The following is a 241,864-nucleotide window of genomic DNA, read 5'->3' as shown; positions in this document are numbered from 1 at the left end:
CTCCTTAAAAAAGCAAACGTATAGTGAAGGGTGATAACCTCAATCAAGAGTCAATAAAGCAAACAGAATCCCATAAAACAAGTGTGATTAAAATCAGAACACAGTGAGCTTATATGGTATCCAGAACAAAAGGATGGATTACAGATCTTGGAAATCAAAACTAAAACTTTAGGAAGGCAGATGAAATAGCCTGGCAAGCTCAAGAGTAAAGTAGCCCGAAGGTGCAGCTGGGGGCCAGGGGTGGTGTCTCTGAGAAGGCAGCCAACAGGAATGTTGGTGGTCTGTGCTAACGCTTGGCTGTTCCCCTTGCTCACCGCATGTCAGCCATCTGGCCCTCCTGGCCCACCTTGGCCACTCCCAGGCAAGAACCCACCTCAGACCTTTGCTTCCTCTGCCCAGAACGCTTCTCTCCTTTACATCGCTCGGATCCCTCAAAGGTCCCCTCCTCAATGAGGTCATCCCCAATAGAATACATTTTGTTTAGTGTTTTCTTTGTCTTTCCCCACGAATGTAGGAGCTTCATAAGACATGTTCACTGCTGTGTCCTTGAGGACTTGAATATGCCCAGCAAATGGTAGCATTTGTGCCTACTGATGCTCTTTTCTGTCTTAGGTACTTCCAACATGGGAGCTGGGGGTGGGGGTGGCTGGTGATGGAGGAACTGACAAAATAAGGAGTGAAATTGAGCTAAAATTCTTGATTTAATGGGGTGGAAGTGACTAACATGTTAGCAGAAGAGGAACATTTAAATATATGTTAAAAAAACAATAATTGCTGAAAGAAACAAAACAGGATGTCCAATATCTAAAAATAGTAAAGGGAAAGCAGCACCAGAAAAACCCAGTTTATGTGGTATAAGGGAAGAACAGGCTGGGGAGGGAGGAGAGGAGAAGCTTGGTAAATAAAGTAGATGGCAGAAGCACATCCAAACATTTCCCTCATCACAATAAACGTAAATGGATTAAATTCACCTAACAGCAGATTGAGGCTCTCAGACTGGGTTAAGAAAGCTAATGGAATGGGCTTCAAAATTTTAGAAAATTAAATGGATGAAGAGATACTTTAAAGTTCAAAGTTAAATCCAAAGGGATGATAATGGTCACAAAACTTTGTAGATATGCCAGCACTGATGTGAAGTCTAGAAAGCCAGAACAGGAAAAAAGTAGGGTAATAGTGGGATAGTTGCATAACCATGACTGGAGACTAGTACATCTCTCCAGAAATACAGACAGAAGACCAGTAGAAATGAGAGTCAACCAACACAGTAACATCTTTGATCTAAAGTCATTGACCTCCAAAGAGGAGAGAATTCTTGTGAAATAGTAATTCCAGGAAATGTTCTGGAACTAGACAGAGGTGATGGTTGCATTACATGTAATTACATGTAAATGACACTAATGGTAAATTTTAGGTGTATTTTGCAATAATAAAATTAAAACTGTTCCAGAGTGTTGGAATATACAGAAATCTGTACTTCTGCAAGCCCAGAAATAGAAATCACCCTCAAACCAGATGAGAATAATAAATACACGGACTGTTGCTCTTTCTCCTGAATTCTTACAGCAATTTGAGAACTACAGAGCAACATTCACGTGGATGTCAGAGTTCTCCTGGCAGGTGTTACAGCAGAGAGGGCAGGGAATTTGAAACTCAGAGACTTGGTTTAATGCCTTGATTCCTTTGCCAGGTCACCTGGCCCCCTGGAGAATGTGTTAGCTATGAAATGAGCAACAGTTGGTAGCCAACATTTTTGAGCACCTACTGTATGCCAGGCATTTAACTAGGTGACTGATTGTTTGTTACTTAATCAACTCAACAACACTCTAAAGTAGATACCATTGGGACTGTCTTACAAATAAAAAATCTATGGCTCACCAAGGTTGAATGACTTGTCTAAGATCACACAGTTATCAAGTGACAGAACAAAAACAGATTCATGCCAGTGGGTGTAAGCATAGTTCCACTAACATCACAGCTGCTTTCCATCTAGAGTAATTCACTTCCACCAAATGTCGCATATTAGAAGGCACTGTTGGCTCCAAAGGCTCACTGTACGATAAAAGTATGGATCCAAAATTCTTTCATTGGGAGAGATGTTGGGTCGCCTGTGAAAGGTAGTGCTGGATGCGAGCATATAGCCAATATATTACATTATGTATCATCCTGAGTCTGGACAATTCAGCATTAATGTTTAGAAACCCTTTTAATCACAAGATTTGCATTAAACCTTCCAGATCTGGCTTCAGAGTCTGCAGACAGCTCTTTAAGGGAAGACTATGAACCAAGGGCACGTCCAACGTCGACGGCTTTCATTTCTTTTTTAGTCTACTTAGGCAGACTGCCCAGCTCAAGGAATTAGCATTTTAATTAGCAAAACAGTTGGAAAGCCAGTGCAGAGTTTTCAAGCCCTTCATGTCTAGAGAAGAAACAAGAATCCATGACTACATTTGTCATTCACTGAATATACTGTCCCAGTTTCCCTTTGCCTTTCTTTCTTTAACTCTGACGAGCACTAATTTCTCTCTCTTGGGATCTCTGGCCACTCTAACTCTGGTTCTTGCTCTATAAAAGGATCTTTCCCAAGGGTGGCAATCCACCCTACTAAGATGGGTGGGTTTGGTTGCTGTTTTGGGTTGAATCACATCCCTGAAAATATATCCAGGTCCTAACCCCCAATACTTAAGAATGTGATCTTATTTGGAAATAAGGTTGTTGCTCATGTAATTAGTTGAGATGAGGTCATGCTGGAATAAAGTGGGCTTCTAATCCAGTATGGCTGGTGTCTTAAGAAGAGGGTGAGTAGTAGGGGAAGGCTGCCATGTGACCATCAAGACAGAGATCGGAACGATGAACCTCCAAGCCAAGGATTGCTGGGAACAACCAGAAGAAGCTGGAAGAGGCAAGGAAGGATTCTTTCCTCAAGCCTTTGGGGAGCATGGCCCTGCTGACACCTTGATTTCGAACCTGTAGCTTCAAGAGCTGTGAGCGACTAGATTTCTGGTTTGAAGCCACATACTTTGCCGTGCTTTGTTATGGCGGCAGCCCTAGGAAACACAGGTGGGCAATGTATCCTTCATCTTTCAAGGTTTGGTGGAAGCTTTGTAAAGTTCTGGCACCAATGAAGTCATGGCTGTAAGACTGAGGCTGATGAACACTTTTGGGGTGTCTTGATCTTAGCCAGACAAGCTGACGGTCTAGCCAACCACAAAAATAGAGCTTAAGTTGTTTAAATACAGAATTAGAAAGATAATTTGCAATTGGTAACCAGGAGCTTCCTTTATAGTAATGACAGCTACCACTGATCAGGTGCTAGATACTACACTTTCAAGCATTTTTTCATATTTATGATGCCATTTCATTCTTAAAACCCAGGGGATAATTGTTACGATGTCTGTTTTACAGATGAGACATGAGGTCCAAGCAGGTAAAGGAACTTAAGTCACATAGCTAATAAGTGACAGAGGGAGGATCCATCCCATGCTCTGGGTTCTGTAGCCACTGCTGGTGCTGCCCATGGGACAATAGGGGGAACTTAATTTCTATTTGAAATCTGTTATTTAGATATCATACAAATAATATCTTACCAACAAATTAGAAGGAAACAGAGGTTTCCCTGCTCTTCACCAGACATCTGAGTGTCTGCTGCGTGCCAGGGATCATTAGGCTCAGATCTTGGCATGAAGAGAACAGAAACCACCCCTGTCCTCGGGTCCACTCATGCCTCCTCACTAAACCCACCATTTTCACTAAGGGCTTCCTTCTAGACCTTTTCTCTGCATCTGAATGATTTTTGCATAATCTCATCATGTAATTTTTTATCGTGTTCTTTTTAAATAGTACAACCACAATATGTTTATGTTGCTAAATAAGATTCATACTTATTATTTAATGGTGGCCTAACAAATAGGATTTGAGTGGACTGAGTGGATCATCGTGATTCACTCAGTTCCTTCGTGTTGAGCCTTTCATTTTTGTTGCTCTTTGGCCATCAGACTCTTGGGAAATAGCAGGATGCACTGGTGAGTCTCGCTGCTCACTCCCAAGCCTGGGCTTTGGTCCCTGAGTTACTAAGTTGTGGGAGAAGAACCTTCCTTAGCTTTGCTTTTGTTTTCCCATGTAGAAGATGGCAGTGGTCATGAACATATTCCCAGGATCCCCAAAATAAATAGAAGTGGCACCCTGCCGCTTCCAGGTCGGTCACACATCTGTCTTCCACTGGGTGGCCTCAGATGCCTGGCGTCAGGCAGTCACACTAACCAGAGGCCAGGGGAGGGGAGTGGGTGCCCCCGGGGCCTCCCACACTCACGGAGTCCTACTGGGCGAGACTGGAGGAGGTTACTACAGCTCATGTGACGTGACAATCCAGTAAGCTTCTGGATTACTGTCCTTTATCATTTGTGGAAATTCTTAGGACATCTGAGCCCACAACCGATGAGCATAAGCTACAGGAGAATGTGGTGGACATCCAGGAGAGTGAAAAACAGCAAAAATAAGAACAGTAACAACAATGACAAAAATATGGCAGCCAACATTTATTATTTATTACGCACTAGGCACTGTGCTAAGCACTTTAATCTTCAAACAACTCTAAGAGCTGGGTCCTGTTCATCTCCATCACACAGATGAGAAGACCGAGGCTCAGCGTGTAAGTGACTCGTCTGCAGATGCACAGCTGGTAAGTGGCGGGGCCGGGGGTCCAGGTGAGCACATTTGACTGCAGAGCTTGAGTTACTTGTGATAACATCGCTTGTCTGAACGCTGGGTGACCGAGCAGTCAGTGTCTGCTTCGTTCATTCTTCTGTTTCATCCAGGTAGGCGTGTCTGGGGGATTCCCCAGAGCCCCAAGTTGGGTCCATTCGGGTGGGGCTCCAGGGCTTCCGGGGATCATGGCTCCATGCGGTGGTGCTCTCGACACAGGGAGCCCAGGGCTTTCAGGAAGAGTTTTCTGAAGGAGGAGGACACAACGTTGTACAGGACAGGGGTCACCGCTGAACTGACGTAGAAAAGCGTGTTTGTCACCAGGTAGAAGTAGTGATAGAAATTGTAGAGTGTCCTGGAAGAGAAACCCGGGAGGTGTGTTAGAGGACCTGCACCACCTCACAGCATCCAGCCCTTTCTTCTGGAGAAAGCGTCTCTCCTCCAGAGGGCCAGGTGAGGAAGGCCTCTTTTCTGCTATTGGGAAGCGTGGTGCGAATTCGATAAATGGTCCATCAACACCAGCTGCCCTTGGCGGGTGCACTGCACCCAGCCTCTGAGTCCCTGTTTCCCGTGCAGTTCTCGGTCCCCTGCACAGTGAAAGGTGCACCTGCTGATGGACAGGGGCCGTTGCCTAGCCCGCTGAGATGCTGGGAGCCTCGTGCTGTTGGGTGTGGTCCAGGAGATGTGGCTTCACTGAGAAGTGAACGTCCTTCTGAGAAGCCATGCTCCTCGCCACAAGGATTCTCAGCTGTGGGGAGGGCTCTGCATGTGCATTTGTGTGTAGGGGGTGCTGATAGCTCTTGAGGATGAGGCATCTGTTGACACAGCCATTTCCTTGGAGGCTGCGTGGATCTCTCTTCTCTTGGATGTTTGCCTTCCACTTAGGATCAGGGGCATAGTGATTTCCCAAAGAAGACAGGAGATTTTCTCTTTTCCAGTTGTGTCCCAAAAGGCATACATGGTCTGGTCTCTATCCAGGGGACTCTTGTTAGCTCATGGACTCAGTGAGCCTCTGAGGCTTCCTCCCCTCTCCTTGCAATAGCAAGGCCCTCCCCCTGCTCTCCCCCCACCCGTGGACCTCTCCATCCTGTGGTCAGGATGCCCATAGCCCTGGTCACCACTGAGATCTCTCACTCACATGACCTTAGTAGTTCAGGGAAGTTGGTAGAAAATGCCCTGTTCCCCACGCTCAGCTCAGAGAGTTTGAGTGCACAGACTGGGCAGGACCAGCTGGAATGGAAGCCGGAGTTACAAAAGACCCAACAATTGGGAATCCCTGTGGAGAGCATAGACCGTTCCAAGCCCGGCCCAGTGGTCCTTCCCTATGTGCTTGGGTCCCTCCACTGCACCTACCCAGTCCACCCGTCATCGGAAACGTAGCAGTACATGAGCCTGCGGACGTGATACGGCATCCAGCAGACGACATACACAGCCACAATAGCTCCTGCAGAACAGGTGGGGAGGGAGAGAGCAACAGAGAGCAGACATTCCCAGTTATGCAATCTCCAGGGAGGAAGATGCCAAGCTGACCACAGCATTTCCCTGGAACTTGTTCCCAGAATCCAGGGGTTGGAAGGGAACTTTGAGGCTATCTGACACATTTGATCTGGATCTGTAGCCAAACCTGATGTTACCCTGGTGTCTGGGTGAATACCCACTTTAAACCCCACCTGTACACTGACATCCTTCTAGAAACTTCTACAACCTCTATAACCTCCTCCTGACCACCAGAATATACTCTCAAATCAGGGCTAGATACTCCCACCTGATTGTCTAATTGTAGAGACAACTGAACTTAAATGTCCTCTGCCTCATAAAGCCTTTTCTGTTCTTCTTCCTGATCGACTGATGGTCCACCATCCATCTAGCACTCAAGTCGTAAGCCAGATAGTCTGTTGATTTTTCCATCACCCCCAGATCCAGTCTATTAAAAAGCTCTTCCTTAGCATCTCCTGATTCCTCCCTCCTCACTGGAGCCCTAACTCTTCTGCTCAGGGCAGTGTTACTGAGTACTTAACTGAGAACCTGGACGCTGTGCTGGAGACCGCGGAGCCGGCTGGAGTCCTTGTGTCTCACCAGGCTGGCCTGGCCCCCATGGGGGACTGTCCTCCTCTCTTCACTCGTTAGCTCCACGTGGCTGGGGGTGGGGCTGCCTGGGGCAGAAGTGGACGGCACCTGGGAGCAGAGGGCCACCAGGTGGCTCACAGTGACCCCGTTCAGGAAGGCAGTTAATGCCAAGGGGAGCACGAAGGATACCAGCACATTCACCTGTAAAGGTAATTCCATTTCTTATGGTGGTGGCACCAAGGCTCTGTGATGCTCTGGTCATCAGGCTGTGCCCAGGGCCCAGGAATCTGCAGCAGTTGGGGAGGGGATGACAGCAGGGTTACAAGATAAGGTTGAGAAGCTTCTCAGAAAGATGGGAGAGAGCAATAAAAAAAGGAGAGACAACAAGAACATTTGGGATTAGTTGAGGACACTCATTGTCTGAGTAATAGTGGGTTCTAGAAAGCAAATAGAGAAAAGAGAGGGGAGGAAATAATTTTTTAAAATAAACCACATTGAAGAAAGTTTTTCCAAGAGTGAGGGATATAAGCTTCCAGATTGAAAGGCTGCCTGGAGGCTCAGAACCATGGATGAAAATAAGCCCACATCAAGGCACGTTCTTAAGACTTTTAGCACGATGTGGGGAAAGAAGTCCTTGAAAGCTTCCAGAGGGAGAAGACAGGGCACATACAAAGAATGGGAACCAGAATGGCGCTGGACTTCTTTAAGGCAACAGTGGAAGCTGGAAAACAGTGGAGTGATGCTTTACAACTTGTGAGGAATTCTGTGCCCGGCCATCTTACGTTCCATAGTCTGGAACATTTTTAGACATGTAAAATCACACTTTTTTTTTTAACCTTCTGTGGACCTTTCCTCAGGTCACAGGAGGTTATGAGGGCATATGTTCCATCAAAATAAGGTTGTAAACCAATAAAGAGAGACCCGGGATCCAAAAATAGGGTATGAAGCAGAAGAGCAGAGTGATGGAAGATGTCGCTACACACCCAGTTAGATTGGAGCAGGAGAGAGGGGGGCTCCAGGGGCGACTGGAGGAGCAACTGAGAGTTGACCGAATGGGTCTGGACATACTGAAATAGTATTTATACTTCTAGTAGAGGAGTAAAACATGCATGAGAAATAGATCACAGGAAACTAAGCAAATTGAAAAAAAAAAAGACCATTATTGATGGCAAGGAAGTAAAGTTAACACTGGAAAGGAAATATAATAAAAATATATGATGTGGTTCATCCGTGAAGAACGCTTAGCATAGTCACAGTATGTAAGTACTGAGCGTAAGATTATCATACCCTGCCGTAATTGCGCTGGAGGAGTGGTGAGACGTGTGTGGACGCGGGACGAGGAGGGTAGGCATGCAGTGCGAGAGAGCAGACTGCTCTTTCTCTCCAGTTAGAAGACACTGCGTAAAATATCAAAACTGCGAAACCAAGCAGGCATGTTCTTTAGAAATATGTAGGCAAAGAGCAGCAAGAGCTAAGGGTGGACAGTAGCTGCCCCTCAACAAGAGAATATAAATCAAAGTGTGAAGCGGTGGTAAGGGAACAGCTATTTTATGTGTCAAGCCTTGTAATTATTAGTTGATGGTTTTTGACTGATGAGAAACAAGCCTATTATATAAGACCTTGTTTTTTAAATGTTTAAATTTTAAAGTTCAAGGTATATGGGGCGCCTGGGTGGCTCGGTCAGTTGAGTGTCCAACTCTCGGTTTCAGCTCAGTTCACGATTTTGGGGTCGTGGGATTGGGCCCCGCGTCAGACTTGGTGCAGAGTCTGCTTGAGATCTTCCCCCTCTGCTCCTCCCCCTGCTCCTGCTCTCTCTCTCTCTCTCTCTCAAATAAATAGATAAGTAAATCTTTAAAAAATTCAGAGTATATGTGTTATAGGGTTTTTCCTTATTGATTCTGTATGAACATTTTGTTTTAAACTGAACATTTTAAGTTTTTATTTTTTATTTTTTTTAAGATTTATTTGTTTGGGGGGAGGAGGGGGAGGGGCAGAGGGAGAGGGAGAGAGAGAATCCTCAAGCAGATTTTGTGCTGAGTATAGGGCCCCACCACGAGGCTTGATCCCAGGACCCCAGCATCACAACCTGAGCCGAAATCAAGAGTCCGACACTTAATCGACCGAGTCACCCAGGTGCCCCTAAACTGAACGTTTTATTCTTTTACTTTTTTTGTTTTTTTAAAATATTTTATTTGTTTATTTGTGAAAGAGAGAAAGAGTAAACAAGCGAGAGAGAAGGAACAGGGGGAGGGGGAGGGAGAAACAGACTCCCTCCTGAGCAGGGAGCCCGACAACGATGTGGGGCTCAATCCCAGGACCCGGGCTCATGACCTGAGCCAAAGGCAGATGCTAAACCAATTGAGCGATTCAGGCGTCCCTGAACTGAACATTTTAATAGCACTTTAAAATCAGTACAAAATATCTGGGTTGGGTGCTGTACCTTTTTAAGGAGCTATCACTCATGCTTTTTTCTTAATGCATGCGGACAAATCAGCGGCACCAAGACAAAAATAAATCACTAAGTGACAGTCATTTTACTTTGTTGCAGAACCAGGCAGGGTTTTATCAGCAACAACATACTCATTATCAAATTGTAACTTTAATACCAGTCAAGACAGAAATCGAAGGTAAATGTATATTCATAAGCTAGTAATTTTTGGGCACTTTGAAATACAATACAGTTTTTTGTATTTTCAAAAACTATGAGCAATTTTTTGTAGTCAAAAAACACTGATAAATATGGACAGTGAGCGATAAGACACTGAAAAAGAAGGTGGACCGAAATAATCCTAATTTGAGTTTGGTTATTTTGTTAACATGGACTGTATGTCTCAAGTTAAGCATTTTTTAATATACCATTTTTCGAAAAAGGCTCTTACTGTGAGGGAATTGACTACACATAATGTCGCAAGCTCCCCCCTGGCTCATTTCAGTTTCTATCGCATCGGTCAGTTTGCACCACATAAAGTAAACTATGCAAGCAGCATATTCACAGCACAAACCTTGCTTGGCTCTCCCCTCCCCCCCAAAACTCCACTCCATAACAGGTGCAGCCTGGAAGCTTCCACTCTAGTCGGTGAAAACTGGTGGAACTTGGCTACCAAGGCTTTTGAGCCTGTGGTTGCTGGTTCATTGCCATGGCCATACCAGGGTGCAGAAGGGAGCTACACAGACCTAAGGCAGGAGCTGCGGTGCTCTGACTATTCAGCTAGGTCGTTCTGCTGCAGCTCAGAACCTGCTGGGACTCGATGGGTGCTCTAGATATGTGGCTCTGCAGCTGTGATGTGCTTGGATCGTCGTGGTGGAAGGCAACGTGTGGACTGGACCGATGAGGTCTCAGGTCATGACTAGTCGACCTGATGTGGTAGGAAGAGCAGCTCCCACTATTGTCACTATTGTCAATGGGGCCACTCCTTCTGACTGCTCTCTGGAGCCCTGCATGACCAGTTTCATTAGTATCATTACTATTCTGCTTGCTGGTGTGTTTTTGCTTTTGTTTTTGTCTTCTTTATCATCAGGTCCAGATTTGGCCAAGGAATTTGACAATCCACAAACATGTCTGATATAGAAAGTGGATTTTTAAAAATTAGGGATCCTACCTTGTCACTTCTGAGTAATTCCCTATAGTGACCATAGTAAGCAACTTCTGAAGCCAGGCGGAAGGTTTTCTAATCAGGTTTAACTTAAATTTTTCCAAATTCTTGTTAAGGCTACAATTAATACATGTATTTCTTCTGAAATCCTTCATTAATATTAAATATTCAGGCCTCTCTTTTATATCTCCACAAAATCCCATTAAACTGGATATTCTGCAGTGAGGCTGAAGATGGTTAGTTTTGGTGCTAAAAATGTAGAAGGCTGGAGTGGGTTATGAAATCTGTATTTCTACAGCTCCCCCTCTCCCACAGTTCTTATGCCCAGTGATATTTGGTCATCACTCTTGCAACATTGCGAAGAACGCAGACTTCCAGAATTAGTTTTGAATTCAAATGTGGGCTTCTCTTAATGCCTCATCTTTGCCAAGCCTCTACCCAGGTCCTCTGTAAAATGGGGCAGTGAGACCCAAATTTCCCGGGGAAAGGGCGGTCGCGAGTATTCGAAGTGAAAACACAGGCCCTTTAGCCTCCCTCCCCCTTACCTGAATGAAGACCTGGAGCGTGGCGCGGCTCACCAGCACGGTGCACACTCGCGAGGCGGGCTCCGGCTCCCCGCCAGCCGTCTCCAGCTCGTACTTCTGCCCCATGATGATTGCCATGGGCAGGGCGAGGCCGAGCGAGGCGGCCCACACGAGCGACAGCAGGCGGCGGGTCCGGCGCGGCGACAGCAGGCGGCGGGCGCGCAGGGGCTGGCACACGGCCAGGCAGCGCTCCGCGCTCAGGCTGGCTACGCTGAGCACCGTGGTGTAGGCGCACAGCTCGCGCACGAAGTAGTAAGCGCGGCAGCCCAGGTCGCCGAACACCCAGGGGTAGTGGAACCACACGAAGTTGTAGAGCTCCATGGGCACGCTGACCAGCAGCAGCAGCAGCCCGGAGAGCGCCAGGCTGAGCACGTGGTAGCGCAGGCGCCCCGGGGGCCCGGCGCGCCCCTTCAGCACCACGTGCACGGACAGCGCATTGCCCGCCGTGCCCAGAGCGAAGATCAGCGAGTAGAGAGCGGTGAACAGCACCTTGGCCCAGAGGCGCGTGTCCACGCCCAGGCGGGCGTCCAGGCTCAGCACAGGGCCCGGAGTGGGCCTCGGGGGCCGCGGGCTGCTGCTCTCCATCCCGCTCCCGCGGCCGGCGCTCCCTCCCTCTCACTGCGCGGAGACTGGGCGAGCTGCCCAGAGAGGAGAGCGAGCGCCTCCTCCTCTCCACGAACCTCCAGAATGGGAGGACCCGCCCCCCGAAGGATGCCCCTGAGCAAACGCCGGGGCGGGACCAGCCAGCGAATGTAAGCCTGTTGGCTGCCTTTACATTTCTCCGTTCAGTTCAATCCACGGAAGCACTGGGTGCTGGGTGGAAGGTGATACAGAGGGGTTGGGCCTGACTTACCAGCTGCGTGAACTTTAGCAAGTTTTTTAAACCTCTCAACCCATTTCTGCATTTAAAAAAATATTTACGTTGCAGAGGCTCCTTGAAGGTTAAATGAGCCAATCTGTGAGAAAGCTCCAAACCTTCAGTATACATAGGCATCCCATGGGTACCATGCACCTGGGCCGCTTGCGCTGTGCTCCTGTGTGTGTAGTCCCAGAGACAGCTGGTCAAACGCTTGCCAGAACTTTGGCACTTGGCAGCTGTGACTCTTCTTGCTGAAGGGCTGTTCGAACACCACACTAACATCCTCCAGGGATTTCTTTGTCTCTGATACAAGCGTCCTCACGGTATCAGGCTTTCCCAGGCTTTTAGGATGTCATTCCCATGGAGCAGGGTGAGGAAGTGAAAAGAAGTGTGTTAACATGCTTTAAAACCTTTCATTAGTCCCTTTCCTTAACCCTTGTAAATGCCAGAACTTTAGAGTTAAAAGGCCTTTACTTGTCTTGCGCTTAGAACCCCTGATCCTTACTACAGCCAAACCCAGGTCTCCTGATTCTTTGTCTTCGGCAAAGTTGCTATGCTCCACTGATACTTTAATCTTTCAGCCAGATATATAATCTTACAGTAACATCGTGGGCTAAGATTGCAACAAAGGGATTTTTGGGGGACACGATTCAGTCCACAACAAGGAGTCCATACATGAGTTTTAGACAAATTTCTTTGAAGCAAAAAACCTGTATTAATAAATTTTTAACTCTTTACTGGGTTTCGGGTAGCTCAGTAAGGCCTGTAGAATTTGGAAAAAGGCAAGTTCCTGCTTCCCTTTGGAAGACTTCTCCAAGTATTCAGTCTCCCAAGGTCGAGGCTGGAATGGTGGAGAGGACAGTGGGCTTGGGATCAGGAGAGGTGGACAGGAGTCTCGGCTCTGCCATTCACCAGCTCTATGTTCCTGGCAAGCCATCAGCCTCTTTACTCCTGTGAGTTAGAGCACTGAGCAGATAGGAGTCTTCAGGACTGGAGTCCCCCGGCTGTCACTACAGGAGTTCAGCCTTTACATGGTAGGAAGCTCAAAGACAAAGGCAGCGGTTCCTGGTTTTTCATTTGTGGCACTGGTGGGAGTATCCAAGAGGTGAAGGAGGTATGATTACCTTTTTAGGACAGCTCTAGGTAAGCATCCTCTGTCATGTAGAAAGAGGAGAGTTTCCTTGGTGTCTTCAATGGATAAGCCTCTCCAGCCAGGTCAGAGGCAGCCTACAAAATGCGGTTAATGTGGCAGTGAGGAAGAATCAGCACCATTGATTCACCCCGTGGGTTCCCCCTGTGGCCATGTCAGAGGGCTCACAATTTCTGTCTTCACCCAGGAGACCACAGCAGAGTGCCCGACGTGCCCTCTGTTTGTAAGTCTCATTTGCGGTCCTTCTAACCTGAAATACTTCTCAGAGAGTGTATCCACGTGTGGATGCACTGGGCCCATAGCTTGCCTCTTCCATACCCATATGAACCTAATTTTGTCTCTGAATAAAAACAAAACATCCCTTGTGTTAAGACTAGTTTCAGTCTGTATTGGGAGACTCTGACCCCTGATGTCCTCCACTGTCTATGTTAGAATAAAAATCCTGGCTCTCCTGTTGAATGCTAGACGGGGCTAAAGGATTCCACATCTAATTATGCAGCAGGTAACTCAGAACCACTCAGCGCTAGAGAGATCCACCGGGTGTGAGCAGCAGTAGAAGGTCAGCAGTTCTGAGTCCAGGGATGCCAGAGATGGAGAGATGCAGCTTTGGGCTCTCAGGTGAACCATGTAAAGTATTAACGAGGCTTCCTGGTCAGGCCAGAGGGTCACTGAGGCCAGGACCCTTTGCTTGCTTTGTGTGCCCAGATTCCTGACCTTCTTGGCTGATTACTTGCAAGACGCAATCAAAAGGGCATCTGCTATGGACAGCTTTGTGTCCCTCTTCCCCCAATTCATATGCTGAAGCCTACAACCTAGTATGACTGTATTAGGAGTAAGGAAGTAATTAGGGTTAAATGAGGTCAGAAGGGTACGGCCCTGATCCCTTAGGATTAGTGTCCTTACAAGTGGAGGTAGCAGAGAGCTCCCTCTCTTTCTGCTATCTGAAGACACGGTGAGAAGGAAACTGTTTGCCTGCCAGGAAGAGTTCTCAGCAGTAGCCAAATCAGCTGGCACCTTAACCTTGGACTTGCAGCCCCTTGCAGATCTGTGAGCAACTGAATTTCTGTTGTTGGAGCCTCTGAGGTCGTAGTACTTTGTTGTACTAACACAGCTTCCAGTCCCTACGCAGCTTCGGATCCTGATGCCAATCGATGACCTGGAGAGATTATTTGCTACTTGAACCTTGAAAAAAAGAGTTAATTCCTGTTTCCCTTACTCCAGGATTGAGCCATGGTAGGATTTTCTGACTCAGAAAATAGAGTTTACCTTCACAACAACCACAGAGCATGTGTATGTGTGAGAGAGAGATAGGCAGGCATGTGTCTGTGTGCGTGCGCGTACACACACACATATCTTCCCTTCATTATGCATTTCCATACTCGTTCTTCATTCTTCTCTGCTCTGCCCTGAGTTCTCTGTCTTCCACGTGGGTTCAGCCCATGGTGGACAATGAGAAAGTGGGAGGAGAGAGTTGAAGGTATTGTTCCTTTCACTTCCTCCCCGCTGGATTACTGCTGATGGGCCCCCACACTTGGCACCCTCCACCAAAGCTCCTGCAGGGGTCTCCTCCAGCTCCTTCATGTCCTAGCCTTCGACGTCTGCTGTAATAAGTGACAGCAAATGGGATGGCTGCAGACAGTGCAGAGTAATTACCTTACAGTTCAGTAGATCAGAAGCCCAGGTCTGGCGGGGCTCCCATCACAGTGTTGGCAGGGTGTGCTCCTTCCGGAAGCCCTAGCGGAGAACCCGTGTCCTTGCCTTCCGGTTGCTGCAGGCTGCCAGTGCCATTGCCTTGTGGTCTCCTCCTCCTTAAAGTCAGCAAGGTCGTGCCACATTGCTCCCATGCTGCCATTTCTGCTTCTCTCCTGCCTCCCCCTTCTTCGTTTAAAGACCCTGTGATTACATCGGGCCCACCTGATATACACAGCAAGGGCAGAGACTGCGGTGACAAGCAGTGGTGACAGGTGTGCTGAGCTCTGCAGCGGCAAAGCAGGAGGAGTGTCTGGGGCGACTACTCAGGTGATTGTTTGGAGATAATCTGGAACAGTCTCCCCATTTTAAGCCCAGCCAACCAGCAACCTTAACTCCACTGTAGCCTTAATTTCCCTTTGCCGTGAAATGTGACCTCCAGGACGTGACATAGACATAGGTTTTGGGGATTAGGATGTGGACACCTTTGGTGGTTGATGCCCTGCCTCCTACACCTGGGCTCCGGCCACACTGCCCCTCTCCTTTCCCCCAGCCCAGGCTGGCCTTGGCCCCTCCTCTGGCTGGTATTGGTCTTGTCACCGCCCCCTGGCGGTCTTCCTCAACTTTGCCCATATCTTGTCAACAGTCTCGGCTTCCTTAAGGACTCAGCCCAAGGGTCCTGTTTGTTTTCTACTGGGACCTTGATGGATCTAGTGTATGTTCATGATAAAGGACTCTTATCCAAAATACAGAATTCTTCAAGCTCAATTATAAGAAAACCAACAACTGGATTAAAAAATGGGCCAAAGACCTTCGCAGACACCTCAACAAAGAAGACACACAGGTGGCAAGTAAACATATGAAAGATGCTCCCCATCATAAGGCATCAGGGAGATGCAAATTAACACAACCACGAGGTGCCACGACACACCTGTTAGAATGGCGAAAATCTGGAATACTGACAATGCCCAGTGCTGGCGAGGACGGGGGGCAGCAGGAACGCTCGCTCCACCGCTGGTGGGAACGCAGAACGGTGCAGCCACTTTGGAAGACAGTTTGGTGGTTTCTTATAAAACTAAACATACGCTTCCCATACAATCCAGAAATTGCGCTCCTTGGTCTTCATCCGAAAGAGTTGGAAACTTACGCCCACACACAAACCTTATATGCGTACAGATGTTTGTAGCAGCTGTATTCATAATTGCCAAAACCTGGAAACAACCCAGATATTCTTCCATAGGTGAATAGATGAACCAGCTGAGGTCCATCCAGATAATGGAATAGCAGTCAGCACTAAAAAGAAATGAGCTCTCAGGCCAGGAAAAGACATGGAGGGCAGGAGGGATGAGTAGGTGGGACACAGAGGATTTTTAGGGCAGATACTAAAAAGCTAGATCCATGGTAGTATGTGTTTGTCGAAATCAGAGACTGTACCACACCAGTAATGAGCCCTAATGTCGACCACGGACTCTGGGTGATAATGATGTCAGTGTGGGCTCGTCAGTCGTAACAAGTGTACTAAGCAGGGGCCGGGATGATGATAGTGGGGAAGGTATGCATGTATGGGACCACAGTACATGAGAACTCTCTGTGTTTTCAGATCGAATTTGCGGATCAACCTAACCTACTCGAGAAAAATTAAGTTTATTAATGAAAAAACCCCACCTGATGTGACTTTTTCCCATGCTGGGTCCTGGCCACTGTGTGAAGTACCGCTGGAGCCAAAGAGCAGTAAGGCCTGGCCAAGGGGTGACCTGGACCCGCAGGTAAGCTCCCTCCCTGGCACACTTGACGTGCTGGGTGAGGAGGAGTCTCTCCACTTCTTCCTGGCCGGGTGAGCCTCCCTGAGCCTGTCTCCTTTTCTGGGAAAAAGCAAACCTTGACGATTAGAGATGGCGTGTGTGAGCAAATACTAGGCACATGGAAGGGACTCAGACATGTCTGTTTCGACCTCATCCTTTCCCTCAAACGTCAAAGGATGGAAGACTTATTATGGGGTGGACAGATCTGGGAAGGCTCCATGGAGGAAGGAGGTCTGACATGGGCCCAGAAAGTGGACAAATTTGAAAAGGAAGAGAGGAGGGGAAAGGCGTTTAGGGGAAATGGGAATGGAAAAATCCAGTGTTCTTGGGGGCTTAGCAGGTGCCTCTCAGCCTCTGGCCTGGCAGCCTGGGGGATTCTTCACAGCTGGGGGGCACACAGCCGGGGGGAGGTGTCTCAGGGGAAATTCAGCTTGGTCCTGGCCACAGCCCCTTGGGGCACTGATGGAGTCTCAGGAGCTGTAGGGCAGGAAATGATGGAGAGTCGGCAGCTGACGGAAGCCCCCAATAAACACAGGCTCAGTTTCTTCATCTGTAAAATGGAGCTATTAATGCCTACGTCGAAGTTATCGTGAGGATTAATAGTTGCTACTTCTTTTTGAGAGTCTAACCCATGCGAGGTAGGCATTGCGTCAAGGACTCTCCACACACAGCCTCAAGTGTCCCCACAACAACTCTATTTTTATCCTTGTGTTTCCCAGATAAGGAAACAAAGGCTCTTGGAGACTGAGTCAGAATTGCTGCTAAGGGGAGGGTCAGAGCCGGAGCCCAGGTCTGTGGGACTCAGGTTGTGAGGTCTACGCGTCACCCACGGCTTCTGGGCGCCCCGTCTGCGCTCACGTCCCCACTTCTGGGCAGACCGGCCAAGCAAGTGCTGGCTCTCAGCGGCCTGACATTGCAGCGAGACGCGTGTCTGCCGATCTCCGGCCGCTGCCAGCCGCCAGGGCGTGAGCCGCCTGGGCTCCGAGCTCCGGGGACCCTGCCCTGGCTCGTTCCTCCCGGAGCGTCCGCGGGGCTGCGTCCTCCTAATCGATGCCGTGGCGCCGGCCTCCGTGTTCAGAGTAACATCGGTCTGTGCAGCCCTGTACCTCCGTCAGATTTCTGGCTAAACGCTAGACAAGGCCAGGTATAATTACTCACGATCTTATCACTCGTTGGTCATGAGGTTCTTAAAGTATCTTGACGGGATGAATTAAAAATAGTAAGAGTGGTGGTGACCCAGCTCAGTAGAAGTGTCTCAAAGTGTTATTTTCTCCCTTATAGTTAATAACACTCAGGCGTTCAGACTATGGGAGATGGTGGGGGCGGGGAGGCCACCCGGCTCTGAGGCTGTGCGCTCTCTGTACTTCTCCGGGTGAGCAGAGCCAGGGACACCAGGGTGGCCAGGACCGTGGTGACCTGGTTGCGGAGGCCTGGGATCAAGCCCCTCCCTGCTCCTTCCCAGATGCAGCACCTGGGGGAAGCCACTGCCCCCAGAACCCTTTACACGTTCCCCTTTACAGAACCCTTTACAGAAACCCCCTTGCATTAGATAGGACACAGCTTTCCTGTGTTCGAAACTTCACTCTCCCTAGCAGCCCCGCTGGACTCCGTGTGGGTCAGGGTACTCTCTGGAGGGAAGGAGAAAGAGCTGTGAAGAGTGGAGTCGGAGAAGGCTTGGCCAGGGAGGAGTTTCAGAAGTGGGGTTGATCTTTCAATCAGGAGGTGGTTGGCCTTAATGTCAGGGTCACCTGTCACCCGTTGCAGGGACAAGAGGAAAAGCAGAGCTTGGATGGGGGAGTCCTCTGTGGTAAGAGTTGAGTCGGTGAGCCTGACTTGTCACTCTTCTAAAGCCCCTTCCTTTGCCCTGCTGTGCTGTCTGGGGGCCACCCTCTCCCTCTGGGTGGGATCTCGAGGTTCTTGTCAAACCAGGTCAAAGCCCCTGCACCTGCTCCAGCAGCGGGCCCTTTGTTCCCAGCCTTGCCCCGGAACTGCCCCCATTCTATGCTCGCCCTCACACCCTGCTGCAGGTCCCTCTACACCCTGGGCCTCCGTGAGCCCAGCCCATCACCACGAATCCAGGGCTCCTGGTAGGATTCGAACTACATTTCCAGCACCGTATTTGAAGTCAGCCTGGCCGTGCTTTGCCACTTCCTGCTTCGTGACCCAAGGTCATTCTTCAAGCTCCTAAGTTGCGTCTGTAAGCCTAGAGGGTGGCTGTGGACAATATATACCAGAATGGAGTTGGAGTACTTAGCCTGGCGGTGGGGTGGGGGGCAGTATTCGAAACAGGCTGTGCCTGATGCTGCTGCGTGTGATAGAGGGGACAGCAGTGGCTTCTAGGGGAGGGTTCCAGGAACCCAGCCTTCCTGACTCCCCGAGGTGTGCCCAGGCAGCTCGCAGGAACGGGACTGGAGGAACAGAGAGAAAGGATCCCAGGGGTGGGGGTGGGAACTGGTGGTGGAGGGGAACGTGAGCAGGCTCCTCCCGCCCTGCAGGCAGCACTGGATGGACGTGGTCTCTCCAACACCTGCTGTTGTCAGCCCCCCACATCCGCCCTCTAGAGCTGTGTGCCAGGGGTGGGGAGGGGGGAGTTAGTCCATCTAACTGACTGGAGCCAGTGGCCGCCAGCAGGGGTCATGGCTCCCACCCCTGTGCCACTAAGCTCAGGAAGACTGGCCTGTGCTGGGAATCTCTGCATCTTCCAGAAACGGCTCGGGTTGTTTGCTAGCCATTCCCCAGGTGGGAGAGGATTTGCAATTCAACACTCTGCTCTTTTCCTGAGCCTTGTGACTTGGCTGGGCTCCTGGCTGTAAAGGGAAGCCGACTGCTCTGGGCTCCATCAGCCCCCCCTCCCCCCAGCCTCCCAGCTTCAGAGAGGGGGTGAAATCAGCCACGTTGGGACACTGATCTCCTGAGCTGGGTGAGGAGACTGCCAGCATCCCGCAGGCCGGGCCATGGAGGAGCAGGACCGTGGCAGGTCTACCTGGGAGCCCCCGCAGGACAAGAGCTCCCCAGATTCACCATGGTCATGGGTAAGGGCCAGGGCTTGGCCGGCTGTGCACTGCGCACCCCGCTGGGAGCGCTGGTGGGACCGCAGGGACCGTCTGTGCCCAGAGGCGCTCACTTAGGATTGAGGCAATCACATTTCTCCAAATAAGAGGTGGGACCAGCTGCTCCCCAGGGGCTCCTGTGACGTGGAGATGGCATTTATAGAGGAGGTTTTAGAACTTACTTAAGAATTTAAGGGCTTTTTTTCTGTGGTTTGGATGGAAAATGAACAGTGACTGCTTCAATCGTCAAGACAGGGATGCAGGGTGTTTTGCAGGCTTCCTGGCCAGGCAGAGAGCTGGGCACTCATGCTGTCTTCCATGTGCGTGTGGGCAAGGAGAGGCCCCAGTGTAGAAGTGACCTGCCCTTGTGCAGTCATTTAACCATGGTGTCCCGGGGGCTGTGATGTGTGCTGTAGGGCTCCACTGGCCTCCAAAGCCAGAGGTGGTATCATCCTGCCATTTTGGAGCTCACCCTAGATGCCAGGGCTTTGGTTCAAAAGTAGTTATTTTCAGTTAAAGCCCCAAAGCAGGAGTAGAGGGTGCTCAGATAACCCCAAGTAGAAGTGGGCACTGGGGCTGTGGCTTCGGTTAGAATTCATGACTTGCTGTTTCTTCCAGAAGCCGGTGGGTGGAGGGGAGGTTGGCTGCAGTGAGGACAATGTATGAGCCACCCCCCCCACACCCTGAATGGTATCTGGGATGCCCGTGATGCTCTGCTTCTTGTCCTTAGCTGCACAAGGCTGGGGTTGTGCTGGAACTTTCCATGTGCCTTGGAAGCAGAGAGAGTCGGGGCTTTCTGCCTCTGAGGGAAATAGAGTGAGGGGCGTGGCAAGCATGAGGCTGCTGGTTCCCCAAAGCACCTGTCACCTGTCACTTCAGTCACGCGTGCATCCTCAGGGGGGTTCCTTCCCCTTCAGGGGCAACAGGCCCTGCTGGGAACTTGCTGTGAGTGTTCGGGCTGGAATGCAGTGGGGGTGCTGGGCCGAGAAAGGGGGCCCGGGTTCTGCTCCCGCCTCGGCCACCATTTGCAGCTGGCCCCTTGGGTGATTTGTCCATCCAAGGGTGGACAGATGCTGGCAGAAGAGTTCCCCGAGGCCGATCACTGACCCTCTCTCAAGAGGCAGTCCGAGGACAGGAATGGGGCCACCCCCAAGGAGTGCTGTGTAGACCAACAGCACGCACACTCTGATTAAATAGACTGGTTTTGTGGGTAGTTGGAGATTAAGATGGCCATGTCTTGTTTCCATTCCTGGAATGTCTCTCTTACTCAGGGCAGCCCCGTCTTCCGCGAGGGCAGCTCCACTCCCTCATGATGCTCTCCCACATCCCTGACGGGGACCCCTAGTCTCCACAGCTCTGGGTCGCAGGTGTTATTATTGTGGGCATCTCTCTTGTACGGCCCATGCAGACACTGTCATTCCCATTTGACAGTCGAAGAAACAGGCCATGGAGTTGGGACTTGCCCACAGGAACTCAGGGGCTGCTGGAAGGTGGGGACAGGAAGCCTGTCCCCTGGGGCCAGCAAAAGCCCTGTTCTCGCATCCTGGGCACTCTACAGATGGGGTGATCTGGGGACACTCTGACACTATCCGTTCTTTGCTTATAAGTTATATTTCCTGATTATAAAAGCATGTTCATTACAGGAGATCTAGAATATACAACAAGGTGTAAATAAGATAGCGAGATGCCGATCATTCACTGCTCAGGGAGACTGGGACCTTTGTAAACAGCAATCACGCTTCAGGCTCATTCTAGTTAAGCCCCAGAAAGGATTTCAAATCCACCTCTTGTCCTTTTTTATTCCATAACTCTCTTAGGCCCCCCTCTGCCCTGAGTGCTTGATGTGAAAGCCCCAAGCTACATAGCACCTGCTGTGTGACTCCCTTCCTGCGGGTACGGGAGTGGGGAGCTGGGGAGGTGGACCCTGGAGCTGCTGTCCTGGCTCCTGCAGGGTCTCCGCCCCCAGGTGCAGGGTCTGCAGGGGCCCGGACACTGGGCTTGGCGCAGGCTCGTGCCGGTGTCTGGAAGAATCGCACCTGCTGCACTGAGAGCGGCTGCAGCACGGGGACCCCAGGCTGGGTAGCCGGCAGCTCCAGTGAGAGGACTGGCCTCCTTCTGCTGCTGGGGGCACTGAGTCCTGGACTAGGCCGTGGAGGGCAGGGGAGGGCCAAGTCCAAAGTCAGGCCGCAACAACGCAGAACTGGAACGCAAAGCAGGAAGTGGAGGCAGACACTCAGGTGGATTGACTGTGGTGCAGGAAGGCTCAGAAGGAGGCTGCAGTCTGGAGAGCCGGCCAAGCAGGGCGGGAGAGGCCTGAGCTGCCACTGCCAGGGCCGGGAGCCCAGGCTGGGCTGGCTGCTTCTGGGAAGAAGTGGCCCAGCCATAGCAGGGTGTTTTCATTCCTGGGACTGGGGAAGGACAGCTGATAGAGCTGTGAGCCCTCGGGGACACCTGTTAACTTGGCACCATCTACCTGTGGCATTGGCCGTCAGCATTCCCCGGGACTGTGGGCTTGATGTCCAGGCCCTGAGCATAGGCAGAGCCCTGTGGGGCACAGAGGGTTGGGTGAGACCTGGTCTCTGCCCGCAGGAGGTCGGGGCAGAATGTGAGTGTGTGGGCCTGCTCTCCCCCAGCTGCCAAGTTCACAGGAGCACGGATCAGGAGCAATTCCAACTGGCAGGGCCAGGGAAGGCATCTCAGAAGCTGGCATTGGAGCCAAGCCTTGGAGGAGAGTAGGGTTTCAATAAACAGAGCACAGGGGGTGGGGTGGGGGGGACTGGGGGGTGGAGCCTTCTAGACTGAGGGCTCAGAGTGAAAGAAGGCTGGGTTTTGAGAGGACAGGGCGTTCTCCTCAAGCTAAGTCTGCAGGTTTTGTTCCTCAAGGGAGTTGACTGGGGATTTTATTACTCCTTAGTGGGGGTGGGCTGGTACCCCTCTTGTTGGTCAGGCACCCCGGCTGTGAAACAAGCAAACAGTGGCCAAATATGTGGGACCCAATGTGAAACCAGTGTGTGTGTGTGTGTGTGTAGGAGCCATAGGGCCTGGGCTCAAGCCCCAGTTTTGCTACTTACAAGTTTGGATTTCCTGGGGCCTTAGTTTTCTCATCTGTATAATGGGGCATATGATATCTAATAATATAATACTCACAGGTCCTTGGTAAATGGAGCTATTAATGGTAATGACACTAAACCTGAAAAAAGATAGCCTGTAGTCACAGGTTGGGCTGCAAATATCATGTTGAAGAGAAGTCAGATCATTTACGCTTGGACCGTCGGTCTTAGTAAGCAGTGTAAGGGAGAAGGACACAAATCCAGACCCCTGGGTCTCCTGACAGGGAGGAGAATTTGGGGTGTAGTCTTCATCCAGGTGTTTTAGCTTGGCATTCAAGGCTTCCCCAAAGCTGGCCTCCCTTTCCTTCTCTTGGCTGTGTTCTCTGTTCTCAAGTGTTGCCCACCAAGTGCATTTCTTCAGAGGTGCTGAGCCAGTCGAGTTAGCTGGGTCTTCGGGGAGGTTATCACTGGGAACCCAGACCCATTCTGCCACCTCCAGCCCCGCTGGGGTCTGGGCCTCAACTGCCCACAGTATATGTTTGCTGCCTGGGCTCCTTTGACAATGCTGACTGGAGGCCTAGACAGAGGCCAGACAGTACCCCCCCACGGTCCCTTTTTTTCTGGGATTTCTGGGGCCCAAGCCCCTGATCGTGGGTGGGACATAGAAGGACAGAGTCAGGGAAAGGGTCCACCTCTCCCCAAAGCCCCAGCCGACCTGAAACACCTGTTTGCTCACTCAAGAGGCTCGGGTGGGCCTGAACCCTCCCAGGCTGGTGTGCGTGGATGGGGGAGAAGGGCAGAGAGAGAAACTGCAGGAAGCAATCCTCATAGCCCTCCCTCCTGGGGAGCAGAGCTCTGGCCGTCTTGTTCCTTCTCTCAGGGTCCCAGGCACCCCTCCATCCGTCCCTCAGGTGGATTGGTAGGGGAGTTCGGAGTGCCCCCTGGAGGCAGCACTCTGCCATTACAAACAGTGAAACCACCAACCCTCCTGTACAGCCCAGCGTGTGACCGGTGTGACTTTTACTAGTGAAGAGAAGTTAGGATGAATGTCGCAGCTCAATGGTGCACAAGGCCAGCAATCACTGGGTCCAATCCTAATTCCTCACCATCGCATTTTTTTGCGATTTAACTCCTTGCAGCAAACTGCTGTCTGCATGCATTCCGCATCTTGCACAGAGACACGCACAGTCCCTCTTTGAACCCATTGCCATCCTACTCACCCTTTGAGGCCCGATTCCAATGCCACAATCTCTGTACAATTTCACTTAGTGGTTGAGGCTGCCCGCCCCCCGCATTAGGTAGTACTTGCATATTATCCACCCCGTGTTTCCGCGTGTTTCTGACGGAGACTGATTTGTTTCCCTTTATGAAATCAGATTTGCGGGGCGACAAGGCCTGGACACTGCTTTGAAAATCTGACTGCAGCGAGCACCTTCCCCTCTCTGCCTGTTATGTTCAGTACTTACTTACCTGTCTCCTCTCTCCTGCTGAGCTGGGAGCTCCCCAGGGCAGGGAGGGTGTCTCCGTCTTGGTGTCCCCGCAGCCCCGAGCGCAGTGCTGTGTCAGCCTGGGTCAGTCGGGTTTGCGTCTGTTGTCCTGATGTAATCATGTATCGCAGCCCCTTTTGCTCTCAGAAGTGTCTAGAATGGAATGATCACCCTGCCTGGCACATACCTGTAAGACCACACCTGTGCCTGGCTTTGGTGCAGTCCCCTAACCCACAGCTTGTTCCCAAAGGTCCTTGCTCGCTGTCACTCAGGGGACCCCTTCCCCTCCCCCACCCCTCTGATCAGGGCTGGAGCTGGGTGGGGGCTTTTTATGGTGGCGACATGTTTCATGCAAAAATTAGGATTTCAAGTCAGTGCGACAGGCAGAAACTGTGTGGTCCGTTAGGATGTGGGTCCCCTGCAGCCACCATCCCTGGGCACGTCAGCAATGATGTTTAGGGGAAGAGGTTCAACTGACTCCCTGTTTGGGTTCACAGCCTAGCTCTTGGGCTTGCTGGCTGGTGACTGACCTTCTGTAGCCCCGTTTCTTCATCTGCAAAATGGATTTCCTGCGCCTAAGCGGGTTAAAAGCTGTGAAGCCCTTGGTATGCACGTAACTAGTGTTGTCTCTTATCAGATGCAACACGGGCCTGTTTTCTGGAGCCTTGAAACAGATTTCTATTCCTCCCACGAAGCCTGGCACGGGGGCTTCGTGGCACAATGTGGTGGCTCTCCTTGAGCCTTATACTTACATCTGGAGGGTGAGCTGTTTACTCCATGAGACCCACCGGGGAAGCGAGACAGTTGGGCAAATAGCAGCTCTATACTTTCTATTCCAGACCTTTCTGGGGAATTACCCCCTGGAGTGAAAATGGCAAGAGGAATCGCCATGCACCCTTGAAATTATTACTGTTTTTCCTTCCCTCCCTATTTTGCCAACAGTATATATAGCTGAATGCATTGAAATTGAAAGTATGTATATAATGAGGGTTCCACTCTTTGTCAACAAGAAATGTATTTTTTTTTCTTTTGCTCATGTTTATGCACTATTGAGAAGCAATATGCTGGGGAGCCCAAGAGTCGTAGACTCAGAATTTGGAAACTGGGGTGCAGCCCTAGCAATCCATGACTAGGTATGTGACCTTGGACAAGGTCACTTCGTTAGAGACTCCGTTTCCCTGCCTGGTCCTGGGAGGCTCACTTGAGTTATGGGAGTCACAGAACTTTGCAAACTGTGGAGCCCCTCCAGATGTAGTCTACACCTCAGGGATCTGCTGTGCGCTCGGCCCTATGCACGCTGTAGGACAGCAGATGGGGTCGAATTTGAAGGAAAGGCTGCGAGCTGAGAACTACATGAAATAATGTGCATCATGTAACGTGAATCACATCTATTTTTATGGTTCTGATATTTTAAAACGTGAAACGATGTGACCGAAAGCCCGAGAGAAGGGGCTGAGCAGGCATGCTCCCCATGGTGAGGTCCGGACCCAGAGGGCTGGTCCGTGAAGAGCCGGGAGCCACCAGCGGCTCAGGACGCCAGCTCGTGGTGGCAGGTGGGCCTGGAGCTGAGCTGCAGGGGTGGGAATGGGGGCCGGGAAGAAAGCAGGGGAGAACAAGAGGTCTGGGCTGACTTGTGATTCGGAGAGCCGCAGGTGCACACGTCTGGCTCTGCGGGGGAAGGAGGAGCTGGGCACGGCCGCCCCTCCAAGTGTGCCCAGCACCTGTCCCGCCGCCCATTCCCACCTTGATGAAGCTGCTCTCAGCCTCCCTGCTCATCCCTGAGCCCCCACCCAGCTCCAGCCCTGAGCAGAGGGGTAAGAGAGGCACTGGGACCCCTAAGACAAGGACCTTTGGGAACAAAAGGTTCTTTGTCTTTACCCTTCGACCCTGCTTGGCTAGCTTGTTCTGCGGGTAGATGGGGCGGGGTTTAGACCATCCCTTAGTTTTCTCCCAGCAGCCGCATGACAAAGGTACTCGAAGGAGCTGTGCAGAAAGTATCAAGGCACTGACAACTCAGTGGGGACGGTACAGTTTGTGAAGCACAGGCCGGTGTCACGCTGGCGCTCAGGGACCTGAGCAGTGACGCTGGATCTGAGTCGGCCTCCTGAGCTGGAACTCCCACCTTTTTCCAGAGCCAAGAATGCCTGTGACGTCTGCGGGAGCAAGGGCCGGTCGGGGCACATGACCGTCTTGTCTTTTTGTTCAGGGAGGAGCCACTGTGACGCAGAGCTGGGGGGCTGGGGCGGAGCTGGGGTGAGCGGGTGAGCTGGTGCCAAAGCTTTCAGTGAGGCTCGGTGAAAGAAGAGCAGATAATGTTGTGTGGCACATATGCTGATGGGACTTTTTCCTGGGGAAGATTATTATTTATTGTGAGAGAACGCATATCCCATTTGGGGGATGTTAAGGTATCTTTCTTTTATGAAAACGATTATAATAGTATATGCACTTTCCTTCCTTCCTTTTTTTTTTTTTATGAGTGAGAGTGGGGAATGGGGAGGGGAGAGGAAGAGAGAGAGAGAATCCCAAGCAGATTCCCCACCCAGTGCAGAGCCTGATGCGGGGCTCGATCTCATGACCTGAGATCACACCTGAGCTGTAACCAAGAGTCGGTTGCTCAACCGACTGAGCCACCCAGGCGTCCCTCCTTCCTTCTTTCTTAAGAGAAGAGGTTGACAACTGTATGTCAGTTACCACCCGTGCTCCCCCGAACAAACAGTAAAAGATTATTGTCTTCTCATTCCTTTGTTCGTTCTGGTAATAAATATTCATGAGGTTTCTGCCACGTGGTAGGCGTCCTTCTAGGCCCTGGCGGTGGAGCAGTGGAAGAACTAGCCAATATCCCTGCCCTCCTAGAGCTGACATTCCAGGTGGAGGAGAAAAGAATGAGCAAATGAATAAGTAAAACATGTGCCAGATGGAGAGGGGGTGATGGGGGACTGGAGCCAGTGGAGGGGACAAGATGGGAGAAGGATGTGGCTTTAAGGGAGAGGTCAGCGCAGGAGCCCCCCTCCCTGGAAGGTGATGCTTAGCACAGCCTGGAAGCAGGTGAGGGAGTGAGCAGAGCGCACAATAGGTGTCCAGGCCCTGAGGCCGATGCTTCTAGGCCCATTTGAGGAACTGCGAGGAGGCCAGTGTGTCTGGAGCAGAGAGAACGGAAAGAGGAGGATCTCACGTCAGAGCCCCCCTCTCCCCATCTGAGCCAAAACACCATAAAGGCATTGCCCGATGAGACAGGAGCTCATGGGGGACTTGGGGCTGCCTTGGACCGTGCACATGATGGGGACCAGGCTCCTGCCCTGGGCTGGTGGGACCAGCTCAGAGGCTAATTCCAGTGGTTGCAGGGGAGGAGTGAGAAGGGTCTGGAGTGGAAGCCAGGGAAGGTCTAGGCTAGAAATGTAACTTCAGTCTCTGAAGTAGAGAGTTTAAGAACCCTTGACCAGGTGCAGCCCCTCATTTCGCTGATGGGGAGACAGCCCCGCAGAGGGTCGTGTCATGTTTTCTAAGACTAAAATCCTAGTTTCCTGAGCTTTCGTGCAGGAAAAGTATATAAATGCACTTTGAACTTTCTCTTTGCACCTGTATTCGGAAGACCCTTGGTCTTGTTGCTTTTTCCAGATGTTTCCCTCTGTTTCCCGTCTCTTACTCCTTTCGTTCCTTGAGCTTTCTCCCCATACCTATGCTTATCCAAGCCCATTTCTTGGTTCATGGTTTACGCTCAACTAATAGAGAATCTGGGGGAGAGATCGCCACCGCCAGTGGCCTGCTGACCCTTCAGGGTCTTGTCCAAATGCAGCTTTGCCTTGAAACCCCAGCTGGGAGTGATGCCTCCATTCTCAACCATCAGCTTCCTTTTGGAACACACTAACTTTCACCGGAGTTATGCCAAGACTGGTCCCCACCTGCCCCTGGCCCCGTCACAGAGCAAACGCTTGGCATTTGTGGAAGAGGGTGAATGAGCGAAATGACAAGGTGAGCCCATCCGAGTCTTTATCATTTGATGGTGAGCTTTTGCCTGGCCTGGTCTTCACTTATGTGCCGAGACCCCCATCCTCCTTATCCCATTTTAGCTCTGAGATCGTCCACAGCCATCAGGTTGCCCTCTGGGGAGGCACTGCCCATTGTGGGTGGGACGCACTTGGAGAGGGAGGAAGCACAGCTCACGGAGGCCCCAGGAGGAACCCAGAGGTGGCTCTGTAGTTAGTCCCAAATGGGAGCTGAAGACCAGAAGGTTAGGACGGATGGACTCTGGGAAAGAGACAGGCTGGTGCCGGAGTGTCTGGCCCAGAGGAGCCCCTCCCGAATGCCTGAGGCTGGTGGGTATTGGCCGGAGAACAAGTATTGTGTGGTGTGTTTTATGGGCAAGCTGGTCTGATTTAAAGGCACAGAATTGGGGTGGACGGTCCCGGCCCAGGCGCCCTGAGCAGAGCGCTTGCCCACCAGGAAGATCAGACCCATCCCCTGCGGGTGAACGAGAGGACACCTGTGCCTGAGGCTCCGTGGGCTCAGAGGCCGTCCTCCTGTCATCGTCTTCCTGTGTCTTCCCTCCCACGAATACGTGCCTCACGGGGTGTGTGGTTGGAGGGTGCATCTGTGGGCACGAACTGATACGGCTCCAGAGAGCCTTGTTCCTCAATGTCCCCTGGGGCCCTGGCTGCCAGGGGGCAGAGCTGCGTTTAGTGCTCAACTGCAGGATTATGCCCCAGGCTAGATTTCAGGAATAATCTCTGTCCCCTCCCCTCCTTGTAAATCCTGCTCCGTTTCACCGCTTTTGATCTGTTTTCAAACAGTTCTATTACTTGGTGTTTTTTTCTTTCTAAGCCGCTTGAGTTCCTTTTTGGATTTGATAAGAAATGTAAGCCGTTCATAACCAAAAGTTTGGAATAAAATTACCTATTATTTTTTTTTAAATATGGGACAGGACTGGCACGAAAGCAGGGTGTTACTGGACCTTATGGGGACGTGACTGCTGACATCCCTGGTCGGGTCAAGGGTCTGGAGCCGGGGCTCCGAAGGGGCAGAAGGATGTGCCGTCTCCTGCAGCAGCCCCAGCCAGGCGGGACAGGAGGGGCTCACCCGTGAACTTCCGAGGACTTGATTGTTACTAGGGTGAAGACAGAGCAGAATTGTATTCATAGGAGAGGAGCATCGAGAATTTGAACAGTCCGGGGTCTGGGTTCTAGGCTCGGTGTGTGGCTCTGGGCAGGGCTGCTCTCACTGGGGCAGTGACCCCCCCCCCCCCGGGGCTGTCTGCAGCTTACACGAGACTTTGCGTGTGCAATCGCAGGCATGGGTGCCCGCCCTAAGGTAGCCTTGCTGTCGTTCACGGGGGAGGTTGCCTTCATCGGGCACTTTTGGAAAACGAGGCAAGGCAGGGCTGCTGCACAGCCTTCTGAGATCTGTGGGCTGTCGGGCCCTGGCTGAGGGGCACGTGGGAGCTGAAAGCCAACCTACACTTCGCTCCCCAAGCCTGCGGGGCTCTGGGACTGAGGCTGGCTGGCACCGTCGGGAGGGAGGACGCCTTTGTGAAATCTGTTCATCCAGAAGGGTCCTTCTCGTTCACGCTGCCGAGGGGCTCGGGGGCCACCTGTGACCCGGGAAGCGGCCTGAGCACGATTTCCAGCACCTGCCCGCCCCCACCCGGAACGCTCGCAGGCAATGAGAATATTGCAGGCCCTTCCCTGTGCTTGGAATAAACATGGGGTCCCTGGTGCCGAGATGGTGAGCTTGGGGCCCTCCCAGCTCAAGCTCCCTGACCTCGCCCCACGCCAACCGTCTTCTGCTCAGCCCCGCCCTCCCTCCACGGCCACCCGTGGGCTCCATGAGGTGCAGTCTGAAAAGCTGGAGGCCCACTCGACCACTCTGGAATCACAGGCTGGAATTTTTTTTTAAATTTAATTTAATTTAGTTTAATTTAATTTTTAAATAAAGATTTTATTTATTTATTTGACAGAGAGAGAGACAGCCAGAGAAAGAGGGAACACAGGCAGGGGGAGTGGGAGAGGAAGAAGTAGGCTCTCATCGGAGGAGCCTGATGCGGGACTCGATCCCAGGACGCCGGGATCACGCCCTGAGCGGAAGGCAGACGCTCAACGACTGAGCCACCCACGCGCCCTGGAATTTTTTTTTTTAAAGTCAGCTCCATACCCTCAGCCTGTCGCCCAGCGTGCAAGGCTTGAACTCACAATGACCTGAGATGGAGAGGCAGTTGCTTAACTGACTGAGCCAGCCAGGCGCCCCATCACAGGCTGGAATTTTTTCTGGAGCAACAGGGAGTATCAGTGTCCAGGCTTCAGATGGGTGGACTGAGCCTTGCCGTATGGCCGCGGCTGGGAGGACCCTGTTTCCATGCCCTGTTACAGCCTTCAGGCCGTGCTTATTCCTCCTTTACCCCCTAAAAGAGCACCCTCTGTAGGGAGCATTGAACTGCTGTCAGCTGGTGGTCCGGAAAGACCCCCCTTCCCTAGGGGGCGCTGTCATACTAGGGACCTGGGACAGGCACTTGGGCAAAGATCAGGTCCCCTCTGCCCCATGCAAATGGGGAGCAAATGAGAAATGAGTTACTACATAAAACATTTTCTGCCAACAGTGGGAGAGTTCTGTTGAAATTCTTGAGTGAATTCTCTTCATCTAAGGACACGGTGATTTGAATTTCAAAGTCATTCAAAATAAAGGCAATGGGGACTTGGCGAGTTGGTGTCTTCCCCTGATTCGACCTAGGCAGAAACTGAGTTTATTAATAGCCGTTTGGTAGACACTTCACAACTAATGGTGAAGCAAGACGGGATCAGGTTTCTGGTTTTTATCCAATTAGAAATGCCCAATGGGTTAGAGGTCACCAGATGGAAACAGAGAGAACAGTAAGTCTTGCACGGTGAACACTGAGCAGCTGCCTGGTGTAATAGCACTTCGCAAACATTAGGAGTTATTCCCAGTTTATAGATAAATGAAAGAGCTTTCACGGTGATACGTGTCCAGGTGTATTGTTGTTGCTGAGTGCTTTTTATATGCTAGGCACCTGTGAAGCATTTCCCCTTCTGTCTTATCCATCCTCCTGAGAACCACGTCAGTGGATTATTAGCCTCAGTTTACACCCAGGGGAGCTTAGAGAGATTACAACCAGCGGTGAAACAGAAATTCCAGCATGGGTGTCCTGCTAAAAAGACCCTGGTCTCTTCTCCCAGCCCACGTGTCTCTGCTTAGCCCTGATGCCGGCCTGGAGCTTGAGTCTCCAGCGGCGACCATCTCACTTGAAGGCTGGTCACTTTCCAGTGAATCCTAGAGCCTGGTGCCTCTTCGACGTGACGGTGGATGGGGTGGGGAGTAGCAGGAGACACTGCTCGCCGTGGGCCTCGCCCTTGGAAACTTTTTGATGAAGGAAGAGGCTCGCATGTTGGATTAGAAGAGGCCTTGCTAGCTGGTCATCCGATGTAGCCTCACACGCAAAGCTGGCCTCACAGGGGTCTTATAGTCGCTCTCTGTCCCGGGCATTAGAGTCACGGACCTCCCAAATAATACAGAGTACGAACCTACGGGTTTGGGTTCAGGCATCTCTGTTTTTCTTAGAAGTTCTGCTGGTAATTGTGCTGGGGGCTGAGACATAATTCCCATCACATTAGGCTCTCAGGCTTTCACCAGAAGGTCACACCTTTGCCCCTTATTCATGATCTTCCCTCCCGAGTTCTTTGTCCAGAGAGTTCTTACTTGTCCTTCAAGGCCCAATTTCCTCTTCTGCCTTTGGAGACCAAATGAATTCCACCTTCCTCTGGTGCCTGTTGTCATTGGTGTCCATCAGTCTAGGTGCTTGCTTCACGGTGTTGATTGGTTCTACAGCACTTTTTTCTTTTTCTCTCCTGGGGTATGAACTTCTTAAGAACGGAAATGGTGCTATACAGATCTCTGTTCTCCTAGCATCTACCAGGCTCTGGGTGCGAGAAGAGGCTCAGTAAATGGAAGTGGGAGGTTGAGCATTGTCACCCCGTGATCTTAACTGGACCCTCTGATGCTTGCCAAAATCAGCTCTCTCTCTAATATATTAAATACATATTAATAAAATAAATGTCTAATAAATATAAGTAAATGAATATATGTAGTAAAATATTATATGTAAATATAATACATAAACACATGTAATATATACTTATATATAACATATTTTATAATAAACAGAAATATATATGTATACATATATATTTATATGTGCATATGTATATATAATTTTTTAGGTGACTATGTCCTTCTAAGATATGCAGACAATATTCATGACCCTACTATGTCTTTTCTTCTCCAGACTAAATATGCCCAGTTCCTTCCACGGGCTCTTTGTCATAAGATAGATTTCTGGTTCTATCGATACCCATTTGCATTCTTTGGGAGGACTCTAGCTGCTCAGGGTTCTTCTTAAAGCTTTATCTGACCAGTGCAGTGAATAATGGCCTCTGGTCTTCCTTGTTCTGGATACATCTCCTTCTGTTTTCTAAGATCAAAGCATTCATAGTTAACCGCTGGTGGCTACTAAGCCTTCCTTATCTAGTAGTTATATTGTTGCCTTTTTGAGTCTCAGTATATCTGTCTTAAATATTATTTCACTGATTTTTAGACCAGTAGAAGTCCTTTGGTGCTTTAATTTTGTTCTCCAACATACTGATTTTATTACATCTGAAAATCTGCCTTCCTTGCTCCCCTTTTCTGACTTTTATTGAATTGATAATTGAAAAAAAAATATTTTTTCCATTCTGTTTTCCATTTTTCCTCAGGAGATTCCATGACTATAGATTGAATTCCCATTCTTTTAGTGGTTCTCCTTAATTTTTGAATATACCACTTAACTTATTGTCAAACGAAGTTTAAAATTATTTGTTATTTCTTTTTTAAAGATTTTATTTATTTGAGAGTGAGAGTGAGCGAGCGTGTATACCAGTGGGGGTGGGGCACAAAGAGAGGGAGAAGCAGGCTTCCTGCTGAGCAGGGAGCCCGATGCAGGGCTCAATCCCAGGACCCTGGGAACATGACCCGAGCCGAAGGCAGACACTTAACTGCCTGCACCCAGACACTCCTAAAATTATTTGTTATTTCTATTCTGCCAAATATCACCTAGACCTTAGCTCACTTTAACCACCACTGAATGCACTCCTCTCTTGCTACTTCTGTTCAGAGCTTTGGTTTTTGCCTAAAAGAAACCCTAAAAACTTTAATTATTTTTCAGTATAAAATTTGATAATGAAAATTTCCAACCTCTTGGAACCATATGTGTGCTTCCTGCTGTTTCTTATACTCCACACCTGCCGTCTGGATTCGCTTTTTCTTTTGCTGGTGTACGTCACTTGACCGTTCTTTTAGTGCAGGTGTCTAGGAGATAAATTCCTTTAGTTTTTGAGTACTGAAGGTGTCTTGCTTGAATAGCAGTTTAGCTGAGTATAAAATTCTAGGTTGACTAGGTTGACAGTTGTTTTCTTTTGGTATTTAAAACATTCTAGTCTTCCATGAGACTTTTTTTTTTAAGATTTTATTTATTTGTTCGACAGAGATAGAGACAGCCAGTGAGAGAGGGAACACAAGCAGGGGGAGTGGGAGAGGAGGAAGCAGGCTCATAGCGGAGGAGCCTGATGCGGGGCTCGATCCCATAACGCCGGGATCACGCCCTGAGCCGAAGGCAGACGCCCAACCGCTGTGCCACCAGGCGCCCCCATGAGACTTTTAAAGTCTATCCTTTGCTCTTATGTTCTGCTATGTCACTACCACATGTGTAGAATGACTTTTATCTCTTTCTCAGTGCTCAGAGTCTAGTGTCACTCGTCACTCAGGTCTTTCATCAATTTTGGAAGAATATCTGACATCTCTTCAAAAGCCTCTCCCCTGTGATTTCCTTATTCTGTTTTCTGGAACATTTCTTAGACACCAACAGTAGCCTCTCACCGTATCCTCCACCCCCTTCCTGCTCCTTTCTTTCTTTTTCTCTTTGATGTGCAGTGCTGGTTGAGTTCTTCCTTACTATATTCTAATTCCTTATTTCCCTCTTTTACTGGCTCTTCTTTTCTTAAAAAAAGGTTTATTTGATTTATTTATGAGAAAGTGTAAGTTGGCTGGAGGAGCAGAGGGAGAGGGAGAGAGTGAACCTCAAGCCGATTCCCTGCTGAGTGCAGAGCCCTACTCGGAGCTCCATCCCAGGACCTGAGATCATGACCTGAGCAGAAACCAAGAGTCTGATGCTTAACCGACCGCACCACCCAGGCTCCCCTTTTCATGTTAATTTCCGTGACCATATTTTTCATTTCCAAGACTTCTAACTGGTCCTAGCTACTGGCTTTGGTTTAATTTTCATATCTTCCTGTTTCATAATTTCTCTTTTTAAAGCAAGTTATTCATCAACTGGTATCTTTAAGCCTTATACTTATTTAAAGTCATTGTGAGGCTGTTCAGTGAAAAATGAATTTGGTGTGAATCCATATTCCTAATGGTTTTGGTTCGTTTCTATATTTTTGGCTATCTTTCTTAACATTATATTTCTTCATAAGTATCAGAAGTTTTGGTTTGGGGCTCAATGTGAATGACTACCTTTTTAAATTTGTTATTGTTTTCTTTCCTCTAATACCCGCCACCCTCCCCAGTTTGTTCTCCAACATCAGGCCTGGGTGATTTGAGAGGCACACCCTCAGTCTGGCACCCTGGACACACCCTCGACTAGTTTTCTCCCAAGTCCCCGGGACAGAGTCCAGAGCCAGGCCTCAAACCAGCCCAGCAGAGCTCCTTTCTCGTGGTGCTACTGGGGACATTTTAGACAGATGCTGAGCCGGAGAGCCACTCGGTTTGATTCCTCTTTGAAAAGTTACGTCCTCGCCCTCCCACTGCCCTCTATGGTCTCCGCCCAAAGCAGTTGGACTGCAGAAATGTTTAAATGTCTTTGGTCAGCAGATGGAACCGCATCCCAGGACAGGCTTCAGGGTGGCTCCTGTACCCCATGTCACATGACCCCTTCCAGGTGCTGGCCACACCCTCTTCTTCGGGACCAGCGCCTCGTGGACTTACAGCTTTACATTTTTAATCTGTCTGTGATTCATGAAAACACTTTCCTTGTTTCTGAGCCTTCCTGTGTGATTTTGATTTATTCTTGTATATACTTGGATTTGGGTGGGGGGTGCGGGGGTCGTTCAGAGTATAAATTCATCATACTATCTCGACTATAAGCCACAGACATGCTTTCTGTCTGAACCCAACATTGATAAAATGTTCAAGAAGAAAGGGTGAGACTAGAGCCAGTGGCATGACATTGGAGGTCTCCATCCAAGCTGATTTTCACGTTCCTTCAGAATGTTAGTGTAAGTAGCTGTATGTATTAAAATATTACCCAACCCACGTTATCCAACCTATCCTTTAGGGTATCATGAAACATTTCATCACATGCCTTGTTGAAACCATTACACATCCGTGTGTGTGTGTGTGTGTGTGTGTGTGTGTGTGATATTCCCCCGATTTGCCACCCTAACTAACCTATGGAAAAGAAAATGTATTTTCCATACCAGCATTGTTCCCTGGGAATCCTGGTGGTGGCTGCCACTGTCTTACAGGTTGTCAGTGTCCCCGGCTTCCCAACAGTAAGAGTGACTCATTTGGAGCAAACAGGGTCAAGCCCACATGGCGAACATGCCCTAAATGGGAACGTTGCTTCGCTGTGTATCCCAAGGAAACACTGGCATATTCGAAGCAAAAAGTCAGCTCTTACGCCCCCCGGGATTTTGAATATTTTTACTTCCTGTGAAAATGCCACTGGAAAGTTGGGTCCCAGTTCCTTCTCCTTGCCTTTGCTCTGGCGCCTACTGGCTGCGGGATGTGACTTAGTAAGCCCCTCTGTACCTGAGTGGCCTGCTGGGAGGGCAATGCCGGGCTTCCCTAATCCCCGGGGAGCTTTGAAGAGCTCCTGAGTTCTGCCCCTAGGGATTCTGACTCATAGGGTCCGGTGGGGCCTGGGACCAAGTAATGTTAGTGAGCTCCCCCTTCGATTCTGATCAGCAGGCAGGCTTAGGCTTCGATCCCGAGTCCTAATGTTTGTCAAGTGCTTAGCGGACAGCTCTTGGAGCACAGCCAGCGCTCTGCAGGGGCCTCCCTGTCGCTTTCCTTCTCCCACATTCCCACCTGTCCTCCCCCCAAGGCACATGGCGCTCAGGTGTTGCCCAGTTTGTGTCCCAGAGGAAAACCACAGGACAACTGGTTTAAATTGCTCTCCTCCAGATGTTTTCCTTTGATAAAAATAGGGGAAAGGGCAATGCTTAGCTCAAAGTTTTCATTTAGATTCCACCACCACTGACTTGGTGCGTATTCTGTACTCTTTGTGAAGCCCCGTGATACATAGACATAGGATTCCGGCTCTGCCCTTGAGGTCTTGGGATTATATTGTAGCCTGAGAAATTTAAGGCATCGAGTCTGGCTAACGTGCGAGAGAAGTCTTATTTATAGTTTATTTTACTCTACTCTACTTTACTTTATTTTGAGAAGTCTTATTTTGGGTTAGGGGCCAGCCTTCCTTATACACTTCAAATCAAACCCCAGAGGCTTTCTCAGGCCTAGTGTCCAGTTGTGGATCAAGTCAAGATGGGAACAGTAGGTGGAGCTAGAGAGTCAGAGAAGTAGAGAACGTGGAGAGCCTGTCCTGGGGGTCTAAGGAAGGCCGGGTAGGGAGGGAGTCATCTTCCAAAAGGGCTGTGCGCCAGAATCCCTGAGCAATTTGTTTAAAAAACAAACAAACAAGATTACAGAATTCCAGATCCCATTCCTATGAAATAAAATTTCTAGCATTGAGCCTTGGTCACGTTTAACACGTTGCCCATCTGACGGATGAGCAGTCAGGTTTGGGAAGCACTGATCTAGAGATTCTAGAATAATCTAATTGTGAGACGGGCTCTCTGCGGAATGATCTGGTCAGCGCTCTGGGCTGGTTTGAACCTATAGTCTGTGCTTGCCGAAGCGTGGTCCTCAGACCGGCGTCTGCGTCAGCATCACCTGGGAGCTAAACAGAGATGCAGACTTCCAGACCCCACCCAAGACTATCAAACTGGAATTTGCATTTTTTTAAAGATTTTATTTATTTGTTTGAGAGAGAGAGAGAGCAGGGGGAGGGGCAGAGGGAGAGAACCTCAAGCAGACTCCGCACTAAGTGAGGAGTTCAACATGGGGCTCGATCCCATGACCCTGAGGTCATGACCTGAGCTGAAAACAAAAGCCAGACACTTAACCGACTGAGCCACCCAGGTGCCCTGGAATCTGCATTCTCGACAAGCGTCCCTGGCTGACTCAGAGGCGATTCGGAGCGTGAGAGGTCGTGAGAACCCGGCCTCTCGTTCGCCTTGGCGCCCTCCCTGGACGGGAGCTCCCCGAGGCAGGGGTTGTGTTTGGTCCTTAGCACCTCTCTGAGCCTGTTTCCTCCTCTTTGCCGTATCTCCTTCTCAAGGTTGTCCGAGGAACTCATGCCCAGCTCTCATAATAGATTGCGAATTCTTGGAGGCAAGGGCCATATAGTTTTTAAATTTCTGCGTGCCCAACACCTAGCATTGAATGAATTCGCCATTTTAGGACAGAGAATTATAGAATCCTTGAAGCAGAAAAGACTTTGTAGATTGTCTACAATGAGCCACTCAGTGAACGGGTGAAGAAATTATGGTTAAGTGATGTTTCCAAGTCAGACCCTCCGTTGTCCTCCCATGAGCCTACGTGAGGGGTTTACGTGAGGTTTCAGAGACAGCGCCCCATGACAGCTCCCATTCTCCCTGAGGTCATTCTCCCCTTGTTGCTGAGCTCAGCTCTCTGTCTTTGTGAAGGTCCTCGAGCCCCTCTGACCACAGCCATCTCCGGGTCCTCTGAACTTCCACACCAGCGAGTGTGTGTATCACACCATGGACTTTCATTGTTTGGTGTTTCTGCCCATGAAATAAGAAACCTGAAACCACCATGCAAGGCAGTCATGAGGCTGAAGTTCATTCAATTCAGTTGCTCAGTATTTATGGAGAGCCTATTATATGGCAAGTAAGGGCTAGAAACTTGGGATGCATCAGTGGATAAATCTGGCCAAAACAAAACAAAGAAAAATTAAACCCTGCCCTCCTGGGGTTCACATTCTGGACAGTCCATCAATAGGAAGTCTAATAAATATGTCAGTTACATAATGTGTTGAGGTTAAAAGTGCAATGAAACTGGGTACAAGGCTCAGGGGTTCTGAAGTGGGAGGGCAGATCGTGGTCAGGAATGGCCTTGGTAAGAAGATATTATCTGAGCAAAGGTTTGAAGGCGTTGAGAAGCTGGTCATTTGATTTTGGCCAAAGGTGTTCCAGGTAGAGCGAATAACCAACCAGTGCAAGGACCCTGAGGGGGAGCATTTGAGGACTAGCAAGGAGAAATGGTGTGGCTGGAAGGAGCACCAGGGGAGGGTAGCAGGGGATGAAGATGGGGGTGGAGGGAGTGTCTAGGGCTCTGCAAGCCATTGTGAGGACTTTGGCTTATACTTTGAGCCCTTGCAGAGTGTGGGCCAAGCAGCGATGTTTTCTGAGCTCTTCGGCTGCCCTGTGGAGAGTAGGTTATAAGACGAGAAGCAGGGAGTCCAGTTGGGAGTAAACGGCAGTAAACCAGAAGAAGAGAAGGGGGTCAGCCTAAGGTGAGAGCTGGGGAGGTGGTGATAAGTGGCCAGATTCTGGACATGTCTTGAAGACGGAGCCATCAGGATTTCCTGAGGAATTAGGTGTTGGTGTGAGGGAAGGAATAAGTTTGTCCCTAGGTTTTTGGCCTGAGCGTCTGGGAGGATATAGTTACCAACAACCAAGGTCGGGGGGACCCTGCAGGTAGAACGGTATGGGGGTCAGCCGAGGTTTGCGCTTACTGAGTTTGAGACACCTGCCAGATACCATAAATGGAGATGTCAGGTAGGCCGTGGGGTGTATGAGTCTGGAGTTCGGAGAGAAATCATACACGTGGGAGTGTATGCTTGGGAGGGTATGTAAAGCCAAGACACTGGATAGGTTGCCAAGGACTCCCCATAGGTGGAGAAGTACAGAAACCCAGAGAGTCCGATGTCCTGGAAGCCAGGTGAAGAAAGTACTTCAAGAAAGACGGAGTGAGAGGTTGTGTCAGCGTTGTTGATGGATCGAAAGCAAGGTCGCGGGCCGAGGGTTTCCTACTGGATCGAGCAACATGGATGCTGTTGGTGACGTTGCTGGGGACCGTTCTGGTGGGGTGGCAGGGCTGGGGGCAGACCCCTGACTGAGGGGGTTCGAGAGGGAGCGAGGAGAGTGGAATAGAAGGAATGAGAGCAGATGACTCTCTAGAGGAGATTGCTGGAAAGGCGAACGGGCAGGCAGGGGGGCCAGGTCACGAGAGCGTCTTGGAAATGCGGCAAAAACAAAGCAAAGCAAGAGCATTTGTGGTTGGATTGGTCCAGTAGAAATGGGAAAACCGGTGCTGTATGGAGAGGCAGGCTGTGATCAACAGCCAGAGTGCTTCGCTCCGTGCCTCGTGCTGGGACGCAGGCTGAATTTCTAAGTCGCAATATGCAGTCTCCAACAGGCCAGAGGCTTTCCGGCCAAAGGAGGGAGAAGGAGGACCAAGCCCGGCTTCTGGCTTTAGCCACACCACCGTTAGCCCAGAGTGGCCCGAGGGTGCCTCTTCTGGGCCCTGCCTCGGGTCACAGGCCTCCAGCAGCTGCTGCTCTGAGCTTGGACACCCTGGTGCCCCCTCTCCAGCGATGTGGCTGCCTTCCCTGGGAAGCCTCCAGAATCCTGATTCGCCTTCACGACTGAGCTCAGATGTGCTCCTCTGGGCCACCCTCCCTGTTCTCCTGCCACACTGCGCTCCCTTTCCCGGGGTTCTCCAGGTCAGCATCTCCAGCCTCTGGCCCACAGAAGGTGTTTGCTCCGGAGAATGGAGCTGCGGCTCGTGGGAACAGCCGCAGAAGCCCCTAGGACCCCGAGAAGGATGAAGCCCATTTCTGTGGAGCTCTGGCTTATTTCCTCTTTGTTTTTACGCAGTGCCGTCATTCAAACAGGCAGTGCTGAAACTGGAGGCCAGCCTCCTGCCTCTTCCAGAAGGCTCGCCCAGCTCGTGTGTTTGCAGCAGCTCTGAGCTCTGAGCGCCCGCCAGGCTGGAGCAGCCCCTGGAGGCCTGTGGCTGACGCAGGGGGCAGGCGGGGGCACCCCCTCACCATTCTGGGCCAGTGCAGGCTCTGGGTCCTGCTTCTCCCAGCTTTGGCTGGAAAGCCCGCAGCCTGCGTGAGTCTGTGTATCAAGACTCAGGAATTCATCCTGCCTTCCCAGTACCGGCAAGCTGTGTTTGCTCAACCTTGGCGACCGGCTGTTTCCTCCCTTGCCTGCTGAGGCCTGGGGATGAGGAAAGGCCACTGGTCAGGGGTGGGGTGAGTAGAGAAGGGTTCGGTTGGATGCCGTGGTGGCTGAAAACCTGACTCACTCTTAATCAGGTCGGCCTTGCTGGCTGTGGGCACCGGCAGACCTGGGTACCCAGGCGCCTCTCACCAGGCCAGGAGCGAGCCCCGCCTCACACCACGAGGCAGTGGGATGAGAGGGCAGGCCCGGCTTGTCAGGCTTCCCTCAGCGCTGGGTGATTCGCCAACCCAGGAGCTCCTGGCTTTGCTTGCTGTCCGGCTGGCTGAAGGCAGGCTGGTGGTGGTCAGAGGGTGTCACCGGGTTCAGCACTGACCACGGTGTCATTTTCTTCCAAACAACAGAGAACTTGTCCCTCTCGTGCCCCGCCCTACGGCCCTGAGTCTGTGGGGCCGTGGCTGGCCGTGGCCTGGTCAGCTGAGCTCCGGGGCATTGGGGTGAGCCTGGAGGAGTGGGGGCACGCTGTGTCCTGCCGAGTCCTGATTCCTCTGAGGTCACTGCCTCTTATTTGCTGCCTGATCTCCAACCTGGCCAGGCTCCAGCGTCACGGCAGCTCTCAGGAGACCAGATGCTTTCGTAGAAGGGACTGGATGTACTCAAGGGCAGGGGCTTCCTCAGTTCTTTATTTAAAAGTCCCTTCTAGAATCCGGGCCGCTGTGACTGGCTCCCGGACACCCTCCTCTTCTGAGAAATGTGAGAACACAATCGAGTGGATCAGTTCTCTCCAGAGGCAGCAGTTTCCTCAAGTTCTAGGTAGTTGTTTCCGCAGCAAAACCCACCCACTTTGGGGCTGATATTCACGCTCGAGGCTCAGCTCTCCACGTGCCCGATGCTCTCCATCCAAAGTTGGGACCGTGCGCAGAATTCCTCTCCCCTCTTGTTCCGAAATGCTTGGTGCTCTTCAGCGGGATGGCTGCTGGCTCCTTTTAAAGGGAATAAACCTTGATTATGAGGATCCTTCTCCCTGGAAACCTGTGCTATTCCGGACACGGTCAAGCCTTTGCACATCTTGTGAGCAGGGCTTTGTCCTAACTGCTGTCAACGAGCTGCCACTTTTGGAGCGTCAACTACGTGCCCGAGGCCATTGCTCGGGTCCACGGCCCAAGTTCATACTCTCCCCACACACTCTGAGCCTCCTTTATTTTTAATTTTTAATTTTTTTTAAAGATTTTATTTATTTATTTGAGAGAGAGAGAGGAGGAGCAGAGGGAGAGGAAGAAGCAGACTCCCCGCTGAGCAGGGAGCCCGACACGGGGCTCGATCCTGGGACCCTGGGATCACGACCTGAGCTGAAGGCAGACGCTTCACCGACGGAGCCCCCCAGGCGCCCCTCTGGGCTCCTTTATTATTTTTTTTATTTTATTTTTTTTAAAGATTTTATTTATTTATTCGACAGAGATAGAGACAGCGAGAGAGGGAACACAAGCAGGGGGAGTGGGAGAGGAAGAAGCAGGCTCATAGCGGAGGAGCCTGATGTGGGGCTTGATCCCGTAACGCCGGGATCACGCCCTGAGCCGAAGGCAGACGCTTAACCACTGTGCCACCCAGGCGCCCCCTCTGGGCTCCTTTAAATCACACTCATGAGTAGGTGGTCCTCGGGCACCCCCGAACCCTTGTGTACATGCAAAATATTGTGTTGTCTGTATCTCTTTTTAAAAATGCGTCCATGTGAAGACCTTTTTAGGGAGAACTTTCTTGCTGAGACCAAAGTCATTGTATGTAGTTATTCTACCAAGTTCTACTTGGTGTGACGTAAGGTTTGACTTCATGGCTCACGTGGCTTCCAAGCCTTTGGGGAAGTCCTGTCAGGGTTGGGCCACACCGCAGGCTCAGCCACCTTCCTGACGTAAGGGGGTCTGGAGTCCCTGGAGGGTGTTCAGGAGAAAGATGGCAGCATAGGCAGGAAACGGCCCAGACCTTCGCGCCACTTCCTGGTGCTGCCTCTTACCTTCTCCTCAAGCTCTGACTCGTGTGAAATGCAGAGCCCTCAGGTGGCCCCTCGCAGACACGGTGAGAAACTGCAGGTTTATGGTCTGTAAGCTCTTCGTGCAGCCCACCTGCTGGCGGACCACGAGGCAGTCTCGTTACTCCCCGGTCTCTCACTCATGCACCTGTCGTTCAGCTACTGGTCACCGAGCGGCCACGGTGTGCCGGGCTCTAGAGAGCAGGAAGAATAAGGCTGGTGGCTGCTCTTGGGGGATCCCCTAGTCTGGTGGGGGACAGGTCGGCCAGGTGGTGTGACCAGTGCCAGCCCTGAGGTGTGAACAAGGTGCTGTAAGATGCTGATGAGGACGTGATTGGTCGCACCCGCGGGAGGTGGCCGGGCGTCAGGGAGGAGACGCCGGGTGAGTAGGAGTTGGCCAGCCGAATGAGGGTTTAGGGTGGAAAGAACACGTCAGCTGTGTGGCCTTGGGGAAAACTATGCCACCTTTCTGAAACTCAGTGTGTCCAGTACAACCGAGGACGGTAATGCTCACAGAGAGGAGAGAAGAGCCATAGGGATTGAGTGTGGGCGCTCCTGGCACACAGCAGGTGTGTGTCCTTATTCCACGCTGAAGGGGCCGAAGGTGTGGCTGCTGGCCGTCACCTCGATGCACAGGTCGACGTCCTTCTAAGTAGCTTCTAAGGGTCACCATGTGTCAGGTGTGACTTGGGTGCTGGGGGCTTGGTGTCTAGAGCTCACAGTCACCTGCTATTCAATTCATTCTCCCCCAAGTGTGGCCCCCAGCATCAGCCCAAGGGCAGAAACACGGCGCTGCATCAGAGGGTCCCTTTAGGCTTGACCCATCAGGTGGCACAGTGCCCACAGGGGTCTCTCCCCGCTTGTGTGGCCTTCCCAGCCTCTCCTCCTGACCTCTGTCCCGTTGTGTGCTCTCTCTGGCCTGGCCCACTGCTGCCCCTTCGTGCCCTCCCCATGGGCCTGCAGCAGCCCCCCTGCCCCTCTGGAGGCACTCGGTGGGGAGCAAAGGGCAGAGGCTTAGCGGTTGGACAGACTTGTGTTCATTCATGCCTGGGCCACTGCCACCGCGTGTGACCTTGGGCAGGTCACAGAAAGCCGGTTGGACCCTCAGCTTCTTCATTTCTAGGTTGATGCTGATGAGACTGTCTTACAGGGAGCTGGTGAGGCTTCCAGAGACACGCAGGTGCACGCCCCGCACGACGCTCGGCAGGAGGTGGACACGCACCCAGGGTGGCTGTCCTTAGGGGCAGACTCCCCGCTCTCAGAGCCGCTGCGCATTCCTGGGCGTCCGGACCGATCCTCAGTAGCCTCGGCGGGTCTCACACGGTCACTTCAGGAAAACGCCTCAGTGACACCCTGATTCCTTCCGTCTCAGTCCTCAGCTCCTCTTCCTGAATTCCAGAGTCCTTGCTGTTCTTAGCTCCGCTCTCCACGCTCACTGTGTGTTCTTGTCTGCTGGCTGACAACGCCCGTATTCGTGTGCCCGTGGTGCCTGCGCCTTTGTTTCCGCTCGCCACACCCGCCCTCGTCGGCCCCGCAAATCCCTGCTTGATCATCACACCCAGCTCTTCTGCAGTGACTCTCCTGACCCTCCCTCATCCTTCCCCAGGAGATTTTCCTCCCTCGGGGCTACCGCAGCCCTCGGTTTCTCCCTCCACAATAGGGGCCATTAGGTTGGATTATTCAGACGCGTTTCTGCACCTGTTTTTCCTGCCGGACTATGAATAACTCAGGCGATCAGGTCTTAGTCATTTCTGTAACTGCTCCGGTGATGAGCTCAGTACTTAGCACGGGGCATGGCATGTAGCCGGTGCTTCCTTAATGTGGGAGCGGACTCGACTGATCCCTCCCTCACTGGTTTCTCTACATTCAGGTTGGTCCACAGCACCTGGCCCAGGTGGCGCACAGTGGACTGTCAAAAAGAATGAGTAACTGCCTCAGACCTTTAGTTACACTATTCGCTTATACGTTGTAGTAATGATAATAATAATAAAATACGGCATTTATTGAATGCATAATATATAACGGTTTCTGTGCCAAGTGGTTTAACTTCATCCATATTTCTTCCTCATAATTACAATATATTCTGATCCCCACTTTACAGCTGAAAAACTTGAAGGGCATGAAAGTTAAAAAAGTGCTGGGGGGTTAGCTGGTGGGCCGGGCCAGCCTCCCTTGCTCTGGCCTGAGTTCAGAAACGTTCGCTCCTGGTTTGCTGTTTATTTTATCTACCCCCTGCTCCCCGGCCCTCCCCTTGCTCCTCCTATGAGTCTCCCCATTCAGACTTGCATTTCTGGAAGCTGCTGCCACAGCCTCCACTGGCCGGGGGTGGGGGGGTTGATGGCGTTGGGAAGGGCGGGCAAATGACCCTCGGGTTGGACAGAACACCTGTTATTTCTGTAGCATCATTTCTCCAAAATAAGTGACCTGACTTACAAAAACCAACCATCTGTGCAGTGAAAAGGGGGTTTCAAGATTATGCGGTTTGGGGAAGTGTTACATTCTATATTCTCTCGTGGGCACCGGTGATGTATGGGGATGTCGTAAGGGTACTGAGGAGTTCTGAAGGAAAATCATCTTTATCCCTATTTTCTCTAATGTTTCCAGGTCTGTCTCTCCACCATGGAGCTGGTTTTGTACAACACTCACTACCGGTCCCTGAGAAGCCCTCGGGGACTGCTGCCGGCTGGGGGATGGCATGGCCCTGAGCTTCCCACTCACAGACTCAGAGTGACCGATCGATGAGGCTTGGAGGCCAGGGCTTTGGGGGCTCGAGGAGCCTTGCATGATTGCCCTGAGAATCCTGGGATCTAACCTTGGCCTGACCCTCCCTGGGGTCTTCCTGTCCTCCTGGCCCTACCCAGTGTGTTGTCCCAGCTATTCCTCGCGTCTGGATGCCTAACTCCTGGTGTTGTGCCAGGTAAACAGTGGTGCTCAATGATTGCCTATATTAATTTAATTTAAGTTAAATTTCCCATTAGAATCCTCTAATGAGAGCCTCCTTTCTTGTTCTCCAATCAATCCTATCCTTCCATAGACACACGTATGCATACATTTATGGTCTGTGTGGGTTCTTTTCATAAACAAGAAGGACGCACTTAAACAATGGGATTAGATTTCACACGGAGGAGTCCACCTCATAAACACACAGCCACACACCCACGCACAGCCACACATCAAACACACAGAAACACAAACTGTGTAATAAGCACAGACACACACATAGACACACTTGCAGAAACAGGCCCAATCCCTCACTGGCCACAGATACGCAGACGCAATTTTATACATAAACACCCAGAGAAGTGCAAGCCAGACCCCCTGCAGCCCCCCCCCCCAGGCACGTGCCCTGTTCTGGCAATTTATTCCTCCAAACCAGGCTGCCTCAAAGCCTAATGCCTTAAGACAACTCCTTTCTTAGAGCGCGTGATTTCATGGGTCAGGATTAGGGCAGGGCTTGCTTGGAGGATTCTTTGGCTCCTGTGCGCTATTGAGCTGAGCCAGTGGAGCCTGACTGGTGTGTGGCCTGGTCGGGAAGGGTGACAGTGGCTTCCCTCGCGTGGCTGGAAGGCCCGGCTCAGCGGGACTGCAGACGAGCAGCCGGGCAGAGCCTCTCGGCCGCGGCATCTCAGGCAGGCTAACCTTTTACGTGGCAGCCGCATCCCCCAGAAAGAGCACTGCAGGAGCTCGAGGGGGACACGGGAGGGTTTCATAGGACCCAGCCCCAGGAGATGCAAAGCGTCCCTCGTCCTGCGTGTTATTAGCACGCAACGCAGCTGGGCCAGCCCAGATGGAGGGGCGGGGCTGCTGGATTGGCCTCTCGGTGGGAGGGGCAGCAAGAATCCGAGGCCATCTGCAATGTGATGTACACACGAGCGTGCACACGCACACGAGAGGCTGGAGCCTTCCTTACTGAGCACCCTCCTGGGGGTGGCATCTGGGCCCGAGGCCGTGGCAGCAGGGAGGGCCGTGTCCTTCGCAGAGCTGGGCAGTGTGCCTGCCGTCTTCTTCGCGCAGCTTTCTAAGGGGTGTGATGGAAGGCGAGGCTTGGGGAAGAGCCTGTGCCGGGATCACTTCTTTCTGGGGAGGGATTTCTATCCGGGAAGTTAAATCGGGTCCCTTTTTCAGGACCCCGCACAGGGTGTGTTCGAAGTCTGGAGTCACAGACCATACCGTGGATACCCAGGAGAACACAGAATGTCAGAGCGGGAAGGGGACATATTCTGTCCACTCCAGCCCCCTCGTTGTACACACGGGGATACTGAGGCCAGTGGAAGGGGCCAACTGGTCATGGTCACTCAGCTGGGATCCCACAGTCCTGGTCCTCTGAGCCTCCGGCTCCCCATTGCAGGCCTGTAATCCATGCAGTTTCCTCTGCCCAAGCCCCCAGGGGCTGAGAACCCTCCAGGGACAGGTGCATTTCTGTGTCAAATGTCTGGGTGAACACTGGGCCCTTGGATGGGGCAGCCACTGCTGGTCAGTGGTGAGGCCTGGGGAGCTCAGCTCTCACACACATGGCCAGGAGGACGTGCCAGGAACAGGTGAAAGCTTCCCCTTAGTGGTCCAAGACATGAAGCCACCAGAGAGCCCCAGGGACCAACACCGCCTTCCTCTTTCCCTTAGGAAGAGCACAAAAATCAGGCCGTGCATAGCCTCCGTCCACACCAGCCCTGAAATGTGGATGCAGTGATGCCGTGGCTTTGAAGTCAGTCAAACCTGGGTCATATCCCAGGTCATGTATCCCCGATTGTTAGCTCTGTGATCTTGGCTAAGTCCCTCGACCTTCTGAGTTCTGGTGTCCTTATGTGTCTCTGGAGAAAATCACACTTTTATTCTTCCGTTCAGCAAGTATTTATTGACTAGCTAACTACTATGTGCCAGGCACCGCTGGGGATACAATGATAAGGACCACAGGCACTGTCCCTAATGGAGGAAGCTGTCATTAGCTGAGTAGTTAGGCAAACAAACGTAACTTTGCAAATTGTGTTAAATGCTATGGAGGAGTGATAAGGGTGCTGTGAGGGGGTGCAGTTATGATGTGATCAAGTCGAGGAGGCCGGGGTCAGCCTCTCAGAGGAGGTGACACTTGGCTGTCGTCTGGACTGTCAATGAGTAGTAGCTAACCAGCTAAAATGTGTCTCAGGCAGAGGAAATGGCACGTGCAAAGGCCCTGTGGCTGGAGGGAGTAGATTGAATAAGAGGAGTTAAAAGGCCAGTGTGACTGGGTCAGAGAGATCACAGGAGCAGGTGGGAGATGACACTGGACAAGCGGTGGGAACTTTGTCCACCAAGTTAAGGAAGTGCTTAAACCATTGTATACGTTTTATATGTTTACCTGCATGACTTTAAGTGACACAATCAGGTTATGTGGTTGCAACATGGAGATTGAACTGCAGGATGGCAAACGGGGGTGCGTGCGATCCCATTAGGAGGCCGCGCCAGGCAGGATAGTAGTGGTCCCTCCAAGACATTCATGTCCTGATCCTTGGAACTGTGAATATTTTAATTACATGGAGAAAAAACTAAGGTTGCAGATGGAATTACGGTTACTCATCACTGACCTTAAAATAGGGAGATTATCCTGGATTATCCAGGCGGGCCCGGTGTAATCCCATGAGCTCAGGGAGTGGGTCAGAGAGCTGGGACTTTGGAAGCACTTGACATGCCCTTGCTACTTTGAAGGTGGAGGAAGTATTCTTTCCCTCATTTTGTAATTGCAGGAAAGGAATTTCAAAGACACGAAATGACCTTCTCAACACCAAGCATTATTAAATATTATATCCAGGGCTGAGATCCAATTCCCTTGACTATAGACGCTCTTACCACTTCTGGGGGGTCTGGGGAACACTCACGGGGCCCAGGTGAGGGCCCGACTTGGTCTAATTTCAGCCCCACCTGTAGCATCATCCACTTCACCCCATTCACCGCCCCCAACCAGAACAAACCACCTTTTACTTCAAGTCAGACGGACCGAGAAAAGAAAGAGGAATTTGTCACTGGAATCATGATGTAGGAGGGCATGCACATTTGGACTTACAGAGTTTTGGGGGTAAAAAAGACTGTAGGAGTCACTAGTTCCATCTTTTGACTGCTGGAAAAACTGAGACCCAGAGAAGGGAAGTATCTCGCCCAAGCCTCCCCGACCTCTCCCTGCAAGTGAGAAACAGAATTACAGCTGGAATTGCCCACTCCCCAGAGCAATCGTCCTTCCATCGTACCCCGGACGGGGCCCGTGTGTTCCTGGAAACAGTGGGAGTTTGAATGACTTTTCCCGTAAAAGTAGGCTTTATACATGGAACTCAGCACCCTTAAGACTCCAGCTGTAAGGTGGGCTGTGGATTCCCCTGCCTGCCCCTCCCTGGTAAAGCAAACTCACTTTGAGAGAACCATTTCAGGGTGAAAATGTTATTCTCTACCCCAAAATAAGCTCACAGATGAACTTCAGTGTGCCCCGTGTGTAAACTGGGAGCAGCCGGGACCATCGCTGGGGACTCTGCGCCTGGTAATCGGGAAGCGTTTCTGTCTGAAGACTCCCCCCTTTCCCCTCTGTGCTTAGGAACGTACTGTCCACAGGTTTGTCCACCGGTGTAAGTGCAGCAAGCCCTCTGGGGTCACAAGGAGCTGAAGTTGAACTTGGACCTGGGTCCCATACGTGGGAACTCCAGCAAGTGGTGGGCTAGGGGTGGGGCAGTGAGCCAGGGACCTGGATCTCGATCTTCATAAAGACGCAACTGAGGTTCAAATTCAGCGTCACTGAGTACATAGTACGTGCTGGTCACCTCCAGGTACACCTCTCAGGAGACTCTCCTAGCGGCCCCGGGGGACGTAGCCCTGTGTCGGTGCTCTCCTGCTCGCTTTCTTTCTTTTAAAGATTTTATTTATTTATTTGAGAGAGAGAAAGAGAGTGTGAGCTGGAGGGAGTGGGCGAGGAAGAAGGAGAGAGGATCTGAAGCAGACTCCACGCTGAGTGCAGAGCCTGATGTGGGACTCGATCTCCTGACCTGAGATCATGACCTGAGTGGAAGCCAAGAGTTGGACTTTCAACCGACCGAGCCACCCAGGCGTCCCCATGTTGGCTCTTTAGAAGAGGAAACTTCCCACAGGATCCCACTTCTAAGTGGCAGAGGCCCCGGCCAGACCACGACCTGTCTTTGTGGTTCTCTTTCAAGTGCTCTTTACTCCGTACCCATCAGCGTGGTCCAGTGAGCAAGCAAAACAACCCAGCATAAAATGAAAAGACAGCAGGAAAGTGTCTCCCTATCTTCTGTCTGTTCATCCATCCACATTTACTATGTTCATTCCCCAAGCATTTTCCCATTTTTTAAATATCTCTTTGTCTACCTATATGTCAGTCAGTCATCTACGTATCCTTTACTGCATATAACCATGGACAAGAGACGGTTCGACACATAACAGGAGCTTTGTCCGTCGGCTCAGGCTGCTGGAACAAAAATAGGCTGGGTGCGTTAAACGACAGACGTTTATTTCTCAAAGCTCTGGAGGCTGGATGTCCAAGATCGGGGTGCCAACGTGGTCGGGTTATGTTGGGAGCCCATTTCTTGGCTTGTCGACAGCCACCGACTGGATGTGTGCTCACACGGCAGAGAGATGAGAGACATCTCTCTGCTGTCTCTTCTTAGAAGGCACTAACCCCTTTCACTTCACGAGGGCTCTACGCTAATGCCCTTACATGACATGATGTCTTGATTCTTTTTTTTTTTTTTAAAGATTTTATTTATTTATTCGACAGAGATAGAGACAGCCAGCGAGAGAGGGAACACAAGCAGGGGGAGTGGGAGAGGAAGAAGCAGGCTCATAGCGGAGGAGCCTGATGTGGGGCTCGATCCCAGAACGCTGGGATCACGCCCTGAGCCGAAGGCAGACGCTTAACCGCTGTGCCACCCAGGCGCCCCATGATGTCTTGATTCTTACATCAGCCCGGGGGTCATCATTTTACTATTCTCCTCTCTTTGTAGATGAGAATACTGAGGCTTAAAAGGGAAAATTGCATGCTTTCGGCCGCACAGCTCTCGGGGGGAGGACGGGGGTTCAAACCCAAGTTCATTTTCGGCGTCCATCATGACGGCTTCCTGCTTGGTGTGAACCTGGGCTTCAAATTCTGTTGTTAAGAATTTTGAATGACAACAGACAAACCGTTGTGGGGTGGAATGAGAATGTTTTCTGCTTGATTTTGAGAGAAATTCTTGTGGCAATACACAAGTTCGCCATTTTCGGTGTTCTTGTGTTTATATTTAATCTCAGAAATCAAACCAAACTCTTGGAGGGTTCAGAGTTCCCCTGGCAATAACATATGTTTGGTATTTGATTTGAAACTTTATTTTTAATCGGAATCAAATGCAAGTATTGTGGATTCAAACTGCCGCTGGCCTTCCTAGCCTGCCTCGTGAGTGTGAGATGAGTACAACCATTGTACCCAGCGCGTGCTCGTGCCCCAGGAGGAATTTGAGTTGGACGGTCTAGAACGCCTGTATCCAAGCTGCTTGATTTTTTACAGCATGCTGTAATATTCCACAGGAGCTGAAACGGGAGCAGTGACTGGATTCTAAGAAGTGTTTCAAATGCATCATGGAGTTGAAACCAGGACTGAGTTAATGCCCATATCAAGCAGCTTATAGACCAAGAACCCGATCTTCTCGCCCCACTTTCCCAACAAAGGTTCAGACTTGGGTGGGATCCCTTGACTCACATCTGCTGTCTTTCCAGGGCCTGTTGTAGGACACTCTAGCCATCTTACTCCAGATGTGGTTCCAGGATACTAGAATAGTCCTCCTAGAATTTATCCTTCCGGTTTTCCTCCTGTAGTTCATGATACCATCATCACCTAGTCACCCCGGCCACAGACTTCAGTCATCCTCCCCGTCTCTCTCTTCACCCCTCAGCCAGTCCAAATCACTCACCACCCCCAGGTGATTCCACCACAAGGAGGTGCCCTCAGCTTCCCCTTCCTCTGCAGCCCGCCCTGTTTCCACCTTGGCTCACCTCCTGGCCATCCTTCGCTGGAAGAGCCTTTAAATTCACTCCTCTGCCCCCATACCAGCCACAGAATGCTCCTGTGGAACACAGTCTGCTCATCCCACTCCTGTGTATCTCCCATTGTGCCCAGTGGCTGTTCTCAGACTGTGCTCTCTGGAGCCTCCGGGTTCTGCAACCAAGACCAGGACCCGGGGCCTCTTCCCTGCTGCGACTGTAGCAGTTCCCCTTCTGTCGCTTTACATATGGCCTCCTAAAAGATCTTGTTTGAGGAGGGCATTTTTCTGAAAAAGAAAATGGCCACACTTTACCCCCATCTCCTGACCATGGCCCTACCAATGGTCCCTCCCACTGTTCCCTTCCATGCTGGTCTCCAAATATACATGGGAAGGCTTTGTTTCTTTGAACACACTCTCCTCTCTGCTTGGAAAGGCCTTTCTCCCTCCTCTCTTCTCTGAGAGCCCCACATATCCTTCAGAAGCAGCTCAGACACCTTCTATGGATGGCACAGAATTCCTTGTATTCCCTGCAGGAAGACTGTTGGCTCCTTCCTGTGCTCCCAGGGGGCCCTGGGCCTGTCTCGATGGTCACCCTGGAAATGACAAACTTGTCTGTCATCCTACCCAACCCCTGCGCGACTGTGAGTGACTCGAGGACAAGATTTACGTTTCACCTACTGTGCGTTCCCACTACCCCCCTAAGTATCCGACCCCTGAGAGAAACTCAATAAGTCGTGATATAAAGTAACACATCGACCAATCAGCAACATGGGCTGGAAAAGCTACGCGTGCCCGTTGTGTGGCAGGTAGGGTGACCGGTGAGGGGTGACAGGACAAGGGAAACAGGCATAAGGGGCTTCCAAGGTTGTTGATTCTGGGCTGCTGTAGCTGAACTTGGAGCATATATATTTTTGAGTGTAACTTAAGTAAAATTTAAGGCCTACAAAAACTCAGCGTGTCCCTCGGCCGGGCTCCACCAGTGCGGGAGTGGCATTTTGGGGGCTCTACCTGGGGCACCTGTAGGAAAAGCGGACGGCGCAGGCCCCCTGGCTCGGGTGGTGCCACGCCAGCCATCTGACCAGCTCGTCCTCGGGCTAGGCTTTGCCCTTCCGCCCAAATGGACTCTGTTCACAGCACACCTGTCAGCTCTGGGGTTACTGATACACCCATTTTACAGCTCAGAAAACAAGCCTTGAGACCGTAGAGGCAGCCCTGGAAGGCACGACTTCAGACTCCAAATCCCAGGGTTTTCCACGTTGCCCCGTGTGCACTTTGGGAAGGAGACAAGTGGAGATTCACGACCTCATCATGTGCCCCGCGTAACCCAGGCCTCTCAGTCTCCGCAAACACGCCCAGAGAAAACTCAGCACGCCCTCTTCTTAATTTCTTTTCTTTGAGATATAAATACGTACCGTAAAATCCGCCGTGTTCAAGGGTACCGTGCAGTGCGGTTTGGTATATGCACAAGGTTGTGTAATCATGACTACTGCCCAATTCCAGAATGTTTCCATTCGTTAATTTCTCATGTTTTTCCTTTGCAGATTCCAATGATGAGAGACCCTGGCTGGATTAGAAATGTGTGGCCTTCGAACATAAATGTGAGTGATGTCGCTGTGAACGTGCCATTTTACCTTTACATTTCAAGGTGAGAGCAAACGCTCTGACAAACCATCGCGTACATCTATGGATATATGCAGTCTCCAAACCAGGACTCCGCCACTCCCCCAGATGCTTGCAGAGTTGGCCTGCGGCTCCTTCTGAGGGCTCGAGAAACCCGGGATGGAGCTAAGAGCATTCGGCTAGTTTCTAACCTCTTCTTCCTGGATCCATTCTCCCCCGGGGCGCAGAAATGATTTTGTTGCCTGCCTGATTTATTTTATTGTATTTATTTATTTTTTTTAAAGATTTTATTTATTTATTTGATAGAGACAGCCATCGAGAGAGGGAACACAAGCAGGGGGAGTGGGAGAGGAAGAAGCAGGCTCCTAGCAGAGAAGCCTGATGTGGGGCTCGATCCCAGAACACCGGGATCACGCCCTGAGCCGAAGGCAGACGCTTAACGGCTGTGCTACCCAGGCGCCCCAGCCACCTGCCTGATTTAAAAAGCCCTCCATGGCTCCCTAGTGCCCCTGGGGAAAAGGCTCGTATTGGTACCCGAGCCTTTGTTGGTTGCCCCTGGCAGACTGTTCTTACAGTGGGTGCGGTCACACAGATCTAACAAAAGCCCCAGGCCTGTCCTTTGCCCTTTGGTTCCTTTGTTTCCTGCATCAGTCCCACTGCCCTGTGCCTGGTCCCCAAGCCATAGGCCAGGCCCTGCAGATTGTCCCTGTGACTATATTTGGTGTTCTGCAGCCCATGGACCCTTCCTTTGGGATCTCCCGAGATTGCATGTCCTGTAGTCTGAGGGCCAGCCCCATCCTCTGCCCCCTTGCCCATTCTGGCTTCTGGACTCATCCTGGATCTGGCTCGCCAGCCTCAGCTGCAGCCCTTGGGCCGTGGGCCCGACCTTCATCTCCAGTTGCTGTCTCATAGTGCCCTCACCTTGCCCCGGAACAGCATCATACGACCTGCTGTATGCCCCTGTGAGTCTTAAGCCTGAGCTCTTTTCCGCTGGAGGATAGATTTGAAGAGGTAAGTTAGGGGGTGGCAAGGCTCAAGGAGAGGCTTTTGGAATGATCCAGGGAGGAAGAGATAAAGCCTGAATACTCATTTGTCCCTCTCCGGCCTGTCTTAAGCCTTGGGGATCAGAATACGGGTAGCATATAGTCTCTGCTCTCCAAGAGCTCCCAGCCTGGAGAGGGACCCCGGAACAGAATGTGGAACAGGATTTGCCAGGGACTCAGGAGGCCCGGTGTAGTGCTGGCCAGAGGGAGAGGTTCTCCCGAGAGCTGAGTCCACAGGCTTCCGCTGAATGAATGAAGAAGGCAGCCGAGCGAGGCCTCGCCGCAGGGACTCGGTGAGGAGCAGGTCTGTTTCCGAGGGGATTGGCAGGGACAGGGCCCAATCAGAGGCCAGGAATCCTGACCAGCGGGCAGTTAGTGGCAGTTGAGCCCTGAGTGAGGGAAGCCATCCTCCAAGGAGAGTGGAGGCAGGAAGTCCTGGTAAGTGAGCCTCTCCCCCTGTTGGTGGGCTCGCAGGCTGGCTTTCATGAGGCAGTCTGAGGCTCCTTCCCGGGGTCAAGTCCCCATTCTGTAGCCTGAGGGTGGGAGCCCATGGCCACCAGGTTTCCGGCCCCGGCCTCTGGCCCCGTGAAGTGCAGCGGCTGTGGTATACAGGAGAGGGAGGCAAGGAGAGGCAGTCCACCAGGCCTCCCCCTCGGGCCCTGCACCGCCCTTCACACGGCTCATCTAGTAACGAGATCGGAAGCAATGGACAGGAGATGCGATGTAGGAAGTTTCTGTCTCGAGCGTGGAGTGACAGAAAGTCTTACCGTCTAAGGCAGGGGAACTGAATTGGAAGGACACATCCTGGCCTTGGACCCTAAGCTCTGTCCCTTAGAATACGTGTGGCATCGAGCACGTTGCTTCTCTGAGTTCAGCGCCTCGTGTGCACGTGAGGAGTTCATTCAATCATAAACATAACATGTTTGCTGTTTAGCACAAGGCGTCGTGCAGAAGAGAAGCGGGGTTTGTAACTCAGCTGGGGTGGGAGGAGAGTTTAGAGGCAATTCAGAAAAAAGACAGGGGCGCCTGGGTGGCACAGGGGTTAAGCGTCTGCCTTCGGCTCAGGGCGTGATCCCGGCGTGATGGGATCAAGCCCCACATTAGGCTCTTCTGCTGTGAGCCTGCTTCTTCCTCTCCCATTCCCCCTGCTTGTGTTCCTTCTCTCGCTGGCTGTCTCTCTCTCTGTCGAATAAATAAATAAAATCTTTAAAAAAAAAAAAAAAGACAAAACGAGTCTTATGCAGTCTTGAAAGAGCTGTAAGTTAGCCAGGCATGGAGGTGAGAACAGCGCTGTGAGCCTGGGCACCTGGGGCCTGTGGCAGGACCAGGCGAGCAGTGGGAGAGGAAAGCAGAGGACAGTAGGAAGCAGGAGTGCCGATAGCAGGGGTTGGGGGGCTGTGTCTGCCTGCCCTCAGACCTTGGACTTTACCCTAGAGGTAATGGTAATGGGGGCAGGTGGCACGGAGAGTCCTCAAGCAGGCGATGTCCCATCAGATCTGCAGCCCCATTAGAGGCCAGGCATGGGGTGGGCTTGGAGGCAGGGAGACCAGTGTTGGCCTCGTTGAGTGCGACATGTTTGCAGACCGTCCGGAGGTGCCCAGCAGGTAGTTGGATGCAGCTGGGGGCAAGGTCTGGACTGGAAACACTGAACTGTGCGTGGCTGCCCGTCTCCAAGGGGAGGCTCTGTGCATCTGTCCTGTCTCTCCGGCTCTGGCTATGTCCTACTTGCTGTGCAGATGGCCTAGGTACCCGGGACTCGGTGATGAGCGTGCCATGGTTAGGCTTTCCGCTCAAGGGCTCACCAGCCATTAGAAGAGGTAGAGAAATACAAAAGCGCACAGTGACCACGCTTTGTGACATGTGCCATCATGGGGTTACATGTGGCTCATTAGTACAGAGAAACCAGTGACTGATTCTTCGTGGACCTCAGGGACGTCTGAGGGAAGGCTTCCCCACAGGTCTAGGTTTGGATCATGTAGCTCTGGGAAACAGAAACCCGAAGAAGGACACACTCACTGGCATGCCTCCCACCTCCATGCCCAGGTGCGCGCACACACAGCCTTGAATTCAGGAAGGACGTTCAAGCAATGAAACGTTCACCTGAACTGCTTAACCCATCTTGCTCTGGGAGGGGAGGGAGTGTGTGGGGCTGTTACATCCAGCCTCGCACATCTCTCCTGCTGTGCTCCTGCCCAGTAGGACGTCCTTGAAAACGCCTCCCTCTTGGCCAGCCTGTGCTCGGATTGCAACATTTCTTGTACGAGCAGCAGTTCTCAGAATTCTGGGTGATCCTGGTCCAGTTGCTTGAAACTTGTTGCTTTCAGTTTGAAAAGTTTGTCTTCCTTGCTGTCTTTAAGTTGACAAAGGACTGGATCGAAAATGTAGTCTTCTTGGAGGGAGCATATTTTGGCAGGAGGGTGGGTGGGTGGGTAGGAAGTGCTTCTGTCTCGATTTAAACTTATTTTTGAAACATTTCATCAAAGTGTCCCATGTGCCTGGTTTCTAGAAAATCAGTTAGGAATTGCCAGCCATGGCACACAGCACAGCCTCCTGGTCCTACCTCTGGTCTATTTCCCTCCCCCTTTGCGCGCCATCCTGGGACTTCACTCTGATGGTGGGGAAAGGAGCTGATTCCCACGGAGCAGCAGGGACGAATGCATTCTCCTTTCTCATATTCCGCCATTTGTGTACAGCCTCACCCTGCTTTAGTTTGTTCTGTATTCAGACTCTGCCTTTCTTATATATGGAGTTTTCTCCCCCAGTGTGTGCTTCCTGGGGGAGGTGTGATTTTCCTGGGTGCCTTTTCCTCCTTAGGGGGAGAAACATATGCTTCCCACTCTCTGCCCCCTGCCCCCCACATACTGTCCTTAAGCTTTTCCCTTAGTCTGCCACTTGGAAACCTTCACATTGATTATTTTTAAGCCCTTACTTGCTTAAAAATATATTTAATGTATGCTTTAGAAAGTACATTTAGTATGTACTTAAAATGTATTTAAATTTAAAATTTAAATTTATATATTTTATTTCAAATATTTCAAACCATTTTAAATGTATCTTAAACTGTTTTAAACATAGTTTAAAACATGAACTTGCTTTAATTGGAATCTCTTTTCTAATCGGGTGAGCATGACTTTCATATAGGTCTTTGGTTTTCCTATGTTTTTAACAAACCTTCATATGGTCCTTATGCGACAGGTTCTTGCCTGAAAGTGTTACACATACTCACTCATTTAGCTCCTCCCGGCAGCTCTGTGCGCTGGTCCTGTTACTGGCTCTGTTTGAGAGATGTTGAGGCTGAGAGGTTGAGCTGCTTGCCCAAGGCCACACAGCCTGTAAGGGCCGGGGTTAGGATTTGAACCCACACCTCTTGGCACCAGAGACTTTGTTCCTAAGCACTATAAAATGTTGCCTCCGTAAGAAGTTTCTCCGTTGAGCGGTTTCGAATTCTTGCCGTTTGTTCCTTGCATTCAGTAGCCTGTGCTCCGGTGTCCCGGACTCTCAGCGGCGTGGAGGTGCGCTTTTCACACCTCTCTCCGGGAGACTTCCCTCCTCCTACTTGCTCTTTCGTCCTGTGTCACAGCTGTGACTTTGGGGGGCCCTCACGAGGTCCACTGCTACCCAGGCAAACATGCATTTATTTCCCCTTTGCTTCCAGATGTTGCATTAAATGTCAAGGAAACTTCAGAACTTAGTAACTTCCAACAATGTGGAAAACATTACATTTGATTATGTAATCAAATTTGGAAGGCAAGAACAAAGGGAAAGGTGGCCTAAAGAAATAACATAGAGCACCTGTCCCCTGAAACACCTGCAAAGGGGATTGCAGTCAAGGGAGGGACCACCAGCCCAGGAGAACCTCCAACAGGTGCTGGAGTCACCCAGGCGTCCCCCTTTTTTTTAAAAGACGTTTACCCCCTCATTGTACCTTGCACATAGTAAGCACTCAGAATGGCTTGTTGCATGAGTATATGCTTTGTGACTTCCCTCCTGCTTAATTCTTGATAAGGGCACTGGTATTTTTAACATTAATACATGTGTAGTTAATTTATTTTTATTAGGATAATTATATTTTTATCATAGGGGTTTTTGTCATTTTTGCTATGATGAATATCATAGCAGATGCAGCCAGGCATTATGACCTGTGATGTGACATTCGAGCATTCATTTACACATGTATTTGAGCCCCTACTAGGTGCCAAGCACCGTGCTAGGTACTTAAACAGCAATGGTCTTTTCCTTTCTGCAGACTCTGTCCGCCCAAGAGAGATTTAATAGAAATTGCACACACAAGTGGAAAATTTTAACAATAATAAATACTTCAAATAAAAGATATATAGAATAGTAAGAATGTCTGGCAGGCAGAATTGATATAGTTGGGGAGGATAGTGATGGTTGAACTCAGGTTGAAGCATGAGTGGAAGGTAATCAGGTAAAGAGGGGATAGGATTCCAAGGAGAGGGAAGAGCATGTCCAAAGGCCCTGTGGTAGAACGGAACAGGACAAGTATAAAGAAATGGAAACGATCCAGTGTGGCTTGAACTTGGACTGCGTGGAGAAACAGTGGAGTCAGAGTGGTGGTGACATGGGATGTGTAGTCAGATGTTTGATGCTGGTGCTGGAGGAGCGTGTGTGTGCACATGTGGGTACACGCATATGTGTTAGGGTGATGTGCCCTCATTCTGATGCTCTCTAGCTGATCCATCTGTTTCCGAGTCTCCCGAGCACCCTGAGGCCCGATAGAGCATTGCCTGGGCCAGATCACACTGCCGTGGGTTCAATGTTACAAAGCAGGTGTGATAAAACCGAACAGTGTTGGCACAGGGATGGATCCTTGTCTTCCCACCGTCACTCCTTGCCTCCACCCCTCCCTCCTAGTTGAAATTCAAGAAGCTCAGAACTTCCTCTGATTAGGTTAGTGATGCCCAAACCTTCACTTATACTTTCCCAGGGGAGGGAGCAGCGGCAGGAGACAATATGGGATAGGATGTTATCTATTTAAAAATTAACGTGAATTCACACCAATTTCTTCTTTTGAAACTATCTCAGTATCCTTTGAAATGATTAGAGATGCCCAGGGGTACCATGGACCTCAGATTGACAGTGATGCCTGTGTGCCTGTGTGTGTCTGGGGGGACGGGCGGGCAGGGGTGGTGATGCAAGATTGTCTGTAACCCCATGAAGTCACATCGCAGGCAGGTCAGAACTGATGATCTCCCATCCCCATTTCCTCGCTTTCCATTGTGGAGACTGAGGTCTTGAGGTGATATGGGCAGGGTCTCGTAAGTGACAGAGCACTGACTAGAATCCAGGCCTTCACTTCCCCAGAGCCACGCCCTACCCAGGACACCCCAGATTCCAGAAGGACCTATGGGTTTTATTATTATTATTATTATTATTATTATTATTATTATTATCCTCACTGTTCTGGGAGGAAAAAATAGAATTTTCCCTCTGGGGACTTGGGTTATCTTACAGGGAGAACCTGGGATCTAGCTTAGGGGCAGATATGAAACTCTTCTGAGACCGGCTTATTCTCAGGATCGCTTTATTTATTTTTTGGGAGAGGGGCAGAAAGAGAGAGAGAGAGAGTCTTAAACAGGCTCCATGCCCAGCGTGGAGCCTGATGCGGGGCTTGATCCCACGATCTTGACATCACGACTTGAGCCGAAATCTAGAGTCAGATGCTGAACTGACTGAGCCACCCAGGCGCCCCTCTCAGGATCCCTTTAGACAGAGTTCCCTCTGTTTCTTCTTTCCTCTTGGGGCAGAGGCCTTCTCTGCTCCCAAACACCCAGGTCATCTTCTGAGGGGAGCATGTGTGTGTGTGAGGGGAGAGAGCAGCTAAGCTCAATCCAGGCGCAGCAGAATCCAAGGGCAGTGTTCCCACCTCGACCTGCCCATCTCCACACAGACCACCATTCCTCTGTGGGTTGCTCTGGTGAGGTACAGCGAAGCCTCAGCCAGAATTCTTTTCTTTGTTTCATTAAGAATGTGTTTTTATTTTTTACTTTATTCCTTATTAAGTTTCTGATTTTGATCCCAGTAGAGTTAATGTGAAGTGTTATGTTAGTTTCAGGTGTACGCTGTAGTGATTCAGCAATTCTATAGATTACTCTAGCGCTCATCACGACAGGTGCCCTCCAGCATCCCCGTCACCACCTTCCCCCAACCCGCCACCCACCTCCCCTCTGGAAACCATCGGTTTGTTCTCTATAGTTAAGAGTCTTTTTCTTGGTGGGTCCCTCTCTCTTTTTTTCTCTTGCTCCTTTTCTCCTTTGCTGTGTTTCTTAAATTCCAAGTATGATGAAATCATGTGATATTTGTCTTTCTCTGACTTTGTTTGCTTAGCACTCGACTCTCTAGCTCCATCCGTGTTGTTGCAAATGGTAGGATTGCCTTCTTTTTTATGGCTGAGTAATATTCCATTGTATATATACCACATCTTCTTTAGCCATTCATCTATTCGTGGCCGCTTGGCCGCTTCCATAATTTGGCTAATGCAGATAATGCTGCTAGAAACAGAGGGTGCACGTATCCTCCAGAATTCGTGTTTGTGTGTTTCTTTGCTAACCTTGAATTCTCCCATTAGTTTTGCAAAAGACACAGCAGTTCTCTCTGGAAGTCAGGGAGAAGGAGAGAGCTAATTCATTGAGTCAGGGCTGGGAGAAGCAGTGCGGATTCTTGTTCAATTTGCTCCCAGGGCGCCTGGGTGGCTCAGTCATTAAGCGTCTGCCTTCGGCTCAGGGCATGATCCTGGCGTTCCGGGATCAAGCCCCACATCAGGCTCCTCCAATGGGAGCCTGCTTCTTCCTCTCCCACTCCCCCTGCTTGTGTTCCCTCTCTCGCTGGCTGTCTCTCTCTGTCAAATAAATAAATAAAATCTTTTTAAAAAAAATTTGCTCCCTTGTGTTCGGGAAAACTTGCACAGTCCCTCCCCAACTGGGGGTCGGCCTGCGAACTCCCGGGCTCCCGACACAGCGCAGGTTGTCTGCACGGGTCTGACCTGTCTCCCTAGGTCCTTTTCATTACCATCATGGATTCTCTGGACTCTGCAGACAAACATAACTGTGTTCTTGCCTGTCAGCCCTTGATATCAGGTCCCAGTTCCTCCATGTCCCTCTCCCCACACGGGGCTTTCCTGCAGGTCACACAGCTTCGGTGATTATTAAATGCTTGGAGAGTGGCTTGGCCTTCCCTTTCATGCTGGATCGTCCTCTTTCAAATGGGCCTGCTGCCATCCTTATGGCCCTCAGGCCCGATGGCCGGCACTGGACGTGGTTTTGCAGGTGTGGTCTGACCTGCAGAGAAGACTAGAGAAAATTACTTCCTTTGTTTCAGGCTAACAGACATATATCTGTGCAGCCTGATATCACAGGGTTGGGAAAATACAAAGCTATGTGATCGCATTCTACGGAGGCTGGTGGGTTGTTACATGAGCTGGAGTCTCGGGGCCCGTTGAACATGCTGGCTTCGGTAACACCCCTTGTGGTCTCTGTAGAATATTGCTCACTGGTGTACCCTTTTGAAGATGAGAATCACAATTTAAGAAGCGAGTGAATATTTTTTAGCCCCCAAATTTTCATAAGGAAGAGTTGACAAGATCTGGAGAAACTAGAGAAAAGACTAGTAAAATAAAATAAAATGATAAAAAAAAAAAGAGAGAAAAGACTCGTATTTAGTTGAAAGGATTTGTAGATATTTTAGGTCCTGCTGTTTCCAACTGCATTCTCTTATCCAGGACAGCTGAACGTGCTGCATTTGCACGATTTACTGAACGGTGCTGTGTTGCATAATGACAAGTCAACAAAGCAATGTACAAATCCCAGGCAGTTCCTAGAACCTACCACCGAGCCTTTTGACATTAACGTATTCTTTTTAGGACTCTGCAGTAACCACGAATCTATCCAAGGCACCATGAGCCAGAGACGAAAGAAAAAAAAAATCTCTTCCTTATAAGAACTTGTTTTTCAAATGTACCTTTTCCATGGGCATTAAAAATCACCATCCAAAGATATGGGAAGGGATTAGCATGTTTTATGTGTCTGGAAGACTGAGGGTTGGCTCCAGCTCTGGATTTTCCCAACGAGGTGGCCCATGGTTCATGAATATTTTCCAATTTCACATGATGTGTAGCATTTGTAGAAAGCATTCTCACCATGCCCCAAAACTGCTTGAGAGAAGACAAGCCCAGGGTTCCATCTTGGGCTTCCAGGGTCATATCTGATCAGACTTTATTTTTTTTTAAATATTTTATTTATTTATTATTTGAGAGAGAGAGAGAGAGAGAGATTGTGTGCGTGTGCACACAAGCGAGCATGAGCAGGGGGAGGGCGGGAGGGAGAGGGAGGGAGAGGGAGAGAATCTCAAGCAGACTCCCCACTGACCGTGGAGCCCAACGCAGGGTTTGATTGCATGACCCTGAGATTGTGACCTGAGCCGAAACCAAGAGTTGGACGCTCAACCGACTGAGCCCCCCAGGCCCCCCTGAGCAAAGACTTTAGATGCTTGCACAGAAGTAAGAATAAGTAAAATCTTATTTTAAAGGATTCCATCTGACCATAGAATAATCTTCCATTTTTATCACCAGTTTAAAACAATTTTTAGTTGATTGGACAGCAATTCAGCAGTTGTATCTTGTAACTATTCATTTCCCCGTGACTGAAGCTTCATGTGACTTAAATTTCTTGGAATTGATGCTTTCTTTGGCAATAACATCAGTTACAGAAATCTCTTAATAAGAGACATAGTACCTAACACCAAATGTCTATGGCTTGGTAAAAAATGAGTAAGTCAGTTTCCTCCCTCTACATTTCTTCAATTTGCTGGAGGGCAGGTTTCTGAATTAAAAGCCCCCTCCAGTTAGCCTGTTGTGAATTCAGGAATCAGCAAGGCAAAACCCTACTTCGTGAAGGGATTTGGTCATGCTGTGCTCCAAGCTTCCTATCGGCCCCACGGCGGACCACGCTCTGCTCTGAATCCAGTGCTGGGCTTAAACCGGCCCCATGTAGCAGCCTTACTTCGTCCTCATTCATCTTTCTTCTCTCTCTGGGCACCACCAAGTGCTGACATCACAAGCCTGGGGGGGGGGTGGTCACAATGCTGCCACCCAGCAATGAGCTTTTCCTGGAGCCCCTGCAGAGGAAAGGTTGATGAGGGTGGAGAGAAAATGGGAGGGGGTTGCTGAGGGGCAAGATCAAGAGGAAGAGAGAAAGGCAAGACCAGGAAGGAGCCAGCCATGCCTATTCTAATGACGGCCAGTAAGTGGTGGCCAAGCCAGCTGAGAACTAGACAGCCAGGAGAATGAGGAACGTCGACCAGGAGGCCAAAGCTCCCGTGGACAGGGACTCCCATGTGAAGTTAATGGAAGGTGAACGGGCTCTTGCCAATATGCCCCCCAAATGGGGGAGACCAGGCTTTCCTCCCGCAGCTGAGGTAAATGGCAGGCAGGGAGGGTGGAGCGCAATGAGGTTTTATTCCCCATGTTATATGTCGAAATCTCCCCATGTTCGCTTCTCAGGCACAGAATTCACTGGAGAATGGAATCAATGACTGATATTTGGGGACACTAAAGCCTATTACAAGGCTCTTGGAATTTCGATTCTACCTTGTGTTAGTTGGTTTGCTCTTAGTTTTTATACGAGTCTCTTCATCTGTTAAGTGTAATTGATTGCCTTCTCATGGAGTCCTTTTAAGAATGCTAAACCTGGCCATAAATTGCCATATTATAGAACTCTAATTTATACAAATGATTTTTTCCAATATTTTATCTCATTAACAGAAAATGCAAGGGAAATGCCATTTAGGTGTATGTACCAGCAACTGACATGGAGCATATTTTCAGGGAATTCTCCAAGTTGGTGCCTAACCGGAATCTCCAGAGTCTGATTCCCATTAGAAGGACAAGAGGCAGTAGGGACAGGAATTTCCATTCCCAAACCAGGATCCAAGGAGCCCACAGCACCCTTTCGAAGTAGGTGAAATTTGCCTTTGGCTCCCCTCCCTGGCCCCCTGCCCTCCCTCCCCAACCCAACCCCCACCAGCTCCCTCCTCTTTCCCTTCTTCTATTCCGTAGAGCAGGGGTATTTGTAGTACTGACAGTAATTACTCATGCAATAGTAATTAGCAAACAAATATTTTAAGGAAGTTCAATTTTATTGGGATTTTAAGACCATCGTTTTTTTCTTTGTTTTTCTTTGTTTTGTTTCTGAATTGGGATGGGGTGGGAGTCAGACTTCTCGAAGCAGCCAGTCTCTATAGACAGATGCTCCCACGAGGGCCCCATGTGACCATGGCTCCCGAAGCACTTTTTTCTTCCTGGATCTCTGGCCCTCCTTTAATGGATAGGTGGGGAAACAAATGAAGAATCAGTTTTCCTGCAACCAAAAGGGATTTAAATGAGGGAGAATTACAACGACTCTCATTTCATAGCACGGAGTCCGCACCGCAGAGATGTTGCTGCTACATCCCGCCTTGAACCTGGGTGGTGACTGGTGGTAGTATTGCCGGAGCTCTCCATTTACACGGACTTAGAAATGGGTGAATTTGGAAATGTGCTGCCCCTTCATCAATTCTCCATGGCAGTCAGCTCCTGATCCCAGCCTGACCCTATAACTGGATATGTAGACCATCAGAGAAGTTGTCTACCTAAATTGTCCTCTGTTGCCCACCCTATGTGTTCTGCCCACTGTGGCCAAGTTCATTTTCATAAAATGGAGGTTTCATAATGTTTTATTCCCTACTTATAAAAGCTTTTAGTGGCTCTCCAGGACCTTTAGGATAAAGCACTAACTTCTTAGGCTGCCATCTGAGGCCATGATGTGTTGGTCTCAGCCTTCCTTTCCATACTAACCACTCAACAAACCCATAACGGCAGTTTCTCTTTGGTAACCTGCACAGTGAATAGCGAACACGTTTTGGACTTCACCACGGACAAACCTTTGATAAACTTGCTGCTCCATATCTACCCCCGGACTTGTCCCCAAATCTCTTCTCTATTCATTTCTACTTGTTGCCATATTATGATCCTTCAACATCTGGATCAGAATCCCCCCCCCCCACTTTGTAAGTAGAGACTGTATTCTCTTTTTCCATCTAGAACTCACTGTACTCTTTCTCCCAGACTCCTTGGGCCTTTGGGTCTTTCCTAATCATTTGATATTAAGAGTAGGTGGCAATGTTGAACCGGTGATCCATTTTTAAAAAACTAAGCTGCAAAATTTATTCAGACTCCACCCGTTTTTCTACCAATTCCTTTTCCTGTTCAAGGATCGAATCCACGATCCTCAACGGCATTGAGTCGTCTGGTCTCCTTAGTCTCCCCCAGTCTGTGACTGTTCCCCAGTCCCCTTCTTTCACGATCTCAACACTGTTGAAGAGCACACAGCAGTTACTGTGTTAGAAGTTCCCTCGGTTTGGGTTTGTCTCACGTTTTCTCATGATCACATCGAAGTTGTTATGGTATTGAGAAAAAGGCAGCGGAGCCCATGTGCCGCTCCAATACCTCTTATGGGGGGTGGGGGGGGTGAGAGGTGAGTGTGGTGTCGCCGTGCATCCCCAAGATGTTAACCTCAATGGCCTGATTAAGGCCATGTCTGCCAAGACTTTTCACTCTGACTTCCCTTCGTAATTACTAAGTATTTTGAAACCTTGGAAATATTATGTTTCTGCTTTTACCTTTGTGCACTAACCTTAGCTTCCATTAGTGGATCCTGCCCAAGACAATTATTACTGGTATTATAATGGTGATTTTTCTCTTTCCCTCCCTCTTTCTATACTTTTTAATTGGAATTCTTCAAGGAAAAGTTGCATCTTCAGTATTCACTTCTTTATTCAGTTATTATTTATATCCATATGGATTCATGAATTTTTTTGAGTTATTTGGGTTGTAATCTAATAATGCTATTTTGTTAGACAAGTTCCAATTTTGGTCATCAGGAGGTGTTTCAGGGCAGCTCCTGTACTCTTTCAACATGCTTGCCCATCTCCTTCCTTCCTTCCTCCCTTCCTCTTTCTTTCTTTCTTTCTTTCTTTCTTTCTTTCTTTCTTTCTTTCTTTCTTTCTTTCTTTCTTTCTTTCTTTCTTTCTTTCTTTCTTTCTTTCTCTTCTTCTTCTCTTTCTCCTTCCTTTTCTTTTTCTTTTTCTTTTTCTTTTTCTTTTTCTTTTTCTTTTTCTTTTTCTTTTTCTCCTCCTCCTCCTCCTCCTCCTCCTCCTCCTCCTCCTCCTCCTCCTCCTCCTTCTTTTTCTTCTTCTTTTGGCACTTCTTTACCACAAGATCCTCCGGGTTCATCTGGTACTTCTCTACTCAGTCCCTGAAATCAGTTCTCCAGTGAACCTTAGTTTCCCTTATTGGAAAATGATATTTAAAAACCAAGACCTGGGTGTGTTTGTATGTTCACTGCTACTGCAGCGTCACTGCTTCTAGTCCCTCTCGGTGGAAAGAGATAAACATATATGTATTACAGTAACCTATGCATAGACACACATGCACGTTGATCCATCTATCATCTATCTATCTATCATCTATCTAATCTATTTATCCATCCATCCATCTTATCTATCATCTATCCATCTATCTATCATCTATCTATCTATCTATCTATCTATCTATCTATCTATCTATCTTTCTATTTGTCCACCCATCCATCCATCTATCCATCTTATCTGTCCATCCATCCATCCATCCATCCCTCCATCCCTCCATCCCTCTATCCATCCATCCATCCATCCATCCATCCATCCATCCATCCATCCATATTATCTATCTGTCTGTCCATCAGTCCATCCATCCATCCATCCACCCACCCACCTATCTAATCTAATCTATCAATCCACCCACTCATCTATCTAATCTATCTGTATCTATCTATCTATCTATCTATCTATCTATCTATCTATCTATCATCTATCCACCCATCCATCAATCTCAAACATGAGTTCATATCTGACTCCAGTTGAGACCACAACATACATTCTAGCATTTCCCCCATCACTTTTGTGTAGAATCTTTGTCCAACAGCAAGAAAACTCACTCCTATTACCTATAATTTACTTACTTATATTTTCAACCCTGGTACCCAGATAAGGCAGTTTCAGAATTGATAATCCATGCCCCTGTGAGAAACTCATTTATCAACTGGAGGACAGTATTTATATGCAGTTTGTGTAGCCTTCAGCCTTATGGTATCCAGTCAAAACACTTGCTGCGAGAGTTAGGTCAATTCTTTTCTTCTCCATTCACTTCAGTGTGATTCTGTGATGCATTTATAATACAGTTAAACTCACTTGTCACCGTCTGCATTCTGTCTTCACTCCTACATCCTGTTTGACTTTTGAAATTTACCTAGAGTAGTATTCTTGGCACTATACCTACAGTTTTATGAGTATTGACCAATGCATACAGTCCTGTATCCACCAACAAAGTTCCCTGTCTGGTGGGTTTCTTGTAGACAGAGTAGAGCTAGGTCATGCTGTTGTATTCAATCTGACAATCTTATCTTTTAACTGGTGTATTTAATGTGATTTCAATATGGCTGGATTTAAACTCACCATCTTGCCAGCTGTTTTCTGTTGGTGCCATCTGTCCTTGGTCGTTTGCTTCCCCCTCTTCTGCCTTCATTTACATTCATTGATGTTTTTTTTTGGTGACTCCATTTTATCTCCTTATTGACTTGTTATTTGTATCTCTTAAATTTTTTTTTTTTTTAGCAATTTCTGAAATGTTTACCATTTACATCTTTAACTGGACTTTCCCTTAAAATAATATGATAGCACTTTGTGCATTGGGCAAGGACCTTGCAACAGCGTGTCCCCAGTGTTCTCTCCTGTCTGCTGTGCTTTCACTTTCACATGAGCGCACAGAGCCCGGCTACCATGCTTGCGTTAGACCAGGGGCCGATACGCTATGTCACATGGGCCAGCTCTGGCCCACCACCTGTCTTGTAAATGAAGTCTTATTGGACAAAGTCATGCCCTTTTGTTTACATATTGTCCATGACTGCTTTTGTGCTATAAGGGCAGAATTTAGCTGCAACAGAGATTATGTGACTCAGCAAAGCCTGCAGTATTCACTCTGGCTGTCTTGCACGGTTTCTGATGAGAAGTCTGCTGTAACGCTTACCTTGTTCCTCTGGGTAATATGTCTTTTCTCTGGCCGTCTTTGAGATTTTCTCTTTGCTTTTATTCTCACCAGTTCAAGTGCGACATGCTTGTGTGTGCGCCTGTGTGTGTTAGTGCTGCTATTTCTCCTGCTTGCTTGCTTGGTGTTCTTTGAGAATCTCGGATCTGTGGTTTGCTGTCTGTCACTAATTTAGAAAATTCTAGGCCAATATTTTAAAAAATATTTCTTCTGCCCTTCTCTCTCCCTCTCTTCTCCATCTGGGACTCCCTTAGATGAACATTAGGCTGTTTGATATATTGACCCAAGCTCTTAGATGCCCTGTTCTTCCCCCCCCCCCTTCTCTCATTCTTTTTTCCTCTTTGTATTTCAGTTTGGATAATCCCTAATTAACTTACTTCAGCTTCTCTGAGTCTTTCCTCACTACCTTGAGTCGACTGATGAGCTCACTGAAGATGTTCATCATCTTCATTATGGTATTTTTTGTTTCTAGCATCTTCATTGGATTCTTACAGTTCCCATCTCTCCAGTGAAATTACGCATCAGATCTTGCATAACGTATACCTTACACGTTAGAGACTTTAACCTAATAGTTAGCTTAAAAAAAAAAAATCCGTATCGGATAGTTCCAGCATCCATGTCATACCTGAGTCTGGCTCTTAACGAATGCTGTCTGTCTCTTGGGAGCGTGTTGGTTTTTCTCCTTGTCGTTCCATATGCATCACAATTTTTTCTTGAAAGAGGACATCTTGGTGGAACTGTAGAAACTTAGATGACTTGTTTTTCTCTCCAGAAGGGGACCTGCTTTTCCTCCTGGTTGGCCTGCAGTGTGGAGGCGTGAGCTTTTGGTGTGGTTGCCCTCAGTGCACCAAACCTGTCAAGTTCCTGTTGGAACCCTTTGTGTTTTAAGGTGGGGGTGGGTTTATCAGAGAAACATCTGCTTAACTCTCATTGTTAGACCTTTCTCTTGCACTGAACCTCGGAGAGGGTTCCTTTGAATGTTATTTCCCCTCCCCTTGCTGTTCTTGTTACCCTATGGTTCTCGTTCTCATTAGCCTGACGGTGTGAGGTGGTGGGGGTAGAAATCTCTGTTGTTTTGATGAAGTCTCTGTGGAGTCTGGCTCCCTGTCCCTGGCTCTTAGAAGGCTGACTTCCTCAGCAGGTCTAATAGCAATCATAGTTTTGAAGCAGTAACAAGTGTATATAATATTTTGCAGTACCTGTAGCGACTTGGAGGTGGCAGGAAAATATTGGTGATTTCTTTGCCAGTGTTGGTGTTGGTCACAGGTCCTGTTACTACTACTGTGTTTTGTGGCCGGCATTCATGGTGGAAGGAGATACTACTAAATTTGAGTTAGAAGTCAGTGAAATGAAGATTCAGTTTTTTTCTACATTAAGTTCATAGATCGGGGCTTTCTATCCATGGATCCTTTGGAATCCTGACTAGTACCCTTGGAGAGAGAATTCACAGGATGAAGGATGGAAGGTAGTAATAATAACTTGCCCTGTGGTCGGAATCAGGTCTGTAGGGCTTCTCTCTTGAATTAACATTTGTCCCCCCCCCCCCATACTGTAAGCTTCCTGTCTGGGCTCACTGAACTGAGGGTCAGGAAAAGCCTACATCCCGGGGACAGCTGGGCTAGTGTCGGGGATGTATCATTAAAAACAAAATCTCCTCCTACCCCAGAAAACCTCTCCACAAAAGGAGAAGAGAAAGAAAACGTTATTGAATAACCATCGAACCAGAATGTGATGTCTATCACAGGCAATTGGCTAAGAGATTGCAGTGACAGAAAGAAATTTCATCCCTTTCTATAGTTGGGCTGATACAATGCATTGCATAATGTTCTCAAGTTCAAAGACAGCTAGTTCTCAAGCAGGAGGGACAGGACGGCACCATTTGTCACACACACATCATCCTAGCTTACCTGCTAATGGGGGGGGGGGGCTTCTGTGTCATAGCTCATTCCCTCTATCCAAAGGGAAAATGAAACTTCTAGTATCCTTCATGATAGGACCTTGTTACGCACCTTGGAGCGAGGCATGGCACCTGCTGAAGGTAGGTGCCTACCCCCCAGGAGTACTGGGAGAGAGACGCGAGATGTTTACGTTGCAAAGAAATGGCTTCCAGGTCCTCAAAACACGTCTGAGTTGTACGGGTGCTTATGTGGAGGCCCATTTAGCCTTAAGATTTACTTACAGCTCAAAAGGGCAGAGAAGGAATTTATGATAGGTGTGGTATCGTAAATGCTCTAAGAAAAGAGAGGCGATCTCTCTCCCTTACTGCGCCAGGGAGGATTGCATTTTTTTCTCGAATCGGATTGACCCTTACACCAGAAAGGAGCCTTCGAGCCGCAGGGGGACAGTGCCTCTCACAAGACTGAGGGGGGATGAGGCCTGGAGGGAGGGGCAGGGAAGATACCGAGGAAGGGCTCCCCCAGACGCCGAAGGAGGGGGATACCGGTGCTCTACCATCTCTGGTTCCTTGTAGGCGCGTGTTGTTGTCCTTATGGAAGATAATAAGGTTCGGCCTCGGGTGCAAGGAAGATTCAGTTTAGCTCTCCTAAGTCCAAGGAAATTGACTTTCATTCTCCTAAGTGGGTGATTCCTTCCTGTGCTAACGGAACCCAGCCAATCAATTCATCAGTGACTCAGCATGTCTTCTGAGACCTCCCTGTGGGCCCAGCACACACTGGACACTGGAAAAAAGAGAAGAATATGAGTGTATTCTCGCACGTAAATTGGGAAGTCGGCCCCACATTTGTGACACATGACACTGAGAGCTCACCATCCCCCACGCGCCTTTATTGTGTCTTCCCATGTGCTGTTCCTTCGGCCTGAAATGCCTCCGCCTGCCCACACTGCCTCTGCCAAAGTCCTCCCCTCTGGAAGGCCCAAACCTGAGACTGTGTTTGTTAGCGGGCTCCCGTGTTCTCAGTAAATACAAATAATAGTAATTATCATTATTAGTATAAGGCTCACAGAGCAGACCGTGTACGTTGTACCAGACTTTACACCAAGTGCCTTAGATCATGTATTCCTCCAAATAGCCCCACGAAACAGGCATTTTACCCCAATTTAATAGCAAAGGAAACTAAGGGTCAGAGAAGTCAAATGTGCCTTCCCCTCGATCACATAACTAGGAATAGGTGAAGCAGATTGGAAGCCCAGTTTGGAACCCCTCCCCTGGATAGCTCCTAGGCCTCCGTGTGGACCCTGCCTTTGTGCTTTTCCACAGCACATCTCTTCTCTTCTGGAAAGGCACTCAATCACATCAAGTCTGTGATATCTGGCAGATTGAAGAAGGCAGGTGCAGTCCCTGGCTCATGGCTCCCGTCTGCTCCAGCATTTAGCACTGTGTCTCAGGTCCACTAGGTGAAGGAGAATGGGATGCGAGCACAACAGGGAGCTCCCGGCCAGGGAGGGGCATGTGACCTGATGGTGGCCATCCCTAGGATGTCAGCGACCTAAGACTGCATATAGCAGGGTGAGAGGGTGACCTGGGTGGATGAGATGTTTCTCTCGGAGCATTGGAGATAGAGGATCTGAAGGGGACGGTGTGTGAAGGGGAGAGGCACATGACAGGCTGGGGGTGGCCAGACGGATGAAGGAGGAGAACCTGGGGTGGGGGAAGCAGGCTGGAGGGGGGGAGAGGTGCTGGAGTTAACCCGGTGGGAAGGGACAGTATACCAGAGAAAGTCACCATAGATCAAGGCCCATGTCCAGAATCCCTGGCTCCTTTGAATATATCATGTTCCATACACACACACACACACACACACACACACTCACACACTCACTCCCTCTGCTTGAGCTGGCTTGTATGGATTCCATCATATGGACACTTAAAAGAAATATAAATTATAGGGTGGCCCTTGGCATGGGGGGCTGGGAGAGGGGAAGATGGGCCTTGAGAGAGACCTCAGTGGCCAGGATACAGGCTGAAGGGAAGGGGGTTCTTAGAACACTGGTTCTCGGAAGTGATTGGACCCTGGAATCTCATGGGGAGTTTTGCAATATACCGGCGCTGGGTCCTTCCCCCAGAAACTGTGGTTAATGGATGTGGACCGTAGTCTGGGCGTTGAGGTTTTTTTGTTTTGTTTTGTTTTGTTTTGTTTGAGCGAGAGAGAGAAAGAGAGAGGGAGAGAGAGAACGCGCACACGCAGGGGGAGGGGCAGAGAGAGAGGGAGAGAAAGAATCCTGGAATTCTCAAGCAGCTGAGTGCAGAGCCCAACTCAGGGCTCCATCCCAGGATCCTGAGATCATGACCTGAGCTGAAATCAAGAGTCGGACACTTAACAGACTGAGCCACTCAGGCGCCCCTGGGGCATTGAGAGTTTAAGTTTCCCAGGTGGTTCGAATATGTGACCCGTTTTTGTGGGAAACACTACTTTAGAATATTAGGGGTGGGTGAGAATATCCAGTTCTAGAATGACTTTTTTAATTCTAAGAACAAGAGATGATGAGATAGATGAGTTAAAGTCCTCAGAGTATAGTTACTTTCCTCAACCAGCCCCAGGTTCTAGGTCAATAATAATTGAAGACAGGCAACCAGCAGGTGCCAATGTAGATGGCTATGGGCAAGCAGCATTTCAGTTCTGCATGTTAACAGATATTATAATTTGTTAGCAGAGCCAGTGCTTTCCTGCTTCCCTAATTGTTTTTTTAGAGCTGACAAAGGATTGTATTACAAAGCATCATAGATTTTATCTTAACTGGTAGCGAAGTTGCATTGGCCAAAAAGCCTAGTAGCAGAGCCGTTACCTTGCAGCTGGCCCAGAGCTCACGGCACTGTAACAGGCCACCGTAACAGGCCACCGGTGTCTTTGCAGGAAGCTGATTTCATTCTGAAGCTTCTCCAAGGTCGGAGGTTGAATCGCTCTGCTTTGTTTCACGGTCCAGGTTTCTGGAGGGGCTCTACCTTCCTGACTTCACCTAAGCCTAACTACCTCCCCATCTCCAAATACCTTCACATTGGGAATTGGGGCTTCAACATATAAATTGGGGGGTGGTAGGGGGAACATTACCATGCAGCCCATAGCAAATGCATTTCTCAGTTAACTCCAGATATGTTTTCTTCTCGGGTAGATTCAGCTAGGATACACTAATTCGGCCTTGCCAATGGTCGAAATACTAGAAATTTAGAAATACTAGTTATTGGTCATTGTTCCAAGTTCCCTAAGTGACCTCATTCCTGCCACCTCATCTGTCCTCCCCTTTCCCCTCCTAACCTCCGTAATCCAGCTGGACCCTGCTCCGCGGAGCCGTGTCCATTCTGATTGGCAAATGCTCAGGCCATTCCAGATGGGGTGATAATCAATCTGTGATTGGCAGAGACAATTGTTTACTGTGAGCCTGGGGACAAGCCGGGAAGGGTCAAGCCTGTAAAGTAAACTGAGACACACTGATCTGGAGCTCCCATTGCAGGACACGACGTCCAAGGTGTGTGGGCTGTTTTGCAGAGTTTTAAAAAAATTCAACTGAGTAAATTTGACAATCTAATTGGCTTTATTAAGCCATTCATGAATCAGGCAGCATCTCATCTGCAAGTTGAGAGAGGAGCTCGGAGGAGTTGTACAAAATACAAGGTTTTTATGGGAAGGAGAATGGGGCAAGAAATTAGCAAAAGAGAAGAAAGGATTGTTTCAGGCACGGTCACCTTCCCCTAGGGAGAAGGACAGGAGTTCTTACTAGGTGGATTACCTCTTCGTGCTTTAGGGGATCGAGAGGGTCTGTGTGATAGATCAGCTCTTCGGTGCTGACCAGAAAATGCCAGATTTATCGGCTTAAAATCCCACTCCTGAAATTGCAGGAGTTTTCCTCTTGGTTTGCTGTTCTGGCGGCAAGGGATTCCTCCACCTTGGGCCGGTGGCTTTCATTTTAGCAGCAGAGACCTGGGTCCTGCGGGCCCGGAGTACACCGGGAAGAGGGACCAAGGTACTTAGTCCCAGCAAAAACCTCTTTCTTACCTTGCCTGGCTCCTTAAGAATCTTCCCCCTTTTGTCCAGAGGAGAAAGGGTGTCCCAACATCTCCTGATCACAGGGGACACAGGCTGGGAGCCCTGCCGGGGCAGTCATGGGACTTGCTGTGCTCCCCCTCACCCCATCGGAGGCCAGCCAGGACCTTCCTTCACCCCTGCACACACCAGAATGTTCTGCACAGGCGGTTCACACGCCCACGGTTCTGCTCCTCCACACCTGGCCTAGATTGGCCTAGATGAGGGCCTGCTGAGGGCACCAAGCTCAGTGGAACCCTCCTCCTTGGACCTGGAGCAGGCCAAACCTGCGGACGGCCGTGTACAGCCGCGTACAGCCCTTCAGGTCACAGCCGCACTGGCCAGGGGGACAGTTTTGTATGTGTACTTGTGCGATTGGCTGTGATTCCGACCCCAACAGTCCACTCACGGAGTTAGATGCCGTGCCTGGTCTGCTCCCGGTGGAGCCCCCAGCACGCCACGCAGGGGCCTGTTCCAGAGCAACTGTCCCAGAGCAGGCCCCCTGGGTGAGCCACACATCCATGTGCCCAAGCCTGGGGGTTTCCTCGGGGCAGGAAGTTTTCAGCTGCACTGAGCATGGCTCCCATGCGTCCTCAGTTGCTCAACACACGCTCGGGGAGGGTACGTGGTGCTGTCTAATCCAGGTATCTGTTAGGGTGAGTTGGGTGGTGTGGCCTCCACGATCCAGCTGTAGGCCACCGTCAGCCCCCCCTCGTTATCTCCCTGCGAGTTCTTTTGCCCTCTTGGATGCCTCAGTCCTAATCGGCATCTCACTCCAGTTTGGGGGTGGGCCTTGGTGCTTTGGTTGCGGACATTTGTTTCCCCGGCCCACCATCCGCCTCCTCCTCTCCTTGTGGGACCCAGGCCCTCCCACACCTGCTTCTCGGCCCCCCCCCCCCCACACTGGCTTTGGTCAGCCCACCCGCCTACACCCAGGGGACCCACTCTGTCTCTGGCGGCTTTCCAGGCTGCTCTGTCCCCCGCCCTTTGAGGGGTGAGGTGGCACGAGGTGGTTCATGGTTCCCACCTGATTCTTGAGGCCCCGGGCAAGGGGATGCCCGTGCCGAAGTCACCTACCTCATCAGGGGACCCCTGACCAAGGACTGGCCTTGGATCCCAAGGAGATCCCCTCCGTTCCTGAGAGATCAAGGGCAGCCCTCTGGGGGGAAATTCACTGTTCTTTCTTTAGTGTCCCTCCTGGCCCAGGGGCATTTACAGAGTTGCCAGGAGACCAGTCATCCTACACCACCGACCATGTGTCCTGGGGTCCCCTGAAGAGGGGCGTTCACCCCTCCTGTCCCCCCTGCCCTGTGCAGAGCCCTTTCCACTGTGTGGGTAATAAATCTGGAAAAGTTCGGAGTTCCCAGGATAATGCAGTTATTATCCCTGGCTAACAGGGGGGAGGTTTCCAGCCAGAATAGGGCTGGTTTTACCACTCTCCTCACTTTTTATGCACAGAAAAGCTGCGCAGTTGGGAGTTGTCATTGTTTGGTGCTCTCTGGGTGTCCCTCCTAGGAGGGGGTCAGCAGCCTGCTGTGTCCTGGAGCTGAGTGAGCCCAGGGGTCTCTCTGGATCACAAGGGGGCTAAACACCCAACAGTTCCTTCTGGGAGTCGCCACTCCCTGACCTATGGGGTTTTTAGAATTTAAAAATCTTTCAAGTCGCCACTGTGCCATGAATTTTACACTTGGACTTTTGGGATGGACTTTTCCATCCCAAAGTGGATCTGCCTCCCATTTTCCAGATTGTGAAACTGAGTCTTTAGAATCAAGGATGTGTGCGCTGCTTTGCCCTGGCTTCACTCAGCCCTTCCTTCCTCCTCCTGCTGGAGACTGGAGCAAGTTTACTCATCTCTGGTTCCTTCTCATCTTCCGAGTTGGGCTGAAGGCGGCAGGTGCAGGGATTGGCCAAGGGGATCACCTCAGCTCTCAGGGCTGAGTCACAGCCAGGTCACCAGCCTAGTAGCTGACTACGCAGAAAGGGCCCTCCCAGGGGGACTCCAGATGGCAGGATCAGGAAATGAAATGTAATCTAGTGCTTGTTCTCTCCTGGAGGGAGGCTTGTCTGAAAAAATTTCCCCTTCGGCACCTGGCCCTGTTTAGATATTGTGGCAGTAATGGGGACAACAGGGGAAGTGCCTCCCCTGAGGTGGCAGGCTAAGCTTGACAGCCATCAGACTTCACTTGGGGTGACCTGGGGTGAACCTCAACCCCACTCTGCCCTGGGTTCATCATTTGTAGAATGAGTGCTTTGGACTGGATTTTCTTTTGTGTTTAGACCTCTAGTCTCCAAATTTTAATAATTCAAGATCTATTTTAAGCAAAGTCCTCACTTAAGTGGCCTGAAGTTGGACTTTCTTCCAGAAAGCCTTCCCATTAGGATAGCCTTGCTTCTTCTTTTTTTTTTTTAAAGATTTTATTTATTTATTTGACAGAGAGAGACAGCCAGAGAGAGAGGGAACACAAGCAGGGGGAGTGGGAGAGGAAGAAGCAGGCTCCCAGCAGAGGAGCCTGATGTCGGGCTAGGTCCCAGGACTCTGGGATCACGCCCTGAGCCAAAGGCAGACGCTTAACGACTGATCCACCCAGGCGCCCCAGGATAGCCTTGCTTCTTGACTCCGAGGCCAAATAGTCCCTGGGAGAGCGGGGAGCGTAAGAATGCTTCCTTCTGGGGCCCTGCAATTTGCCAGCAGCAGTGGGAACCTCTCTGCGCTGGTCTCTGAGACACGCCCCTGTGAAGGAATCTCATCTGTTATCGATGATCTGCTTTGTAGCCCCCTCCTCCCAAATGCCAATGGGAAGGGGTCACCTGCTTTCCTGGGGACAGGCTGCCTAGATGGGAATCACCCCAAGACCAGCTTGAACACATTCACCAATGGCCAGCTGGAAGAAGACACTTCACCTGGGCAAAGCTCTCTGGGCAGATGACCCTCGTCTTCTATCTAGAGCCAGCCTGACTTCTCTAAAGATGATTTCCCGACGTCTCCTCTGGTCAAAACCGCACTCCTGAATTTCCTTCCAAGCCTGCTTCTTCTTTGTTCTGAATCTCAGTAAAAAGCACCATTGTCCCTCAGTTGTTCAAGCTCCACATGGGGATTTAACCCTGGCCTCGCCATACGCACCCCACCCATAAGTCCACCAATCCATGGGTTTTACCTCCAAAATATATTCGGAAGTCTTTCCACTTCTCACAACTGCCTCACCCCTCCCAACAGTCTGAGCCATTATCACCTCCTTTGGTTTCGTGGAATAGTGTGTGCCATTCTACTCTGGCCCCCTATGCTCCACTTTCCACATAACAGAGAAGTGGTTTTAAAAAATGTAAATTAGATCATATAATTTTCAGGCTTAAAACCCTTCTTGGAATATCTAAACTTCTTAGTTGGCCTACAAGATCCTAAAGATTTGATCCCTGCTACCCTTCCAACTACTCCATGGCTCCAGCCCCTCAGAGGGCTGCCTCAGGACCTTTACACCTGCTGTTTCGGCTCTCTAGAAAGCTCTGCCCCTCAATCTCTGTAGGACTCCGGTGTTTCTTGTTGTTTAGGATTTCTGTTCAAGTGTGACCGCCTGTGATCATCTGATCTACACCAGGTAGCCACAGATTGTTTTCTTCATTATTCTTCCCTTGCCTGTTTCCTTGCTTGAGAATGGAAGCTCCGAGGGGGCAGGGTTTCCCATCCCTTGTTCTTAGTGTCTGGAACAGAGTCTGACCAGTATTTGCTTAATGAATGGATGAAGCAGGAGTGCTTGATCTTTCGAATAAAGGATGAAGGTGAACCAATGTTGAAAAGCTAAGTGTAAATTGCAGTTTGGCCAACAAGGCTGGCTGCCACGACATGGTTGTAGAAAGTAAGGCCTTGGAAAGCAAGGTTAAGGGACTTGCCCGGGTCCCACCGCTCTTGAAGAGTAGGGCCGAGATGGCAGCCCTCCAGGCCCTGGGGGGTTTCGGAGCGCTTTAACAGGCTGCCCTACAGCTGATGTTGCAAGCCCCCTGAATTCAGAGGCTTCCGGGAACATGTCAGTGTAGCCTCGTGAATTAAATATATGACTTTGGCTTTGGATAGGATAATCAGAAACGTGGCCTAAGGTGCCGTGCCCAACAGGAAGGCTGAGGTGGGCGGTGAAGAAAGGGCTCCCGGACTGGAGCCTTCCTCCGAAGGAGGCTCCGCTGCCTGGGGCCAGGAGGGCCCTGAAAGAGGCAGAGAGGCTCGCGCCTCGCGGGGGCCCTCGTGCGGCCCCGCTCGCCCCTCCTCCGTCCCGCCCCTCGCCCCGCCCCCGCCCCGCCCCCGCCGCCGGGGGCAGTCGGCGGTGACAGCGAGCGCGCGGCGGACGGAGAGTGTTTGCATACAAAGGCGGCCACGCGCGCGGATCCGCACGGTGAGTAGACGCCTCCGCGCCGTCCGCCGCTCGCCGAGTCCCGGGCCGAGCCGCGGCGGAGCTCCGGCCGCTACCAGGGAGGGGCCGCAGCCGCGGCAGGGCCCGGCGGGGCAGGGCCCCGAGAGCCGGGGGCGCACGGCGGGGCCGGAGCGGGGCCGGGGGACGCGGCCAACCCGACGCGGGAGGACCGAGCTCGGTCTGCGCGGCCCTTTCGTGGGAAGTGGTTTGGAGAGGGAGGTGGAGAAGCAGGCCCGGAGCCCGGGCGGCGTAGCCAGCATCCCTCGGGCCTTCCCTTTCGGGGCGCACGCAGGGCTGACCTTGACCCGCCTGGCGGACCCCGGGGGGTGGACGCGGGACCCCGGGACGGCGGGACCGGCTCCATCCAGCGGGGACGGGTGGGTTCCGGCTGTGTAGCTGGCAGTCCCTGCGGTGCGCCCAGAACTTTTATAAAAATGTGCCCCGGGGCTTAGGATTCTTGCTCTGCAGTGGAGGAAACTGAGGCCCAGGGAGGCTGACCTACGTGCCCAAGGTCACACAGCTGCTGGGAGGCAGGTTGACCAGGGTTGGAGTCAGGCTCTCAGATTACCGTGTGCTTCCTCCTCTGCCAGGCCTCCGTGCATCTTTCCTGCAGCCCAGTGGGTGCTAGGCCTGGTGAGTTCCATCACATGCCCCTGCAAAGAATTTTATTTTGGGGAAGGCCAGGAAAATGTAGGATGAAAAGTAGTGGCTTGGAAATAACTCTTAAGTGCCATAGCGCTGCAGTGTAGATAACTGGCGGATTATTTACGGGGAGAGTAGTCGCTGGAAAAAACAGATGTCAATCCAGCGTTTGACCACCAAACGGGAAACTTGAACTAAAAAACCTGGCACATTAACTCAGAGAGGTTTTGTAGCACCCAGTAGTATCCCCAGGATATTAGGAGTATTTTGGAAAAGGTGAGAGCTTGTAACAGTTTTTTTTTTTAAATCTGAGGAATGGCATGATTGTGAAATTTACTATTTATCTGTTCTATAATTTGGGTCTTATGAATTAAAATAAGCGTTTGAGGAATGGGTAGTAATTGAGAAATAAACACACACTCCCCCCCCCCCAATGTTGGAAGATCTAAGAGTTTGTTTTATGGTTCTGTATTTTGATAATTCTTCATATTTGTCAGCATTTGTGTTATCCAGCATTATTTGTTTCTGGATGTGTGTTTTGGAGCTTTTCTTCCTGTTTGTACCTAGGGCTGTGTAGTGTTGTGGAGCCGGGCCTGGCTGGAGCCTTGAACCTGAACTTAGCTCTGCCTGAGTGTGCTGGAGGCCCCTGTACAACTGTGCTCCCCATCTCAGGTCTCGTTTATCCAAATCTCATCACTCTAGAAAAGAACATGCTTCAAGGTGCAAACCTACCTGCTGAGTCTAGTTGTGTGGGACAGAGCTTGGGGGCTCATGGGAGGGGCTGAAGGATCTCTGCGTCCTGGGGGGACCTCGGGAATGGCTGGGGAGAGTCCTCCCCGGTTGGGGTGGGGATGGCTGAGCTGGCCCGGCCTGGCCAGAGGGAGGTCTGTGGGCCCAGCCCTTGCCCAGGGAACCGCACTCAGAGCCCTGGACCAGAGGGAAGGGAGGGCAGGAGATAGTTCAAGGAGGCCACTGTGGGCCTGCAGGGTGCTGAGGCTAGTGCTTTGTAAGTGACACTGGCCTCTTACCGCTGTGTGACTTGGGCAAAGACTTAAATTCTGTGAGCCTTGGTTTCTTCACCTATGAAGTGTGGAGACAATCATACGTATTCAGGAGATTACTGTAAAAATTAACTGAGATATACAAGAGTCCCCGGGACAGAACACAGGGTCAGTGCCTCACTGTGGAGGTTATTATTTTAGAGAAGAACACAGGGTACCTAAGTGGGGAGGGCTGTTTGTAGGGTCGAGACAGCTCTGACCAATGCCACAGCTCTGACCAATGCCGGGTCCCCGGGGCTGCAAATCATCATCGAGGGACTCCCCCTCCCCACCACCGTGCTCCTGTTGTGAGTTGGTCCTCCTGGATCCTGTCTCTTCTGGGTTCAGGGTACACAAGACAGACTGATCAGGGCAAGTGTTCAGATGGGTGTGGGTGAGGGCTGCCTACGGCTTCTTGTAGGGGGAGGCCTGGTGGGCCAGGCCGGGGGGGGGGGGGCGGCGTGTCGCACCAATTGGAGTGGTTTTTGGAGCATTTTTGAGAAACACCGAGACTACCCAGTTGGGACACTGAGGCTAGTGCCTTGACCTGTTTGCACGTCAGTTCCCTCAGTGTGACTGGTGGGGGGGGGGGGCGTATGAGTTCGGAGCTGTTGAGGTACTGAGGGGGAATACAGGAGGTCAAGATAGATGGATGGCACGCTGTCAGCACTGGGGTGAGCTCCCTGGGAAGGGGGACATCACATTTTACGTTTTATTGAATTCTGGCTTAGTTAATTATGGGGTAAGCCCATTGCTTAAACTTGGAATAGAATTTGTGAAAAAAAGTTGGGCAAGGCCCAGGCCCAACTTAATTCTTCATTTATGGAAGACTTTCCACGTGCTATTGGCTGGCCTTTTCTGAAATGGAAACTTTCTCAGCTGTGAGTGAGGGGCTTAATACCTGCTTTTGCACCTGGCAGGAGGTCCAGCTCAGGGGGACACCAGGGCCCTGACGGCACCCTCAGTGTCCTGAAGACTTGCGCCTGCCCCCCTCCTTCCTGTGTCCCCCCCCACTTCCCTGTGCACCTCTTCCTCTTCCCACATCCTCCTCCTCCCCTCTCCCCCCCTTTTATTCAACAAACTGAGAAGTAAGAAGTGAGCAGCGGCCAGGGCTGGAGTATCAGGGAGGGTTTAGCTGTTCACAGAGCTCTGGGTCCAGGCATAGGTCAGTATTTGTCACAGTGCAGTTTGGGACGACCTGGTCATAAAATCAGTTTAGTTGGTCCACAGACATTTTTAAAAAGTGAAATAGAAGAGAAAAGTAGATATCGGCTATTGTTTTGTGAAACGTGTTTTAGTCGTGGTGTGTGTGTGTGTGTGTGTGTGTGTGATTGCTTGCTCCAGTGGAGGGAAGGAGGGTGGGTGTGTGAGGAGGAGTGCATGGGGGTGTGGGAGTGGCCGCACGACCACAGGCTCTGGCTTCTTCCTGGCCCACAGCAGCCGCTGCCTGCTGGGGAGTGGCTCAGGGTGCCTGGGCCATGTCCACTGCCCAGCTGAGAGGTCGGGAGGAAGGGAATGGACAGGGCTCAGGTTGGAAAGGAGCAGGGAGCTTTTCAGGCTGGTGATCACGGTCTCATCATTAACCCCTTGACCAGGTTGTGTGATTCTTTCAACAATTTAGAATTTTTTGCTGGTACTGAATGCTGAGGCTTTCCAGAAAAAACGTGCAGGCAGTTAGAACAGTCATGGCTCTGTGTCAGCTGTCTGTTTGCTCCTTAGTGCGATGTACCCTAACGTTGCTCACGAAGCTGACTACAGACCCTGTGATCAAGACACACCTGTTGCTAGCCGCTCCTGGGACGCCACGAGCACGTTTACCCTGTGCGCCTTGTTCCCAGAGGTCCCTCTATCTCCTTGGATACGTGTACTTTCTCTTTTTGGCAAAATCTTTCTCTGCATTCACGGGTCTCACTAGGCAAACCCTTTGGTTTACAAAAGACAAGATACAAGCAACAGAGGTCATGGGATAACAGGGCACAGCCTCCCAACAGACGTTCTTCTTGGCAACTACTTTCGCAAAAGAAATTCCTGCTGGTGAATTCTGTATAATCGCAGAATGCTGCCCAATCCTGGGGTTGCCTCTGGATTCAGATTTTTGGACGAATGTATTATCGTCCTATGGTAATAGAAACATACGCTTCTAATATTTCTGCATTAATTTTAACCTACGATATTCCTTGCCCCTGTCTTTTTGGGAGAGTACAATTTAAATAGTTAAGGCAAGAGCGTTCATTCAGAGTCCGGGAGCCTTTTGTGACCCCAGAATTAGCACGTGGTTTGCATTTGATGCACGTACTTTGAAACGTACTTTACCTGCACCAGCAATCCTGTGAGGCAGACGGTGTTCATCCCGTTTTACAGATATGAAACTGAGGCTCAGGTTAGTAATTGGCTTGTCGTCACAGGTTAGTGGGTGGCAGAGCTGGGATCTGAACGCCAACCACCTGCCTCCAGGAGCGTCTGCATTCTGATCCCCTGAGCTGTAGGCAGCACTCTCGAACATCAGGTGATAGCTAACCCTTCGTGAATTGCTGGGGTGGGGTGGGTGGGGGTCATACGGAAGTGGAAGTCACAGAAGCAGGACATTCTTTTTGACCAAGACACAACACGGACTGAGGGCAGCTGCAGGTGTGTAGAGAGAGGACGCAGCCTTGTGCTCATTTAGTGAGTTAAATAGTTAAGAGCCAGAGGATCGGGGTCTAAACTTGGAGTGGTTTGGCCCAGTGCGTTGGCCGTCCTGTAGTGTAGATGTCTCTATCCCCTACTGTCCAGGCCTTTTGTGCTCCTTGGCAGGGACCCGGGAACACTCATCACATGGGATTATAAGGTCCAAGCGTTGCAAAATCCCAGTGCTGAAGGAGCTGAGTGGTCACCCTCTGACCTTTCTGACCAAAGCAGGAACCCCCCCTGTCACCCCCTCCTGTCCCAGCAATGTCATTGACCGGAGACCCCGACACTGAGTGGGCCAGAGTTCTCCATCCCTCACCCAGTTCTCTCAGGTCATTAAAAGTTACTGTCCAAGTAATACATACGCATGTAAAAAACAAGAGCCAGAGCCAACACCGTGGACATATTCATGGTGAAAGTGAAGGTCTCGTTTCCCAGACCTGGTCCCTAGGGCTCAGCCTGTGGACCTTGTTTGCTATGTAAATCAGTCCTGAATTTTTTTTTTTTTTTGGTGCATCTTAGAATATGTATAAATGTAATTCTTAAAAAAAAAGGATTCATTTTATTAATATTTTTGAGCCCTTTCACTCAATATATACTTTTGTGAATTTAGTATTTGTGGGACTACCTCTCCCTTTTTTAAGCAGGCTTACGATACTCTGTTACATGGTTTATTTAGCCAGAGTCCTATAGATATTTAAATTATTTCTAATTTTCCCTATTACAGTCAATGCACAATTATGGTTTTGTACATGGATCTTAACAGCAGTAGGGTTGCCGGGGAAGTACATGCCAAAAATGAGCATGTCCCAGTGCTCACCCCATTTATTACCCACCAGCAGTGGGTGATGACTTGGTTTCTCCTGCTGTCACCAACCCTGCGGTTTTTATGCGATGCTCGGAGTTTAGACCATCTGAGAGGCCTCTTTTGCGTATCTTAAATTATGCGTGGGTTTGACATATCACTGACCAAATGGACTCCTCTCTCTGTGTTTTACCCATTTTTTTCTGTTGGGTGAGTATGAGGCCATCTTAAACTGACTTCAGTATTGTAGAGGTGGGTGGTGGTAGCAGAAACTGCAGGGTCATGAACGCTGTAGCCAGGGTTTTGAATTTTGGCAGAACTTCCAAGAAAGCAGAGTTTCTTGGCAAGTTGGGAAGTCCAGAAAAAGAGTCTGTCGATTTTGGGTGAAAAGCTCATTTTCTGATGTAATCACGAGGCAAGAAGTTATGAGACCTCCATTCCCTCATCCTGACAATGGGTTCGCAGTGCTACGCTTCTGGAACCACGCAAGATTGGGCTAATTGATGCTTTCGTGCGTCTGCAGTGTGCTGGGAATCCTACAGATAAGCTCCAGCGTGGGGTGCTCCTGCCCGTGGTTGGGGGGGCTTGTAGGAGGAGGAAACTCCCCAGGCCTTTGCTTTTTGTCCTGCATGGTAGGTAACAGCTAGGTAACAGCCCCCTCCCCTGGGACACACTCTGCACACCTCCCACCTCCACACCCTTCTTCATGTGGGATCCTTCTGGAGCTGGCTTGCCCCTTCCCCTTGTCCTGAAGTTGAGCTGTGATGAGCTCTGTGTTCTCTGGCTGCTTAATTCAGGAAGGGCTTTGGTGGGGGAAATGCTCTGCCAGCTGATTTTTCTGCTCCATCACTTCTGCAGGAAGCATTGGTCTGACTTGCAAGCTTTCTAGAAGCATCTCAGGCTTTTCTAGTGAATTTTCTTATTTTGGAGGGGAGTGTTTCCTGGAGCGTGCTGGCCAGCGAAGTCCCCGATTCCTCAAGGGTATTAACGAGCACAGAACTTTCCCCTTTGTTTAAGAAGCTTGTCTTAGCACCACGGTGAGGGCTGTGGAGCTACTCGGGGCAGTCGGGGCAGCCGGGGCAGCCGGTGGGCTTCCTCAGTCCAGAACCGGCAGGGAGGGAAGGAAGTGTGCCCCTCTGCGTGGCAGGCTAGGGAGGAAACATAGGTATTTAGACTCTCAGATGGGCATTCTTTTCTCTGCCTCGTGCTGCAACCATGTCATACTTCTTTTTTGTCATTTATGTGTAATTGATCACTCCTACGAATTGAGAAGTCAACTCAACTCGCAGTGCTCTGAAAAAAGATTTCTTCGCTGTTAATACAAATCACAAGAGGGAGATACCTACTTGTAAACCAACTTCATTGTCTTGCAAGTCATCTTAGTCTTTAGGCCATTTTGGGGGTTTCTTAGAAATTGCCCCTTTGTTTGTTTGTTTGTTTTTGTTTTTCAATGCTTCGGCTGAATACCAGCCCTTACTTCCTAACCTCCCAGGTGGGTGTGACCTTGGCCAGCCCCAGGAGCAGTGTGAAGTTTGTGTTCTCACTTAGAGTTGGTCAGATTTGCATCCCAGACGTGGAGACACAGAATGTGCTCAGAGGAGAACAGCGGGAGGTGGTGAGTGGAGGCCACCCCCCTCGTCTCTCTGAGGCCCCGCTGGGGTGCTGACAGCACGTTCCTAGCATGTCAGGGTGCCAGGGGCAGTCACTTTGCTGTCTTCCTTGGCCTCAGGACAACCCGGAGAATACAGAATGAGACCTCCTGGGCCTTCAAGGACCTGTGGGGAGAACCCCAGGGAGGCAGCCTTTATTGTATTCTTGAGGAAGAACAGTCCTGACTCAAAGCCGAATGGTTTAAATACTCCTAGTGATGGGGTGCTCATTCTCCAAGGCAAATTCTTCAGTTTTCGGGAAAGTTGTGAACAGAACTAGATATTCAGTCGTTGATAACTGAGCCAATTAAGATGGAAGACTTCCTGCTTCTCAGGGACAGGAAGGAACCTTCCCTGGGGCCACACCCACAGCAGGTGCGGGGTGAGCATCTGTGGACTGTTTCCTGCACGAAGGGAGGAACAGTCTGGGTAGGAAGGGGGGCGCGGTATTTGTCGTCACTCACTTGTCTTCAGAGACGACTTTCAGATATTTAACGTAGATCCAGATAAAAGGAGGAGGGGGAGGTTTTATCCCCGAGTATTCAGACTTTACTAGCAAAATCTCTGCCCTTTCTCTTCTTCAACTGCGAAGAAGTGAGCCCCTCTCAGGGCTCCTGCTTTACCTGTGTGCCACCTGGAGATGGCCGAGGGGAGGCTGGCTGGCTGCTCCGGGACCGACTGGCATGCACAGGCCTGTCTCCGGAGCAAGCAGACCCAATTCCAAACCAGACACTAGCTTAGGAAAAAGAAAGAAATCGACACAGATGTACCTCTTGGGTCATGTTGGCCTCGTCGCTGGAGAAGTGAGTCTATTTGCACTTCCTGTGTATTACACTTTCCTGCGTATGGAGTTTGAAGTCCGTGTGTGCTTCCCTGTACACAGATTGGACTGTCAAGGGTTGCAGGATTGTCATAGTATTGGATACAGACTTAACCTGGATTCCAATGCTGTTCTGTCCCTTCCCTGCACCGGGACTCCGAGCAAGTGACATCAACTCTAAAGCTCGGTTTCCTTCTCTGCAAGATGGGAAAATTCTATCCTTTGCATCATTATGGTAAACAATTAGGTAGTTTAAACTCTGTTATTGTCACCACCCGGGCAGTGTCCTGTGTGGGGTGAAAATGGGCAGTTGGTTCACTGCTGGATCATCTTTGCCTAGTGTAGCCGGAAAACCCTGGATGTTTAGAAGCCTCTCAGATGCGCTCCTTTAACCAAAGCAGCTGGCAGGCTGGGGCCCGACAGTTAAATTGGTCCGTGTCTGCCGGCCCTTGAGAGCAGCTTGCTGTGTACCCAGTGCGTTCCTGCTGCTGATAACAGGACACGAAGCAGGAAGCCTCACCCCAGGCTGGTGTGGGGTTGGATTTCCAGTCGAGGAGCTCCCTGGATGTACCATAAACCCAGATTCACAGGTGTTCCCTAAGCACCTGCCGTGAGGGTCGAGGGAGCAGAAAGCGTGTTTGCCCAGTGTCTGTGCGGGCACTGGACAAGAGGCAGGCTGATTCCAGGAAATGATGAATCATTCTGAGGATGAAAGTGCCAGAAATGTCTCCCGACATAAAGAAGGCTGTTTTGACCTTTTAGTCCTTGAGGTTTCAAATTTACCTCCCAGGGATCCTGCGGTGGGGTACTGAAGGGGGGTGAGTACTTGTGAAAGTACCACATTGAGGGCCAACGGGCGAGTCTGAGTGGTCTAGTCACTTACTCCGGGAGGTAGAGACGCGGGTAGCGTTTGCCCCAGCTTCCCAAGGGCAGAGACGTTTCCTAGGCCATCGTGTTGTGTCTCCCGCTTGCGATGACAGCTGGGTAGGTCCCGTTGGAGTGGTGCTGTGCACGCCTCGCTCCCATGCACGGAGCTTGCTCCTTTTGCAGGAGGACAGTCGCATCCTGACCGTCTGACCCCACGTTTTGTGCAGTTTCTGTTTTTCAGACTCTTATCCTTTGTGTTTCATGGCCTGGTTTTGGGGAAGAAAAACCTTACAATCCTGTTACTTAAACTGTGTAGTGAATTTCGTTTGGGACATTGTCTTCCTGGTCCTTCCGTTCCTGGGAGAGAACGATAGCCATTCTTAGTTTCTTCTAGTTTTTAAATCATAGCGCTTGCCCCTTCATTCCCGGAGTTGCTGAGCTGCTTCTAGGGTGCGGGGTCTGCACCTTGTGTGCACATCTGGACTGTTTTTGTGATGGGGCAAAACCTGCAAACAAACCCCTTACCTCCCCGCCCCCCCCCCCCCCCCAAACCCTTGGTTTCTTGCTTGGGATGAAGCAAGATTTCATGATGTTGCAATGGCCGGGTCATAGAATCGTGAACTTAGAGTACCACCGAGTTCTTGAATTCCCCCCACAACCTTTTTGCCAGAGGGTGGTTTAGACGCTTTGATGAGACCACCATTAATGGGGAGCTCACTCCCTCTAACGAGTCAGTTGTCCGTGGAAGCTTGGTCTGTGCTTTCCCTGCCGACTCTGGAAGGTCCCCTGTGTAAGTCCGACTCTGATTACAATCTGTGGTCATCTCTACAGCACTGGATACCCTGCCCACATGGGCTGAACATTATTTGACGTTTGGATCTAAACGATTGCCATCTGTTTTGCTAAAGCCACACGGCCGACTTTCTTTGACCGGGCGTCACCCATTCATACCAGTGTCATGCCCCGAGATGGGGGAGGCGGCACTATCAGGGGAGAGCAGGGGAGTCTCGGGGTTCAGCCTGGGCTCCTGCCCTCACTCTGCTAGTGGTCACGCTACTCTGAACATCACACAGACCTGGCACCCAGGTTCCTCATCGGTGAGGGGTCAGTAATGTTGGTGTTGAGTGCTGCACGGATTTGCTTTGATTTTTAGCACATGAGCTCACGCACGCGAAGGTTTGCTGTACTAATGTCGCGTGGAGGTTTGCGTGGCCCCGTTCCTGGGAGTCACTTAGTGACATGTCAAGGGCTTGGAGCGTAAACACGGCGCTGGCCTGATGACTTTAGAATATTCCTTTCTCTCCAGAATTGGTGGTGGACAGCCGTTGTGGTGCCCAGCCCGCTGGAGTCTTTCCCTTCACCATCATTTTGTCCTCCTCGCCTCCAGTCTTTACCCTGAGGTTCCCGGCCCTGGTGTCAGGGAAGAGGCCTGTGCAGCCAGGCCACACCTGCAGCTCCCCCAAGAGCCTCATAAAAACCAGGCTCGGCCTTGGGGCTGTGTCAAGGGACAAAAAGTTAACCTTGTATAGGCAGTAGGTTTGTTTCCTCCGAGAGCCTGGAATTCTGTTTCATTTTGGATGTCTTTTCAAAGAGGAAGCAGAGGTTAGCCTCTGCTCGAACCAGGGGTCATGAGGTGGTTTTTCCTAGCTCTCTCGGTTCCTCATTTCTTTTTACGTGATGACCTGCCAAGCCATTGCTCATTAAAACATTAGAGGATTGTGTGCACCCGTGTGGCCACGACCTCCTTGAGCACCTGCCTGTCTGTGTCCTGGAGAAGTGGAGCTGCCTCAGCCCTCCCGCCGCCTACTGCTCCATCCCGGCTCCCCGCAGTGGTCCCCAGAGGTCCCGGCTCCGGGCTCCAGTCCGTGACTCTGCGGCATACGTTTGGAACGCGGGACAGTGGCAGCTTTGACCCTGAATCCTCTGTTTCCATTGTACCAGTGGAAAAGTGTTCCAAACCAATAAAGACCACCAGTATATAGATTTAATTCAAATAAATCATCCCAGAGGTACCTAGTTTCATGACAAAAATAAAATAAAATAAAATTTGGCTCCTGGCAAATGTTCAAGAAGGTTGTCCAGTACAGCCTGAGGAGTAAAGAAATATGGCCATGTATGACTGCAAACATTTCCTGGGCCCCTCGGATGGGCCAGGCACCTCGTGGGGGGCTGGGTGTCCAGAGATGAGCCAGCCTCCTCCCTGTCCTCCAGTGGAACAGACCAGCTTGGCCAATGGGGTCTGTCTACCCGCCTGACAAAATGGCGGCCCACATTCATCCCCTGCCCTGGATGGGAAGTCGGGTCATTCACTGAGCTGGAGGGCCGAGGAGGAGGTTCAGTTCTCAAAACCAGGGGTTGTTTTGGCTGTGTTTATGGATGAGGTATCTGGGACAGCCAGGTGAGGACGTGGAGGAGACAGCGTGCAGTGCAGTTTAAGGAGGGCCTGTGGAACTCCTGCAGGACACTCTGTTCTTAAAGAGAAGGGCATAGAAAGAGAAGCAGAGGCAAGGTTTAAGGTGGTGCTTCCAAGGGTTGTATTCACTGAGGCAACTTTGCGTTCAGTTGGCTAAGGCCGGAGTCCTGATCTGTCGGCCTTCTCCGAGAAGGGGAGAGGAGAAGCCCATGTTTAGAGGTTGCCTTCCAGATTTCATTTCCCAGGAGCAAACCCACAAAATTAAGGTGGAGAGACTGTTATTTCCAAGATAGCATGCCTTTGATAACATTCTAGTTGAGAGAACTGGCAAGTTCTCTTTTAACCACTTTTAACCACTCGCATATCAAATGAGTAGAACGAGCAATTTCTGAATTGACGGTTAAGAGCCTTAGCCCAAAGTCATTCGAATCCTCATATTTAATATCGATGCCATTCAAGTCGAACACACTGTTTATTATCAATGTCGTAAGCAGAATCACAGGTGGACGTATGCTTTTGGATTTTTATGTTCCTCAGTGCTTTATCTGTCTCTAATGTAAGTGCTGTAGTAGTTTCTAACTCAGGGAGCACTGTCTGAAAAGATGGTATTCCCATGAGATGTGATAGCCTCAGAAAATCAGCCTCAAAATATCTTCCGGAACGCTAGATGATACCACGTTAAAAAAACCTGCATATAACTATGTAATAATTCTTTCTTTATATTAATTAATTAATATAAAAACATATTTATAGTCCATGTTAATTAATAATTATAATGATATATTATACCATATATTGTATTATTATGTATGTTATATAATACATTAATATGTTGTATATATGATGTAATATTATTATATACAATAATTATAATATCCTTAATCATATTTAATAAATATCAATAATATTCAACATTAAATGTATAATACATATTATGTAATATTTATAACATGACATAATGTAACATAATTAATAATACTAATATTAATCATATAATATATAATATATATCATATATAATAAATACAATAAATAATAAATAATATAATGTAATATATAATTATAATATAATAACATATAATGATTTATAAATTATATGCTATATAATAATTATAATAATTACTAATAAATAATTACAATATATCCTATTAAATAAATAAATAAATATTTACATGTTTCTTAACCTCAGAATTGCTCTGAAAATCCACACCACAGTTTAGAGAACTCTAGTTTGGCCAGACAGAGGGTGTTTGTGAGGTTTAGCTTATCTCTCCTTGAAAAACGTCTGAAATAGGTTGTGGAATCCTGTTTCATGTGGCAAATGAAGCCCCATCAGGGGAAGGAGCCATTTCGTGCCAAATGTTGAGATTGCAATCAACAGATTGAAAAGTAATTTGGTATGGGGTGAATGCAGAGCCGGGATGTCCGAGCTATTTAACTGGGTACGGAAGCATTTTGTTTTGCTCTTTACAGGTTGTACTGTGGTTACGCTGCAGGTAATTAAGATGCTTTCTTCTTCACGTGTTCCCCTCCCTGCTGGATCGTGTGACTTGGTGAACCCTGGGAGACGAGGGCAGTCGTGAGATTAACGGGCAGGTGCAGGGAGGTTCATGCAGCTCAGGCTGGTTTGTCTGGCTTCTTATCTTTAGGTAAATCCGATTAGCTTCTTCCTTGAGCCTTTCCCTTCAAACAGAAGAGAGCACGTGAAATTGGGAGCTGGCATCCAGCTGGTCTAGTCTTGTATTCTTCCAGTATTTGCCCAGCACTTCTTTAGAAAACATCCTGGAAGAGCGGAGATGAAGAGCCATGCTTGCCCCCGACTTGCCTGTACCCCTCAGCCAAGCAGATGCAGGGCTGAACTGGGCACCCCCCTCCCCCAAAGGCCTGTCCCATGCCTCCTGGGCCCAAGCTAACAGTAGTCGCCTTCCTGAAATGAGTTCGGGTCAGTACAGCATTCTCCCTCAGCCCGTTTACAATGATGGTAAAGTACACGTGACATAAAAGGTTACTATCTTCATCATCTCTAAGTGTACATTTCAGTCCACTTCGTGTAAGCACGTTCACGGCTTGTGCCACCATCACCACCATCCAGCTCCAGCTTTTGTCCTCTCCCCAAGTGAAGCTCTAACCCATTAACCCCTTCCTTCCTCCTGCAGTCCCTGGTAATCTCCGTTCTACTTCCAGTTCCTAGGGCTTTCCGAGCTCTAGGTGCTTCATAGAAGGAGAATCCTACGTACGGTATTTGTCCTTTTGTGATTGGCTCATTTCACTTAGCATGATGTCCTCTGGGTTTATCCATGCCGTATATATAACATATATCAGAATTTCCTTCCTTTTTAAGGCTGACTCGTAGCCGATTGTGTGTACGTATGCTATTTTATTTATCTGTTCATCCATCGATGGACACTTGGGTGGTTTCCACCTTTTGGCCATTGCGAGAACGCTTCTGTGAGCATGGGTGTGCAAATATCTCTTTGAGACCCTGCTTTTGGTTTTCTTGGGTATATATTTAGAAGTGGAATGGCTGAATATGTAATTCTATTTTTGATTTTCGGAGATGTGTTCCGTACTGTCCCATACATAGCGCTGCACCGTTTTGCGTTCCTACCCACGGGGCACGCACGCTCCAGTTCCTTCCCAGCCTCGCCAACCCTTGCTTCTCCCTGTGCTTGAGGGAGTAGCCGTCCAGGTGGTCTCCTTTGTAAAAAATGCTCAGCAGTCAGTTAAAGCAGCCCCTGTCCATGTTGAGAGTGCCCAGGAGTGTATTGCCAGGTGGGGCCATGACCCTGTCATCATTTGTTAAGAATTATGGAACAGATGCCCTGCTTCCAAGAGGAGGCGTATTCAGATTTGCAAATAAGTTGTTCTATAGAGGGAAGCTAAAGGTAATCAAAGCTACTTCCGATTATTTGTGCCGGAAAACCTACCCCAGGCCGATCCCGTGGTGCGCACAGAGGAAGATCCCAGGACCAGAAACCGGGAAGGCAGAGTCCGGCTCCATCTCTGCGAGGTGGGGAGCGCTGCCCGTCCCTTCCCATTTCTGGCCTTATTTCTTTCAAATGAGGCTGTTGGAATAACAATCCAGGGTCCTGCCACCTTCGAAATCTTCAGATTCTGCGCAGTAACCTTGAATTGGTTCACTGACAGGGGAGGGATGCTCTGTTGTGAGGACAAGAGAGCAGAGCACCGTTCAGCGTGAATTATTAAAGATGCCCTTTCAGGCTTCATCCTGGGGCGGTCGGAGCTGGAATTGGATCTTGTGGGTCATCCAGGCCAACGTCCTTGTCTTACAGATAAGGGGCTGGGATGCAGACATGCAGTCACACCATCCAGTTACAAGCTTTCTCTGTGTCGTGACTGCAATAGGTTGGCCGGCGAGGCCTCCAGGGCCGCATGAGCAGCCGCAGGGGCACGGGCGGGGGTTCGAGCCTCGCTGCGGGAGACGGTTACCTGTCACTCAGGGACCAGCGTGGCCTGCAGCTGAGGGCCGTGAAGTCGGGAGAGCGGCCGTGGAACCCAGGCCTGTCCCTAGGGCATTTGCTTCATTGCACTTTTTGCTTGTCCTTAGTTCACTGGTCTGAAAGGCCTCGAACCTACAGCGTTGTTGTAGAAAATCACTGGAGCACGAGGTCACGTGGAAGCAATCGTACAAAAACATCGTTCATACCACTTGTGCTTAGCTGCCGGATTGGAGGTTTACCCCTCTTGGTAAGCACCGTAGCTTAAAATCTACATCGAACATGGATGTGATGATTTTTTTTTTTTTCTAAAATGAGTCCCTATAAGTAGTATCAGGGTTCCTGGTACTTGGCTGGCTCAGACAGTAGAGCATGCCACGCTTGATCTTGGGGTTGTGAGTTCAAGCTTCACATTGGGCACAAAGCTTACTAAAAAAACCCCCACAACAACAAAACAATAAGTATCAGCGTTCCAAAGAATCCTTTTTTGCGTTGTTCATTTCTTCAGGAACTGTCTCCCCTGCCGTTTTGCACGAAGTTAATTAGCTTGCGCGGCCGCACAGACTTAGAAATTGCGTGATTTTCCGTTTTTGCATCCATGTGACTTGCGTTAGCAGTGGGAGCTGGACCTCCTGGCGCCAACTCCGTCTACGGGTGGCTGGCCTGCGCGCATCTCTGCTTGTGTTCACGGAGGGTGTGCTCGTCCCTCGTCTCAGGGAGACGGGTACATCAGTCCACAGGGCGTCATTTAAAATTGTAAAATGAGCCAGAGGGCTTCCTTGTGTTGTTTCTAGGCTTTGTCATTGCTTTTAGGGCTCTGGCCTCTTCTAACTCAGCCTGGAATCAGCGGTTCGTGTTTGCCCACTGCGTGCAGGGCTCTTGACCAATCACCTGTGAGCCTCAGTTTCCTTATTTGTAAAGCAGGGATGCTAATATCACTCTGCTTATGTCATAGGGGTTGAGGTGAGGCTTATGAAAGGTAGTTTTTGGTTTTTAACTTGCAAAGATAAGGCTTGATACTTGACCTCAAAGACGATCTGGCTTCGCCAAGTGACAGGAAAACCACACGGCAAAATAGAGACCCAGCCGAGCGAGAAAGTTCACAGGGACAAGTGTGCAGACGGGTCAGGGACAAGTGTGCATACGCAAAGTGGTGGTCGCTGGATCATCGTCAGGGGCCCGAGGTGGGTGGGGTCAACATGGTCCCTCACACCCCCATGTAGGGTAGGTAGTCGCCTTGAAGAATCAGGGGTGATGGTTGGGAGAGAAGGTGAGGTCTTGGGACCCAGCGATTGGAAGTCACAACGTGCAGACCTTTCATGCTCAGACGGTGTCCTCAGGAGGCCACCAGTGTTAAGTGCACAGAGAGGAGAGGGGAGCAGCTTCGACTGGGCCAGCGTGTGAGTGCAGCTAAGCTGGGGAAGAAGGGACCTGAGGGCTGGCAAGAAGGGAACCCCAAGCGAGCTGCACCCAGAGGCAGGTACCCTGAGTGGGGGCAGACACCTCTGAGGACGGGCACCTCTGAGGGCAGGAGGCCCAGTGAGGCAGGGCAAGGAGGAGCGAGTGGCGGAGGAGGGCTGCAGGGTTGGCCCTTGTGGGCTGTGGGCCAGTCTGAGGTGTCTAAGTCCCATCAGGACACATGACCCGGTCAGACCGTGGAACCGGAGGGTGGTCTCTGCCGAGGTGGGCAGTCAGGCAGGTGAGGATGGGCACCAAGGCGGTCGTGGGAGCCAGAGCTGTGGAAAGAGGGCCAGAGCATGGCGCCCACTCACTGTGGGTCCTCTGGCCCCAAGCATCTCTACAACCGTCCTTCACCTCCATTTCCTCTTTACTGCCTCCTTTCAGGCTGGCATCATCAACAGCCACCGCTTAGTGTTCCGGCCTTCTGTCTCTTTCTTGTCAGCCTGTACATTTTTACCATGATGCTTTTTTGAAATCCTGGATCAAATCATTTTCTCGTTCCGGAGTCTGCAGTGGCTTCACGTTGCCACTGAGAAACGTCCAGACCTCCCAGCGTGGCTTGCACTCTCCATCCTTGCCTGCATCTTCTCCATGGCGGGCCCAGTCCCTCCCGCCGGGCTCTTGTGCACCTGTTCCCACTGGCATCTGCCCTCCTCCCCGCCTCCCTCGGCTGTGGCCCCTTCTGTTGACTTAAACCAGACGGAGCACCACTTACATACATTTCAGTTCCTTCGTGAGCCCGTGAGTCCCTTCAGGGGGTAGGGACTTGGTCTTTTTATTTTGGTGCCGCCAGCACCAGGCTGTGGGCGTAGAGTAGATACCGGATGTTTGCTGCGTGGCCTTCAGTTGATTAGCTGGGCAGACACACCGAAGCGGAGCCCACGTTTCCCCTGGAGCTGCCATAGGGCAGAATCCGATTAGGGAGACCGAGACCAGGATGGAAATTGTTCAAAATAAAAGTCAGTTTTTTTCCTTCTCAAGTAATAATAGTCATTTTTTTTTTCAACTGATGTTCTTGAATACCTTCTCTATTTGGCATGGTGGGGGCTAGATACTGAGAGGTGTGAAGTACAGTCTTTTTTCTCAGGAGTCCTGTGACTTAGCTGTAAAACCTGCATGTCAGGACAGAGCGGGGCATGGCTGGCCATGAGGGTGCCTTGAGCGAGTGCGGGGGACCCGGGGGAAGAGCCCCGTGCTCTCCGAGATGAGGCTTCCTGGGGCCGGCAGGGTGGAGGCTGGTGGGCTTGCTGACTGCGGTGGGGGGAGATGGGCAGTGGGGTTGGGTGTCGTGGAGCCCCTTCCAGTGGAACAGAATGATCTGAACAAGGTGTGGAAGTCAAGCTTGTGTAACGAGGAGTTCATCCGGACTGGCTTCAGAGAGATGACCTCTGAATTAACTGGTCGCGGGTCTGTCTCTGTTTTCTAGACTCAAACCATGAATTACGTGGGGCAGTTGGCGGGCCAGGTGTTTGTCACCGTGAAGGAACTCTACAAGGGGCTGAATCCTGCCACCCTGTCCGGATGCATCGATATCATCGTTGTCCGCCAGCCCAACGGGAGCCTCCAATGCTCCCCTTTCCACGTGCGCTTTGGGAAGATGGGGGTCCTGCGTTCCCGAGAGAAAGTGGTAAGAGCATAGGACCCGGCGACCTGGGGAAGAGAGAAAATCATCATATTTCTGTCTTTGAAGATTTTATTTATTTATTTGAGAGAGAGCGAGCAAGTGAACATGAGTGGGGGGGGGCATAGGAGAGGGAGAAGCAGGCTCCCCACTGAGCAGGGAGCCTGATGTGGGGCTCGATCCCAGGACCCTGATATCATGACCTGAGTCAAAGGCAGACGCTTCACCGACGGAGCCACCGAGGCGCCCCTCGTGTTTCTGGCTTTAGACAGAACTTTAGACCTCTGTAGCTGTGGCTTCACGCTGGAAAGGGCTGGCCACTGAACTGACAAGTACTAACTCAAATTGTGTTAAATTATTCCAAAATATAGGGGCAGAAATCAACTACTTATTAAGCTCGTGGGTTGTGTGAGTCACAAATTCAGGCCAAGTGCAGCAGGGCTAGTTTTTCTCTGCCTCTGCCGTCTGGAGGCTCGGCTGGAAGACCTACTGTAAAGATATGCTCACTCACGTGGCCGGGGCTTCTGGCTGGGCTCTCAGCTGAGGCTGCCGGCCAGGACGCCTACACCTGGGCTCTCCGTGCGGCCCTGGTGGCCGCACAACATGGCAGCTGGATACAGGCTGAGCCTCTACAGATGAAAGGAGCCGGGGTGGGGGGTGCCCCGCGTTCTTCTGACCTGGCTGCTCAGTTCCGTAGAGCTATTTCTGCAGTGCTCTGCTGGCTGGGCGATCGCAAGCCTTCCTGGGCGCGGGGTCGGGGGTGGGGGCAAGCAGACACCATTTCTGATGGGTTGATTGACTGAGATGTGGAATTGTCCGATCGTTTTGGTATGCGTGTGATTAAAGGATGCCTGTGTAAAGACATGGCCTCCCCCATGAGGTTTCCTGTTTTAGCGAAGTCTGTTTTTCCTTCAGGTTGACATAGAAATCAACGGGGAATCCGTGGATTTGCACATGAAATTGGGAGATAACGGAGAAGCATTTTTTGTTCAAGAGACTGATAACGATCAGGTAAGGAAGGCTGGGCGGCCACCGTGACTTCCTAGTTTTGAATTTTGAGCAACGCTTATCTAGAGGACCCAGCGGAAGTTTGTGCAGAGAAGTACCGCTGGAGCGGGTGGTGTAGACCATCCAGCAGAGAAGCATGGCTGTTGACCTGAACTAGGGATCTGGGAGCCCGACAGGGTGGGGGCGTGCTGTGTCCGAGACTCAGCAGCCCTGGCCGGCTTCCACGCGCTCATCGTTTCCAAGGAGTCAGGAACCGAATCACATCCGAGCTGTTGCCCAGAGCACACGGGTTATACCAGTGTGTCGAATCTCAGAGGGCTGCATGTTCGAACTTTGGGTAGTGTGTGACCAAATCACTTTGATTTTTTATTATTTAAAAAACTTTTAACAGCTCTATTAAGATACAGTTTGTGTACCATACAATTTCTCTGTTTCAAGTATACAATTCAGTGGTTTTCAGTCTTCTCCTGAGATATGTTACCACGTCGATTTTAGGACACTTTCATCACCCCAAAAAGAAACCCTGTGCCCTTTAGCTGTCACTTACCCCAGGCCCCCAGCCCGTCACCTTCCTGCGCCCTCAGTAGCCATTCTTTAACTTTCCGTTTCTCTAGATTTCCCTATTCTGAACTTCCACACGAATGTAGTCCTAAGTGTGTTGTCATTTAGGCCTGGCTGCTTTGACTTCTCCTGCTGTCATCAGGGCTCACCCGCGCCGGAGCCGGGCGCAGGACTTCACGCCTGTGCAAGGCTGATCGTTCTTGCCCGTTGTATCCGCACACATTTGTTTGGCCTTCCGTGGGCTTGTGGACATCTGAGTTGTGTCTGCCTTTTGGCTGTTACGAATCACGCCGCTGTGAGCAGTCCCGTGTGAGTTATCGTGTGGACATCTGCTGTTATTTCTCTGGGCTGCGTACCCAGGAATAGAACGGCCGCGTCCCGTGGTGGCTGTGTGTTCGGTGTTGGAGGAACTGGCGGACTGTCATCCAGCGGCCGCTCCGTTTGACGGTCCCTCCAGCGGTGCGTGAGCTTCTGATTGGCCCACATCCTCACCGACACTTGCCCTCAGACCTCCCTGCTGACTAATGGTGTGGAGTGTCTTTTCATGGGCTGGCTGGCCGTTTGTATTTGTTCTTCGGAGAAATGTCTATTCAGATCTTTTTGTAATTGGGTTTTTGTCTTTTTATTATTGGTTTGTTATGTATGTCTTGTCACGTTCTTGATGGTGTCCTTTGAAGCACAGAACTTTTTACGCTTTGATGAAGTCCAGTTTATCTGCTTTTTTTTCTTTTCTTTTGTGGCTTCTGCTTTTGGCGTCATATCTAAGAATCCTTTGCCAAATCCAGGGTCATGAAGATTTACTCCTATGTTTTCTTCTAAGATAAACCACTTTTTTACACTTTCCTTCTTTGAGAAAGCCACGTGGAAGGGACCCTGTGTCGTGATTCCTCAAGAAAATCCACTTAGACTAGTTCCTTTATGGGAAGATGGCGTGATTCAAAGGGAACAGCTCTGAATAGCCCCAGGCTTGAAAATGAACGCCCATAATTTCAGTTTCAGAATAAAACTGTCCCAGGCTTGTCTTCTTTTTGGTCTCCCCAAAGGTGTGACATAACATCTTTGTGCCCCCATCTTCTGTAATTACCCCTTCTGTAATTACTTCCCTATTCAAAGGGAAGGCTCTGAGAATCGTTCACTCGCAATTATTAATTCTTTCCATCTCAAACAGATACTTGCCTTTTAAATTTCTGTTGTCCCTTAGCTGTGGACAGATTTTACGCTTTCAGAGTTGGAGAGCATTTTGGGTGAGGCTTCCGTGGAAGCTGCAGGGTCTCGGGCCTGCTCTGCTGGCCTTAAGGGTGCCTGGTGGCAGGACGGGGCTTCGGAGACCAGAGTATGTCCTGCCCCTTACGCATGCCCCTGGCTACCCCTGGAAGGGTGCTGCAGGTTGGGGAAGCCTGTGTCCCTCATCACCAGATTGCCCCAGGATGCAGTCCCCCTCCGCTTGTGGAGGTCTGCCCCTTCCCTATCCAGTCTGTGGAACCTTCTTTGCTCTTAACCCCATGTCAGCACGGTTGGCTTTTCTTCTTCGTTTGGCCCGTTGAGCAGCTGGGCGAGATGACCTCTCACCTCCCAGCCTAAGGCTTGGTCTCTCAGACGTTCTTTGTATACCTGCAGCACCTTGGGTGTTCTCAAATCCACTGTGGAGGGTCAGCAGCGGGCTTCGGTTTCTCTCCTCTCCTTTGTGTATGTTCTTTACTTCTTGTTACTAAGTGTCTCCGAATAAGTCATTAATAAAATGATTGTTATAGTTTTTAAAAAACTGGTAAATCATTATTAAACAACTTAAATGGACAGGCCATGTATTTTTTTCTTCTGTTTTTAAGAAGAGAGTTGGTATCTAATTAATCAACAGCCATATACCTGCATGGGCTCTGGTGTAGGCAGGCATTTGGGGGGCTGTGAGCTGTGTTTTAATTACTATCATCTTAATTCAGTGCATCTTTAAAAATGCATACACATTCTCTTTTACATGCAAACACATGCATGCATGCACACATACACACACCCCGCCACACACACTCACCCTCCTCACACCTCCACACCCACACCCGCCCACGCCCACCCACCCGCACACACTGAAATGCAAAACGGAGTCCAGTCCCAGGTAATGTGATGACTCAAAGCTCGTATTTTCCCTCTTAACTTTGGATATTTCAAACACAGTTGACTTTGGGTGGCCTGAAATCACTCATCGCCTTGCTTTGTTACCATTATGAAAATGCAAGATTCAGTAGAAAATGGCACTGAATGCACTGTTTTTGTTTTTTTTTTTTAAAGATTTTATTTATTCGACAGAGATAGAGACAGCCAGCGAGAGAGGGAACACAAGCAGGGGGAGTGGGAGAGGAAGAAGCAGGCTCATAGCGGAAGAGCCTGATGTGGGGCTCGATCCCAGATCGCCGGGATCACGCTCTGAGCCGAAGGCAGACGCTTAAACGCTGTGCCACCCAGGCGCCCCCTGAATGCACTGTTGACTTCATGGTCGGCACTGTGCCTCAAGCCTGCGGTGGCTGTGATCGTCAGTGCCCCCCGCCCCGCGTGGCTCTCCCCAGGGGCACTTGTGCTCCTTAAAGGAACACCAGCTGGCCTTTGGCACCGCCCTGCTCCTTAAACCCAAATTAGCGAGACTCTTTGAAAACTCTTTTCTGTCCTTTAGGAAGTGATCCCCATGTACCTGGCCACCTCCCCTATCCTGTCGGAGGGAGCCTCGCGCATGGAGTGCCAGCTGAAAAGGAACTCTGTAGACAGGATCAGAAACCTGGACCCCAACGCGTCAGCCCAGGCCTTACCTCCCAGTGAGGCCCCTTCGAGCAGCTCTTTAGTGAAGAAGAGAAGGAAAAGGAGGAGAAAGTCCCAGCTGGACACCTTGAAAAGAGACGACAACACGAACACATCTGAGGATGAGGACATGTTTCCCATCGAGATGAGCTCGGACGACCAGGCCGACCCGCTGGACGGCAGCAGGTAAATGCGCATGGAAGGCGGGGTCTGCGTCGCGGTCGGGCGCATTCATTCTTTGAGGTGATTCTTACAAACTCGTTTTCCCCCCCAGTATTCCTGCTTCTTTTATTTTTTTTTAAAGATTTTATTTATTTATTAGAGAGCGCGAGCGAGCAGGAGCAGGGGGGAGGGGCAGAGGGAGAGAGAGAGGGAGAAGCAGACTCCCTGCTGAGCAGGGAGCCTGACGTGGGACCTGAGCCGAAGGCAGATGCTTAACCAACTGAGCCCGCCAGGCACCCCAGTATTCCTTATTCTTACGTGAATGCGTTTTACACTGAGCTTTAGAACTATGGAGCCAGCCTCAAGGAGCATAACGATGTGAGGGAGCTTACCTTACACGGCAGGTGGTAGGCCCGACCTCCTCGTCTGGTCGCTTCAGCATCCAGGACGGAACCAAGGGGCAGAGAAGTGAGCAAACTACTATTTCACGCACGAAACTGTTGTTTCAGGGCCTGCTTGCTCTTATTTGGGCCCTGACTGTAGACCCGGCCGTCGGGCTGATGTGTGGCTGGGGACTGATCTGTGATAGCCTTCAGGTTACAAGTACATGTGGAACGTGACCAGTTTTCTCTCCAAGCAGACTTTTACTTTTCAGTGTTGACTGGGCCTGAGGTTTCGTGCTTGTCTTGCTCAACTTTTCTTTGCTTTTAACAGCGTGGTGAAATTCCGTTTCTGCGTATTACTATTTTAGTGAAAATGGCGTTTTGAAAGACAAAACTCCTGTGTAAAGTAAACTTGATATTTGAGATCTTTATGTAATTCAGTGTATTTTTGGAGGGGGGGATGTGGAGGGGCAGAGGAAGAGAGAGAGAATCTCGAGCAGACTCCCTGCTGAGCGCAGAGCCCAACACGGGGCTCGATCTCACAGCCCTGAGATCAGGACGTGAGCTGAAATCAAGAGTCAGGAGCTTAACCGGCTGAGCCACCCAGGCGCTCCTAAGATTCAGTATAATTTTTGGTAATTATTTTTGTATCTTGTTAACATAAACAAGGGATAAGGAACATCAGGAGTAACCCTCTGCTTCCTTATTCAAAATAGGACACCCCCCCTCCCCCCGCCGGCTAAAAATACAGGCAAATTGGCAATGTCACTTTTCCTAACTATAGCCTCTGATCTGCTGCAGGCTCCAGAACTGGTGGTCGGGCTTATTATAGATGCCATCCCTGCATGGCTTTTAATTCCAGAACTTAGTGAGGGATCTTACAGGGAACGTCAAAAGTACGGACAGATGGCCTCTGTCTGACTGAAAGAGTGCATCGTATTTTTTTAATGAATGCATTCTACCTGAAACAAGGTAGATCTGCAGTCGTTTTGTCATTATAAGATTCATTTGGTTTATATCTTTTATTTATTCTGCCAGATGAAGCATTATCTGTGTCTGGTCAGGTACTTCGCAGCCCCGCCCGTGCATAGCAAGACTTTTGCAGCCTCCTGGGCCCCGTCTTAGGGCTGCAGCGTGCACGTCCCTCAGTCCAGGTGTTTGAATACAGTCATTGTACGTGTATAATCCAGCCAAAGCATGAACACGTTTATGTGCGTCTGTGTCTCACGTTTTCCGTCTCCACTGCCTGGAATATGCCAGGGTGGGGTCAGAAAGAGGCCATGTGCATCTACAAAGAACTTAGAGACATAATCAAGATAAAAGGGAAACTTGCCTTTACTGTGAATCTATCACTAATAATCACTAATAATTCTTTGACTTTAGTCTTTTTTTTTTTTTTTTCTCCAGAACTCTTCCTAATGATATACCTGCATTCCAAGAAGATGTTTCTAAGGAAAGCCCTTCCCCCATCATGACTTACCCGCAGTCAGCATCGTACCCTAATTCTGATAGAGAGTGGTCACCCAGCGCTAGGTAAGTGTGTGCGTTCGCCACCCCGGTCTGGAGCATTTAAAGTCAGTTACAGGAAGCGCGTCTAACAAAACAGTGAAATATAAGTAAAAAGGGAAAAAAATGCAGTTTAGAGGAGGAGGTACAGATCAGGATTGAAAAAGGACATGTGCAGACCATAAACTTCTGATATCATAACAAACTGCAAGTCTAGCTCCTCGCAGGTGACCTTGAAAGAAAAACCACTCCAGTTGCTCAGTGCTAATTGTCAGCAGGAGAAAACAGGTGGCAGAGCCTTTCTTGACACTTAGCCCTCAAGCACGACTCGGGAGCACAGCCATTCCCTCGGGAGCCCCAGGGTGGTTCTGGGCTGTTAGAATGACGCCTTCTCCCCATGCTTAACCCCTTCTGCTGAATTCAGGAATATTTATTTCCCCGAAAAGAGCTCTGACATTGCCCTAGGATCAGGTAGAAACTTGGGAGAACCAGACCTGCTCAGTGTGCGGATTGGCGTCCTGAAGACCCCAGAAACTTTTAGTCAGTGAGACCTCTGAGAATATGTGAGCCCTCTGGAGTGCTTCTCAGAAGAACTGGGGAGGGGAAAACTGAGTGTTCTCAGCAGGGATGGTATCACCCCTTTTGGGACAAAAATTGGTTCTTGGGCAGCAAAGAATTCTTAGATATTATCAAGGTTTGTGTCCTCCACGGGGCCTCACACATAAGCAGATCCGGAGCCCATCTGTGGTGTGAAAGTTTCACAGTAGAGGGAGGACCATGGCGGGGGGAAGCCTCACCTGTCCAGGGGTGCGCTAACAATGAAGAGGTTGAGAAACACCGATCTTAGTGACAGGGACATCCTTGGATTCTTCTTCTTCTTTTTTTTTTTTTAAAGTTTTTTTTATTCATTTATTTGAGAGAGAGAGTGCAAGTGAGAGAGCACAAGCAGGGGGAGCAGCAGAGGCAGAGGGAGAAGCAGGCTCCCTGCTGAGCAAGGAGCCCGATGTGGGGCTTGATCCCAGGATCCCGGGATCATGACCCGAGCCGAAGGCAGACACTTCACCGACCGAGCCCCCCCAGGCACCCCCAACCTCGGATCATTCTTGTTCCTCATGTTTTAGATGTACTTGTTTGCAGTGGAAGTGTGGGAACCCTGCTGCAAGGGCTCCCTGCCTAAAGCCAGAGCCCTCCCAACACCACTCCTCGTTCCAGCGTCACCAGAGTGATCTCGCCAATGGGATGGCACAGTGAGCAGTGTGCACTGGAGTCTGAGAGCACTAGATAGGCCCCGTGCCTGGTTGTAGCCAGGACCGGGACAGCCAGTGTTAGTCTGCCCGGTGGGGCTGGGGGCCTGGGAGGTGTCCTCATGGAGGTCTGTCTGCAGACCCGCCCCGTGCAATAGAAACAGGATGCTAGCCACCTAGGACATTTACAGTCTTCTAGCAGCCATCCTTAGAGGGTAAAAAGCAAAACTGAGAAAGCTAACTCTGGTGAGCGAGTTCCTTTGACCCCGCATATCCAAAATATCCTCAAGTCGTTTTCACGAAGTTCTTCATGAGATCGTGCACGTTCTTATTTTCATACTAAGTCTTTGAGATCGTTGTGTATGTCACATGTAAGGACCTCCTCAGTTTGGACGTGTCGCACTTCACGTGCTCGATAGCCACGTGCCGCTGGTGGACACGTTACACATAGACAGTGCAGATATTAGGCCTTTCTGGAACCTCCCACAGCCTCTCCCTTAGGTCTGTGGAAAGGCACCCTAAGGTGAGAAAAAGACGGTACTTTAGGAAGAAAATGACGTGGGATGGTTAGAAACCACTATTAGGTTGAAAAATCTATTCAAACACTCTACATTAATTTTAAGAGTTTCAAATAAATGTTTAAAACACAACCCTGGGGGCGCCTGGGTGGCGCAGTCATTACGCGTCTGCCTTCGGCTCAGGGCGTGATCCTGGAGTCCTGGGATCGAGCCCCACATCAGGCTCCTCTGCTGGGAGCCTGCTTCTTCCTCTCCCACTCCCCCTGCTTGTGTTCCCTCTCTCGCTGGCTGTCTCTGTCAAATAAATAAATAAAATCTAAAAAAAAAAAAAAAAAAAAAAAACAAACAAAACACAGCCCTGGATACGTTCCCCTGTCTTTCATGTTTTGCTGTATGAATCCAGAACAGCGACCGTGTCAGATCTTGTGGGTCTGACTGCTGTCAGATGCAATGACAAATTAGGATAAATAGATACATTGCCATACTTGGAATTATGTATTTTCTTTAAAGAGACAACTGGCAGCAGAAACGATCCACTCTTTAGAGAATGTAGTTTGATTAAGCACTGAATTCTGACCAGAGAACAACAATCTTCGATGGCCATATGGATGAAATAGAAAGTGAAATGAGTTTTTGGCAGTTTCCTGTTCTTGTGGTTCAAAAAACTCATGTTGATTTCTGAGTGATTTCAACAGAGTGTTCTGCTGTTATCAGATGCCTAAGTATGTTCATTTTCTTACGAATGTTATTAGGCAGAGTAGTCAAAGAATTTATGTGAAGTTTAATTTAATTGACCTTTGATTTTTCTTTCTTTTAATGTGTATCACGTGGTTTCCAGTAGCCCGATAGATTGCCAAAGGACTGCTGCCCGCCTGGCAGTCGCGGCCGAGGGAGGCCTTTCTAGCTCTTGCCCTCCACAGTCTTCCCACTTCCATACTTCGGAAAGGTAGAGGGGCTCTTTTCCCCACTTGGATGTCTTCGATAATAAAAATCGTGCTCTAACTCTTACAAGTCTGTTTACCATTGACCAAATTACTTGTACAGAAAACACATAGAGACTGTATAAGTGAAACCTTTGATCTAACTCTTACAAATCTACTCGACTAACCAAATAACTTATGAAGAAAATATGTAGAGATGATTATTTTCCTTTGATTTTAAGCATTTGTAGATAGATTTTTTTCCACAACTAAATTTGATTCCCTGGAAATTATGGCCAAGCATAGAGTCCTTCCTAAGTTTGTGGAGTGCTTTGCAAAACAGAATAATGAAATAAAAATTGGTAATATGATCTTTGCTTTGTGTCTAGGGTTGTTCAACAAATAAGTTTATAAGATCTTTCGTATAAGGGGAGTTATAACTCTAAATAGCTTATTAGACCGTCCGAATAATGGAATCCTATTTCCACGGCATTTCGGGCATGGGGTTTTGCAGTGTAGTGCAGGGTGCATCTTAAGGGTTAGGACCGTAGGTTTGTATTTTCCTCCGATGCCGCGGTCGGAGGTTCCTGCCTCCATTCCCTCCGTGTTACCCACGCTCCGAGCTACATGCTTTGTAAACTTTAACAATGAGGCTCTGATTGAGTTCTATACGGGAAACTGCTTTTCTTTTTGATTAAAGAACCAAGTCTCAGGGTGTACTTCATTTGGGGGTTACAGGCACAGGGGAAGGGCCGTTTTGAAAGGAGGTAAACTAAGCTGTGTAAACTTGCCTAAGTGGGACTGGCAAAATCCTGAAAACTATCATGTGGTTGATAAATGCATTATTTACGAAAACCAGTCACGGACCTCGTAAGCTTACTTTTTTGAACAACCCTTGGCCTTAAAAGTCTAATGTTTGATAATGGGAGACTTTGGAACCACCATCTTTCTCAGGAATCCCACCCAGCACCGGGAGTCTTTTCCCCGACTCACCTTCTGTCTGTCTGAATTTCGCAGAACGTGTGCGTGTGTTTGCGTACAGGGTCCTTTTGACACAGGCTGGTCCTGCCCACGTGCCGCCATTTACCGCAGTGGCGTGTCGGGCCTGAGAGGTGGGACTCCTAGCTCAGGACTTCCGCACGGGGCTCGTTTCTCTATGAGTGAGCGTGCAAACCTGAATACGTCTGTGGAAACCTCGGGCTTGTGGCGTTTCTCAAAGGAGCGGAATAGCAGGAGTTCTGGCGTTGGGGCCACGGGAGACCCGTGTTGAGCATCTGCCTTCTCCTAGAGCAAGGGTTGGCTAACTGCAGTCAGTGGGCCAACCGCGGCCCCCATCTGTTCTCGTGGGTTTATGGGACTACAGCCAGTTCGTTCACCTATTGTCTATGGCTGCGCTTGTGCTGCCGTGGCAGAACTGTGCACTTCTGACAGAGATCGCAGAACCCGCAAAGCTTGACGTACTTGGTCTCTGCCTTTCACAGACAAAGTTTGCTGACCCCCCTACTCCAGAGCAAGCTCTGTCTGAAGGGCTTTACTGACGTTCGTGTGTGGGGGGGTAAGACAATTCATCGTTCCACAAAATATAAATTATATTTTATGTGGTAAAATATAACAGCAGGAGCTTCTTAAACCAGTGATTTGAGATTTGGGTGCAATGCTGTTGAGGGTAGGAAGCCAATTACAGTGGACTTTTTCTGTGAGGACTCTGGAGAAAAAATGGATTCAGGTCATGGTTGTAGGTACACTGGAGGCCACGACAGCCCACCCTGCACATTTCACTGATATCGAATATATAATTGTGGACATAGCAGTGCCAGAAAAGCAGTGACCCTTGTGAGAAAAGCATGATTACAGGACTGGAGGGAACAAGAGAGGTTGGGAGGTGATGAACATTTAACACCTAGATGTATGGGGCTCGCAGTCTTCCTCCCGTGGGACCACTTCCCATAGGGTGGAAGAGGCTGTGTGTGTGTGTGTGTTGGGAAAGGTGTCCCATTGTACACACTCCCATGATGCGCTGTCTCAGGGTCCTCCTGTCCACACATGGTGAAATACAGCGTGAGGGCTGCACTGTAGCTATGTACCACGTGGATGGTTTGGTGGGCAGTGGGCACCACGGGTGACGAACCAGCCTCTGAGCACCTCGGTGTGAAATGGAGGAGAGAGAGAGACCAGTCTCTTTGGTCCAAATGGCTCAGCTGAAGAGATCTGAGACCAATTTAGCCATTAAGGGTCCCTATTGGTTTGGCATGTTAGGTTTCATGTAGGGCTGTTCCTTGTCCTGACAGGAAACTGTATTCAGCTGGAGTTGAAATCTAACTCAGTCTGTGAGGCCAAGCACGACGGTGAGTGGGGACTCAGGAGAGTGTGAGGTCTGTGGAAGACGGTGCAAAAGGAAAACATGGCGGCTTTGTCTCCTGCTTTATGTCACACCGTTGTCTTACTCCAGGAGAAGTGACGAGGGAGAATAAAAGCAGGAAGTGATTAAATGGATATATTTTCTCATCCAGATGTTTAGGATGCTGTGAGAAGTTTGTAGATAAGTTGATTACTCTTGGCTGGTCACTCTGGCTGGACAGAGGGAAGACTTCGTTCAGGCTTTCTAGAGAGTAGAAATATGGAAAAAGATGTAGAGATGAAAACACAAGTTACAACCACTAAAAAGCTGGCCTGAGAATTAAGCCTTGTGGTACGTTGTTACAGAACAAGCCTTAGCCAACAGGTGGATCTTTGAAGTATTTCCGGAAGTGGAGTATTTAATGAAATCTCCACATAGAGGCTCCTGCCATTTTAGTGAGTTTGAGTTTATTCTTGGCATCTGGAACTTGTGGCAAAATTGGCACGTGATGCAGTTTCCCTGTTTTTGAAGCCAGTGCAGATTCATAAATATTTTAAAAATTGAATATAATGTGTGTGTGTCTGAGATAGGCAGGACCCCCTTTGCAGCTGAGAGCTGACAGACTCGGTTTGGAAGTTGAGAATGCGGGAGAGGGTAGCTCACGGTGGTGAGGTGGGGGAAGGATGGGTGGTTTTGAGATGAGAACAAACTCCCCCCCCCTTTCTATTTTCGTCTCTCTTTTCCTCAATTTTCCTTTCTAAATGCCTCTTCTCATCTTTACTTGGGATTTGGGGGAGGGTTGGGATAGGTTGCCCAAACCGGGAGCTCCTTCCACGTGGCTGTGTGTGCTGTGGACCCCTGGTGGCCACAGATGGGAATGTCATGAAGCTTGTGTGCATTTTCTGGGCTGTCTGAACCATAGAATTCTGGACCAAAAAACATCTAAAAAAGTTTCTTTTCCCAGTTTAATCGTGGATTTGTGTTTTTCTTAAGTCCCTCAGGTTCTCGACCTTCAACACCTAAAAGCGATTCAGAATTGGTCAGTAAGGCCACTGATAGGACGATGCAGAAGAATAACCTAGAAATGCTGTGGCTTTGGGGAGAATTGCCACAAGCTGCGAAGGTAAGTTTTTTCCCCCCTCAATTCTGCCATATATCGAAGATAGTTTCCAAAAACATGAAGCGGGCACAGTCTTTTCTTTCAGGACATTTTGTTTCATACTCCAATCTGTTAAAAGAATCTGAATTACATTACTATAAAAATTTTTTTTAATATTGTAAGGCCTCTAGAAGATGCTACAACTTCTTGTATCCCCAGTAAATATTCGTAATATGAATGAATGAATGAGTGAACACTGAAAGCATTCCTATTACGAATCCAGATGCGCGACTCTTTGGAGGCAAGCCCTGTTGAGGTAGGGTTGTGGATTCTTTCCTTTCCTGGGTTCTATTTCGCTTTCATGGAAAACGCTGATTTCTCTGCCCACAAGCTATAGTGCTGACCCAGCCAGCCGTCTGTACAAACTCACGGCATTTGTTGCTGGAGAAATGGCATGAAAGTGCTAACCTGTCGCTTCTTCTGGCAAAACGCTTCCAACCACAGACGTGCCGTAGCGTTGTTTTCATTGTACTGGAAGCTGTGAGATCGGATACAGAAACGGATACCCTCCCTCTCCCCTCCAACCCATAAATTGCATTTTGGTTTTTGTTGGGATAAATCTTTTCCGTAACTGGACATTCCTTGGACAAGTAGAATCAGAAATGCTAATTTCCCACTCATGTGAACCAACCACTTACCCCCTGAGTTTTGGGGGTTAACTTTATTGAAACATAACGTGGGAAATGCCCAGATCACAAGTGCACAGATCAGTACATTTTCACACTGTGAATGTGTCCGTGGACTTGAACCCAGAGAGAAGCAGGGCTTCATCAGCATCTCGGAAGCCCTACCCTTTGCAGTTACTGCTCAGACTGACCCCCCAGAAGGGTAAACGCCCTCCTGCCTCTCACAGCAGAGATTAGCGTGGCAACATTCATCATACTATTGTGTGTGATTGTCATTCCCTTATTGTCGTTGCTGCGAGCTACCCATCCTGTGAACGTACTTCCCGTTCTGTGGAAGGACACTGAGTACTTGAGCTCCTTCTGTTTGTTGGCCTTTACCAATCCCACTTCGTTCTATTTGGTGGTTGATGTTTTAGGTGAAAGTTCGTTTGCTTTGGAACTGGTCTTGTGCTCTGTAGAGTCTTGGCAGAATGGAAATCACCAGGTGACTCCCGAGGCTTAACTCTCTCTGCCAAAGGGGCGGACTGTTGTGCAGACTGGAAATGGGTGCATTGTTTTTCTTCGGTTAGCTCCTCTTTCCTCTTTGCCCATGCTCTGACCCTTCTGTCTGTCTCTCTCCCCTTTGACATAGTCATCTCCACACAAGATGAAAGACTGCAGCCCGTTAAACAGTAGAAAAATCTGTGATAAGATGCACTTTCAGACCATTCAGAGTGAATCTTCAGATGCGTTCAGTGACCAGTCACCAACCCTGGCCAGGCCTCCCGTGCTGTCTGTTCCAGAGCCGGGCAAGCCTCCCACGGAGATGCAGTTTGTGAACGAAGAAGATGTCGAGGCCTTGGGGGCGGCAGCCCCGCCTTTACCTACGATCGAAGAACCCAAACCCCTCTCTGCCAGTGTAGCCCCGACAGCAAGCAAGACGGACTCTCCTTCCAGGAAAAAAGGTGGGAGGCCGGCGCGTCCCAGCTCCTTCCGCGCAGACGTGGTGCTCTGCACGTTCCCGATCCTTCCCTCGGAAGTCCCGAGTATGTCAAGGGGGAAGCTGGACCAGGACAGCTTTCTGCTGAAGATGTTACCAAAATTTCGTTATAGAAACTCAGCCTGAAGGAACCTTGGGGTGGTGTCCTGAGCCCCGTCACTTTCTAGAGCAGGGTGCTAGGATCCAGAGGGATGAAGTCTTTTTCACCCACTTGGGGCTCTGGAGGAAGTTGACTGCTGAGCTAATCCTGGTCTTCTCGCCCCCTGCCCTGAGTTTCTGTCTAGCACATTGCCGGGTTTTGATTTCTGTGTGCTGTGTAACCCTATTTCAGGGGATCACTTGTTTATATATTTTTTGCCGGGAATGCCCCTACTAGAATATGTGTGCTCCGTGAGATCCAGAACGTTTTGGTCTGGTTTGCCTTTGTTTCCTCCGTGCTCAGAATAGTCGTTGCTCCGTAACTGCTGGTTTAATACACACCTGGTTGCACGTCAGGAGGGTTAATGTCAAGCCTGCCCTGTTAACCGTGTGGCGTGGTGCAGTTTTCTGGATTTGTATGAACCAGTGACGTAATTCTCTGGCAGAAGGAAACAGGAAGTCCGCGGTCATGGTGCGCAGTGACCGCCGACGCACCGTGTAGGCCCCCTGGGCCTGGGAATATGGATGCCAGGAAGTGCATAATGAAAGCTTCCATCATTCGAGGACGATGGTGGCAGTTGCTTCAATAGATTGAGTGTTCAGTACATACGTGAGGCACTTTACAGAGGGGGACAGAGCTCAGCAAGGTCACGTAACTTGGTCAGGGGCACACTCTTGGCAGTGGCAGGGTTGGGTTGAACGTAGACTTGGTGAGCCTGCCTCCAGAGTCATGCTACGGAGCTGACTCCCAGCTCTTGTATTCGTGGGCCAGTGGGGACATTTTTGAGCAAATTTGCATATTCTTCAATGCTTTCCAGAGCTACTCAGAAGTCCATGGAAGACCAGGGTTCTGACTTGACCCATTTGCTCTTTCAGACAAACGAAGCAGACATCTTGGTGCTGATGGCGTCTACTTGGATGACCTCACAGATATGGATCCTGAAGTGGCAGCCCTGTATTTTCCCAAAAAGTAAAATTTCTTTTTATTCCTTGTATCATTTTCTGTGTTAATCTGTGTGAGTCTGGTTTTTCCCCCCATATATTTGATTGGAAAGTGAGTAAGAAAAGGGAAGCTCAGATTTTACTGTGAGAAGCTACCAGGAAATAATGGACTTTCTCTGGAGTCACGTGTGTGGGTATCTCTGTGTGGCCGGCTTCCCACCTTCTGGATAGGAATGCAGCCTGAGGCTGGCTCCCATGGTGACACCGTGGTCGTGTTGCGGGGTGGGGGGAGGCAGTGGTCCACAACCCGATCGGTGGCCGAGAGGGGGCAGCTGCCCAGCCCTCACCCGCCCCAGGAGAGTTTCTCCCGCGGCCTTCAGGGACCCCTGCTCAGTTTTGTGATTTGCAGGGAGGGCTGGCTCCTCGGGGAGGTGGTAGCGGAGATCTGTGGCCTCAGGACAGCGTGCTTTCTCTGCCGTTCACTGCACATAGTCCTAGAAGGCGACACAAGGAGGACAATAGGCTAAAATAATTGTTTCTCTCCCAAGGTAGTTGATTTCACTTGTCTTTGTCACGGTCCTGAGATGACCTCCTTTGCTACTCTGAGGGCTAGCATGTGGTGGGCGAGTTTGCCGTCTGTGATGTCAGAACATCTCCCCTCTTCCTCCTCCCAGTGGAGATCCTTCAGGGCTCGCCAAACACACCAGCGACAACGGAGCCCGGTCAGCCAACCAGTCCCCGCAGTCCGTGGGCAGCTCTGGCATCGACAGCGGCGTGGAGAGCACCTCGGACAGCTTGAGGGACCTGCCGTCCATCGCCATCTCCCTGTGCGGGGGCCTCAGCGACAACCGGGAGATAACCAAAGGTACCGCCCCAGAGCCTGGCCCTGGAGCCAGTCTTCGAGCCTTGAGCGCCCTCTCGTGGCCAGCGGCCAGAACGTCCGGAAGCTCGGGCTTCTCTGCTGCTTGTCACATGCGGCCTTTCCCTTGGCTGGGTTCACGAGAGCATAGACTTATTGCAGCTCATGGCCCAAATGCTGCTGGCTTGCGGTTGGCTGACCTGAGGGTTCTGTTGTTCACACACGGCTTTGGGGCCACTTGCCGTTGTGTGTCTCCTTGCCTTGTGCACGCCCCGGGAGCCTGCAGCCCCGTGGGAGTGTCGGTGTCATGGAGACACAGGGCACTGGAAGGGTGCAGAAGGGCGGTGGGGTCTTGGGAGGGGGGCATCTGAGTTTGAGCACGTTCAGAGGTGCTTGCTGGCTGGATCTGAAGCTGTTCATACGCTTGGCATGGGTGGCGAATTAATTCACAGTGTGTTGAATTCAGAACGATGGTTTCCCAGTGTTGCATGACAGCTACGTGGGGAAGTGGCCCCAAGACCCCCCAGTGGGTGCATCAGCCATCACCAACTGACAAATTCTTTGAGTGGCCTTAGTGGCCCTGAATGTCCCTTTACTGTCCCTTTACCATTCCTCCCATCTCCACTGTTCTCTCTTTTTCATCACGCCCCCCCCCCCCACCATGGTCTGTTTTTCTTGCCGGGAAGGGGTGAGGCTGTGTACTTCATCCCCTCACCACTCAGGAGCCACCCTCTTCCCTTCCTGCCCTGAGCTGCCGTCCTCAACTCCTGTCTCTGTCCCGAAGTCCCTGCGGGGGTTTTGTGATGTTCTTCTCACACAGAGGCCGGGGCACCTTGTTCTGGAACCTGAACCAGCTAACCCGTCACCCTGGTGCTGAACTGAAATGCGTGGCTTAACGTGAGGCAGCTGGTTTAGCCCATCACAGGAGCTCTCTGTAAGCCCCCCTCCCCCCTGATGTCTAGTGCCAGCCGCTCCGGGGCCTCGAGAAGCAAGCACACTCTGTGGGCCGGGAAGAGGTGTGAGGGGGCTGGTGTCCGATGGCACCCCTCTCCGGTACGCTTGTACCGAGTCTCCTCTCACGGGGGTCCACACAGACGAGGCCAGATTCCCACGGCCAGGAGCCCCCGAGGAGAGTATTTATGGCATGAATTAGGATTCCAAACGCACGTGTCATGGCCAGTCTGGGCCGCCATCCTGACCAAGGGGTCTTTTTCCGCTGGACAGGGGTAACTCCCAGTGTCCAGGGTCTGCTGGGTCTTTGTTCCATTCAGGGTATAGAGGACCCCCCCTAGGGAAGGAGTGGGGACAAATTAGGGCCAGAGAGGTGGTCAGAACCCTCATCAAGGCTCCAGACGGGGCCAGCTGAATGGAGGACGTCGAGTGGAGACCAGAGCCTTAGGCCAGAGCTCGTCACAGAAGCTAGAGTCAGGGCTAAGGCCCAGGGCCTCCTGACCTTGTGGCCTTCCTGCCTCCTGGAATGTGGGGGCTGGGTCAGCAGGCCAGGCCTCACGCTGTCTTCGCACTTCTATACATGACAGTGACCAGCACCTCGCCCACTGACATCGAGTGAGCCCTCGCGTTAGGCAGGGCATCGTGCTTCTCAGCCTCACAGCCACCGAAGAAGCAGGCGCGGTTCTTAATCCCCATGGGAGGGACCCGAGGCTCGGGGAGATTAAGGACTTGCTCAACACCAGCTCACACCAGTACATGTGACTGAAACCGGGTGGCCTGGTTTCTGAGCCTGTTTACCAGTCACCTGCTTCCATAGGTGCGTAGGGAAACCGCATTTTCCACGCACCTGCTCCCTGCCTCGCTGCCTGGACACACGCTTGCCCCACATCCTCGGACTGCCCCCAGCTGCCCTTCGTTTCTGCGCAGACGCTGCCCGCACGCTAACTCAAGCCCCTTTACAAATACGTTTGAAGGATTGTCTATACGGCTGGCATGCATAGGCTCTCAGAAAACACTTGCGAATGAGCGAAACATAAGCCTATTTTTTTGAACAAAATTTTCCTTCTATTTTCTCCTTATTCCCTATGATTGCTTTCGCAGATGCATTTCTGGAACAAGCCGTGTCCTATCAACAGTTTGTGGACAACCCAGCCCTCATCGATGACCCCAATCTTGTGGTGAAGATCGGGAATAAGTAGGTTCCTCTTGGAAGTCGTTTTGGCTGTCTCACGGCACTGTTTGCATCTCAGTTTTTCAAAAGCAGAGACCCAGACAGTAGACCTGAGAAATATGTAAAATGACATCTTGGTTAAAATTTATGGTCATCTCTTCACTCTTGGCAAAAGACTGTGCTGTTACATAGTTCATAGGTTGGTGTAACCGTCAATCTTGTGGGTTTTAATATTCATCTGTACTAGATTTTCTTTCAAAGATTCATTTATTTATTTTAGAGAGTGAGCGAGCATGAGCAGGGAGGGGCGGAAGGAGAGGGGGAGAGAGAGGATCTCAAGCAGACTCCCTGCTGAGCACAGAGCCCGACGTGGGGCTCGATCTCACAACCCTGAGATCACAACCTGAGCCGAAACCAAGAGTCGGACGCTTAGCCGACTGTGCCACCCCGGCGCCCCTGTACTAGACTTTATAACGGACAGAGTCCCTGGGCATTCACGGAATAGACTGCACATCTGCCCACGAAAGCTTCGGTGTCCGAGGTCAGGGGCTGTGCAGGTGTTTCTGTAGACTGTCAGCAAACTTCTGTCCCCGAGAGGAAGGGTGTGTAGGTATGAACTTGGGCTACCTAGTTGCCTTTGCCATGACGTGTGGCAAGAAATGCCATCCGCACGTCGGTGGCCTAACGCGCCACGGAGCTCGGGCTGACCTCCAGCTGGTGGCGGGGGTCTCCCACCGCCTCCGCCGGTCTCTGCTTGGCCCCGGGAGCGGCTGCTGTGGGGTCTGCAGGACGAGGGGCCCCTGCCAGCGAGGGGCAAATGGGGGTGTTGGCAACAGTCTAGGGTTCATTAAGGACCCAGCTGGGGTTCCAGAGCTTTCCTTGACTGTTTCTCATGACATTAGGAAGATTTTTCAGTCTGAGCCTTGGTCTTTGACATCTGTTTTCGTTTTTTCACGTTAGATACTATAACTGGACGACAGCAGCGCCTCTGCTCCTGGCCATGCAGGCCTTCCAGAAACCTTTGCCAAAGGTGAGCTTGAACATGAGGCAGAAGGGGTGGCACGAAATATCACGGGTAGACTCATCTGGGCCGTTGGAATTTAACTTTTACTTCAGAACCACAAAGTTAATTACGTTATGTTCTTTTGAGGTTCATGATTGTAGAGGTCAGGAGTTTGGGATCTGCCTCTCTTGCAGCCTGAATGTCCTTCCCCCTCCTGCTTATCAGGGTGAAATCTCCCAATCGTGGGAGCTCCAGACTGTCCTGCCTCCTCCAGGGTTCCTTTCCCGACACCTGCTGTGCCAGGGACGTAGGTGGGGGCAGAGTGGGGTGAGGCCCGGATGTCAGAGCCCAGGGGTGATGAGGGGACGAGAGAGAAGGGCTGGAGCAGGCGGCAGTGTGGGTGCAGGGAGACAGCACGACGGACGTCAGCCGGGAAGCAAGCCCCGGGCCTGCTGGCCAAGGAGGGGAGAGTGCAGGGCCTGGCAGCTTCTAGCTGCATGAGAGGGCACGTGGTGGTCGCGGGAAGAGGCACAGTTAGAAGGGCAGGTGGGCCGCTGTAGCCCCCCATGCTGCCGTGCTCCGCCGAGGACTCCCCGGACACTCGGCCTGGAATTGTTCAGTGTTTCAACCTTCTATCCTCCTACTAGATTATACGTTATTTTTGCTGCAAAGACCATGTCTTACCTTGTCTCCCTTGTCTGCTCAGTGAGAGCTTCGTGCGGTTTCGATGTTGTAACAGAGCAGATGGTTGTGATATCCGAGGTTCTTGAAAGTCTGCTCTGACTCTGTCGGGTCCACGCTCCCTCCCTCGTGTGCGCGTGCACGTGTGGGTGCGTGCGCGAGGCTGTGCACGTACCCGAGCGGGTAGCGCTTGGGGTTTGGAGATTGCGACCTCATCTGTGGTGGTACTTTATCCGACGTCACGTTTTCCTCCCTGATTTTGTTTTGTCCCTGCCAGGCTCCCCATCCTTCATGGTATCCATGGCCCAGGATAAACTTTTAGGTTACATTTCTCAGCTCTTACAAACCAGTAAGAAAAAAGACCAATGCAATAGAAATATCCTTTAACTTAAAGGGGTTTAGCTCACAAAAGACGTGCGCATGGATTCTAAGCTGAGGCTTTGTGATGTGTTTCCTAAATTTTTTTACAAGCTGTCTTTGATTCTGCTTATGGTGTTTATTAATGTAGAATTCATTTTATATGTTGAATTTGTCCCTCCTTTAAGGCTGTTGGGTCTTGTATCACATTTAGAATGGCCCTGCTTCCCTGTTTACGAAACTTGTGAAAATATGTCAGCTTTTCCCCTAGTACTTTCTTCTTCTTTTTTTTTTTTCTTTTTTTATATAAGTTCCACACCCAGTGTGGAGTCCAGTGCAGGACTTGAACTCATAACCCTAAGATCAAGACCTGAGCTGAGATTAAGAGTTGGGTGCTTCACCACCTGAGCCACCCAGGCGTCCTCCCCTAGCACTTCCTTAAATCTCTGATCCATCTAGATTTTATTTTGTGAGTGAGTGAGGGATCAGGAACCAAATCAGTTCTTTGCCGGCTGGTTATTGAATCATGATGCTTTGTAGGAACCACAATGGCGACAAGTAGCTTGAATAATAGGGGTTTATTATCTGACACAGTAAGAATCGTCGAGGTTGGTAGTTTCAGGGTTAGCTTCTCCGTCATTGTCTTGGCTTTCCCTTTATGATCAAGGTGACTGTTGCCCACGTCATCCTCTCAAACAGCCACACTCCAAATAGGAAGGCTAGAGACAGACTTCTCACATTTCATTGGCCGCAACTTGGTCACATGACCACCGCCAAACCGGTTGCTGGCAAAACAGTGGAATGAACATGAATGGCGTAGACCAAGGGAGGTCAGAATGTATTGCACCTGATTCTTGAACAGAGTTTCGATGTGTTGGCAAGAAAGAAAGGGGATGATGTGCCCAGGCAGGCAAGTAACTGGGTCTGGCACATCTACCTAATTATCTCAGTACTTTTTGTTTACATCACTCTCTCCCCCTCCAATGGGCAGTTATAGCTACAGCATGTATGATATTTCTTCATGAATTTAGATTCATTTCTGGACTTTGTCTTCTGTTCCATGTATATGTTCACTCATGTACCAGCATGCATTGTTTTAATTACGATAGCTTTCCAATATATTTTAATATCTAGTAAGGCTTGTACCTACTTAATACTCTTCTGTGAGTTTTCTTGGCTATTTTTATTTGTTTTATAAATGAACTTTAGAATCGCTTTGTCTCGGTATGAAAATAATCTTGTTCATTTCTTTCTTTAATTGGGGTTTTGTTACATTTCTGGATGAATTTAGGAAGACTAGGGGAATCGACATCTGAACGTATTATTCTCTTTGTGAATAGGGTCCTCATGGTTTGCTTTTCCGCGTATTCTGTTTCTTTGGTATTTGGTGGGGACTTTTAAATGATAAAAACAAGCACACCACAGGCGAAATATGTGAATGTTTTCTCTCTCACTTAACGCGAAGACTGTTTGGTCGAAAGATGTTAATTGTTCTTTTGTTACTGGTGAGGGTGTCCGTTCCCTGATAATTCTGTGAACCAAGGAAGGGAGAGAGGATACTGTTTACCTGGTGCTGGAGTTCGCCTCAAGATAGATATTTTCTTCTTTGGCAATACTTAGAAAATTATTAATTAATATTTAATCTTCCCTCATTAAGCTTTTATTTCTTTAGGGAGACAGTATGAGTTTTCTTTTTAATACTTAAGGTTTTAGCCCAAATGCATCTACTAAGGTTCAGTTTGTCCCAATTTGGCAATTTACATTTACTAAAGAGATTCTGTGCGTTTTATTCTTTGTTTAAAACCGTTTTACCCTATACTCCATGTTAATCATTTCATTCTTTATTTTATAATTATCATACTGAGAGTAACAGTAGCTTAACCAGTAAATCACTTTAATTCGAAAACCTCTGGTCTTACCTAATCACTAATGATTTTCAATGCTTTCTTTTTCTGTTGTTGTCGTGTTGTATTTTATTTGGTGTTTGTTTATTCCTTTAACATCTTCTTAAGTCTTCATGCTTAAGTTATCTTCATGTGATTTTGGACGCCATTAGGTTTTGCTTCTCTAAAGTTTTTAGTCCACAAATAGTATGTTGTGTTTTCTCTGATTTTTTTTTTTTTAATCTTACTTTAATTTGCATGTGTGTGTCTTTTGGTTTGGATGTGCTAAGTTAATCTTTTTTTGGTTCCATTATTTATGTTACCATCCATTTAAAACAGGCCACTGTGGAATCTATCATGAGGGATAAGATGCCCAGAAAGGGAGGAAGATGGTGGTTTTCATGGAGGGGAAGAAATACCACGATCAAAGAGGTAAGCATGGAAAACAAAAGGGTCTTTCTACTTAGCTCATCCAATTTGGGGGTTTTGTTTTCATGCTTGCGTGTCAGAGAAATAAGCATAAGCCATAATACCGAGTTTTCACAAGCCAGCTCTGCCACGAAGCAGGGAAAGGCATCCCAGAATGTGGGGTAGGTACAGAGGAGGGGGAGACGTGGGTTCACGTCTCGACCCTGTTACCTGGCTGGGAGCCCGTGGCCAAGTCACCTGCTCCTCTGGAATTTCTTCATGTGTCCAAAGAAGGGATTCAACCTGATAGTTTAATTTTCTATTTCAAGTATCTTCTTGCTCCCTTGTGAGTATAATCGTAATGAGGTAATCCTTAGAGTGGTAGACTAATTCTCATCAGTCCTTTCACTTAAATGCTGTGTCTAAATATACGTGACTTTGGTGTCCATTTCTATAAATGCCTATGCTTTTTACCAGATCTCTTTCAGTCTCTCCAACTATTTCTCGAAGCACTTTTCTTGCTTGACTTCCATGCCCCTGTGTCTGCCTGGTATTCTTCCTCCTGAGGCTGGCCCCACTCTGGTCTGCCCCCACAAGGGGGTCATTGAGGGTTGTCCTAGGTAGGGTCTTCTTTTCTGCTTGGACCGCCTACCTTTCTCTAGGCAACCCCACTCACACCCATGTTTGATTTCCAAACCAGACATTCTTTCATATTTCCTGTCCATTTATCAAGTAGCCAGCACTGTGTACATCTCCATGTGAATGCTTCAAGACACTTCAGACTGGGTCATTTCTAAGATCGAACTCAAGGTTTTCTTGTGAAGTCTTCCTTCATATTACCATGGTCAGAAAATGGTGCCAGCGTCCCTCCACGGGCTAGACCCTTCCTTTTCCCTCATTTCCCACATTCAATTCATCACCACGTCCTATCAATTTACCATCTTAAATATTTCTCAGATGTACCCATTGCTCTCCAGTTCCACTTCCCCAAATATAGGCTAACACCATCTGTCCCAGGATTGCTTCCCGTGGTCGTCTGGTCTCTTCTTGCCCTTTCTTCTTCAGCCTCTATAATGTAGTTGCATTGGTCATGTAGGATACTGGTCCAATTTATGTTATTCCTTCCTTAAAAGCTTTTGGGTTCCCAGGGCTCTCATAGTTAAGACCAATATCCTCAACATGGTTCACCGTGTTTGTGTATCCTAGCCCCTGCCTCCCTATTTAGCCCTTTTTGCCTTTCTCCCCCTGCCCTCCCTGTTTTAGCTTCACTGGCTGAACGTGCACTCTACCCCAGGACTTTTGCATATGCTGTTTCCTCTGCCTGGTGTTCCTAGGATCCCTTCACCATCCCCTTCACTTAATTAACTAGTGTCTCAAAAGACTCTTTCTCAGCAGATTAGTCTGGGCTGCCATTCTCTGTTCTCATAGTCCCACCCGTGGACTTTGCCTAAATACATTTTGTCAGGGTTTGTAATCTTACACATAGTAGCGTGACTGTTTGATTAACATCTCTTTTTCCTCCGCATCCTAAGCCCAGGAAGGTGGAGACCATGTCTGGCTCTGATCCCTGGATATCCATGGTGCCCATATTGGACACAGAAGAGGGGTTTGGCAAATATTTGAGGGAATGCTGATTACTTTTGGAATATAGTGTAAAGAAACCCCAAGGACAGCAGTCAAGTAGGTTATTATAATACTAATAGAAACGCCAGTGAGCTCAATGTATTTATTCTATGAGTTCAAAGGGGAAAAGTCTGGTGGAAGGGTTTCATCAAGATAAAATTGTTCTCTGACATTTTCTTAGCATACCTGAGTTTTATTGATTGTCCCATTATCTTCAAGAGATATAAACAAGTTAGAGCAAACATACGCTTTCCTTTAGGTGATGTAAAACATAAAGGGCCCTACTAGCTCCCTTACTAGAAAGTAGAATGTTCTAGAATTTAAGTAGAGGGCTATTTCCTATTTCAAAGGCCTCTTTATTGTAGAGTGTTCACGTTGTCACCAGTTTGAATTAAGGGGAATGCCAGCATGAAGGAACAGTTATAAAATTAAATATTTCTTTAAAAAACTGAAATACATTTATTTCAGATAGATACATATTTTTGAATTAGTCTAATAAAGAATTATTGATAGTGGTGGCTAAGTTATCTCAGTAAATAGGTTAAAAATTACTGGGTATATTGTCACGTCAATTATTTGTGTGCTTATAAAAAGCTAAAGAATATTTGGAAATAGTCTGTGCTCATCCTGTGTTAAGATGGTCACGCTGATGTATTGATCTGTTTTGCTCATTTTCTTTATTAACATTGAAAACATTAACCTACCTCCCGACCAAATGATCCCAAATAATGAGATTTAATTGTACATCCTTTGTCCTTGTCTTCTCCTCCCTGGCCTGCTGTGGGCCGGGCTGTGTGTGTGTGTGTGTGTGTGTGTGTGCGTGCACGTAGCATCCCTGTGGTCCTCACAGCAGCGTTAGGAGATGGATGTTGTCACCCCCCTTTTACCGGAGAGGGGACAAGGCTCTGGAAGTTTCCAGGACTTGCCGAAGCTTCCCAAGCAAGAGAAGCAGAACTGAGCCCGGATCTCGTAGAGTTCCAGAGCTCCTCCCAGTACATCGAAGGAACATTTTCTATTAAGGGTGTGTGGTGTTGAGAAAGAGAAGGCATCCATGTTTTCCCAAGCTAAATATGGTGTGAAAATATTTTCAAGCATTTCTATCAGCAATTATAAGAAAATATTTTGAAAATATTCGGGTATCCAGGCAGCCCTTGATAAAGCATTTGCATAAGCTCCAGTGATTATGAAGTTTGGTTTGGTGCCACAGACACTTATGGAAAACAGACTCATTTCTGTCAAAAAAATTTTCTCAGCTTAATCGAACGCTTCCAAGGAAAGGAATAACTGGGACCTGCTGTGCCTGGGGCGTGTAATGTTGGGGATGGCATTTGGGGCCCTGCCCCAGGCTTAGGGGAGCCCGTGGAACCCCAGCAGTGTCATGCAGGTGCTTCTCTTTGTACCCCCGTGACTCTGTCTTGTCTTCTTTTCCAGGAAAGTAAGCCAGAGCAGGGCTTGGCCGGGAAGAGCCACAGCACTGGGGAGCAGCCGTCAGCACTTAGCATGGCCACCAGGTACGGCGCGCGTCTCCGTGGGCCGTGGCAGCCCCTTCCTGCATCCCAGGGCGTGGCACGTGCCTGCCAGGTGCTGATGGGGTTCACCGAATGTACAGACAGACCTGGCTCTGTATTTAGTCAACGACCTGGAGCCATTTACCTCACATGGGTCCCCATGATCGAATGGAGGCAGCTGCCCCCTGAGGTCTCCAGCTGGCAAAGTAAACCTGAGGCTTCAGTGAGGTCACACAGCTTGTGCGCGTCTCAGGGTCTTGGTGTGGGATGGCCCCGGACGTACAGAATACAGCAGCAGCGATGATGACGATGACAAAAGGAGCGTCAGCAGCAGCGTGGAAATAAGTTTCTTTCCGAAGGAAATTACCTTTCTCCGTGGTTTAAATACTTACAGGGGCTTATGTGGCTACTTCTCTAAGTATTGATAAGGATTCATATTAACTTGGCAATGGATGGATACTATTCATGTTTTGTCTTCAGGGTAGTCTGTTTGTATGGGGTTTGAGGGTACCTCGGGTCTGAGGGCGAAGCCATCACGCACCAGTTATGATGCTGATGGTATATGTTATGTATATTATATCGGTACCTGTCACCTTATCAATACATGTCCCCTCACTGCTGGAGTATCCCTGTGCTGAAGCCAGCCGGGATGGCCTTTCTTATTTGGCAGGCAGAAAATACTAACAGACTGACGGAAGGCAAGATGCGTGTCTTAATCCTATTTGTATCGTAGAGGCTACGTCAGTGCCTGACATGTAGCAGGCTCTTCGCAAGTGTTGTTGGGCTATTACTGAATCGGTAAGTTTTTCCCAAAACACTGTTGATTCATAGGAGAGGCAGGCTTAGATCGCACGTCCTCAGCCTCCTGGCCATAGTTCTGTGTCGTCAGCCATTTTATTTCTAGAATCCACTGTGGAAATAGAAACCCATGTAGGTAGAAGTAGGAAGAAATCTGATTTCGTCATTGTTCTGTGAGTAGAAGAATGTGCAGGACTTTTTGAAGATGACTCTAAGAGGCCTTGCCTTGCCAGCTCTTGGCTGGAATATTCCTGGGGGCGCCCTTGCTGTTTCCCATGGGGGGCCCCCCCGGCCCTGCTGCTTCCCACCTGACCCTTTGCCCATCTATACTGGAGAGGGAAGTGGAGTTGACTTTTCAGTTTTCTGCCCTCCGTCTCTGGCTCGTTCCCTGGGAAAGGGCTCTCAAGCATGATTTTCCGGTACCCTCCCAACCTGGCGTGTTGAGTGTGACTTTGAGAGAGCTCAGGAGGGAGAAGGCAGGTGTGTTCTAGATGGAACGGAGTCTGAGGGTGTGCTGTCCTGTGAGGGGACGTGCACAGCAGCCTGGCTAGGAGCCGGCGGACTTTCAGTGGGGTCGTCGTTCACGCCCACGAGTGGGCAGCAGCAGGCCGAAAACAGACTTGGGGGTCAGGAGGACCTGGTTGGGAATCCTGGCTTTGGGGAAACTGGTTTCCGTATCTGAGCGGAGGAACAGGTGTGATGTTCACGTCCAGAGCAGGTGGGGAGGCAGCATTTAAACCAGCGTTTTAACTGCACTGGAAACATCCAGTCTCCTGGAATTCTTTTAAAGAACCCTCTCTGTCCCAGCCGCGATTTCCAAACACGAGAGTCAGCGTGAGCAGGACACAGAGCAGAGAGGATTTGTCAATCTTCCGTGTGATCTTTGGAGAATTCTTCAGGCCCACGGTATCTCCTCCTCCATCTGTGAAATGGGGCTAAGAATGACAGCAGCCCCACGTGTATCAGCTGACTTCATTCTCACGGCATCTTCACGACAAAGGAGATCAACACAGACCCAACAAGGCCATACGGGAGGTGCGCCTGCGTGGGAGCAGACCGGAGGTGGCTCTCAGTGGACCGGGCCCAAGGTGGAAAAGGCACAGAACGTGGGGCGCCTGGCTGGCTCAGTCGGTTCAGCAGCCGACTCTTGATTTCGGCTCAGGTCATGATCTCAGGGTCCTGGGATCGAGTCCCACATCGGGCTCTGAGCTCAGTGGGAAGTCTGCTTGAGATTCTCTCTCTCCCTCTCCTTCTGGCCCTCCCCCTGTGTGCACACTCTCTCTCTTTCTAGAATAAATAACTCAATCTTAAGAAAAGCATAAAACATGACAACTGCTGACAGTGTGGCCTGTTGCTCTCCCCCTGCCAGCAGACGCATGGAGGACTAGGGAGGTCGCTGGGGGGCCCTGGGGTAGGGTCAGGGGGTGGGACGAGCAGCAAGACCCCAGGGCGGCTCCTGCCGAGCTGCGGCATCAGCTGGCGAGATTCCTTTGAAGCATCGCGGATTTTCTTACCATCCCATAGGATTCTCTTCGAATGTTGGCACAGATGCTGTTCCCTCTTAACTAGAAATCATCCAAGACTATTCACCGTTCTGAGTTCGTCACGCTACACTTTCTTAATTAAACCTGAAAAACGAAGCATTGACTCTTGTGAGAAGGAATTGAGATTTCGAAAGGTATTAACATCGAGTTCTTTGGAGAAATGGAAATCTGTTAATTTTTACTGGCGTCTTAGACGCTGAGCCTCCCAGTTGGATCCGTGCAGCCGACGGGGAGAAGGCGTTGGCGTGCTCTCCTAATTGACAGGCTTGATTGACAGAGTGTTCCCTGAAGTCTCCTAATTGAGCAAAACGCTTGTCACCACACAAATCATTAAAATACTATTTGAAAAACGTGCCCTGTGACAAGTGCTAAGTTAGGTGTTGTTCACAGCTACTCTGAACACAGACTTTCAAGCGAGATGAGCCCTTTTGTTTTGCTGGTTGCTTCTTGCCGGCGTCGTAAAGCGGACACCAGCTCACGAGCCCTGGCAAGCGTGGGGGCCGGGGCTCGGGCGGGGGGCCCGTTGTTCCGTGCGGGGTGGCAGAGACCCCAGATGCCACATCCCTGCCCTAAGCCGGCTCTACCAGCAGCCAACGGTACGGCTCCCGATGCAGTGTTTGTGTCTGTTTTCCCTCAAACACGGCATGTGCACGGAGTTGGTGGTGGTCTTTTTTTCTTTAAAGCAGCAGATGGAAACGAACAGCGATTCTGCCTTCCTTCCGCCCCTCCGAGCAGAGGCACACGTCAGTCTGGTGTCATGAGAGCTTTGGTTCACATGTGGATCTCATTTCCCGCCAAACTGGTTGGTTGAAGCAGAGCCGTCTTCCGATTCACTGAGACGCCCGCAGCCTGCTCTCTCTCTGGGTTCCCACCTGGGTTCCCACGTGTCCGGCTGGCTTGGCTCCAGGCCTGTGTCTTCCTCGACTGGAAATCTGTGGGTTGTAGGTTCAGAAGAACCAGCATTGTTCACAGGAGCTGGGCGCAGGGGGTGGAACCAGAAAGGACTGTTGCTTTGGACCATGTCATTGTCCAGATGAGCTGGAGGCCCCGAGAGGAATTCTCCGGTCGTGAGGCCTTCCGTGAGTGGGGCTCATGTCTCCCAGTCCGGTTCTTTCTGTCTCTTATTAGCCTGTGTCCTGAGTGTGTTGGCGGGGGCAATGCTGTTGGTTCCTCTATGTTTTGAGAGAAGCAAACCAGGGCTGAAAGGAGAAGCAGTCTGTGAGGGTAACAGGCTGATTCCTGTGGCGTTCCAGCCTGGGCTTCTCGGGTTCGAGCCCCTGTGCTGTCTTCACTCTGCCTAGAAACCGTGCACAGTGTCATGGGTTAGATTCATGCACATGTAGCCCAGCCCTGCCGTGTACCAGGCAGGATGCTAGCCGTCATGCTCTGTCCTTCGTGGACACAGTGACCTGTCCCCACGGCTTATTCGCCACAGTCACTGTATCCTGGTGATGGCCACGTCTGCTTTCCCATCAGAGCACTTATCCTGCTGTGTGGTGACGCTTTAGACAAAGAGCCTGGGGAGAGCAGGGGCCGGTCTATCTGCCGTACCGACTGTGGCTGGCATAGCCAGCGAGCAACAGGTGAATGAGCTCCAGTCCGCCAGCCCGCAGCCCGCAGCCCGCAGGCTCCCCTTTGTGGGGCCGGGGCAGCAGGTGCTTGGGGAAGGGCCCCTCATTCTAGATGTGGAAAGAGCCTCGTCTCCTCTTAGAAATAGCAGAGAAGTGGGTGCTGTGTCACGGTGTTCTCCCGCATGTCTTCCTAGCTTGGGATGGTCCCGGATTGTAGGGACTGCTCTGGAATCCCTAGTTCCTGGATTGTAGGGACTGCTCTGGAATGAACACACGGGGGTGAGAAAGGCTGCACGGGGGGGGGGGGGGGGGAAGGGAGGTGGGGGAGAACGGGAGGCCAGAGGACAAGGGGACTTGAGCATTGAGAGGTCAGAGCTCGCTGGGATCAAAAGATAAGCTGCAGCTCCCAGGCGTGTCAGTCTTGCATAAGGCGTTGGCCCGAGCAGGAGGCTTTGCAGAGAGGTGTGCACTGAGGATGGGGCGTGCCTGCTTGGGGCCACGCAGCCCTTCCCACTCAGCCTTAACAAACACTAGCTTTGTATGGTGGTAAGACATTTCCGAAGGTAATGGTGCCAGGAAGCAGAGCTAATCCCACTGGGTTGGGGATTGTGCTGCGGTAGGAGTCTAAGCGAGGGAACAACGAATTCCTGATAGGCTTTATAAGGGCTGTTTAAAGAAAACGAGCCTGCTTCCCACCTGCAACCCCCAGCCCTTCACCAAACAGAGAAGTCTGGAAGAGTCGAGGCATTGGCCCCGTGGGTTCCGCGCAGGCAGATGACGTGTGTGGCCTTGCTGGTGGAACAGCCTGCTCAGGGCTTCCGGGGTGGGACTGATGCGTTCCTTGTCTTCACCTGTCTGGGAGTCCTGCGGTTTCCTAGTTATTCGGAGATGTGTGTTTGGAGAGGTATAAACACGGAACTGGTAGTGGGGTGTGTAGAAATTCGGACTTCTCCTTCTTGGCCTGCAGCCTTAGACCCGGAGCAGAAGAGAATGTTTGCGAGCATCTCCTCTGGCAGGAGAGAGCTTAACGCTGTTTATCAGGAAGAAGGAGCGTCTTGGTTTAAAATAGAGTGATGATAGCTAGTAAATAGGGAAGTGAGTGAGGAGCGGCAGCCCCGCATGAATAATGCAGGAGGCATATGAATGGGAGTTAGTGAGCGTTCATTGATAAATGTAATGGCATATGGTAAATGACCACCCGAGAGACAGTACTCGGGAGAGACCCGATTGACTCTGTCATTGATTCCGGCCTAATGCATTTTTAATGGCTACCCAGATGCATTTCCTAATTGGTGATTACATCACTGTGTGTTCCAGAATAAAGCATGAATCATCCTCCAGTGATGAAGAGCGTGCAGCTGCCAAGCCATCAAGTGCAGGCCACCTCCCTCTGTTGTCCAGTGTCAGCTACAGGAAGACCCTCCGGCTCACTTCGGAGCAGCTGGTGCGTGTCCCGTTCTTCCCTCGCCGTGTTCGAGGGTGCCGGCCCAGGCGCGGCCACCCAGACTCCGTGGCCTGGTGGTCTGGGTGCCCCTCCCGCTCAATGCCCCAACCTCAGCCCCTGGCCAGGCCGGCCCCACAGTCTTGCTTCCCGTTTGTCTTCCCTGACGTAGCCTTGGAGCCTCCTGTTTTCAAGTGTTGGAGGAGGGCAGCCTGAGGAAGCTAATTTATCCTTAGATGTAAATGACCGAGAGACCTGAATCTCCCAGGCTCTTTCCGGTTTTAGAGAGATGCTTGTTAACTCAAGTGCATCTCCTACATTGGGGGAAATTAAGCACTTGCGATGGGGTTTAGAGACTTTCAGGTGGCAGGGGGCCATCATAGTCACAGTGTCCTCTTCTGTGGGGGTATACCACCAGTTTTAGTCAGAGCCTTCTTTCCCTGGACCTTGTTTCCCACAAACAGTCAGTGAGCAAGTATCCTTCCTCTTTTGCTTTTATCCTAAGAATGAGTGGGGGGACAGGCTAAGCTGTGATGGTGTTTCATGGGAACAGGTCAGGCCCAGACCCCCACTTAACGCCACCAGCGTGCCCCTGCAGCCTATGTGCAGCTGTGTGGCATGTGGCTCAGGCCCGCGACACTGGGGGGACCTGGAGTCAGGCAGCCAGCCGGCATGCACGATCGGGTCCCAGCAACCAGATGCCAAACCGCCAAAAGGTAATTTTGCTTCCGAATCTGCTGTGAATTCCTTGGGTCCGCGGTTATTCCGGGAAACACGTTTCCACACTTGGCTTTGTCTCCCCCGTCGTGGCCCTTCGTATTTATTCACGGAGTAATAAGCGTGCCCTATTCTGAAGGTGGAATGGCCGCGGCAAGCCTTCCAGCCTGTCATTCAGCCCTGTAGGAAGCGGGTGAGCTCGCCTTGCAGGGGGGCCTGTGGGGAGAGCTGGTTGCCCAAATCCTGGAAAGAACCAGCCTCATCTGTAGGCAGAATTACACAGCGGCCTAGGGCAGTGAGTTTAAAAAATAATCTTAATCTAGCATCTCATGGAGTGGAATCCAAACAGCCCTCAGTCTGGGCCTTCCCCTCAAGGGGACGCATGGCTCATGTTTTTCAGAAAAGCTTGAAGTTGAAGAATGGCCCCAACGACGTGGTGTTCAGCGTGACCACACAGTACCAAGGCACGTGTCGCTGCGAGGGCACCATCTATCTGTGGAACTGGGACGACAAAGTCATCATCTCGGACATCGACGGGACCATCACCAGGTCGGTCTGGCCGCCTTGGGGGTGTGGGCGGGTTCACCTTCCTGTGGGGCCCCCGAGGCCTGGAGCTGGCGTCTCTGTTCTCTGTGGGGCTGTGGGGCTTGTGCAGCCGTGGAACCTTCGATCCTTGCCCTAAACAGCTGTAGTTGGGGCGTGGTGCTGGTTTCCCCGGCGCTGCTCATGTGGCTGCTTCCCAGGAACCCTTTCCAAATGGCCTTTTCACTTTAACAAGCCACGAACTTGAGGCGTGATCAGTGAGAAGGTGCCCTTTCGTGTGTTTACATAGCCCTCCGTGGGCATCGTCCTCTGATTACTCTGGGTTCGGGCTTTCTCTCCAGCAAGTAGGTCGTGGGTCTTGTTGGCATATCTTATGAGGTGTTTCTGCTACAGTGAGTCGGAGTGGGCTTTCTCCCCTGTTGTCACACCCTTTCTATCGTATTTCTCTCATTTCTATCTTTATTTAGGTCAGACACTCTTGGCCACATTCTGCCCACCCTGGGCAAGGACTGGACCCACCAGGGCATCGCTAAGCTGTACCATAAAGTGAGCCAGTAAGTACCGGGCACCTGCCCCCATCTCCCGCGCACTTGCAAAACCGTGACCTTGAACGTGACTTGCAAAGAGGGGTGCGCCTCGGTGGGCAGGGGCAGGGGGTTGTGGAGGGTTCTGAGGACATGGTGAGTGCTATCCCGCCAACTCCCACGTGTGAATTCAGGGCTGAAGACGAGAGAGGAAGTGATCGGAGGCTCCCAAATTTTTGGCCGGAGAAGGGTGGCGGCGTCAGGGGAGGACGGAGATTGAGTCCATACTGAGGACTGTCTCCTCAGGCAGGTGGGCTAACGGTCCTCTGATACCTGCCGGCCTGGAGGGGGGGCTCCACGGCGTGGCCGCCACGCAGGACGGCGCCTGCTCTGGGGCCGCACCTGGTACGCCCAGGTGGGAGAGGAGACCTTCAGCTGCTGTCCCGTGCCGGGCACGTGTCCCCTCACTCACCAGCTTTTCAACATTATTGTAAGAATTACTGCCATTAGCTCCCTCAGGAGCGGTCGGTCCGCGTTCCCATAACTGCTCACAGGAGGCAGGGCACCTTCGGCCCCACGGCCGTTGCGTGCGCTCTGGTCTGTCTCTGGGGTTGGGGCCCACTGGGGTCTCTCCCTCCTCACAGCGGCTCGTCACGTTCTCCGTCTTTCTGTGGACTAGAGTCTCCTCATCCGTGAAACCCCTCCCTCCAGCGCTTTCTGTTCTCCAGGCACTTGGGCTGGAAGGTGCCTTAGGCCAACGCAGGGCAGCCCCACCTTTCCCTGGCTGAGGAAGGTGAGGAATTACGTAGTCAGTGGAGGTCAGGCCGGAAAACCGGGCCCATGATTCCCAAGCTGATGGGCTCACCTCTGACCCGTGTAGGTGGGGGCTGGGGGCTGGGCACGCAGAGCTATGCCCGTACTCTGTGAGCACCGATGAAGGAAGCATACTTTCCTGCCCCTCATTCATTCACTTACCCAGCATTTATTGAGTGCCTGCTGTGTGCTCGGCCCAGTGACAGGTGCTTGGGATGTCAAGAAGTAGACATGGTGTCTGGCCTCCTGGACCTCACACGGCAGTGGGGGCGGGGTGGCTGGGACGGGGCCTCGTATCCTGGTGGGACTGAGAGCTTCTGATCTCTTAGATGCCCCGCTCATCAGTTTGACCTTACTCTTCCAGATTTCCTTTTCAAAAAATTACAAAAGTAGTACATGTGTCTTTAAAAAATGAAGAGAAATAAGGAAAATGAGAGGAATTTGAGAGTAGGAAGGTTGTGTCTTCTTCCCCTTGGTCCCGCCACCAAGCTAATCCATCCCCCAGATCCCCCGTGATCGGTTTGGTTCTGTCTCGATGTACTTAAAATCCATTTCCACTCTCCCCACGCCCCCCAACACGTACGCGCACGCCTACATTATTTAGTAATACGTCTTTCTGCTTCATTACATGTGAGATTTACCTCATTCTCCAGTGTGGCACACGTCGTATAATGTGGATAAACCGTGCTGTATTTAGCTCGTCCTCTGTGATGCATGGAGGAGGGAGTTTCCTGGTTTCTCTGTTTCCAAGACTGATGAACTAAGCACTTACATGAGTGTTTATTATGTATGATGAGCCTATAAATAAATGAAGAAGGCCCACACATGCAGGGAGGGACTGCTGCAAAGTGGATTCCCGGAAGCAGAATTGATGGTCCGAGGATGAGTGCATTTGAAGAGCTGATCGATGGGCCAGATTGCCCTCTGCAAAAGCGCGCCCCGTCCGCAGTCTGGTAGACGGTGTGTGTGCCGGTCCCTTCCCCGCCAGCCTCGCCGCGGCTGACCTCTTGTCGAGAAGGGCGAATCCACTGAGGAGCTGCCTGGACTTGGACGACACTGAAAATCGCATCTATTTTTAGTTGGAAGAAGCCCTCATGAGTCAGGATACCGAGACGCTCACAGCCTGAATCATTTTGGGCTTTAGAACATAAATCTCCTTTTCTTACTGTACGTTTAAAAAAAAAAAAAAAGGGCACAGTTGCATTTTTTTTTTTTCCCCCAGAAAAGATATCTCTTTGGGAAGTAAAGTAGGATAGCTTACCGGAGAACACCTGAGCGTTCTTGACTTTGATTAACGGGCGTAGGGAGAGAGGTTTGTCGGTGAGGGTCCGTGATGAGAGCTGACTACTTCCCGTGTTTTCAGTTTGGTTGAAAGGAAGGAGCTTGATCTGTGTTAATTCACTGAGTTCGGTGTGTGTCCAGCACTGAGTTTTCTGCATCGGACGGGCCAGGATGTTCAGAGCTTCTAGAGCAATCGGCACAAACACGGTTCGGCCGTGGTTTTCGGGGCCTGTGCTGAGCGCCTCCAGGCGGAGCTGCGGGCTCCTTTCCCTGCCCTTATTTCCGAGTTTCTCCCCAGACCTTCTTGCTCTAACCCAGGCTGCATTCTACCCTCCACGCTTCGTTTTCCATCTTCCCATCTACGCCGAGACGATGGCTTCTGCCTGACATGCCTCTACCTCTGATTTTTGCCTCCACATTGTTCGGCTTGTGATGTCCAGTGCAGATGCCGTAGTCCTTACGATGCCTTCCCAGGCCAGAGTTGGCAACCCCCGGGCAGCTCTTCCCTCCTTACCGAGCTCTTTGTGGACACCCAGGGGCTCGGCCTGGCTTGTTGGAGCGGTAGCGCAGGTGGGGCTCGCTGTGACGCTCCTGGGGCTGTGGGTTCGAGGGAACCCCCCATCCTGGCAGCAGTCCACGTGCTTCCTCCTCCAGGGCCCTGGGCGGCCGCTGAGGGACAGGTAGGGACTCAGGACTGGTCATGGTGGGGGCTCCCTCTTCTTGTCACGAGTCCAGGTCATTCTTTTGATGTCCTCCTGTGATTGCCCACAGGCCTAGGCCTAGGTAGAGAGAGGTTTAGCGTGCTGAAGTACTAGGAACGTGATGCCGTTTACTTCAGGATTTGGGGACCGATCACTCTGTCCTCACTCTGCTTTTTTCTGAATTTAGGCTGCACTTAAATTTTAAGCCCTGAGGTATTTATCTAATGGAAAAACCAGTCCTGCAGATAGCCTCTTGCCTGAAAACAACAGAGAATGAGGGCAACTTATTTATTTTTTGCCAAATGTAATTACTTGTTTGAATACAGTCAGCTGTGAGAAATTATCTGTAGAAATTATCTGAGAAATTATCTGATTGTCACCTTGTTCATCGAGAGGGTAGAAATAGCTTGCTTGGTTATTGATAAAAAAGAAGGGGTAGGGTGCCTGGATGGCTCAGTCGGTTAGGCGTCAGACTCTTGGTTTCGGCTCAGGTCATGATCTCGGGGTTGTGAGATCGAGCCCTGCGTTGGGCTCCATGCTGAGCGTGGAGCCTCCCTGAGATTCTCTCTCCCCCTGCCCCTCCCCACCTCCTCACCTGCACACTCTTAGAAAAAACAAAAACCAACCATAGCAAATACAACTGGAAGACATGAACCCCCCCCCCCCACATTCGAGTGTGGTCAATAAGTATGAGGAAAGTAATGGACTGTTTCCTAAAATAGCTAGATCATTGAGCCAGTGGGTCTTTGGGGGCTAAATCTGGACAAAATTGCTCTGATTTTGCACCTTCATTGATGCATATTTTTGTATCGGTGTAACTAAGAACCGATGTGTGTACGACCATGTAGCGACAAGTGCTGGGAAGATGAGTCCGTCTGTGGCCTGAGGAGGGCGCCGTGTGAGGCCAGGGTGCTGAGAACGGAAATCCTCATTGGCCGACTCAATAGGATCTGTTCTCTCCCGCCCACAGGGCTTGCTCTCTCCTCCACCTGAGGTCCTCTTAGGTGACTGTGCTCATTACTGCCGCCGGTAGGGCTGAGGGGTCAGAGGGCCTGGGTTCTGAAGGTGACAGCCCTTAGCTCACCCTGGATGCACAGACCTCGTCCCCCACTCCTCATCTCTAAGATGGGAAAATTAGGCCAGGTGATCCCTGAGGTCCTGCCAGGCCAGAAGCACGGTGCGGTGGGTCGCAGGCGTGTGGTCACCAGGTTGTGGGCCATAGCGGGGCGAGCTTTTCCAGGCCAGGCCTCCGCGAGAGCCCCAGGATTGAGCAGACCCTGATCGCAAACCAGTCGCGCACCTGGGGCTGTTGTGAGTGCTGTATGGGCTGTGGGTGCCCCTCTGTCAGGGAGCTCGGGGTCCTGTAGAAGCAGATAGCACCCCTGTAATGAGGCAGCGAGGGGGGTGGGCAGTGAGATGCAGATTTCTCATACAGACGTGAGGAAGAAATTAATTCTGATTGGAGGGTCGAGGAATCCAAGATGGTTTCAATGAGAAGGAGGCCCTCGAGCTGAGCCTTGTTGGGTGAGCAGGGTTTCAAGAGAAGCACGCTTGTCACGGGAGGTGGGGTGGAGAACCAAGCCGGTGCGTTTTGTGCACAAAAGGGAGGCTCCAGGCAGGGGACCTTGGAGGCCGAGCTGAGCACAAGTCTGAGTTTGGCATAGAGCCTTCCATCCTTAAGGGAGCAGGCGATTATCCTTCCCCTAGGCCTGCAAATGGGGCGACAGAGGTCCTTTATTCTACAATAGTGCTCCCAACTGAGGGCGACTTTAGCCTCCAGGGGCCCATGGCAATGCCTGGAGACGTTTCTGGTTGTCCTGTCTGGTGCATGTCACGGACACCTAGCAGGTGGAGGCCAGGGATGCTGCTAGATGTCCCACAGTGCGGCATTACGGGGCTTCCACCCTGCCCCCCAACAATTACTTATCCAGACCAACATGTCAGTAGTGGAGAAACTTTAGCTTAGAAGCTTATCTTGGCAAATAGCCCCAAAGATAATCTTTCCAACCTCTTTTAATATCGGTCTGCGCCAAGGGTTTTAAGAGAGATACAGAGGCTGGGACAGATGGAGAAACTGTTAGGGCGAAGCCTGGACTTGGAATGTTCTTTCTTTTTGGCTCTGGTATTTCCCCAAGCCCTGTTGCAGTTGCTGAGATGCGGGAGGGGTAGACGTGGTCCGTGTGTGTTGCATTCCACCTTTGCTGTTGAGGGTAGGTTTCCTCCTGTATTCTATTCCTGAAGGACAGGGCTGGGCCGGCCCCACGTGTGTCCTGAGGCCAGCCTGGGCCCAGGGCGGGAGTGTCCCCCGGGGGTGCGTTGACGGGAGGAGCGGATCCTGCCCTTCTGAGTGAGGGGTCTTACCCCCGAGCGGCTCCCTTGACAGTCAGCTCTGGTGACTTGGTGCCACTTGAGCATTTGATGGGATCACAGATGGTTTTCATGGGGGCGAAGGTTCTGCCACCAACAAGCATTTCCCCGCCGAGGACGTCTTCAAGCTGATTTTCCAGCCAAGGTTAATAACGGCCTTTGAAGCAGAGTGCTTGCACGGTGAGAACCAGGCAGTGGCTTGATCAGACCATGAAATGTATTTGAAAATCAAGTTTTGAATAAAATTAGCGTCTCAAGCCCCTGCAGGTGGCAGCTTTTAGGAACTTTGATGTGAAGAGCTATAAACAGAAATAGTGGAGTTTTTTTTTTTTTAAAGATTGCATTAATTAGACAGCTAAAATACAAAGATGTTTAATTAAAAAGGTTGCCTGATTTTCAGATACATCCCTGTATTTCAAACAAGCTGGTATTTCTCGATTCTCTTTGTCTTAAAACTTTCCCGTTTCCTGGTTTTGAAGAACATATTCATTAAGCAAGCGTAGAGACGGGTTCCTTGACCAGCATCAGATATCCGTGGTGGACCAGTAAGCCGGGTTGGAAGTGGGTAGTTTGTATTCGCTCATGCAGCAAATATTTACTAAGTGTCAGTGACTTGCCGAGCACTGTTTTTGGCCCTGGGGTTACAGCCAGGAATGAGACAAAGTCCCTGCCCTCGGGGGACTTATGGATTCACCAGAGATATGGTCAAACAAGGAACTATCCTCTCCTATTAGTGATGAGTGCCGGTAGGAAAAATAAAGTGCAGCAAGGGTTTAGTGCCTGGAGTTAGGGTAAGAGAGGGTGTGTTGTATTTAATAGAGGGGCAAGGGAAGGGTCCTCTGGGGAGGTGATGTCTGAGCAGAGACCTAGGTGAGGGGAGGGAGGGAGTGAGCCTGAGGTGTGGGGAACAGTGTTTCAGGCAGGAGGAAGAGCGCGTGTGGGTGCCCAGCGCAGGAATGAGCATGGTGCCTCACAGGACTGGCAGGAGCACCTGCTGGTAAGAGGGAGTGAGGGAGCAGATGGGGTTGGAGAGAGGGGCGGGGACCAGGTCTTGCCTGCCTTGTAGGTCATGGCAGAGAATTTGGATTATATCCGAGGGACCTAAGAAGGTTCTGGAGGGTTTTGAGCATGATGTGAGTGGGTTCTGAGTGTTCTTTCTGTGTGCAGACTTGGTGTGGGGGGCCGGGAGCTGATTCAGGCTGCCGCAGGAGGAGAGGCAGGAGGCCCTGCCCCGGAGGTGTGGACGAGGGCTGTGGTGGTGACAGGGGACTTGAGGGGTGGTTTGGGTCCTTGTTGGGGTGGAATGAGGGGACCTGCTGATGTGACGGGGCTGGGGAGGTGGGGTTGTGAGGAGAAGTAGAAACCCAGGTAGTCCTGAGGTTTTGTCCTCACACCTGGCCAACGAGAGCGCCCCCTGCTGAGTGGGGAGGTCGCAGCAGGAGCGCCTGTGCATGTTTGGCTGTGGGTGCATCACGTGGGGGGTTCTGTTCTGTGCCCCATGAGTAATGGGGGGTTTGCAGCTGCACGTGTTGGCCTGGAGCTTAAGAGAGGGGCCTGGACTGGAAGTATAAATTCAGGAGACAGCCATGTATAGATGGTGTTTAAAAATGTTGAGTGTATTTTATTTACTCCAATATATGGAGACTATTACCATTTAAACAGGTAATCCATAGAGAATTTATTAATGGGATAGATCTTCTATTCTGTTTTTATAGTAAGCCTTTGAAACATGGTTTATATTTTATATTAATAGCACATCTCATTTTGGACACTAAGATTTCAACGGTTTAAAAAAGTGAAATGTAATCCTAATAAAGCAGGAAAGTCGTGTTTAACAGAAGAATGATCCTGTGATCGGTTTTTCTTTGCCAATACTGCTGACACCCAAAGCATGGGGCTGTCACATGGAGCAATTCCAGAATTCTCTATAGAGACCAACTGGGTGTCTCAACAATTCAATTCACGTCTGACCCCAACTACCCAGAGGCAGGGTAGACCCTACAGGTTAGGGGCTCAGGCCCACAAGACAGCTCCCACTTCAGACGCCAGCCGCAAGTAGGAGGTCCCTGGCTTACCCCGACTTTTGCCCCACTTGGCTTCAAATCAGGGGTCCCCCCCACCCCTTGTCAGGCTTAATAATGTGCTGTAATGGCTCATGGAACTTAGACAAACACTCCAGTTTATTCTAAAGGATACAAACGAACAGCCCGATGAAGAGGTACATAGGGCAAGATCTGAAAGGGTCTCACTCCATGGGGTTGGGGTGTGTCCCAGCATGTGGATGCGCTCACCTACCTCTCTGAACCCTGAACCCCATTATTTAGGATTTTTGTGGAGGTTCATTATGTGGGCATGATCGATTAAATCATTGGCCATTGGTGTTTGGGTTCAATCTCCAGCCCCTTTCCCAGTATTTGTGTGTCTGGGGGTGGTCGTGGGGTTGAAACTTCTAACCCTCTGGTTGCATGGTTGGTTCCTATAGCAACGAGCCCCCCTCCAAGGACCGCTTCATTAGCATAAACTCAGGTTGGAGGGAGGGGCTTGTTTCAAATAATAAATGACCTGTCACTCAGGAAATTCCAAGGGCTTAGAAGCTCTATGCTGGGATCCGGGGATGAAGACCACATATATCTGTATTATATCACAACATCACCGGTATGGTACATCGCTTTGGTTCGGATGTGGCATTTAGAGCCTTCGGGGAGTGGGTGCGATCCCCTAGGGACCTAGGTGCTGAGGAGGACAGAGCCCCTGGACCCCAGGATTGTGCACATAGAGCCTGGGTAGAGACAGAGCCAGGGGACCTGTGTGGGAAGCCGAGGGATGGAGGTGTCCAGAGGAAGGGGTGCTGCCCGGAAGTCTGTCACATGAGAACTGTGGCATCGCAGGGACCTACGGGGCCAGCAGGCTGGGGAACAAGTCTGCTTGGAGCGGGTTGATGGGGCGAGATGTGCAGCCAATGCAGATACATAGCCCTTTGAAGGAGTTTTGCTGCCAAGGGAACGGGGGAATGGGATTTGGTCTGGGGAGAGGGAAGACCTTTGGTGGCAGTGGTTATTTTTAGGCGAGATGAGAGAGGGTGGAGTATGTATTTATGTGCTTACGGGAATTATCCAGCCCCGGGGAGACTCTGATGGCGTGTGTAAGGGGGTGGGCTCGGTCCTGCTGTGAGGTCTGTGAGCTGGCAGGTAGTGGGGCCCTGTGCAGGGAGCGGCGTGGGTACAGGTAGGTTGGCCAGTTGGCACAGAGCCTCAGTTTCCCTAGCAGTAAAGAGGAGGGAAATACCTATCGAACGAAGTTCCCATGAGGATTAAACCAAGTGAGGGAAGTGAAAGTGCTTAGTAAGGGACAGTGAAACACATTCAGGCTTCGTTCTCAATGCAAAAGAGTATTTTCTAGAATGCGGCCTTCTGCTGGCGAGGGATGCTTGCAGCAGTGCCGTTCTGGGTGAAACATTCAGGTTAAGGCTTGCGAATGCAGAACCTTCCCGTGGTGTGATGCCATGACACGCGAATGCTTTGTCTCTCTTTCAGAAACGGCTACAAGTTTCTCTACTGTTCTGCGCGGGCCATCGGGATGGCGGACATGACGAGGGGCTACCTGCACTGGGTCAACGAGAGGGGCACGGTGCTGCCTCAGGGTCCCCTGCTGCTGAGCCCAAGCAGTCTCTTTTCGGCCTTGCACAGGTATGGCCACCGGAGCTGCAGGTCAGTCCAGGCCCCCTCTCCTCTTCCCGGGAAGTGTTGGTGAGAGGAGCCTGTCCACTGCTCTGCTGCAACCCCTATTCCTGCCCCACTGTGGGCACCAGAAAGTTCACCCTAAAAAGCAGGTCTGGCTCCATCATCCTGGCCACACCCTTCATTAAGCTCATCCTGGCTCTCAGGATCAAGTCCAGATTCACTAGCTTGGCTCACGTGACTCTTCCTGACTTCCCCCTGCCCTTCTTTTCAGTTTTTAAAACTCAGTCACACTGACCTGACCCCATTTTTCCAGAACAGTGTTCTCTACTTCAAGCCTGTGCACCTGCTGTTCTCCCTTTGAGGACGGCTGCCCCTGCTGGTGTGTCCGGGCTGAGTCCTAATGACTCTGAGAATCAACTTGCTTTCCATCTAATCAGGGAGCTGGGCTGGGTCAAGCAGCCCCTCCACCCGCCACCACCACTTACCTGGCCCTTGTCTCCCAGGAAAGTTGTCCTTCCTGGGAGTTCTGGTTACGTGTTTTGTTGTTGTTGTTTTTAAAGATTTCATTTATTTATTTGAGAGAGAGTGATAGCAGGAGTGGAGGGGAGAGGCAGAGGGAGAGGGAGAAGCAGACTCCCTGCTGAGCAGGGAACCCGACGCAGGGCTCGATTCCAGGACCCTGGGATCATGACCTGAGCCGAAGGCAGACACTTCACCGACTGAGCCCCCCAGGCTCCCCTCTGGTTTGGTTTCTGGTCCTCTGCCATCACTGGCCGATGTCCGCTTCCCCTCCTCCTTTCGCCATCACAGCCACATCCAGAGAAGTCACGTGAAACTTAGTCTGGACGCCTGGGCTGGTAGAGGAGAAGACGGGGCTTCTCTGCACCTTGCGACCCAGGGCAGTTTCCCAGGCTGCTATCAAAACATCATCTAGTGTGGTTATAACGGTGTCGGTTCTGCCAAAGGCTGGTTCTAAGTATCATGCAATTCTGTCTTTAAGACCCAGTGAGAGGCTCTGGCAGGATTTTGCCTCAGTTTGAGGACCAGCTTAGCCGCTTGCTGCCGCTCACTGTGCAGACAACAGAAAAATCCAGATGGGCCCAAAGCGCCATGTTGGTTCCTGGGTAGTTTTCTTCAGCTCTGCGGATACCTTTTCCATCGCAGCTTTGTTTTGTGTGATTTGTAATTTTTTTCTTGTAGTAAAAGATCTCACACTGAAACTTGCACATTCTGGGGAGGAAATTCAGGCCAACCTCTGGATGCCATAGTGTTTTTTAAGTCCTGAGAGCTGGCCTCACAATCCAGACGTTAATGAAATGGGGTCCCTGACGTATGTCGACAGTTCGTAGCAAGCTACTCATTATCACGTATCAAGTACTGAGGATTTGCAGGGTGAGACAAAACGTAGACATTATTACTTCGATCTCCCACCACTAAATACACATTTAAGGCGAGCTTTTTCATTTTTTTCTCATTGAAATACCACTCTCCAAGATCTATCAGAAGTGACCGATCTTGGACAGTGCGGAATTATTAAACCAAACAAGGACGCCTCCCAGCGTGTGTTCCCTCTCAGGAGCCGGAGGGGCTCCTGACAGCCTTGGCCGACAGCCTGGTCCTTCCAGCTCCACATTCTGGCCGGAGCCGTCTCTGTGTGTCAGCCGTCGTCCTGCAGAGCTTCTAGAATTGACGGGCACGTCTGCCACGAGCCAGAATGACCTTCGCTAGCAAGACGCTCTCACTGGGGGCACTTCTGAGGTTACTGCCTGGGTCTCGCCTGGAGTGAAGGCGAATGAACCCAGTGGGCGGAGCACAGTCGGCAGGTGGGGACGGGGAGCCCCAGGCTCCGATGCCGCCTGGCGACTGGCTGGTGGTGTGACGAGCCGGAGCGTCTGTCTGCTGAGTCTGCGTCCTCAGCTGCCGAATGCGAGGCCTGGGTTAGATGGTCTCAGGTGTCCCCCTTCAGCCCGAAATGCTATGGTTCTAGGAAACATGTCTGAGAGAAGTTGAGGCCATCTGTTTCCCACACCTCACCTTTTGGCTCAGGAGCTTCTCCTTTTAAAGTGGACACTGGCTTTGAGTCTTCGTTCCCTGACCTCTTCTGTGGAGGCAGGGCTCTTCAGATCGTGGTCCCAAAGCCCCTGTGGTGTGGCACCCGTTCCTGATACATGTGGCTCAGTCTTGTGGCAGTGGGGGGGGGGGCGTCTCACTGATGACAGGCAGCTCACCTCTGCCAAGTCCCAGCACTGGGTATCCTGGCAGGTGTGCAGTTCTGGAGTTTGGCAACAACAGAGGCTGGCCTCTAGCTCTGGGAAGGAGGATGCCGTTTCACCAGGACCCTCATTTTCCCTTTGGGGTTTTCCGAGCTGCTCTGAGACTCGGATCAATGATGCTTCGTTGTTTGCTGGAGTAAAATTACCTCAAGGGTGAGTCAGGACAGGGACTGTTTGTACATGCGGGTCACCGAAGACCTAGGCTGTGCCAAGGGGCCGATCTGGCAGCGGTCCTCACTGCTTCCTCCCGGCGTACCTCACTGCCCGCAGGGAGCCCAGCACTGGCGGCACGGGGCCGCGGGGTGCTTCCTCACTGGCACTGCTTTCCTGGTGTCTGTGCACGCAGACACCCTCCTCCCCACCTGCCACACTCACACACTCGTGCCCAGGGCGTGTGCTTGAGTGTGTGTGTGTGTGAGAGAGAGATTGAAATAGAAGCAGGTAGCTGAATTTGGATGCTTTCCCCTGAATGGACTGAAGTTTGAGACTCATCATCATACCCGTGGGTCCTGAGATACAGACCGTAAAACCCTTTTAGTTAAGTTTAGCGAAGGCTCTGGAGGCCACGGAAGTCAGTGCAGAGCCAGGACTAGCCCTGGGGTCTTATGACACTGAGGCTAATAGTCTACCAACACCACCACCACCACCACCATCATCTAAATTACACTTTGAGTTTGTAAAATACATGTGAGGTATAAATGATAAATAGTGAACACCAGGGTACCCACCATCCAGTTAAAGCAAAAGGTCAGGTCGTTCCGTTTGAAGCCCTGGTCCCTCCCATCCCTCCCACTGACGGTAGACACTCTCCCTGAATCTTGGGTTAATCTTTCCCTGCTCTTCGGGACAGTTCTATTGCATATATCTGAGATCCTGACCAACATGCTTAATTGTGCACCTGTGTGGACGATAGGTAAACGTCTCCTGTGTCCTTCTGCAGCTTGCTTTTCTCGCTCAACATCACGTTCCCGTGACTGTTGAGCAGAGCTGTGACTCGTTGCTCTTACTGCCGTGTGGTCTCCTGTTGTAGGGTGACCGCCGCTTATCCACCCTACTACGGATGGATACTTGGGTCGTTTCCAGTGTTTTACCATTAAAAGCAGCGTTTCTCGTGTTTCTCGTGTGTCTGCATGGGCAGTAGTTCCTCCAAGGTACACACGTAGCCTTGGCATTGCTGGCCATAGAGGACACACATATTCAGCATTGTTAGGTCATTCTGAACCATTTTCCAAAGTCGTCGAACCAGCTTAGGCTCCCACAGTGGCGTACAAGCGCTCCCCTTGCTCTGCTCTCTTGCCAACACGTCGTCAGCCATTTATATGTTTGCTAGTCCGGTGGGTGTGAAATGCCGCTCTTCGCACGTTTGTGGGCCCTTTCGGCTTCATCTTCTGTGGAGTGCCTGCTCAAGTGTTTTCCCAATTTTCTTTTTGATTTGTGTGCGTGATGGATTCTATATCCATAGCCTTTCTTATGAGCGTTGCAAAGAGCCTTCCCCAGTGTATGGTTTGTGATGAACATAAATTCTTCGTTTCACGTGCTTGAACATATCATTTCCCCTGTAGTTCGTGCGATTTGTGTATTAAAAAGGGCTTCCCTGGCTGTGGGCATGAAATGAGGCTCCTCTGTTTTATCCGAAGGTGCTGCCTTTCACGTTTGGTGTGTGATCCACGAGGGACTGATTGTTGCCTGTCGAGTGCGGGAGGCCCTTTTCCTTCTTTCTTTTGTTTCCCTTCTAGGGATGTTCAGTTGTCCCAGCATCATTTACTGAAACGATGGCCCATTTCCTCCTGCTTTGAGTTGTCATTGTGCTCATAAATCGAGTGTCTGTAAGTGTGTGACTTGGTTTCTGGCCTTTGCTCTTCTGTGTATTTGTGACGATCAAGTTTTATAAAAACACACAGACAAAATCGTGTCGAGGGGTTGAAATTGCAGTGAACCTGTAGATGAGTTTAAGGAGAGTCAGTATCTCCTTGTAATTTTGAGTCTTCCAATTCACTTCTACGGTGTGTTTTTTCATTTAGGTCTTTCCTAATATAGTTCAATAAAGTTTATAATTTTATCCATAAAAGTCTGGCAATCTTCTATTAGGTTTATTCCTAGACGTTTAAAATTTTTGATTTCTATTTACAGAATTATATTTTTACCTGTTTGTTTCTTCTGATGCATGAAAGTGCAATTGATTTTTATACATTAGTTTTTTTGTATACTGATTTTATAGCCAACAATCTTATTGATCTCTTATTAATGATGATAATTCATCTGCAGATTCTCTTTTTTTTAATGTATTTTTTGTGTGTGTGTGAGTAGTGACAGTTTCCTTTCTTTCCTTTCCAATCCTCATAACTATGTCTTCCTTCCGTCACCGTGCCCGCGAGGACCTGCCGCGCAGTGTTGGGTTGAAATGGTGGTAGTGCCACCTGTTTTTTCACTGTTAACGGGACGTTTGCTGTGGGTGTGGAGTATTCCCTGCTATTCCAGGTTTAAGTTTTTTCATCTTGATTGGGCTCTGAATTGTATCAAATGCCCTGTCTGTGTCTATGAATATGGTATGTTTTCTCCTCCTTTAATCTATTAATGCGTTAGACTACATTCATTAGTTTAAGGATTGAACTACTCTTGCATTCCTGGAATAAGATTTTTGTGCTTTGCTACCGTCAGTTTGCATATGCATATTTATTTAGGATGTTTGCCCTGACATTCGTGAAGGAGATTGGTCCACACTTGGCTCATGCTTTTCTTCTTTTCAGTTTTGTTTTTGAGGCTATGTTAGCCTCATAAAACGAGTTTGGAGATGTTCTCTCTTCCGCATCTGGAATTCTTTGTTCCTTGGATGACTGGTGGAGGTCTTTAGTAAAATCACTTGTCCTTAGCATCTTGTTTGTGGGAAGACTTGAAAGTACGGATTCACCCTCTGTGAATTTAAAAATAGTTTGATGCTAATGAAGCTTCCCGTCTCAAGCTGATCCATTATTTATTTATTTGTTTTAACAGAGAAGTGATTGAGAAGAAGCCGGAGAAGTTTAAAGTCCAGTGTTTGACCGACATCAAAAACCTGTTTTTTCCAAATACAGAACCCTTTTATGCTGCTTTTGGAAACCGACCGGCTGTAAGTACTAGATTGGGTAGATAAGAGCTCTTGAAATTACCGCCTTTTCTGATAGGTGTCATCTGAAAGGTGGGTCTTGACTCCGTGGGGAGCCAGATTCCCGTCCCGCTAGAAATAGCTGTAAGGAGATTGTCTAATTATCTCATGGCCTCTAGTTTTCTTTAAAGATTGGCTAGTGGGTTTCAGTCTGAAGCTTGAAATGTGGGACTAGAAACTTCAAATTCCAAACCACTTGCTAATTTAGTAGAACAAGTACCTAGAATAGGATTAGACCCTTTCTACCGGAAGGGAACCACAAGGCCAGGCCTTAACAGCATGGGGAAATTTGGCATCGCAAGTTTTCAGAGCGTTGTTGCATACGGCAAAAGTGGCGCTTTGAGGTTTTATGTGCACTGCCCAAATTCACAGGAGAGTTTAACATTCTGGATAACATAGTTGGATACTAGCTTCCCAGTAAGAAAGTTCCCCTTTTGAAACTCCTGCCTGAGAAAATGGGTCAGAGAATAGCCTTAAGGGACGTAAGAATTGCAGGGGGGTGTGGTAGCTTGTTTACTCATTAGCTCAGCTCTTGAACGAATGAGCGCACAGTGGCCCCGAGGGGGAAACTGATTTAATAATTTCACGTCCAGAGATACTTTTTTCTCTACACTATTTGGAAATAGAGCTCTGGTTAGTGAAAATTTTATAAATCTGCATCAAATCTGAAATATCCCATATTTGTGTTTATAATGCCTTTTTTCCCCCCTAATTTATACTTTCCCAAACACAGGATGTGTATTCATATAAGCAAGTAGGAGTGTCTTTGAACAGAATATTCACTGTCAATCCCAAAGGAGAACTTGTGCAGGAACACGCAAAGACCAACATCTCCTCGTGAGTACCGTGCACATTCTGTGGGACGGCTGTGACCTTGCGCGCTTCGAGTCTCGGTCTTGAAATATGATGGTTTACGGTTTACACTCCGCCTTTTTGTCCATTGTTGCCTTTATTTCCATCTTTAATTCCTGCAAAGGAAATATAGTTTAACTCCTGGTATTTTGTCCAAAACGTAAGTTTTGGACAGTCTGCATTAAATCAGGCCCCCTCTGGGTCAACAATTTAAACTGGTGGTTAGGGTCTGCTCCTGAGTGGAATTGAACGCATTTCAAAACCAGTGGTTTAGATTTGCCAAGTGAGGACTGAAAGTCTAGCGTGCAAATTGGAAATGTAACCAAATTGAAATAATCATGTGAAGCTGTATTTACGGATGAGAAACTTCTGTGTGTCTTCACACACTGACCTGCCACGCTGCTCTCACCAGAAGTCGTAAGAATTCTTCTCGTGCTTGTGGTGGAAGCTGAGTCGCCCTGGGGCAGGGGGCTGAGCCGGGCTCCTGTCTGAAAGGAGGCAGCCTGGCTGGCTGTGGAGTCTCCCTGGACTTCGGTGTGCCTCTGTCTGGCTTCCTAACGTGGGAGGGTGGAGAACGTTTCCTCAGACCTTGGGTTGGTGAGCGTTGCCCACCGGGCGACACCAGGCAGACGGCTGTCCCCCTGCCGTGCCTGATTCAGAGGCTGCGCTGTCTGGCCCCGAGTGACCCCGGGGGGACTGCAGGAGCCCACCTCACGGGCAGGAGTTGAACTGGGGGTTTGGTTCCAGCGGCTTCACAGGCACCCCCAGTGGTTTTAGGCAGATGAGAGGTTTAGGTTCCTCCGAGAGCACACTGTCACTTCCGAGATGATCCTTATGCCCGTTCAAGCTTGCTTTAGCCTAAATGGGGGGCAGTTGTAGGCGGGAGGGAGCGCTGGGGCCTGCCCCACATGCCTCCATCCCCCAGTCATGCGTGTTCCTAAGCAGTTCTCAAGATACGCGGGGGGAAAGGAGGATGGAGCCAAGAGCCTCCTCCGTCCTTCAGAAGCCGGGGCAGCGCCGGGCACAGCAGGCACAGACTGAGGCTTACCCTGGCCACGTTCGGAGTGGCCCCCCCGCAGCATCGGGGGCTCCTGTTTCCCACGTGAAAGGGTTCCCTGGGCTGGAGAAGGTCTAAGAGATCTCTTTTTAGGGTCAGAAAGCACCCGAACTGATGAGACACTGCCCTGAAAGGGCAGCAGCCCCGCGGCAGGTCTGTCACAAGGGACGTGGCAGGAGGGGTCCCAGCCCCCGCGAGGGTTTACCCCAGAGGCCTGTGGGCTTATCCCATCTGCTGAGACTCGGGGGTTCAGGCGCCTTGGCCCGGGCTGGATCTCCGTGTGGGAGGAACTTGGCGCCTTGTCGTCTCGTGCCACGCCAGGACACGAGGCCCTTCCTGGGGGGCAGTGCCCCTCCGTCCCCCGGAGAGCACATGCTGTCTCTGGCACCAGACTCGGGACGGTCATTTCAGATCCAGGGACACTGTGTCTGAGAAATCAGATGGATAGCGGCCCGCGGGGACGGGGGTGTCCGCGCTCACTGCCGTGGTTTGTGACTGTCCGTGTGGGAGCTCTGTTTGCTCCCAAGGGCCTGTGTGCGAGAGGGGTGCAGAGGGGGCCCGGCCAGCACCCAGGGCACTCGGCAGTTTGGAGCGGGTGCCTGCCACACACCCTGATGACGCGCTCTGAGCGGCTCCCCACGGGGCGGGGTGCCTCCCAGAGCCACAGAACTCAAACAAATAGGTCTTCAAGCCAGGAGGTATTTTAAAAATTTGTTTTAATCCCCAGGAAAGACGTAATTCTTGCTTGTTAGGGGAGATTTTCCTCATTCTGTGCAAGCACGATGTTCCTCATAAGCCCTTCGGGGGTCCTTTATTAAATACACACTCTCATCCTTAGTTAATAAGGTATTCGATGCCTCAGAACATGCTAATTCCTGGAGTTTGTTTCGAAAGCACTTTTTGGTTTTTAGCAAATTGGAACTGGAGAGGGACCCCGTGACTGTCAGGGAGGACTCTGGGGACGTGTGGAGAGGCCTGGGCTTGTCAGAATTTCTGGTTGGAGGCGCCCGGAGGTCTGAAAATGCATGTTCAATACAGCAACTTTCTTTTTGTAGTATGGGCCAAAGAGACAAAGACACAACGTCTTCTTGAGAATACGCAGAAAATGGAGGGAGAGAATATTGCGGGGAACGTTGAGAAACACTCGTCTAGTCCAACTCCGTATTCCATAAAGATGAAGGGCCTGAGGCCCAGAGAGGGCAAGACACTTGCCCAAGGTTACACAGCAACCTTGGTGTGGGAGTGGATCCCAGGTCTCTTGTCCCTCGTGCCAGCTAAGGCTTCTTCCCTGAGGCTAACAATCAGCAAGGGCTAATGTTAATGATGGACGTTGAATAAATTCACTGAGCACCAAATCTGCGTCATTTTATGCCGCATACGTTTTTTTATTTAACTCTCATGTGGACACAGGGGCAGTTTTCCTTTCCTTTACAGTTGAGGAGATTGTGGCTTAGAGGGGATGAAGCCGTTTGCCCAAGGTCACTCAGCCGGTAAATGGCAGAGCTGAAGGTCAAGTCTGTGTCTCCTTAGCAGTCTCTGATGCTCCAACACACACTTTATCTGTGGTTCTTCCCCCCCCCCCCCCCCCCCGGGGCTCGGACGGGAGCTCCAAGGCAGGCAGCTGTCCACTGCCATGCGGGTTTCCTCCCGTCCCCCAACTCGTGCTTGTCCCCCTTCTTCTGTCTTTCCTGCCAAGTCAGATTCCACCCGCCTCGCCCGTGGGGCCTTCTCTGACTCCTACTTGGACGCGTGTTGATTTCTTGTTAATTAGGGAGGAATTATTCGAGAACAACTGCCACCGCGTTATGCAGGGTAGTCTGTTCCCCGGGGCCGTGGATCTCTCCTCGCTTCCATGGACAGCGCAGGGGACCTGGCGGGTGTCCCGCTTGCCTGGGGGTCCCTCTGAGGCAATGACGTTGTCCATTCTCCCTCCAGGTACGTGAGACTCTGCGAAGTGGTTGACCACGTCTTCCCATTGCTGAAGAGAAGCCATTCTTCGGACTTCCCCTGCTCAGACACGTTCAGTAATTTCACCTTCTGGAGAGAGCCGCCGCCACCTTTTGAAAACCAGGACGTTCATTCCGCCTCAGCGTAAACCGTTGCGAGCAACCCGCTGACGTCATGTGAAGGCCGGCACCCCCGATTAAAGGATAGGTTCTGGGAGCCACAGAGCAGGAGCTCAGGAGCCCGATGTGCGGTCATTTGCTTAAGAGCAGAGAAATCTGAGGGGCGTTTCTGTCCCTTCCCTGTGCCCCCGGGGGTTGACATTTCCGAGTGAAACACGGAGGCGAGGCGTCGGGTGCATTCCGAGCCGAAGCCATCCCCGGGGGCGGCTTCAAGCCCGTCGCCGCGCTGCCCTGCCCCGGCCACTCTCGTGGGTCCTCACCGGTTCCTGGGCAGAGCTGGCCGCCAGGGGGGCCCGCCGATGACCGTTCCGTTGAGGCACGCCGGACGCGCGGGACTGTGGTAGAGGAGGGGCCCGTCTCCCTCTGTGGCCGTGGGTGCCACCTGTTCTGTGTGCGGCGGGAAGGCTGAGGGTCCCGCCACCTGCTCCGCGGGGTCTCTCCCCTCACCGTGCTGGCTCGGCCTGCGGTGTCTCCCTGCAGTATTTGCCGACGGGTCTGATGGTTAGGCCAGAAATAATTTAATTCCTCTGAGTAAAGATAACCTATATAGTTGGCATATTTCCCCCCATTTTTGTGGCCAAGGCTGGACTGTTTATGCCTTAATGCATCCGTGGCAGACATTTTATTTAGAATGTGCTTCGTCCGGCGCTCTCTAACTTTGCAATGCCTTAAATTCAGATTATAGGAAGCATTACTAGGGCAGTATTTGGAATGAGCTCGACACTCCGCCAGCTCCCTTCTCCAGCCGGGCGGTGCTCTAACCGTGGATTCGAACGGAGCTCGCGCCACGTGGTGATGGTGTCGATTTCTGTTGGGAGCTCTCGAAAGAAACTAGGTGGTTTTACGAAAATCGCTTCAAGACGTTATGTTCTTTGTAGATGCTCTTATTTATTACTTTGCTCAGATTGGGTTATTGTTATGAGAATTTTAGCCATACTCTTTCTATTAAAACTGTCATTAATACATTAAAACGATAGAGATGTGAGACTATCCAAAGAGCCTTATTCTGTATATCCCACAACACTGACCTTCCTTGGAGCTTATGGGTAATACTTTCTATTTTCCTTCACTTTTCCCGCTCGAATTAAGGGCAAGTGGATAAGTAATAATTCGAGTGACATTCTTTAAGTCGGCAGAAGATGATGATTCCTTGTTTATAAAACTGGCTTCTGGAGAGAACAGTTTGAAAAGTGAAAGAATTATTTTGGTAAAAGGTTTTGCTTTACTTTTTGAAGTATTATTTTTTTTAAAGAGTGTTTTACTCCAATGACTGCAACGCTTTCCTATTTAAATCGCATTGTTAGAGTCAGAACCTGCAACAGTTGAATGAAATTTTACTCTTTCTGTGAAAGAAAATCCAGAGGTGTTGCCTTCATTGTGGCTGGTGGGCTGTGTCAGCAAGGGCTGCCTTTACCCAGCGGTCTGCCTGGCCCTGCAGAGAGGCAAACGCGCGTGTGTTGTCCATCACAGACTTGTCTAGACTCGGAACGCGCATGCGCAGACTCCCTTTTGGAGGCATTCAAAATAATTAAAAGTAGTTCTGCCTTAACTGCTCTGGGCTTGTTCATTAGTGACCTTGAGTGGCTATGTTAATTCTGTCGTGAGGGTATTTTGGGGTGAACTTGAAGTGCTGTGAACTAAGCACGAGGTCACGTGCCTGCTGAGGCTGACCTCGTATGTCCTCTGCACTGGGGAGGATCCGGCTTTGAGGAGGGGTAGCGTGTCCCACGTCGTGGCATCCCGCGTCCCCTTCCTCGGGACGGCCAGCTGCAGTCACTCTCCGTGTGGACGTGGGAGAGCTTGCAACCCTCATTCCTGATTTTGAGGTCCCTTACACTGCTCCACACCGCTGCCGTCCGAAACAGAGCATGCCTTCCAGAAGGGGACACGCTCGGAAGTGTGTCACGTCCAGAGTGTGACCCCTGGGGGGGGGGCTGTAACATTCACACCTGCCTGGCGGCTTCTGAAAATGAGATTTGTACATGGCTGTGGGGCTGCCCTCGTGCATCTGTCAGCTGGTTTACCCGTATTTACACACCCGTTACCCAGTGACCCTGCGGTCGTGCGCTGGCGTGCTGCATCGGACCCCACGCTTCACAGTTGCCCTGTGGAAACGAGTCCTTCCACGTGACGTCATCACATGATCATCCCATGTGGTGAGGGAAACTAGACAGACCTGGTACATGGAAAATGATTACACCTTCAAAGGGAAATTCCCCTTTTCGAGTTCAGGTTGAGATCACCACTTTCCATTTTATTTACAATTCTTGATCTGTACTTGTATGTGCTGGCACAATGATCCCAATCACTGTATGCCCCATGGTGTCGTGCTGGCTGCAAAGCTAGAAAACATTGTAATAAAGGAGGTGGATGAGCGATTTCTCTGGAAATCAGGCGTGTGAATTTTAAAGTTTTTTGGGATGTTATTACGTTGTTTTCTAGTGCGTGATACCAAGCATTTTTTATGCTCTACTCAAAAGAAATCCTTAAGACTATGAACCGTTCAATATTTGCAATAAAAGAGCCAGTCTTTCCTGACGCCTTTGGTGCAGTATTGACTCTCCATAAGCACAGGGTAGGGGGGAGAGGGTGGCCAGGGGGGGCTGTGTCCGGAGCCCGTCCTCCTGGTGGAAATGGCTCGAGAGCAGAGTGGGCTCAGGTAAGTGTGGTACATGCAGGTTCCTCCAGGGCTTGGCCCACGATCGCTGTGTCACACAAGCAGGCTCTGGTCTGTGTTCTCGAGTGAGATAGTCAGGTGCAGCCACAAGAGGAGACACAGGAGAGGCTCAGGAACCCAAGTTCATTACACTCAGGTCCTTGACACGGGAGGCACGTCATGCCTTGCAGTGCCCGTGGGGAAGCACCAGGGTGGTCAGGAAGCAGAAGTGGCCAGAGGGAGGGGAGAGCCTAGGCCAGAGCCTTTCCTGGGGTTTCCAAAGGAGAGGCAGGGCAGGGCGGGGCAGGTATCCAGCTTGAATTATTTCTGCAGCCTGCAAGCTGGAGGGGTGGTCCCTGGCAGTCCAGTGCCCAGCCCCGGGCTGTTTAAGGCAGAGGAATGCTGCCTCCTGGGCGCACAGACCAGCTGGAGGAGGGCTGGGTCCGGATGCGTCGGTTGGCATGTTCCAGGGGCTGCCTCTGGAAGTGGCTAGCCCATCTCTCCCCCAGCAAAAAGGGTTTTAAGATGTCCAAACACTGTATATAATGCACAGAAAATAAAAGTATAAACTGCAGCTTCCCTTGCCTCACATTCCCTGTCCTCAATTTTTGGACTCTCCTCCGTGGCATAGAGTCTCATTCTTCTGGCTCATTTTTCTTCAGTTTTTATTTAAATTCCGGTTAACATACAGTGTGGTATTAGTTGCAGAGGTGCAATTAGGGGTTCCACACTCCCCTGCGGCACCAGGTGATCATCGCAGCGAGTACCTTCCTTCGTGCGGGGGCACCTGGCTGGGTCCCTCTCTCTTTTAAATTTTATGTGTTTAAGAGAGAGAGCAGGGGGAGGGGCAGGGAGAAAGGGACAAGCAGACTGCGCTGAGCACAGAGCCTGAGGCGGGACTTGATCTCACCCCACCCCCCCACCATGACCTGAACGGAAATCAAGAATTGAATGCTTAACGGATGGAGCCACCCAGGCGCCCCACTCACTTTACATTTTGAATGAATCAGTCAAAACCCTTGGCTAGTTCGCCCAGATGACTTGAGAACGGTCATAATTCCTATTGGTTTTGCGCATCGCCGGCATGCCCGAGACGTCCTGTTGATTTACCCGCATCAGCCGAAGTGTTTTGGGATACATGTGTAAGAGTATGGGTCCCTAAATGCATGAAAGACGGCTATCCGGGGCCCCAGGCTGAGCTGCTCGCGAAGCTAGAGCCGAGCAGGCCATCTGGGCGTCTCAGAGTTAATGCTTCTGTATCTTGAAAACAAAACAAGCCCCCTCATGCAGCTGAACAGATTTATTCCACCTCTGATTTCAGATTGTAGGCTCTTTTATCTGTAAAGTAAAAATCAGCATGAACTGGAGTCTCTGGCCCAGGGATCCCCACCTGCTCCCGCCCTTGGCCACTCTCCTCTCAGTGGTACCGCTAGGCCATGCTGTTTCCATTCGGTGCTGTAGGCAGCGTCATGTGTGCGGGAAAGCGAGTGCGGCAGCTTGAATTTCCCCCAATGTCTCAGCTGTAATCACCTGAATATTTAAAATACTTTCTATCTTGGTCTTCGAAATGGACACAGCCGGCCAGACTCACTGGCCCTTTCACTGGAGCCTGGGGAACAAGGACAGTGGGGCCAGTGCCCACCAGCGTTGGGCCCCAGGGTGCCCTTTCCTGTAAAAGGGAACGGCGCGGGGCTCTGGTGCAGCCCTGGGACATAGAGTTGTTGAGGAAAGTTAAGCAGGCCTCATTAAAATGAAAAGCCGAACTCCTTTGGATTCTGGATTTCCTGGTTGTAGCGGGAGTGCTGTTCTAAGCAGCTGTTCAGGAGAGCTGTGTCATATCACCCATCACTTATCCCTCTTCCTCCCTTTGTACGGCTGTACTTTGTCTTCAGACGGGGGCTGGCTGGGGGGGGTGCTGGGTGGGAGCGGGACTGCCCTGCTTCCATAAGCCTGGGGGTGGTGGGAGGACATCCGTCTCTGCACCAAACAGAAGTGCTCAAAATGCCCGTCGCGCCTTCCTCCTGCTTCTGACCCCCTTTTCCCTCTCCTGTTGCAGCCCGAAGTGGCAGGGCATCCCTGCTGGGCTGGAGAGGCTTGGTGCCCAAAGGAAACCTGAATATGACCCAATCGAAGTGGGCCCTGGAAGCCAGCAGGCCCCAAATGGCCACCTGGGGGCACAATCCGTTCTGGTTTGGAGGCACAGCCTTTAAAAACATTATCTGGGCTTGACAAAGGCCCCTCCCCGTAGTGCTAGTCTTGGAGACAAGCCAGGTGTGTTGAGGGCTGGTGGGGAGGGGGAGGAATGCCCTACGGGGACTGTTTGGGTGCCAAAGTGCCTCCAGTTGGCACTGCCCAAGGCCAGACATCACTAACCGGCTCGGAGGAGGGAGCCGTTTGTGGGTGGTTGTTGTGAAGGTCGAAGAACCGCTTAGATCCGTGGGGCTCAGAGCCTGCAGCTCCCGCACCAGAGGCTCGTTAGAAATGCAGCTTCTTGGGCCTGACCCCAAATCCCCTGCCCAGACTAGGGGCGTGGGTCCCACACCCCGGGCTAGTATGTCCTCCCCGGGATTCTGATGCAAGCTCAGGTTCCAGATGGCACAGCGGAGGCCCACGTCCTGTCCCCAGGGGCTGCTGCTGCACCGTACGAGCCTGGCCTGGCCAGAGGGACAGAAAGGAGCTGTTGCAGGAGGGAGGCCCCTGGAAACCCACTGTGGGGGCTCGATTGAGTCACGGGGTGCCGTCGTAACCCTCTGATGCACAACGGCCAGCCTCAGCCCCCTTCCCGGCATCTCCGTGGGCTGGTGGCAGCCGGGAGGGGACTCCGCCCGCCAACCGGGCCGGGCAGCTGGGTGCGTGTGAACAGCAGACCTGGGCTGTACCCAGATTTCTGATGCCTCCCTTCCTCCCCCAAATTGTGGGAGCCTGGAGGGGCTGTCCTGATGCCAGCTAGCTTTTCACCGGCGCAGGAAGTCCATTCAGCCCTGCATTGCCTTTAATGAGTTTTGCAAGCAAGTGGCCTCTTCCGGTGACTCATTCTGCCTTTTTGTGCGCCCGGAGATTGTGGTTTTAAGTTTCACTTTGGAAAGTAACCACTACTTCTGCTGCTTTCTCCGCTGCTGGAATCTGAACAAGTTACATTCATTTTGCAACAAAGAAATGTAAATGTCCGAGCGCCAGTCATATTTCTGCTCTGATTGTAAAAACATCCTTTTCCGAGATGGATGACAGAGCCAAGCTAAGAAGAAATGGTTTATATGGTTTTCAAGTAACACGCTCACTTGGGAACTTGGTCTTTTTCCTTCCAGACGGGCTTGATAGTTTTGTTTTTGTTCTTTGTCCTCTTGATTCATATTTCAGGGATATCCTAAAAAATAAACAGCGCTTGCTGATTGAGTGAGGTGGTTAACCTCTGATTTATCGAGAGAGACTTGGTTCTGGACAAAAGTTTGTGTTCTCGCTTTCATGCAGTGCACGAAGGGTGATGATACCAGAGATCACGGCTTCGACAGTGAAATCGTTTTCATCTGACTCTGCGCGGAACTCAGTTTATGGTATGTGAACCGATGCGTTTCTTAGGACTCGAGGGGGTGGAAGTGGACAAACCCCACGCAGTATTTTTTTTTTCTCCAAATAATAGAGTCATCTTCAAAACATTGCAGTGAATTAAAATATTTTTATATAATTTTGTGTAAATATGTACCAACATAAAACCATAGCCCTTATACAATAATAAAACCAGAATGCATTTAAAATTAAGTGCAGCTAAAACTAAAAAACCAATAAAACTCAAACGAACATGAACGTCATGTGATGGGAAATTCGAGCTGGCAAAATGATGTTGGATTGGGGTTTATAACAGACGTACTTGTGTTTTATATTACATTTGTCAGCTGGGTTCTTCCAACTTTTGGGCGTGATAGGTCACCCTTCAAATCATTATCAACCCTGCCTTCCACAAAATACAGCAACTGGAAAGTTCTGATCACATGTTTCCACCGACCCTGGCTGTGAACGTACTGTTGCTGATTCTTGCACCCAGGTGGGGTGCCTTCAGTAAACCGTCTCATACAACAAACAGGGCACTGACTTCGAAAGGGGGACTCTTGAATTTAGCTGGGGACCGCACTACCCTGACTCCATCGTCCTGATTTTCTCTCTTTGAAGTGCCGTAAGACCTCCGTGTGGACATTACCTGCCATCATCTTGCGTGTTTACGGCATCCGCACCCTTGCAGATTGGGGTGTGGGGTGTTCATCACCCTTCTCTCCTAGGTTCTGACTGATGGAACATGAACTGAGTCACATGGGCACTCAGGGGTCCGCTGTTCTGTCCACAGCGACAGAAGTTACTGATGTTGTCTGTAGCCAGTTGGGGCTTTTAAATATCTCTTTTCACCCCCAGAGCTGGAGAATGCCTCCCCTCTCTGGGTCCATGGAGGTGGCGGCTCCCCAAACAGTCTTTACTCTGGTGTAAGAACAGCCTCCGTGCCCAAGCACCTTGGAAAGGGAGAGAGCCTGCTTCCTGCTTTTGAGCCCAGCCGGGCTGTTCTCTGGTCACATGTGCAAAGGTGCTGGGCCCCCACCAACCAGAGCCGCCCCTTCGTGGGGAGGAGAAGGGTGTCGCTGAGCAGAGATGCTGGGGCGCCTACTTGCAAACCTGCACGTGTGTGGTCGCTGTCTAATAATGTGGAGCGTCCCATGGTCTGGACGTCCGTCTATCTGCACGCTGCAGGGAGGCCAGTGGGCAGTTCTGCTTCTAGGGAGCCAAAGCTCTTCTGAAACTGTGAACTATGGTTTTGTTTACTTTGGGAGTGAGTTAGGATGGTCAGGTGAGAGCCTTTGCATGGTGTCAGGGGACCCTGGGATGGGAGGTGGCTTTCTCTGGGGGCTGGGGTAACTGGCCTGGCACCTCTCCTTCCATAATAGGTATCTCCTCTTGCAGGAGCTGTGGCAGGACAGCTGAGCCACCTCCAATGCCCCGAGGTCTGTTCCGACCTTACTTTGACACTTTGAGACCCATGGGACCTTGGGTCACCTCCATCCCACCTGAGCTCCCACCGCCCCACCCCTGCAACACCAGGCTGATGAGAAAGCTCTGGCGTGGGGGGCCTCCCGAGGTACCCTTGCCATCCCCATGGAGGAGGAAGAGAGGACAATGGTTTTGACTCGGGCTTCAGAGGAGACCTGGCTTTCTCTCCTGCAGTGGCAGCAGCACCTGGCAATTGGCGTCGTCTTCCAACAGTGTCAAGTCCTCTGCTAATGTATAAAAATGGAAATTCAGACACAAGGCATAGTGTAGGGCTGTCAATGTCCAGTGCACGAAAACACCAGCGAGGAGAAGGGCAGACGTGGAAACTGAGCACATCCTCTGTGTCCGTGGGAACATCTCACTTAAGCACGTGACTAAGACATGGCTTTTGGGAGACAGTTTACTTACAAATGGTTGATATGCTTGTTCCTACGTTCAGTGAAGCCAGCCCCGTAAGCACTTCTCCCAGCTGGCGTGCTGCAGTCACGCACCTTCCAAGCTCATCATTCCGGTTTACGGAGTGCTGCAAGTTCTTCAGCTACCGGCCGGCCTCCTGTCCCCGCTGCAGGTCTCAAGCACCTCTCAGGCCTGACCTCACGCTCCCCAGACTCTCTTTCTAGCCGGTCCACACGAAGCTCTCTGAATGGCAGCCGAACATCACATCATTCAATTCATCCAAACTTGCTGAGCGAGGCTGGGCCGGGCCAGCGAACGGGGTTCACCCGTTTGCCCTGGGTCATCCCCATTCAACCCTGAGCCCCATATAAGGACTTGCTGTTATATTTCTTTTGAAAACAACTGGCCCAGGGTCTGGCACTTTGTACATTCCCACAAAGCTTGATTTGAAGCAATCTGGACTGTCCCCTGTTCTGTTTGCCCTCTCTCCTTGTGGCCACCGGCAGCCTACGTGGGTGTGGCTTTTTTCATCCGTGAAGTGGGAGAGCGGCATCTTTCCTGCTGGCTCTATGGGGTTGCCACGGAGCGGATAATGGCATGCAGTGCTGGAGTGTCCGTGCTTTGGAAAGTGTAAGATAGGGCACAGCTCTGAGTTTTGTGATCATTGCTATTTCAGATCACTTTCACCATCACTCCATTTTATTGAGAAAATTGAAGTGCAGAGAGACTGTGATTTGTCGAACGTGCTCTGACTAGTGAAAGACAGAGCTGGAACTCCGGTCCCCACATCCAGCATCATTTCAAGTTATCACGCTCGGTCCCACTGCCCCAACAGTGGCCGTCGTAGAGTGGCCACTGAGGATGGAGGTGGGACGTGCAAAGATCAGGGCGGTCATCACACCGTGTGCCCATCACACGAGCCAGCCTCTGGGACACCCCCCATGCAAGAGAGGCTCTGACATCCGCTCTGGCTGAGCTGCTGGTGACAAGAGGACAAGAACAGGGAACGGGCCGTACGGAGACTTGAAGCAGCTTTCACATATTACTCAGGGTTGAATCATTGTGTGCACCACAGTGCATTTGCTTTTTAAAAAAGCTAACACATTTCACAAAATGGGGTAAACACTTGCTGTTTTGACCAGAAACAAATACAAACCAGACCCTGTTCCTCTCACCAAGCAGAGCTTGACCTTTCAATTCAAAAATGCTTTCAAGGACCCAGTAGGCTCGGGTGGGGAGATGGAACATATGTAATGAGGCTCTTGCCAAAGGCACCCTCTCCCGGCTGGGCGACAAGATTTGCCAGGGTGCCCGACACCTGCCGACCGGACACACCGCGTGGGAGCTGATGCGTGTGCTCGGCGGGGCGCAGGACTCAATGAGTTGTATCCTGTTCTTTGTTGGCTGCCCTTGTATGTCAACAGCATAACAATATAAAGGAGTGGCATTCGTGTGCTTGCTGGATTTTTGGTGTGTAACATCCTGGTGGGAATGTTAATTGGTTTGGGGCTTCCTGTGAAAATGGGGCAGGGCCAGGGGTTTGGGGCCCTGAGCCTTAGGCGTGTGGCAGACGGGGCCTGCTGTCCTCCCAGAGTCTTGCTTTCCTGCGGAGTCATTGCTGAAAAGTGACTGCCTCCCTGGGACTAAGTTTCTCAGCTTCTCAGCCCCACATCGAGGTGCGGCCGTGCCCCTGCATCTTGGCAATGGGGATCCGGGCAGCAATGGGGCTAGGATTGCCTTTGGGCTGAAGTTAACAAAAATAGGTGTTCCTTTTTCCCATTCTCCTCTCCATCCATCAGCTGGAAGCAAAGGTCTCTAAGGCAGAGCCACGAGATCAAAGGTCCCTGAATCACTATGTAGGAGCCAGCCTGCCACATACTAACATGGGTGTTGTGGGGTGGGAACTACGTTTCCATGGTGATGACCTCTGAGATTCAGAGGTTTATTTGTGACAGCAGCTCGCAGACCTAACTGATACACAGGACGAGAGAACAGCTGAAGGAAGAGATTCACACGGGAGAGGGACGTGGTGGCCGAGCAGCCCTGGGGAGGGGGCAGCCACCCAGACCTCCTGTGATGGTGAGGGTCAGACTGCTTCGGGAGAAGCTGCACTTGGACCTGAGTTTTATGCCCCCCCCCCCCCGTTTTTAAAAGGAGGGAAAACAGGAGATATATATTTGACGACGTGCAAGATGTTTCCAGGAAGCTTTCTTCTCCTGGACCATGTTTTGGGTAGAGGGAGGCGTTAGCAATACTTGGCAAAGATGATGAGCGATTAAAAGAAAATGAAGCCATTATCAGCCCCAGGAAAGTCACAAGTTGTAGAAATTAAAAAATATCATGTAGTCAGACTGGGAGTTAGGGGGATGGGAGAAGAGGGCGCATGGATGATAAAGTCTTCTACTGTAAGTCAGTACGTAGTATCTGCTTTGATTAATCAAAATATGAGGGCACATTCCTAGCATTTAGAAATACAGAAGCAAATACCAGAAGAAAGTGGAAATGGCCAGTCGTGGAGGAGAGGAGAGGGGTGAGGGGGGGCTCTCTGGCTTTTAGAACTATGTGAATATATTATTTTAGTCTCAAAAAAAGTGGAATGAAAATTATAAAAGGATGCCAACAAAACACATTGAAAAAGGGACCAGAGAACAAGAGGAAGGGAGGAGAAGAAAAGAAGGAGGAGAAGAAGTGAACTAGCAGAAGGAACAGAGGAGGAACTTGCTTCTCCTGTTCTCTCTTCAGTGTTTTCCAAGGGACAAGTCTTCTTCACTAGTCAAACTCTCCAAGGACATCCCATCTGGTGGCCGGTTCTGAGAGCACGAACCCCTGTAGTCACAAGCTGCTTTATGCGGGAGCGAGTGCTTGCGAACCGACCACCATTCCTCAGGGCTAGTACCTGAAAATGAAAAGGGATAAAACACCTGGAAGACCTACTCTGTGACCAATACAATGCCAGCTGTTAGAGGATCTGAGGAGCTCATGGCCAGCAGCAGACGGACATCTAAAATAATTGTGTGCTGACGTGGGACAGGTCAGGTGACAGAAATGTGTCCTGAGGGGGGCCGGCGAGGGAGGGTCGAGTTCATCTGGGGGTGTGAGCTGGGAGCAGCCATGAGCAGACTATGGTCAGAGGAGGGGCCTGGAGTGTCCCTGAGGTGTGACTGGAGATGGCTGCTCACGGCGGGGGCAGGTCAGGGCAAGGAGGGGCGCCCGGGTGGGCGGTGTGTTAAAAGGTCACTCAGAAGTGTGGACAGAGCGTCAGGCCGCCAGGGAGACTTCATGGAGACTGCTGGGGCAGCTCACATGGACGACAGCAGTGACATGGCACAAAGGAGCAAGGACAGAGGGGAGCCCAGGGGGAACCCGGCATCACTTCCAAGTAGCCATCACAGAAGCTAGGCACGCCGGCAGACAGCTGGCTGAGGGCACAGACCAGGCAGACGGAGGGTCAGCTCGAGACATGTCGTGTGGTTGACACCCAAGGAACCCCCACCCGGTGGCAGGAAGCAGCAGGTGACGTGTCCAGCTTGGTTATACTTCATTGTCCCCAACGAGGTGGGCAGGAGAGATTCAGACCCAGGTCCTGCCAGAACAGCTCCATTCTGGTGTGTTCAAGAATGGCTCCCCTCTCACAGCTGCTTCCCACCCTTCCCCCCACACCGCAGTGATGCCTGGCTGCCTTTTCACAGGAAGAGGAAGGGTGGACCTGCTTCGTGAGGCCGCCCCTGAGCCAGGACAGGTCTCACTTCTGGGTTGAGCAAGTGTTGGACCCTCTTGGTGCCCCCTGGGACCCAGCTCTGAAGGCCTGTGTGGGGCCCTCAGGCTTCTGTTCTCTTCCCTCCCAACTTCTCGGCCCAAGCCTGAGTGGGGGGCACTGTCTTCTTCACCCCTGAGGAGAAAGAGGCAGGAAGTCTCAGGTGGCCTCAGATCCAGGTGTGTTCTCCATCCTGGTTCTCCTTCTTTACTATTCTAGCTGCTTCTGTGGCTTCATTCCCAGCGTCTGCTCCCCGCATGCATGTCAGTTCACCGTGTGTATCCATACTACAGTTGTGGAACAGAGGGGGCAGGCACGGATACGTTTTGGTGCATTTTGGCTGGGAATCTTTGAGAATAAAGCTTGTGACTTTTACAGGAAGAGGAGTTTCTTGGTGGGGAGGCAGAGTTTAGCAGACTGCCCGTGGGCCTCGAGTCTCACTGGCCCTGAGGGGAGGCAGTGGCTCTGTGCTCCCAGCAGACTACGGCTGTAGCTGCTGCTGGTGAGGGGGATTAGGAGCAGAGAACCTTCTAGGTCTCCCTGGCAGGGATTCTCAACCATGGCTGTACGTTAAAATTAACATGAGGGGGATTGCTAAAATCACTGATGCCTGCGTCCCGTCCAAGCCCACCGAATTTGAGTCTCTGAATCCCCACCCTCCAGTGGGGTCAGCGTGGATGGGAAGTGCTTGCATCATAAACTCTGATTGTTGTAGATCTGAAAGCCCCAGACTGTGGGTTCAACCACAGCAGCACGACGGTGGGTTTTATCTATAAAAAGATAAAGACCTTTGTGAGCCAGGGGAATGAGTTGTTTCACGAGGGATATTCCATCTTCTTGGGTAATGCAGAGAAAAAAAAAAAAACACCGAAATGGAATTATCAGGAAACAAGAAGCTAAAAATAAATGTGGCGTGCTCTGCTGGCAGGAGGGAGGGGAGACAGATCCGATACTTGGTTCACCATCAGGATGCCAGAAACATCTGGGGAAACAGAAACGGAGAGATTCGAGGAGGCAGAAGAGAGCCTCTAGTAAGATAGGGAGACTTCAAATTTCTCAAGTTTTCAGGAAGACAGAGGTGTATCCAATGTCACTTTCTAGAGAGCAGTCAATTTGCAACTATCACCATGCAACTCCGCAAAGGTGAAGTCGTCCTGCTGGGTTTGTGTTTATAGAAAAAAACCTGTCAAACAACGGGCCAGACATTCTGGTGTCCTGATGAGGCTGGGACCCAGAATATGTAACTTCTTTATATAGTTTCCATTTATTTTCCTTCTCCCAGAAATTTTCAAAGTCTCTGTTACACTATTTGGCTGATCTCTGACCTCTATCAGGGACTGTTCCTGCCATTATTAATTCTCCAGGGCTTGGAATTTGCTGAGGTTTTCTAACTTTAGTGGGTGTGAGGGTGGTACTAAGATAATCTGGTGGCTCTTAATGGATCTTTGGGAAAATGGGACATAAGAGAGACTGGCATTGGATTTCTGTCCCTTCGCAGGTGCTGAAAGAATCACATGCCTTCCACGGAGGGGCTGGTAAGCGGAAGCTTAGAACAAACCCATCTGAAGTCAGTACCACCAGAAACCTCTCTCTCCAACGCTGAGCAGGATGAAAAATAGTGTTTTAAAAGATTTTTAAACTTTAAAAAATTTTAACTCCAATATAGCTAACTACAGTGTTATATTAGTTTCAGGTGTATAATAAAAATGAAAAAATTTGAATTATTTTAGGCTTCAATTTCTTTGGCCTTTAATTCCCATGTTGAAATTTAAAAATGGGAGATAATTTATAGTGTTTATCTTTGGGATATTGAAGAATATGAGTGTGTGTGTGTGTGTGTATGTGTGTGTGTGTGTTGCCAGACAGAGGACTGGTGCTGAACTCAGGTTCAGCTGCTTGCTGCCAGAAAGCCAGTACGTGAGAGACAAGCGTTGGTGGGAAAGGAAAGCTTTATTCAGGAAGACAGCAGCCTGCGAAGACGGCAGACTAAGGTCTCAAAGACCATGTCCCCGTCCAGGTGAAGCAGGAGGCTTTTAAAAGGGAAGCCTCAGGAAATGGTGAGAAGGCTGTGTGCCCGAGAAGCTGGTGCTCAGCTGTTCATCATTTGTCACTGCAATGCTTCCAGAGTCCTCCGCTCTGCCAATTATCAAGGCTCCCAGGTGTTTCTCAGTGAGGGATATCCGTGCAGCCCAACACACCGCGTCCTGGCAATGCAGTCCAGTCTTCTCCTCCCGCACCAGGAATCAAGGCTCCCAGGTATCTCTTACTGAGGATTCCATGGTTCAGTGGTGGCTGTTTTTGAGTGTGGTCAGGCCTTATCTTCTGGAAAGTCTGCTCCTTTGTTCTGCAAGGCGGCGTCTGCAGGATCTCAAGGGAAGTAGGTTAGTTCTGCTACAAGCTGTGGGGTTTAGGTCAGCAAGCAAGGAATGCATACGATTGAAGCAAGTTAACTCTTAAGATCGATTGCAGTGCTGTTACGTGTGTGTGTGTATGTACATTTCAATGTGGATTTGGGCTCACCATATAATCTCTCCAGGACCGTATCAGACCATATGGCCCAACTTATTGACAACGTGGAATAGAATGGGGGTGAATTTCAGAATGGGGAAATGCGACCTTGGAGGTAATTTAATTAATATCCTGTTCTTTCCCATTTCAAAAGCTTTGGTGAGTCACATAAACTTATAAGAGGAGTCGAGGGAGTGATGTCCCCCCAGGAGGACAGCTGCACGTGCCGGCACACTTGTACAGCTGAATCAGGTCCAGTGAATGAGTGCATCCTGGGTCTGGTGACCGCAGACACTCTATTGGTTTCGGTCTGCATTTGATCACATGGAATAGCATGGGGTCTATGGGCGCCTTGAAATATTCAAATGCTTTCCAACAGCAATACTCACCAACTGACCTTTCCGGGGTTGGCAAGATGTCCCCCCAAAATATAAAATCTTAATAAGTCATCTTTAATTTTTTAGTTATGCCACACTTCGGGTGGATTATGGATTTGACACCTCCTTATCCCCAGCAAATATCCACCCTATGGTTGGATTGAATTTTCTATTTATTCAGCCAAAGAAGTGAGGTGGTGTCGCAGAGCAGAGAGGAGAAGGTACACTGCGATGCCTTATAGTTGCCCTTGGCCCTTCATTTATCTGTAGGATACTAGCCAGGTAAGTAAGGCAGGCTCTTGCTGAGACCATGAAAGTCAATTTCTTATCCCACAATGTTCCAGAAAGCCCAGTTCTGCACTGTCCACCCCTAGATCGTCCTTTAATACTTTTTTTCTGGGGGGGGGTATTGGGGGAGAGACAAAGGAATTGGTTTACAGACTTGTGGGAACTACAGGTCTGGAAGCTGGAGACCCAGGGCAGAGTCGATGTGTGTGGAAGCTGCAGGCCCAGGGCAGTGTGCAGGCAGACGGCCTCCTTCCTCAAGGGACCTCAGTCTCTTTCTTTTAAGGTCATCAGTTGGGCAGATAAAGAGGCTCACATGATGGAGGGGCTTCCCCTTTGCTCACAGTCTACTGATTTTAGTGTTAATCCCATCTAAAAATACCTTCACGGCCACATCTGGACTGGTCTTTGACCAAACATCTGGGCACCATCGTCTAGCAAAATTGATGCATAAAATTAACCATCACAGACGATAACGTTTGATCTCAGAGAAGGATTGAATAGCGTAGCTAGGACTGGAGTTGAGAGCTGTCTGACTCCAGAATTTGTTCCAGCTCTCTCTCGTGTGTGTGTATGTGTGTGTGTATGTGTGTGTGTGTGTGCGCGCGCGCGCGTGCTGGGGGGGGGGTGCACTGGGACGGTTAGCAGGGAATTTGCTGATTATGTCAGCCACTCTTCCTGCCTTGAAAAACTTCCCATCACCTTATAGGAGGAAGAAAACCTACAGTATTTCTGGAACACTGTTCTCCAGGACCTGGCATTGCAGGAGGCAAATATTCATGGATAGACGTAGGAAGCTAAACTCTGTCCAGTTCCACTCAATTCAGTTCAATCCCATCTGCCTTACTTAGCCCTGGGGATGGGCCAGATTGCTCTGGGCCACAGTGTAGTTTAGGAAAAAACACATGGAACCACATGGCTCATGCCCTTTGGATCTGGTGGAGCTGGAGGCAGGCGAGCTCAGAATCGATTTGGAACAAGAAGGACTAGAGTACATGGTATCGTAGGAATCTGGGGCTGTCACGGAGGGCTGCCATATTATTCGAGTCACACATACCGGTTCAGTTCTTATTAGACAATATTAAAAAATACAGTTTTAAACAGATCGATTTAAATTTGTGTCGCTTTTATGTTTTAACTGAGCTGCGTTTGCCTTTGACAGAGAAGTTAATGATGAAGAACTTGTGATCAGCAGTGATGTGTGTGTGTGTGTGTGTGTGTGTGTGTGTGTGTATTTGTGTGTAATTGATTGGAAAGAACCAACAGCCTTGGATCTGGATCCTAATTGGTGCTAAAATTGAAATAAGGTAAAATCACGACTCTCATGGAAATATATAATGAATACATGCCAAGGATTTTATTTAGCTCATTAATTAATGAGGAAACCAGTAAAATGTAAGAACAGATTTGGTGAGGAATTTGAAGAACACACACGTATAGGCAGCCAGGAATCTGAAATGAATGTACGAGTAGATGCAAAACTGTTCATTGTCCACAGGGCAATAATCGGTTGTATCTCCAAGGACCGACATTCATTTGCATTTCCGTGGACAAGAATTATTTGCATTACTGTCAGTTTCCTACAAATTACAGAATAGTAAATAGCTCAGAGCGGTACAGGAGGTACAGATATCTTGACAAGATGTTCTAGAAAGAATGCCCAGTAATCCGTTCTTTCCCCATTTCATAGACTTTCAACATTTTCTTGTGCCCCTGGGGAATACCAGGATAATAGCTTTGGGCATTTATTTACCTCTCTGAGTCCTACCTTCCCCATCTGTAAAATAAGGCTGCTATTTCTTCGTTGGGCTGTCTTGCATATTAAAACATGATAACATAGAAAGTTTCTGACACAGACCATGTATTTGATCCATATTAGATTTTCTTCCATTGTGTTTGTTTCCGAATTGATGTGTGGATTTGTTCCCAAGAAATCTCTTAATGCATCTGTCCGTTCAGGTTTGCCGAAGCCTGTCACACCGGGCACGTGCCACGCTCACACATAGCGAATGACCACACAATGAACAGATCCTCGGCTTTGAGGGGCTTGTAGACCGGTGGCAGGGGGTGCTTGAAGAGATAGACCAATAGGTAAATTGGTGATTAGGATTTCACATGACATGGGCAGGGATAGCGGGAATCCTGGGAGTGTGGTCTGGGGCACACGAGCAGTGGTTGAATGCAATCACTCAGGAGCCAACTGCCTGGCTCTTTAACTGTGTCCTTGGGCAATTCATTGAACGTCCTTGTCAAGCCTCAGCTCCTTCACCTTTAAAATGGGGGTGGTACCTGCAGGTTGAGGTGCAGGTCAAGCGAGTTCATGTGTGTCAACATTTGGAGCAGGACCCGGCACCTGGTAAGCGAATGCCTCCTGGCTCTACTCATCTGTGATTCTCTGCTCCGTGAAGAGGGTGATTATACCTGTTCCTGGCGACGCTTGGGGTGACGATGGGTGGGACAGTGGGCTTACATACTGACAAGGGAACTCAAAGATGTGGTGATACATGTTTCTTTCAAGACATCACCTATTATCACAGTTACTTGGATTCCATTTGCGAGTTTCTGGATGCAAATGCCGAGAGGAGAGCCGTGGGAAGGTCCCGACGCCCTACAGGGAACGCGTGAAGCACAGTGCGTGGTTGTCCCCGAAAGGCCCCCGACGAGATTCCCTGTGGGCAGCACCTGGAGAGGGAGGCTGACAGCAGCTTTGTGCATCTCAGAGCAGATACTGTTTCTGCATGGGTTCCTGACACAATTGGGCGAGTGTGCCCTGGGCTGGCGTCCGTCCAGCTGCAGCTGTGTGCCCAGCGCTCCCTGGAAGAGAGCCTGCAGCCCGAGAAGGGGCGATCTGTTTCCACGGGAGGCATTCCCAGCTCCCGTTGACAGGTTTGTTGTTCACTCAAGGCAAGGTCTGCTTTCTGGAGCTCGCCTGGGACGGCGCCAGGGCCGAGCCGGCAGGAGGTGTGGTGAACATCAGCTGAGGGCAGCTGGAGGTTTGTCGGGGCGTTTAAAACATTGCCTCCAGGCTCAACTGCAATCCCAGAATCCTTGTGGGGCAGCTCCTTATCTCCCTGGAGCTGCGGGAAGGGGCCTATTCTATCAGACGCCTACTCTCCCGAGCTCCTGTCTGATAGAAGAGCAGTCGAAGGAGATGTGACATTTTGCACATGGCCCGCTCGATGGTTTCCCATCTGCGGGCCTGCATTACGCTCACTGCATGACCGCAGGTAGGAGCTGTTTCTAATCTCTAGATGAAAATCCCAGCATCCACGGAATAAATACCCTGACCTCAGTTACACCAGAAATAAGTGCTAGAGTCAAGATACTAAATTTATTTTTTTATTTTATTTTTTCTCAAGATACTCAATGTAGTTTCACTTGGTGAGTACTCACTGTGAAGCCAATAATACACTCATTATAGGGTGGGTTTCTGTTTCTAGTTATTCTGTTTCTCCACTTATTCCATCTACTTGTTCTATCTACGTTAATCTATCTAATTATTCTCATTCTCACAGTAATGCTTCACATAGGTATTGTTGTCATCACTTTGTAGATGGAGAAACTGAGGCCCATGGGGGTAAATTAACTTACCCTCTGTCATAGGGCTAGAAAGGAGCTAGGCTTGAGTGGTACCCCGTAGGTGTTCGGGTGGAGTGACATCACAGTCTCTTCTCAGCCGTATTTCTTTGGGGTATAGAAGAGCCCTGCTCCCTGTCAGGGATTGTGGGGATTGTGGGTATTGTGGGGTCCGAGTTTTCACCATCAGCAATTTTTAGGATTTTACTTATCTCAGTCTCTGATCCCAAGTGATTAGTTTTCTCTGAGAGCGTGGATATTCCTGACCAGGGGAGCGGTTGGGTAGATCACACGATGAGCCCCTCAGTGAGCCGTCGATAGTATTACAAGCCCACATGATAAAACCGTAGTTCACCGCGAGGCTCTCCTTTGGATAGAGGCACCTCTAGGGCATGAGACCCACCGGCACTTGGGCAGGAGGCGGGCATCTCCCCAGGGAGAATTCCAGAAAATGGGATAGAAGCTGATGGAAAGAACCTTCACTACATTTGCCTCATGAGGCAATCTGGTCTCCATCTTGCATGAAGAAACGGGCCCAGAGATTTTGGGGGAAAGATTTAGTTCAACTGAAGTCATTCATTCAGTGAGTCACTGACCAATGCCAAACTTATTCTGAGCATCTCTGTGCCAAGGACTGTGAGAATCCATCTCCACCTGCAGGAACCCCTCAGTCAAGTGGCGGACACACCCCAGCTGACAAACTATAATAAGGTGTAATACAACAGCACGAGGACTGTAACTTTGGCCAAGTACCCTAATTTTCACAGATACAAGAATAGTGGAGAACGTGCCGTTCCTGACTTCAGGAGGACGATGACAAGCGTGCGGTCTGCGGGTTACAAAGCACATTCACACATGAGCCACGAGCATTCAGCTCAGGGCTGGTGAGTGGCTCGATGCCACCCTGTGAGGGCACATTGTACCGAAGAGGGTAGGCTTGCACCTGTGCGTGGCGGAGCTGGGACGGGACCTGCTGTCTGAGATTCGAAGTCTCATGCGGCTACCAGCCTCAGGGTAGGTGAGGGGCAGAGCGGGAATAGCCAGACGCCTTATCCCCTCAGAATAACAGACAGAGGAAGCAAACAGGCTAAGAGAGGCATCTTTCCAGCAAGCATCCCTCAGAAGCCCGAGAGTGTCAGACCAGAGCAGGCGGCAGACAGAAACGCCACATACCTCTTCTCTCCTGGAACAAGTGTGTGGCTTTTCGAGAAGTCTTTAGATGAAGGGCAAGGAGGGGAGTAATTTCAGGGAGAGAAGGGAGCTGGGTCAGCTCGCTGCAGAGTCCTAGGGAGGCAGAAAGGGGAGGGGAAATGGGGTGAACGATGACTGATGGGGTGCCAAGTATTTTACATACGTGATCTCATTTCATTGTCATGGGAGATCATGACACAGGATCAGGATCTTGCTTATGGATGAAGGAAAGTCTGGCTTGAGCCCGCCTTGTTAAGTGTCAGAGGTGGGTTTCGAACTCTGGTCTGCCTGACTCTAAGTCCATTCTCTTCCCGTGGCCACCCCGCCCCCACCTTCCACCCCAATCTGTGTGCTCCCTGCTGTGGTATCTGTCTCCGCTGTCCTGTTCCGGCCATGACCTTTATATGTGCTGACACACAGCAAATCATACGCTATCAACACACATCAGCTTTAGTGTTAGGATCTTACAACCGTCTAGTGGGGTAAACTGATATCTAGTGATCTAAGAGGCTTGATGTAAGAGACTCCCAAGGGAAATATACATTTAAAGGTGCAGTGCCAGCTTGGGAGAAGTGCTGAATTCTAGAGAGGTGGGGAAAAGCGAAGCAAGCAATCCAGGTTGGGGGACAAGGTGAGCAAAGGGCTTGCAGGGCGTCCTGAGGCTGGTGAGCTGTGAGCTGGTGGCAGGACCCGGATGGACAGTTGGTGCTGGAGACCAGGGCGTGGCATGCCCGTAGGTCATAAGGAGCTACAAAGCGAAACTGAACAATGAAGAACATTCTTGTCCCGTTTTTTGGGGGTCAGGAAGCAGGGACCTCTGTGCAGATACAGGTCTTTGATTGGGTGGGTCTCCCCTAAATGCCGAGAGGGAGATGCTTCTCCAGGAGCTGGCTGGACATGTGCTTCTGGAGCAGCTCAGAGAGCTATGGCCAGCACTGAAGTCCTCCTGAGACACCTGCTCTGAGCGGCCTGGGCCTTGTGAGGCTGGAACATTCCAAGGGTTGAGCGGGTCTATTTGTCCAGGACGGTGCTATGTGAGCACGCAGATCCTGATGCTTCCACGCATGTCTCCTCGCGATGCCCACCAGCAGCTGTGGCTCCCTCATCTAGCCACACGGCCGCGATGCTAGGAGCAAATCCCCTGCCATTGGCATCCCCGACACAGGTGGAAGTAGAGATGGTCACCCCAGGGGCAAGAGGAGGCTCTGAAGGAAGCTATCTGGTGGTGAGGAGGAATTATATCAGGGCGGTGCGGGGAGGTGGGCTGCTTTAGCTTGGTGGTCAGGGGAGGATTAGTGTTTAAGGTGAGCACGGAGGATGGGAATGATTTGTCCAGGAGCTGAGCTGGGGAAAGGCCTTTCCAGACAGAAGGAATGGCACGTGCAGAGACCTGGGCCTGGAGAGGCCAGCTGTGTTCTGTGTTCAGAGGAGTGAAGGACGGCCAGTGTGACAGCAGCAGAGGGAGTCATGTGACAGGAGGGGGGACAAGAAGACAGGAGCCAGATCATTCTCGGCCTTCCCGTGGAATAAGGAGGGGGACGGGGCCGCCACCGAGGTACTTTTGGGAGGCGGAGTTGGTGTGGGAAGAATGGCAGTGGTGGACGAAGGGATCAGTAGGATGGCCGTAGCTAAAGTCCAGGACAGGGAGGATGGCGGCTCCACGTGGGGGCCAGTGGACGCAGGGAGCAATGAATAGGTGCTTTTAGGAAATATTGTGGAGGCAGATCCAGGGAGACTTTTTAATTATTGAGATGTGAGTCTTCAAGGACAGGGAGAAATTAAGGGTGTCTCCTGTGTTTGGGGCTCAGCCTGCAAGATGGCGGTAGCAGGTAAGCTCAGTTGGGGAAGACTAAGAGTGGGGCCCATTGAATGCGGGTTGGGACACGGTAAATTTAAGAGACCCAGTGGGTGGCTGGATGTGTGGGTCTATAGGACTTGGTAGCACGGGAGTCCTTAGAATCCCAACAGAAGCATTTTCAGAGGAACGGAAGGGGGACGGTGGGAGCAAGGAACACGGAAGACCCTGGGAGGTCAGTTGGCAGGAGAGTAAATGGATGGGGAGTGGTCCAGAGGAATTTTTTTTAAAGCAATTTAAATCCTTACTGGAGTCTCTCACAAAGAGAGAAGGGGATCCCATCTGAAACCCTCAACAAATTTCTTCACATTTTTTCGTTCTGGGTTATTTCTGCTTTTTATTTTGAAAAATTCAAAGTTACAGAGAAGTTGAAAGAATGACACAGTTGAGGCCCATGTGCCCCGTGTCCAGATGTTCTCTCTCTTGCTGAAGACAGGATGTGTGTGGACTCGCGTGATCGCTGGAGGCAGGGACTCTGGAGAAGGGGACAGCGTGAGGGGAGGAGAGAGGAGCTTGCCGAGCAGCAAACTCCTGGAGAAGACGCACCATTTTTCAGTATACACGTGAAAGATCCGCCGTGGGTGCAAGCAGGGCCCTTCTCCACGGAAGAGGGGGGAGAAGTGGGCCCATGGAAGCGTTTCTTTCTGGTGGCTCCTCCTGCTGGGAAGGTAGAGGGAGGAGAGAAGGAATTACACAGCGTCTCAGGGAGGGGAAAGAGGCGGCAGGACTGCTGGGCAGCGGTGGGAATGTGTTTGGACATTTGTGGTCATGAACTTGGAATGAACAGCGGGGGTTTTTGTATGGATTTTCTCCATGTTCAGGAACTTGGGTGTAGGCCTCAAGGAGGTGATTGGTTGTATTTAATAGGGATTGGGGTGTATCCAGGACAGAACAATGGGGGGCAGGTGGGCAATGGCGTGACTGCGATGAGGACCAGAGAAGCAAACCTGGGTGACAAGGGGCAGAAGGACAGGGAAGAGGAGATGGCCGTGGGAATGGGGGTCACGGGATTGGCAGCCTCATTGTTGCAAGAAACGTGCTCCATTGGGAGTGCTAGAGTAGCAGGTTTGGGAGTGAGGAAGTGGGGGACAGTTCGGGGACATGGAAGTTGAGCGTTCACAGGGGGTGCAGTCCTCGTCAGGCGCATGGCCCAGGAGGCGCTCGCGGCTGGATGGTTGCAGTTGATGGGGGCAAAGCTGGTCCTCGGTGAGGACAGACACCAGCATAGAGGGTACTGACTGGTCATCGGCTAGGGCAGTGGCACAGTGCACAGGGACAAGGTGAGTGGTTGGGACGTCAGAAGGCACATGCGGGTGATGCAGGCTGGAGGAGAGTCTGCGCCCCATCGGTCTAAAGCACGCGCCCAGACAAGGGGGATGGGAAGAGGGCTGGCCTGGGAGGCTGGGACTTCCAGGGATGGGAGATGTGCTGTTGGGGTTCCTCTCAGAGAGGAAGGAGGGCAGTCAGGCAGGAGATCGTGCCACCCGATCTGACTTCGGGTCCTCATGCCGTGAGCTCCCACCGCACTGCTGAGGCTCGTGAGTGTGCGAGTCACCGCCACTTACCAGACGAGTCATCTCAGGCTAGTCATTTTACCTCTCCTCATCCATGACGTTGGGCTCGTGAGTTACTTAGAAGTTTAAGCAGGATAAGAGAACGCTCTTTGCACTCTACCTGCAGCATGGACGCGATCGCTAGATTTCAGCTGTTATTGTTAGAGTGGGAAGAATATTTTCCTAACACGAAGCCCTGCTGTTTTCATCCTTGGTAACCTGCAGATCCAAGCCAGCCTCCATGGCCAACCCAGACCCCGGGTCCCACAGTAGAGAGACTGGCCCTTCCTTGATACAGGGGGAGGCCTGGAGACCCGGGGAACTAGGAGAATACGCTTTAGAGGACATTTCTTCCAGAGTGCAAGAGGAGGTGGAAAGTCTGCCCTTTCCTGTCTGGAGGGGTGGAGTATGGGGGGTGAAAAGGGAGAGCGGTGGGAGGTGAGGCAAGCAGGTGGTTGCTGTGTCTTCCTGAACGTCCCTTCGGGCCAAGTGTGTGCAGTCGGCAGGTGTACTGGTTGCACTGGGATGAGAGACGGTGGCAGAGCGTGTGGCTGTGCTGCCCGTGTGGAGCTCTGGGAGGAGCCTGCGGCACAGGGCGGGAGCCCAGCAGCCACGGTGGGAGGAGCACGGGCCGGGGGTGGGGGGGGATTCTCTCATGTGTGTGCTCATTCGTGTGCCCGGCTGGAACACACCTCCCTTCACAGACAGGCTGTGAGCCCGGCTGGGAAACTGTTTCCTGATGAGCGAGGGTTAAGGACTGAACCGTGTGTCCCCCCAGTTCGCCTGTTGAAGGTGTAACCCCCAGGGCCTCAGAGTGTGACTGTGTTTGGGGACGGGGCCCGTAAAGAGGTGCTTTAGGTAAAAGGAGGTCTTTGGGGGGAAAACTCTAATCCAATATGACTGGTGTCCTTATAAGGAGAGGAAACTTGAACGTGCAGAGACGCAGGGGCTGCCCGTGCGCAGAGGAAAGGCCCAGGGAGAAGGTGGCCATCCACAAGCCAACGACAGAGGCCTCAACCAAACCCAACCTGCTGTCATCTTGACGTTGAATTTCACCCTCCAGAGCGGCGGGAGAAAGAGTGTCTGTCCTTTCAGCACCTCCCAGTCTGTGGCATTTTGTCACAGCAGCCTGGGCAGACTGAGACACCAGCTAGTCGACACCCCCAAGGACAGTTGTCTGCTCAGGAGCCCCTGGGCCTTTGACTGTGGGCTGACGTGGCAGGAGCCACGTGCTCTGTGGCTCACGGGTCACCGCCTCCAGGAAGCCTGCCTTCATCTGTCCTTTCTCAGTAGCTCCTTAGGGGACAGGAAGGACAGTGTTCAGCCCGGGGGTCTCAGGGCCTCACACAACACTGCCCGGGCTTCTCACTCCCTTTGCCCCCTTTGTTGTCTCTTTTCTGCGACACACGCCATCTCCTGTCACCTGTGATTCACTCACTGGCTTGGTCTCCGTCTTCCTCCACGGGTGCCTAGGCTGCCCGCAGACAGGCAATCTTGTCCATTTTGTTCCCGCTGTGTCTCCAGGGCCTGGGACAGTGCCTGGGACCTGGTCCGTACACAGTGCACTTTTGTTAAGAAATGAATAGTTGAGAAATAATGGTGCGATTATCTCTCCCCCTGCTGGGAATTTTGCTCTCCCAGAGGGAAGGCCCTGCCATTTTGATGCACCCTTTTGTTCTCGCTGGAAGAATCAGACCTCAGTGTTTTTCCTTGCCTCTGTGTTCCCAAAACTGAGGCAGTTTTTGGCTTATACCATGAGTGTTTCTGTCGTGCTCCGTGACAATGCGGGAAGGCCCAACGAGAGTTTGCTAGCCTGAAACTTTGTTTCACATCCTGCGGAACATGATCTTGCGTCCCTGCCTTCGCCAAGCTTTAGTAAAAAGCGGTGGCATGCCGACTGGCAACCCAGAATTAGTGTTATATTCCCAAAGCCTGAGGAAGCGCCTTCCCAGACAAGGCATGGGCAGCTCGGCGTCCCATGGTGTGCTTTGGGGGACGGCTGGGGCCCCTGGTCTACAAGCCTCGCATCCGTCTGCCAGCCCAAACTGGTCCATGGTGGGTAGGAGGTACACCTGCTTGCCCATGAAAATCAGGGGCTCAAGGGCTGCCTTCCTGTCTGCAGTTTTCATCCCGGTAGACGAGGTTTCTCTTAAACCCTTTGTAAAGTTGATATTCCTGAGTGGGACAAAGACTTGCAAAGGGCTCATTTAGAGGACAAGGACCAAAAGAAAGCAGCGGTCCCTGTGACCTGGTCTCCAGCCCCCAGTGTGCAGCAGGAGGCTGTCTGGTGCAGTGGGGTGGACAGGGGTGCTGAAGTCAACCCCCTGGGACTGAGTCCCGCTGCCCCCCCTGACAAGCTGGGCACCTTTGGAGAAGTTCCTCTGCTTCTCTGAGCCTCTGTCCTCCAGAAAAGCATAGCAACATCTACCTTGAAGCCACTTTTGTGCAGGTCAAGTGGCCAGGGCACAGCAGATGCTCCTAAGTGTTGATGTCCTTCTTTCCTGGAGGGACCATTGCAGTCTAGGACTTAGGCTCTCCGGAAAGGGATGAAAATCTCAGGTCAGTGGATTTACCATTGGTCTTGATAATTTCTATCCTCTCATTTTTAAACCATTCATTTAGTATACAGTTAAGATGCTGTTTGCCTAGCCTAGGCACTCTGGAAGGTACCTTGTCCAGGGAAATATCAACAGAGATCAGAGCCTGAGCACAAGAGAGGATGTCCAGTGCTGGACCAGATTCGTACAGGAGCTGAGCTGGAGGCTCGGGGCTCTTGCGTCTCAGTCCTTCTGACCTGCCACTGCCTGCAAGCATCATTTTTCTCTTTGGCCAGATGTGCGTTGTTCCTCCAAAAGCTAGGGGCCCGCACTTCCCTCCCCCCCATAAATGCAGTCAGACCTGTTGAGAGGCTCTGGGCCAGACCAAAAGGTCGAGAGGGGCTTGTGCCCAAATCTGGGAAATTGTAGTGGCTGATGGCACACAGCTCCCTTTTCAAGTCAGCTTCGACTCCTCTCCTATTTCCTAGAAAGTTGATAAGAAGCACGTGCTTATTCATTCAGTTATTCACTCAACGAACACTGCTTCTGTCTACGGCACGCACACATGAAGACAGGGCTTTATGTGTTGTACTAAGATATGAAAAAATATCTCTGGTTATTCAGAGAAGGGAATGACTGCATAGTGAAGGGGGCTGGGGCGGGGTTTCACCAGGTGGTAATATTGGAGATGGGTTTTGAAGGTTGAGTAGGAGTTTGCCTGAGGAGGACAGTCATCCCAGCCAGAGAGAATAAAGGAAATGAAAGTACTGTGAAGATTCAAAGATGTGACAGATCCCAGTGTGTTTGGGGACACCATGACTGGTGTAGTTTTTGTCTGTGTGTGGGAGTATGGATGGCCAGGTGTGTTTCTGTATTTGGGGGAAGAGTGTGTGTGTGTGTGTGTGTGTGTGTGTGTGTGTGTGTAAGGGTGATTAGAAGGGGATGGATGGGGGTAGAAAGGGGTAGGTAGGTAGCATGAAGGGACTTCCTGTACCTGAATATTACTAGACATTTGAGAGGAAGGAGGGTCCTAGTCCGCACAGGACACAAGGGGGTGGCTGGAACAAAGCTGTCACCATAGCAGATGGGTTTTCAGAGCCCTCCGTGGTAGCCTGCCACCTGTCCCCTTGCACAAGGTTAAGTCCCTGAAATCTGGCTTCTGCCCGTACAGCTGGATCTCCCCAATTCTTCCTTCTGCGGCCCTTCTCCGGGACAGCTCAGTGCAAGGAAGAGGTCAGAAAGCAGTACAATCCATCCCAGGCTTCGAAGGAGTCTGTGCCCTTGGGGGATGGCGAGGGAGGCAGGAAATGTCCTGGGCGCCTCTTTGAGCTCCGTCTACAGACCCAGCCGCAGCCCTCAGCTTTGCATTTCTTTTTTCCTATTCTGTTGGGTTCATACAGACAAATTAAAAACAGAAGAGCTATTCAGGCCTTACTCTCATTCACTCAGGGAGGGTTTACACTCCAGGAACTGTTCAGCCCTCATGGGTTCAGAACGAGGAACGATTTTCCAAGGACCACAAACTGGTCAATTCTAGCCCTCGGTGAAATCAATCCTCTTCCTGAACCTCAATTTGCCATCAGCAAAACTAGCAATAGCGGTTCTCACCTAAAAGGAACATAACGTTCAAAGGAGATGAAGGGTATGTGGAAGCATCTGGCTCATCATAGGGGGAAATACGTTTTCTGTTCTCTCCAATTCAGGTACCTCTTGTCTCAGAAACCTTGTTTTTTTTCCCGTTTGGTCCGGGAGGTGGGTGTGGTTCCCCACACCACCAGCAGATGGCGCCCGACAACGTCGTGCTGGGAACCGAGGCCACCCCCGCCAACCTCCCCCGGCTCCAGCCCGCTTTCCTGGCTTCCCCCCTTCTCTGCGAGCCCCAGTCATTCCAGGTCTCAGGCAGAAAGTCACACAGAACACTTTGTGTCTGTCAGCAGATTCCTGGAAGGTCACGCTGAATGATGAATGCTCCTGGGTAGGATTGGAGCGTTCTTTTTCTTATTTTCCTTTTTTTTCCCCTTTCTTTTTTTGTCTCCCTTGAATTGCATCACTGGGCAGCCTCTTGGCTTTATTCATCAGACTCCTGTGGTTTTTAGACCTTTCCCAATTGTTCTGAGTCTGCTTCCTTTCCAGGCCCCTTTTGGCCAAGGCAGGATATTCAGGGTTGGCTGTGGCCAGGGAGATTTCCATAGTCACCCGTCCACCCATCCTGCCGTCACTCCCAGAGCCAGAACAGATGTGGCCCCGGGGACAGAGAGCTGACATTGCTGTGACCCCTTTCGGCCCTGATTCCCACATAAGGGAGACTTGCCTGGCAGGGAAACGGAGCTCATCTTCCAAGTCAGATTTTCTCCGGGGTCGGGGCCCTTGGAAACCCTGGCCTTTGGCATCTCCCTCCCTCTTCCAGACCACACATATACTGCTACCCATATTTTTAACTTTGCTAGCTCTTTACAGAACTGCCCCGAAATTGGATAGCCAATTGTTTTCCGGGTATCCTGGGATGGTCCCAATTTAGCGCTCTGACCCATTGTCCCTGTATTAGGAGTGAGGACCATACCCTTGATGCTTTGCTGGAGGAACAGGAGTCGGGCCATCCAGACGCATGATGTATACGGTATGAGAAAGCACTTTTTCTCTTCTACTCCCTGGGCAATGTGAGTTGTTATATGTACAGAGATCAATAAAAATAGACCTTGCCCTCGGGGGTGAGGAGGCATTAGGAAGTGTAGCCTCTGGAGTGAGTCGAGCTGTGGAATACGTAGGACACATGGGTCCAGGAGCTATGAGAGGGAAGCAGGAGCAGCTGTGCTCACCGTCACCCCCAGGGACCCACTTAAGGAAATGTGTGCTCCCCGTCAGCTTTGCAACTTTGGGCTCTGAGGGTCTGGAGATCTTGGGTCCCACCGTGGAAATGTTACCACCAGGGAATACAGCAAGAGCCCACTAAACTTTAAGCTACGGCTGCTGCTGGTCATTTCGGGCTCTTTGTGCCAATAATCATCAGAGAAAGAAAGGAGTTGCTATACCGGTATGGGTACCTGGTGCTAGCCGTCAGGAAGAAGTGGGGCTGCTGCTTCATAATAGGGGTGGGAAGACATATGTTTGGCATTGAGGCGGTGCTCTGGGCATTTCTAAGCACTCCCACATTCAATTTTAACAGTACGTGGGCAAGTTCCACGGCTATGACCTGATTAGGGTGTGGTAATGAGGGTCTCAGACATCAGACACCCTCAGGCAAAGATCTGGGTCTCCCTCTCCCTCAGGAAAATCCACACAGCTGAGCAGAAGTGCTTACTCACAGAGAAGGTCCGTGTGGTGCTGGAGGAGGGAGATGATGAGTTTCAGATATGACCTTGGCACGGACGCAACGGCCTCTCTCTTGTAAGTTTCTCCAGGAACGATGACCCGTCAGAATCCTGACGAAGCTCTGTCTGAATGGAGTGCACTTAATGCAAGTAGCAAAGGCATTTGAGTGGTGCAGAGTGGACCGAGGCAGACGTTGCTGGCACCCAGCTAGAGCCCTCTGGCTGCTCCCTCCTCTTGAAAATTGCCTTGGATCTTGGGGACAGCCCTGGAAATGTCTGGAAGGTTAGGCCCTCTCCCTGAGGATGGCTTCTAGTCAATGGTTGACTCCTATGGGGATACAGATGACCAGACAGACCTTTTGACTTAAGGTGGGACAACTCTGGTTTCAGTTATTGTCCACACAGACTTCAGCTGAGCCCACATCTTCGCTTAGCTTTTCCCATTGCCCTGTTCTGCTTCCCTTTCCTCCTTACGGGTCCTCCTGAGAGCTCCTTAATAAATCCCATGCACAAGCATCCGTGTCTTAGTTCTTACTTCTAGAGAACCTGGCCTAAGATCAACAGCTATAGGAACACAAGGGAAGGAGATACTTTTGTCTGGGAGCTCAGAGGAGTCTTCCTGGGGGTAGGTCTTAGAAGATGACCAGGAGTTGATTATAGGAAAAGATATTCTAAGCAGAGGAACAGCATAAGCAAGGTACCAGAGTTGTGGTCTCTGTCTTGAGAATATTAAGCTGTTTTATGTGGCTGGAGTGCTAAGCATATGGGCCGGGGAGAGGCAGGAGAACTAGCTGGACACCGGTTTGCGAGAGTCCAAGCTTTACACAGAAATAACCCTGCTCACAGCTCTTCCCTTGCCCCGCTGCCATGGGCTCTGACATGAGGGACCACCACTTGGGAATTCACTGCATGAATCAGTACAAAAGGCTTCCAGTCTCATATTCTAAGTCAGCACAAGAGGGAGGGTGTAAAACTCATGTTCCCAAATTCCAGCCCAAGCCTTTATCCATTGCTCATAATAATGAAATCCTTTGACTAGTGAAATAATGTTTTTAACCCACTCCTAAGCTGTGGAGATGGGCGTATCCTAATTCCTCTGTTTTTCATGTTCTTAAGTGCTACTTTCCTCTTCACAGTTCCCAACAATTAATGGTAATCAGATCCGCGGCATATTTCTTTAGCCTTTACTGTATGACATGTGCATGAATTCAGCTGATGCTTACAACTACCCCGTGACGCCTGCGGTTTTATTCCTGTGTTGTAGATTAAAAAGTAGAGTTCCAGAGAGTCGAATAGTGCCCCCAGTGGGGAAACCCGATTTTTCCACTTTCCTCCTAGAGTACATTTTCCCCTGTATCATTTAGTTTCTGTTGCGTAGCAAATACCCCAAATCTCAGTGGATTAAAATGATGACGATTTGTTAATTCTCTGGGTTGGCAAATCGGGCTGGGTTCAGCTCGGTGGTTTCTCTGCTGATGCTGTCTGGGCTTGCTCGTGCATCTGTGGTCAGCTGCTGCTGGTCAGCTGGGAAGTTCTGTTTCTGGAGGCTAGCTGGCTTATGGGGGGGGGGGTGATGAGGCGTATCCCTGGGCCATGTGTCTCTCATCACCCAACAGACCAGTTCAGGCTCTTTCATGCTCTGGCTGTCATCAGATTCCAAGACCAGTAAGTTAAGACAAGCTTCAGGGTGTGAGCACCTTGCAGGCTCTGTTTGCAAAACCGTGGCTCACATCCCTCTGGTCAAGTTATGTGGCTGAGCTCAGAATCAGTGGGGAGATACCACCTAAGGGCATGGATGCAGGGAGGGAATAATTTGGGGCAAAATTTTCAATCTATCATATTCTATTTTCAAAAACCATTTTTTATTATAAAAATGCATATGTGTATTATATATTATATATAATGTATTAATAAATATATAAATATATCACATAATAAATCCATAATATATTAATAAATCTATAATATATTTAACAAATCTATAATATAGTTAACAAATCTATAATGTGTAATAGTATATATTATATATAATGTTAGTTTAGAAAATTGGGGAAATACAGAAAAATCTGAAGAAGAAAAAAATCATCCATAATGTACGTTTCAGAGATAATCATTGTCAGATTTTAGTGTTTGCTCTTGTCTTATGAGTGTGCAAGCGAGCATATGACTGTGTACGTGTATGTTTGTATATTTTCCTTTCGGAGAGTTGTAACAAAGCTTGCCTTTGAGGTGCACCGGATTATGAGCATTTCCCCATGCCATCGCATAATTCTTCTGGTCTCTGTTGTAGCTCCCTGCCTATTTTATTTAACTTTACCCTGCCTTTAATTTATTTATTTTTGCTCTTTGGGTTGCTCTCATTTCTTTTTCTTATCTTTTGTTTTTGGTGAAATTTCGGAAAATTCTGGAATATGAATCTTTGTCCACAGTTTTGATGATTTCCCAAGACAGATTCCCAGAAGGGAATTATTAGATCAAAGACGACAACGTTCATAGGGATTTTGATACATTTTGTTAAATTGCTTTCCTAGAATTTACACAGCACTCTCCACATTAGGGCCCTCAGAAGAGCACTCAGTATTATCTTAAAAAGAGAAAAAAGATCAATTAGGTGAAAAATGGTACCTTATTTTAATTTGTATCCCCTATACCATTACGGATAAATGTTTTAGACATGCTTACTGACCATTTAGAGTTCTTCTGTGAATGTCCTTTTCCATAAAAGAAATGTGCATTTTAACTCAATTAGTATAAATCACCCCTTATTAATGTGGTTGACACAGTATCATTGAAATTAGGAATATAGTCCCTTTTAGGTTATCATTTGCTTTTTAATTTTGTTTGGGAAATTTTTTTTGACATGTAGGGATTTACAATTTTTCATTGCTCATTCTATTTTTCTTTTTCTTTTTTACATCGGCCTTTGCTTTTATGTTTACAATGTCATTTCTGATCTGTCTGTTAAAAAATGTAAGACGGAGTGGCTTCGTCACTTAGCAGCACCGTGTTCAGAAAGGCCGTCTGTCTTTGGAACTGGACCTGACAGGTGGAGCTGATCCGTGTGCTGATTTCCCCTCCAGCTGAGCCGCTGTGAACTGCCCCCAGGGTCCCTGTTTAACCGACACGAGGCTGATCAGCAAAAGCCCTGGAAGCCCGTCAGCAAAACGGCACTGCCCTTAAGCCCACCGCTCTGCTTCCTTCCCTTGGCCCCAGTCCCCCCACCCTCCTGACCAGGAAGTGGGGTCTTTTATAAATAATCCTAGTGGGACTCATCCCCGGGGGACTCCCAGGGCTTGGGCCGCAGAGGAGTTGGTCTTCCCCGTGTGTGAATGGTCATGCCAGGGGCTGTGAGGCTGATGTGGGACACACGCGTTGCTTAGCGGGCTGATGAGCAGGGCCGTCGTGTTCAGCTCCTGTAATTTACTGGAGCTCCCCAGGGCTCCTTGTGAAGTAATGAAGTGTTTCTGGATGAATGACACTATATTCGGTGCGTCCCTGAAAGCGCTCAAGCCAAGATCACGCGCTAGGGATGGAAGGAAATGCAGTCGGTGTTGTAGGTTCTCTTTTGTGTTGAGGGAAACCCGAGGTGGATTTCTTAGTGGAGCTGAGGGTTGTAGTGGAAAAGATGGGGGGATTCAGAGCCGTTCAGAATGGGGCTCACGTTCCGTCTCTGCCACTTACTCTGTGGCTCTGACAAACCATCGACCTTCCTGAGACTGTAGGTCCTGTCACTAGTGGCAACCACGGTCATGCTGTGCCTGCCTCGGAGAACGGTCTTGAGTTGGCAATGACGTAATGGAGACAGTGTATGGAATCAGAGAAGAAGAACTGAGGGCTTCAGAGGGAGGGGGTGGGGGAATGGGATAGGCTGCTGATGGGTAGTAAGGAGGGCACGTATTGCACGGAGCCCTGGGTGTTATACGCAAGTAATGAATCATGGAACTTTACATCAGAAACTAGGGATGTACTGTATGGTGACTAACATGATATAATAAAAAAAATTATTAAAAAAAAAAAAAAGAGAATGGCCAGCACATAATAGGCTCTCAGGAAATGGCTGTATTTTTATTCAGGAAAAGAAAAAACGATCTAAGCACGAAAATGATGGTTTAGAGATTTGGACAATTTGTGCAAATGCCAAGAACAATCGTCAGGGATCTGTTATTGAGCTTTTCCAGGAGCATGAGGTGATAGGTCAGTGGTGATGCAGAAACACGGGGTAAGCACCGCGCACCGTCGCTAAGCATCGACGCTGCTGTTAAAATGCCCCATGCTCTGTGCTGGAGTGAGATACAAAACCTGCAGGAACTCACCCCAGGCATTCAAGAAACTGCGTATCCGTGGAGGCATCTGTGGTCTCAACGGCGCAGAGGGGTGAGCCCCGTCTTCCCATTGAATGGAAGTGCTTGGACAGCCCTGGGTACTGGTGTGAAGCTTCCCAGAGGAGAGGCGAGCCTGCAGGGCTGCCGTGCTGGTGGTGCTTCTGGAAGAACCCTCCCCTCCCCCCATGCCCACCGTCGCTTCTCCCCTGGCACACGCAATGTCTTTACAAACTCTTTGTGGGGGTCTCTGGAGCGGTCCATTGACTGCCTCTTGTTCTTCTGGGCACTCGGTATGATCACTCTTCCGCGGACTCTGGAAATTCGGTGTGGCCATGTGGCTTGTCGTGGATGAGACAGTGTGGGCAGAGGTGATGTGTGTCATGTCTGAGCAGAAGCCTCAAGGGCCAGCACTGACTTTGCCATCCTGCTTTGGCCACTCTCAGCCATCCTGGACACAGGGAAGGAGCTGCTGTCCGCCTGGGTCCCTGACTGAGGATGAGGGACACTGCACTTTCTCAGTCGCTCATGGTGACAAGTCGCATAAGCCTTTGTTGTTTTAAGTCTCTGGGCGTTTGGGATGATTTTTTTTCCCGTTCTTGAAGCAGAACCGAGCTTATTCTGACCTATCTACCACTTGAAGGCAGGTACTGAAAAGTAGATGGCATCGTGGTGCCCAAGCAGCCTTCACAGGGCTGTAATCACAGCTGACATGCAGATTTGCTTTATTTCACACACTTCTTGACACGCCTGGCCACGAAGATTCAGGTGGGAGAGTGGCTGAGCGGTAATATTCGTATGGACACCTGCCCCCAGTGGGACCACGGCCCCAGCATGGTTTGAGTGACCAGGCTAATGAGAAGGAAAGGCAAGGACAAACCTTTTTTCCAGTACCTACCGTGTGACGAGCACTCGACCAGGTGCTTTCTCTATGTTCTTTCTAATGATCATGGCAACCTATGAAGTCCTTACTATTCCCTTTTATAGATGAGAAGATGGTATCTCGAAGAAGTAAGCCACCAAGCTAGTAAGGGTCCAAGTTGAGACACAAACTCAGACTGAGAAAGTGAACTGTCGAGACAGAATCGGTCTCATTCCCCTGCATCACTCACATTTCTCCGAAGTGCTGAATCTCATCCCATTAGATCCAGGAAGCATTTCCTGACCACTCAGTCTACAACAGATCTTGTCTCCCACCTCTGCATGGCCAGCAGTAAGTGTTTTCCTTCCTAGCTCTTGTTTAATCACTGTCTCTCCCATTATGCTAAAATTCCAGCACGGAAAGGACCCCACTGTCTCCTTAGCTCCTGGGTTGCAGGACCTGCTCACTGCTGGCACACAGGACACATTTAGTAAATGGCTGCTATGTCTATGAGTAACGCCTCTGTGTGGTTGGAGGAACTCTCAAAGCAGAGTGGTGGAGAGATTAAAAACGCAGACTCTGGAGCGCATACCGGGATCTGATTTTCAACTTTGCTACTTGTAGCCTTGGGAAAGTTACCGAACACCTTGGTGCCTCATTTGCTCATGTGTTGAATAAGGATAATATTAGTAACTTTCCTCATTATTGTCATCAAGATTGAACAACGTGTAAACAACCGGTAAAGCACTAAGAGCAGTGCCTGGCACGCAGTAGGGTTCTCAGTAAGTACCAGCCATTTGAATGTGTGGGTGTGAGGGACAGTGCCCAGGTCACATTTCCTGTAATATTGTTGTCTTTTTTTTTTTTTTTTAAGATTTTTATTTATTTATTTGACAGAGAGAGACAGCGAGAGAGGGAACACAAGGGGGAGTGGGAGAGGGAGAAGCAGGCTTTCCGCTGAGCAGGGAGCCCAATGCGGGGCTCGATCCCAGGACCCTGGGATCATGATGGGAGCCAAAGGCAGATGCTTAACGACTGAGCCCCCAGGCGCCCCTGATGTAAGACTTTCTAACTAGGTGTGATAGACTGAGTCTGTGTCCTCCCTCTCCATCTCCAAATTTATATGGTGAAACCTAATCCCCAAGTTGATGGTATTGGGAGGTGGGGGGGGGTGTCTTAGGAGATGATTAGGTTATGAGGGTGGAGTCCTCATGAACAGGGTTAGTGCCTTACCTCCAGAAAATTTCCTCTTCCCTTCCATGTGAGGACACAGCAAAAAGACTATTGTCTAAGCATCAAGAAGAGAATTCTGGTCAGACTATCAATCTGCCGACATCTTGACCTTGGGCTTCCAGCCTCCAGGAATGTGAGAAATCAATTTTTGTGGATTATAAGCTACCCAGCCTCTGGTATTTTTGTTATAGCAGCCTGAACAGGTGAAGACAGCAGGTAATTTGGGCAAGCACGTTATCCGCTCTGAGTTTGTTTTCCCCCATCTGCATTAGCAAGCACGTGGATCAGCATTGCTGGAAGGGAGCAAAGATATGATAAAACCAGGAATGACATAGAGGCATGCATCGGTATGCAGACGAGATGAGATCTGGTCTTTGAAAGCCTCCTGTGCGGGGCAGGCTGAGTGCCTGTGAGTTTCTATAAATGATGTCTCAGTAGATGCATGAGTGGAGGCAGATTTTGCTTAGGAAATGTAGAGAAGAGGTAGATATTGCCTATTCAGTTTGGGACTTAATAAGCGCATCCTGGGACGAGGGTAGGAGAGATTATGGGGGTGACAAGGATCTCTCAGTGATTGGGTGAAATTCTGGCATTGAGAATTGCATTTTGATGATTTTGCCAGGCACGTGGGGTTCATTTTGCCTCCCTTCTGGGGCGTGCCTGGCATGAACAGCTCCTCACTAACATGCTATAACATGGACCTGTCCCAAGATCAAGATTACCGTTGACTACATAGGAACAAAGAAATCAAAACCATTGCTCCTAAAAGATTCCCCTAATGGCTGCAGTACTTTAGCTTACCGAACACGGCTGAATTCCTTCATTATTCTCCTAGAATAGGAATTGAATCTATCGACCTACGGCTCTGTCCTGCTTGTTTTGGAGTCGTGCCAATTAGTTACATTCATTCCAGGAGGAAATGGTTGTGAGCCAGTCTTTTGCACCTCACCTGTGCAGTTAAACCTTGGGTGGTCTTTCTCTCCAGTTGAATAGATTAATCTGTTCTTTGCATACAAGGAATCATGAGCCGAAACATTACATCCAACTGCTAGTCTGCACCCAACACCATGAAATATCAGCTTTATTAGTTCCATTCTTCAAGACATTGTGAAATAATGAAAAGCATATTGTGTAACCAAGATATGGCAGATTCCAATGCATACATTTCCAAACGACCTTCTTGGTTTTCTAACTAAGTGTAAATTAGTAACAATGGAGTTAACGAAACTATTATTCACTCAAAACAACATTGCTATTATTCACTTAATACAGAGCCCACAAGATGCCTCTGGTATATAAAGTACATTATGGGCAATTATGCAATTGCTAAACTTCTCTGAAGCATTGGTTTGGAAATTCAGGAAATGGAAGCATCAGCAAATCTAGATTTTAACTAAGCTCGATAGTGATCACACTGAAACTCCTTTGGTAATTAAGAGAGGGAAAACTTATTATTTGGAAAACAAGAGAGAAAAAACTTAAAAGGTTAATAAAATTGTCAAATTATCTGCCAGCTCCTCTTTCATTATAATCTGCTCTCCGCTTTAGAGAGACTGGGGGGAATTATGGATCAGAATCTTGTGAGCAAATGTGACACTCCTTGAGAAGATGAAGAAAGTCAATGAGGTTGTCTGGACTAGAGAGTACAATCCCTCTCCTGGTTAAGGTCATCCTCGTGCCATGATAGACAAGACAGAAGGTCATTAAAAACAACTCTAGTGTTTCCAGAATTTTGCCTAATCAGATCTTTATCTCCAGGGCATCTTTAATCAGGGGGCATCTTCCATTAGCTGCCAGGTAACATGAATGCAAATACTTAATTTGGGAGAAGATTGAGGAGGTAAATGGGGGGAATATTCCTAGATTAATTTAAAAATCCTTCTTGTGTGTTCTCTCTCTGTATCTCTGTCTAATAAATTAAATCTAAAAAAAAATCCCTTCTATTATTTTACTTTTTATTTCCCCTTTTCATAAAATGTTGGAATATCATGGTTAGAAGAAACTTTGTAAGTCATTGAATCCAACCTAACATTGGATTTCCTCTAGAGTGTTCCTGACTCACTGGTTTTCTAAACTTGACTTGAAGTTCAATGCTGGGGAGCTCAGTAGTCTTCATGGAAATATTCCTTCCTAGTTCAGCTCTCTTTGGTTGTCAATTTCTTCTTTTCTTATGTTAGAATTTAGCTAAAATCCATTTCCTTGTAACATCCCTTTTGGTCCTAATTCTTTGTCCCAGTCCCCCGTCCATTCTCCAATGATCTCACACCATGTCTAATTCTTCTATGGGATAGCTGTGGCTGATGTCTTCCATTTGTCCCTCCAGACATTGCCTTCACCTTCTCCATTCTGCTCTCTGCCCTGCGGGGCTGACCTGGAACTTCATCCACAGGGTCCTGTATATTCTGACTTCTGGTTAGATTTGGCCATGACGGTGTCCTAGCAGGAAATTGGCAGGAGAGAGAAGAATGAGTTTCATTGTCTGTATTCCCTAGGCTCCTACTTGTAAGGTTACCTTTGAGTGGCTTTGTCCTTCCTGTCCAACTGATTGTCACCATTTCTTTCAGGGACACCTTCTCTCTGCATGACTTTCTTCAGGTTTCAATGACTACTTCCTCTCGACATCCTCTGTGTCTAGGCAAGATATCTCCTCTGCTACCAGCCTCATCCTTTTAGTTTCTCTACATCTGTACTGTTCCAAATAGTTCCGCTGTAAATAAATCTTCCTCTGATTAGCCTAATTTGATACAGCCATCTGTTTCCAGTTGGGGTTCTGGTACCAGCTATGTCCTCCCTTTTCCAGGAGAGCGACCCAAGATGCCTCAATTGTCCCTAATATTACAGGGCTATAAAAATTCTCACCATCTTCTGAAATGTTCCAATGGGGCAATTTCCCTTATGAAGTGTAGGACCCAGAACTGCAAGCCGTGGTCTTGAGGTGGTCAAGACAGAACAAGCAGGGCTCTCCTTCATGGCCTCCGGAGACCGCGTTTGTCACAAACATCACTGATTGCGTACATGCGGAGCTCCTTTGGACATTACAACACGTGGTGGCAGCATCCTGAGCTGTGATCATGGCTGTATGATGTGAGGCTGGCTGTCAGCCAGACCTTGGTTTGAATCCTGGCTCCAACACTTACTAGATGTGGGGTCAACCCTGAGTCCATAAAGGTGGACTAAAATGCCGATCCCTGCCTCCCAGCTTAGTTCTGATAGCTAAGGAAGCCAGTGTATATGGAACTGGTCTATAAACTGCCTAGGACTATGCAGATATTATTATTATTATTATTATTATTATTATTATTATTATTATTATGCTCCTCTTTGTCCTTCTGTACCTCCCCCCTCCCTCCTCCCCCCTCCACTCATCTTCAGCAGCAGTAGGGGTGTCATCTGTTTCCTTTGACAAGAATGTGTCTCAGACATTCTTCACCTCCAGATCCACCCACATCCTGGGCATTCCACACAGACCAGCACATGACTGCAGCCTTTCCAGCACTTTCCCAGATCAAGCCGGGGAGAACTACTCTCCTCATTTCTGCTAGAACATTTGTTTTTCTCCTGGAACATTTTGCTATTCTTAACTCTTAGAAAGCTTGAGGTAGAAGGAACCTTAGCATGATCCGGTTCTACTTTTTTGGTTTTGTTTTAATAGATGAGTAAGTTTAGAGGGGAAGCAACTTGTGCAAATGTACGGAGTAAATTAGGGTTGCTGAAGAGCCAAAATCCAGGGCTCAGGCCTCCCAGCCCAGAGCTGCCCCCGCCCCCACCCCAGGCACCCCTGCATCCCTGAGGACTGCCTGCTCTGCCCTTTGGTGGATTGTATGTTCTTTCCTATTCGCCCGTGAATTCTTCTGAGTTTTCACCTGTAGGACACTTTTCTAGAGCCTAGCACAGGGAGCAAATGACAGCTGAGGAGAGGAGAATAAAACTGAAAGATTGGGGTTGTTTTGAGTCAAATGCTCACTGAAGACTTATTCATCTTCTGCCTCCTTTCTCCCCACGATGATATACCCAGACACTTTTTAAAAATATCTAAGGCCACGATGAGGTGATAACTTTCCCCATTAATTTTAAGGGAACATTTTAGAGATTCCTGTGTGTAACTGGTGAGTTTTGCTGAATAGGGGTTTTGGAACACTGTCTTAAATTAAAAGGACTCGGGAGTACGTGAAAGTGGAAAATTCAGTTGCTAGTAAGCAACTTCCTTGGCTTATTGCAGTGAGAAAAGTTAGCTGACAAGAGTGAATCTTCAAAGAATTAATTTACAAAACTACATGTTTAACATTGCAGCCTCAGCTGAAAGAGCCAGAGAGTCGAAAAATTGCTGAGTGGGGGGAAAGTGACGGATGGCCTTCTCACCTTGCAAGGAAGGCGAGCCAAGTCAGCATCCCCGGAGAGGGGAATGTGGCACCGGGGGATGCATCTTTCAAATGAGCTACACTCTGCGAGGTAGCAGCTCGCCTCCTGAGGTTCCGTGGGAGGGCTTTCAGATGGCATGCTACTGTGTCCTGGAGCCACCTTTTGGAGCCACAGTGAGCTTAGAAGCCAGTCAGCCTCTTATCATGCCATCAAGTTCTTTATGTTTCTCAAGGACTGAAGTAACCACTGAAGTAATTCTTGTGGTGGTTCTGTGCAAAAGAGCACATATTTAAAAAAACCCACGAGAACCGACTGCTTCAACACCTGCTCCTTTCCTTCTTAATGTGGTGGTTCTGCATTCAGGTGCAAGATTGGCATGGTGGCATGCAGGAGGAATCAGGGAGAGAATAGGGCATTCTAAAGATGACACCAGCCTTGGAATCAGACAGACCTGGGCTGAGTCTGAGTTCTGCCATTTACTTGCTTGATGACCTTTTGTAAATAATTTGCCTTTTGAGGCTCAGTTTTCTCATCCGTGAAACGATGACAAAAATCCTTCCCTTGGTAGCCGTTGTGTTTAATGGCAATTAATATCTGTAATTATAGCTTATACTCGTCCCCTGCATATAACAGATGCTGCTACTGATAATGATGATAATGGTAGTGGTCATCGTGGTGGTGTAGTGGTGGTGATCATGGTGGTGCTGATCATGGTGGTGGTGATCACAGTGGTGGTGATCATGGTGGTGGTGATCATAGTGGTGGTGATCATGGTGGTGGTGATCATGGTGGTGCTGATCATAGTGATGGTCAACATGGTGATGGTCAACATGGTGGTGGTGATCATGGTGGTGCTGATCATAGTGATGGTCAACATGGTGGTGGTGATCATGGTGGTGCTGATGATAGTGATGGTGATCATGGTGGAAGTGATCATAGTGATGGTCAACATGGTGGTGGTGATCACAGTGATGGCGATCATGGTGGTGGTGATCATAGTGATGGTCAACATGGTAGTGGTGATCATGGTGGTGGTGATCATGGTGGTGGTGATCATAGTGATGGTCAACATGGTGGAAGTTATCATAGTGATGGTCAACATGGTGGTGGTGATCACGGTGATGGTGATCATAGTGGTGGTGATCGTGGTGGTGGTGATAATGGGTGGTGATCGTGGTGGTGATCATGGTGGTGATGATCACCGTGGTGGTGGTCATAGTGGTGGTGATCATGGTGGTGGTGATCATGGTGGTGCTGATCATAGTGATGGTCAACATGCTGGTGGTGATCATGGTGGTGGTGATCATGGTGGTGGTGATCATAGTGATGGTGATCATGGTGGAAGTGATCATAGTGATGGTCAACATGGTGGTGGTGATCACGGTGGTGGTGATCATGGTGGTGGTGATCATAGTGATGGTCAACATGGTGGTGGTGATCACGGTGGCGCTGATCATGGTGGTGGTAATCATGGTGGTGCTGATCATGGTGGTGGTAATCATGGTGGTGCTGATCATGGTGGTGGTGATCACCGTGGTGGTGATCACGGTGGTGATCGTGGTGGTGGTGATCGTGGTGGTGGTGATCATGGTGGTGGTAATCACGGTGGTGCTGATCATGGTGGTGGTGATCACCGTGGTGGTGATCATGGTGGTGATCGTGGTGGTGGTGATCGTGGTGGTGGTGATCATGGTGGTGGTGAACATGGTGGTGATCATGGTGGTGGTTGTCATTGTGGTGGTGATCATAATGGTGGTGATCGTGGTGGTGGCAGCAGCAGCTGAGTATCAGTGGGGCTTTTTCTTTCCATTCAGAATTTTGAGGTACATGGTACTTCATTGTGATTAGGAAGTAGCACCCAAACATAACAGAATCATGGGATTTCCTGGCCAGAAGGGATCATAAAGTTTTTTTCCACAACCTGCTACCTGTGATGCCTAAATCCATTTAAATTGGTTAAAATCCTCTGTTTTAACATTCTCCTGATGGGGCATTCAGTAACTCAGTGCCCCTGATGTTGATCAGATGGCTTCTTTCTGAGTCACAGTTTCCCAACCTGGAAGAGGGGGTTGATAATGTCCAGGTATGAAAATTGTTGTAGGGATTAGAAGTTATGCATGTCAAAGGTCAAGACAGGAGCTCAACAGCTGTTTTCCTCCTCTCCTTCTCTTTCCCTTTCCCAGAAGCTGCATATTTCATCTTTGGATGGCTCTAATCTTTAGCAAGCCCTGACTCCCAGGCCTTTTGTCATCAGTCTCAATTTCCCTCTTTGTGACCACACAGGTTGAACTGAGTTAGTCTTTCCTAAGACAGCACCACAGACATCACTCTTGTCTCCCAGTGTCTTCTTATTTCTAGTCCCTGCTTTCCTTGGCCCATCTTTATCATCAAATGGTTTCCAGTCCTCTTGTGCTGTTTGTTCTTCTCTGAGTGTGTGCCTACGGTACCAATCTGTGGTACCGATAAGGGTCAGAGGTGAAAGAATTTAGAGAATATCTTACATTTAGTTTGTATTCTAATTTATGTGGTTACAGCTATGATGCCCTTGGGCAAGCAACTTTTATACTTTCATTGTAATGTTTCCTTACTCTTTCTAGAAAGGGATTCAGATATAGAGTAAGAAGGGTTTCTTGGTGGTAAGAGGATCTGGATTCTTTAAGAACATTCTTGTCTACTAACGTTTTATATCCAACACTAGTTGGTGCTGCTTAGTATAAGCCCTTGAACTTTGGTGGAGAATCCACTCTGGAGCTCCAAGCCGCTGTGATGCAGAAGTGTGGAGCTGGTGATTGTGATTCCACGTGGCAACAGTGGCGGTGGAGAAGAAGACAGCGGTGCCCTCCGTGCTGAGGCTGAAGTACCTCTTCTGGTAACATCTAGTGGGGCAGCTGCACATACATAAACACAACTTCCTAAGCCTTGGTTTCCTCTTCTTAAAATGAGGGCATGGCTTCTGCATTGTGTAATACCAAGAATGGTGAGATGATTATGTGAAAATAATGCATTAAAGGACTTTTGAACTATAAAGCATGACACACAAGCACATTCTCTTGCCATCTAGACTGAATTAATTTCCTACTGCCCGGTTATCTTCTGTGAATTCATAGCCATTTTGATCACCTGTGGCAGGTTGCCAAGTTTGGAGTATACCCGAGTCCACTATACTGGTTGTCTTTTCTCAAGTTCAAGGGTCCAGTTTTCCTAAAATGTCTTCTTTGACTACCCCAGTTCCTGGTAAGTTTTCTGTCATGTGAGCCTAGGCCTACCTGTTGTCTTTTTTTTATTACAGGGCACGGTTATGTTATTCCAGCTATGTTTGTCTTCTCTCTGACCAATTTCCAGCAAGTTCTGCCACCTTGAATTCTCACCAGGCTCTCCTAACCAAATATTCCCTTTATGTCTCACCAATGCATAAAAATAGAGACTATGAAGCAAGAGATGGAAGCTGAAAACATGTGAAGAGTTTCCTTCAATGTATAATGCTTTGAGTATAATGAGGTTAAATGTTTTCCTTGTTTTGGCTATACATATTTCTCTCTCTCTCTTTTTTGGTGAATTTCCCATTGGTATATTTCTCTACTGCTTTTGGTGTTTATTTTTCTAATTGATTTTCACAGACTTAAGTTTGTCAGATTTTACATTATGGTCTTGAATGTATTTGGTGAAATACTTCCAAAAGCCTTCTTATAGATGAAGATTATATAAATATTCATTAATTTTATCTAAATATTTTTATTTTTTAGAATTAACATTTTAAACTAATCCAGAATGGAAGTTATCAAATGTAGGTCCGGGTTCGAGCACGGTATTTTTTTTTCCCTCAGTGCTTAGCTAGGAGCTTCCCTGCCATTGCCAGGTAGAGTCCTTTCCCCTCCTAGTTGAAATACCTTTTGAAGAACAAACAAAATCATACTGTTCCCTTGATTTGCCTGCTTAGATCAATGGACTACCGCTGTTTTCATCATTTTAGTTTTATTTTTATTTTTTTTAATTTTTTTTAAAGATTTTATTTATTTATTTGACAGAGATAGAGACAGCCAGCGAGAGAGGGAACACAAGCAGGGGGAGTGGGAGAGGAAGAAGCAGGCTCATAGCAGAGGAGCCTGATGTGGGGCTCGATCCCATAACGCCAGGATCACGCCCTGAGCCAAAGGCAGACGCTTAACCGCTGTGCCACCCAGGCGCCCCATCATCATTTTAGTTTTAAAACTCATTTTAATATCTTTTATTAAAGGCCAGCTCTCTCTCCTCTTTCAATTTCTCATTTCCCACTTCCTCCCCCATAATGTCCCATTTTATTTTATAGATTTGTTCCTATAAACTTTAGGATATTAAATCTCCTAAGATATTTCATTGCATTTTGACTGAAATTCCATTGCCATTATTGAGACAAAGCAGACACCAGAAAATAACGTAAGGACGCCCATAATAGCAGAGTCGAAATTCCAAGTCACACAGAAATAATGGTAGAGCACCAAATCATGAATGAAGCTTGGATGGAGAAAAAAAATGACAGAGATACAAGATGATGAGAACAGCATTCAGAATCGTATGGAATAAAATGTTTCCACAAGTCATTTGTGAACCTGTCATGAGAATCTTATCAAGAGGAGTTAAGAAAGTCTGACAAACATATTGACATGGCCTGTGAAAATACTGAAATCCATGGATAACAAAAGAATCCTAAAAAAACTTCAGATAGGAAAAACAACAACAACAACATACCAAACAAGTACAGTAGGAAAAAAAAAAATCAAGGATCCCTCAGACTTCTCTCTACAATGTTGGGTAAAGGCAGTCAATGGAAGAACATTTATAAAGTCTGTCCTTTAAAATTTCTATACCCAGCCAAACTGTCATTGGTAATTTTAATAATGATCCTACATTTTCCTATTACCTAAGAATAATGGTTTCTTATAGGAAAAAAATGCTATTAAAACATCTTAAAAACTTAAAACCACATGGAATCCATTTTTTAAAATTCTAATTTCTCTACTGCTTCCTTTTTCCTGCAGCCGTACACAGTGAGGTTTTGGGACTTTGCGGCTGTGACTTATTTGTGCCCGTCCTGCTCCCCAGCCCTTGCAGTGATGACTGGAATTTGGCTCTGTATCTGTGCAACCCATCAGGCAGAAACATCTGATTTTGGTTTTGGTTAAAGAGGAATTGAGAAACAAGTTAGGAAATGAACGCATAGCATGGAAATGAATGGACTCATGTGCCTACAGATTTAAGATTCAAGAGTCTCTCCAAGCTTCGGGTGAAAAACAGGCAAAACCGAATGGTTTACAAATGGAATAAATTCTCAGTCATTTGGAGTTTAGGAAATCAGAAGTGTCAGGGGTTCATTTGGAACAAATGCCATTGCCTGGGTGGAATTCGGCAGACACAAGTTCACATGTGTGGTTCTTTACGTAATCTGTGTGACTTGACGTCTTAGGTCACAGAGCCTTTTTTTTTTTTTTTAGCACATATAAAATGATGATAATTATGTCCATCTTATGTAATTGTGAGGGTTCAGTGAAATGATGAGTATAACATCCCTAGCACAGCAAGGCATTGGATATTAAGTCATTAGTAAGTGGCGGCTGTTTGTTAAAATAATGATTTAGTAAACACAATAATGTTAGCTTCATTTCCAAGCTGTAAAAAATCAGTGGATGCTTGCAACCAACAGCTCAAGAAATTAAGCATTCCTTCAACATCTGGTGCAAGCAATTAATTCTCATATTCATAAGCTTCGGTGATCCATTATCGAGTAACGTTGGCCTCTTGTGAATTATAACTTTTTAATTAATTCACCTCACGGGTACTGATTAGTACTAATTTATAGCTTACTTTGCATATATTTGGAAGAGGTAAAACAGTGCGTCTTCTGCATACATATACATATGTACTCTGGTTTTGCTTTAAACCAGTCCGCGTTCTTCTTCTCAGTCTGTCTTGTTCCTCATGCATATGATTTTCCCACTGTTTTTAATGATCCTGGCCAAGCAGGCAGGTTGTATAGTAATCTCTCCCATTTGCGGGCCCTTGGAGAGAACTTTCCTCCCTCCCTTTTCCCTCCCTCAGCTCCATCTTCTGCCACTGGTTGTCCTCCTGGGATTGAAGCCAAATGCCATCAGCGCGGCTTGGCGGAAAGATCTCTCAGTTGGTGCCAAAAAACTTGGGTTTAAGTCCTGGCACTGTTAGCTCTTTACCATTTAGGTCATAGGGGGCTATTATTTATTCTCACTGACTCTCAGTTTCCTCTTGGAGGAAGATGGGTGACAGAATATCTACTTTACCAGGTTGTTCCAAGGATGGGAAAGATAACATGTTAACGCAAATCGCTCTGTTTGCGACTGTTTCAAAGGGGTGGGTGTTGCAATGTCAGAAACAATGAAGCCATTTCTTTGAACCTCATGAGAAGAGATAAGCTCCTTTCCTTCCTGACTTCTTCCAATCAAGGGAGAAGAGCATCACTGGGAGAAGCAGAAAGGACGCTAGGCGGAAGGCGGCTGTTCTGGCTTTGCTCCCCCTCCCTCCACGTGATGGGCGCTGGCCAGCCTGGCCAGGGTGTGGACAATCCTGACCTTGTTTCACCCTGAGATGCGGTCAGTGGGTTTGGCGACAAGCCCTGGGGGGAGTGTTGGGGCAGGAGTCTGAGTCCCACCCCTGTATTTGCTGTGTGAGCTTGGGAAATCCACATAAACTTTCTGAGCCTCATTTTCCTAGCAATAGAATTGAGGGTGATGACAATAGTACCCCTCTTATAAAATAGCTGCAGAGATTAGATAAGAAAGTGATTGATCAAGTGTAAAGTGCTGCACAGATGGTCCTTATTACTGCGGATGATCTCAGTTATCGCTTTCAGTCCTAAAGATTTGGGATCCTGAAGGCAGCGGTGTGAGCTAGAGGTTTATTTTTCCTCAAGCGGCTATGGATACGATTCCCTCCAAGTTTCCAGTTCTTAATACGCAATCAAGCCACCGCCTCCTTGGAGGGAAGTGTCCCTCCTTGGGGGCTGTGCCTGCCACAGGGATACTGGGGTGACCTGGAGGACTGAGTGAAGCTGAGTCCCGCCCCCCCCCCCTGTCTTGATCTGGGAGAGCTAGAGTTGCAAAATGTAATCGGATCTTTTGAGGTTTATTTTTTTTATAATAATTTTTTATTATGTTAGTCTCCATACAGTACACCCCTAGTTTTTGATGTAAAGTTCCACGATTCATTATTTGCGTACAACACCCAGTGCTCCATGCAATATGTGCCCTCCTTAATACCCATCACCGGCCTATCCCAATCCCCCACCCCCTCCCCTCTGAAGCCCTCAGTTGGATCTTTTGAGGTTTAAATCCAGTTTTCTTTAGTCAGATTCAGATTTTTCAAATCCCCCATTTTTAAACCCAGAAACTTCATGAGAGCTGAGACGGCCTCGTGGACATGAGATGGGCCTCGTGGGGAGGGGCAGGAGGCCATTTGATGAGCAAAATGTAATGAATCTGAATGGTATGGATTTGATTTTCCCCATGATATGTGTGTTTAAGTGTTGAGCAGAAGAATGCGTGGGAAAGTGGGTTCGGTGTCTCCCGCCTAAACTCTAAACACGTATAAATAGATCAAGATATGCTCTTACTGTGGCTAAGTGTCTGCCCTGCAGGGGCACCGCCGGAACTGGAGCTATGGTCAGGTGTCCCGAGGAGCCCCTGCAAACTCTCAAGTTCCTCTACCTTTGGACAAGTCAGTCTTATCTGCACGACTGGGTGCCGAAGGTGTGGGCCCAGTGCGAGGGGAAGACACAGGTGTTCGTGTTCAAAGGAAATTTCAGGGTGATGGTAGAGAGCCTTAAAGCAAGCCTGGTCCCTGTGTGACCACAGAGGTGACACGCGCAGGGATCTGACTCTGCTTTTCTGCCTAGCACATAATTCCCGTCCTTCTTCTACGTCACTCCCAAGCTCAGAGCTGTTGCTTCCTTCTCAGAGCCTTCCCTGACTCTCCAGGAGGGGGAGGCACCTCCCCCGTGCTCCTCAAGCATCTTTCTCACCTCTGGTATGGCACCTATTAACTGTAATGGACTGTTTATGTGTTCACTTATTCACTCAGCAAACACTGATGCACTGGGCACCGTGCCAGGTGTTGGCAGGCACATTCTGGGAGCAGGGAGGAGGGGAACCTAGCTCAGCCTGGGAGAGTCTAGACAACTTTTCTTTACGAGATGGTGTTTGAATTGAGTCTTGAAGGACAAGTAACTGAAAGAAGAGGATTGGAAGGATCTGAATCAACAGGCCAAGAGCTATGGGAGCAAGGTACACGCAGTGTTGATGGCACATGAAGCCTGAGGCAGGGTCTGCAGTTAAATGCGGCAGGAGAGGCTGGGTAGGCATGAGATTGTTGAAAGCCTCATAAGCCACTCAGCGTGCTCTGTCTCATGTCGGAAGCCACTGAAAGGCTGTAAGCAGGGAATAAACAGTCGATTTTCCGCTGCTGATTGATTACTCTGGTTGCAGTGGGAATAACAGATCAGTACCTGTGGAAGCAGGTGGATAGATGAAGAGGTGATTCCCGGCGAGAAGTAATGGCGACCTCAAATAAGCTAGCCACCATGGGGAGTGAAGAAAAATGTATGGATTCAAGAGATAATTAGGGTGCAAGACTGGCAAGATTGGTAGGATACGGGTGACCGAAGGAGAGGTAAGTAATCGAGATGAACCGTGGGTCTCTAACCTTGGTGATATGTTCTATATTGCAGTGCAACCGGGGATAGAGTAGTGCAAGGCTTTTGCGTGGGGCCGGGAGGGCAGGCAGTGGCAATGAATTTTGCTTCAAACAACTGAGTTTGAGGCTTCTATCGGTTGCCTAAGTGCAAACGTGCTGTTGGCTGTGGACATGTGGTTTGAAGCTACAGGGAGAAGTTGGGCGTGGAGCTGTAGACTTCAGGATGTGAGTATGGAGGTGGCAGTCAACTCCACCCTTCCAGTAAACTCATTGAACATTCTCAGGCTGGATGGTTCCCATGGCATTGGCAATAAGTTATTCTAACCAATAAGTTACAAAATCCATGTCTGTAGGGAGGGGACGGGAAGCAGTAGGTTGCATGGGGGTTGAAGAAGTCTGAGTAAGGAGATCAGACAACTAATTTAAAAAGTTTGGATAAGAAGGAAGGGAGAGTTTTGGCTGGTGCCCTAAGGAGGGATTTAGATTGAGGGAGATTATTTTTAAGATGCGTGTTCGTTTTCTGTGGCTGCTGTATCAAATTACTACAACGTTAGGGGCTTAAAACAACACGGTACATTCTCTTTAAGTTACGGAGATGGGAAGTCCTAAAGGCATCAGTAGGGCTGTGTTCCTTCTGGAAGCTCTCTGGGGAGGATGTGTTTCTTTGCACTTCTGGCTTCTAGAGGGCATCTGCACTTCTTAGCTCATGGTTCCCTCTTTGCAACACTCTGATCCCTGCTTCTGTAGTCGCACCTCTGACTCAGACCCTCGTTTCTTCTTCTTGTTAGGACCCCTGGGAATACATTGGGTGCACCTGGAATCCAGGCAGAGTTTCCCACCTCAAGGTCCTTGATTTAATCAGTGCAAAGTCCCTTTTGCTGTATAACGTAACATATTCACAGACTCTGGGAATTAGGGCACAGACGTCTTTTGGTGGGGGCATTATTCTGTCAATCACAGGATGGGAGGGAATTGAGCATGTCTGAAGATTGAGGGAAAGGAAGCAAGATGGGCAGGGAGAAAGAGAGAGGGAGGGAGAAGGAAGAGAGGGAGAGCGTGAGCAGGGAGAGAAGACGGAGGGAGGGGGAAAGAGAGAGGAAGGGAGAGAGGGAGGGAGAGAGAGGGAAGGAGGAAGGGAAGGAGGTGAGAGACAGAGGGGAGGAAGTGATCATAATCAAGAGTGGGGAGAGAAGTTTGGGGAACTGGGAAAAATGAACCATGATGGGTAAGAGCAGGTGTGTTTGGATTCACAGTTAGGGAGGCATGAGGTGGCAGGACCCTGGGAAGGGTCTAAGTAGGAGGCCTGAGAGGGGCAGTGCACGTGTGATCACTAACTAGGAGGTGAGGGCAAGTGAGTAGTTGAAAGGAGGTGCTGAGGGTCCAGCTGGCAGTGGAGAGACAAATCTGTGGTTGTTCCAGGTCCAGGGTATGCACTTTTCCCTCAAAGCACTGAGCACTTGGGTGTAGAAATGCAGACGTTGGATCTTATGGGGCAGGAATCATGGAGGCCTTCACTACAGTCCAAACGATTGACCATGGAGTCTGTGCTGGTTAATTCTATGTGTCAACTTGACTGGGCCAGGGGATGCCCAGAGATGTGTCTTTGAGGGGGTCTCTGGATGCAGTTAACATTTGAATTAGAAGACTGAGTAAAGCTGATGGCCCTCCCCAATCAGTCCAAGACCTGAACAGAACAGAAAGGCAGAGCAAGAGGGAACTTTGCCTGCCTGAGGGCTTGGGCTGGGACAGGGGCTTCTCCCGGCTCTCCTGGGTCTCCCGTGTGCCGACCGCAGATCTCGGGACCACGTCTATCATCACAGGAACCAAGTCCTTATAATAAATTTCTCTATTATCTCGTGTTGGTTCTGTTTCTCTGAAGAACCCAGACGACTACAGACTTCAGACTGTGCTGGAAAGGAAGAGAGACCAGGAGGGTATGGGGAAGTGGAGGCGTCCACGACCTGGAGGTCTCTTCAAGTTCAAATGTAGGGAAAATGAAGGCGGGAAAGATATGGAAGAATTGGAGGCGGAGTCAGACCGGCTAATGGCATTTAATGTTTGGGAAATGCCAGGGCACTACCTCCAGGGATCCTTGGGAGATCCGGCTGGGCTGCACTCAGGCATGTTTCCCAGATGATTGCACCCAGGACTGATGATTGTTCAGGCCCCAGGACTGAGAACCTTCCCGTAAGGAATTCCTGGTAACCTATATGGCCAGGGATGGGAGGACCGACACCCCCCGCCCCGCCCATCCTCCGTGAATGCCACACCTGCTGCCGTGGCATGGCGGGCATCTTCCTGCCCAGGACCCCGGGCCTGTCCTGTCTGTGCATGCACCTGCCGCATTTTCCTTCAGTGCAACCGTTCGCACTCTTGTCTCCGAGCCGGTAGCTTCCTTCCTCGCTCTGCAAAAGTGCTGGCTGCCTGCTCTGCTTGTGAATGCAGGCATGGTTCCCTTTCTGTTCTTAGCTTCCCACCTCTTCCCTCTCAGTGTTGAATTCCACTGCTCTGTGGAGAAAGTAGGGGTGTTGTGAATGCCTTTTGGGAGCAAGACTCACTTCCTTGTTGGCGCGTGAGCTGCAAACAGATTCTGCTGTCAGGTAGAAACACAGACACCATGACGTTTTTTAGATCACACTATTAAAAAGAAGTCCTGGCAGCTACAGTCGGAAGTTAGGAGGGGTGTTGCTCTTGAACCGTTTCATGCCAAATATCACGTGGATTGCACCCCACACCCCACCGCATACTGTAGCTTGCAGACCAATGAATGTACGATGGGCCCTCCATAAATAGCCTCGTTCCCTCAGTCAGGTGGACAATAAGAACAGAAGACCTGAAGGACCGATTGAGCTCACCTGGGAAAAGCATGGAAAAGTGATGAATGCTTCCTTCAACGACCCTGTGACGTCATTAGTACCCACATCTTAGAGATCATGAAACAGAAGCCAAAGAAATGATCCGGGCTCTTCAGAACCTGGACAACACTCTCATACCTCTGATTGTGCAAGAACTCTATTATTAGAGGGAATAGTCACGGCCGTGGGTTTTCACTAGAGCCTGTTACTCCCTCTGGTACCTCGGACTTGGTTTGTCTGTAGCTGGTTGTCCTTTACTTGGCGAGATAAGCTCAGCCCCCTCCTGCTACATCTCTTCTCTTCTTTGTTAACTGTTTGTACTCTGGCTAGGACAAATTCTACAGTCAAATAATACTCCTGGCTAAGGTTTTGTTGTTGTTGTTTGTTCGCTTGTTTTTAATCTTACTTCATTTAGGAAAACCTGGGAAGAAAGAGAGGGTATTTTTACAGTCTGGAGCAGTCAGAACTAAAACCCAAATCTCACCACATTCTTAACACTTTGGAATAGAGAATGTTCTCTATTCCAGATGTGACATACTGTGCGACACCACATTCAAAACTTAGAGCTTAGCTGTCCCCCGCTCCCCCGTACCTCTCTTACTCAAAGCGATTAGTTTCTTCTCTGTAAACCATTGTAAATATTCCTGACCATGGAGGAGAGGCCACTTTTCTAGCCAAGGGGAATTTATCCTGAACGGGGAAGGGTTAAGCTTTTTCTCCCTAGCATCTATCTGAATACATAGTGTTATTCTGTGGCATTGGAATTTTGCATTCAGATCAGCGTTCTTAAGAAAGCACGATGACCTGATTTTTATTTTCTCTTGTAAGCACGTTGTGATGAATCCACAAAATAATGACGCCTTTGCCCCATGTCTGGTGGATGGCTTGTGCGGTGGTGGTGTTTCCAACAAGGCAGTCGTCTATGAGGAAATATGGAAGGTTCTGGAAGGGAAGAGACAGGGACTAGACAAAGCTTTAGGAGAAAAAAAAAACCAGTGAGACTTGGAAATAGCTGATGGGGGAGGAGCCCAGAAGCTCTAAGTCCATCGAGTTTCCCCCCCTTCCCTTATCTATAGAATAAAAGAAGCACAGGAGGGGTGCTCAGGACTGGGAAAAATCACCAGGAAAGAATGCCTCTGGTGTCCCTAGACAGGGGCACTTGTTGATGGTATGAATGCATGGGCTGGAAGGAAGGCCATTGAACTGGACATCTGGGAGGACACGGGGCGTTGCAGAAGTGGGGGAGGCTGGCTGGCAAGAGTTAGGGAGATGGTTAAGATTGACACAGTGCAGGTGAGAGGGGATGGGGCTGGAAACCTGGCCCCTGGGAGGCAGCAGGGGATAGATTTGAGAATCCAAGGTACAACTTGCTACTACGATGCAGTGTCACATTAGGGCAAGAGGATGGGTGTATTTGGAGATCAGGACCCTGGCCTCAGGTTGCTTCGCCTCTATGAGCCTCAGTTTTCAAATATGTGAAATGGGCTCAACTATAGTCCTTCCCAGGATTCTGAGAATTAGATGAGGTGACGTACAGGGCATAAAGGGGTAATCCAGAGCCAGGGATGGGGACAGAACAGGAGAGACATACACACTGGTGCCGTCCTCCCCCCTTCATGGAGGAGGGGTTAATTTCGAAACAAAGAAATGGAAGAAGGGAAGCTCACAGCGGAGAGGAGAGAAATCAGAGGGACTTGGGTTCCCAAACTCAAGCCCACTTTGATCTTTCATGCTAATGTTTGCATTTATGAGTTAGCTCGGCATTTTAGAGTCGGGAGAAATGTCACGTTCACCTGACCAGCACTCTGCCTCCCTCCAGGTGAGACAGCTAAGCTGCATTCCACAGTATAACAGAGGCCCAGAGAGGTTGGGGCTTGCCCGATGTCACACAGCCTGTGAGAGGAGACAGTGGGGGTGAGAATAGCGCGGTGGACTTGGAATTCTTCCAACCAGCTCCTCCAGTTTGGACGAGGTTTCCAGACCCCACCCCACCCCACCTGGCCTAGATCATTGCCTCTGGATGAGGGAGCCCGGCGAACCCACGGCGGGAGCCTCCCCGCCTAACCTTTCCAAAGATTTTGAGGGTGAAATTTCTCCTTAAATACAGTTGAGAGTCCAAACCATCTCAGGGAAGAGTGAGTCACTGAGCTTGAATCTGAGCGGAAGAACGAGGGCGTTCAAGTCATCAGGTGAGCGGTTGGAAGTTCTTGATGCTGTCTCCTCGTAGTCCGGGCCAGGACGCAGTGGGCCTCAGGAAGGTGAGAACACCCACAGATGAAGCTCCCTTTCCTCAGGTGACGGCGTCCCCACGCCACGTGGGGCGACAGCTTCTCCTAGTGTCATCTCTTATGGGCCAACTTTACCCTGGAACACAAAATACTTTGTATCATACCAACAAAAGCCACGGCTAAGTGAGTTTTATTTATTTATTTTTTGAAAAGTCTTGTTCTAAGGAGAGACCTGCTCTTACCCAGAGCCCACGTCCCACCAGTTGTGTGGCAAGCAGACCTCAATGCATCCAGAGGCTTCCTCCTGGAAGTCTGGCTTTCGGTTCCAGTTGGGCTCCTACTCCTGGGTGACCCCAGAAGCTTCTGCCCCTCTTGCCCTGGGTTTTCCTATTTCTAAGACCAGAGCTGTGTCTGCATCGCTGAGGCCCCTTCCAGCTCTAAGACTCGCCGTGGGCCGCGGTAGACCACCAGCTCCCACTTCCTGCCGAGAAGCCAGGCGCTTAGGGAAGCAAGCGGTAGTTACTCGGGAAAATCTTCCTGCTGCTCACCTTCTTCCCTCCGCCCGGAACAGCATTCATGCCCCTCCTTCTCGATCTGGAACCCTCCTTTTCCTTAAGACCCGGCTCAGGCACACAGCTTTCACAAGCCCTCCTTAGTCCTGGGTGAGAGGCTGGGCCCGGACAAAGGCCACACGTGGGGGGGTTTCAATGACAGAAATGTGTCACCTCACCATTCTGAAGGCTGGAAGTCCAAGATCAGGGTGTCAGCAGCTGTGTTCCTTCTGTTCTGTGCTGGTACTTCTGCCGGTTCGCTGGTATTCTTCGCACCCCGAGGCTTGTGAAAGCAGCACCCCGCTCTGCCTTCATGTCCACACGAGGTTCCCCTAGTCATGTGTCTCCACATTTCCCCTTTCTCTGAGGACACCAGTCATACTGCATGAAGGGCCCCCCTACTCCAGGGTGACCTCATCTTATCTAATTATAACTCTTTGAAATAAGGTCACATTTGGAAAATATGGGGATTAGGACTTCAACATACGAATTTTTTTTGGGGGGGAGGACAAAATTCAACCCATAATGTGTGTGTTGCTGGGTTCCCTTTCCTGCTGGTCCCCTTACGCTGTGGACCCATCTCCCCCAAGGGTGGCCTAGCCGCACATGTGATTCGGCCAGAACCCCGTGTCTGGACTGTGGGTCCGAGCAACAGTGGCCAAAGGGAACAAACATTGGCAAATCTCACACCGGCAACTTGGGGATGAGATGATGGAGAGAGCCCCCAGGGGCAGTGTTTGGGGTGGGGCATCAGCTGGGAAGCTGGGTGGAGCTACAGAGGAGGGAGGCGTGGCCAGGGAGGCGAGGACCAATCAGGAGACTGGCAGGGCTGTTGGGTTAGTGCTACATAATAAAGATGATAATTCCTTCTGTCCTGGAGTCCTTTACAATTTACACACGCCCTCGATTTGACGATTTCGTTCGGCATTAGAACCCACGATGGGCAGGAGATGTCTTTCACCTTGGCTGGCACCTTTCCACATTTGTGTCAGTGGACCCTCAGCGGCCGGTCCAGGGCTCCTCTGTTGGGCCTCCTGTGTCCCCGTCTTGTCCTTTAGGAGGGTCCTTCGGCCCTTCCCTGAGCACGGGCCTCGCTTTCCTCCCTCTGCCTTGTTACCTCCTTGCCCCCTTAGATTTTCTTTCAGAAACTTCCCATTGCAAAGCCTAATGGCTGGGAGGTTCTGGGGGGCAGCTCCAAAGCTTGCCTCGTCTAACATTTCTTTGAAGTCTCATGTTTCATTCTAAAAATTCGTGAGCTTGTTGAATTCTATTCCATTTGCTAATGTAAAAATATCGTTGGGAACTAGTCAGCTTTGATCTTGCAGGGAGACGGGGCACGTTTATCCTGCGGTCGGCCGCGCCCTATCTACCCACGATGTGCCAAGGTTGGGAAGCAGAGTCTGTGTGTGCCCGTTCCCGAATTCCTTAGATCCTGACTTCAGTTCTCTTCCCACTTCTGATCTGGCAGAGCACCCTCCTGGGTGATGCCTTCTCTAACTTTCAGACCCAGGCTCCTGGCTTTGCTTCATGTTGGTGGCCCCTGAGACCAGCCCCTTGCCTTACCTGTTCTTACCAGGCATGCCCTCCAGGGGGCACCCTGTCAGATGCCCCATCTTTGGTCCTGGACAGAGCCTATCTCTAGTTCCAGTCCTTCCCCACCAAGGCCCCTGCTCTGGGTGCCTGGGATGCTCCCCTCTCTGTCTTGGGGGAGCCATGAGTCATCCTTAAAGTGCTGCCCTCTGGCTCCACCTCTCCTAGCCCTTAAGAATTTTCCAAGGGCCCCAGCAAATGTCTCTAACCCAAGGCTCTCCCCCTTTCAGGTGAGGGGAGGAGATGGAGCAGAGGAAGCCACTATGGCCATCCCTGCCATGTCTGTCCCACTCAGGGTCTTATTCCAGCTCTGTGACGCAGAGTGTGGGCTTTGGTGTCTGAAGGACTTGGGTTCAAATCATTCCTCCACTTACCAGATACAGAATCTTGGGCGATACTCTCAACTGCTATAAAGGTCGGTTTTCTTATTGGTAAAATGGGAATATGAATTTCAGCTCCCGGTGAGAGCAGGTGCATGACACAGTGCCTGGCACATGGCCCGCACTCAGTCCATGTCTTGCTCATCTCCCTTCTGTCCCATTTTGTCTGTGTCTCCACCGTCAGGCCAGCTGGCCTCTCTGGAGGTGGTCCTAGTCCCTACAGGGTCTGCATGACCTCTCTCAAAGCTCTTCCCGGTGGAGGTGGGGAGGGGGCAAGGGCCATGGGTGGCCTTTTTTGCAGATGAGGTGTCTGGGTCCAGAGAAGTGACTCTTGCATGGCCAGCCTGGAGACCAGGCTTTCCCCAGGTCTTCCTCCTGACTTCTTGGCCTGGCTGGGCCATGGCCACATTTGGGAAGCATGCAGTGATGGGGGGATGACCCGATCTTAAATGAGATCCCAGTGTCTTTGCCAAACTAACATCTGAGCTGAGTCTTCGCAGCCTTGCTCCTATCGCATGGGGCACCTACCTGTCCCTCCCACCGTGTTTCCATCTAGCTGCACGCACGTGCCTGACTCTCAGAATCTTCTAGCCATTCGTAACTTGTTCCATAAAATACTAGTTTGCTGATTTGTATGTCACAGGAGTCCCTCTTTGCTTCCTCTTTGTGCCTGAAAACTTGCTTACAAGCCTTGGAGGCAGGGACCACATCTTCTGCTTTCTCTTGCATTTCCTTTCTTAACGTCTAGCACATTGCTGAGCTCATGTTAGGTCCTGGAAATGTTTTGTGTCTGCCTTTCAGTCTACAAAAGCAATAGTAGCTAACGACTCTAAATGAGTTAGGTGGTTTACCTAACCAGCTCTGTTGTTTCCTTCGCTCTTCTCACCTACCGTGGGAAGTAGTTAGTATGGTAATATGGAAACTGAAGTTCAGAGCCACGCAGTGACTTGCCCATGGCTGCACAGCGAGTCATTTTGAAGCAGGGTCGTTGGGACCACAGGACTTGGTTTGCACAAGGCTTGAGTTGCACAGCAGAACCAAGCATGTGCTTGGGTTCTGCAGACTTTGACATTGCTGCTTGGAAAACCCATGGCTTAACCCTGTCCTGGTCAAGGGACATACCCGGGGTGACGAGTCTGATCTGTATCCTTAAGATGGCTGGGTCCGTCTTCCGTCTCAGACTGAAAGGCTCGTTAGGAAATCACTTCCTTATGTTAACTTTTTTTTTCTTAAATGAAGTTTTTGGACTAAATACATATTTTCCATTTTTTTATTACATGAGCACAGTATTTATCTCGTCAAGAATTATGATAAACCCCCTGCATGTTTCACGTTTTTCATGATTCATATGGAACAAATTAAAACTCACTTTCCATAGTACAAATTGTACCAGAGAATGGCTCAAAGACCCTTCCTTCCCCCTGTTCCCTCCGACTTCACGTCTGCCTTGAATTTCACCGCCTAGGAGAGAGACCTGGGTGAAGAGGACCCCCACGAGACACCCGCCCCTCCTGCCTCGCAGGGTGCACATTGGAAACAATTTGATACGCCACCGTGTCCTGGTGAGGGAGAAGGTATTGTCTAAAATAATTTTTTATTTGTAGTCAGACGCAACTGGGTAAATGTTATTACTTTGCTCCGTTTTCAATGGACTTTGTCAGTCAATTCTGTAAGTATTTTAAAGAAGGAAAGTATAAGCCACTGACATATGAACTTTCAACAGAGGCACCCTTCTGGAACATGTTTGCGAACGCTCTAGACGCCACCGGGTCTGCTGGTTTCTAGGATTTGAATTGTCACTGTCACACTCAACTCTGCGTCAGCGTGCCTGCTTACAGGGCTAAGATGTGGTTGGGATATGGATTTAAATCCACGTTGGCTGGACTTGGAAGAACAGTCCTCTTTCCATTCTACCATCACTTCTCAGTGAACTTAGTAATAAAACCAATATCCATGAGTTATTGTGAAGAATGTATATATCCAAGAGGCACCCAGTCATTCAGCACATTGTGGTGAGAAGCCATGATATTGGGGCAGGTGAGCCTGCTGCTGGGGCTCAGGACGGTCTGGTGGGGGTGGGAGCACGGCTGGCCACGTGCATGCTTCCCTGCATCCCTTGGGTAACCCAACACCGAAGCATACACAGAAGGGTGAGGAGTGGCTCTGGACTCCTGCAAAGGGTCAGCAGGCCGCATTAGCTCTGTGGACTCTTTTCCAACATCGGGCAGGGAGTTCAAAAGGAAGGCAGTCCCTTTGCTAACCACGGAGAGCTGAGATACCCCAGCCTCTGCGTCTGGGGAGAAGACACTTCATTGAAGTCCCAGGGCTGGCTCTCCAGATGTGGAGAGTGAATGGGATTCCCTCTCTGGGACCCTTCCTGGCCCCAGTGGGCTATAGAGAGTAAAGGTGGTGAAGAGGCAATGGCAAGAAGTGCCAGGCAGGTCTCAGTGTCTGTCTGTCCGTCCGTCCATCATCCATCCATCCATTCATCCATCCTCCTTTTAACCTTTGTTGAAGCCTATTCTGTATTCGGCTTTGGGCTTAGGGCTGAGGATATAGACATGAATCTCAAAGGTCGCTGTCCTCTGAGAACACTCTCAGGCTCTCTCCATCAAGGAATTCTGGTTCGTTTTTCATAGAATTTTTCGTGATCTGAAATTATATGATTTTTTTTTTTTGCATGTCTCCTCCCCTGTAGCATTAGTTCCATTAGAGCAGAGAACTTGTTTGTCTTGTTCGCAGGTGTGTTCTCATGCCTACTACGGGTTCTGGCATATGGAGATAAAGCAGGCTGGCTTCAGGGAGCATAAGGGTTCTGGCCAAGTACGAGGAGTACAGGAACTGCAACGTCAAAGGGACTGGGGGAGTTTTACTGGGGAAGGAGGGTGGAGTGTTCTGGTAATTACACTGGTGGCAGCTACTGGGGTTAGAATGGTGATAGATCGTTCTACCCTTCCCTCCCCACATCCTTTTCCTGCTACTGCAGAGAACCCTCCCACCTGGCTTTGGCTCAGCGCTGTGACTTGCTTTGGCCCATGGGACGTTAGCAACCGAGATGCAAACAGAGGCTTCAAAAGCCCCCGCTCAGTGGGGTCCTCTGCTCTTGTGCTCCATTATTGTCATCGCTGTGAGAACAGGCCTGGGTGAGTCAGCGAAGGACTGAAAGACAAGCAGAGCAGAGTGGAGCTCCCACGGAGGCCATGCTGGATCAGCCACGAGCTGGCCAACCCCAGACGTGTGCACTCAGCCCAAATCCCCGTGTCGCTCTGACGACACCCTGCACATTTGTTGCTGCATGCCCCGGAAGTTTCCTGAGTAGCATGATTGTGGCAAGAGCTCACTGACACAGGAACTTCATAAGGGAGTATATATACCCACCTTGCCCCAGCAAAAATAATGGCAGTGATGCTAATCGTTAATTACTATTTATGGAATACTGGTAAAGTGGGTCAGGCACTGTTCTAGGAACGTCCCCTGTTTCATTTCTAATTCTCACAATAGGCATGAAACATCAGCCAGACGGCGAGGCCACCCCCACTTCTGCTGCTCAGTGAGCCGTGGGCACCAGTGGCTGTGGCCACAGGGACCAGACTCGGGTGGCCTGGGTGCAGCTTCAGGCCTGACTTGCCTTCTCATCTGGTGACCTTGGGCATCCAAGAGGTTGTACTTAACCTCTCTGTGCTTTAGTTTCCACACATATAAAACGAGAACAATGGTCGCATCTATCTCCTGGAGTTGTTGCCAGGGTTGAATGACAGGACGTACCCAGGCTTCACGTCCGCCCGGGGCTCACTGCTGCTGTATGTCACCACGAGTGCTACCAGACCGAACAGTTTTAACATGTAGTCTCACTTCAGTCTCCGAAAACCCTGGAGAAAATTTTTTTGGAAAGGGAATTAAGGGCAGAGGGGTTGTACTCCGGACCACCCAGCTAAGAGGGGGTGAGTAAAGCAGAATCAAATCCGGAGGCCAAGGTCAATGCCGCCACTTCTCTTTAGTCCCGGCTGGCTTTCACCCCCTCTGCCAGGGAAGCCCACCGAGCTGGCCCACGCGCTGTGGACCCCGAGCCCTGCATGGAGGCTGCTTGCTCTCAGGCGTGCCGTCCCCCTCTCTAGGAGGCCACCTACGAGGAGCGCTGGGGGGGCTGCCCTGGCCCGGGGTGTAAACTCCTGTCTGTTCCTGGAGGAAAGGGCTTTGCACGACGCTGCCCTGCCACTCGCTCATCATGGGCCCTGAGCTCTCCCACTGCCCGTCTGTGAGCACTTTCCACTACTTTGCGCTGAGCCCTGTGGCCGTCCAGGCAGCCCCGGGACTCCGAACACAGCATGCGAGTTGGGGTTTGCGGGGCTCCAAGCCCCTGTCCCATCTTCTGGCTCCTGCAGGGCCTGGGCCCACCTACAGATGAGGTCTGCTCCGACCGTGCGCCATCCAGACCTGGGGGGAGCACAGAGGGAACCCCATGGTTGGCCCCAGCAACCCAGCCCTGTGTCAGCATTCCTGCCTGCCTGCTGGGGACATGTCTCTCCCTGCAGTATCCAGCCCCCTTCTGCTGCATCCCTGCTGGCGCTAGTCCCCTGGAAACGCTGCTGTGCCCACGATTCCAGATATGCAGCTATGCCGCTTGCGAAGTGGGCTTCTAGTAGTTTCTGCTTTGTGTTTTGGTTGGGTCACCAAATGTTTTTTCAGTGAATATATCCTAATACTTTAACGCTGAAGGATGGGATAAGTGTGGGGGACATTTGGAATTTTTACTCTATAGTTTTGTTTTCCAGTAAGTTGTCTTCCCTATGGGGTGAGAGACCCTGGAAGCCAAGGACTCAATCCAGTGGCTATCCGGGTGCTCAGATGACGCTGGCGTAGAGAAGTGCTCAGGAAATGTTTGCGGAGTAGATACGTGAATGAAACAACTTGGCCTTTATTGTCTGTGACTCAGCCCCTCTTGTACTTCTTGTCCAGCGGCTGAGTCTCTGTATTTCCCCCACGGGCTTGAATCTCTAAGTTAGCTGTCTGGCACACCAGCATCTCAGCTGGACCCTACTTCTGCCCCCAGAACCCCCAGGTCTGGCCGCCGGAAGCCCCATCCCTTGGCCCTGGCTGGGTGTTACCTGTGGGGTCATCCCTGGCGGGGCATAGCAGGGCTGATCCGCTCCTCCTAGGAAGAGGGTCACAGAGGCAGAATTTAAGGGTGCGCCCCATGGCCTTCCATACCAGAAGGGTGTCCAGACCTTGACACCTGCCTGCAGCTATGAAAGCACTGAGATCCCGAAATCTCACATGTGACTCTCTCATCCTGTGCCCTTGTTGGCATCGGCCATGGGACTCTTCTAATCGGTGTCCTGAAGGCCCATTGTCAGAGGCCACAAGGGCGCAGAGAGACTGGGAAGAATGTCACCACTGCGTGGCTCTGGGATGGTCCTCAGGGACACTGCCAGTTTCAGGGAGGAAAGAGGATAAGACGGAGGCCTCCTGAGACCTGGGGCTAGGAAGGAACCGGGTGTGAGAAGTAGCACAGGCCCAAGAAAGGACCCTGGTCTGGGTGCGCCAAGGGTTCCATTCTCCCCCAGGAGCTGCTCTCTGTTTTCCAAGGCCTTCCTTTGGAAGATAAGCATTGTGTGCTGCCTGTTTTGCTCAAGAAGGAGTGCCCTTGGTCGCTTTGTTCCCTCATCCATCCGTCTATAGGCTTGGTCTGGTCTGTGAGGACTGATGTGTGTGGGGCCCAAAACGTGGGGGTTAGGTCTTTGTTTCCAAGCAAACCCTGATCGCTGTGAAGAGATGGGCAACTTTGGAGTGGAGAAGGGAGAAGATGATATCACCATGTTGTAATGGGCTGTTCTCAGGGATGTTACATTTCCTGCCTCAAACTTGCAGGAGATGTTGGGGGTTGGGTCATGACTGATGGCAACAACATCAGCACTCTGACATTTGGATGATTCCTGGATGGTGGTGGTCACTGGGGCAGCCCAGATACACTTGAGCACAGAAGATGGAGACATGGGTGGATGGTCTTGTTCTTCTCAGATGAGGCAGAGTCCAGAGAGGAGGATACCTGGGAGCACTCTGCCACGGAAGGAAATGGGAGATAATTTCTGATACTTTGTGGACTCCTAATGCACATGGAAGTGCCAAGAAGAGCCACAATTGCCCGATGAATTAATGCACCTCTTAGACCGGAGAGTGATGGGTTTCCTCTATCAGTGTTGGCTTGGAGCAGAGACCTTCTCTAAAAGAGTTTACCAAATTGTACCAATAAGCCTTTGTTTTCATGACCACTGTAAAAAGACTCTGCATGACCTGGTTTTATCTAGCCCAGGGCTTTAAAATGTTTTGAAATCACAGATTCTTTGTAATTAAAAGAAAGAAGGACAGAAAGAGCTTTAGACAATTTTATGGTAATGAACAAAATTTGTGCAAATTTATAGTCAGGTTGGAGGAAAGATTTAAAACTGACATCTGGGGGTTCTTTATTCCAGATGCATAACCAGAGGGTGGGTTTGGGAAGATGGACATGAGCAGAAGCTCCACTGATTGATCATCTGACCTCCATAAGCTCCTACTCTGGCTGGAGGACCACAGCGATCTTTTGGGTCTCTTGGAATTTGTGTCAATTCAGTCAGTGTCCAGCAATCCCTGAAAAGTCTGATTATTTTCTTGCCTGCATTGCACAGTGACCCTGTAAAGGCTAAGAGTCTCTCTGGGAAGACTGGGGAGAAGAGTAACTGTCTACATTTTCGACAGTGTAGCAGGATCTTTCCTCAAGGGACCTGGCCTCCTCTCCAGTCCAGGGGTCTAGAAACTGGCTCAAATCTGGGAATAGGTTGAGGGATTAGGATTATCCATTTTTCATGATTCAAGTCAGTCTTCTGTTCATTCAACCTAGAAATCTCCCATGTCTACAGATCAAGTAAGAATTTAGTAGGTGGTTGGTCTATTTCTCTTCTTAGGACGTCATGATCAATTACCATAGGTCTCTGCAAGTCGGACTATTTCCATTACTGCTCTGACTGAGACGTTCACGGACATCGTCACACCTACCTTGCCTTTGGCAAGGAAGGGCTGCCACTTGGCCGCTGCCATCTTGGGATCCAGTTATCCCCATTGCATCTAACGGTCCCAGTTCTGTGGCTGCACTGTTCACTGTAGTCTGTGATCTGCAAAGAAGAGCGACCACGGGAATCTTCAAGTTTTCTGGGGCCCCTCACAAATCTGTCCCACTTGTGGTGAAGGTGTGTCCTCTGTACCTTTCCTGGATAGATGAGTAGGTCTCACGGGACAATCTTACACCTTTTCCTGTCTTCTTCTGTAGGATACAGATAGTTCTGGCATTTCAACTTCACTCAGTGGGGGCCACCTCTGATCTATATTTCGAACAACTTGTGAAAGCCCTTTCGAACCCCCCAAGCTACAACGTTAAACCCAGAAGCTCTGCTTAGAGATTCCCTATCGTGATCTGACCTGATCCAACTTTATCTTCTTTCCACCAGCATTCCACTCTCTTCCCATGCATTCCCACACACGACCCCTGTTTGGATTCTGTTTGGATGAAGTGGAAGAAATTATCATTCATCATGCAGTAGTTGAGAATGATAGATATAAGGACTCTAAGCCTTTTTTCCTTTCTCGATTTCTTCATTTTGGTCATAGGAAACAAATTTAGTAAACCGTAGCCAGAGCCATAGTAGAGTTGGTGGTATAGCTGGTGTTTATTGTGTTTGGAAGAAAGCACTGATTTCGAGTGGGGGTTAGGTAACCGTTTGGAGATGGGAGATGAAACTGGAATTCACTTCAGAGATAATGTCTTCATGCAAACTCACTTTAAAAAATGATAATTTCACAAAATGCGTAAAACCCAACTTATTTTGCAAAAGGGGAAACCATGTATGGTAGCGTTAAAGTGTGAGTTTCCACAGCAAGCCCATGTTCCAATGCTAGGATTAGCTGTGTAACGTCAGGCCATTTCCTCAGCTGAAAAATTGTGATTTTTATCATATACCTATATATTAATTTTTTAGGGCCGTCATATGGCTTCAACAACAGAAATTTCTTTTCTCACAACTCTAGAGGCTAGGGGTCAAGGTCAAAGTGCTGGCAGATTTGGCTTCCTCTGAGGCCTCCCCTTGGCTTGCAGATGACCGCCATCTTGTTGCCTCTTCACAGAGTTGTCCCTCCATGCACGCTCACCCCTGGTATCTCTCTCTGTGTTGTAATCTCTTCTTATAAAGACAACAGTCAGATTGGACAGGACCTACCCTAACGTCCTCATTTTAACTTAATAACCTCTTTAAAGAAGAGGTGCCCAATGCTGTCACATTCTGATTACTGAGGTTAGGGCCTCAAGATAGGAATTTTGGGGGAAATACAATTTTTGTTATAACCTACCACACAGGATCATTGTAAGGATTAGCTATAGGAAAAGGAATCGTGTAGACATTTCTTAAAAGCAACAGGCATTTTTATTCTTCTTAATGCAAATCCCACAGGACCCTATTAAGTTATGTGAGATGTGAACACAGTTCAGTTTAGATGGTTTAGACGACAAGTGTGAGAAGTTTCCAACATGCACTTTCGTTTAGTTGTGCTCTTCAGGGTTTTCCAGAACAACTAGACTCCCCTCAGTTACCCTAGCTACATATGTGTTAACTGTACTTGGCGTTGTCACAGTAGATCGTTACACAGCTGTTCCAAAGAGACCTGTTAAGGAAGGGTATTCATGACGGGGAGGGGACAGATGGCATCTCAAGAGTGTCAGTTTCTTGAGAAAGCAATGGGTCTTCAGACAGGAAACCGGAAATGCAAATGTAGGCCCAAGGACTTGCTTTGTACTTTGAGGAATAAAGAAATCTAAGAATTCACTCTTGGCAACAAGCTGTTAGAGATACTGTTCTCCATATGGTCACTACCCGGTTGGCAATAAGACAGGGACCGTGGTAGGGGCTGCTTCCTAAAGATGAGAAAGCCATAATGTAAACCTGTGAATCTAGAAAATTCATGCAATTTTCTGTTTTTGCTCTTATGTGGCCTCTCAGCTTTGGCCAGGCATGAGGTCGGGGTTCCAGCCTGATTTTTCTGTATTATGACATGGATTGGCGTCAGCCTCAGTTTCCTTCCCTGTCCCTCTGCCCTGCCTTGAGAAGGAGGGTAGACTGGGACACCAGGTATGTTCCTCAGCCCGGGAGGCCTGGGGCCACCCGTTCTAGCTCAGCCCCACACCTGGGTCCTTCCCCGGGACCTCCTGTGCTCAGGCCGTTAGTGGGGGCTGCATCGTCCCCAGGGGCACCCGCAGCTCTGGACAGCACAGGTCCATTTACCTTCTTTGCCCCGGCCCTGCCGTCCCCACAGCAGCTCCTCCCAAGCCTACATGAGTACTTAGATTTTATCAAGGAGAGGAGGAAGCGAGGGAAATTTTGACAGAGGTTGGGCACCTGGGTGACTCGGTTGAGCATCTGACTCTTGGTTTTGGCTCAGGTCATGATCTCAGGGTCCTGGGAGGAGGCCGGCTCTGTGCTCAGTGGGGAGTCTGCTTAAGATTCTCTCTCTTGGGGCGTCTGGGTGGCTCAGTTGTTACATGGCTGACTTCAGCTCAAGTCATGATCTCAGTGTTCTGGGATCGAGCCCTGCATCAGGCTCCCCACTCAGTGGGAAGCCTGCTTCTCCCTGTCTCACTCCCCCTGCTTGTGTTCCCTCTCTCGCTGCCTGGCTCTCTGTCAAATAAATAAGTAAAATATTAAAAAAAATAAAAAAGATTCTCTCTCTCCCTCTCCATTTGTCCCACCCTCTGCTCACTCTCTTTCTCTCTCTTTCTAAAATAAATAAATAAATCTTAAAGAAAAAAAACAAAGGAAAATGTAACAGGAGTCGAAAAGACTTTTGGCAGGGGATTGGCTACCTAGAGAGAGTGTGTTTGGGAGAAGGCATGGGAATGAAATTCAAGGCCCTCGCTAGGCCCTAGCTGTACTCACCTCACGAAGACTTCCAAGGGGCGTGGTCTTGCTCCCACTTTACAGGTGAGGAAATTAGGGTTCAGAGTGTTGTTCTGCCTCTTGCTCAAGGCCCCGCGCTGGTTAGTTGCTGAGCGGGGCCCGAGAGGGTGGTGGGGGTGACTCCACGTCCTGGACTCTCGCCAGGGCTTTGTGCAGGGTCTCCGAGGGCCGGGCCCTCCCTCTTCCCGCCCAGCCGCCTTTGCTCCATGCCCCGTTCCCCCGGCCGTGGCTGGTACCGGCTCTCATCCTGAGGACCCCAAGCCCCCTCTGGCATGCAGGGACCCTGATCTCAGCCATGGGGGTGGGCTTGCTCAGGTTGGCTGCCCGCTCAGCACTTTGGAGTGGGTTCACGAGCTTCCACGAGAGCCCATCATAAAACTTGCAGCAACACCTTCTCTGCTGACATATGTTACTGGGTGTCAGGATGATCACACGTCTCACACTTGCTGCATTTTCAAAAAAAAGAGAGTCTTTTTAAAATAAATATTCATCCATTTTGAATAAACAACTCTTACATCCCTTGCTTCCGTTCCAGCCTCATGTCCTCTGCCCCAGGTCCGCCTGGCCCTCTCGCCTCCACTTTATGTCCACGGCCTCCTCCTCGGTCTCTGCATTTCTAACCCAGCTCCATCCTGTCCGTTTTCCTCTCCACAGCCAGCATGACCTTTTCAGGACACAGATCTGGCCTCGTCGCCTTTCTACTTGAAACAAGGTACAATCCCCTTCGCCCCCAAAGACCGTTCCGAGCTCCCTTACGTGGTCTCCAAGGACGTGGCTGTTCCTTTGGCTCAATGATTCGCTGCTCTTACTCCATGCCTTGCTCAAATTTTTCTTTTCTATATGAATTGGTACAAATATCACGTCTTCTTCTGAAGTGTTTCTTTAATTTATTATATATATATAGGGAATTGCTCCTTTACATAATTTTCGTGCGCACCGTATTAGGGACTACCCTCTGTTTTGCTATTTACGCCATCTGTCTCCTTGAAAGCAGGGACCTCTTTTTGGGCCCCAGGGTCAGAGTTTATATTTTGATGAACTGGTCTTTTTTTTTTTTTTAAGTTTTTATTTTAATTCCAGTGAGTTAACATATGGTGTTATATTAGTTTCAGGTATACAACATCGTGATTCAACAATTCCATACATGACTCCGTGCTCATCACGAAAAGTATGTTCCTTAATCCCCATCATCTATTTAACCCATCCCGCCATCACTCTCCCCCTGGTGACTATCAGTGCGTTCTCTATTGTTAAGAGTCTGTATCTTGGTTTGTCTCTCTCTCTTTTTCCCCTTTGCTCATTTGTTTTGTTTCTTAAATTCCAGAGACGTGAAATCGTACGGTATTGGTCTTCCTCTGACTGACTTATTTTACCTAATATTATACTCTCTAGCTCCATCCATGTCCTTGCAAATGGCAAGATTTCATTCTTTTTTGTGGCTGAATAATATTCCTCTGTGTGTGTGTGTGTGTGTGTGTGTGTGTGTGTGTGTTGTGTGTATGTGTGTGACATCTTTATCCATTCATCAGTCAATGGACACTTAGGCTGCTTCCATATCTTGACTATGGTAACTGGTCACTGCTAATCCGAATCATATGTATTGTATTTGGGCCAGCTACAGCATAGTACGAATAATGCTATCCAGGAGGACTTCCTGAGGTGATGGCAATATTCTGTGTTTATGTTGTCCGATATGGTAGTAGCTAGCTCCATTTAAATGGGCCTATTTTAATTTGATTTTTAATGAATTGAAACTCAAGTGATCAGCCGCCACACGTTGCTAATGGCCACCCTAGTGCGTAACACAAGTAGGGTACGCTAAGGGCTGAGTCAGAAAATGGGAGATGCCATAAAGGTCTCAGATTCTTCCTCTAATAGCATTACCCCTGTTCATTTGATTAACAAATGTTTTATTTACACACCCTGCCATGGGGGGGAGGACTATCTTTTAATTTCTCTCTCTCTCTCTTTTGTAATGAAGTACATAATTCCTGTGCATGACTTAATGTGGTTTTAGAATGTTTGTGTTTGAAGCAAGAGTCTTTAAAATTATTGAGTAAATACACATTCCTAGAGGCAGAAGAGTGAATTCCATCGTGAGTAGGAGTCTTCTATAAGTCTGGACTCAGTGAAATCATCCAATATCCAGAGTTGAGCTTTCCAGGCGTTTGTGGCTCACCAGTTCCACGAAGCATCTTTCTGGGAAAAAAAAATGTATTTACAGGGAGACACTCTTCCAACAAACACAACCAATTAGCAAGCTTTGCATGCAGCTTGGCTGTCATTTCTAGCCTGGTCTTCTCGATGCCTGCCTGTATTTGTGTAATATTTAGTAAATCCCGAATGTACTCATTGGGTAGCACAACGTTTTATGCTTCAGTGTAAATCTTAGGTTTTATTATCTTTTGCCCTAGTTTCTATTGAGCCTCACAACTGACTGACTTCACGATGCTTTGGTTTTCACTGTCATTCATATTTCACTCATCTTCCACTTGGACTACATTGATTTCACATCTACTGAGACCATTCATCCTGTGCTGAGAGCTAGGAAGAAAGACAAATCAGATACTGACTGGGTCCTTCAGAGTCCACAGGCTGGAGGGACAGAAAGATAAACACAGGCCACACGGTGTGGTTTCCGTACGACCGAATTTCTATGGGAGCATCAAGGAGGGAACGTTTCCTTCTCCTTGGGAAGCTGGAAAAGTGTCATAAAGAAAACGCCAGTTGAGAAGGCCTTGGCAGAGTAGAAGACTACCAGCGGGGATAGTGCGTTCGTAAGTCAAGGGCGGGCACAGAAGTCGTGTGGAGGTTGGGCAATGCACGGTGTGTGGGACAAGACGGAGGGGCCCTGCTCAGCCCGACGAGCAGGCGCAAGGGCATTCGGAATGGGTGGTGGGAAACAAGGGGGAAAGAGTTGGCGAGTCACGGCTGAGGATTATTATTATGTCTTGAGAAATATTTTAACTTTTAGGTAGGAAAGCCCTGATGTTAATTTTTTTTTTAAGATTTTTATTTTATTTTATTCGACAGAGATAGAGACAGCAGCGAGGGAAGGAACACAAGCAGGGGGAGTGGGAGAGGAAGAAGCAGTCTTCTAGTGGAGGAGCCTGATGTGGGGCTCGATCCCATAACGCCGGGATCACGCCCTGAGCCGAAGGCAGACGCTTAACCGCTGTGCCACCCAGGCGCCCCCCGACGTTAATTTTTAAAAATTTTTTTAAAAAGATTTTATTTATTCATTTGAGAGAGACAGAGCACAAGCAGGGGCAGGAGCAGAGGGAGAGGGAGGAGAAAACTCCCTACTGAGCAGTGAGCCCAACACGGGGCTCGATCCCAGAACCCCGGGATCATAACCTGAGCCCAGGGCAGATGCCTAACCAATGGAGCCACCCAGGTGCCCCAGTCCTGACATTAATTTTAAGGCTATGTTATTTAGATGGTGTAATCAAAGGACTGCAGACTTTAGAGGAAGAGCTGGGGTTGCATCTGTCCTGAGCTGTTCGATTATACACAGTTATGCTAGTGGCCTCACCTCTGCAAGCCTCGACGTTCTCGTAAGTGAGCTGTGGCCGAGCCTTCTATTGAGAATGTTCTTTCTCTATGGTTCTGCATGGTCAATGCCGACATCTCTTTAAATATGACGGCTATCAACTGAATGTTTGTGCCCCCCAATCATATGTTAAAGTCATCCCAAGCATGATACTACAAGGCGATGGGCTCTTTGGGATGTGCTCAGGTCATGAGGGTGGAGCCCTCAGGAATGAAATTAGTAAGAGGCTGCAGAGAAATCGAGTCGCTTCCATCATAGGAGGACACAAGGTGCCGGCTAGGAACCAGGAAGTGGGCCCTAATGAGAATGTGACCGTGTTGGCGCCTTCATCTTGGACTTCCAGCTTCCAGAACTGTGGAACACGGAATTCTGTGGTTGAAGCCCCCAGTCGAGAGTATTCTGTGGTAGCAGCCCTGCCGACTAAGACGATGGCTTTCTCAGGGAGGGCTGTCCTGACTCCCTATAAAAATCGCATCCTGCCCATAGCAACCATTTCTGACACCTGGAATTCTGCTCTGCCTTTTTTCCTTTATTCCTCCTAACACACCTGATCACCTTTGAACGTACGCTACATTGTTTGTCACGTTCACAGGTTACCTGCCGTCTTCCCCTCCCCAGTTAGACGGCCGGCTCCTTGTTTTGCACGTGTGGCGTGAGCTAGAGACCTACTTTTATATCATCATCAGTACTGTTTATTGAACAGTCCATACCTTTCCTGCCGTTTGTGTTCTGCCGGTCAAACTCCTAGACACAGACCTGTCCATTCCCTTTGTTCCTCTGTTCCAACGCCACCTCACTTAATTGTTAGGGTTCTGTTTTTGTTTTGTTGATTTTTTAAAAATTTTTTATTATGTTATGTTAGTCACCATACAGTACATCATTAGTTTTTGATGTAAAGTTCCATGATTCATTGTTTGCGTATAACGCCCAGTGCACCATGCAATACGTGCCCTCCTTAATACCCATCACCAGCCTATCCCAGTCACCCCCCCCCTTAATTGTTAGAGTTTTGTAATGGGCCGTAAGCTGGTAAAGGTAATTTACACTCCCCCTACCTTGATTTTCTTCGCAATGGGTTCAGCTATTCCTAGTGCTTTGCTCTGCCTGTTGGGGGTCTCCAAGACCTCAGGCTTGATGACTTGCCAATTTGCCATCTTTGGAATGTTAGACTCACAATTTATTGCAGCAAAAGTCTCCAGATCAAAAGCAGCAGAGGGAAAGCTACCAGGGGCAAAGTCAAGGAGAAACCAGGCACAAGCTTCTAGGTGTCCCTCCCAGTGGAGTTGCAAGGGGACTTGTAGTTCTCCCAGCATCCAGGCGTGACCGTGCATGCGAGCTCTCGGGACCAGGGAAGTGAACCTGAACCTTGGGGAGGGTTAGTTACATAGTCAATGCGGCAACCCGCAGGACTTGCCTCAGCACCCGAGATTTCACACCTTCTCTGAGCACCCCCATCCCGCTCCGAGCAAAAACAGGTGTTCACCATAAATCACACTGTCAGGACAAATGTCTCCGGCCAAAGTCATAGAGCACGGTCCAAGGCCTCAAGCAGACAAATACAGTCTTATCAGGCAGACTTTTCCAGGGACCTCAGAGCATAATTCCCAGGAGCTGGCTAACCTGAAGAGAAGCCTTTCTTTGGAATGTGAAGGATTTGAGCAACCCAGGCCTGCTGCGTTAACTCTTTTCCTGCCCACTATCTTTCGGATTTTAGGATAGTTTTATCGAGCTCTATCAAAAGCCTTGTTGGGATTCATGCATGCACTGCAAGGATCAATTTTGGGGAAAAATGCCTCCTTTATGATGATGACCTTCATAATAAGCATGGCCTGTTTCTCTGCTCATAAAGTCTTCTTTCATATCGTTAAAAATGTTTTGTAATTTTCTTAAAGAAGGTCTGGCGTATCTTTTGCTGGATTTTTCTCAACTCTTTCATGGAGTTGTTATTTTTGTCCATGCTTCCCTCTTATAAGGAGCCCTGTGAATACACTGGGTCCACTTAGCTTATTCAGGAGAACGTTCCCACCTCAAAATCCTTTAAGGACACCGACAGAGTCCCCTTGGCCATAAAAGTTTATATTCACAGGTTCTGGGGATTAGGATATGGACATCTGGGGCGGGGGGAAGAGGCATTTTTCGGCCAACCCCAGGCAATCACATTGTCTGTAAATAGGTATTTTTTTTCTCTTTTTATTTTCAGACCTTATACCGTTGCTTTTGCTTGCGCCGTCGGATTATCGAGGGCTTCTGCTACGATGTTGGGTGCAAGCGGTGAGAACAGGCCTTTGCTCCCGCTTTAATGGCAATGCCTCTAACAGCTCACCAGTACTTTTACGTTTGCCGTGAGCATTTGGAAGACGGTCTGCCAGGTTGTGAAGGTTCCTCATTGCCAGTTCATGAAGAGTTTTCTAGCAGGCGTAACTGTTGGGTTTTATAAAGCGTGATTTCTCTGAATTGTTGCAGGCCCTCCCAGAGAGAAGTGTAATAACCCACCCTTTCAAACCCAGTAGCTCTGAATAACAATCACTTATTTTCTCATCTGTGCAATTTGGCCTTGGTGAGCTAGTCTGGTCCGGGGCCACTCGTGTCATTTGGCTGCTCTAGTGGTAGGAGATGATGCAAGGTGACCTCACTCTCATTGCTGGCAGTTGGCTGGGGCTGGCAGCCAAGCCATCTCCATTGTTCTCCGTGTGGCCTCTCCAGAACGACGCCTGGAGCATCCTGCGAGCATCCTGGCAGCAGCCTTCCAAGGTGGCAGCCCCCGAGGGGCCGGGCAAGTGTCAAGTTCTCTGCAAGTGTCAAGTCTCTCTTTCTATTGGCCAAAGCAAGTCCCATGACCAGTGCCTGCACCAACGTGGGAGGGGGCTACACTGGGGGGGGGGGGCATCCCAGCATCCCAGGGCGTGCTGGGGCTCACCGCGGGCGTTGAGACAGCAGTATGGCACAGGCCGTGCTTCGCCGTGGACCATAGCAGGGCCCCGTGTGTCTCTACACATGGGGGTCCACTAGCTGCCTCATCGGGCCCCCTTCCCCACAGCTCGGCCATGGCTGCCTCTCACATGCCTCCTGGCTCTGCAGACACCAGGTCACTTGGCCACTGAGGGAAGGAAGAAGGTTGTAGAACTTATGAACTCACTGAGCTTGGCCTAGCTACGGGAGGAAACCCTAAGACAATAATTTCCTCTCGACCCAACCCCACCTCCTCTTCCAAACTCCACACCATCAGCTTCAGCACTGGCCCGCTGGTGAGTCCTTGCCACCGAGGGCGGCGTTCCGGGGACTCCCTGACCTGACTCCCTCTCCCCTCCTCCCGGATGCCTGTCACTCAGGCCTGCACTCTCGTTATAGCTCTTCAAAGCTAGAGTGCGTAAAACCATCCCCTAAGCACCCAACGCTCTCTCCCTCTTTGGTTCTGACCTCCAGCTCTGCCCTTGGTAATTTTTAGCATCCTGATTAGAGAGAAAGGTTAGAAAGCGAAATGCTTAAACACCCTTCGTTCCCCAGTGTGCTCGGGTTTACGTGCTCTTCGGGAAGCCCTGGCTACTCCGGGGCTGAACAGAGCAGAGGACACTTATGAGCAACTGCGGGGTAGTTAAAATGACGGATGGAGACATATGGCTGGTGTTTCCGCCTCCGGTCAGGTCGCCGAGGAGAAAGGAAGGAGTAATTAAGCTGGCTGGGTCATACTTCTTGCAGAGGAAGTCTCCGCAGGCTGTAAGCAAGTCCGCAGGGGCGACGCGGGGGGGGGGGGGGGGGGGAGGGGGTCTGGAGAGTCGGAGAGGGAGTGAGATGCTTGGGAGGTGCTCATTGACATGACGGAAGGGGTGAGGCCCTGACTTTGAGCGGAAGGAGGGAGGGAGGGAGCCGGAGGAGCGCGGCCATTGCAAAGGTGCCCGCGTTGAGGGACGGATTTGCAACCCCTGCGCTTGCCTGTCAAGGTGGAACTTGAATCTGAGAGTTGCTCTTTTCCAGCCCCTCGTGTGGACGAATGACATTTTCTTTATCACAATTCTGCTAATTGAGAAGGGGACATGAATGTCAGCTCAACGCGATTCTATCGCAGATGAACCCTTGACTAATGACTGTCTTTGCAATTAGATTTTCCTTCCCCAGAGTTTCAAGCTAAGCTCATCCCCCCCCCGCCCACCCCAACACACACTCAGAGGAGCAACAGGGATGAGCTCTTCTGTCCCTGTCCCAGTAGACTGCTCCGTCCACCCGCATTAGACAGAAAGAGATGGGAAGCTGGCATGACCAGAGATTGGATGGCCCATGACCATCCTCTGCCTGGGCTTCCCTCTCCTCCTGCTGCCTGGAATAAAGCGTGGGATAGGATGGGATGGGATGGGGGGGGCAATCCCTTCTCCCCGGTGTTGGCCTTGCTGACAAAATGGCCCCCATTTGTGAGCCATGCAGTGTTTGTTTTAGAATCACCTGGGGTGTGTGTGGAAAGTCCCTTTCTGGACCCTATCTTATACTTTCTGAGCAGAACATTCCATGGGAGCTTTGGAGTCCGCATTTGTTTTTTAAACAAGCTATGGTAACGATGCCTTTGCGCACTTCGTGTTTGAGAAGCCTTGCCCTGGAGCACAGCTTGTCACTGCATCTTCTCTCTCACTCCTCAATCTGCCACAGGCTCTCTGAGAAGCTTTGTGATGCCACGGGGCAATGTCAGATCTTCTCCCTGAACAGTCTGGACTCCCTACCTTCTCTCCTCCCAGGGTGGGTTCCTCGTCTCTCCTACCCAGCCTCACTGTGAGAGTAACGGTTCCAGCCATCATTTCTCGACTGCTTGCAGAGGTGGGGGTGAGGAGTCTGGGGGCATTTAGCCCCGTGGCCAGGCCTCAGAACTACCTGGTGGCTTTACATGAGGTAATCACACAAGGTAATCATGGACGTGGAGCTCGTGGAGAGACACGAGCAGCCCGCCTGCAGGGGCAATGTCTGTGTTCCCCCGCAGCTCACACCTGCACAGAGAACCCTCTAGGTCTGCTGGCAAGTCCTCTGCCCCACTGGACTGCTTGGTTTTTAACAATAGAGAAGTGTTTGCTGGTGGATTAGTTAGGCTTCTCCAAGGAAACTGAGCCAAAAGATTCTTTATATCCACTGATATAGATTCTATCTCTCTGTATCATCGATCTATTTATCTGTCGAGACTTTTTTTTGGTCAAGATTTTTTAAAAAGATTTTATTTATTGGAGAGAGAGAGCGAGCGAGCGAGCACATGAGCAGTGGGGAGGAGGGAAGAGGGAGAGGGAGAAGCAGACTCCCCACTGAGCAGGGAGCCGGATTCGAGGCTCAATCCCAGGACCCTGGGATCATGACCTGAGCCGAAGGCAGATGCTTAACGGACTGAGCCACCCAGGTGCCCCGATTTTAAGGAATTCATTCATGTATCGATTGTGGGGGCTGGCAAGTCCCAAATCTGGAGGGCAACCAATGGATTGGAGATTCAGGTCCATGGTGATGTTGCAGTCTTGATTCTGAAGGCTGGAAACCAGGCTGAATTTCTGTGTTGCAGTTTGGAGGCTGAACTCCTTCTTTGAGAAACCGGTGTTTGCTTTAAAGGTCTTCAACTGATTGGACAAGGCCCACCCCCCATTATGGAGGGTGATCTGCTTTACTCAAAGTTTACTGACTTAAATGTTAATCTCATCCAAAACACACTTTCTACGGCAACATCTAGACTCGTGTTTGACCAATCAACTGGACACAATGATCTAGCTAAGCTGACACATAAAATCAATCATCACAGCTGGGTTGCTTTTAATCATTTTTTTTTTTTTTGTCCCCAGTGCCTTCTAATTCCTGGATGGAACAAAAAAAAAAAATGGCTAATACATAGCAAAGAGCCACTTGGAGACCGGTTGCCATGGCTCCAGAGGGAGCACATTACTGCTGCTGTCTAGCTCTGCAAGGGAGCTGGAGAGTCTCTGGGCCTCGTTCTGCTACAGAGCAAGCAGTGTTCCATCCTTCGGTGCCAGATGTGCCCAGGAGGACAGCCTTCCGAGGTGAGGAAGGGAAAAATGGGTCTGCTAGTTGTTTTGAGGACCTGAAGCTCTTGGCCCTGGTATCTATTTCTCCTTAGTGCTCTGAGAGATTAGCACTTGTCTTTTCTGAAAGCGGAGTGCAATTTCTGTGAATTCAATCAAGGTACACATTTTTGTGTGAGCTGCACAGAATCGCACTTAGCAAGTTGCCACCTCTTCCGATTAGACTCTGGCTCTTGGCGGGAAGGTGATGGTTGGAAGCCGCTCTTCTGATTGTGGGCAGAAGCTCTGTGTCGCTTCTTCTCTGAAATCGGGTCGTGTTGTCTGAGCTCCAGGTCTGGATGTGAAAGAAATCTGACTTTCTAAAAAACTTTATTTTTTTCTTGCTCTACAAGAGCCATGTATGTAGGACAGAATTGAGGTTTTTATGAAGACATAAATGCATGGTTTCATGCCATGGCAGATGGGAAACATGTGTGCTACTGCTGTTCTGAAGCCTCTGGGGCTGTTTGTGAGACCACGAGCTTCTCATCGATCATTAATCCCTTTTCTGTGTGCTGACATTTCTTTGGACTTTTCCTTTCCTTCCCAAGGCGGTAGAGTAAGCGAAAGGGGCAAATAAGAGCTAATATCTGCTAGCGCTATCCAGCACCTCACGTTTGCTATCCCATTCGATTCTCACCACTGGGACATGATTACCAATGTGTACTCATGTCCCCATTTTATAGATGTGAAAACTGAGGCTAAATGGCTAGTTTCAGGACTCAACCTATCTGACATCATGTTTCTTGGAGGTTAATATTGCATTAACATAATTTTCATTACAAAAGAAAACTGCACAGCTCAAGAATGATTTTGACTCAGTGGTCCATGGCGGACTATGGGTCGGCTGTAGCATGGTTTCGTGATGACCTCTTTCTTCCGGCTCAGCTCTCGGGGCACTTCCTGCCTGGGTGCGCTGTGTCAGGACAAAGAAAGGACTGTGTTCTCTGGCTCACTCTAGCTCCTGACATTATTCAGTGAACAAAATGTGAAACCGAATAACAAGAGTAATTTAGCCCAGGGTGCAAAGAGAAGGCCCCATAGGACTGCTCAGGTAAGATCCTCAACTAATGGCCGCATTTGCTAAAAGCCTATTCCCCCGGGGACGTGAGCTTTCCACACAAGATGTTCTTTTCCTTCATTGCATTACAGAAGATTTGGAAAGTACAGATAAAAAAATAACACGGCCCGTAATTACATCATCTAAACTATGTCAACATCGAGGCTGTTGCCAGTGGTGCTGAAGCTAGCTGGTACCAGTGTGCGGGAGCCAAATGAAAGCATTTATTCCCCATTTCGAGACACAGTGACATCACACAGGCAGCTTGAAATCAGTCACGGTGGGACTATTGTCCTCACAGGAGTTGGCACATGCTATAGACTGGTTTTTTTGTTTGTTTGTTTGCTTTTTGTTTTTGCTTGTTATACACTTGTCAGTGCTCACCTGGTTATTGCCTTCTCGTCTTTTTTTCTGTGTTTTACGCATAGCATAACTAATTTTTCACGTAACATAACAATGCAAGCACTTCCTCCTGGTATATAAAAAAAAAGGATAGCACTGTTTTTGTAATAGAAGCAAAAGTCTTTACTGAGTCGGAGTATTGTAAATTACTTAATGGTTCAAATTACTGGGCACGTGTGTTGCTTTCAATTATTAAAAGTTGTGCTTCGGTGAGCAGATTGATGTATTAAGTATCATGTTCTGGAAATAGACGTCGTGGGTAAACTGTCACGATATTCTTTGGCTCCGATGAGTGGAGCCTCGTGTTTCTCGAAGTGGAAAGCTTAGCGCTCTGAGTTGCTCTCTTCGCCACTGGCTCTTGAGTTCCCTGAAGTCCGGGACCTGTATTTTGCTGCTTATCTTTGGAATCCAGTCCAGTGCTGGGCTAATGGGAAATGCTTGGAAAATAGTTATTAATCAAAAGAAAGCCTCAGTTATGCCTAAAAGAGGTGTACTAATTTTCAGTGCCACCTGCATTTTCACCAAATCCTACAGGACACTGAGTAAGATCAATAAAGTCAACAAAAAGAGGCAACGTACCCTAGCTGGTGAAAAATTTAGATCTTGTGACTGTGCTTGTTTGCAAAAAGGAAGTGCTCTAAGTGGAACGGACAAGACAAAACAGCCCCAGTGCCCTCTTGAATGCTTGGAGGAAGGTGGAGGTCTTGTAATATTGAAGCTGGGACCCACCCCACCCCATCCAGGAAGTCCCCCCTGATTTCTTCAGTACTCACTGAATACTTCACTGATACTTCAGTTTCTTTCCCAACCAGCTATCATAGCTTTAAAACAGTCGGCCCCATGTGGGTCACATGCCCAAGGTCAGGAAGGACACCCCCCAGACACTTGAGTTTTACAGAGTAGCAGCCAGCCTCTAGTCTCTCTTCCACCCTTGCTCAAGGTCCATTAGATTTTTCCTCAAACTTGACCCTTGACTTTGCCTCTTAGTTTTCTCTCCTCTTGGTCTCGGAGATTTTCTGTATGTAAACCTCATTGTTCTCTATCACAGCAGAGAGAATCCAACAGGTCCTCGTTTTGTCATTTACTAGTTGTCTGACCCTTGTCAAGGGATTTAACTCTTGGGGTCCTGGGGTAATTGGTGTCTGTACTGATCTCATCAGAAGGCGGGGCCGCCTATAGGAGTGGGAGGAGTCTCAGAAGGAGTGCTTAATGGACAGTCTTTTTTTTTTTTTTTAAAGATTTTATATATTTATTTGACAGAGAGAGACAGCAAGAGAGGGAACAACAGGCAAGGGGAGTGTGAGAGGGAGAAGCAGGCTTCCCGCCGAGCAGGGAGCCCGATGCAGGGCTCGATCCCAGGACCCTGGGATCATGACCTGAGCCTAAGGCAGACGCTTAACGGCTGAGCCACCCAGGCGCCCCCTTAAGGGACATTCTTAAAGCAGTCACATCCCAGGTCAATAATGGACTTTCCGGAGCTTGTTAAGGACCAGATTAGAAGCCATCTGGATGGAGATGCCTTCCTTGTTGGGATGTTGAAGCTTCCAGGGTGGGGGACAGTCTAGCTGCACTCTTCCCAGAACAGAGGCTAAACCAAGCTTATTTTTCTTGGGGACACAGACCAGGGTGGGGGTACCTACCACAGAAACACTCTGAAAGTGGCCAAACCACGGTACAGGGCGAAGTCCCACGCAATCCAGAAGTCCTCCCTTCTTAGTTACACTCCTTAGTGGAGGAACTGTGGATCCCCAGCGTAAAATCTATTAGCCTCTGACCTCCTCTCCTATCTCTTTACAATTGGCCTGACTCCCGGGTTTTTGCAAAGGAGCAGAAACATTTGCAGCCCAAGCCCCTGCTTTCTTGAATCCTACACAGCAAAGCCTTGCCATCTTCTGTGCAGGGGTGAGTGTGTCCCTGCGCCGCCGGCTGGGCTGCCGCGCCCTCTGTCGAGGGCAGTGGAAATGGTGTTCTAGGTGGGATTCCTGCCAGAACAACCCATGACATAACCAAAGCCTCTGTGCTGTGCCACACGCTGCACGACTTCCCGCCACGAGCTGGTAAGCATCTTGGAATCATGTGCACGTGGTGCTTTGGAAGTGGAGAGAGAAATCACTCCAGGAAGACACAGCTCTGCTTTCCCCCACTCAGTGTATGAAACACACGGGCAGTTCCTGGGGCCTGTTGCCAAACAGAGAAGGGTAGATATAGAGGCTTCTGGGCCAGAAATCCACATCTCTGCTGGGTGCAGGTGTAACCCAGACAGCCTGTCCCCAAACTCACCGTGACCTTGCAGGGGAACAATTCTTGCTGGAATGCGAGTAGAAGTCCTACTATGGTGTGTGATGTCTCCCCTCCTGTTTCCAGCTTCAAGGTGGAAAGGGGTGGGGGACCACAGAATGCTGAAGAACCCCTTCCCGTTTCTGTGCCCTTCGCAGCCGACAGATGGTGGGAAGACTCTTGCATGCTGTCACTCCTCCAGGGTGGACACCATGCTTCTACATCTGAGTTCCCCAGTGCGGGGCACATGGTAGGCCCTTCTGAAGGCCGTGTCTGCCCACATGTGGGCCCTGGAAGTGTGTCCTCCTGGACACTGAGTGCAGCATGAGCGAGAACCTGCTTACTAGGGACAGAAGGCAAGGCTTGGGCACCCCAGGCATGGCCTCTAGGGTTGAGACGTTCTCTGCTCCTTCTCTCAAACTAGGTCTCTTCTCTGCAAAGACAAGAAAAACCAGGTCTACTGTCTTTTGGGTTTGTACTAAAGAGGAAAGGAGAAGGTGTCTGTCACTGTCCTGGATAACAGGAAATGGAAATCAGATTGTTAATATAAATTATTTTAAGGGAAGAGAGTGTTAAGCTTTCTTTTAAGACCAGTCAACCCCGTTAGTGAGTGTGTCCTGGGTTCTCACTGACAACGACTAGCTTGTCAGAAGCAGAGGCAAACAGAGTCCCTGCTCTCGGGTGCCTCCATGTTTACAGCAAAGCTAAACTCACATGGATAAAACCACTAGAAGCCAAAGTTACAAGCAGTATGATGCGAAAGCAGGCTGGATGGGGAGCCAGGAGGGAGGAAGTTAAGTTTGGATTTGGAGGTGAAGCTAGGCTGGGGGCGTGGGTTAGGAGTGTCTATTCAAGGTAGCCAAAATTGAAAACTATCAGGTGAGTATGACCCCCATTCCTTAGACAATAAGAACAGCCTGGCAGGTAAGTAGGCACGCAGCAAAAGTTAGTGTGCTTCCTCCCTCCCTTCTCCCTCCTTTTTCCCCCTAGGTTTTCCAAACTTTCCCTAATTGTTCTGTCTTGGGAGGCGTGAACCCAGCATGGCCTTTGAGGTGGAGTGCCTGGATTTTCCTGCAGAATTTGCTTCCTTGCCTTTGCCCCGGAAAGGCGGCACAGAGGATCCCTCCAGGGTCAGGGCCTGGCCTCTCACCGCCCGTATTTTAAATCTGCTCTCCACTGATTAGCAGGGCAGATCACTGAACAGATCTCTCTCTGTCTGTGTCCTTATCTGTAAAATGAGGATAATAATGTTCCTGCCTCCAGGGGTCGTTACAGGGATCCGAAGAGATTAATACCTGTGAAATGCTTAGTGAGTGCGATATAAACTTGAGCTATTATTTCCTCATCTGCAAATAAAAATGGGAATCATCCTCCAACCTGGGTCACCCTGATGGCACAAGCAGACGGAGTAAGAGTGTGAAAACACCACTGAAATCTGCAGTGTAATACGCACACCTGAGTCATTGTGACATCGCCCTCTGAGCCTTTGTGGTGGCCTCTCGTTCACCACCTGCTCCTCCAGTGGCAATGACAACTCTGCTTGGTGTCCCCACTAACTTCTAGGAGAGCATCTGGACCTCTGATGGGCCTTCCTGTTTATATGCCTGACTCCTCACGAGACTATACACTCCTTGTGCTAAGACAATGCATCTCCCTCATTCCCGTCCAGGCCTCGCTGAGGGTATGCAATAAATGTTTGTGGAATGAATCTAGAACTTCGAAGGAATCAGAGGTTGACCAGAAAGCCCTTGCCCACAGCTCTGGAGCTTGATAGCTTACTGGGAAGAAGGGAAATCTGATTAGATTTCTAACATCTTCACGTGGATATGGGAACAAAGCTGTTGTACAAGCTTCCAGGCTTGGCCTTGCTGGAACACGACAGAGGCCCTGCTGCGTTGTGGTGGGTTTCCTCTTCTGTTTCCTGCTTTGAGGTGGGATGGGCTCTGAAGTGGTTGGTTTGCACTTGAAATAACGGAGGTGGTCGTGGTCCAGGCTCTGGGTTGCTTGGTTTGCATTTGAAAGTCAAGCTCACTGGAGAGTTCACCCTGGGGGGGGGGGCACTTCCTCCAGGATCAGCAAGACCCCAAGATCCAAAGTATCAGAATACAGAAGTTAAAGGACAGGGTTACTAGAAGCCTGGGGTAGAAGGAGCCTCATTAGGAAATGCTTGATGAGTGACATATAGAAACCAAGTGTCTATGGTCAAATGGCATTTGCCGTCTAACTTTTGAGGCCTGGTGTAGCCAGATCACGACAGTCCCTCTGGTAAAATGGCAAGTACATCTGGGCATTTCTCAGATCCGATGTGGTACCTTGGGGACCCTCACTAGCATCTGGGGGTGGGAGGGACGGGTGTGCAGAGCTGCGTGTCCAGACTGTAGGTCTTGGTTGTGGGTTATCAGAGAAGGAGAAGAGAAGGAATGTTTCCCTGTGCACAGAACTCTCAGGGCGTGGCCCTCCTCTGCTCCATAAAAGTGCAGATCCCTGCTCAAGAGGGGGAGGAAGAGAGGGAGGCATGTCAGGAAGAGAGGAGGTGCCATGTCAGTGGCCTCATCTCAGTGGTGTCCCTCCCTCCCTCCCTCCCGTTGTCAGGGGCTGCTGGGATACAGATGCGAACAAGGCCCACCCCTGGCCTCGAAGGGCTCCCCAGTGAATTGGCAGCAGGAGCAAGTAGATGGATCTGGCGGTCAGGGCGATGGGTGAACCAGGGGGGCCATCGGCTGTCACTGAGGCTCTAGGACTCTTCTTTGCATTGTTGTTAAGTGGCTCTCCTGGCCTCACCATGTGTGATTTTTTTTTTTTTTTAAGATTTTATTTATTTATTTGACAGAGAGAGAGACAGGCAGCGAGAGAGGGAACACACGCAGGGCGAGTGGGAGAGGAAGAAGCAGGCTTCCCGCTGAGCAGGAAGCCCGATGTGGGGCTTGATCCCAGGACCCTGGGAGCACACCCCGAGCCAAAGGAGCCCCCCAGGTGCACCAGCAAGGCGTGGCTTTTTGACTCCATCACCCACAGATCTCTGCGGACGCCGTGCTGCTGAGTGGAATGAGAGCTGGCTGGTTTGCTGTCAGGGATAAGGTCTGCTCACCCAGGGCCCCTTCCCAGTCAGAGCTGAAGTCTGACCTGCGTCGGAGACCCCCATCCTGAGCATGTTTCCCTTCCACACACGTGTGTCAAGGTCTGTGTGCTGCACCGAGCCTAAGCACGTGTGTGTGTCTCGGCTCCCTGCGCCCCGTCAGCGGGAGGCTGAAAGAGCTTCTCTGCACACCGGACACGGGCCGAGAGCCCCGGGGTGGCGGGGCTGCCTCCTGGTGGGGTCTCAGGCCGTTTGCCTGGCTCCCTACCACCCTCTTCAAACCCACTTGCGTCACTCACCTGCCTTCCAGCCCCCTTGGGCCACTGTACAGCCACTGGGGCCAAGACGACAAGCATAAAAATCATGGTCACAAAGGGCTAGATGAATAGTAACTATGCTGATGTTATTATTTGAATAAGCCTTGAGCATCTATAAGCCCTATTTAGAGCCAGTGCAGCCCCCGCACCTCACGGCAAACACCTCTGGGGTACACATGTATTGTAACTTCCCCTTCGGCAAAGTGGACATTCAGAATGTTTCGTGGCTTGTCCAAAGCCACAGAGCCAGCGATGGGAGACCACGTTTTCCTGACGTCAAGCTCAGAGATCTGGACACTGTTTTGCTAAATTATTGCAAATTGATAACCTAAATCAGGGGTTTCCAAAGAAACTCTGTTTGAGGGATATTTATTGATGGAAAAACAAAACAGGGTTTCACGATCAGATCTTTTTGGGAAGCACTGTTTCACATAATGAAATGATTTCCTTTAGTGTGGGATCTTTAGAGCCTTTCCACGTTACTTTGCATCATGACCACTCAGGAGACACATGTGACATACCACTGCTTAACCGCCCCCCTCCTTTTTCCTGTTTAAATCCTGGGGCTATTTTACTAAGACCATTTTGAAGAGCATTTGGGGAATACCCTTTGGGAAATGCTGTCTCAAACTTTCTAAGGCCGAAGGTAAGGGCTTCTAATGGTGGGCATTCTGCCTTCAGCTCTAATTGGAAAGGGGTACCTTTAAGCTAGAAAGCAAGGAAAGCAGCCACATACAGGGAATAACAGATCTTGAGAGCCTACTTAGTGAGCCTTAGTGAGAAGGAGACCTTGATAGAGGGAGAAAAATGTCATAGCCCATTTGGTCTATTCTTCCTTTTGGAGTGGCCGGTCACAGCTGGGTGGGGTGCTGAGTGACTGTTGAGGAAGGCACCCCCCTACTAGCAGCTCAAGCCCCTGGTCATGGAGAGTGAAAGCCCCCTGAGGGTTTTGCAAGCCTTGTCCATCCTGAAGCTGTCTGTGCTACCCTGAGGGATCCAAGATGGCGGGAGAATATCAAAGGTTGCATGGAAGCTGAGAAGAATTGCACAGAAGACGCCGAGCACAGAATTGAACCCCAAAGGGAAAAGTAACAGTGTCATTAACACACGTAGCCCAAATCCAGCCTGCTGGTCTGCAGCCAGAGCTCTGGCTGACTGCAGAGGGGCCGGAGCATGGGAGCTCAGGCCGAGGCTGCCTGGCTGAGGCGTACTTCCGCCCCAGTGGCTCCCCAGAGGCCAGCCATGCCCAAGATGCTGCAAGCTGGCTTTTTCTCTCACTAAATTATGCACATATTTCATTTGGCTACCGGCTTTCTGAGAACTGTGGGGACAATCCCTGTGGTCCTATGTTAGATGAGGGAGGCCCGGGGAAGTTGGTGGTGGCCAAGAGTAACAGAAAGAAAAAGGAAGTGAATTTGTGGAGGAATGATTCTCAAAGTGCTTCTGTTTTGGTAAGGATCTCAGGAAGGTGATGAGGGAAGTGTGCCAACATTACAAGGGAAGGGTGGTCTGTCTTCTATGATGGATTCTGGAATACTTTCCAGCAAATATCATTCTTATCACCATTGATTTTTTTTGGGGGGGGGCTGCTGGTGGTGCAGGGCCCATGATGGAGGCCCTGCATCTTGGTGGACCTCAGAAATGAGAGCGGGTCTAGTTCATTCGTCTCCACAGCGGCGGTGGGCTGTCCCTGTGGTGGCTAACCGGGCTTCTCAGTGGGGCAGGGCCTTCCTCTGAGCTGCTATGTTCTACCTCGTCTGCTCATCCCTCAGCTTCCCGAGCTTCAGTCTGCTCGTCCCTTTTAGTAGCTCATCACCTTTTCCTCAATCAGCAATTTTTTTTAATGTTTTTTTTTATTTTATTATGTTAGTCACCATACAGTACATCCCTGGTTTCTGATGTAAAGTTCGATGATTCATTAGTTGTGTATAACACCCAGTGCACCATGCAATACGTGCCCTCCTTACTACCCATCACCAGTCAATCAGCAATTTTTTAAAAAAATTATTTTAGAGAGAGAGAGAGCGCACACAAGCAGGGGGAGGGGGAGAGGGAGAGAGAGAATCTCAAGTAGACTCCATGCTGAGTGTGGAGCTTAATGTGGGGCTTGTCTCATGACCCTGAGATCATGACCTGAGTCGAAATCAAGAGTCGGACCCTTAACCAACGGAGCCACCCAGTGCCCTCAATCAGCAATTCTTTGTATTAAAATTTCTGGTCTGGTGTCTCACTCCTGTATGAATCCTGACTATGACAGGTCATCGTGAACTTGGAACTTTTGTATTTTCCTGGTGGATTGACTCTTGTCATGGTGATGAAATCACTCTCCTTTCTCCTGGGGGTGCTTGCTTTAAAGCCAAAGTTACTTCATTTTACGGTCGTATCGTGGATCCATCTGTTTTTCTTTGGCTTAGTGTTTGCGTGAATCTGTTTTCTTTTGTCTTACTCTCCACCATTCTGTATCCTTATTTTTAAGGCGTGTTTTTTGTAACTCGCGTATGGTTGGGTTTTGTTCCTTCTGTTCGCGGGATGTTGCCTTCCTAGGGTTCTGGGGTTCTGTCGGGAAGCCAGCGGTTCTGAGGGCCTTTCTCTTTGAGATGGTTGAAATCTCTGCACTGTTTCTTAGCTTTCTGATCCCTAACAAAACTTGGCCAACTGCTAGAATCACCTCTCTTGGCTTCCTTTCTCTTCAGGCTGTTAGCCCCTGAAATCCTTGCTCCCTCAGTGGCCTTCCAGTATGTTCAAATAGATTTTTCAAAAAGTAATTCATCTAGCTTTTGTAGTCATCTTGGAGGGAGGATTGTTTTGAAGCAAGTTCATCTGCTGTTGCTGCGCGTGGGAATCTGGAGACACTCAGGCAGGAAAATAAATTGGTCTCTTTAAGAAACCGGCAGACCTAAACAAGCATGCCAGACGAGACAAAGCAAGGGAGAAACGAACATGTCACACACACACGCAGCTAGGAGCACCTAGTTCAGGAAGTTTGCCTGTTAAGAACGGATACAGAATGAGAGCCTTAGGTTCACAGGGTGGGGGATGCTTGATTGAAATGAGGAGGGAAACAGGGGGCAGGGGTGGTGTTCCCAGAAGGACACCGGGCTACTCCTGTTGCCACTACTGCGTTAAGGTGTGGAGCAACTGATGGAACACCACCATGGCCAGAAGTCCTCTGACGCTGGGATAAACATGGGAATCTCTGCTAAGGTAAACCCAGATTGACGTTAATCAGTATTTAATTAAGAAAAATTTTAAACATAATGTAATAAAAAACATTAAAAAAAATAAAAGCAAGAATGTGAGAGGAAAAAAAAAGGTAAGGAGGAATATTTTACACAGGGTTTAGCACCTTTTTTAGCAAAAAGTAACAGCAGCATTGTCAGAGATCAGGGCAGAACCCGTTTTGTGTCGCCTGCTTATAACTAATCCAGAAGAGACAGATCACGGGGGAACCCACACATTTTCAGGCAACACTTAGCTCTTGCGGGGTGGGAAATGCCAGACTAATAGAAAGGCCCGGTGGAAAGATCGTGGAATGAAGATGTCATCAGCATGCATGATTGCGCGATCACCAGCCAGAAGCTTCACGGTGGGAGGAGGAATATCACGCCTTTGGGAGAAATGAACGCAAAGGAGACTTTACGTATAGATTATAAATTCTGACTTCTCACCTCTCCTGCAAAACAGCCTAATAAATTAATTTTCCAAAAAAAAAAGAAAAATTTTAAACAGACAGACAGTTGTATGTTGGTGGTTGTAGTTCTTCGCGTGCTCATTTGCCGCACATTTTATGTAAGTTTGTGGATAATTTTCAGTTATTCTGCATCAGGGCCTGGCACCTGGAAAACCTCAGGGGCGCCAGCGGAAGGAACCCGAAGCATGATGGCAGTGGCTCTGCCGCCTCCGAATTCAGGGGTTTAAGCAGGAGCAAAGCAGAATCCGTGGGGTCTCTTACCTTTAGTAAGCATTGTCTTTCAGTGGAAAGTGCTGGAAGCGTAGACATGGTAGTTTAGCATAGGGCAATCAGCTCTCCGGGACTGGCCTTGCCGGGGACAGCATTACTGGGTGATGATGAGCTAAAGGGAGTGATGAGAAGAGAAGCTCTGGAGTCAGGTGAGCCCGGTTACAATCCCGCTCAGCCACTCACCAGCCACGAGACTTGGAAGGTTCCTTCATCTCCCTGGGCCTCAGTTTCCTCCCCTTAATGGCACCCTTACAGGCCCACTGTGAGGAACAGATGAGATAATATGTCTGAACTGCTTCCGCAGTATATGTTCTTCATAAACAGGAATTCCCCATCTTTGCCCCTTTCCCACGGAGAACGTAAATCCAGCCAATCCGGCTGGAGTTCGGGAGTGTGCTGTCTTCCCTGGATGGACACAGGACAGACAGACTTAGTCTAAGGGGCCCCTCAAGGAGTCAGTTCCAAATTCAAGGATGGGGCAATCACCCAACCCAGTAAGCCAAGAACCGAGGATGACACTAGAGACCATCCTGCGTCTGCGGTTCCCGTTGGAGAGAGCGCTGACCTTAGGAGCAGATGGGCAGGGACCCATTGCAGGGTCTTCTCTGGTCCCTTTCAGCACCTCCGTTCTTCCTAACCCATCTCAAAACAGTTTCTAAGCTGCGGCCCAGGGATGCACTGTAAGGGGGGGAGCGGGGATCTGGGAGAAACTTCCTGCCTTTCCCGACTTTTATTTCATTTAGTTATATAATCGTACTAATAACTACCATGTCCCGAGTTCTTTCTCTGTGTCAGGCAGTGTTTTACATATATTAACTTACTTGCCCTCAGTCACACAGCTTTTAAGTGTCAGAATTAAGATTCATAGCCAGGCAGTCTGGCTCCAGCCTCTGCTCCTGTGCTCTGTTGCCTCTGTATGCAAATTGGCTTTGTCTTTGCTGGTGGTTCCCCTTGTGAACTTGCCCCAAACTGAACCCCTCCTCTTGCCTCCCAGACCTGTCCCTGCTGCACTGAGGAGTTCAGGCTTTGCCACTTCCAAACCATGGGGAAACCCAAGAGTTGTCCTCAGCCTCTGCTGGTCACTTCACGCCCCATGTTTAGACCATCACCAGTTTGTAGCAATCAGATCCCTCAGGTCTGCCGAAAATCTTAACCTGGGTCCTCCACGCCCAGCACCAACGGCTCATTGGGACCTTCTTCCCTTCCTGCCTGAACTGTCATGGGAGTTACCAGCCTGCCAGAGGGCTCTCTGGTTCCAGCTCTCCTGGCCTCCACCTGTTCTCAGCTGCTCCCTTCATGTCAGTGTCCTGTTTAAATAACGTCTGGTGGCCCCCTCTGACTCATAGATGGTGCTAGAACCTGAAGAGGATTGATTGCCTCCAGAGCTAGCCAGGGGGACCCAGCAAATGCTGCCTGTGTCTGTTACTATCCTATAAAGTTCAAAATCCTGAACTTGCCTTCCAAGTTCCTTTAACTCTATATTTTCAATCCAATTTCTTGAGTATTCTTTAAATTGTCCATGTGCTAGCCACTCTCTGCCTCGTTAGGCCAGGATTCAACAGTATTTGGACTCAGGGTCTGCTTGTTTTTGTTGCTGTTGTTGCTTTTTTAAAGACTGTCCTTTTCCCCATTCTGTGCCTGGTTAAACCATATCGAAAGAAGCAAGAGGGTTAAAAAAGGATCCAGGAGTCATGAAGAATTCTCAGGTGACTAAAAATCTTCCAGTCCTGCTAGCATTTTTACTTGAAAGTAGCATGAGATGAGGGTCCGAGGATGCATACCCCTCCTTTTTAGTCCTTCATCTCTCCGAGCACGGAGCTGTGGGTGTGGACTAAGAGATGGATCTCACGGGAAGCAGATACATTTAATGGAGACAAAGAAGCTCTTTAGCAGCTCTGGAAAATAATGGTAGCCAACGTTTATTGCTTATTTTACGGCAGGCACTGTGCTAAACACTTGACACACATTATCCATCTCTTTTCGTCTTCAAGACGAACCGGTGAGATCTCCATTTTACAAATGAGGAGGCTGAGATTTAGGGAGATGGACTGGTTTGCCAGAATTTGAACCCAAGCTTCTGATGCCAAAATCTATTATTTATTACCTTTGCAATATTAGTTCTTCGAAACTCTTCTGAAGAAAGAGGGTCAATTAGATGAGTGGTTTTCAAATATTTGACCTTGCTCTGCAGTAAAGAAATACGTTTGATGTTGTGACCATGACTTAGGCCACAGTCACACACACCCTCCCCACACAGACTCACACACACATACACACAGATATGCTTACACATATATTTACATGTCCACATCCAAAAACGTAAAACACAGAAGTTTCACAAAATAATCATCGCTCTTCCTATGTGTTTTCTATTAAATTTATATTTCATTGTTAAAAAAAAAAGCTGATTCTTGACCCACTGTATTTGTAGGTGGTGACCTTTGCTTTGAAAACCAGTAAATGAGAAGATTTTTGGTTCCTTTCAGATCATTGGATCCTCACGTGTCTTCACTTCTTGGAAGCCCTGTGGAGTTTATCCTGTCCATTTATCATTCCAGGAAATAGCTTCTCGACCTATGAGATATAAACATTTAGCATCAGATGGTTATAATATCTTAGGGTATTGTACTGTAGAAATTGTTAAAAATGTATTTTGTAAAGTTTTGTGTGTATGTGTGTGTGTTTTGTAACAGGAGAATTTGCTTTTATTTCTCTTACCAGAAGAAATTGTATTATGCTGATCATTTCCATATGTACTTGTAAAGTTGCTTGGTTGGGTTAAAATTTTTTTCTTTAAGTTACAAGGGCATTGTATTCACATAAAAGAAACAACCATAATAGTATTAATTAGAAGAGCAATAAGGCTTTGGTTTCCATGCAAATGAGCATAACTGAAGTAGAATTGCATTTTTGCAAATGGAGTTTGAAACTTTAGTGGAAAAACTTGGATAAATATTCTCAAAGCTAAAGCGAATGCAATCTGTATATGTAAATGAGATCAATTAATTTTAGCAGGCAAATGAGAAAATCAATGATTTTCAAAATCTAGTAATTTGGTAACCATTAGTTTCATTAGTCTTTCTGTTTTAAACTTAATTATTCAAATATAGAACCAGATTGAAGTATAATTTATGGAGAACTCATCCTTAAGTTAATTACATGCAAGCTTTTCCTCTTACAAATGGAAGAATTGAGGATGAAATTGTCAATGATTAGTGCAGGGCGTGGATTCTTCTGGTCGTGGCTTGTTCGGGTTCCACTTGGGAAACCCTGTAGGATGAGAGCACACTGGCTTTGACCCAGACCAGGGTTCGGAGCTCAGTGTTGACTCTATCGAACCAGGGGCTCTTAGGCGGCTTTCTGAGATGTAAGAGCCTCACGTTTCTCATCTATTAAATTAGGAAATTCTACCTGTCCTGCATGCAGAGCAGTCGTGAGGACACATGAAGAAATGTGTACATAAAACCTTTAGCGCCGTCCCGGGCATGCAGAAGAGACTCATTACAAGCACATGTACTCGTCCTCCAGCCCTCCCTCCCTCACCTTTCTTTTCTGACAGAGGAGGGCTTGTGTTTAGAAAATGCTGTTTTGGGGTCTCTGGGTGGCTCAGTCGGTTAAGCGTCTGACTTCTGTTCAGGTCATGATCCCAGGGTCTTGGGATAGAGCCCCGCGTCATGGCTCTGCGTTCAGCATGGAATCTGCTGGAGACTCTCCTTCTCCCTCTCCCCCTGTCCCTCCCCCTGCTCATGCTCTCTCTCTTAAATAAATAAAATCTTAAAAAAAAAAAGAAAGAAAATGTTGCATTTCTGGAATTGCTTTTAAGGAGGAGTGTGCGGTGTGGTTGGTATTTTCCCTTTGGTTGGGAGTAATTGGACCTGAAAGTGTTCTGGGGATCTCTGGCTGTATCACTTTCATCATGAAACAGATGAGTTTTAGCAACCTGGTTACTGGAATTACTGAAAAGGCCAGAACAGCAGATGAAATAGAGAATAGTTCATGTGGTTGGTTGGTTTTCTGTGTTTATTTCCTTGTTGCAATGATTGGTTCTTCTGACCCCCACGCATTTCCTGCTCTCACCAGATGGTCTTGTTACGACAATCGCAAGAGCTCACACTTGGGTGTTATCGACTCAGCGACTCTGTGAGAAAACCAGGGCCCAGAGTATCGTTGACAGTGCACAAATGAGAGCCCGGGGCTCAGAGAGGTTGAGCCGACTGCCTGGAGTCCCAGAGCTGGAAAGAAATGAAGGTTCAAACCCAAGTCTGTCAGGTTCCAAGTTTTGAGCTTTGTTTTTCTGAATCCAGGCTTTTGTACCATGTGGGTGCAGCCTGTGGTCCAGGGTGAGCTTTGCTGACACATGTACATGTCACTGCAGACCCCCATTGAACTTTGGGAGAGCGACAGACATGAACTGGTGTAGAGTGGCTGGAATTTCTTTCTCAGAGTCTAGAAGGCTGGTCAGCCATTGGAAGATCATAAAGCTGCAGAGAATCCTCTCACCCAAAAAGGGAAAAATCATCGGGGTGCAAGGGCTCAGGAAAGTCATGTGCCTTACCCGACTTCCTACAGGACACCTCCTCTGGGATGTCCACCAGACTTAGCCTCTGTGTGTCCCTTGCATGGAACCCCTGAGGCTCTGCTCCCTGGCTTCCCTTCCTCCTGCGATTCCTCCTCCTCTTGGGTCCCCTCACACCCCTATTCCTTCCCTCCTCCCATCCTCTAGGCTGAACCTCTCCAAGAGTTATCTTTGCCTTTGCCCTCCCTGTGGACGCTCCTCCCTGCCTCACAACACACCCCTCCCACCCCTGCTGCCTTACACACCCCTGCACCCTCCCTTCTCCGTCCTGGTGTCACTGTCCTGGTTCAGGCCCCCAGTAGTTCTTCTGTGATCTCTTCTTCTGGCGCCCATGGACTTCTGCCTCCTGTCTCTGGCCTCTGCCTGCTGCCAGCCACTCAGCCTATTTGGCCGATTAGACGACCCGAGGGTCTGATCCTGGCTCTCCTTTTGCAAAACCCTCAGTCTCCTCCTTGCTCGTTGGTCAGAGGATATGGCCATCAGTTGCTAAGCTTTTTTCTAAGCCGTTTCCCCTGGCCCGTCTTCCTAAACCCTCTAGCTTGTTCTCCCTCTTGCGGGTCCACACGTGTAGGTGTCAGCCTCTTCTGATGGCTGGGAGATCTGAGGACACGCACCCCATCTCGTTCACCTCTGTGTCTCTCCCACACAGCACAGTGCCTGGTTCGGAGCTCCTACTGTTCAGAAGACACTTGTTAAATGGATCACCAGGAGGCCCAACCTCGCCTTAGCTCCGCATCAGATTTTTCATGGAGGTTAAAACTTTTTTTTCAGTTTATTATTTATTTTGGAGGGGAATTTTATTTTTTGTGAAATATATAATATCTACTAAAGAGTGTAAAAAGGATACGTGAAGATTAGTTAATGATACTAGATTTCAGACCATGTACCAACCACCCAGGTTAGGAGACAGGACATGAGCAGCGTTTCAGAAATCCTCTGTCTGCTCTTTCTGGATACACCGTGTCTTTTCTTCACTTTCAGCTGGGCCACCTCCTCAAGGAAGTCACCATCCTGAATCTTGCAGTAATCATCCTCTCATGTTTCTTTGTAGTAGCTCACCGTTGTAAATCACCCTGGAGAAGCAACAGTTGTTTTGCTTTGTCTGTTTTTGAACTTTAAATGACTTGAATAATCCTGGTTGTGTTAGGACCCTGGCCTACCTTTCCCATGCAACATTAATATTCAGATTGGTAACTTGAATATATAGCTTAATTCATGTTGCTGAATGTAGCTATGGTTCATTCATTTTCCCTGCTCTATAACAACCCATCTCATTCTATTTATGTACCTGGTCTCATGGTCTAGTATTGCTCGATACTATTCTAGTACCATATTTGGGTTATTTCCAGTTCTGTGACATAGTGAACAATATTTCTATAAAGATGCAGAAACAAGTGGGCTAGACTTTCTCTGGAGGAGGTGAGGAGGTAGGGAAGTACTGAGTTGGAGCTTACAGGTAGGTTTGGCTGTTTTAGGTAATCCCAAACTCCTTTCTAAAGTCAGAGTACCAACCAATTCCTACTTGCATCAGTGGTGAACAAGGATCTCATTTCCTACCTTCTCCTCTGACTCTTACTTGTTTGCCAATCTTGTCGGTGTGAAATGTCATCTTACTGTGATTTAAACGTCTATTCCCCAATTACTAGAGATTGAGAATCTTTTAATATACTTATTGGTCATTACTGTTCCTTCCTCCGTGAAATACGTCTTTTGCCTATTACAAATTTTTTTAAATGTTTTTCACTCATTTTTATCTATTGGCTTATATGTCTTTAAAAAATTAATTTCTAAGTGTTCTTTATGTATTCTAAACACTAATTGTTTCTTGGTTGTATGTATTGCAAATAGCATCTTTAAATCTGTAGGCTGTCATTTTTTCTCTCCTTATAGTATCTTCTAATTTAATTTAAACAGTTAAATATTAATTATAAAAGTTTTCAAACACATACAAAATATAGAAAGGCTAGTTTAGTGAACCCCTTTTACTTCTCAACCATCTTCCCAAACTATCAATTTTCTGCTATTATTGATTTTTATAGTTTTCAGCTACCATATTTTTATGTTAGGATATATACATATATAGTTATAGATTTTTAAATTATTTATCTGAGACAGAGAGAGAGCAAGAGTGGGGGTGTGGAGGGACAGAGGGAGAGGGAGAAGCAGACTGCCCGCTGAGCAGGAAGCCTGAGGCAGGACTCGATCCCAGAACCCCGAGATTATGACCTGAGCCGAAGTCAGATGCTCAGTCAGCTGAGCCACCCAGGCACCCCTACCTACATTTCAGTCTTTAGTTGACCTGGAACTGATTTAATATAGTTATGTGTGAGGTCAAAATCCCAAATTTCATTTTTTGCACATAAATACTTAATTGTCCTAGTGCCATTTATTAAAAAGACTGTCTGTGCATTCATTACTGATCTTCACTGCCGCTTTCGTTATAAATCAAGTATCTTTATATGTGTGGATTTGCCTCTGGGCTCACCGTTCTTCTCATTTGCTCATTAAAAATTAAATAATGTACTTCAAAATAAACCATAGGTCAAAGAGAAGCAATCATAAGAGAACAGAAAAAAGATTTGGTGTCAATTGATAAAGGAAACAGTGTGTCAAAATCTGTGGGATGCAGCTAAGGCTGTGCTTAGAGAATTTATGGCTTTGCCACTATCAGAAAAGTTTGAAGTTAATGGTCTAAGTTTGTATCTCAAGATGCTAGTTAAACGTACAAATTAAAAGAAAAGTTGGAGGAAAGAAGTAATAAACATCAAAGGAGAAGTCAATGAGATAGATGTCAGGGAATCACTGGAGAAAGTTAACAAAGCCAAAACTTTGTTATTTGAGAAGATGAATAAAATTGATAAATCTTTAGTAAAACTAATAAAAAAAATAGAAACCACACATTATCAATATCAAGAATGAAAGAGAAGAAATCACAACAGATCCTAAGGACATTTAAAAAGAATAAGAAGAGAATATTATGAATGGTTTTATGGCAGTAAGTCAACATGAAATCCAGCACATGGATATTTGTAACAGTGTTATTTGTAATTGCTCAATCTTGGAAGCAACCCAAATGTCCTTCATTGTGAACGGGTGAATAAACCATGGTACACATAGTTTATTTAGTGCTAAAAAGAAAGGAACTATCAAACCATGAAAAGACATGGAGGAGACCTAAGTGCATACTACTAGGTGAAAGAAACCAATTTGAAAAGTGTATGCACTGTATGATTTCCATTAGGTGACTTTCTGGAAAAGGCAAAGCTACGGAGACAGTAAAAAGGTCAGAGATTATGGGGGGGCAGGGAGAGCTGAATAGCTGGAGCACAAAGGATTTTTAGGTCAGTGAAAACACTGTATGATACTATGATGGTGGATACATGTAAGTAATCACACATTTGTCCAAACCCATAGGATGTACACCAAGAGTGAACCCTCA

General features: G+C 49.5%; 2 protein-coding genes and 1 long non-coding RNA gene across 8 annotated transcripts; 2 read left to right on the top strand and 1 right to left on the bottom strand.

Annotated features, from left to right (window-relative positions):
- Positions 1 to 4,517: 4,517 nt before the first annotated feature.
- On the bottom strand, positions 4,518 to 11,564 carry NTSR2 (neurotensin receptor 2). Its single transcript, XM_045775998.2, has 4 exons — positions 10,904 to 11,564; positions 6,717 to 6,966; positions 6,052 to 6,142; positions 4,518 to 5,053 (listed from the first exon to the last, which is right to left on the bottom strand). Exons 1-4 carry the CDS (start codon positions 11,525 to 11,527, stop codon positions 4,885 to 4,887), a joined length of 1,134 nt encoding a protein of 377 aa, XP_045631954.1. The 5' UTR covers positions 11,528 to 11,564; the 3' UTR covers positions 4,518 to 4,884.
- A 7,752-nt stretch (positions 11,565 to 19,316) lies between these two features.
- LPIN1 (lipin 1) lies at positions 19,317 to 149,637 on the top strand. 6 transcript variants are annotated; one of them, XM_045775971.2, is made up of 22 exons: positions 19,317 to 19,474; positions 52,891 to 52,947; positions 95,766 to 95,966; positions 96,876 to 96,971; positions 100,189 to 100,496; positions 102,263 to 102,388; positions 104,965 to 105,069; positions 108,375 to 108,504; positions 109,798 to 110,110; positions 111,160 to 111,253; positions 111,900 to 112,090; positions 114,137 to 114,230; positions 115,167 to 115,236; positions 118,470 to 118,562; positions 121,593 to 121,672; positions 126,900 to 127,026; positions 128,141 to 128,289; positions 128,751 to 128,837; positions 137,503 to 137,655; positions 142,914 to 143,028; positions 143,798 to 143,901; positions 146,909 to 149,637. In XM_045775971.2, exons 1-22 carry the CDS (start codon positions 19,397 to 19,399, stop codon positions 147,066 to 147,068), a joined length of 2,931 nt encoding a protein of 976 aa, XP_045631927.1. In that variant the 5' UTR covers positions 19,317 to 19,396; the 3' UTR covers positions 147,069 to 149,637. The 6 variants fall into 6 exon arrangements, with proteins under 6 accessions (XP_045631927.1, XP_045631926.1, XP_045631928.1 ...); XM_045775970.2 differs by having other exon boundaries at positions 104,962 to 105,069; XM_045775974.2 differs by lacking the exons at positions 19,317 to 19,474; positions 52,891 to 52,947 and adding exons at positions 92,416 to 92,430; positions 92,989 to 93,128 and having other exon boundaries at positions 104,962 to 105,069.
- Positions 149,638 to 220,302: 70,665 nt separating this feature from the next.
- Positions 220,303 to 222,557, top strand: LOC148109734 (uncharacterized). The gene is made up of 2 exons (XR_015725101.1): positions 220,303 to 220,438; positions 222,520 to 222,557. It is a non-coding gene; the product is annotated as an uncharacterized LOC148109734 (long non-coding RNA).
- Positions 222,558 to 241,864: the final 19,307 nt, after the last annotated feature.

This window comes from Ursus americanus, chromosome 7 (genome assembly GCF_024610735.1).
Source record: "Ursus americanus isolate L20-20 chromosome 7, mUrsAme1.1.p, whole genome shotgun sequence".
In the NCBI taxonomy this organism is placed as follows: Eukaryota; Metazoa; Chordata; class Mammalia; order Carnivora; family Ursidae; genus Ursus; species Ursus americanus.
This window is presented reverse-complemented; position numbering and strand designations above follow the sequence as displayed.

Excerpts from the sequence above, each read along its gene's own strand:
- NTSR2 (XM_045775998.2), bottom strand. The coding sequence starts at position 11,527 with ATGGAGAGCAGCAGCCCGCGGCCCCCGAGGCCCACTCCGGGCCCTGTG. Across the intron at positions 6,143-6,716 it reads GCACAGCGTCCAGGTTCTCA|GAGCTATTGTGGCTGTGTAT; the intron begins GTTAAGTACTCA and ends CCTGTTCTGCAG. Across the intron at positions 5,054-6,051 it reads TCCGATGACGGGTGGACTGG|GACACTCTACAATTTCTATC; the intron begins GTAGGTGCAGTG and ends TTTCTCTTCCAG.
- LPIN1 (XM_045775970.2), top strand. The coding sequence starts at position 19,397 with ATGGAGGAGCAGGACCGTGGCAGGTCTACCTGGGAGCCCCCGCAGGAC. Across the intron at positions 52,948-95,765 it reads TGTGGCCTTCGAACATAAAT|ACTCAAACCATGAATTACGT; the intron begins GTGAGTGATGTC and ends TCTGTTTTCTAG. Across the intron at positions 127,027-128,140 it reads GGCTCACTTCGGAGCAGCTG|AAAAGCTTGAAGTTGAAGAA; the intron begins GTGCGTGTCCCG and ends CATGTTTTTCAG.